Source organism: Gambusia affinis, linkage group LG20 (assembly GCF_019740435.1).
Source record: "Gambusia affinis linkage group LG20, SWU_Gaff_1.0, whole genome shotgun sequence".
In the NCBI taxonomy this organism is placed as follows: Eukaryota; Metazoa; Chordata; class Actinopteri; order Cyprinodontiformes; family Poeciliidae; genus Gambusia; species Gambusia affinis.
Genome location: NC_057887.1, coordinates 18,312,415 through 18,520,689, shown reverse-complemented (window position 1 = coordinate 18,520,689; position 208,275 = coordinate 18,312,415). Strand labels below are relative to the sequence as shown.

General features: G+C 36.1%; 10 protein-coding genes across 22 annotated transcripts; 8 read left to right on the top strand and 2 right to left on the bottom strand.

The window, feature by feature from the left end:
* Positions 1–1,940: 1,940 nt before the first annotated feature.
* On the top strand, positions 1,941–26,664 carry LOC122823267 (integrin beta-3-like). 2 transcript variants are annotated; one of them, XM_044102702.1, is made up of 15 exons: positions 1,941–2,125; positions 3,501–3,586; positions 4,942–5,146; positions 5,230–5,482; positions 8,922–9,084; positions 9,696–9,857; positions 9,952–10,047; positions 12,282–12,371; positions 12,795–12,929; positions 15,258–15,693; positions 19,759–19,981; positions 20,096–20,196; positions 20,462–20,581; positions 25,763–25,929; positions 26,384–26,664. In XM_044102702.1, the coding sequence occupies exons 1-15, from the start codon at positions 2,053–2,055 to the stop codon at positions 26,450–26,452; spliced, it is 2,379 nt and encodes a 792-aa protein (XP_043958637.1). In that variant the 5' UTR covers positions 1,941–2,052; the 3' UTR covers positions 26,453–26,664. The 2 variants fall into 2 exon arrangements, with proteins under 2 accessions (XP_043958637.1, XP_043958638.1); XM_044102703.1 differs by lacking the exons at positions 1,941–2,125; positions 3,501–3,586 and adding an exon at positions 4,670–4,743 and having other exon boundaries at positions 26,384–26,655.
* A 5,205-nt stretch (positions 26,665–31,869) lies between these two features.
* Positions 31,870–49,454, top strand: LOC122823251 (serine/threonine-protein kinase tousled-like 2). 4 transcript variants are annotated; one of them, XM_044102674.1, is made up of 21 exons: positions 31,870–32,487; positions 34,604–34,698; positions 36,443–36,514; positions 37,676–37,745; positions 38,611–38,648; positions 38,812–38,904; positions 39,984–40,085; positions 40,789–40,881; positions 41,036–41,146; positions 41,227–41,363; positions 42,325–42,474; positions 43,010–43,076; positions 43,169–43,266; positions 43,479–43,560; positions 43,747–43,838; positions 43,920–44,009; positions 44,178–44,347; positions 46,326–46,458; positions 46,557–46,668; positions 46,750–46,857; positions 48,552–49,454. In XM_044102674.1, exons 2-21 carry the CDS (start codon positions 34,606–34,608, stop codon positions 48,729–48,731), a joined length of 2,091 nt encoding a protein of 696 aa, XP_043958609.1. In that variant the 5' UTR covers positions 31,870–32,487; positions 34,604–34,605; the 3' UTR covers positions 48,732–49,454. The 4 variants fall into 4 exon arrangements, with proteins under 4 accessions (XP_043958609.1, XP_043958610.1, XP_043958611.1 ...); XM_044102675.1 differs by lacking the exon at positions 36,443–36,514 and having other exon boundaries at positions 31,873–32,487; XM_044102676.1 differs by lacking the exon at positions 38,812–38,904 and having other exon boundaries at positions 31,874–32,487.
* A 345-nt stretch (positions 49,455–49,799) lies between these two features.
* On the top strand, positions 49,800–84,270 carry LOC122822877 (breast cancer type 1 susceptibility protein homolog). 4 transcript variants are annotated; one of them, XM_044101917.1, is made up of 22 exons: positions 49,800–49,994; positions 58,822–58,947; positions 60,062–60,150; positions 60,250–60,303; positions 60,385–60,465; positions 60,547–60,635; positions 60,708–60,744; positions 60,832–60,956; positions 61,449–63,848; positions 64,487–64,560; positions 65,219–65,342; positions 65,950–65,992; positions 69,094–69,167; positions 70,076–70,272; positions 70,356–70,443; positions 71,697–71,774; positions 72,603–72,643; positions 73,104–73,187; positions 76,882–76,939; positions 78,171–78,244; positions 79,500–79,566; positions 84,043–84,270. In XM_044101917.1, exons 3-22 carry the CDS (start codon positions 60,077–60,079, stop codon positions 84,135–84,137), a joined length of 3,957 nt encoding a protein of 1,318 aa, XP_043957852.1. In that variant the 5' UTR covers positions 49,800–49,994; positions 58,822–58,947; positions 60,062–60,076; the 3' UTR covers positions 84,138–84,270. The 4 variants fall into 4 exon arrangements, with proteins under 4 accessions (XP_043957852.1, XP_043957853.1, XP_043957856.1 ...); XM_044101918.1 differs by having other exon boundaries at positions 60,032–60,150; XM_044101919.1 differs by lacking the exon at positions 49,800–49,994 and adding an exon at positions 57,199–57,580.
* On the bottom strand, positions 50,527–57,860 carry becn1 (beclin 1, autophagy related). Its single transcript, XM_044101922.1, has 12 exons — positions 57,602–57,860; positions 57,384–57,517; positions 57,229–57,296; positions 55,859–55,917; positions 55,408–55,498; positions 54,781–54,917; positions 54,500–54,694; positions 53,033–53,179; positions 52,806–52,955; positions 52,671–52,731; positions 52,442–52,584; positions 50,527–51,106 (listed from the first exon to the last, which is right to left on the bottom strand). Exons 2-12 carry the CDS (start codon positions 57,508–57,510, stop codon positions 50,938–50,940), a joined length of 1,347 nt encoding a protein of 448 aa, XP_043957857.1. The 5' UTR covers positions 57,511–57,517; positions 57,602–57,860; the 3' UTR covers positions 50,527–50,937.
* A 9,852-nt stretch (positions 84,271–94,122) lies between the features above and the next one.
* LOC122822957 (rho-related GTP-binding protein RhoN-like) lies at positions 94,123–132,940 on the bottom strand. Its single transcript, XM_044102088.1, has 5 exons — positions 132,657–132,940; positions 131,424–131,511; positions 103,724–103,833; positions 98,366–98,500; positions 94,123–95,046 (listed from the first exon to the last, which is right to left on the bottom strand). Exons 1-5 carry the CDS (start codon positions 132,759–132,761, stop codon positions 94,792–94,794), a joined length of 693 nt encoding a protein of 230 aa, XP_043958023.1. The 5' UTR covers positions 132,762–132,940; the 3' UTR covers positions 94,123–94,791.
* Positions 132,941–137,599: 4,659 nt separating this feature from the next.
* Positions 137,600–153,926, top strand: LOC122823650 (synaptic vesicle membrane protein VAT-1 homolog). The gene is made up of 6 exons (XM_044103500.1): positions 137,600–138,263; positions 147,023–147,230; positions 150,771–150,941; positions 151,030–151,119; positions 152,195–152,433; positions 153,525–153,926. Exons 1-6 carry the CDS (start codon positions 137,838–137,840, stop codon positions 153,714–153,716), a joined length of 1,326 nt encoding a protein of 441 aa, XP_043959435.1. The 5' UTR covers positions 137,600–137,837; the 3' UTR covers positions 153,717–153,926.
* A 4,491-nt stretch (positions 153,927–158,417) lies between these two features.
* Positions 158,418–171,086, top strand: LOC122823649 (probable phosphatase phospho1). 3 transcript variants are annotated; one of them, XM_044103498.1, is made up of 2 exons: positions 158,418–158,482; positions 167,405–171,086. In XM_044103498.1, exon 2 carries the CDS (start codon positions 167,421–167,423, stop codon positions 168,183–168,185), a length of 765 nt encoding a protein of 254 aa, XP_043959433.1. In that variant the 5' UTR covers positions 158,418–158,482; positions 167,405–167,420; the 3' UTR covers positions 168,186–171,086. The 3 variants fall into 3 exon arrangements, with proteins under 3 accessions (XP_043959433.1, XP_043959432.1, XP_043959434.1); XM_044103497.1 differs by lacking the exon at positions 158,418–158,482 and adding an exon at positions 162,984–163,125; XM_044103499.1 differs by lacking the exon at positions 158,418–158,482 and adding an exon at positions 164,239–164,398.
* Positions 171,087–176,016: 4,930 nt separating this feature from the next.
* On the top strand, positions 176,017–191,977 carry LOC122823295 (gap junction gamma-1 protein-like). 4 transcript variants are annotated; one of them, XM_044102761.1, is made up of 4 exons: positions 176,017–176,159; positions 179,739–179,826; positions 181,675–181,746; positions 189,545–191,977. In XM_044102761.1, the coding sequence occupies exon 4, from the start codon at positions 189,598–189,600 to the stop codon at positions 190,972–190,974; it is 1,377 nt and encodes a 458-aa protein (XP_043958696.1). In that variant the 5' UTR covers positions 176,017–176,159; positions 179,739–179,826; positions 181,675–181,746; positions 189,545–189,597; the 3' UTR covers positions 190,975–191,977. The 4 variants fall into 4 exon arrangements, with proteins under 4 accessions (XP_043958696.1, XP_043958694.1, XP_043958695.1 ...); XM_044102759.1 differs by having other exon boundaries at positions 176,019–176,159; positions 179,706–179,826; XM_044102760.1 differs by having other exon boundaries at positions 176,019–176,159; positions 179,706–180,004.
* Positions 191,978–192,623: 646 nt separating this feature from the next.
* dbf4b (DBF4 zinc finger B) lies at positions 192,624–201,145 on the top strand. The gene is made up of 12 exons (XM_044102689.1): positions 192,624–192,781; positions 194,507–194,666; positions 194,779–194,958; positions 195,824–195,874; positions 195,972–196,041; positions 196,312–196,376; positions 196,528–196,564; positions 196,637–196,682; positions 198,104–198,223; positions 198,311–198,446; positions 198,520–198,644; positions 199,951–201,145. The coding sequence occupies exons 2-12, from the start codon at positions 194,517–194,519 to the stop codon at positions 201,053–201,055; spliced, it is 2,085 nt and encodes a 694-aa protein (XP_043958624.1). The 5' UTR covers positions 192,624–192,781; positions 194,507–194,516; the 3' UTR covers positions 201,056–201,145.
* Positions 201,146–202,910: 1,765 nt separating this feature from the next.
* On the top strand, positions 202,911–207,023 carry LOC122823399. Its single transcript, XM_044102982.1, has 5 exons — positions 202,911–203,377; positions 204,812–204,940; positions 205,097–205,252; positions 205,488–205,577; positions 205,953–207,023. Exons 2-5 carry the CDS (start codon positions 204,830–204,832, stop codon positions 206,256–206,258), a joined length of 663 nt encoding a protein of 220 aa, XP_043958917.1. The 5' UTR covers positions 202,911–203,377; positions 204,812–204,829; the 3' UTR covers positions 206,259–207,023.
* The last annotated feature ends 1,252 nt before the right edge of the window (positions 207,024–208,275 follow it).

Sequence of the window (208,275 nt, the reverse complement as noted above, 5' to 3'; positions counted from 1 at the left end):
TTTCTGTTTTGTGAAGCTCTCAGGGTTTTAAAGCCTGTCCTGGTTACAGGGTTGCTGTTGGAGGTTTTACAAGTGGTTACATGGGCGTAACAATCTGGTGAAGCTGTTGTTGAAGCTTTAAAGCCGAGTTTGATGGAGCTAACGGATGACTGATTGCTCAGAAACTCACAACCAGCCCGCTTTGTATGATTTGTGACTGAGGCTGCACATAAACGCTGCACCATGCGTGTCCAATCTGCGGCTCCAGGGCCATTTGTGGTTCATGGACTGAAACAAAATTGTTTGTTGAACTTTTTAGAGTAAAATTATTACAGATATAATTTTCTTATTATGTCTTTCCAGAGAATTTTACTGAAACTTTGCTGCACCCAAATTGATCAAACTTTGCTAAATATAGTAAATGTTTTGAAAGAAAGTGACCCAAACCTTGTTCAGCCCCCCAAAGTGTGAAAACTAGATGCCTCTCTTTTAATACAGCAAACGTGCAAATTACATTTTGGATCTCCAATTAATAACACCATTTATTTAAAAAAAGAAAGAAAATTAGAAGAAAAGCTATCTATCTGTTTGTCTGTCTGTCTTTCTTCTGGTTGCTCTGTCTGAGTGTTTCTAATAATTTGAGTGTTTTATTGCTGTCTTTCATCCTCTCTTATTAAATGGAAACTGATTCTGTTGTCAGTTGTAAATGCCTAGAATACTTTACATTTCTGTCGTGGTATTTCTTCCTCCACATTTGGGTCGCTCTGCTCTGCGGCTTTGTCTCCTGTTGTTTTTGGTAAATAGTAGCTTTTCTTGCAGCCAGAAACATTCAAGTTTTTTTTTTGTTTTTGTTGAGTTTGCACATTCTCCCTGTACATTCTTGATATTCTGGCCATTGATGTGCGTTGTTGTCTTTGTTTCTTCAGTTTTCCTATCTGATCAGTTTATCAGGGTTACAATTTAACTTTTGACTTTCTCTAAAAGTATGTAATCTCTTATTGCTGCTTTCTTGTTACACTTACATGTTTCAGATCATATATACAAGCTGTAATTTTCAAATAATTATTTCATTTATTATAGAGGGGAAAAGACTGCCCATCTCTGAGAAGAACATATAAATGATTGTGTCAATCTTTGCAGGAAGGGCAACAGTTTATGGATTTGAACTCAAGATTTTAGCAGCATTTGTGTAATTTATAGTGATAGCAAACAAATTAAAATAAAATAATTTGGAAATGAATTTGCATCATCATGTTTTTAACAAAGTCCTGCAAACACAAATAAAAGCTAAGTTAGCACAATATAAATGAATGCAGTGCACAGATAGTCCATTAAGTGTTATCAAATACGTTTATTTTTAGGATGTTCCTATGAAAACATAATTAAATAAATACTATACAATTCTGCCAGTCTTAAATTTTTATCTAGACAGAAATGGAGATAATTGTTAATGAAACTGGGCCAAGATCCATCATAGTTGAATTTTATTTATTTTTATAAGATTTTGCTGAATATTCCACTAATGATATCCAGCTTTTATCTTCATTTTTACAGTGTACTTAAAGCAGCTTTTCGCTAGAGGGCGGTGTAGTGCTTCTCAATACACAACACAAAACGTTATTTAACTATTATTAGAATTTTAACAGCCTAATTTTGTAATTAACAAAGAATATATTGGGGAAAACACGTGTTTGAAACATTTACATTTACTTAAGATCGTTTTTAATTTCCTGTTTGCTGTTTTTTTCTTAAATCTACAACATTTCCTACTGACTTCACAGAACAAAACAACCATAAAAACATGAATAAAAGTGTAAACATTGTAGTTTTTTTACCCTGTTGCAATGAAACACACATCTCAGTCTCTTCAAGTTTTCCAAGTTTAAATGCTGCACTTTCCCCGCCTATTTCCCTAATGAAGTGAATGTGGGGGGAGCAGAGTTGGGCTGGCTTTCAGACATCTCACTGTATTTGGAGTTGTTAGACTTGCAGATAAGTTTTATTCCTGCTCCTCTTCAACTGGTGCTGCTCACACCGCAGCCTGCATCCTCACACTCAGCCCTGAGCGGCAGGATGGCTGCGCTCCCAACGCACTGGCTCTTATGGATGTGTGTTTTCACATTTGCAGGAAAAACGGCAGCAAGCGGTGAGTCTATGCAGCTTTTTGTTTATACACAGAGGGCTTACAATGGGGCTGTAGAACATGATTTAGTCATTTTTTCTGCTTATTTGCTTTCCAGATTGATAGAGAAGTGAGTAATTATTGTACAGGCTGCTTAAGGGAAGATTTCCAATATACTTTGGATATAAAACTGTTCCTAGTTTTGTTTTTAATATTTAAGATTACATAATAAGATGGTCCAAAATACAAGGTTAAGAGGAAGTTTTAGCATTTTAAGGAAAAAAATGACTAATTCATAAAAGTAACAACAAATAACAAAATCAGGCTTTTTGAAAAAATATTTTCAAATCAGTTCCTTTCAATAAAAAACTTATTAACAAAAACTGCAGGTGTCTGTCTATATCTGGTGAATTTTTGGTAAAAACATGTTTGTTCTTCATTCAGTGGGAAGAAAAAACAGAAATTTCACTCAAATAAGAGTAGAAATGCTTCATAATAAAATTACTCAAGTAAAAATTACATCATCAGACGGAACAAAATATAAAGTTAAGTGTAAATTTTGGTATTTTAAAGACAAAATTGTTGTATTGTTATAGTGTTTATGTGTGTTGGAGTGAGCCAACAGCTCATTTAAAGTAGGGGTGATGCGATTAATCGATTAATCATGATCAATCAGTATTAATCATGATTAATCGATTATTGAAATCATTGTCAGCTAATCTAATAATCAATTAATCATTAACAGACTCAAAAGAAGACAATTTTCTGGAAGAACAACATACCCAGAGCAGTAATTAAGCCAAAACTGTAAAAAAAAAAAATATATATATATACATTTTGTATTTTAAATATAGAAAAACATTGTCCATTGATACTTTTTTTACTAAAAATTTCTCAAGTGATGTCATTTTAGCTTCGCCTGGTTCAAATTCTGTACCAAAATATATATCAAGCACCTTTTACTGTCCCAAAAAATAGTCAATAGATCAGCAGAAACTTTTCACATGTTGATGCTGACGTATTTTTGTAGCTATAGATTCATCTTTTTCCACAAATGTTTAAGCATTCACTAAAGGAATTGTTAAATTTCTGATTTAAAGAGGAATTTTAATTGTTTATTTTCATATTTTCATGTATTTCTTATATTGTTTTAAAAGATAAGCTTGTGGTTAAACAATTTTTTCATCCGATTAATCGATTAGTCATCAGAATAATCGATTACTAAAATAATCATTAGCTGCAGTAGAGATGATTTGCTCAATCTGATACACAAACAATCTCATACCTCTCTTACAACATCTGAGTTTTATTATTGAAGCTGCCTGATTATTTTGATTATTTTTATTTCTTTTTTTCTTTTGTGGTTTGGGATAAATAACTGTTCTCCTCTTGGATTCAGGTTCAAACGTGTGCACCTCCAGAGGAGCCAGCACATGCAAGCAATGCCTGGCTGTGCACCCCAGCTGTGCTTGGTGCTTCCAGGAGGTGGGTACTTTACTTTTTCTGCTTCGCTTTATGTAAGTAATGAGTTGCCAGACTGATGCAGGCTGGCACCAACCTCCCCATCAAGCAGCTGTAAACCCGGCTGACTTTTCTTAAAATGAGATACTCAGTTGTTTGTGACGCCACAAACATCATAAAGTGTCTCATGTGTCCTTACATGAGGATAGAGTCATGTTTTCTAGTGCCAGCTCAGTTTATTACTGTAAAACCTGGTAATGGAGGGAGGAATACGCAATATATAGTCACCTAAAAAGTATTTACAGACTTATTCATGATTTTAACCTGGGTTCTCTTAGCAAGATCTGGTTGAACTTGTCCTTTTTATGTACAGCTGGTCCAGAATTACGCTAAATTGACTATTTTTTAAACTTTTCATCATGTTATGATATTCCAACATCAAAAACATTTGGCAGGCAGAGTTGAGTAGTAACTAGTTACATTTACTCAACCTTTTTGGAAAAACTGACTTTTTTCTATGCTGTACTTTTTACTTTTACTTGAGTAGTTTTATTATGAAGTATTTCTACTCTTACTTGAGTAAGATTTCTGGATTTTCTACCCACTGAATTAAAAACATACATGACTTAACCAAAATTCTCCAGACACAGACACACACCTGCAGTTTTTGTTTAAGTTTCATAAGTTTTTCATTGAAAGAAACTAATTTGGAAAAGTTTTATTTTGAATTCTTGTTATTTTTGTCCTTAAAATACCAAAATTTCCACTTAACTTTATATTTTGTTCTGTCTGATAATGTAATTTTATTAAATATTAAATGATTCGTAATTTGATCAGGTACTTGAGTAGACTTTTTTTTTTTACCAAATACTTTTTTTTTACTCCTATTTGAGTAATTTTTTGGATGGCTACATTTTATTTTTACTTGAATAAAAATATGTTGAAGTAGTGCTACTCTTACTTGAGTATAATCTTTGGGTACAAAAGACTCAATTCAATAACTTGAGTTTATTTCATCAAGAACGCAGGACAGTAAACGTCACACGCTAAAAACAAATCAAGTGGAACAAAAAAAGGGGGAGGAGCTGTCAGTTGCCGGTTGCTATGGTAACCGCCAACTGCCAAAAGCAGCAACAGAACCAATATGTCGGGAGAAATAACTTCTTGACTTTAAAATAAATGTAATTTGAAGACTAAATAAACGAACCTTGTTACATATGCAGCATTTTTACAACAACTTAAGATAACGTAGTTACTCGATTGTGTTTTAAAATGGCTCTATGTGCTTGGAAAATACATAGCACAGCTCATTTTATACTCTATTACGATTGAAGAGAACGGTTTTGACTGAATATGTTTCACTTTGTCGTTCCACTCAGGACTTTGGTCATGGAGTTGCCAGCTCGTCACGCTGCGACCTGAAGAAAAACCTGATCGCTGCGGGTTGTGAACCATCCGGTCTGGAGTCTCCGACCAGCAGACTCCAAGTGATCGAGGACCGGCCGCTGAGCAACAAGGCGGCCGGAGCGACCCAAGATGTCACCCAGATAAAGCCGCAGAAACTGCATATCACTCTCAGGCCAGGTGGGTTCATTTTAGAAACCGGAGAGTTACGGTCCCGGTTCAGGAGTTTTATTTACAGTCAGACACTATGACACATTTCCCAGATGATGCAAAGCGCTTCACAGTGAAAGTGCGGCAGGTAGAAGACTACCCGGTTGACCTTTACTACCTCATGGACCTGTCCTACTCCATGAACGATGACCTTTTCCGTCTGAGGACGCTGGGCCGCGGTCTGGCCGAAGCCATGAACCGAACCACCAGCAACTTGCGCATGGGTTTTGGGGCTTTTGTGGACAAGCCGCTGTCGCCTTACATGTACATCTCACCTGAGGCGGCCGTGAGAAACCCCTGCTACAGGTAATATTATTATTATAGTTATATGACGTGATGTGACATTTTCATATGAATTTATAAATCGGAAAATTACAACAAATTGTCTCCATGTGGACTCAGTTCATGAGATGGATAATCTGAAAAAATCAATCTCATCCACCTTCTGTTTAAACTACTAATCATATCTGAAGAAATTAACTTCTCCCAACCAAAAACAACCAATCAGAGTCAAGAGGCGGGCCTTACCGCTGTCACTCACCCTCATGTACTCGCTGTTAAATGTGCTAATGGCAGAGAAACAACTTACTGTTACAGGAAAACTGTTACCCGCCATCTTCTGTAGCTATGCTAACTAGCTCTAACAAGCAAATGGGGGATGGAAAAGAGTGTTGATGAGTGGTGCTAAGACCCGCCTCCTGGCTCTGATTGGTTGTTTCTGGTTACCACTGGGAGCACTGGAAGAGAGGAGCTTGATTTTTTTTTCACAGATTATTTGCCTCATACCAAATTGTCACCACATAGTGACAGTTTCATGTAAATATGTAAAAAAAAATATTTTTTTACTGAAATTACATACTGCAGCTTTAAGTCAGAAGGAGACTCAGTGTGTCTATATATTATTAAGCCATATTAAAAGTAACATGCCTTTCTTTCTTAATTTCTTCAGTAATTTCCATATTCATCCTACAGTCCAAAAACATGGCTAAGCTGATTTTGTCTCTAAATTGTTCTTACTTATGAGTATGAGTGTATTTAGTATTAGATCTTATGTCATATTAAACTCAAAATTTCGTAAAACAATTGAAAATATATTTATTTATTCATTTGATTAGTGCTGAAAATTATAATTGCTACATTTTATTATTATTTTATTTTATTTCGAACTTACAATAAACAAATGGAAAACGCTGGAGTTTTTAGTATTTAATTGAATTTAAATGACTAATTCTTAAAATTAAGTGACATGTTCACACGTAACTGAGTAAAAACACTTAGATATCTGTGACATACCCTCCTGTTAAAGTCTAACAACATGAAAGCTTTGTTGACTCAACAAAGAGAATAAATATTTTAACAATGTAATTTGCAGCAAATGTTTGCATTTTCTGTGCAAGACATCATGGAATTTAACCCCAGCTAAGTAAAAAACAAATGTGACGTAACTAAGGGAAAACCTTTATTCAAATAAACTTGTTTGCTGAAACATTGAAAGCATGTTTGTTGCTTATTGTTTTTGACTTGCTGTATTGAAATCCTGACTTGTATTTGTGCATGCCCATGTCAGAAACAGCGTGATCCCAGCGGTTGTTTATGTCTGCGTGTAACACCATTATGCGGATGATGTCATTTTAGTGAGGACATCTTTAATCGCTGCACTGCTTAGTAAGAGAGCAGTCAGAGTCACAGCAGTCGTTAAAGGCTCAGCGTTGCAACCACAACTGCTCGGTCAGCTGCTCTCAATCAGCCGCAGGTAGTTTTACTCGCAGAGTCAGAGCGACTGCTTGTAAGCTGCTGCACTAAAACTCCACCCAGATGCTCCTCTGGGATTGATTTGTTGGTTTAATGTCTCCTGGGTACGTTTACGCTCTGTTTACACCCAGTCTGACAAAAGCTGGCTGACAGGAATGCTTCATTGTAAGCTGAATCACATTAAGGAGTTCCTGGCATAGAAGAGTAAGATGGGTCCTGTTGGAGAAATTAATCTTTTCTCAGGAAAGATTAAAATATTTTTAGAAGACTGGAAAGCTCATCAAAAAAATTATCACACAGAAGATCGCTTTTACAGGGAACCTATTATGCAAAATTTACATTTATCACTTTTTTTTATTTCAGTTTGAGTCTCTAGTTCTTCTAAAAACAACTAGAGTGCCTAAATAAACACCAAGCCATTTTTTGGCAATGAGTTGATGTTTTTTAGTGTCTGGAAAATGAGCTATGTCAAAAACCTCTTGCGCATCAGGGTGCAAAATTGGGACATTTGCCGAGTATAAATGACGTTCACGTCGGATGAATGTGATCTGGACGATAAGATTGAGGGCACAAGATCAAATACGTATCGGATATCCAAGTGGCCTGGGTAGCATTAAAAATAAAATCCAACCTGTGTTGTTCAGACTGTCATGAAAAGATCAGATACAGGTTGCATTAAGGGAAAAAAATATTGGAATTGGATCACTTCAGGCTGCAGTGTGAAAACAGCCATAGTCAGCTGTTTTTATTGCTGTATGGGCTGTACAATGGCTGCTAGAAAAACCCATGTTGTGCATTCAATTCCATTCAAATTAATTTATTTATGTATTGTAAATTTAAAACCACAGAAGAGAAACCAAAATCCAAGACTTTCAAAGTGACCTATTTATGCTTCCTTGGACAGATTAAGAGAAGTCTGTCGGTTATACAATGTCATACATCTTTTTTATTACTTCTTTATGCATAAAATCATTATTAAATAATTAGTTTTTCGTCTGCTCAGTTCTGCCTTTTTTCAGCTCCTTTCAGGATGAGCTGTTTCAAGGGCCTCTTGTTAATTTAAGTACAAATAAGCTGCCACTGGCCACACCCCTCAACTCAACACTCACACATGAAAATGACTGCAAACAGTTGCACAATTATGCAACCGTACATATTTGAAAAGCAGAAGTAGAAAATGCAGCAAGTACTTGTCTTTTCCAGTAGCCATTGTACAGAGCATACAATGGTAAAATCAGCTGACCAAATGTGCTGGAGTTCTACTTGGGTTGCTAGGCAATAGTCTAGGCTTTGCTAGGTTTGCTAGAGTAACGGACAGAGCCTACTGACTTGAGACATTAGACTCTGGAGGTTTTGAAAACAAATTGTTTTCAAACCACCAAAAAACATATACGTATTGCAAAATACTTGGCTGTGTGTGTGTGTGTTTGTGTGTTTTTTAAGCTTGTATGCTGCTTTTAGAAGCTGTTGAGACTCAAGTAGATGGACAAAAACAGGGAAAATGTGAATTTTGCATAAGAGATCCCCTTTAAAAAGGAGATTCTGCTGCTTCACTTGCAGTTGGGGAAGAAGGAGCAATATGTGCAAACTAGAAACTTTGATGTTTTGAAATGTTCAATCCTTTGTCTTTGACCATTTGCTACACACTTTTCTCTTCTCTTTCCATCCTATTTCTTGTCAAATTACTGTTCTGCAAAGGTCACTGTTGCTGAAAATATTCTACAAGAAATGAAAACTAGCATTTCTTAATTATCAAAACCAAATGCACGAATGATTACTGGCAAAAGACAACATGGCACAAAATGGTAGCTGATTATCAGCAGGGCAGGGACAAAAGGAACTAAAGGAAACATCTGGTGACAGAGGAAGCCTATCAAGGGAACTAAAACAGGAAATAAAGTTTGCAACAAGAGAAAATAGACATCAGACATCAAAATAAAAAAAGTTTATCACGCAAAATGAATTAAACAGTGAATTTCTGTTCAATTGACAGCATTAATACCACCTGTCTGCCCCAGTTCGGCTACAAACACGTGCTGTCTTTGACGGAGGAAGTGGGCCGCTTCACGGAGGAGGTGAAGAAGCAGATGGTGTCCAGGAACCGAGATGCCCCGGAGGGAGGATTCGATGCAATCATCCAGGCTGCTGTGTGCAAGGTGGAGAGGCGCGCTGCATGAATGCAGGCATTTCTGCTGCCACGTAAACATTTACTTACACGTTAAATTGCATTCTTTTTCTCTACTGTCGCTCTGAAGGAATATGATGTTTAGAAAAAAAAATTATACTAAAAGTAGTAGTAGTAGTAGTAGTTTTAGTTTTTTCATACTTTGGTTAATCTTTAGGTCCAGAATTCACAAATCTTGAAGTTTTGTACGTATATAAACCATTATTTAAGAATGTATTCATGTTGAACAGCAACTGACTGGAGTTTTCTCCCAACTTTTGGTGTCGCCATTTTGAAGACTAGCATTAGCGCCACCATGAGGTGTATAGCCTTGAATTTGCCAACAGGTGACATAAACAGTTTGTGTAGGGGGAAAAAAGAATATATATATATATTTCACATCCGTTCAAAAGACTAATAAACAGGTTCATATCTTTAATTTCAGTATGTTAGTTTTATAAAAGCATGATATAGTTTGAGTTAGTTATAGTTTTTCCTCATTAATTACCGTTTTTATTTATTTTGGTTAACAAGAATGTTTTCTTAATTAAAGTGTTTATTTTTCTAGTTTTAGTTAAGAACCATCTCCTATGTCTGAATTAGGAGCAGATCGGCTGGCGTCCAGGTGCTTCCCACCTCCTGATTTTCACCTCCGATGCCAAAACCCATGTGGCTCTGGACGGACGACTCGCTGGAATCGTGCATCCCAACGACGGACGGTGCCACCTGAACGCCGACAATATGTACAGCATGTCCACCACTATGGTAAACATGGAGGATGATCAACAACATATGAACAGGCATGTCTTTTAAAAGTTGTTCAGTGCTGTTTGAGCTAAACATGCTGTTTGATTTGCAGGATTATCCGTCACTTGCTTTGATCACAGACAAAATGTCAGAGAACAACATCAACCTCATCTTTGCAGTCACCAACCCTGTGGTGCCCCTTTACCAGGTCAGTTCAAGCCCAATATATTCAAAATCTAAGTCTACCAACTTATTTAGTAAACATTAAAATCCTTTTGTCGACTTCACAACAGATTCTTTCAGATTCACTGTATGTATTCTAACAAAAGCAGAAATCAAATTGGTGGTTAACATCAATCCAGCAGCTTCTCCCCCAATTCATCTAATAAAATACAACAAATAACCTTAATAAAACTACTAAGCAGTAGCTCCCAATGAGCAGTTAGCAGTTGGAAAATTAAACATTAATAGTGATAACAGTCAACAGCATAGATAAAACAGAGCAAAATTACTTATAAAACCACTGTGTATGATTAAATTCGTCTAAAAATATATGTTAAATTATAGTACTTGTGAAGAAAACACAGAGCTGATCTTAACATATTGCCACAGTTACAGACGGCAACTGAAAAAAGGGGGCGGAGCTGGCATTTACAAGTTGCTATGGTTACGCAACAGAACTTAAAACTTTAGTTACAGGTTGCTACGGTAACCACCAACTGCCAAGAGCAGTGTAACAGAACTTAAAACACCACTAAATGTCAGAGGAACAACTTATTGACTAAACAAAAATAAATTCAAAGAATAAAATAAACAAATTCTGACAAACTTCTCATGTATAATGTTGTTAAAATAAAATCCTGTCGCATAAACACCAGGTTTATCTTCATCAGGTGGTTTTTTACTGGGTTTGAAAACAAATCATTGAAAAATGCTCACTGATCTGTGAAATGTGTAGACATGGTTTTTGTATCTGTTGTGGTATTAAATACCACAACAGATACAAAAAACAGCAACAACATGACAGGATGTTGTTCTGTATTATTTCAACATGATATTTCATGATCAAAAAGTATTCTGAAATATTGCTGCAGCTTCCTAAATATAGAGACTTAAATTTTTGTCTGTTCTTTGCAAAACAGCACAATCTCTGTCATTTATTTGCAATAGATTATGAGTTCTATTTAAGTCTTGACTTTGACTAGGCCATTCTAACACATGGATATGTTTGAAATTTTGGACTCCCTTAAATAGTTTGTGACAAAATGCAAGCCACACTTTTTATATTTCTATTTGTAACCAATTTGAGATTTGAACCAGGGATCTAAAAGCTTCTACTTCATAAATATGAGCTGTTATGTGTTGGTTTATCACCAAATAAATCTGAAGGAAAGGCATGGACGTTTATGGTTGTAATGTGACAATATGTGAAAAAAGTTGAAGGGAGTTTGAATAATTTTTATAAGGGGCTGTTTACTATGATTATAGCTTATATTATCATCTATTATTGAGTCACAAACTATTCAATCACAAGCGATAAGAGAGGACGAAGTCAGAAAAGTTGGCTCAATATTGTGGATAGTTGTGTTTTCGTGGCGTTTTGCATTAAACACTGAAGCAACACAGTTAGTAAAAATCTGTTTGTTTTAAAGTACCTGTGAAAATAAAGCACATCTTCAACATTTTTGTTCTCTACAACAACCGTGTGTGTCGATTTCTTCATGATTGTTTAACAGAGGTTTACATGGTATTTAAGCTGGCTCCCATTTCACCGATGTTGATTATTTCTCATCAGAAAAATCCTGAGTATATTCAAGTTTTGAGCTTTGGAAACATGGAATGCCTTCGTGGGGAAGATTATCTCAACCAACCTACACCTAAACAATCTGAAGAACACTGAAGAACTTTGTCTAAAACTCTGTATTTTTACCTCAGCTAAGTTCAGTGCATACCAGAAGTTTACATTCACTGAATTAAAAGACACACAAATTATTTTTCTTCACTGTCTGAAGTTAAATCAGACAAAACTTTTCGAGTTTTATTTATTAAGTTTAGGGGGAGTTACTTTCCACACAGGCCTTGATTTGAGCACTGTAATTCATATTAAATCAGGTTATATCAGTGACAAAAATGGAAGAAAACTGTAATGGAGGAAAAGCTCTCTATGAAACATGGAAAGTCAGATTTACACTCTTCTTATTTAGTAATAATAATAAATGCGGTTTTAAGCATTACTCTTCTGGCAACTCTTTTTCGGACATGAGAAACCACAGAGGCTAACGGGTTTTGGTATAAATGATTCACGTTGTCATGGTTATTGAAAATAAAAAAGATTAATTTGCCACTGAAAACTGCAGCTGCTATAAATAAGAAATTAGAAAACATCTGGATCACTTCTTATAATATATATTTTCATGTTTCTGCTATCTTTGTGCTTTTCAGAACTACAGTGAGCTTATTCCTGGCACCACAGTGGGAACATTGTCCAACGACTCTGGAAACGTCATCCAGCTCATCCAAAAAGCCTACGCTGTGAGTAGAAACACACACCTTTACACGCATTCACACACACGCGTCCACACACACATTTTTGACTAGACGGTGTCTGAGGGCATGACATGTGTTTGTTGACCCACACCCATGGCGTCTGAGTCATGCGTGTCTCAGTTTAAATCCCGCAGCTCCTGAAGTGTGAAACCAACCAAAAGTTGGCGTTTTCTGAGTGACTTTTTTTGGCCTGAGGTCAAGAAGCAGAAAACAGGTGGAGGAGTTGTAAATCCTGTGAATTAAACAATGACTCAAAGCTGTTTCTAAATTACCAGTGCAAGCAGAACTAACTCAAAAATAATGTCTAAACTGGAGCTGTTGCTTCAGGTCAGACATCTTGTATAAGAACAGACGTTTTGCACATGAACAAGTTTAAATAATTTTTTTCTTTTCTTTATGTTTTGTCAGAAAATTCGCTCTAAAGTGGAGCTGGAGCTTCTAGGCGTCCCAGAGGAGCTGTCCCTGTCCTTTAATGCCACCTGTCTGAACGGAGAGCTCATCCCCGGCCTCAAATCCTGCTCCGGCCTCAAGATCGGAGACACGGTCAGCCTCCCCTCAACTAGATCTATTAAATCTTTATGGTTTTAAATCTGGTCTGAGCACAAAAAACTGCTTTTAATAAAACTACCTTCTTTTTTGTCACAACAGTTCATTGCCAAATTTTATTTTTGCCAGGCAAAAATAAAAAAAGCTAACAAATAAACAGTTTTGCATTTAGGTAAAGAAATATTTTTACAAACTGTCTGTAGGATTCTAGTTTGACTGGTTTGCTTGGTTTTAGTGAAATAATAAATTATTGGATATGTATTAAATTAATTATTATATTTCACCAATTGATAAGCTGTATAAACAGTTGAGCAAGTGAAAATAAGCTGTACCCTACTATGTACTTTTAAAAGGTTAATAAAATGTGTTACATTGTCTCTGTGCAAAAAACAACAACAGAAAAACAGTAAAATTAACATGTCGTTAATAATAGAATTGATTTTAGACAAAATGTTCAGAAAATAGCCTGTAAAACTAATTCAAAAACTGAACTTGTTTTTGTATTAAATAAATTAAATCCATCAAATGAAGAAACAAATCTTGTTTTCTGGAGGTAAAAGACACATAAATTAACATTTTTCACCTTAAATATATAAAATAACACATTGGATTTCAGAATTTGTTCTAGCAAATTGTCAACTTTTTTTCTAAAAATCTTTTAGCTTTCTGGTGGAAATGTGCTATTTTTTTTCATCTGCAAAAGTCCTAATTTGCTATTGTACAATAAAGAGCAGAATGACAAAAAGTTTAAATATTTAGCCCACTAAACATTTGAAACTAAATTTAACACTTGTGTATTCTAAAACCTGTATAAAAAATGAAATAATAACTAAATGCTACTTCAAAACTCTGGTATTCTTGCTTGTGTTTGTCATATCATGAGCAGCTCATACCGACCCAAGTCTTTGAGACATTGTCCAGACTTCATGATAAAAAAAACCCCACCAAAAGTATTTTTATATTTCAGTAGTTCTCTTTGCTATTTTCATCATCAATGTGGAATTTTTTTCCTTATATTTCCATTCTCTTATAGTTGCCGTCTTGTCTATTTAAAAGTTCATTTCTCCTTTTCTTTCCTCATCTTGTCAAAAGAGCAAACACTGGAGGGAACAGATCAACAGTCTGAGTCCGCCTTTTCTGGATTATTTTCCTTTTTGGGCCAATATACAGGATTTAAATGCCTGCTTTCAACGTTTACCTTGCTACTTTTTTATTTACTTACATTTTAGTCTCTGTTGTTCTTGCCTGAGTCAAAGTGACACATTCTGCGCTCCACATATTTTCTTTTCTTCCTGCCTCTGATCATATTTCCATATTTGGATCTCTTTCCAGATGTAGTTACTGCCCACTTTTGAACATTTACCTTTAACTCTTGGAGCAACTCCTTCAACTCTGTGCTTTTCTTTGCATTCTTCGCATTCCCTTCAAAATATTTCCTTATGAAATTGATTTGATAATGGTGAAAAATGGCAGCAGTTAAAGTGTCACTGACACCATAAAACCACTTTTCTAAAAAGATGTACTGTCCAAGAGCTTTTAATAATAAATATTTCTCACAAGCTACTTCAAATTGTACACTCAGCCTCGGTTGTTTACATTTTGACTTACCCTCATTACATCACAACATGGCGCCGGTTTTTGACCCAATTACTACAGAAAACAGCGACACTCCTGCAGTTAGAAATATTTATTATTAGAAGTTTTTGTGTACACAGAATTAAAGCACAGAAGTTCATCTTTTTAAATTATGAAAGTGTTTTTGTCATGTTTGTCACACTTTAAAGCTACAGAATATGACTTTTACAAAAAAAAAACTATTTTATTACTTTTTTGTGGAAACTGTCACTATGTTGTGATAGTGCGGTATGAGACAGATAATCTGAGGCAAAATTAAGCTTGTCTGCCTTCTCCAATTGCTAGCTAGAATCAACCAATCAGAACCAGGAGGCAGGTCATAGTACTATCAATCCCTCTTAGTGTGGTGTTGCTCTGCTAGCATAGCATGTCATTAATGCTTATGCTAGTTAGCATAGCCACCAGTGACTGCAAATAAACAGTTTTCTTGCAGCGGTAAGTTGTTTCTCTGCCATTAGCACATTTGGCAGCAAGTCCTTAAGCTTGATTGACAGCACTAAGACCCGCCTCCTGGCTCTGATTGTTTGTTGTTGTTTTTTCATTTTTTCAGATGGCAATAATAGCTCAGGGAGGAGGTGGAGTCAATCTCATAACAATCTGTCACAAAATGGTCACAGTTTTAACAAATATATAAATAACATATTTTACATTCTGCAGCTTTAAGTGAACATCAATCTTCCTGTTCTCCAGGTCTCGTTCAGCGTAGAGGCCCGCGCTCGAGGCTGTCCCAGACAAAAAAAGAAGACCTTCATCATCAAACCAGTTGGCTTCAAGGACTCCCTCACCATCACTGTCACCTTTGAGTGTGACTGCAAGTGCCAGAGCAAAGCCCAGCTAAACAGCCCCAAATGTAGCAACGGGAACGGTACCTACGAGTGCGGCATCTGCCTGTGCCACCCGGGCAGGTTAGGGCCGTACTGCGAGTGCGCAGAGGGCGACTACAACCCCATGGAACAGGGCCGCTGCAGCGGGCCAGCGGGATCCGGGGGACCCGTCTGCAGCGGCCGCGGCGACTGCGTGTGCGGCCAGTGTGTGTGCCACAGCAGCGACTTCGGAAAGGTGTGGGGGAAGCTGTGTGAGTGTGATGACTTCAACTGCCTGCGATACAAAGGAGAGCTGTGCTCAGGTAAGGTGCAATGACCTGCAGAAGAATACTGGGTTTTGCCTTTGGATCTAAAGATTATATTTTAATAAATGTATGATAAGCATTTTCATTATGAAGTATCATGGTGAACTATCTTTGGACATGTTAGGATTGGTCTTTGGGATATACAAAACATGTTAATTACATAATTTTAACAAAATCATTCTTAGACACTGAGATTTTTGTTTGGTCAGCTCTGCCTATTTTTAGCTCCTTTCAGTATGAGCTGTTTTTAAGACCTATTGTCACTTTAAATAAAATAAGCTGGAGCTCGGCTTGGGTTGCTAGGTTACAGACTAAGTGCTGCTGGGTTGCTAAGTAACGGGCAGTCCCTGCTGATTTGTGATGTTACATTCCGAAAGTTTTTGAAAGGGCTCATTTTCCACATACCAACAAACATCAACTTTTTCACTTATTGATCCATTGTTTTATGCCGATGCTACTTGGACAGTTTTTGTTGTTGTTGTTTTTTTAAATATACGTTTTAGTCTCAACTGACCAAAGAAGACAGTATCAGTTAAAGTCTCTACAGAGATTAGAGGCATATTTATATCCCATTGTTTCATATTCTCAAGTTTTGGGGAAATTATTTGGATTTTAATAAACACCAACTAAACCTGCTGGAAATGATATAAGAATTTCTGCTTCAGTTCTCAATTATGTGTATATAAAAATATAAGTCAAAGTAATTGCAGGATGCATTTAAGTATAATTTAACATTAAAATGATGTTTTATTATATGTCTTATTTGTTATGTAATATATTTTTAAATGGTTAAAGTGCATAAAATGATCCATTGACCACAGTGAATTTTGTGTGTGGTTGTGGTGAAGTTTCCTGTGTTTACTGTAGTTTCAAGGCTGGCAGTCCCTTTTACCGTGCCGACGTGCCACCGCCCACCCTCCTCATCTGGGAAGGATTACACGCAATAACAACTCTCTCCTTCTGCGCATGACACAGGCTCCACACACAATAAACATGTGCCATCGTGTAGGCACCATGTGTGTTTTTCTTTGGTCAGTCGTGCAAAGCTTTTGTAGAAGTTCAAAAAGGTTCCAGCACAGAAAAATGTTCAGCTCCCCTGATGAAAGTTTTCTTCTGCCAGAGGTGACCCTTACATTTGTGAAAATTTCTATGCAGAAGTTGAGAGCAATTTAGCCTCCTCGTTGAGTGCTGCACAAAAATATTGCCGGTTAGTCAAATAGGAACTGATGATCTTACTTTGGAAGATGCTAATAATTCAAATTTTCATTGTGAGATGCAGCTGTTTAAAGATTATTACCAATCAAAATCATTTAAGATTAGGCATTGAGGTTAATTCAGCCATATAAGGAGAATTTAAACCATAAAGGGTTTGTTTTAGGTCATGCCACATCACTTTAATTGGATTGAAGTTCAGCCTTTGACTAGGCCACTAAAAAACATATTTTTTTGACCCACTCAGACATGAACTTACAGTCGTGCTTTGGTTTTTTGTCCCATTGCACAACCCAACAAGTCGCCGAGATCCTGAAACAACAAAAGTTGTTTCAAACCATAACACTACTACTACTGGTTGTTGGTATGATGTTTAATTTTGAAAAGATGATGATGTTTTATACAAGAAGCAGCACAATGTGACATTTTTGCATTGTGAGTCCATAGAATCTTGGAGGGTTTTTTTCATTTTTCCATTGTTTTGAATAATGAATAATGAATAATGAATAATATTGTTTCAACAATAATTGTTGTGGCATGTTTCATGGTCAGCCTTCTCATGATGGCAGAAATGGCTTCCCTGTGGTCGGTGACTGAGTTTTCTGGGTTTTTCCTGAATATTCTTACAAATGTTCTTTAATGTAGATGATAGTTTGGATCAGATTGTTGGAAATTGGGCAAAACTGGGTTAATATATTATCTTAAACCTCCCAATTGGACTATTAGAAGCCCTGAATTCAACCCGGTTGATAATTTGGGGATATACCAGTTTAAAGAAACTCTGCCTGTCAAAAAAAGTACCATAGTTGTATATTGATCCATATTTATGGCAAAAGCTTATTGATGGCAACAAAAAGTCAAAGATATTCAGCCAAATGTTAATGTGGGCCCTACATATATGTTTTATTTATGTAAAAGTTTGACTACCTGAATATTAGAGAAGATCTGAAAGATTCATGCTGAATTATAATCCACTATGGAAAAATGAGCCGTTTAAAGAACTTATTAAAAGTCTAATCAGTTCCAGATTCTACCTACAAATAAAGGACAAGCATGAAAGTGCATTTAACATTGTTATGACCCTGTTGAAACTTTCTGTCTCAGTGCCAAAGATTTTTATCGAAGATCAAACTCGGTCAGGATCCGTGACGTGAGTAGAAGAGACCTGTCCTCCATTACATCATCAGATCTCATATTTCACTCTGACTCTCCCCACCTTTGCTGCTCTCACCCAGAGACGTTTGTTGTATTCCCAAAAGTCTGCAGAGCAACGTGAAAATACCTTTCTGCTTACTCATGGGCTTTTGTGGTGTGATGAGGCTAAAAATAAATCCATGTTTGGTCAGAGAAGGACCATGTGTGTAAGAGGACTGGGAATGTTCAGAGACTGGGTCTCTGCAGAACATGGTGTGTCTTTGTCTTCAGATACCTCATTTAAAGTGAGGGACGTTTGGACTCTACCACAGAATGGCTAAATCAAAAACATCAGCTCTGCAGTTGAGTGGTAATAACAGCTTGTTGGGGGATATTTTTTTATCCAGTCACGCTGTCCCAAGCTGCTTCCTGTCTCATTGTTTTTCTGGACATTGTTTTCTGCGGCCGTGCACCACAATGTTTTCTGCACCATCACTCAGACTGGCACTCGCATGCACACATGGATATATATGGAGTACCAACAAGGCAATGATGTGCACAATTTTACCCACGTATGTAATGAATCATTCATCCAGAAATAAAAAGATGTCTCAGCCAGACAACAGAACAAGCTTTAACGTTAAGCAATTTTAGAAACCTCAACAAAACACTTCTTCTTTCCAGTCAGAAGCCTTTCCAGTTGGACTTTCAGAAAACCACTACAAATTACTAAAATGTCATTAATATGACCTTTGATAGTTTGGTTTTACTAGCCTTTGGTTTTTGAATATAAATATAAAGAACCCAAAAAATATCTTTATACAAAGTTATAAAACAGGAATGTCAAACTCCTTTTTATTTTGGGCCATATCCAGATTATGAATGTCCTCAAAGGGCCATTGTGGTAAAAAAGTATTAATGAAACTCATTAATAAACCTCAATGTGTGCTTCTTAAAGTTAAATAATACCGAACATCACTACATTAATATCATTTGGCAGAATACATATGAAAACTACAGAAAAAGATTATGTCCAGTGGAGAAATAAAAGAATTCTGGCTTTAGTCTTATGAAGTCAAAAGTCAGAATTCTGAGAATTTTCACTTTTTAAGAAAATGTTTTTGATGTTTTTCCCAGAATTTATATTTTGCCTAAATGCTTTAAAACTCAACAAGATTTTTTCTATTTCTTTGCAATATGTTGATGTTTTTTGACACTGTGACATCAGGTGGCAACCTCAACCAAAACCCAGCCCATCTCTTAGCAACTCAAGCAGAGTTCTAGCACCTTTAGTCAGCTGGTTTTACCACTGTGTGCGCTGTACAATGGCTGCTGGAAAAGACAAGTGTTTTGTTGTTGACTGACTATTCAGAAATCACTTGCTGCATTCTTGTTGGTTGTGCAGGAGGCTCCATTTCTGCTTTTCAAAGACGTACGGTTGTTAAGTTAGGCGTCTGTCTGCAGCTATTTTTACGTGTGAGTGTAAATGTTGAGTTTGGAAGACGTGGCCATCAGCAGCTTATTTGGATTTAAAGTGACAGAGACCATAAATGGCTCATTCTGAAAGTTGTTTAAAATAAGGAAATTGTTTTCTATATGTTATCTTTCTTCACACCCATGTCCTCATTTGTTTCTTCCCCTCTTTACGTTTGACTATAATACTGTCACATGTGCTACAGTAGATTATCAGACAGTGACGTTTTCTCCCCTTTCCAGGCCATGGAGTGTGTAACTGCGGTTTCTGCCAGTGTGCGCCAGACTGGCAGGGTGAGAACTGTAACTGCTCCCGACGCACGGACACCTGCATGTCCAACCTGGGTCTGCTCTGCAGCGGCAGGGGCCAGTGTGTCTGTGGGGTCTGCGAGTGTACCCAGCCGGGGGCCTACGGGGCCACGTGTGACAAGTGCCCCACCTGCCCAGACGCTTGTACCATGAAGAAGTGAGCATAAATATGCACATGTTTCCATGCGTTGCTGCTGAATTCCAAACATATGGATTGTTATAATAATTATTTGTGATAAAATGGCATTGATTATGTCGGTTGCCGTTACAGGGAGTGCGTGGAGTGTAAACATTTCAAAAGGGGAAAGCTGCATGACGATAACACCTGCAGTCGAATCTGCAAGGATGAGATTGAACTTGTAGATAAAATAGGTAAGCTGTGATACCCAAGAGAAAGATCTCAAATATTAGCTTTTAGGATAGCACTGTTTGGCTTATAGTACCAATGCAATGTCAAGACATCTACATTTTTTTAAATACACATTGTAATGTATTTGGTAAAAATGCAGATTGTTTGTGAAAGGTGCTTTTATTTTTGTCTTTAACAGCCTAATAGTTGTTGTGTTTCTGACAATTGTGTTTGTTTAGCTAAAAACATGGGTACAAACTGACTTCTTCCTCGACCCTTTCCACACAGTCCTCCATGACACAAACGCGGTAAACTGCTCCTATAAAGACGAAAACGACTGCGTGGAGCATTTCCAGTACTACGAGGACGCCAGCGGCAAATCCATCCTGTTTGTGGTCAAAGAGCCGGGTAAGCAGCACGCTCCCACCATGCTGCAGATGGCAGCGAGAAATTGTTTCCTAACATTTTAGATGAAGCTGGAACCAACTGTTTATATGCAAAATAAAGACACATAAAAAATTTTTGGACTGAAACATGAAATCAAACTAAGCTTTTCCTTTTTTGTATAATTTAGGATTACAGTACCTAAATTTATTTAAATTTGCTGAAAGCCCCAATAATGAGCTGATTTTCTTTTTAAGCTTTCTGCTTTGCTTTCTTTAGAGTCAGAAGTTTACATACAGTAAGATTAATATGCTTCCAAGTAATTTTGGAAAGCCAGGACAATGATGTCGTGGCACTGCAAACGTTAAAAATAGAACCAAATGCTAAATATAATAAATAAACAACAATAATAATAATAATAATAAATACAAAATAATGAAATAAATGAAAAAATGATAATAAAAGAATTAATAAAATTATAAAAATGAATAAAAACAAAAAAAAGCAGAATCTCAAACTCAAAGACAAATATTGTTAGCTTATTTACAGGAAATGTTGCTTTATACACAATTTAAGACATTTGAAGATTTACAAAGTCCCAAAACTTTAATGTTTAATTTTAAGCCTTAATTTTCTCTCTATGAATAGCTTAAAGCACAATTCTCAAGATTTGCTTTTGAACAATGAAAAATGACTTAAATGTAAAATGTAGTGTAAGAGTACAGTATTTAGCATTGTGATTTAATGTATTAGGTGTTATAACTTCAAAAAAAATTACTGGCTGCATCTTACTATAGTCGGCAAGTAAATTTTAGTTTATATAATTAAGAGAATTATTCAAATGAATCAACATGTAAGAGCTTTGCAGGACTTTTTTTATCTTATCAATTGTTAAAATCTAAATTATGAAGTCAAGATGAAGTAAATAAAAACCTAAAACAGAACCAAAAGCTCCGGTGGCCTTGTGCATAATAAAAACAGCAATTTAACATTGACACAATACAGTGAAGCAACATTTACAGCCTCCAAAAGACTATAAATATGAAATGCAGCAGCTTAAGCTATTGATTTTCTTCATCTGGTTCAGGTTATGTGCATAATAAATTGGATATAAATGTAAAAATTCAAAGCATGTTGAATAACCACCAATTATCTTCATCCAGGCTCACTGATACCTGCTTGTGTAAAACATGCTTTTAATGATCATTACCTCTCAGAGAGAAACCCTGTCCTTCGCACTATCGCTTTAATGAATGTATGTATTTAATTTAGACAGGAGTGGGTAGAGAAGCACCCCTGGAAATTGCCTTGAACACAGGTGCACCCTGCTGTGTCAAACAGGGCTGTAAACTGCAGCCCTGCTCCTCTAGGAAACTGCTGACTTTACAAATCCTCCAGAGGACAGCGGGACTAGAGAGCGAACCGAGAGAGCTGAAGAAAGGCAACATCTGAATAAAATAATGAGAGTAAATACATGATACTGGAGAGATGACCTTAAAGTACTTAGTAAGATGTGTTTGAGCTGTGGGGCTGTTAAAGGGATCAAACTCTGACGAGTCGGAAGCAGCAAAGTTAAAACAAGAGGAGGAAGGGAAGAAGTAAAGTGCTTTGAAGTTTGCTGTAAAAGTTTGTTCGTGTTGTAGGTTACTCAAAGTGCTACAAACAAGCTGTTTTTGTTTTGCCTGAAGGCACATTCTCACACACGCATGCAGTTTGATTTCCAAAGTATTTGTATAATAAGACAAATACTTCTTTAAATGAATGTCCAAAAAAGATAAATATGAACAGTTTCAAACAGAACCAGGTGGCTTTTGTTCAAAGTTGTCTTAAAGTGAGTACTTTGGAGAATTAGTGTGAGCTTATATATATAAATATGACTGAAAAAGATTCAGTTTCAGACCAAGTAGGATTAACAAAATTATTTTTACTTATCATTTATTAAATCTGTAGTCTGCAACATTTACAAAATGGATGTTTTATACGTATTTGTTAAAGATGTCTTGACAGATAATCAGCTCCTCCACCTCTTCCTAAAGCCCTCTGAAGAAATGCACCGCTCCGAGTCAAAAACAACCAACCAGAGCCAGAAAGAAGATCTTAGCGCTGTCAATCATCCTTGTGTACGTATAGCTTAGTGTGCTAATGGCGTAGAAACAACTAATGTCCCAGGAAAACTTTTTATCCATCGGTGGCCATGCTAGGAAGAAGCTGTAGCCAAGCAGAGAGCAAGGGGGAGAGTGTGAGCAGCACATGCACAAGCATGATTGACAGCACTAAGACCCTCTTCATGGTTCTGATTGGTTGTTTATGACCGAGCGGTGTATTTCTGCAGTTAGCACTGTCAGAAGGATCTTGATTTATCTAGCTCATACTATACTGTATAGTTTAAAATATGTTTTTTTTTTTTTTAAAAGTTACGTACTGCAGCTTTAAATAGCATCATATTTATTTTTATTTCTTTAGAAAATATTGAAGAAATCTACAGGTAGTAACATTTGTGTGCTTTTAAACAACTTGGGAATGATAATAAAAAGATAATAAATCATAGCTTTTGTAGGCTTAAGGGAACAAATACATAAACATTTCAAGTGATTCTGCTACTGTGGTACTTATTGGTATCCTTTTTTTGTGAAAAAAAATAAAATTAAATTAAATATTAGTTTCTAAAATGGGACTTTTTCTTCTGAATAAATTGGATATTTTATTTTTATTTTATTTTTCAAATTTTTGCTCCTGCAAGTTTTCTTCGTCATTTTATCCCAAACATAAGTTTTAATATTAAGTTAATCTCTGAATGCTATAACGATGAATATCTCAAGAAGTGATCAGACTGAACAAAAAATGGAAAGATAATTAATGTTGAACGCAGATCAGGGCTCCTGAAGCCATTATGATTGATCAATGGTGTTTTTACGTACAGAATTATTGGAGATAATTGATAGTTAGCTATCTAGCTGTCTGGAAAGGTTAAACTGCCATCTGCACACGACTCCATGTTGTTCCCAAAAAAACCTGCACCCAAAACAGTGAAGGGGAAGCTTGAAATGTCTTAATTCATAAAAAAAACTGTTTTGTGACTCGCCGCCTGAACAGGTGTGGAATATCCAGTTAAATCTTGCTGATGCTACATCCGACTAGCCTGCGGTTTGGTCGTCATAATTCATTAAATCCAACTGTTTAAAGCATCTTACCTCATTTGAGTTTAAGTCCAAATTTAAGTCCAAACATCTACCGTGATAAATAACCTGGACCTTGTTGAGTCAGTTGATGGTAGTGCACAAAACCAACAGATTTTGAGAACTTTTACACAGCTTGAACTTGTATTGTCTTTGCCTCTCTGGTTTGGCCAAACATCTCGGAACAAGGCTGCAGTTAAAAAAACATCTTCCAGGAGCCATTAAAGCCTGGAACTACACGCCAACAAAATCAGAGGGTTAATAAAAGCTTCAAGATGATTTTCTGAGGAGCTTACAAACTTCCAAGGAATTTTTTTAATGAGATGTTGGGATAAAACAAGAAACGATTCAGCAGTATTTAGTCTTTTACTTCCATTGTAAATACTGAGAGACGAATTTGGTGGATAATTTAAATAACAAGTTTCCCCTGGACGATGAATGAAAGGAAAAACACAGACAATAATGCAACAAGTCGAGTCGTCTTTCGCTGTGGTGAAGGAATGCTTCATGTTAATGAGCACCGCTGTCAGTCCGTTTTGAAACCCCTCAAATCAGATTCCTGTTGCATTTTTTTTCCAGACCATAATGAGGGAAGGGAGAGCTGTGGCCTCGGCTCTAAGATGTCAGTATTTTCCACTGCAGCCCTTCCTCTGTTCTTCTTGTTTATTTAACAGTTAATGAAACTGTTATTCATGTAAATTAGGTACCAAACCATTGATTTGTGTCTGTCAACGATTCTCAATAGGCTTAGACTTTGACGAAAATGAAAAAAGATAATAAACAGTTGTTGATTTTTAAAATTTTTTCCCATTTAATTAAAAGGCCTTCTTCATGTTTGCAGTATCCACTCCAAGGCTCATGTCATGGGACTTACTATGGGTTTCTTTCAGCTTGTGTAATGAGTGATTGGAGGAGGCGACTGACTACAGCTTCAAAATGTTACAAATTATTAACAACTAGAAGGATCGGAAGAACTGTTCTTAATGGAGGTTGGATAAGAATGAGGAAACAAATCAAAAGATACGATTTAGATAGAAAATATATTAATATTCAAAACAAATAGGAATAACCGTAATAATTAATCTAACAATTAGTAATAACAAAATAGTTTTTGAAGATTTTGGTGCTGTCCAACCTTCATAAAGCAATAACTCAAATAACTCAAATGCAGAGAAAATTGTCTTTAGAATGAAAACAAGTTGTTGCTAGGTAACCAAAGAGTGAGTGAGCGAGTTGCTAGGTAACCAAAGAATGAGATAAGAACCAACAGATACAATTAAATTAAAAATATATAAATTTCAAAAACAAATAGGAACAACAGTAATAATTAGGAGGGAAATGAAACTAAAAACAAGTTGTTGCTAGGTAACCAAACCGTTTCTCTCTTTTTACCAAAAACTGAACGATAAAAGTATTTAGTCTGGTGATTTGGTCTCTACTAACCCGTTTTTTTAAAGATAATTTTCTTTACAGAGACTTCATTATTCATTTTATTTGTTGTTTTTGTTGTTTTCTTTATTTATTTTGGATATTTAAAATGCCTTCCAGTTCCAGTGTTTAAATGTTCATTATAATTTTAAGTAGATTAATCATTGACAATGTCTTCTTGTATTATTGTGCCATTATTACTTTTATATTATTTGGTCTCAAGGCAACAGCATGATCATTTATCACAATAAGTTCTGGGACAATTTATTATCTAGAAAAATTTGTTAGAAATTGTAAATAATTTAAATATGACTAAATATAAAATAATTACAAGTATGCCAATAGAAATATCTTAATCTACAAATAAGTCTATTAATGAGTCCAGAGAAAACTGAGATCTAAAGACACTCAGAAATTATACTGAAATATGTTACTGGAAAAAGTTAAAAAGTTCAGCACGTATGACCTTTGCAACAAACTTAAACGTCGGACGCAGTGACATGTGGAGGAAACAGATTTGTAATATCACACTTCCTCTTCCTGACCTCCTTTGCTTTTCCACTCCACTCATTCTTTTATCTCTTCGTCCTTTTCCGCCCAGACTGCCCCAAGGGTCCGGACATTTTGGTGGTGCTCCTGTCGGTGGCGGGAGCCATTTTGTTCCTCGGACTGGCCGCTCTGCTGATCTGGAAGCTGCTGGTTACCATCCACGACAGGCGGGAGTTTGCCAAATTCGAGGAGGAGCGCGCTCGGGCCAAGTGGGACACGGTGGGTGGCGCGTGCAGAAAAGCAGCTTTTCTGAATTAGCACATCTGCAGAACACCGAATGGTGGCACAGTATTTATCTTTGCTAACTAAAACATCTAAAAGGCCACACACTCAGCCATTTGCTTGTTTTCTGAGGGTGTTTTTTTAATTATTTGGTGTCCTGCTGTTACTCCCAGCTGAACAAAAGGCAGTAAGAGGAAGGGCTGGGTTTAAATTAGCCAACGCTAATCATCCTATTCTGGTAATTGGCCTCTTTGTGGTCTCACAAATCTCACAAGCCTCAATTTTCAGTGAATCACTAAAGTCACAGAATAAAAGATGTGGAAGCACACATTGAGCGTTTAATAGTATTTTTCTTTTTTAGGCATTTAAACCTTTTGTTTCAACCTTTCCAAATCTTTCTTCTCCCTCTAAAACTTAAATGATAATTTCCTATTTTGTGTTTTCTTTGCAGGTGCACAATCCTCTTTACAAAGGAGCAACGTCTACCTTCACAAACATCACATACAGAGGAAAAGACTGATGCTACTGAGTGAAGAGTAGAGGATGGGAGAGTCATGTGCAGCCTTCTACTGTCACAAAACAATAAAATGTGTGTAAATATGTAGAATTTTTTCTGAGGAAGCATTTTTACCAGGGTTAGTCATTCGTATCTCACTGATGAAAATTGTTGTTTTGTATGATTTACAATTAATTTTGTTGCTTAAACCAGAATAAAGTCTTTCTTCCCCCTCATGTCTTTCCAATATAAATGTTGTGTTTAAAAGGCTTTCATTTTATATCTGAAAGTTAGAAAATATATCAAAAAAGCAACAAGAAGACAAGTTGAGGTGACTTCTAAAAATTGCCAAAGAGGGAAATGTTGCCCAAAGGCCCCTGGAGTCAGAGTGAGAACGTGACACAATGACGATCAAAGAAGAAAGTAGAGATCGCAAAGTCTCCAGCTTGAATAGAAGAACATAAAGTGCAGATTTATTGGCGATTTGTCTTCTAATGAGGAGGAAGAGAAAAATGTTTGTTTGGTCTCCAGTATAATGGAGACCAAACAAACCAGCACACTAGCCAGAGATTTAAAAGTGGTGACAAATGTCTGTTATTCAAAGTGTTTAGATACTTGATGTATTCAGACCATTTTTGCTTCAGTTCTGACAATTGAAGGGTCCAGTAACACCAATCCGTCAAAGCTCATGGAGCGAACCCCATGTCCGTGCACATATCTCTATAAGAAAGTGGCATGACCTATACAAGAACTATTTCAAATTAACACAGATGAGATAAATCGTGTCTATCAGGAAGCATGTCAGTCCAAGGGATGCACTGCCAAAAGAATCTCAGATCTTTTGCAGTTCAAAAACCAACAAATGCCTATTCAAATGCTAATTTGTTGGTTTTTAAACTAACTTTTGGCAACATTGAAGTGGCCAGGCAGACCAAAAGTGCCACAGCTGATTCCATCCTGGAAGTGCAGAGATACTTGGCAATATTACCAGGTCCCAGGAGATGAGATACTGGACAACCAGAAGATAATCCATGAAAACCTCTTGTTTTTTGTTTTTGTTTTTTTGTTTTTGGGGGAGGGGGGGGGGGCATGGCAGACTCAATTTCAAAACGAATGCTATTTATTGTTTTCATTAAAGAGAAAATTTAAATTACACACGAATAAGGTTGTTCACCCAGTAAGTCACTAAAATTCATGGTAGCGACGGATGTAAACAGTTACATGAGATTTATTTCAGCCATGGGACGTCAATTTTTCTGCTATAATCGATAGTAGCCACGCAGGCACATCCACTACAAGTAAACAAACACACCCAGTACAACACTCATTCTATTGGCTGAGAGGTTGCTAGGCGACGGTACTTTCTCATTCCAAGCGCTACCAGAGAGGTTTGCAAGCGGAGATTTGATCCGAGCAGAGAGAAGTTTTGAAGCGAGGAAAAAGGTTTGAGAAAGCACAGTGGATATTTGAAAGAGAGCAAAAGTTTTGAGTACAAGCATTACAACTTTTGAGAAGGAAGACACAAAGTCTTACTGTCAAACTGAAAATGTTAGCACAAAAGACATAAAATCCTGCTTCCAGACTGAAAATGTGTACTCTCTTATTATGGTAGAAATATTCCCCCATAGTCCGCGTCTTATTCAGGCGTTGGAGCACCAGGCCTTTTATACTTTTATACTTCAGAGCAGCTACTTATGTGAAGTTTTTTAAGGGGATGAGAAGCAAACCATCATCCTCCTACTACTCCCTGTTGTCGTCTTCTTCGTTGGTTTCACTTGTAGTGATCACGTGATTGGCGTGATGTGAAAAAAGTGTTAAGATACGGCTGAAAAACCATTACCACCTCATCCTAATGCAGACACTTGTCAAGAATTGGTGTGGTGTGAGGTGGGGTAGACACGGCAGACCCAGAAGAGATGTAGATGATGAGTTTAATCCTGACAATAATCCAGAAACACAGTCCACAGACCTGGCAGCACTGCTGAGCGTAGGTTTATGCTCATAACAGGTAGCAACAGGAAAACATCTATGGACAAACTGACATGTGCAGAACTGACGCCAAAATGAGACGAGGACCCAACAAAGACACGGAGACACAGGTGACACTAAATACACATGAGGTAATCAGGGGACGAGACACACCTGGGAACTAATCAAGGGGATAGACAGGACAACACAGAGAATCAGGCACACAGGAAACTAGAAATAAATACACAGAAAAACATGGAACCTGACAACACTTTATCGAAACGCGTGAATTTTTTCAAAATCGGCGTGTTTCCATTAGCAAATTAATTTTTGTCATTTCATTTTATAGTAATGATAACTACTGACTACATACTCCAGAACGTTATAGGCTGCAATCTTTTACTTTCTCCGGCCGTTTGTTTTTGCAAATGTTTCCACTAAGAAATCCAAAATAGTCACAGATACTGAGCAGTAACTCCACCCAAACTGCAGGACTGTTGGACTTGGTCAGTGTGACGCATTGTCTACACTTTAAAACTTATGCAGAGTCACTGTAATATCACAGTAACGGCGTTGCTACAACAAAGTAGAGTAAAAGGAGAGAGAAATGTTGAGACACAGCTGTGCAGTCAATGTTCTACCCACAAACTTGTGGTCATTTTACAGCGTGTATCCTGTGAAACCGTGTTATAATCACTTGAAGAACAGAGGAACGGGTCAACATTTACACATAATTATTGAACAAAGCCTGAACCGCGGGTCCCATAAACTACCCACACACAACTTTTTTCTTTAAAAATCTGCTCACGATCCGAGGAGGTTATGGTTGATTTTATCTGAGCTTAAATAGTTTAACCCGCAAAATATTACTTTGAATTAAGGACTGACATCCTCCTTCACCACAGACAACTTTGACAGATGTTGAGGATTTAAAATCAGTTAAAGTTAAGAAGGCATGTCTAAATACAAGCAAACAAACAAAAAAAACAATAAAAACAAGCTAACAGAAATCTTGGGATGTGGATTACTTTAAACTAGAACTGAAGTACACAGTTAATTTTAGTTGTTGTTTTTTCTGGGAAGTCAAAATGTTAAATTACAGTGGGATAAAAAAGGCCTCAGAAAACTTTCTAGAACTTCTTAAGGAAGAAACAATTTAAATATGTATGTGTAATAAACTGATTTCCAAACCTTTTTTATTGCTTTGATAGGGAATTATTTGTTTTTAAAATAAAAGTCCAAGTTTTTTTTAGTGTCACTGTGATGCATGAAAGTTTTTGTAAACTCATATTTGTTTAATCAACTTATTATTTATTGTAAGAATTTGACAAGTACTTTTTGTTTGATTTTATACTTTGACTTTTAAAGATACATCACTTTAGTTTTATCAAAATTTAGCATGAGATTAAAATTTTTGATTTTTTATGAATGTCTTCTTTAACTCAAAACATCACAATAAGCCATTTTGAATTAAATAGATGTTAAAACATGCTTCTTTTAAAAGTTTTTATTTATTTTTAACAGAAAAAGCAAGCCTATGTTGCACCGATTGTTTCAAAAATATATCTGTGTTAGTGTTAAGTACAAAACAATGATCAAAATGGGATCTGACTGATTTCTAAACTTTTAATTTAGACTCACGCAGTTTCAGTAAATTTTGTTTTCATTGTGATATTCTACTGTCAAACAGCGACCTCTAGTGGAGTCTGTTCAGCAGCACAAAACTGCAGGAGGATTCTTTTTTTCACTACAACTTAAAGTGAGACTGATGAAATTCTGCTTAGGTAAAAAGTTCTGGCAGTGACACAAATATTTCTGTACATTGTAACGCGCATTCAAAGACTTTTATTAGACAAATACATCAAATCTATAAACATCTGGGACAAATCCTGAGTGATAGTAGCCTGTTCTTGTTTTATCAGTGCTCAGAATCTAGTGCAGAACTAACTTTCTTTCTTGTAAATGTAGATGCAACAAATGCAGATTTTAGCAGTATTTTTATATTATTTTGTTTTTGATAAATCGTGCTTTAAATTTCCACAACAACATGAGTATGAGTAATGTAATGAGTAATTTTTTTCCCTCATCATTATTTTGGAAACAGTGTTTGTTTTTTCTTACACCATTTCAAAGCAAACATCAGCACCCCCTGTTTTTGTAAATGTTTTATATTTTTCTTTGTTTTAAACCTAAAAACTGAAATAAAATGGTGGTTCTTTAAAAATGACCATCTATTTCCTTTTGGCGATATTAAGATGTATTTTCACAAAATGTTATATAACAAGCTTTATTGAGCTGGACTGAGAGCAAAAACAGCTCTGCCCTAGAATATTTCAGAATATGAGATCACATTTTTATTGTGGACACTGGAAAAGTTATAGAAATTTGAAAATTAACTAGAATTGACATGTCACAAATACAGTCTTCACATTATAAGGATTTCATGCAATCAACCAAAATGAAGTAGTGTAAACCCTGGATAAATTAAACTAATGGGCCCCAAATCCGGTCGTGTTTGAGCCCCCATAAGACGTTGTACCGGCCCTGGAAAGGAAACTACAAACCTAAGGAAGAAAACGCTGAGACGAGACCAGAACTGAACTTTGTGGTCTATGTGGGTTTAAAAACTACACATAATCAAACCAAAACTGAAACATGGCAGTTGCAGCATCATGCTGAGGGGATGCTTTCCGTTAGTAAAGTAAACTGAAGATTGTGACTGTATGAAAAAATGTGGAAAAGTTCAAAATGTACAAATAATTTTGAAAGTATTGTAGATATATTGTAGATGATGATTTTTCAGACACAATAAGTCTTGGGTTGAGAGATGGACTTAAAGTTTATCACAATATTTTGTGGTATTGTCATGATAACAATAAATGATAAGAACTATTCATTACCTCCGTTTTAGCTAAGCAATCAAAGCCCTGCAAACACAAATATTGCTCTAGAAAAATGTTCCCATTAGTAAAATGCTTCCTTAAAACACCAGTTACACACAAAAAGTGTGATTTATATCACTAAACTGCACACAGTGACTGCATTTAATCATATTTTCAAATATTTATTGATATTTTCATTGAACAAGCGGAGGAGAAAATAGTAAAATTAACAATCCTAATAATAAGGACAGTTTTGAGAGCTCTTCAACATCAATAATTAGAATAAATCAGAATTATACCAGGAAATTTATCACAATAAATGATAAACGATATGATAAAATCCCATCACAGTAAGGTCTGTGCACCTAAAATCAGTTCACTGAATTCCACACAAAAAGAAAGATTACCTTAAACATCTGAACTGAAAATATGCCATTTAATGTTTGTCGTGTTAAATTAAAGAAATGCAAAATAAATGCGTTTTCTTTTTTTAAATGCCACAAGTTGGGTCAGAAATAACTTTGCGCAAAAATAATGTGACCAGAGAGAGAAAAGTGATTCGATGCATCCTAAATGATAAGGTTTGCTTGCACAGACACCCTGGAGGTCTGGGTCCTTGTAAAGGTTTCTTGTCCTCCCAGTTTCAGCCTTGATCACCGTGTGCATTGTAAATCGGGGTGGAGGTTACATCAAACCAGCACTCGGCTTGGGAAACATCAGTGTCAGTTTCCTCTGGAGCTCCTGCACGGCCTTGGTGATACTGAAGGTTGTGATCTCTTGTCATTAGGAAGAAACGATGGATTTAAACACACCGACTCTTGCCGCTTCAGACGCTCGATGATGCCAAAAGATTAGATCAACCGAGGCAGAAATGTGACAACACTTGTTTAAGGGGATTCAGAGCACTGACAGCTCCCGGCCCTCCACGGTGGGCCACCGACTCAGACGAGGAAAACCCGAGGATCACGGCCTTCCGTCCGGATGACACCGACAGGAGCGAGCCGCACCGCTTTGTGTAGCTAGCATTAGCTAAGCTAACAAGTGTCTCCTCAAATTTGACTTAATTATAAATGGATATCTCAGTTCATACAGAGTTATATCGGGTGCTTGGACTGAGGAGCTGTTGATGAGTTTGCTGTCTCTGAAATGGACGGACCACATCTTTTATAGGACCGTATCTGGCTGTGAAAACTGCTAAAGGTTTTCCAGGTGAGACCTTCGTCCTAGCTAATATTAACCTTAGCTCGCTAGATAACTTCGTTATCCTTGCTAATCACTCTCATTTTGTGCTGCTATTACTAGTTGTTTCTGGTGTTTATTCCATTATGGCAGCCTTTTTGGTGAGCTACAGTTTTGATTTTGATAAATAAACTGTAGGGTAAAATGTTAATTAGCACGGACATTGGACAGGTTAGATAATCTCCATCCGGTGGTTGGTCAGGGACGTCGACTGTTTTTAATTTGACTTCTTTTGAGAAGATTTCCGAGAAACTCGTTAAATATTTTAATCAGTATTTACGTTAAACACAGTTTAACGTCCCAAACTGTCATGAATCATATTGTTAAAGCTTCTTTCTAAAAGTAAATCCATTTATTTCAGTGCAGTTTGAATAATTACAAGTATTTTCTTCCGTTTATTCAATAAAAATATTGATTAAATGTAATATCTATTGGTATTTTTGCTAACATACATTTATTTTTGTAATGTCCTGTCTGATACTAGGTCTTTCAATGCTTTTTTTAGAACATTGTATTAATTTTGGATTTTAATATTAACAATATAAAATATAACAATATAAAATACAAACACATTTTCAAGGATGCAAATTTAAAAAGAAAAATCCTCTGTTGCTTTTTTTATCCAGGTTCATCTAAATAAATCAGAAAATGACTGAAGAGTTTTATTTTAATAATTAAAATTAAATTAAAATGTTTTCTTTAAAAAGCAATCGCTAATTGGTTTAGGTTGTATTAATAAACTCATTAATTTTATATGATTTATTTTTTCTACTGCTTACAACTACAGTAATTAAAATGTAGAATTATGGTTTTCAGAAAACTAAAATATAACATAAGACCAATAATCATTAAAACAGAAATCTCTGCCTATAGAAAACGTTCTACATGTGTTTTATAGTGTATGCACTATAGGTAGTCGGTTTGTTTGAACATGTTTTCATGAGAAAATGTGCAAAAAAGTCAATTCATTCCAATTAAGTTCAGTTCATGATATAGTTACCTTAAAAAGTTTTCTGTCAGCAGATTGCCTCGAGTCACTGACTTGCATTTTAGCAACGTTTCTTGCGTTTTTGACTTTGCAGCAATCTCTCTTACCGAGAACGCATGTAGCGACAGTGGAGAGGAAAAATTCCCCTTTAACAGGAACAAACCTCCGTTAGAACCAGAACCAGGCTCAGAATGAGCGCGACCGACTGGGGTTTGAGAAGACAGAGCAGTACAACTGTCAAGTCAAAAGTCTTAATTATTTTTGGAAAGGACTTTGCTTGACCATTACTAACATTTCTACTCTGAAAATCTTTTGTGTTGTCTTCTTATTAAGCACTTATTAAGCTTGTTGCAATAAGGAATACATTTTTAATTGCATGATAAATTAAAATAAGTTAAATAATTTTCTTTTGCATAATTAATTTTTTCTTTTCTGTCTTTCTTTCTTTCCTTTTTCTTTCTACCAAAAACAGTGACAAAAGTCTTCAGTCTGGTGCTGAACTAGCCCTTTTTTTGAAGGACAATTTTATTTACAGAAACTTTATAATCCATTTTATTTATTTCTATTGTTTGTTTAATTTGGGTATTTAAAATGTTTTTCAGTTCCACTGTTAAATGTTCATGAGAATTTAAAGTTTATTTGTCTTTAAGAATGTGTTCCTACATTATTATGTCATTACCATGATGGTACTTAAAAAAGGTCTCAAAACAACCATATTATCATGTATCACAATAACTTCTAGGCTAATTTATCATCCAGAAAAACTCATAATTGTGACAGGCCTACTTTGATTACCTAACAAACTGAATTTTGAGATTTAATTAGCTATAATCCATAATCATCCGTGCCAAAAATCTCCACAGGAGTCAGCAATCTTTCAAGATGGTTTTTTTATTATAAATTTTCCATTAAGTAATAAAACAGTCATGCTTTAACTACCTGTGATATTTGCTAATCTAATTTAGCCCCAGGTGAACCATTTGACTGTAAGGAATTTTATCTTTTGTTGCTTGAGTTGGACAGAATGTCTTTGTTGGTTCTTGTGACACCAACCAACCCGGCTGAGTTGTAATTTTCCTCACTGGTTTTGTTGTCTAGGCATGATGGAAGGACTTCAGCGCCAGAGTCTCAGCCTCGACCCACGTCGGCAGGAACTTCTTGAGGCTCGATTCACCGGAGTTGGTGTTGCCAAGGTTGGTACACTGCTGGCCCTTCAAGATTTTTGTCTCACTTAAATATTTCAGATCAATAAATTCATTTAAATATCAGATAAAGACAACCTAATCAATTTAAAATGATTTCTTTTATTAAAGGAACAAAACTTCTGGTCCTAACCAAAGATTTTGGTTGGGGTTTTACTACCCTAAAATTAGATACCCCAAAATATAGAACCTGTCTGACAATGCAAAGTTGCCCTTTTCTGCCAGTTGCAACATCCAGCTGTTTATCATGTGACTCATGTAATCTGAAAAAGTGTTTCCATTTGCAGTTTTGTGAAATACTCCAATTTTGAGACAGCTGAAATCCGCCTTGTCCTAACTTGACTTCTTTTTTCTTTTTAATTGGCGAATTTCCATTTAACAAACTTATTTTTGTAATTCCAGTTTGTGCAATTAAGTGGTCAATGGAAAAACAGCTACAGTCAGGTAACACAAATTGTTGATGAAAGTTGTTGTTGCCAAGGATGTCAAACCTTGTTAAAGGGTTTAGGGACCAATGAGTTTTTTGTACAAGACCAGATTGGCTATAATAGATTTTACCCCCTTAATAGATGAAATATTCATGTGAAAACTGAATCTTTATCCAAAAAAAACAAATCAACCCAACAAAACCAACCAACCAACCTAACAAAACCAACCAACCAATCAACCAACCCACCCCATAAAATCAAACAGCTGTAACAAAACCAAACCAAACCAACCAACCAACTAACTCAATAAAACAAAACCAACCTACTGACCCAACAAAACCAAACCAACCAGGCTTCTAGAAAAGTTGAAGAAGTGTTACTCTTCATACTTGAGTACAGTTTGCAGGCACTCTCCCCACCTCTTGTCCAAAACGGAAATTCTCTTTGCAAATAAGTCTTAACATTTGGCTTAAATTCAAAAGGAACTTGGAAATACAGCTGCTTTTTATATTTACAATGAAAAGCATTGTAAAGCAGATTTATGTAAATATTATTATATTTACATAAATCTTCATAAATTTATGAAGATAAATTTACACATCAGTTTTTCACCCAGCTGTTTGGCATAGTCTTGAAGTAGACAGTAATCCCAAAGTGTAACAGAATGATGTTTCTGTTCGACTTTAGAAAGGTTTGAAAGTCTTTTCTGTTCTGCGTTCAGGGATTCTTCTTGAGCAGAACGGTCTGTTTTACTGGGATGAAGGTAAAACAAGAAGAGCTTTGTGTTGGCTGACATGGACGCCGGCCAACAGTTCTTTGTTTCTCTAGAAACGAGTGACACTGAAATGGTACCACAGCTCAAGCCGGGTGGATGATATGATGCAAATGTCGGCTATTACGGCACGAAACTATTTCTACTTCCACTCTATTTGATTCAGCTAATCCTGAGACGTATTTGTGGAAAACCCAAGTTGAAAATGAGTGAATGAATTTAGTCGTTCTTGTGCTTTGTGACAAGGCTAATTGGTTCAAGAATTTGCGCTAGTTTCTCCATCTACACAAAAACTAAACTTTTGACTCCATGGCACTGAAATTTCACCTAACTTGGACTAAAACGTCGGAAAATGTTTTTTGTTGCTGTTTTAAGGGATGAATTGAATCTGAGTCAATTTTCCAAATAATCTTGTCAGAAAAAGGTCTCCAATCAACTCTAAGATGTATTTTAACCTCTCAGATTTCAATATTTAGATTTATTTATAGAATATGTTAAAGCAGGAGATCATGTCTTCTGTTTCTATTTGTTGCAGACTTCTGCCAACAGCGAATCATCAAACCAGTCTCAGTGCAGCGCTGGGTCTCTGAGTGACAAGGAACCAGAGGTTGTAGCGTCCCGGTTGAATAGGATGGTCTCTTAAACTGATGGTTCACAGTCCTTTATTGAATAGCCTTTTATTGTGAACACACCGTAAGAGCTACAAAATATACAAATAAAATAACATTAGTACTCAAACAGTGTTGTTCTGACCTTAACATATAAATCTTTTACCTTCTGTGCTAAAATTATGTTTTACAATAGATGTATTTATTAAAATCCAAAATCCCTGTCATGAAATAAAATGCAACGTATTTCAACTGTTGACGGTTGACCATAGAAAATCAGCACCATCTAGTGGCAAAACACAACCGTCACACCCAATAGAGAAATACTGTACACGTTCCGCAGGAAAAATAAACACATATACACGACAACACACTCACCTTGTTCCCTCATCAACCAGGCGCCAACCAACCGATTGTCACCCTGAATCACACCCCAACTATCTCCCCTTCACTCCGACTCGTTCATGTCAACTTTCTCTGCCCCAACGGCCGCGTTTTGCGTCAGTCACCTTACCGTTCCAAGCCCTTTCAAAATAAAAGCATCGACTATCATGTCAACAAATACATGACATGAGGAAACATGAAATATTAGAAAAGTCATTTACAGAGGTTGGTCGGGAAAAAATGTATTTAATGCTTTTTTATCGTATTTTTAAGTTGTAATGAGCTTTTTTTCTATAGGAACACATTTATTCCAGTTATATGTTTGCGTTAAGTCAGTGGTTCCCAAAGATTTTCTGGGGCCCCTTAAAAAGAAAAAATATCAACTGGGCACAAACATCGTACAACCAGACATAAACCTATAAAGATATTTTGTTTTCAAACTCCACTGAAGTTTATTTCACACTTCAGGTTGCAACAAAACACACTACAAACCATCTTTATAGTGAAACATTTTTCTGTAACTGTTTTTTTGTTTTTTTTTAATTCATCCATACCGCTTCCCCCATCCCCTGCAATGGCACTGCGTCCCCCCTAGAGGGCGCGCCCCACACTTTGGGAACCACTGCATTAAGTGAAGAACATGTTTAACTTTTTGTTTAAGTCAATCTCACTTTAGTTTTTTGTTTTTCAATGTGTTCGGATAGTTAGTGCAGGTTTAAATTGGCTATTTATTTCTTAAAACACTTAAAAATAGAAGCTGTTTTTGCTTCTTTCAGTCTCTGGAGAGAAAGGCCAATGGGAGAAGCAAGAAAAGAAAAGGCGACATCTTCGACAGCAGCAGCCAAGGTACGCCCAACGTACTTCCTAACAAAACATCAAAATTATTAGAGATATTTAACTGAAATGAATCAGGTGTTAGCTTAACTTTAGACTGTAAATATAAAGTCAAAAACATCTCAAACTTGAGCTCTTCACTACAGCTGTTAGATTTAATTATGTCAGCGTCAAGAAGTTGTTAAGCTTTCAAGGCCAAAGTTTCAAATTTCCACCTGAATATTTTTGCTTATTTTAATTGTACAAAGTTATTTAAATGTCCTGTGAGTAAATATTTTTGCCCATTTCTCCATAACAGCTGGAGCTTTCAGTAACCAGCGGTTATTTACTAATTACCATCTATTAAAAGTGTATTTCATCAGAGTCAACCAAAGAAAAAGATGCTCCCTGCAATGATGGGAGTGAAATTGCTGCAATAACCCGTTGTTGGCTGGAAAGCGCAACGTCTCGCCTTTCAGAAACCGTTGGAATTTTTCAGATTGCACAAAGTTTCGCAGAGTTACGGTACCACGAAGTTGGCTTGTAAAAATGTGTCGTCGGCGACACCTTTTCGGCCAATAAGGGTAAAATATTGTAGTAAATAATGTATGTATTTATTTAGACTTAAATATATCGCAGTATATGTCTAGGCTGTGTAAAATTATTCCTATTAATTTGTGTAACTTTTCTTTTACATCTGAAAACATGGTATGAGTTTATGGGGTAGGAGTTTCTTCTTCCTGCTCCTCTTCAAACATGTTAAGATTACTGTAACTACAAAAAAATGTCTCTTGAATTTCTTGTTTATGTCTGTTATTTTATTCTGCCAGCATGTTCTAAATAAAAAAAACTAGTTGAATTGTTTAATTTTCTTTGTGCATTTTCTGATTCATTGTAGGAAAGGGAAAAGGGCAAAAGCTAAATGATTATTTTGAGGTGAGTCCAGTTAAATTATGTGTAACTTACTTCAACTCTCCTTCAAGCTTTCCTGTCTAAACTTCATGCTTGTGTAGGGAAATTCTTTATTCGTCTTTTACTGAATTACTATTCTTCCCTTTCTCTTGATTTGGTTCCCTTCTCCAAATTGCCCCTCACCCAGTTTGCTGGTAGCAGCGGCTCTGGCGCCAGTCCTGCGCGAGGCGTCCATTTGCTGCTGCGCTCCTCTTCGCAGTGCTCTCTGTCTTATCCTCCGGTGAGAACTGGCGTCCATCTTAAGTCTGCTCTGCTCCTCATCAGCTCTTTTTAGCTTCGTCTTTCTCTGATTTCCTTTTTTTGTTGTTTTTTTTTGATGTCCAAAATGTTTCACCGGAAGTTGAAAGCTCTAAGGTGCAAGAATTTCTTTTTATTTTTTAGTTAAAAATGCTAAATTATTTTATTGTGGATTTCTTTCTTTTTACCTGCAAAGCAACAAATTATCATATACATATAGGAGTGAGCATTTATTGTGATAAATCTGTTATTATAGTAAGAATTTATATTTTGTCACAATAAATTTCATTTAATCTTTAAACTGCCCCTATTGTCAAGCTGGATAGTTTTACTATTTTTGCTACTCTTTGTTCAATAAAATCATCAATAAATACCAATAAATTTGAAAAATATCCAATTACAATTTGCAGTTTAGTGATAAAAATCACTCTTATTAATTGTGCATTACAAATGGGAATGTTTTTGAAATGCGTTGTTTGTGTTCGTGGGGCAATAATTATTGTCAGGCTTGTTACGATAATATTGCTGGACGATAAATTGTCCCAGAAATTATCGCGATAGTCAGTAATGTTGTTTTGAGACCATTTTTAAGTCATATGATAACAGTATAATCATGCAAAAAATAAACTTTAAATTCTAATGAGCATTTACCATCAAAAAACATTTTAAATATGCAAAATAAATAAAACAATATAAATAATAAATAAAATTGTGAAGTTTCTGTAAAACACCAGACTGAAGACTTTTGTCCAGTTTTTGTAGAAAGAGAGAAAAGAGAAAAATAAGTCATGCAAATGGATATTATTGAGTTTGTGATGACGTTTAGACACTTTTATTGTTATTACAATAACATTACAAAATATTGCGATAAAACTTTAAGCTTAATTGGACCAAACTTTGTCACCAGTGAACAAAAAAACAGTAGTAATTTTGTACAAAAACAAAAAAAATAACCAAATCCAGTAAATGTAGATTTAAAAAATGTTAATATTCCAGTGACTGTATAGAAATGATTGTTTTATTTGATTGTTTGATTGTCTTTAATTGTTTCTGTGCTTTCAGAACGGCAGCCCTTCGTCCACAGGCTCCGCCCACACCGACTCCTCTTCCTGCAGCTCCTTTAAGACGGCTCCTACAACTTTCTGTTCACACAAAGGAATCCAGGTAAATAATTTTAGTCACTCCCAAACTCAGACATTTGTTGTTTTCTTCTGTATTTTTATTTGGTGAACTTGTTGTGGCCATTTATTCTCAGAGTTTGTAAATATTTATGCAAATTAGAATATACTTAAGTTAGTTTGGAACCAGATTAATTAATTTTTGTATTTGGAATTGCTGTGATTAATTTGGGAACTTTTCTACCCTTCCATTAATTTTGAACATTTTTTTTCGGTGTGACAACTGGAGTTTTATTAAAATAATTTTTTGACCATTTTTGAAACTTTTAAGATCAGATTGAGTGAACTTAATCTGTGTTGTAAGAAATTTTTAGCTGTTATTTTGTTTATACTTTTGCAAGAGACAAACGCACTGCCTTTTTCTGGAAAAATTTTGGTTTTGGAGCAGAATTTACAACAGCATTTGTTTTTTCTTTTCTCTTTTACAAAACTGCAAACGATGCAGAAAATAAAAGTACAATTTTAGCACTATATTTTTTTCATTTTCTAATATTTTGATTGATGGAGTCAAAAAATGATGTTGCAATTTATTTTAAAATGATTATAGTGACGTTTTTAATTGTCAGAACAGAGAAACCTCATCACTGCTACTCACATTTAATGTAAACAACATCCAGTTTTGTAATTTTAGGATTTAAAGTGTGGCCTTATTATTTAGGAAGGAGATTTTTATGTGCTTACTTTTTCAGTCAGATCTGACGCTGCTGAAACTGAAAGCAATAGAAAAGGTCAAGAACTCTGACCTGGAGAGGACCGAAGGGAGGATAGACGACCTTTTGAGGGTGAGATATTTAGATACTTCCTGCTCTAAATACAACTTTACAGGTTTGAAGGATTTCTAGATTTACAAGAGTTTTGTTCCAGTTTTTTTTAGGATAAATGATGCATCTCTTCATAAAAATCTATATATTTTTTTATCTGGTCATGTATTTGCAGTCTAACTGTGACCTGAGGCGTCAGGTTGATGAGCAGCAGAAGATGCTCGAGCGCTACAAGGAGCGTCTGAACAAATGTGTGAAAATAAGCCAGCAGCTGCTAATTGAGCAGGTTAGCGTGTGCTGAATTTTTAAGTTCTACATTTAATGAAATTTTTAAGTCCTTAACCCTTTTGTTTACTGTTCTTAAAGTCAAAGAGGGAGAAAATGGCTTGCAGGGACAAGAGCATGCAGGATCGTCTGCGTTTGGGTCACTTCACCACCGTTCGCCACGGAGCGTCCTTCACGGAGCAATGGACCGACGGATACGCCTTCCAGAAACTCATCAAGTCAGTAAACATTTTACTGGATGATAACTTGCTCCTGTAATTACTGCAGTAACAATAACATTGTTGTTTTGGAGCCATTTCCAGCCATATTAATGCAAGTTTTATCTCTTAAGACAGATTAACGCTCAACGCTGGAACTGGAACATATTTTAAATATTCAAAATAAAAGCGAAAATAAAACCCACACACAACCGAAACCATAAATAAATTGGATTATGATGTCTCTCTCAATAAAATTGTGCTTCAAAAAATATTAATTACTAGAATGGAGATTATTTAACTCACTTTATCTTAGCATTCATTAGATTATTTGCAGGATTATGATAGTTTGGGGTTTTTCATTATAGTTTACTTTTATTTCGTTGTGACTTTTTGTTTGTCAGTTTTTATTGGTTAAATATTTTGTTTCTATTTAGTTTTTATTAGTTACAGTAGCAGTTTAAATGTTTTACATAGTTCAGTTCATTTTTAGGTGCAGAATTCAAAAAGGTCTGATTATCAATTATTGTACACCAAAGGTACAATTCTCAAAAAAAAAAAAAGAAAAATCAGTTATTGTTCAAAAATAATATTTGAATAATTTCCCTCGACTGTTGCTGCCGCTGTTTTGCCGTAATTTGCAGACAGCTGACAGCTTGAGTGGGAGAAAAAAATACAATTGAAAGGCTAAAAATATAAATACATAATCATGAAAACTAATATCTATAATTTCAGTATGTTTTAGTTTGTCTGCACAAACTACGCACATTATAGTTCCAGTTTGTTCTAATTTTTCCGTATTAAATTGCTGTTTTTATTTATTTCAGTTCACAGGAATGTTTTTGCATTTTCAGTTATTGTCGGTTTGTTAGTTTTAGTTAACTGTAATAATCTAGATTATTTGCTAACAGTCACGTAGCGTTTACCCTGCAGACAGAAAAGTAAAGGTGTTGACAGCATTTTGTTATTTTCTCTGTTTTAGGCAGCAGGAGCAAATCAACTCGCAGCGGGAGGACATCGAGAGGCAGAGGAAGCTGCTGGGAAAGAGGAAGCCTCCAGTGGTCCAGATGCCTCCGCCAAACATGGAGCAGAACAAGCGGAAGAGCAGAAACAACGGCCAGGAGAATGAAACGTACGCACAAAAAAACCCGACATTTTTCATTTCTTCACCTATTCTCAAATGAGTTCATGCGCCTTGCAGGGTTCACACTGGTGGTTGAAGTCCTTGAACATTACTAAACTTTTCCACATTTTATGATGGTAAAATCATAATCTACAATGTCTTTTATTTGGATTTTATGCAATGACCGACATAAAATATATCTGAAAAGTGTGGCTTGCATTTGAATGAAGCAATAACTTGTCAAATCACATTTTTGTCAAGTCTTTAGAAGTTTTTATCTACCTGTTTTGTACATCTGGAAACTCGCGAGTTCGACTCTCTTCTGCAAAATGGTTCATGTTGGATGGAAATCATCTAACTATAAACCTTTGTAGTTGTGACATGTCAAAATGCATAAATATAAGGGGTGTAAATATGTCAACATGCTGCTTGTTTATTCAGTTTGTAATAAAATACAGTATTAGTGCAACAAACTGTAACACAAAGTCTGAGGTTTTTATTTTTAATCCGTCTAATCCGAGTTTTCCGATCCCGTCTCATCCAGGTTGTCGCTGGCTGCGTATCGGGAACAAGAGGAGATCTTCAAACTTCGAATAGGCCGTTTAAAAAAGGTGCTTTTCTCTCACCTTCCTCCAGTTCGGTGTCAGAGCTGCAGGTTTCATTTGAGAAAAAGAGGAGAGACGTCTCTGTGATTGATTTGTAGGAAGAAGCAGAGATCCAGACAGAGCTGGAACAGCTGGAGAGGGTTAGAAATTTGCACATTCGGGAGCTCAAGAGAATCCACAATGAGGATAACTCGCAGTATGTATTATCCCAGTTTAATGATATTTAAATCACATTGTTTAAAAAAAAAAAAAAAATAGTTGTGTCCGAAGTCTGTCTTAAAGAGCAAATCCCTGCATTTTATTGCAAATTTAATGTAAATATTTCTAGAGAAACACCAGAAAAAAAGTGATTTTTTTATTGCAAAAAATCTTAAAACTAATATTGAAATTAATTTTTTCTCTCTACAGATTTAGAGACCATCCCACACTGAATGATCGATACCTGCTTTTACGTTTATTAGGAAGAGGAGGCTTCAGTGAAGTTTTTAAAGTAAGCAGAAACTCTTTGTGTTATTCCTCCATTTGCTCTGTGTGTCTCCATTTATATTATTGAGTAAGCTAGAGGAAAATCTTGAGGTTAGCTTAATGTTGGACTAAAATTTAATAATTTAAACAGCTGTTGAGTAATAATACGATCCTCTAATGTTGATAAATAAGTAAAGGTTTTGTTTTTCAGGCGTTTGATTTAACGGAACAGAGATATGTAGCCATCAAAATCCATCAGCTCAACAAGAACTGGAGAGAGGAGAAGAAGCAAAACTACCACAGGTGAGTTTAAATCCATAAAAACCTTTTTGACTCCAACTTCATGAAAATATTTCATTTTTAATAACCTTTATCTGTTTGCAGACACGCCTGTAGAGAATACAGGATCCACAAAGAACTCGACCATCCTAGAATAGTCAAACTCTATGACTATTTCTCAATCGACAGAGATTCGTAAGTTCCTAAAAAAAATATTCTGCTGATAAACTTATTAAATGCTTCAGTTTTAAAAGATTTGCGTAGCTACAACTGACAGTTATTAACAGTTCTTCGTCCTTCTGCTAGTTTTGTCTGGAAATGTTTAATTAGAATAAAAGTGCCTGTTGTTTTGGATGTTGCCAGGTTCTGCACGGTGCTGGAGTACTGCGGCGGCAACGATCTGGATTTCTACTTGAAGCAGAATAAGTCGATGACGGAGAAGGAGGGTCGCTCCATCATCATGCAGCTCGTCAACGCCCTCAAGTATCTCAACCAGATTCGGCCTCCCATCATCCACTACGACCTCAAGCCTGGTACCTCATGATGTTTTCATTGAGCTCTGTTTGTTTTTAACCTTTATTTAACCAGGTTTGTCGCATTGGGATTGAAAAATAGAAACATGGGCAAAAACGGCAGCAGCAATCATAAAACTACCGATATCAAAACGCAATCATAATACAGCATGGATAATATAGTGAACACACACCCATAAAAAAAGACCAAAATACAACTTGATATCAGTCGAAGCATTTCCAAAGAAGTACCTGGTTTACAAACTGATTAATAAAGGTCTTAAAAAATTTTCAAAACATTTAAAAAAAGATATTGTTGCAACTTTGATTAAGTTGACTTAATTGTCTTTAGCAATTAGATTAAACTAAAACTGATTAAGAGAAATTTTACAAGTTGCCATAACTTGCTTAATTAAGGTTTTTTTTTACATCAAGTTGACCTAACATAGTTTTAAATTTTTAGAATTTTTTAAAACTCATTTCTGAGGTTAAGCCAACTTTGTAATGTTTATTTTTTAGAGCTTTAAAATTTTCCTTCTTTTATTATAGATTATGTTAGTGAGGCTAAAATGGGAAACACAAAGTTTCACGTTTGTATTTATTTTATTCAAGTGAAAAAAAATTAATTTTACAGATTTCCACCAAAAAAAACAAAAGCAAAAAAATTATTCCTAATTTTTGAAAATTAATTCCTTTAAATATGTTTTAACTTTTCAGAAGGAAAGCAGACAAAATCAGTAAATATAAGTATTGAGTATAAATGTTGAAAAGAAAATCTTAAATTTTCTAAGAACAAAATATTTTACAAACATTTTCATGACTCTTTAAACATTAAGATATTTTGTTGCCTCAAATAATAAACAAGATCTAATTCTGGAATAAAAATTCAGCGTCAGAATGTTTCTTGAATGTGGAGAACAAATCCCAGGGAATCGACAATAATGAAGACCTAAAGATCTATACTAAAATATGAGTAACTCAAAAATAATAGTGGGTAAAATCAACGGTGACTTAGATATGCTTTTATAATAAAAGAACAACATTACTTTAGATTTCTGAGCATTTAAAACAAACACATAAATACATCAAAAGCTGCCTGTAGCTTTTAAAAAACCCTTTTTACTGTTTTGGCAGCACAAAAAAAGACACTGTCATCAGCATAAAAATGAGAATTGCCTGATTGTCACCTTCTTAAAAAATGGCTTAAGTCATTTTTTGACAAAAGTGATTTATTTATTTATTTATGCAGACAAAATCAGTAAATATAAGTATTGAGTCTAAATGTTGAAAAGAAAAGAAAATCTTAAATTTTCTAAGAACAAAACGTTTTACAAACTTTTCACGTCTCTTTAAACATTAAGATATTTTGTTGCCTCAAATAATAAACAAGATCTAATTCTGGAATAAAAATTCAGCGTCAGAATGTTTCTTGAATGTGGAGAACAAATCCCAGGGAATCGACAATAATGAAGACCTAAAGATCTATACTAAAATATGAGTAACTCAAAAATAATAGTAGGTAAAATCAACGGTGACTTAGATATGCTTTTATAATAAAAGAACAACATTACTTTAGATTTCTGAGCATTTAAAACAAACACATAAATACATCAAAAGCTGCCTGTAGCTTTTAAAAAACCCTTTTTACTGTTTTGGTAGCACAAAAAAAGACACTGTCATCAGCATAAAAATGAGAATTGCCTGATTGTCACCTTCTTAAAAAATGGCTTAAGTCATTTTTTGACAAAAGTGATTTATTTATTTATTTATTTTGTTTTTACCTAAATCATTATTTGGCAAAAATTGACTTGCACCATGGGACATTTTTTATTTTAACTGTTCATATGTATTATAAAAAGACAGTATCCGAGATCAGAGCCTTGTGGAACACCATTGGATACTTGGAGACCTTCCAGTTGCACATGGTTTTGAAACCCTTCAGCTGATTTTCATTAAATGCTCAGACTTGTTTGTAATGACTCATTTTTTGCGTTTTCAGGGAACATCTTGCTGGTAAACGGCACGGCGTGCGGGGAGATAAAGATCACCGACTTCGGCCTGTCTAAGATCGTGGACGATGACAGCTCTGCTGATGGCATGGATCTGACTTCACAAGGAGCAGGGACCTACTGGTAAACACTCAAACCAAAATTTAACAACTTAAAGAGTTAATTACCGTTTTATCGCCCACCACATTGCAGAAAGTTGAAGTTGTGACTGAACCTTGCAGGTATTTACCACCTGAGTGCTTTGTAATGGGGAAAGACCCTCCAAAAATATCCAACAAGGTCGACGTTTGGTCAGTAGGCGTCATCTTCTACCAGATCTTATACGGACAGAAGGTAACCGCTGATCAGCGTCACCTGACGGACTAGTGAGGTTTCATTTCACCTTCCAACCGGCTGCGTTTTGCCTTTTCACAGCCGTTTGGTCACAACCAGTCCCAGCAGGACATCCTCCAAGAAAACACCATCCTGAAAGCTACTGAAGTGCAATTCCCCCCAAAACCCGTCGTCACCACAGAGGCAAAGGTTTGACACGTTTGGTTTGAGTTCATGGGTCAAAGTTCAGTCCAAACCCCATCCACCCATCCATCCATCCATCCACCCATCCATCCATTCACCCATTCATCCATCCATCCACCCATCCATCCATTCACCCATTCATCCATCCACCCATCCACCCATCCACCCATCCATCCATCCATCCATCCATCCATCCATCCATCCATCCATCCACCCATCCATCCATCCATCCACCCATCCATCCATCCATCCATCCATCCACCCATCCATCCATCCATCCACCCATCCATCCATCCATCCATCCACCCATCCATCCATCCATCCATCCATCCATCCACCCATCCATCCATCCATCCACCCATCCATCCATCCATCCATCCATCCATCCATCCATCCATCCATCCATCCATCCATCCATCCATCCATCCATCCATCCATCCATCCATCCATCCATCCATCCATCCATCCATCCATCCATCCATCCATCCACCCATCCATCCATCCATCCATTCACCCATCCACCCATCCATCCATCCATCCATCCATCCATCCATCCACCCATCCATCCATCCATCCACCCATCCATCCATCCATCCATCCACCCATCCATCCATCCATCCATCCATTCACCCATTCATCCATCCACCCATCCACCCATCCATCCATCCATCCATCCATCCATCCATCCATCCACCCATCCATCCATCCATCCATCCATCCATCCATCCATCCATCCATCCATCCATCCATTCACCCATTCATCCATCCATCCATCCATCCACCCACCCATCCATCCATCCATCCATCCATCCATCCATCCATCCACCCATCCATCCATCCATTCACCCATTCATCCATCCATCCATCCACCCATCCATCCATCCACCCATCCATCCATCCATCCATCCATCCATCCATCCATCCATCCACCCATCCATCCATCCATCCATCCACCCATCCATCCATTCATCCATCCACCCACCCATCCACCCATCCATCCACCCATCCACCCATCCATCCATCCATCCATCCACCCACCCATCCATCCACCCATCCATCCATCCATCCATCCATCTATCCTTCTGTCCTTCCCTATCTTTTTCTCCCTTCCTTCCCTCCTTTCCTTCCTTCCTGTCTCTGTCTTCCTATTGTCTACCTTCTTTTATTTTTAGTTTTTCCTTCCTCTTTCTTTTTATTCTTTTTTCTACCCTTTTTCATCTTTTCTGTCTAGTTTCTTTCCCTTTGTTTTCCATCTTTCTTTCTTGTTTTGTTCTTTTTCTCTCCTTTCTTTGTTTCTCTTTTTTCTTTCTCTGTCTTTCTTTCCCATCTACTTAATTTTTCTTCATCTTTCTGTCTTTCTTTTTTCTACCACTTTTTATTGATTTGTCTTTCTTTTTCTTTATTTATTTTTCTATCTTTCTTTTTGGTTTCTTTCCTTTATTCCCTTTTCTTCCTCTTTCTTTTGTCTCTTTCAGTTTTTTTTCTCTTGTATGAATAACCTTTGTATGGCTACTTGTGAAGGAATTAGCCTCAATATTTGCATTTTTTTTAATAAAATATGTCCAGCATATTATTTCACTAAAATGTTGTTTTAGTGAAATATGACAAAATGTGTAAAAATCTCGGCGTCTCTGTGGTACTGAAGCCACCAGATGAACGTTGGTGATCCTTGTATTTCCTCTCTATTGGCTCCTTTCTAGGCTTTTATTCGCCGTTGCTTGGCGTACCACAAGGAGGACCGCGTGGACGTGCTGCAGTTGGCCAGCGACCCCTTCCTGATGCCCAGCATTCGTAAAGCGCTGGGCAGCAACACGACGTCGCTGCTGCCCAGTCCCTCCACCTCCAGCTGCTACAGCAGCAGTGCCTCCAACTCAAGTTAGCATGAAGAACGAAGCGGGAAACCCAGAGGACTACGGAGACGTTATACAGTCGTGTTTATGTGGAGCAGAGGAAAGAGGGGACCCCAAAATTATGAATGGAGCGGGACTGGAGGATGGGACCTCCAGCTGGTCCAAACGTGCAGGACCAAGGCTCCAGCTGTGGGCTCAGTAGAACCCAAAGATTTGCAGATATGCATGCACTAACATAAACCCTGTCTTACTCAAAGGGACTTTCTTCATGCTAAAATAAAGAGCATTTGGAAAATTTTGCACAATTGACTCGCTTTGGTGTATGACATGTGGGAAGTCACATGGTCATACTCAGGATAGTTTACAAAAGTTAATAATTTATAATGTTTTACCCCATACTGCTTGAAGTCTATCAAACTGTCAATCATATCTCTAATGGTCAGTTTCAAATATACCTGTAAGGATGAGAGAATTAAAGCAGTCTTGTTGACTTGAAATCGCTGAAGCTTAATTCATGACTTGAAACAGAAGAGAGCTGATTCTGGAGAGAGTGATTAGTTTTGACCTATTTTCTGTAACTGTACTTGAAGTCAGCTTTTTATTTTAATGAAGTCCATATTTTTCCATTAGATTCCCCTTCCTAATGTTGTTGCTAACCTTAAACTGGAGGGGCAGGTTGACTCTGGGTGAGTGTTGTGAGTTGCGACTCAACTGAAATAATTAATAAGATCATTAAAAAGTATTTGGTTATCATTTGGTTATGGTGCCTTATTTCACTCACGAAAAATGTTGACAGGAGTCATCTAGCTGAAAGTGTTTGTGTTCCACAAAAACATGATTTAAAAGATATTTAACACTAAACTTGATGCGATATTTTAGTCAAACATACAAAATAGGGATGCAAAACACTCTATTTACGATTGACTGTCGATTAGCGGTTTAATAGATTAACATTCCAGTTGATTAAGTAACGTTCTAAACCTTATTTTAGGGTTGTAGTTTGGTCGCCATCCAGTAGAGGGCGCCGCTGCTCATTCTTAAGCGGAGCTATTTAAAGAGAAACAAAGATGGCGGCGGAGTCATTCCAGAAGGGGAAAAATGAGCGGTCCAGAGCTCAATGAACTTTATGCGGTTCTGTTTCGATATATAAACACTCGACAAGCTCCTAAAGTTTCCCCTTAATCAAGCTGTATGACGTAGCAGCGAGAACTTATTTAAAAAAAATACTGATGTGCTACGAAAGAGACAAGATCGACAAAAAGGCGCAGGGGATGACAGAAGATTTGCAACCTGGTAAGGTTCCTGCTTTGTTATATTTTATTAATATGTCTATTTTCGGCTTATTTGGTCAGTGTTTAACACAATTTGCTTGTAATTTATATAAAAAATTAGCCCCCTAATGTTTTGGAAACACGGTCGGTCCTCTTGATACAAGTGAAGACTCAAATTTTTAAGAAAATGGGTGCTTATTAATAATTAAATTGATAAGATCAACTTTAGATTTAACTCATTAATTTATATCTGGCATCCATAGTATTTTTAGGGCAAGAAATCTGTGGCTCTTAAAATTTTAACCAACAAAATGTGATTAATTACATTTGATTTATAATTTAACAACTGTGTTTTTCACATGAAGCTGGGTTGGTCTGGATTACTTTCCTCCCTTAATAAATGAAATACTTATTTTAATTCTTTGAGATTAATATTGGTTTGATCTTAAATGTATGTTACAAAGCACAGGAGGGCAAATACGTCTTCCAAAGCACTGTAATTTGTGTTTTAGCTCTAACATAAATGTCATGAAAACATTTGAAGAAAGCAGAAATTTGATTTCCAGAGGTTACAGATTTTATTAACAAATTCTCATAGTGGAAAACTCAAACAGCAAATAAAATACTAACATATTGTGATGAAATAAAGGAACATTTAAGCGGTAATTCTTGAAAACGTCCTACTGATCTGAAAGTGGGGTGGATTGTTGTTTATTCATCAGTCTTATAAAGAAGCGAAACGTTTCTTCTGATGCAAAACTATCTTCTCAGAGAATGCCAAACATTTACTAGTGAAGGAAATATAACAAAAAAACACACAAAATGGCGTTTCTGCAGATGTGCAAAGCTTAAATTACTCCACAGTGGACCAACAAGTTTGAACCAAAAATCCATGAAATTCTCAACTAGTTAGAAATCCATCCCATTGGTAGCTTGTGATTTGTGCAGAGTCAATGTGAATTAGTTTATCTGTTGTAGAACTGTGATGTGACCCAGGCCAGGCCCCACTTCAGGTTGGTGAGCATAAACTTCAGCGCCTTGGTCCACTGCTCCTCAGAGTTAAACTGGGTTTTGATGGAGTAGGAGCCTCCGCTGCCGCCCGTGTCTTCAATCTTTCCCTTCTCCACATCCATCCTAAAAAAAACAAAAAACAAAATTAAGGCAAACATCTAGGACTCAAAACCACAAAACCATTCCTAAATCCAACATTTGTGACCAGAAATATAGAAGTTAAAACAGATACTGGGCTTCAAAAATAAATTTGCGATTAGAAATTATAAATACAAATTTTTCAAAGGCTTTATATTCTCTGTAATTTAATAGTCAGGTCTCATTGGAAACCATTGAAAAGGATAAAACACATATTTCAAACATATTCACAATTCAAATATTGTCCCAGTAATTATTGTGATAAACGATAATAATAATATTGTTGTTTTGAGACCATTTTGAAGTAACATTGATAAAGGTATACTAATATTAATAGTTTTTTCAAAGACCAGTAACTTTTAATTTAGTAAAGAACACTTCACTCTAGAACTGGAAAATATTTTAAATATACAGAATAAAAAGGCAATAACAAAAAAATTAAACAGAAACATACTTAGATAAAAATTTATTATGTTATCTCTAAACAAAATTGCCTTTCAAAAAATATTAATGTAAGTTATTGAGCTCATTTTATTTTATTATGCGATTATTAATTGTTCATTATGGAAGGCTTAATTTCAATACAAATCTAAAATATCTCCTCCTAAATACCAGGAATCCATCAGATTTGGATTCTGACTGCATATTGCATCAAAACAATAGTAAATAATTCAATTTATTCTGAAAGCTGCCTCCTTATAAATATATACACATAAAAATAAATCAGAATTTAAACTTGAAGTACTTGCAGTTTTATTACAAATACACTCCATTTTCAGAGATGGGCAGATTACCCAAAAATTGTAGTCAAGAAAAAGTAGCACTACTTCAAAGTTGTTTTATTCGCATAAAAGTGAAAAGTAGCCGTTCAAAAATAGTAAAAATCTATTTAATAAAAAGTCTACATGATTGCTGAGTAACTGGTCAAATTATCAATCACATAAAATTTTAAAATGGCATCATCAGATGGACCAAAATAAAAAGTTCAGTGGAAATATTGGTATTTTAAAGGCAAAAATGACAATAATTCATACAAGTAATAAAAATGATCAAAATCAGCCAAGATAAAATATTTCCAAATAAGTTTCTTTCAATAAAAAAACTTATGAAACTTTAACAAAAACTGCAGGTGTGAGTCTGTGTTTGTTTTTCATTCAGTGGGTAGAAAACCCATAAATTTTACTCAAGGGTAGAAATGCTTCACAGTAAAGTTAATCAATAGTGCAGTGTACTAAAAATACACCTAAAAGTTTTTTTTTTTTTTTTAAGTGACTCAATAAATGTAATTGAGTAAATGTAAGTAGTTAGTACCCGTCTGACCTGTACGGGAGGCAGAAGCCGGTGTCTCCCTTCTCCACCTCCTCTTTGAACTGCTGGACGCAGTCCAGGAAGGCCACCATGGCGTGATCAAACTTATTGTCCCAGAAGAACCTCAGGCCACCCGAGCAGTACAACGGGAGCTCCTGGACGCAAAACGACAGAAACTGATCAACAATTCAGATTAATTATTACAAATCAGCTCTAGGAAGAGGACATCTTTACGCCTCACCTTTGTCTTGTCACTCAGTGACTCCAAGTACGAATGGTTTCCATACGGGACGAGTCGATATCTGCGAGATTATTTCATCTAAATTCAGCCAAACTTTAAAGCACATTTGAATTGAAGAGATCAAACGATGTTTACCTCTGGAATCTCAGCCCCATTTTGTTGGCCAGAGCGTGCAGCAGCAGCACCGTCTGCCCCCAGGCCGCATTGATCTCGTTCCACTCCACAGGAACGCTGGGAAGCCGGCCCAGTCGGAAGTTGTTGATGGTGCCAAACTGGCCGCTGTGCCTGGGAACAATCAGGGCAGACCGGTTATTTTCAGCCGGCACAGAAATATTTCTGGGTACAAACTGATCTGTGTGTACCAGATATGAAACGTTGCGTTGAAAACGTTTGTCTTCTTGAGTCGATCCAGCTGAATCTGGCAGTAACGCATCTGGTTGTCGACGCTCTTCAGCTCGTCGTCCAGCTCCAGCTGCTGCCGTTTGAACTCACTGTACTCCTTTTGGTACCTGGTGGCATGGAGCACAGAGGGCTGTTAGACGCTGAACTTCAGTGGATTTCATTGGGAGGTTCTGCCCCCTTTCACTCGGATACCCCTAAATCTGAGCAAAAGCCGTTGAAATCTGTGGTTTAAATATTGTTTAATGTGTAGAGCTGAAAGTATTGGTTGGATTAATCCTAATTAATTGATTATTCATATTATTGTCCACCAAATTAGTAAACCAATTAATCTTTAACTAACTGATTAATTGTTAAATAACTGATAGATCATTAACTAATCAATTAATTGTTACGTATGTAGATTAAAAAAAGGCCATTTGCTGAAAGAACAGATCAGTAATTAAGTCAAAACTGCACAAAAAACTAATACATTTTAGAATTAAAAAAATTTCTTTATATGTCAACAGAGCTCTGAAAAAAGAGCCCACTGCACTGAACTCCATTGAAAACCTGGTTATTCCACCAAATATTGATTTCTGAACTCTTCCTGAGTTAAAGCATTAATATTGGTGTCTCTACATAAACATGACCTTGTTTTCTCTGCATTATTTGTTTTCTCTGCATTATTTGTTTTCTCTGCATTATTTGTTTTCTCTGCATTATTTGAGGTCTGAAAGCTCTTCGTCTTTTTTGTTATTTTGACCATTTCTCATTTTCTGCAAATGAATACTAAACTTTTGCTTGGAATTTCAGAAACATGTTGTCAGCAGTTCATAGAATAAAAGAACAATGTTCATTTTACTCTTAACAATTGTTAATTGCATCCCTAGAAACATGGAATATTTAAGTAATTAAAAGCAACAAAAAAGAGCTGAAACTGGTGCATTGTAATTTCTTATGCACTGTTTCACGGGTGTCAAACCCATTAAATAGTTAAAATACCAGTACACAGTTGTTTCAGTATTCAGTAAGTGTTTCTTAAAATTAAATAATATTGAACATCTTGTCCCACTGATCAGTCCAACCAGGATTTTGTGATTATTTTGGGTTTTTTGCAATCAAAATAATAAATTTTGGTTGCGATGATCAGTGATTATGATTTGTGGTCCTAATTTAAAAATATTTGTGAGGAATTTTTATGATATTTGTGCTAATGTATGATGTTAAACATGACTTTTTAAATTAAATCGCCATATCGATCATACGCTATAACTCGACACCAGACACTTAAACCCAAAGATTTTGAGAAAAATTGTGGGAATTTGTAGATTTGTTGAAAATCTGGTGGGAGTTACTGATGTAATTTGGATTCTGGAGGGCCACATAAAAAGCTACAGCAGGCCACATTTGGCCCTCGGGCCTTGAGTTTGACACATGTGGCTCCTTACTGGAGCTCCTCGGTGTCCAGCTGCTGAGCCTGAATCCTGCTCTGCCCCAAATCTTTGGCCACAGCAGCCCGCTGCTCCTCCACGGCCTCCAGCTCCTGCACCAGCGTCTCCTCCTCGTTTTTCAGCTGCTGCAGCTCTGCCAGCAAGGTCTCCTCTTCCTCCACCGGCAGGTTGGACAGAAGCTCCAGACACTGCCTGGAGACAGATCGGCACTTTGTTAACGGGTCAAACCTCCTTCCATACATCCTCCGAAAATGTCCTGCTGGCTTAAACCGGCTCACTTGTAGTTCTGGCACTCGTTCTCTGTGATGTTGAGCTGCGTGTCCAGGTGGTCCAGCAGGGTGTCGGTGCATTCCTCACACAGGGGGTGATCCACATCCGTTTGGCCGGACATAATGTCGAACAGGTCGCTGGTCACCTGAGCAGGTCAGGAGCAAAAAGATTCCTTGGTTTTTATTTATTTAGTTTTTTAATAGAACGAATCAATGGAAATCAAATAACCAAACAGGGAGAACAAACAAACAAAACAAACAAACAAACAAAACAAACAAACAGGTATACATTAAAAAGGGTAAATTCAAAACAAAACAGAACATAGACAACTGGTGTCACAACAAATGTAACTGATTAATATGTGAATTAGGATATGCTTTTTTCTTTTGATCTTGGCAGTTATTTTCTAATTTGAATTATTTTTCTATTCTCTAATTAATCTAGCGTCGCAGATATTTTGTAATAAAGCGGAGAAGGGTGGGAAGCAAACAAAGAATAAATAAATAAAAGTAGATGCCAGAATAAATAATAAATAAAGGATAAGAATGAAACATTATAAGTCCTATTATTCCTTGATTTTCACACAAACAGCGTCTTTCTTGCCCCAGGAGACGTAACCAAACTAAAAATATCACCTTCAATCTCCGACTGAGATTTTCCATGGTTCCACCGTCCGAAGCGTCCCCGATCAGCGTGAAACTGTTGGCGCTCTCTGTTGACATCATCCTGCAGAGGAGAAACTTCACTGATTTGTCGCCTTTCAGGACTTAAGAGAGCGAGTACAGAAAGTATTCACCCCCCCTTTAAATCTTTCACTCTTCGTTTCACTGCTGCCATTTGCTGAAATCAAAAAAGTTCACATTATTTCTCATGAATGTTCACTCAGCATCCCATGTTGACAGAAAAAAACAGAAATGTAGAAATTTTTCCAAATGTATTAAAAAAGAAAAACTGAAATATAAAATGCTGAGTGTACGTTCATGAGAATTAATGTAAACCTTTTTTGATTTTAGCGAAATTTAAAGGGGTCTGAATATTTTCCGTAGCCGCCGTACATTAAGCAGAGCTGATTGAAAATCAACTCACCGTGCAGGAGGGATGTACTTTCTCGACACGCCATCTTGTTTGTTTTCTACAAACATCTCCTAGAAGAAAACAACTCCAAATTAACCCAATTTAAAACAAAATCATGGCAGAATAGTTTAGTGATAGGTTATGTTTTTGTTGTGTTATTAATCCATCTAAACAGAGACCCAGACATGCAAATAAAAATCAGTGTTAAATTAAATTCAGCATCTAAAAAAGAAAGTTTGATTCTAATGAGATTAGATTTCTTCTGCAGAAATCTCAGCTTTTTATCCTCATGTTTTGTAGAGCTGCAACCAAATGTTATTTCAGTATTTAATTATTTTGATGACTAATCAATTAATCTGATAAAAAGGCACATTCTGCAGATTTTTCATTTAACCACTTCAGCATTTTTATGCATTAAAATATGCAAATACATAACTAATTCAATCACATTTTTAAATAAGAAAATTGACATTTTATTGGTTGTAAATGCAATAACAGCATTCTTTTAGTGAAAAATTTACTCACAACATCAACGTGTGAAAAGCTCTTTCTGTAGAATATAGTGTAGGGCTGATCTGTTGACTAATTTTTGGATTAACCAATTAATAATTGGAGACCAAAAGGACTATAATAGAAAATTATTTTCTTTTACAGAATTTTAATGAGGTGAAGCTCCATCACTTGAGGAATCATGAGTAAATGTTTAGACAGAGGTTGTATTTTTTAATCTTAAATCTAAAATGCATACACATTTTTGTACAATTTAACTTAATCACTGCTCTGACTGTGTTGATTTTTCAGCAATGGATCATTTTTTTAATATGTACACTCCAGTTAACAATTTATTAACTGCTAAATAAGTTGATAATTATTTAAATAAATTGGTTCATCATGATTCATCCAATTAATAATTTCAGCCCAGTGTGCTTTTTACCATTACCTTTCTTTTTCATATTCTGCAGAAGGACCAGATTTGAGGAATGCTTCACTAATAATTGTCCACTCAGCAGATTCTCCCACCTGAGCCGTTGTACTACACAGCTCCCTCAGAGCTAATTAATACTCTCCGTGCATGACCTGTCAGTTTTGATGGCTGTGGGCCTGCAGTTGTGCAGTACTGTTCCCATTTTCAGCTGGTGGATTAAACCAAACTCTATGAAATGTTGAACATTTGGGATTTTGATTCATAATAAAACAAGATGTAGACGACGGGTGGATCGATAAATTACAGACAAATGGGTTATATTTATTAATTATGCCGACTTCTGAAGGCAATTTGATTGCACTGGGTTTTATTTTAATATGCATTAAAAAGTTGCAGGGCATTAGAGTAAAGGGGAATAAAATCAAACGCACACTTCCTTTTCCGAGCTGTAACCCACCTCAGGTGCTGCTTCCCCTCCGCCGCTGTCCGCCTGTTTGCTGCTGGGAGTCACCGTGACCACCGGAGCTGCGGAGGAGAAATAGCTCCCACTGTGACTCCATCATAACCGATCTGAATTACCTCGGATTAACAGTAAACTGTGCAGAATAATACCGATGAGCTCCTGGATGGTGACTCGGTCCAGCACGTTGAAGGAGGTGTCCAGCTTGAGCGGCTGGCTGCACCGCTGACACACGAAGCTCACCTGCATGGTGGTGCTGGAAGACTTGGAGGCCTCCATCACTGATCTAAAAGAGAGGAGAAAATAAGATGAGGAGGGGAAGAAAGCAGGACCCGTACCGAACCTAAACGTAAACGTCAGAAAGTGCTACCTGGGTTAGCTTTCCCGTTAGCTTCGACTCAGCAGACAAGCAGGAGATATAATCACTATCAACTGTGCAAAATAACAGCTGTTATCTTAATACTAATTCATCCCGTAAAATATATATTGTAAAAGAAAACATAAAATCTCTGAATCATCAGCTCTACGTTAAGCACTTCCTTATTGTTGTTTACGGTGAATATGATCTCTTCCTCTGTTTTCACAAGTTGGTTGATCAGCGAAGTCCTGCCATCTACTGGTCACAATGTGGTATTACAGATTCCAATAATATGTGTCAAAATCTATTAAATATTTATTTTCTTTTTAATTGAAATGTCTTGCTGACAGAAGTGAGTAGCCAAAATTTGTACTCAACTTTTAAACGTACCAGGATTTAAAAAATGTTTTATTCAAGTAAAAATAAAAAGTATTTGATGAAAAGGTCACTTCATTAGTTGAGTGACTTATCACAAAATCTGACTACATATTAAAATTTATGTACTCACAGTCAAAAATATATAACTATCTGCAAATTCACCTATTTTTTAAGACAAAAACAATAAATAAATAAGAATTCATCAACAAGAAACATGTTTCCAACATACCTAACAGTGAAACCAATCGAGTAGATAATTACATGTGCTAGAATAGGGTATTGTGTTTCCTTTGACAATATCTACTTCAAAATATCTATTTATTATTCTTAACCTTTGAAATGGTTAACTCGAGTCAGCTGTTAGAAAATAACATTAAGGAATCAAACTGGTGTAAAAACAAGAAGTCTCACTTAACCAGAAATTACATGTGTGTCTATGTATCAGAATAATTTATATAATTTTTAAGATCAGTATATTTTTTTTATCTTAAAAAAGAACATACAAAAAACTGTCAAACTTTGCTCCCAGAATTTAGGCACACTTGTCAATCATTTAATTTCTGAAAGAAGAATCAGAATTAGAATTTTGAATTAATTCTTTGTGTTGAAGACAAAAGAAACTGCTTAAATTTTACAATTAGATTTGAGGGTTTTTGTCATGTTATATAATAACAAAAGAAACACAGAACCCTGTATTCATTTTGTTTATTTCATTAGTAGTTTTTTTATTTCAACAATAATTTTTCTTGACCTCTGGTATTCAATCATATTCCTGCAAATTTTAAGTCCGTAGTTTGTGTTGTTTTAAATCCCGTTGCGTTGCTTCTTCTGTTTGTGTATTGTTTTACCACCAGGGATCATCAGGGGGCGCTGTGATGCTGCAGTAAAACGCCGGCCAACCGCAGTAGAAGAAGATGAGTTGCGGGAAAACTGAAGCGGATAAGCTTTATGTTGACGTCTACAAATAGTCAGAAAACAAGGTAATTTTACCTATAAACACTATACTATATTTTACAGAATAACGTGATCTGCTTCTTTCGTTAATTTCTCTCGGCGCCGATGTGTTTGCGTTGACAATGTAGCGTTTTAATGTCGACGTGTTTGAAAAATGCTAGTTGTGTAACTAAATCCCGTTAAAACATTCACATTAGCGAGTAACTAGTTTCATGGTTAGCTTTAATATGAGTAACTGTTGCCTCACCTGTTCGCTCTTTGCTATGCTATGATGCTATAAACTTAATGTTTCTTTTTGGCAGCTGTGTTTTTCAGTCAAATTAGTTTACAAATTAGCATTTTCTTGTAAACAAAAGGCACAAAAGCTGTTTCATTATTAGCTAAGCTAACTAACAAGACCACCGGTTATAGCAGTGGAAAGATACTAACCTCCGTCTTTTCAAATAATAACACCACGCAATCACAACTACGGCATTCTTCCTTAACATCAAGACTTATGTGCAGTAGTAGTTTGTATTGCAGTGGCTCTTAACAAACCTCTGACTGAAGAAATTCTGTCTTTGTAAAGCAGTTTCATGGAGAGGATGCTCAGGGTTCTTCATAATTTTCTGGAAACAAAGTGAAATTTGTTCTTTTAGTTTTAATTGATGCTTTAAATTTTGTATCTAGTACCTCCTCTAAGTCACTGTGCTAAATCTAAGAAGCTGCAGTTAAGATTTTTAATTCATACACTAAACTAACTCATCACTTTACATATCTGCTGGGGAACAATGAACATCCACAGTGAGCAAAGTTCACAAAAGTTGCATAACTTTACTGCCCACGATGTGTTTTTCAAAGGCACAGTGTGGAACTCACCACACTGTGAAAAGAAAAGATTATGAGCTGTTATTAGTTTGGAGAATTTATCTGCATAAAACCGTTCACATAAAACCAGATTATGACTGTGCAGCAGTTTATGGAATTTGTAGAATATTTTCTTCAGTGTAACATAAAGGAAATATTAGACAATCATTTATTTAATATTTTCAAAGCTGAAAAATCTCAAGTTGTAATTGTTAAGAGTTTACCGTCTTGCTTTAGAAGGGAGCCTTGTCTTATTGGTAGCAGGATTTTTTTTTTTTTTGTGATTTGTTGCAGCCTTTTAAAATCACTATGACGACCCCAAAAGCCACCGATGTCAAAAAGGGAATCTCAGTCCTATGGGAAACTCTTCAATGTCCCATTTGGTGAGTATTTCTCAGAGCAGCAATAATTAAGTATTTGATTTAAAAAAAAAAAAAAGTTCCTTCAAATGTCATTTAGTTAGTGTCATCTTTTGCCCTCAGCCTGGATTTAATGTCTGCACCGGTTTCTACTAAATGTGATCACCAGTTTTGCAAGTAAGAAACCTTTAACATGCTTTTTTGTTTAAAAATTCATAATTTTGTTCATTTATGGTCTTAAACTTTCTTCTTTGGCAGATTTTGTATTACGAAGCTTTTGGACAACTCCAAACAGAACAGAGCCAACTGCCCAGTGTGTAAATTCAAGATAACAAAAAGGTCGATAACCTGAAAAACTCAAAAATTCACCACAGTCACTAACAGTCTGTTGTTATTATAACCTGCCATGTTATTCATTAGGAGCCTGCAGGAGAGCCCTGGGTTTCAGAGACTTGTTGCAGGACTTCAGGAGATGATACAAGCATATGAACATGACACCTGCACAAACTGTGAGATCACAATTAACTGGAAGATTTGTTTGAATGAATTTACATTACAGTGTAATTTTTCTATATTTTCAGACTTTACTGGACTGCCACAGCAAAGAAAGAACACTAAGTAGGATCAGCAGAAATTAAACAATAAGGTTTCTATTAAGATGTTCAACTAACATCTGTTTTTCTTTTTCTTTCTTTTTGGTGTCAGAAATACAGAAACAAGTAAAGGTGCATGTGATTTATCATTTGGAGACCCATCTGGAATTGAACAGAACAATAAGGGAACTGAACACCGAAATGATTCTCCACAGTCCTGCTCCTCAACTGTAGCAGGTAAAAACTTCTCATGCATTTATTCAACTTAACCGCATCAAATCTGCCACATTAGTTTCGAGATATAATATATTTTATAACGCCTATAATAAATATCAGGGTATTTTCCTCATTTGGGATCAGAAGTTTACATACCATAATAAATATATAAATAAACCTTTTTTCTCTCTGTCTGAAGTAAATCAGACTAAAGTTCTTTTGTTTTAGGTCAGAATTAGAATTATTTTTCCTATTTGCTAAATTCTAAATATGAGGTCTAAATGCTAAATATTGCATAATAATAATATATTGATTGTTATATTAAAAATGGTCTCAAAACAATAATATAACTTCTGGGGCAATTTATCTTTCAGCAAAATTTGTTATTGATATCGGCCCAACCTTTCACATCGGTTAATTCCTACTTAAAACCGTAGTTTGTCACTTGTCTAGGACTTTATTTCTGTTGTAGATTGAACACTGAATACTGAGTGTCTGCCTTGCCTTTTACAGCTCAGAATGGGTTTGCTCAGCTTATGGGACTTGAAGACTCTGCATCTATAACAGCAGAAAACGAAGGCCTGGATAGCGGCCTGGGTGACGTCCCACCAACGTCTGACAAGAAAACGTCAGAGAACTTGGAGCCAGAAACTGCAAATGTTGGAAAAAATGCAACGAATGCGTCTAAAAACAAAAGGCTGAAGCGCAAACCGGAGAAGGCCTCCAACTGTTTAGATTCAACTCAAGAGGAACCTGGTCAACAGGATGTCCGAAAGTCCTCTAGAAAGACACAGAAAAAGGATTTGGAGCATGACAAGATTATTGAGCAGAAAAAGAAGAAAAGTTTGGAGAAAGTCGCCGAGTGGCTCCTCAAGGTTCCAGCCGAAGACGAGCTAGAACTAGAGAAATCTCTCCACAGCGAAGACGATTCGGATAGCAGTTCGTCTACGTCGATCTTGGACGATGAGCCGCAAAACGTCAAATTGAATCCTAAAAGAGAACATCGCGGCAAAGCCATAGAAGAGCAAGTTTTTGGCGTCATCTACAAGCGAAGAGGAAGCAAAGTTACCGAGCCGCTAACAGCTGAAGAAATAGAAACTTGTAATAAATTTTCAAAGCTGAAGAAGAAAAACAATGTCCGGCTTTGTGAAGAGCGACAAATAGTAGAAAATAACACTGGCAGTGACTTTTTTGAGGAATTGGAACAGATGGCGGTCAAGGAAAAGCTTGAGGAAACTGTGGAGGAGTTGAGCCAGAAAGAAAGCGATAAATATGAGGGGGAACACGTGGTTCCTGTTGCTGATATCATACAACCGGAGACTACAACACCAAGGAGAAGGACTCGGAAAAGTCTGCAACAACCTGAGGGCGATTTACAAGAGCAGACTCAGTTGAAATCAAAAGATACCGACAAGAAAAGTGATTGTCGGAGAGAAAAAAATTCAAAGTTAAGCAGAAAGAAACCAACTAAGGTGGCAAAACCTCTTGTGTTAGTCGAAGTTCAGGACAGGGAAACGAGTCCTAAACCCAGTGAAAGAGTTAAAGAAGTCGAAGTTCAAATAGAGTCTTATCCCAGCAGCGAGGAACAGACAACTCCAGTCATGAAGAACGCCAGAAGAAGCAGAAGGCTTCAGCTTTTTGTTGACGAGGTTCACGGAAGTCGCAAGAAAACAACCTCTAAAGTTACTGCAACTAAAACAGACGAAGTGGCTAAAAAGCAATCTGATGAAACAATGGATGCAACTCCATCTAAAAGTGGAAACCTTATGAAGGAAACTAAAAGAAACAGATATGTTTCTGAGGAGAATATTGGAGTGATAGAAAGTTTAGAAAAGAGAGGAAGAATGTCTTTGACACAAGCTGAAGCAGAGGTACCCGAAGCGCAAACGCTAGCTAAACCTGACTGTACCGTCTCTGTGGTCCCGAACTCCACAAGTCCAACCGATCCATCAATCGTAGGTCCAACGCTTGAAAGTGAGAAGCAGGAGAATAATCACCCACCTGGCTCTCAGCAGGAAGCATTTGCTAATGTTGAAGAGTACGAGGATGGCAAGAACGACAGTGAACTGGACACAGAGCAACTTCTCCAAAGCTTCAAAGCTTCCAAACGGAAATCTTTCCTTCTTGGGGACCCCAACGCGAAGAGATGTCGCAGTTTGGATGTAGAAAACGCAGAAGGGAGCCAACGCAACTGTTCAAGCTCTGAACCATCAGAAAATATAAACCAGGTTTCAAAATCGACTTGTAGTGACGTGATTTCCCCTTCCAACTCACCCAGTAAGATTAGAAAACCAGATCAAGCTCTACTGGATGCCTCCAATCCTGATGGGAACTGTCCATCCAGGAGCAGCGTTAGCAGCGGTCTTAGTCCAAACAAAGTGGCAAAGCATGACAGAGACAGTCCTCTGTCTGTCGTCCCTCAAGTCGTGGACTCTGGCCTCCGCTTCACAGATGTTGAACAGGAAGCAGCAAGGGCTTCCCAGAGCGACTACAACCTGACGGAGATCCCAGACGGCATTTCAAAATGTCCTTCGGATAACAAAACCGAGACAATTTTTGTTGGAGAGTCTTCTTTAACCCCGGACCAAGAGGTCAAGGAAGCCAACGGCAGCGGAGAAGTCAGCACTCAATCCTCCATCCAGACAAACCAGAAGAAGAAGAGGAAGACTCGGAGGCTGGAGTCTTCATCCGAGTCCAGCAGCTCCTCTAAAGAGGAGTTACCGACTTTGGCTCAGATCTTTGGAACATCAGATCGTCCTCAAGCTGAGATTAAACATCAGGGAGAAATCTGCGAAGCTAACAGACTGAAGGCAGTCGGTGAAGAACCACTGGGTCGTCCAGCTGGAAGTCCGACCCCCGATCAGCTCGACTCCAGCCAGGCATCCGTCGACTTGTTCGGCACACCGGAGGAATGTGAGTAGCGGTCGTTAACTTTATTTATTGACAACAACAAATAAAGTCATCAACTTTATTTATTTATTGTTTTCCTTTAAATATAAGTATCAAAACTGGAGACATAAACTGGGGGAATCCCTGTTCTCATAATACTGATTTTATTCTTTAGTAATACGATTTGATTATCATATTATTTCATCTCTATTCTTGTAGTACTACAACTTTAATCTCAATTTTATGACTTGTTCTCGTAACTTTCCAATTTTGATAATAATGTCAACTGTAAGTCAACATGTTATAAATTTTTACAATACGAAATTTAACAACATGTTAAATTAAGGCTTTTCTCTCTCAAGTAACAAGTATGACACAACTGTTATACGATATGTTGAAAACATCAAATAGGATTCATAATCTGTCTTTTTAATGAGATGCTTTAATTATTTTTATGTGCACGTTATTTATAGACTCCATCTTTAGACTTTCTGCAATGAGACCCACAGGTTTTTTTAAGGAGAAATTGTTTTATTTTACTACTAAAATGTTGATAATTATTATTCCTATATTAGAGAAATCTTAGTTGGCTCAAAGGGTCATAACTTTGTAAAACATAATAAAAAATTGTCTACAAAGGCTTGACTATTTCCTGTCTTCAGGTGACGCCCCTGAAAGCTGCGTCGGCGTTTGCTTTGATTCGTCACAATTCTCAAGCGAAGTTCTTGTTACTCAGGTGAACGCAGTTTATTTTTTCTGTCTCTTTCTCATCAGTCAAAAAAAGAGAGATAAAGAAATCGATTGGCATTAACAGGTTTTGATTTTTGTTCCATTAATTCAAACAACAGGATCTATTTTTGCTTGTTCAACATTTGGTGAGATGTACCTTCGCCTCATGGCCCATAGGGGGCAGCCATTTCATTTTCTTGTCAGTTCCCGGGTGACAGACTGCATTGCTGGGTGAAAAAAATCCCCCCTCAGCAGGTTTCTAAATTACATTTCATTTACGTTGGAGGAAATGTTGCAAAGAGGATGATTTTATTATTTTTTTTTTGTTTCGTTTCATACCGCTTCCATCTTCCAGCGCTCAGACTTTCATCTTATTCGACTCAGAGATTTCTCAGAGATGAAATTAGATTTCTCGTTTTGTCTGCCCACATAATCAATAAATTTGCACCTTAAGCCCAAATAATACAAAGAATAGCAGCAGCATTCTGTCGTAGTATTAAACTCTGAAGGTAATATTTCCAGTTCTGTGAATTGCAGGCAGTTTGAATTGCCTGATTTTGCAGGAAGTGTTGCATTGCAGCTGTTTTCCACCCTCAGTCCCTGCTGAAATGTAATAAAATGCAATTTAGAGAAAAAGCTTTTCTTTTTTTCTGCTCTTCCTGTAGCAAAAGATAGAAATGCAGAAGGAGCTGGTGAGGCTGGAGAAGCTGATGGCTCTCGTGTCGGAGGTGCTTCAGGAGAAAGAAGGCAGTCCTGCTGCAGATACCAATCAGGGCTGTGAAAACAGGGGTGAGCTGGAAACGTGTGGAAATATCACAAACTTAAACTTTTGTTTTAAGTTTAAAAAACATTAGTTTTTTAATTAAGCAAAAAACAAATGTTTTGTCTCTTGTTGACATTTAGTTGAGAAAACAGTCAGGAGGATAATTTTAAGAAGTTATTAGCCGACACATACTGAATTAAAAGTTTTGCCATGACATTTAAATTCAGTCTAATATTTAAAGAAGTTTAAAAATCGTCTGCTTCATTCCCAAACTAGCTTTTAATTTTGTAATGAGCTTAAGTGTATGATAAGCCTGGCGGGCCACCAGGCTTTCCTTATTCCCCCACCAGGCTGAGCATTGGTTATTTATTGAAGTCATTTTTAAAATGTTTGCATTTTTTAAGACTTTATAATTAGTCTCCAGGTATTAATCTTCCAATATTTTGGTAACACATAATTATCAAGTGATATTTTTACATTTCCTGTCTACTTTAAAAAAAAAAAAATTAACTCAAAATCATGATGGGCCGTTGGGTGAATGGCTGCCCCGCCACCCAACCGCCGAGAACAGCAAGTTTTGTGGGGGAAGCTTTGGGACTTTATTGAATTTTATTGTGTCCAATGTTTTTCTAGGCCCAGAACTGGAGGACCAGGATCAAGTCCAGAGTTCAGACAGGTGGGAATTTTTATTGCTAGAAAATAAAGTTCACTAAACTTCCTTCTTATTGGGTTTTGCTAAAACAAAGCACCAGATTTTTTTTTGTTTATATTTGGAACTGGTGACAAATAAAAAGAAGGAAATTCTTCAAATATTAAAACCGAACATGAACTAAAGCAAATTTCAGTTATCGATTAATCTTTTGATTATTGTAACAATAAAATGGAGCTTACAGTGACTAAACTAAGTGGACCTGGAGGTCCGTTTGGGTTGCTAGGCAACGGGCTGACTGGGCTGGGCTGTGGTTGCTAGGTAACGCCACAGGCTGTCTCAATAATGTGGAACTATTGCGTAAGATTTTTTCCTTCTTTCTGCTCCCCGTTTAGCCGTGTAAGAAAATGTGTTTGTAAATTAAAGATGAGATTTATTTAATCCAGTGAATAAACTGATCGATCGATTGAAGCCAATGCCTCAGTTTAAACCGAATTACCTCGGAAAGTATAAGGATATTTCAATATTAAAGTATTTTAGGCTAGTTTCTAGTGTATTTATCTTATTACACTTGAAACGAGACAAACTAACTTTAAAAGTGTCTTTTCTGCAATGTATAGGAGCTTATTTTAAGTAAATAATTCCTTAATATTGATAATAAAGTACTAATTTTGTTGGCAGAGGAATTTACTTATAACATGGGAAAATGTCTTGTTATAAGTGAAATAATCTGCAGACTAGTCCTTTGGCTATCAATATTAAGAAATTATTTACTTAAAACAAGCCTCTATGTCTTGCTAAAAAGTTACTTTTAAGTTTTGTCTTTCAAGTTTACTAAGATATTTGCACTAGAGACTAGACCAAAACCCTTGGTAAGATTTTGGGTTGTTTGTTTTTGCAGTGTAGATATGAGTAACACCTCAAACATCCAGATTTGCTTGTAATCGTTGCATTTTTCCGTTATTACTGAGCAAATTTATTTCAAAATGTCCACAAGAAGAATAGTAATCATCATTTGTGTGAGAAACAATAACAGAGGGCCATTTTTTAGTTTGGTTGATTGACCTGCTAAACAGACTCCTGCCTTCATGGAGGCAATAATCAACTTCAAGCTGTTGTCAAATGTAAGTAAATTAGATCAGTACTGCCCCATTTCTCTTCTGGGATCGTTATGTTATTGTTAACAGATGTCAAATGTAGTTGCATTACAGTGCAGTAATAATGAGCAGAACAATAACTGAGGCATTTGGCTTGTAAATTGGTCTTGATGCCGCATCTTGATGAGGAAGTTAGTGCATTTCCTTGTTCTCAGAGGGTGATGTATCTTGAAAGGACAGACTGATTACCTCCCTAATGAACCCTGAATCTGCTTATACTCTGAGAATAAAAAAAGTCATTACTGACAGCCTCTTATGTCATCTGAGGCACTTAGACGGAAAGTTGTGTTGCCACAGTAATTTATCTCCACCGCCTGAGAGCGTTCCTCCAGCTTCTCACCTTGAAGCATCTAAATGCAGGCCAGAGGGAGTTTGGGAAAATGGGAGGGTTTGGCTTTATTATGAGGCTTTGAAAATGAAGTCATATTGGAGGAGAGTTTTGAGGAAACTGGAAGAAGTTTTATTTTTATTCAGTTGATTTAAATGCAGGGTTGCTGCCAATTCTCATTTATTTTCCACCAATTTTAATCAGAGAATAGCTAGTCATCAGCTGATTTCCAAGAGGACGCGTTATTACGTTCAGTGTCAAGTCTCTGTTAAGGTCTGATTCAAAATTGCAATCGTAATTTACTTCTGATTTTAGAGAAATTGCTAATCAAGTTAAAAATTGTAAAGCAGTAAGAGTTACAATTTTCTACTTAGTCTGGTTTCTACTGGATGTTTCTACGTGTTATTCATCGTTCAGAGTGATTTATTCTTTTTACTATATTACAACTTCACAACTTTTTATTGTAATTTTTGTTAAAATTTCAGGAATTGAGAAAATGTTTAAAGTGTAAAGAGAACAAAAAGTGAAAACGCAGCAGATAGTCGAGGTTATATATGTACTTAATATTATAAATTAATGTAATTCTGATCATATTTATCTGGCTTTTTATTTAAGAAAAAAAAGGCGATGGATGATCTTTTTGTTAATCTTTAAAGTTACAGATTAAAAATTTTGCAATTTAATATGAAAAACTGAGTAGAAAAGGCAAAAAATTAATAATAAATGACATTCCATGAAAACAAAAACACACTAAGAAAATGAGTAGAAATCATTGCAATTGCAAGAAGAATTTTAATTATTATTAAATGAGTACATTTCTATAAATGTTGAGTTTGTATTACTGTGGCACTGTGCCATATACTGGTAAAAAGAGAAGGAAAAGAGCTAACATAGCGGCTAATTCAGTAGCTTTGGCATTGTGTTTACCATCTTTACAATAATATTGTTCATATGCAATATTGAATAACAGTAAATTATACCAAAGGAACACCTGTCAATGCAGCTTACCTATTTCATTGAGTGATCGTCCCAGGAATGCTAGCCGTTAGCCTCCCCAATGCTAATGCCAGCATAGCTGCAATAGTCTTAATTTTGGCGCATAATAAATTACAGTGAAATTTTTGGCCAAACTTTATGAATCAAATTCTTTAATAAAAAAAAAGCCCTTTATTAAAATATAATCTGTAATCCATTATTGGTTTTATGCAGCTGTTTTGAGTCCAAATAATACCAAGAATCAAACTCGGATGTTGAATTTTGTAAAAAGATACGCAGCTTTACTCTGTTCATTTGTCATCATGTTATGCCGGATAAATTGCCCCATTTGATTTTATAAACTCTGCTGGAAGTTCTTTACATTATATTCTGAATTTTCAGTTCTGATTTCTCGATATTCATATTAAACCCCCACTGACAATCAGTGATCAGTCTGTGAACATAACGGTTCAACATGCAGGGGAGGAAAAATCCTTCCCTGAGTTGTTTTTTTGTTTTGTTTTTTAGCTGAGGCTCTACAAATGTATAAAGACAAGGTTTCAAAAACCGGAACTGACAGCAGAGGCTCTCATGCAGCTGATGTAAGCTGCATGTTTCTGTGGGATTGTTACTTATCCTTTTAAATAAACGAGTTCTCTCTTTTGCAGGAAGGACATTTTAGATGCAGAAACCAAAGCACCTGATGATAAAGTGGCAGAGTGTGGTGGCTTTTCAGCAAACGGTAAGGCTGTTTGTGTAACTTTGTAGAGTTTAATATATATAGAGGAGTTTTTCCAATTACCTTAGATTCACCTCTATTTGCTAGAATTTGTTTGTGTCTGCTCTTCGGCTTTTCTCTAGTTCTTTAAATGTCAGGAATGAATTGGTTCAGTTGAACTTTGTTAGAGCAAACTAAGATTAATTTATATGTTTTTAAAGATACATTTTCAAAATTATATCTAGGACAACAAATTAACAATTACTTTAGTAATCGATTAATCATATTCTGACGATTAATCGATTAATCGGATAAAAGAAAATTGGCATCTTCTGCAGAGTTTTTGTTTATCCACCCAAGACTTTTTCTACAATACTAGAAATAGAATGAAACGATGCAAAAAACTCATTTAAAAAAAATAATTAATTGACTAAAATACAGTAAAATCATTTTTTTTAGTGAACACTTAATCATTTGTAGCAAAAGAAGCAGCTGCAGCTTCTTGATTTAGCTTTAATATATTGTAGGACTATATTAATTGTCCTTGTGGTTATTATAATTATTATTTTTTTAATAACTCCATAGAAAAAGGCGCTGAATAGGAGATTTTCTTTTACAGAATTTGAACCAGGTGAAGGTAAAACTCTGCCAAAGTTGTGGGTAAAACATATTTGGATACAAATGGTTTTTTTTATGTCTTAAATGCAAAATATATCCATTGTTGTCTCCACACTCCAATTAACAATTAAATCAAATACTAGACTAGTGATTGATTAATTGTTAACTAATGATTAATCGTTACTAAACGGTTATTTCAATATTCAGTTAATCACAATTAATCATTTCAGCCTTAAGCATATCATGTTTTTTCTACCAGTTAGTGATTATCTTCCTGTTCTTTTCTCTTAATTTCTTTTTTTTTCTTTTCACAGCTGTTCAAGACTTGACTCATGCAGAATCAACTGTAAAAGACACAAAGACCCCTAATTCAATTTCTGCAACCAAAAAGGCAAAAACTTGTGATTCACCTCCAGATTGCCAAGAAGACAAAGAAAACAACAGCCCTCCGAAAGAAAAATCTAAAGCTAAACTTGTTCTGGTGTCGTCCGGATTGGGCCCGAATGAGCAGGTTGTTTACTCTTTCGGATGTTTTGTTTTATGTGGGACTTGGTACTGAACCCACAAACTGATGCAATGTCTTGTTGATTATAGATAATGGTGAAAAAGTTTGCCAAGAGAGTCGGCGGTCGCGTCGTTTCCCGGGTGACACCAGAGGTGACACATATCATAATGCGCACAGGTACGCACTTTTTATCTCTGCAATATCGGAATTGATTAATTTCTGTAGAGTTTTCAATGTTCCTTAAATACACAGTAAAGAAATCCATGTTTTTCTTTGGTACTTTTACTTTTTTATACTTCCACTCAGACATTTTAATTTTGAATAGTTAATTTCTCTCTTTGTTCTTTTATTGCCGGGTTTTTATTTTTTTGTTTTTTCAAAAAGACTCTTAAGTCTGCTGCCTTCATTTGCTTGTTGCTAATTGCCCTCTTTGATGGATTATTTTTAATTTCAAGGTTTTCCTTCTCCAAAGTACTAAGCCTTTTTTAATGGCAGCTATCACAAAACAAGGGAGTTTTAGGTTTGTTTATGATTATAGCTAAATGTTAGGAAGTAGCTGCAGGACTCCCACTGTAACAGAGGAGTTTTAAATAATTCAACATGTGTATTTTTTTATGGCGCCATCATCCACATGCTCTTAGCACTTACTTTGGAATATGAACCATCATACAAACAATCTTAGATTTATGTTTTGTCACCAGATGTTTGATTTGACAAAAGCAAAAACGTTTTGTTTGAATACATTCCTGGAAAAGTAGTTTTTTGGATGCAACAGTTCTGCTCATATGTTCCATTTTTTAGGATTAATTAACTTTTTACCACAGATAGGATTAGTTTTTTTAATATAGCACTGGATACAGTCTGGGAATAATGATTTGTTTTTGCTACATGCTCAAATTAGATTAACACATATAATATAAAATTTTTTGTCTCATCAGTCGTGGAGAACAAGTAAAACTTCTATATTAAGCATTTTTCTACAATGGCTCAGTTTGACAACACAAACAAGCTAGAATGTGCACATATAGAAGAAAATCTGTACATTTTTATGTATATTTCCATAAATTATTGTTGTTACAAGAAGAGACTAGCGTGTTATAATAACTTCTAGCTAGTTTGCTTCCTCAGAAATATTTTAAGGAAAATGAATGAAAAATGTTTTGCATTAATTAAGCTTCTGGGCGAGAGAAAGGTTGATTAGATGCTGATTGTTTTTCTCTGAATTAGAGCACCGTCACTTTAAGAAACTAAATCTGGTTGTTGTCGTTCGGAAGACGCCTACATACCGAAATTATTTGTGTAAAAGCCCAAAATGAATAATATAGATACTCCTCAGTTAAAACAGATTTAAAACAGCCAGACATTATATATGTGCTGTTTCTAACATCGTTTTAAACATAATTTATATTTTGTATTTTTCTCTCTGACAGATGATCAGCTGGTCTGCGAACGCACACTGAAATACTTCCTTGGCATTGCGGGTCGGAAATGGGTCGTCAGCTTCCAGTGTAAGTGAGATTTACTTTTATTGTCCAGCAGGAACAAATACGGGTTAAGGACAATTACTGTAATGCAGGCGCATTCAAAGTGTGGCATGGGGGCCATTTTTGGTCCTTGGAATGACTCTAGGAAGCCCTCAATCGCAGTTCAAAAAGCTTAAATCTGGTTTTCCACCCGACCGATGCATGCATAATCACAATACAATGATTGAAAAATGAGTACTGCTACCATAACTAATAAAAACTAGAGTAAAACTAAATTTGAAGCCTAAGTTTCAAATCGCTGGCTTATTTTAATTCTATGCAGTTTTTAGGGTCTTGTGAGTAAATACATGTCCATTTATTCCATAACAACAGGAACTTTCAATATCTAACAGTTATTTTCACAATTTACGGAAATTAAGAGTGTCTCATCAGATTAAATCAAAGAAAAACATCCTCCCTGCGGTGGCGCTGGTAAAATTACCGTAATAAACCAACATTGACTGGAAAGCGCAACGTCTCCCCTTTCAGAAATCGTTAGAAATTTTCAGATAGCGCAACGTGTACTACGTGTATTACGGTACTGCAGATTTGGCTGCATCGTTGCTTCTACGTTTGGTCTAGAAGGATTAACTAATAGAAATTAGCAAACACTCTAGAAATTAATTCAAGCTAACGCAGTAAGACAAAAAGTCACAATGAGTTTTTGTCTAACTGACAAAAGTCAAAAGAACTCATGAGTCTAAAGGACTCGTGGAAAACTACGACGGGCCCGATTTGGCCCTCAGACCTCCAGTTTGACACCTTGGAGAGTAACTGCATGTTTTTGTTTTTTTTTTTGCATATTTCCTGCAGGGATTTCTGAATGCTTCAAGGAAAAGAAACTGCTGGAAGAGGTAAGCTTCCCCACGCGGTTCTCAGTGACGTCCATACAGATGTCCGAGTTGAATTAGAGCGCCGTGATGAATCTCTGCGTGCGCTCTGCAGTGATAGCCCATAAATTATTTAGCGTCCATTAATTTTAGAGATCACAGCAACTTGTTCTATGTAATCTCTTTGCCAGGCTTTGTTCAGAATCACCATCAATTTTAAACTATTTTCATGCATCAAATGCTGTGTTTGGGGGAACAAACACTACGTTAAAAGACAAACTCTGCCAAAATGAAGAATGGGGCGAGAGTCTAAACAAGCATGGCTGACCACAGGGAAAGTAAAATAACAGAATAATTTATTTACTTTTTGTTTTGTGTTTGACAGAATAAATGATTTGGTTATTTATTAGACCAATTTAAAAAGATTTTAAAAATTATTTTAGACGTGGAGTTTTGTGTTCACAAGTTATTTTTTGTTCTGCAGAGTTCGTTTGAAGTGAGAGGCGATGTAGTGAACGGACCGAACCACCAGGGGCCGTTAAGAGCCCGCACCGCAGGAGGCAGTAATGTGAGCAATTTTAGTATATTTTATGTGTATTTTCTTTCTATTATTATTTTTTGCCCGACCTCTTAGAATTTGGGGCCCTAAACGTTTTAAAACACTCGACAAACTTTGCCTAAAATTGTCACCTGTGTGAAATTAAGCAATTTTAATGGAAATGAAAGTGGGTGTGGCCAAACTGCTCTACAGCGCCCCCCAAGTTGAGTTAGCATCGCCACCAATGACGGCAGGTAAACCATAACAGTTTTCCTATTACAGTTAGTTGTTTTTCCACCATTGGCACATTTAGCAGCACGCTCATGAGGATGATTGACGGCGCTAAGACCTGCCTACTGGCTCCGATTGGTTGTTTGTGGTTGGGAGTGGTTTATTTCTGCAATAGTAGCTCACAGAGGAGGTGGAGGAGTGTAATTTTTTTCACAGATTATCCGTTTCATACCAAACTATTACAACATATTTTATCAAATATATTTAAAAAAAATTTATTTTTTTTTAAAGTTGCGTTTTAATGGGGCTCTATGAAATCTGTTTTATTATTTTCCAAATTCTGTTTTATTTTCCCCCCCAAGTTACATTTATCATATCGCTTATCATTTATTGTGATAATTTTCCTATGATGAAAATTATGATTATTGTTTTCACAATAAATTCCAATTAATTATGTTTAAAAACCTCCAAAACTGTCTGTACTGTCAGGTTTGACAGTTTCACTATTTTCTTCAGCATCAATAAATACCAATGAATTTGATGCTAAACCACAGATATCTGTATTGATCGGTCCATTGTTAATCACAATGGTATGGCATAATATCGTGGTAAAACTTTAAGTCCAAATCGCTCAGTGCAATCCAGGTGAAAGACATTGAAGCTCGTGACAAAATGTTAACAGTGCCATTGTTGTGAATACTTTAGAAAGCCTCTCCATCTGCATTCTGGCTGCAGACTCCCCGTCTCACCGGTCCGGGTGACAAACGGTGAAAATAAAAAGCATAATGCGTCAGTCACCATCAAAGTGCCGCCGTTTCATTTGATCCACTTATAATAAGCCTGAAATTACAAGGTATTTGAATTAAGGGGAGCATTTCTAAGGAATACGACCAACGTGACATCCTAGCCATTTCTAATTTTCCCCCTCAGTGGCAACAGAGCCGTCCCCGCCGACTTTACACACGAGAGGAAAAAACACAATTAGCTTTTCACAACAGGGTGTTTGCAAAGCGGCTGGTGCAACAGGATGAAACAAGTGCAGCTTGTGATCGGGACATTTGATCGTTCTTTGTGGTCAAAAGACAGGAATCACCAAATCCTGAACTCTTTAGCCCCTAATGACTGTTTTTGACGCATTAGAGGCGATAACATGAAGAGTGGCTGTAGCCTGCTTGCCTCACCTTTCAATCTGAGATATGAAAGAACATCGAACCGAGGCAGAAAATAATGTCAGACATGAAATGGAGGACAATGAGAGTTAATATCTGATATCTAATATAGAGAGACGGAGCTTTCTCCTCTCTGTTTTTGCCTGACAGCGCTGCTACCATTTGCAGCATCTTAATAGGAGAGCTTTTGGAGTCCAGCAATCCAAGATAGATACAGCCAGTTAGAGATTTGAGAGGGAATTATGAGTACACCAGCTCTCTCATTAGAAAATTGACGAAAATCCTCAGACAGAAGAGCTAATAGTAGCTTGTCTCTCTCATCCACTCTGCCCTTCTATCAGTGTTTTGCCTCAAATCTGTAATACTTTCTGAGCCAAATACAATTTACAACCTGCCCGAAATGCTAAAACATGTAATTATGCATCACAGAAATGACAAGTTGCAGATTGTAGGAGCGACAAAGACAAAGGTCACGGAAACGCCGCTGAGGGGGAGGTTTTAATATTACATTTTAAAAGTCATCTTTGTAAGAAAATGCTTTAATGCAGAGGAAGGTCGACTGTTTGGTTTAATGTAGAAGGACTGCGAGTGACGAGGCTGAACAGATAATTCTGCAAAGAAAGAAGATCCTAAATGCTGAAAAAAGAACGACAATACAAGCAGCATTGGCAGCTGTCGCAGCTCAGCCACCCGTCCACTAGGTGGCGCGTATGACGAATCTCCCAAATCACCGTCAGCCCTGTAATGAGTAAAAGGTAGAGAACCAGCAGAACTTCCTGTTCAAAGGGGGCGGGGCTAAAGCGATGTGACCATTAGAATGATCGGCTGAAATATGTGGAATTTAGAGCCAAACGTGGCAACGGCGTGACCTTTGCCTTCGCCACGGCCTTCACTGAAAACTCTTTAAAGCAAGTGTTTTCTGACTCAAGATCATCTTGATCAGGTCAAGGAGGTCAGAGATACAGTTGTCCAAGAAAAAAAGGCACTTCCTTTGGGAGGGGCTTAGATGACATCAGCATATGATCGCATAGAATCGTCAGGCGTCCAACCTGCATCACTCATGCCAAGTTTGGTGCAACGTGGGCCTTGTATGTGAAAGTTTTAGCTTGGCCTTGTCCCCTAAGCACAATCAAAAACTCGCGATTTTGATAACTTTTTATCTCCCATCCCTTTACTGCATAATAACCAAAAATTTAGCCGATAAGTCGAAATCCCTAGGAGAAGTTTGTTAAAGTTGGAGGTGTGTAAACATGAAAAAATGGCCCAAATTTGCCCTTTGATCTAAAATGGCCTCTGTTCACAATTTAGGGGCATACCCCCAAGAGACTATCTACATACCAAATTTCAGATCTCTACAGTATACAGTTTGTCCTAACTAGCCTTAGCATTCATAACAGGGAACCACACACGGTGTGCTTGACAGCGCTAAGACCCGCCTCCTGGCTCTGATTGGTTGTTTCTAGCTCGCACTGGAAGAAGACAAACAAGCAAAAAAATGTTTTACTGATTAGGAATTGTCGCATACCAAACTATGAGACTATTGTGTCACAACATAGTGACAGTTTCACCAATTATGAAAACTAAAAATATGAGATTATTAAGCTACATGCTGCAGCTTTAAGGGTTATATGAAAACGTTTGTCGTCTACTAAACATTGAAGGAAACTTCTCCACTTCAACTCCTGAAGGACATGGGCTGTTGTCTAAATTAAAGATCAGTACCAGAAACAATTTTCTGTCACCAACCGCCTCCAAGTGACGATCGATACGACACACAGACAGGTGTGAGACTTTCTCCTTCTGCATTTTATCTGTCCAACGCTTCCAACGTGAATGAGGCGTTAATGTGATTTAAGCCGCTTCAAGGAAACTCGCGTTCCTTCCCATTTCCCAGCAACCCCTGTGGAGCCAGAGTGCAATAAAACACAGCGCCCCTGGTCTCAGCTTTGTGGTTTTTTTCCCTCTCTGGGCGCTTTCAGCGTGATATTACCTCTGTGAAGGCGGCACTTTGACTCATCCCTAAATTTGCAGCATTACCACGGGAGCAAAACGTGAACAAGGTGCAGAGGTTTCATTTTAAACGTTGAGCGAAGAGCTTTGGCTTTAGTTTGCAGGATAAGCTCAGAAGTGTTTTAGCTCGGCCGGTGTAACCTTTCACACCCTTTGAGGAGTTCAGAAACACTCTGTGATGTAATGGAGGTTCTCTCACTGCTGAACGATGCCTGAAGGTTCACGTCACTCACGTCCCCGAGTGAAAGAACAGCTGCAGCTTTTACAGACGTTTTTGTATTAATTTTCTGACTCCATTTTGTTTTTCTCTGCAGCTCCTCATGAGGGGATACAAGATCTGCTTCAAGGGGCCGTTTACAGACATGTCAACAGGTAAAGTCCAGAGGTTTAGGGCGGCTGACGTCCAGCCGCACTTTGGTTTAGTTTCTGATTTCATGTTTATTATTTTATGAAGGAAAATCTCTTTTTAAATAAACGTTTAAAAAGAGATTTTTAAACAAAATTTCTTGATTTGAATGAATGAATAACATTCATCCATCCATTGGCCCTTTTATTTATTCATTCATTCATTTTCATGCATCCATCCATTCATACATCCATTAGCCCTTTTTATTTATCCATTCATTCATCCATCCATCCATTGGCCCTTTTTATTAATCCATTCATCCACCCATTCATTCATTCATTTTCATGCATCCATCCATTCATACATCCATTAGCCCTTTTTATTTATCCATCCATTCCTCCATCCATCGGCCCTTTTTATTAATCCATTCATTCATTCATTCATCCATCCATCCATCCTTCTTTTCCCTGCTGATTAAAATTGTCGTCCTTCCTCCACGTAAACGTTTCAGCATGCGGATCAGAAAGGTCCAACATCTCCTTCGACATGGTGCCCCCTACAGGGCTGGAGGTGAACTGCAAACAGGGCTTCTTATGACTTCCTTTCAGCACCGTCTCTTCTCTGTCTTCATCTCAGAAATGTTTTCTACAAACCTCTCAGGGTTTTACAGAACAGCTGGATGTGGACTGGGCTTTTTTCAGCATCTTGTCAGATTTATTTAGTTAAAAATATAGAAACTCTTTGTCTCTTCTTTCCCTCTACTTCACAGGAATTAACTTTGTGTTGCTATAAACTAAATCTTCTTGATATGTCAGGGTTGAACCTCAGAGGGACTTGAGCCCCATGTCGTTTTTTATTTTTTAATAATTATTATTTCTGTTTCCTTCCTGCTGCGCTGTTAAAATGCTCCAGCAGCGTCCTCCCGCTGCGTTCTGGATCGATGAAGCTCCACTAATGGGGTGACATCTGCCAGCTTGCCTGAGTAGCTTAAAGACTTTCTTAAACACAACAAAAACACAAGGGTGGAATCTGCTTTACTCAGCCAAACTGGATTTCATGCAACATTTAATCAGCAGATCCGTGCTGCAGCTTTCTGTGATATTGACATTTTTCTAAGCCAAGTTGTACAGGTGTTGACCTAAAGTCTTACGTTTTTTTTTTGTTTTTTGTTCTCACAGGATTGAAAAGATGAAAGCAGAATTAAATGCAGAAGCACAGCTTGACTTTAGAAGAAATGTTGTTTGTGTGTTTTCTAAGATGAGATGGAGTGGATGGTGGAGCTGTGTGGCGCTACTGTAGTTAAAGACCCACTTATCCTTGACGGCGAACAGGTAAGAGTCTCCCACTTGATAGAATAGATTTTAAAATTATATCTGGTTCTTTATCTTCATCTTACCTAATTTATATCTTAAGTTGCTGCTTTCTGAGTCAGAATTTCTTTTTAAATTATGAAAATGTAAACTGATTTGCAAGTTCGCTTCAAAACATGCGTTAATTTTTCCCCTTAATTTAATACATTTGAGTTTCACTGATACATCTGAGGCGATGTGGCCTAAAAAAGACATTCTGTAATCAAAACTGGTTGAATTTAATGAATAAATTAAAAAAATCCTCCTTTTTTTTGTTTTTCTGGACAGCAACCTGCAATCACTTTTTTCTTTTGTACTGGATTATAAGATATTTTAAAATTATTTCTTACATCTGCAATTTTATATCTAGATATCTTATAATTAATTGTTACTATTATTAATGTAGCAATGTGCTTTAATTTAAATTTTACTAGTACAAATTTAATTTATTAGTTGTTTCTCTCTAAAATGGGAATTTAAAATGGCTGCATATTTTCTGTTTCTCTACAATAAATCTTTTTTAAAACAAACTTCAACTAAATTTAATATATTTCCTTCAGTCATCCGCCATCTGTTTAAAAAACGTTTTTAAAAATATATTTTTTAATATCTTAATGTTTCAGCTGACTTTGGATTTTTCATTGTATTTAACTGAAGTGAAATTTAATCTGTGATTTTTATAAACATTTTTAGAATAGAAATAAAATAGAAACACCCTCTATTGTCCTGAAAAAGTTCTATAAATATCTAAAAAATTAACGATAACGTTGCACATTGGCAAGGAGTTGGTAATTATTCTGATTCTGTATGTCTGGTTATTATTTTAAATTATTATTATTGTCTTATTATGAGCGTTAGTTTGCAAGCATTTTGTTTAAGTAATATAATTTATTTGTTGGCTCTTTAGGTGAGTATATTGAACAGGCACATGATTACTATAATGTGGTTTTAATTACAAATCTTTTGTGATCATTGAGCTAGTCAGTAATACAGTTAATTAAATTTAGATAAGAAGTCGGATTGAAAAAGTGTTGATTTCTTTCTACTCCTTTTCAAACAACAGCAGTAAATTAGTAGCTAATTATGTTGTTCTTGGTTATGATTTCTCTGTCCTGCTGATTTGTTTGTTTTAAAAGCAAGTTAGAAATAAATAAATCAACAATAATAATAATGATGTTTATTTATTGTTAAATTTCTACCTCAGAGTATTTTATTTATTTCCATTTTGTCCTGACAGAAGTCCCACCACATCGTTATTGTTCAGCCCAGATCCGACTCGCCGTCGTCGTCGTCCTGCTGTGGCGGTGAGTATTTTCTGAAGCTAAACTCGTTTTCACCTCCATGTTGACTCGGCCCGAATCGTCACACCTTCCTGCGTAACTCCGACACTTTTCCAGCATTTAACGACGCGACAGCAGCGGTTACATAACTCAAGGTTCAGCCAGAGGTTGTCCAGAAATAAATGTAAAAGACTTTATTTTAAAACGTGATGGCATGTTTCAGATCTTTTATTGCATTAGTTTGTTTGGTAAATTATATTTGTGCATGTCTTACCTGGTTAAAAGCAAATTTAGTTTTGATTATTATGATTTTCTTCTCTATGTTTTAATCATCTCAGTTTAAACCTTTATAGTTCATAATTTCAGTTTTAGCTGTAGCGGATTTTAAATTAGTAAATTCTCACCCTAACTCATTTAGTTTAATCTAAAGATATATTTATGTATATATATTTGTCTATATATTTATAAATATACAGATTTTTAAATTTGTCAATCTAAAGATCTATTGATTTCTAGATTCAAAACTGAACTTACTGTTTGTTTATGACCAGAGTTTCAAAACCCGAGACGACAGCATGTTGGAGCATCTCTGTTAGCTCTGATTTCTTCTTTTTGTTGGTAGTTTTTTTGCATTCTTAATTAATTATTAGACTTTATTTTATACTTTTGGACATTCATGATGAGTAGCCGTGGCAACAAGGTATTGTTTTTAGAACTGGAAGCAGCCGATTAGCATCTGAACTGCTCAATAATACCCAAAGAACAACCCAAACCACACCACATCCCCTACTCCAACATCTCTCGAACCGGTTTTTTAACCAGACAGCCAGAGAGACCTAAAAAGGAACGGCAAAAGCAAATGAGGCGGATAAGCAGAGCTCTGGTGTCACCCAGTACATGTTGCTGTGAAATATCGACTCTTCTGGCTGGATGTTGAGTTGTTAGCTTGTCGTGACAGTCTTCAGTCAGAGGCTGCTTCAGATTTGTTGCAAGACTGACTGCTACTGGAGATTCTTTCTGGCAACACCTTCATCATCCATAGCGATATTTGATTTTTGGATGATATGAGTAGGCTTTTCGCAATAAGCAATAAATACATTAATTGCGTTGTTTTTCTCCTTTCTTTCTCTTTTTGTAAAAAAAAACCTGGATGATTAAAATTTTCATTCTGCTGTTTTGCTCTCAACAACCCCTTTTCAGTTTTGTTCACAGTGATTTCATAATGAATATTATTTGTTGATAGTATTGTTTTGTTAATTTATTTAGGATATTTTAAATATCCATATAAACGTTCATTACAATTAAAAGTTTATTGGTCTTTGAGATCAATAATATATTTCTTGAAAATCATCTCAAAACAACATTTCTATCATTTATTGCCATAATTTCTGAGACAATTCATCGTCCAGCTGGCTCGTAATTTTGCTCTGAAATAAAGTACTTTTGAATTTAAACCATTAAGTTACAAGCCTTCTGACTCGTAATGTGTTTATGTTTTAACCTGTAAGAGAAAACGCTGCATAAACAAACCACATCCAGTCCTAATGAACAGCTGGGAACAGTCTGCACTCGATCCCGTGGCTCTCCGTAATGAACCCGTCTCAGCTCTAATGACTGCGGAGGATTTTTAGATGACACGTTTGACCTCCTGTCATAAAAACGCAGAATTAGGAAACTTTAGTTACAGAAGGCTGTCCGTTCTGCCAGCAGAGATCATGCACACTTGTAATTTCTGACAAGCAGCTGTGTTAAAGTTCTGCATCGGGGTTTGGTTTAGACTTCTGACATTTGTCAGTGAGCTAACGATCTAAAATATACTGTCTGTTTTTGGCTGCTGTCATGAGTTAAAAATGTTTTCAGCTTAGCCACACGTCCGTCTCACCCAGATCCACCGCGTTAAACAGGGATTTCCTACAAGCACGGCCAGCGGTAGAGCGTGCCGCTCCACCTTTATGCCCATTAGAGAGCGGATTTGAGCAGAAATGAGGCCCGGTACGGAAAAAAAGTGAGGAGAGCGACCCGCGAGGAAAGCGATTGTGAAGGAAGTCAGGGAGCAGAGATACGGCCAAGAGAAAAATGTCAGATTGTAGCGAGGGGAATGTCAAAACAAGTTGGCCACTTAAGAGAGAGGCTGCCACAGCTCAGAGAAAACTGGCAGCTTGAAATGGAGGAGAGAGCAGCTCCAAACCCCCTCCATTCCTCCCAGCATCCTAATTTACACTCCTACATATTTAATGCCTGCGCCCTCCTCTGTGTCCTCTGGCACTTATAGTCCAGGTAATTGAACAGCCTCTCCACTCTCCCCTTCCTGCACACTAATTGAAATCACAAACTTTTCCTCCCAGCCAGTCTGTCGCATTATTTAGATTTGGAAAATTATTGTGAAAACATCGGTTAAGACTGAATGTAAACCAAACACAATATATAAATCTTAATAGACACATGATCAATATCAATATATGTTACAAAGATTCTCTAAAATATTATAGAATTTTACTGAACTGCAAAGCATTATGGGGTATGTAGGCAGAGGCTGGAGTACTCAATACCTTGACAATTAAGTAGATCGAATGACTTTTTGATAAAAATAGATATCAGCCAATCAGCCTTCTTCCCATGTTGTGTTTTACATCTGGAAATTTCATGTCTGTCGGCTATGCTACACACAGACTCGTTGCCATAGCAATACCACGCCATACTACGCCACAAAAGTATCAGGATTCAACACCAGAAAAACACCCAAACATTTCCCACTCGAAGAACAAAACATTCAGACTGTTATAGTTTTATGTTTTCAGTCTTGATGTTTATTTTGCAATTATTAATAAGTGATCACTGTGGTAGATTAGCTACAGCTGCTATATGCTAATCTAACACTGCGGTGACTGATTAGCTAATTTAAACACCTGCTCTACTGATGATCTGTCAGAGTTGGTGTGAGGATCGCTGGTCTTTCCTTTTTCTTTTTTTTTTAACCGTACCAACTCGCACCAAATTCCACATCATATCTACATGATAAGGTTGCCAAAGTCAAGCTAGCATAGCTGAAATACTTCACTCTCCCTCGCAAATTATCAAAAAAAAAAAAGTATCTTTTTCCTGTTCTTATCTAGTTATTGTAGAAGCAAATCACGGCTTCCCTTTTTCTTCTATATATCATATAGCCATTTAAGATTTAGTGAGTTATGTTAACAACTTGACATCTATAACTAGTGGTAGTCATCGTTGATTAGCGTTTTTTTGCCCTCCACCAGGAAGGCGGTGGTGGGATCTTGTACATCAAGCTACACTAATATTTTATTTTATTTATTTATTTTATTTTATTTTTTCCCCCACCAGGGGGTCTTTTTGTGGGCTCTAGTGTCCCTTATACAACAGTAGGCTGACAGGGAAGGAGAGGGGGGAAGACATGCGGCACATGTCGTCGGGTCCGGGAATCGAACCCGCGACGGCCTCCAAGCGTGGGGCGCGCTACCCTCTACGCCACCGGAGCACGCCCCAAGCTACACTAAATTTAGTCCAACTCTTACCAGTTGGTGGCAATAATATTTTCTTTAGTTTCTTGCCAACCGCCATTAATACAAAGAAGAAGAAGAAGAAAGGAGCAAAACTAGCTTCATAGCAAGTTGGCTCCAAATTTTAACTCTCAGTTGAGGAGCTGGATTAAGTAGGAAGAAAAAAAATTTATCACTTTCATACAAAATAAAACGCATAAGGAATCCTTAATATGTCTATACATATGGTTTTTATTTTGTAGTTTTTTTTGTAGATTATTTTGATTTGGTCATTTTATAAATAGCTGACAAGTTGATAAAGTGTGAGCAGCCCTGCTTTAGCTGCTCCACCTCTCACTGCCAGGTAAGTAATGGGGGTCAGACCAACTAGCACACTCACTCTTTGGTTACCTAGCAACTCACTCATTCTTTGGTTACCTAGCAATGACCTGTGGAGTAACCTAAGCAGCAGCAGTTTAAGATTTCGCCTTTTCTTATGGAATATGTATTATTCCTAATGGCTCAATACTTATTAATCATCTTATGTTTTATACATTAGTTTGTTAAATTGGTGTTTTATTCTCAGACTCGTCTGGTGCATAATGTGGGTATATGAGAGACATTTCAAAACAAAAAAAGTTTTATATTTTAATTTATCTTGTCCCTGCTGTAAAATGTAAAATATTATCACTAAAAAATATTAATAACGGTACTGAATTGATAAATAATAGTGAATTTAAGGTGCATTTTTTAGTTGACTTGTATTTTTATTTTTTTTTATCTCCAAAGTGTGAAAACTTGCCTTAAAAATGCTTGAAAAGTTCTTGAATTTTACTGCGGGAAACATAAACAAACCCTGCCTTTAACTCCTCTGGGTTTTGGGGGTCATAGTTCAGATATTATTTGAGCTTTTCAGATGCTAATCAGCAGTTGGGAAAACAATGCCTTGATGCTACCTGAACCTACCTGCGGTTCTTTTATTCACCGACCTGCTTTGTGCTCACAGGTCTGTCCAGGAACGCCACAGTCGTGACCCGCGGTTGGTTGCTGGATTCGGTCGCTACGTACACGCTGCAGAACTTCAGCAGCTACACCGTGTGAGGACACACGGACCCAAAGTGGTTCTGTTGTGTAATTCTATTTTTAACGTCCGTTTCCGTAACTTAAGCACATCGACACTCTGTTCTGTGTAAAATATATCTAAAATATGTATATAAAGTGATATCAAAAGCAACTGATTTGAGTTTTATTTTTGGTTTATTGCTGGTTTGAAGTTTCCAGCGCATGTCGAAACATGTTTAGGTGAAATAATCCTCTTTAGTTGTAATTTAGTTTTTAAAGGAGTATAAAATAAGACCAAATAAAATCAGAGGAAGGACAAAACCCCATTTTGTTTATTTCTATAAAATTATATTCCGCAGGTTCTGTAATTTGTTAGCAGAAGGTTTTAAGTTTAAAGATATTACACTATTATACCGCTTCATGCAGAAATCTTTATAGTAAGATATTTTTGGCCTAATAATTAATTTTTAATATATACATCTACAAACGGTAGATTTGTACATCTACTGGTTAAATAAACATTTGAATGGTTAAATGTTTGTTTAACCATTTTAAATAAACAACCAAAAACAACAAACAACGGTGCTAGCTGAGGCCCTGGCACCAAACTGAAGCTTTTTGCCATCATTATTTATTAGAAAAATAGAAAAACAATCATTCAAATGGATATTATTGAGCTCATTTTAATTTATTATGTAATAAATTGACTTATTGTTGATTTTGATAAACATATCGGTAAACATGTTTTACCCAAAACTCTTCAAGTGGCATAGTTTTAGCTTCACCCAGATCAAATTCACTAAAGAGAAGTTTTACATTTTAGACAGTAAATTGCTTATTTTCTTATTTATGAATGAATTATTTCCATTCTTAAATATATTTTTAATATTCTATTAAAGGCTTAAGTGGCTAAATGAAAGATCTACAGGATTTGGATTTGATCCTGATGAAATTATTTTAACATTTTATCAGCTGCGGTTTTTGATACAACTTATCTACTGAAATGGAAACTTTTCTCCTCTTTATTAAGTTTTATGTATGTTTTGCAGCACATTTACCTTCACTACAGTCGGTATTTCTACAGTAAATTAAACGTGCAGAAGTTTTCCTTTCATTGTCAGAAATCCATCTTTTAAATTCAAGCAATTTCAAAACTACAATTGAATTTTTCTTCAACAGCCACCAGGCTAATAACAATAATTTGTCAGAAATGCAGTAAAACTCATGTGCCATCTGCGTCACTATTGTAGAAAGCAACTCTTCTTCTTTCAATGCCACTGTGGATTTGAACGAGTTCATGTTGTAGAAAATCCACATCTGCACACTCAGTGAGTCTGAAGGGCAGAGAAGTAGCAGAAAAACACTGAGCTCCTGCAGCTACACTCAACTTTTCAAGCAGAAGGAGCTTTTGCCTCAAGGACTCGAATCTACTTGAATGACTTCGCACCACACCAAGCCTCACACAGCTTCTATTTAAAGGTCAAAGTGATGTTTGTTAATACGACTGGCCTGTTTTTTTTTCCCCCAGTCAGAAATGGTAAATAACATCTGCTGAAAGTTTACACAGCCCACATTATTCTTCATACTTCAACCCAAGTTGGATTTTCTTAATCAAATCCCAGTGAAAGAGCCTGAAAGAAAAGATTTTATTCAAACCGTTCTGCCATTTGAGTCGCTGACATTTGGTTGCAGGATAAATACAAACGCTGCTTTTAGTCTCATTCATTGCTTTGACAAAAGATTCCTGAAAACCAGGTGGCTGAAAGAACCTACTCGAAACAATAATGTCAGTCTGTTCGCTCTGAGGCTTTTTAAATGCCAGATGTACGGTGCCAGACGCCAGTGTACCAGGACTCTGCCCGTTTATTTTGTTGTTTTGTTTTTGTTTTTTTTACAGTGCAGAGCTCCAACCAACCATTCGTTCAGCTCAGTAAATGTGTGCAAATCTTTATCTATATTTGCTGTGTTTCCTTTTAAATACGAAGCTAAAATCACATGATAAGTCAGTAAAAATCATGGCATGTAAACAGTCATTGAAATGCATTCATAATCCATGAATCAGAGGAGACATTGGCGTCTTGTTCAGTTGTTGGAGTGACGAGCCTCTTTGGTGCGTTCACACCAAATGTCAGAATCGCTCCTTAGCATGTGTCCTTCAACTCTTCCACCGTCCCCTTCGTATTTCGTCTAAATTAAACCGTTTATTTAACATGACTCAATGTTTATGCTAGATGGATTTGGATAGCTCAAATGCGGGGAAATATTTTCGAATGGTAAAAGTTATAATTTACTCGACATTCCAACTTCCTCGCTCATCCTCTTCCAAGCGGGGTCCTTTCTATTCCTGTCTCTGTAGTCATAATTGATTGGTCGTAGATCATAAGACGAGAGCAAACATGAACAGCTACTTTATCCTCCATATTTCTTTCTGTGATCATGTCTGAAAATGCGGCACCATGTTCTGGTTGATGCTTCGCGTCGGGCGGCGAAAGTTCAGATTTTTCAACTCCAGCGTCAGACACGTTGAAGGTGCGTCAAATGCTCCGAAAAGCTTAAAATCGTTTCCTCAGGTCATGAAGAAACCACCTGATGTGTGTTAACCAGCTTCACTATAAAAAGCTGAGACGTCCCTTTGGTTCAATAAAAAAAACAAACTGATGAGAAACACATGGTGGAGTTTAATAAAAAACTTATCAGGATTCATGCTCTGTGTCCAGATCATGATCAGAGGAAAGGAAATTGATCTCACCTTCCAGTTTGTTGATGGTCAGTGGGATGGAAAATAACATTTAGTCTCCTGTTGAACAAACTCATTGTAGAACAAGTCAACTTCTTCAACCCAACGTTTGGGTTTTATGCATCAACCTGTAGGTCGGTTCTAAGCTATTTAATTCACAACCAATTCAAAGATAATTAAATGGTCATAAGATGTTGTTACCCCTCTTAGAAAGAGATTTGTGTTCGAGCTGAACGTCTGTCAAACTATTCTCAGTTCCTGAGTTGTCAGACGATGTGGACCGGCACGTCCCATATGGACCACATCTCTGTTCCACATGGGAAATCACAGAGCAATCTGCAGGCCCATCTGGACCATTTCACTCTGCTTGTTTGTTTTTTGATGTGACACATCTGTGTGCAAACATGGACAAAGCAGATTGGTGATTTGTTTCCACCTCTCCAGGGTGTTGGTTTATTCCCCTGCTAAATGCAATGGATGATGGATCTTTGTTGGGAAAAAAAATGAGGCATGAAGCTTCATGATAAAGCTGTAAAGTTTTTTTTTTTTTTTAAAGCCACCATCTGATATGTCATGATTTTTAGAGATGCACGTTGTTCGGTTGATGCAAAACATAATCTTTTTCCCATCAGTTAGGGTGTGGAAGTTGCTACAAAGGGAAGCAGACTTACATGTAGCTATTTTCAGTGAGTCAGAAGAAATACAGAGATGTAAAACGCTTCCAGTGACATTCAGGCTGCGGGAGAGTGAGAGAGAGCAAGACTTGAAGCAGATAACAGAAATGCTGACTGTATTAGGGGTATAGTGCTCTACTTTTAATGTTTAAGCTTGCTACCTCTGCTGTAAAACAAGCTAGATATGGAAATCGTTTTGTGAATACCAAAGGAGATGGCAGTTTTTGTTTTTACACAAACAAAAACAAAACATTACCATTTACAAGTGATTAAACACACTCACAAAAAAAACTGATTCTAGCCCATTTTTAAAACTTTTTATAACCAATACACTTTTAATCACATTCCATGTCCGGTTAAAAAGATTTATTTTATTTAGTAAAGAAAATATACATAAAATATTTAATCAAATACACCTTTTTTAGTCTATTTCATTCAGCTACATTTGGTGACTTGACTTTCTTTCAATCAACAGTTATAACTTTCTTAGCAGTCAGCAATAAAATATGTAGAATACATATTTGGCCAGCATTGAAAAAGTCAGCTGGCATAACTGAGCAATTAAAACATTTGAAGAGACTTCCTTTTTACCAATTTTCTATTTTTTTTTTACTTCATATTTTTCCAGTATCAGAATGATTGGACAATCCCACAGAATTTATTAGCAGATTTTTCTATGAAGCATAACTACAAATTAGTCTTAAAAAAGAAAGAATTTGTTTCCACTGCTTTTATAGCAGATTATGTTTTTTTATTACAAAATGTATAATCTAAAATATTTGATTACATCGCAGTTTTGGCTAAAATTCTTCGGTAAAATGTTACTTGACACGCTATTGGCTGGTGTTTGCATACCAGCCAATCCTGGACCGTCATTCTTTTGCCAAGCGCTGATTGGCTGTAACCCCCAAATACCGGAGTTTAAAAAAATCATTGGTATAACTTGTAGCGTAGTGCAAAGACCGTTTCATTTGTGTGCGTATTAAGATACATTTGGGGTTTGAACTATTAAAATAAGCGATTTTAAAGGTGGAGTCTCAAGTATTCACGGATTTTAGCGAACCACAGGAAATTAACCGCATACTTACAGCAGATTTCTGCTCTCTTAAAGCAGCAGTTTTGTAGCAGCTGTTGTCATCCAAGCTAAGCTAAGCGTTAGCTTATTGGCATAAGCAGGTCAAAGGCGTACAGAAATGGAAAATGGGTACATTTCAAATTATTTTATAGTTATTCAAAATTGTAGAAAACTCTCAGGTAGACGATGTTATAAGAGGAGGAAAAACTAACCACAGAAATCCACAGCTGGGTAGTTGAGGTGAAAAAACCCCGACTCATGATACTCTAATAAGATCTCACACTAAAATGAACCATTCACACTGACATTCTTCCCCATGTAGAAAAAAAACCCAGAAGCCTAATGAGAACTTAATCTCAACTGTCGTTCCTCTGTGTCGGTCAGTGATTTGAATTTATGTGCTCCAGATATTTTCAGATGTTGGCACTCTGGAGTCATGCTGCTGTAAATAATGTGTGCACTTGTCCATGATGACCTCCACGGCTCTCACTCAATTGGTTGCTGTGATTGTTGTCACATCCTGGTGTGTTTTTAACCTTATTTTAGTACTGCATCTTTTGAAACAGATTCGGAAAATCAAGCACCCTGGGTTTTCTTGCAAACAAATCCACGACAACTTTAAGAAAAATCTCCAAATCCATTTTTTATTCAGGAATTTAAATCATATTATTGCCATAACTCTTCATGCATTCTCTGACAGTTTAGGCATGACTGCATTCCAGGTTGTATTTACACTTTAACATCCTTTCTGCCTTCTTTGTTACATAGAGAAAGTCAGACGGTACATATATTTTTAATCAGCTCAATTTTACACACAGCGTAAATGGCTACTGCATTTTTAATAGCTCACTCTTCATCTCCTGGACACGGCGACCGTTTGGCTGGTATTACTATTGCGTTGTTTCTGCGTTTCCTGGCCCCACATTGCTCTTCTCCGCCCTCCTGATGTTGAATTTGAGCAAAAACTGAATCGATGAGTGAGCATCTGGGTGCATTTTTATGGTCACCGTTGAAGCAGGAAGCACATTAAAGTTGTATAAGGGTTGAGCCTCGGTGGTCAGTGATCAGTGCTACTTTACAGCGGAGTTAAAATGAAATATCAACCCCAGTCTAGTTGGCTTTGATAAAGATAATGGTGCATATAATAATGTGAGGGAAAAGCAATATATTCAGCCTGATTCTGGTTCTGTTTAAACAAGAATAATAACAAAAATCAGTTATAGATTAATCCGAATACCTGTCCTGATCCTTGTAGGCAAACATGTGAAAGAAGATGCTCTGATCAGACAGGACCAAAATGCAGAAATCTAATATAAATAACCTAAAACATAATCATGTGCTGGAATGGCCTAGTCAAAGTCCAAGTTTAACACAAATGAGAATCTGTGGAAAAACTTTAAAAAATATTGTCTGACTGAATTTGAGCTATTTTAGCATGTATGACCCAAAACCTCAGTCTTTAGATGAACAAAATTTATAGAAATGCTCCAAAAGACTTGTAGCAAAAGGTGGCTCAATAAAATATAGAGTAAGGGGGGACTGAATACAGATTCAGCTTTTAGTTTATAGTTCATAAAATAACTCAAAAGCAAAGGACCAAGTCAAAGTCTGCACCCAAACAAACTGTTCATATTCAAAAATCTTTCAGTTTGGCTAAATTAAAACAATTCTGCAAAGAGTGGGCAGCTCATTCTATCTAAGCGCAGTAATTCAATCCGGCTGTGCTTCCATGTAGCAGAACTGGCTCATCCGCCCCTCGTTCTCGGTCTTAATCCAGGGCTAAAACACAATCCCCTTCTTGAGCAAGAAGAGAAGTCATCTAGGTGCATTTCTTCATTTTAAAAATGATTCAGCAGATTTTACTTTACATGACTTTTCAAGGGATTTGCTGTTTATAAAAACTGTCTTACTTTCCTTGGACACTAGTTGTCTTTAAATTTCAGATTTCTCAGAGTATCATTTTTCATCTCATGACTTCACTTCTTTAGTTGTAAACAACAAGCAAACATTCAGCAATATTTACTTACAAAAGTTTCCCTGGATTTGTTTTCACACATTTTGTTGTATTGCAACTATAAACTGCATTTTATCTGGATTTTCATTGATGAGGGGTTAACAGTCTTTAAATCCAAAGAGTCACTTTCATCTCAGTGCAGATAAATAAAATCAACTTAGAGCTGCAAACGTTAAATGACCCAACTTATCAGTATATACTGTATAAAATGTCATTGTTTACATATTTTTAAGTGGGACAATACATATTAATGAACATTTACATGTCAATACATAAGACTGTAGTAGAGTTGCTAATTTTCTGATTGACAAAAGTGGTGAAAAATATCAAGTGATGGTTTACTCCCACCTGCAGGTGGCAGTATTTCTTCTAAACAGCTGCTTTAGAATTACTTGATGTTATAATCCATAATGGCATGGTGAATCATAAAAAGCACAAATATTTCTAAATTAGTACCACAAACACTTTGTTTTTTATATTTTGCAATAAAAATCACTTGTGAAATTCTGGAGAGGCTGAATATTATTTAGTTGTAAGAATTGATTTATATTTTAACAATTTTGTTTGCTGGTTTTATCAGTATTTTCTGGTACCAATGGCCCTTTAAGAACATTCATGATTTTGATTCGGCCCAAAATTAAAAAGAATTTGACATCCCTGCTTTAGAGTCTGGAGGGCCACATAAAAAGCTATTGTGGGCCAGATTTGGCCCCTGGGCCATGAGTTTGACACACGTGTCTTAGAGGATGTAGAAGAAGGAGATTCGCATTCAGCTCTTTTGTTGCCTCTGACCAGTATCCATGTGTTAAAATGGCCCGGTCAAAACAAAACTCATGCGGTCTCTATCCAATGTGACTGAGCATGAGCTACTTTACAAAGAAAAATGTGCAAAAACTTCAGTCTGAAATCTGGTAGACACCCTTAAAAGATTTGCAGCCATATGCTTTTTATTGAACTTTACAAATATTACTCTTATGTGATGGTTTGAACCTCATTTAATTTTCCTAATTTAATTAGTCCCTTAAGGTTATTTCATATTTTAAAATTGTGCTTATTTGCTGAGTGAGAACCGCATTTATCTCAGGAAAAAGCTTCCAAATGTTTTTTTCATCTTCCCACTCCATTTGCGTCATGTGAATTTGCTTTTCTTTTATCCTTTATTTTCTTTTTTCTTCAGTTTTTCTCTTATGCAAAGCGAGTCCCTTGACATCACAAGGTTTTCAAGGTTTACTTTCATGCCTGAAGCTGCATTGTATTCTAATTACCAGCAGTACCCCTGCCTACACTTGAAGTTAAATAATAATAAAAAAACACACACGGCCACTATTAATTTGTATAAATGTGGCTGATTTGTAGTTATAATGCCACTAATAGGAGCCCTCATGAGTGCATAGGAAGAATAAAAGTAAAGCCTGAGGTTTCTGACACAGCTGCATCCATGTAGCAGCTCAGATAATTATTTCCTCTCTTTCTGCTCTTAGATCTCCACCCTTCTCCACCACTTCAAGCTCATTTTTCAAAAGCCACCTTATCTTTGGCTTCCTTTCACACTCAGATCCCTTTTTAGTTAATGGGAAGCACCTGAAAAATGGAGGCCATTAGCCGGATTATGCTCCGCAGCAGCGGCTGAATTTGAGTCGTTGAGGCCAGGTAAGGTTGCCAGTGGACGAAAAATGACTGTTTGCAAAATATGTGACATCTTTTAGAATCGCCTGCGTTACCTTTGGCAGCAGCAAACAACAGACTGAGTGGACTCGGTGCCTGAGGCTAGGTCATTTTTAGCATTCAAGTTTTTCCTCTAATGTAATTTGACTTTTCCCTGAAAGGGGCTGCAGCTGGTTTACTGTGTGTGGATGTTTTAAAATCAGATTTAATTCTTTCCGTGCTAGGAACGCAAGCTATCGACTAATGTTGATTTAACTAATAATTAATTAATAAGTGGCCAGATTTTTTTAGTCAACCTCTTTCCGTAACATAAACGGCTACATTTTTCATAATATCCCGGATTTTAATAAGTAAACTAATATATTTTAACCACATCCGGAGTCGATAGTATTAATGTGATGACTAAAAATGTCTTTTCGAGTGATTATATTGCAAAACAGAACCGCTCGAGTTCATTATAGTCTCACTCCGAAATCTGTTAGGACCGTCTCTCGGTTCTCTCCGCCATTTTTGTTTCTGTAACAACGGCTGCGCTTAGGGAGGATGACGAGGGCGCTGCTCGTCATCCTCCCTAAGCGCTAAGCCGAGAAACTACAAAACTAAAACAACGTCTAAACGGACGTTAAGTAAATCTATTAATTGTATCCGCGCAGATAGCCAAAAAGTCCTAACATTTATGTTGTAAATAGCATTACTTGGTAATAATATACGCTAGTCACACACGCTCCTCCGTGTTTGTGGACATCTTTTCCCACGTAGAGGAGGTTTTGTCTCGGTTTTCCCTCCGGCTTGTGGAGTGACCTCACGCTCCCTGCATGGGAACATGGCAGCGATGCTGTGAAATGTCACTTTGCTGCTGCTCACAGAGGCAGCGTGTTGCTGTGGGGTCTCATCCATTGTGGTGGGAAGCAAACTGGAACAAAAGTCACATTTAAAGGTCAGACCGCAAAGCTCATGAATACAGACCAGAGTGGCTGAATTCACTTATAATATCAGAGGATTACATTTGGATTGCTGTAGCCTATATAGATTGAAGGCGTATGAAAGCGCTATGTGATTATATTTACTGCTTTATGGCACCTGAGGAAAGAAAAACTTTTTGTGAAAGGTGCTTTTAAAAATCCTGTTTTTCTTGGCCACATTATTTTCACACAACAGGTTCATATAATTATAATTAAACAGCAAGTTATTATATATTTGCCTATAAATTTCTTTCTTGTCAGTAAGGGTGGGCAATATAGTCTTACAGGTTTGTTGCAATATTTTTTGATAACAATAAATGTGTTGATTAAAAACTTTATAACCTCTTGTTTACATATTTAACTATAATTATAGCTCCACAAACACAAATACTTCTCCTGAAATACACAATTTGTGTCACTAGATTGCACATAGTCACTGCATTTAAAATGTTTTTAAATTTATTGATGCTCTCATTGAATAAACGGTGGAGAAAGTAGTAAAAATAACAATCCCAGTAAAACGGACAGTTTTTGGAAGACAATAAATAAAAATCTTAGTGTTAAGAAATGTATCATGATAAATAAATAATACAATAAATGCCCATCACTCCCAAGATGTGGTAACACCCAATTGAGTCTAATAAACCCATTAAATACGCCACAAAGGTTCTCGATAAGCTGTATGTTAAAATGTGACGTTTTATAGTTTTTGTATTTTTACATTGTAAGAATTAATTTAATTCTATCCCACCTTTTATTTTGCTTCAACTTAGGTGAAAATAACTGCAATAATTTTGATTGACGTAATATGTGGAAAGTAAATTTAATTAAGATAATTAATTATCTGAAATTCATCTGAACATTATTGAATAAATAAGAGAAAATATTTTCAAACACTAAGCAGATCCATTTTTTTTTATTATTTCAAAGCTGCATGAAGAACATAATATGCATCCTCCTAAATCCTTTCTAGAGTTCCCCACCCATAATTAGAACAAAAGTAAGTACACATCTCAGGTTACATAATGAGCATTTTTTCCATATTAAAGCACTTGTGGTTTAAGAAAATTAGTGTTTTATTAGCCCATGAGGTTGATTTTAGGTTTGTTTTATTCCAGTTTAAAAGAAAACGTCCTTCTTTCAGTATTTACAGATTTCTCAGAGCTCTTTTGTGCTTCATTTCCTGGAACACGAAGACAAAAACTGGATTTAAAATACGAAACTATTTATTCTTCCATTCTTCCCCGCTCACTTTGCTGCGGTTTGTTTTTAAACCAAACAGTTCCTGTCCTTTTATCATTATTATTTCTTGTAAAAGCTTTAAAAAAAAATCGCTTCAGCCACATTACTGGCCTCTCCGGGATGATAGCACAGCCAAAAAGAAAAATAACAAGCAGAGCTTTGCAGAAAATTGACCACAAAAAAAAAAATCACTCAGAGCTCTATTCATTTTCTTTTTTTGCCATATTGTTCTTGTTACAGTGCAAAACATGTGACAGGAATTCACAGATAAATTATAAAAGTTTATGTGCAGTGGAGCTCGTGTCCATCAGCCGACACGGATCGCTACATGAGCACGCAGCTCTTCGCCCGGTCCTTCCTGATGGCAGGCGGATGTTCATGAATCTCAGTCCGAGGAGGCTGCTGCGAGATCCGCTTGTGGGTGCGACGCGTTGCCGCGCGTTTGACCTGCGGCCGATGAACGTTGAACACGGAGGCCAGCGTGGTGACGTGGAAGACGTCGCGGACGCTGTTCTCAGAGAACTTCGAGGTGCACTCGGTGTAGGCCACAGCGCCGATCTGCCGCGCCAGGTTGGTCCCCTGAAGACAGAACATGAGTCTGTTACAAAAATGAGTAAATAATTACTTCATCTGCTAACAAAGACAGTGCTGGGAATTACATCAAACCCTCTCGTTCATTTTAAAACTAAACTTTTCTAGACATCATTTTCCAGATTTCTCTGTCGTTTCTAAAAATTTTCTAAATGTAAAAACCCAAAGTTCACTAAAAACGTAAGGTGGTGAAGCTTTAAATATGAAAATAGGAAAAACTGGGAGGAAGGAAGGATAAAAGGACACAAGAAAGAATGTAAAAAAGGACACAGAGAAGGATAGAAAGACAAGATTGGAAGGAAGGATGGAAAGAAAAATGCAAGAAAGAATAGAATGAATTACAAAAGGTTGTGAAGGCACAAGGAAGGATGGAAAGACAAGATTGGAAGGAAGAATAGAAAGGATATAATGAAAGACAGAAAGAAAAATCCAAGGAAGGATGGAGGACATAAGAAGGATAGACAAGATTAGAATGAAAGACAGAAAGAAGGACACAAGGGAGGATAGGACACAGGAAAGGATAGAAAGGACAATGTTGAAAGGAATGACGGGACACAAGGAGGGCTTTAAGGACATGAGGTTGGAAGGTAGGACAGAAAGGCCACAAGTAAAGAAGGAGAAAGGAAGGAAACTACATAAAGAAAATAAAAGAAGAACCCAAAACTGGTAGAAAGGAGGATACAAGGAAGGAAAGGGAGACATGACGGGACTAAAGTCTGGACATGATGGACAAAGAAAAGATTCAACTAAGATAAAAATCAGGACAGGAAAAAGGGGAGGAAGGAAACCAGACTCAAAGTAGGAATGATAATAAAAAGAGAGGAAGAAGGAAAGACAGGATGGAGCAAAATACGGAAGAAATGTCAAGAAGGAAAAAAGAAAGAATACAACAAAGTGAGGAGGAAACCAGAAAGTACACAAATAAAAAAGGCGGGAAGAAGAAAAGACAAAGAAAGGAAGCAAGCAAGGAAGGATGAAAAAACATCCATATTTTCCTAACTTTTTCATAAAAGGAGGAACCCTGTAGCTCCCAAAGTGAACAAACCGGGTCTAAGATGAGTCATTGTGTCGATTTATTTCACACCAGATCATCCATTCAGTGCTGTAGTGGATGTAAGACCATTACAGTGTTTGGTCATACAGGGAGGAAAACAAATCACAATTACGGTAATAAAACCCTGATAGCTTGTTGGGGCAAAGGGAAAAAACTCCCAACAGCAATAAAATATTTAAGGACTGTCTTTACAGCCGTAAAACACAAACATAAAGGTTCTGTTTATTCCTGCTGGTGTCCAACTCCATCCTACAGTCAATTACAGGAGTTTTTATTATTAATAATACTTAAACTTTTTCACCGTTTGTCACGCTACACAGACTTCAATGTGTTTTACTGAGGTTTTACATGACAGGGCAAACCCAGAGCAAAACATGATTATGAAGTGGAAGGAAAGTGACGCATGGTTTTCCAATGAGTTTAGAAGGGAGTTAGATTTTATTTAGGGGGGTACGAGGAAAGGGGGGGTGTCTATATGTTCACTCCTTTCAGATTTGTCCTTTTAGTTTTGCTTTGGTGTGTTTCTTAAAATCCCAATAAAACAAACTGAAGTTCCTCATGGTAACGTTAAAAAATTTAATACTTTAGCAAAGTTGTGTAAATTTGGATACAGTAAGACGATATGAAGTGAGCAACTAGACATCTTTAAATTTCATAAACAATTCTTTGCTTTATTATCATGTCCACAAAAATGTCTTTTGTTAGCATTTATTGTACTTTGATGCCTTAAAAACCCTTAAATATAGTCACTAAATGGTTCACTGCGTTACAACATTTTATTGTACTTTACAGCATCAGCTTTTTTCAAAAAAGTAAGAATCGATTTAAATGTATTTTTTCATAGAAGAAGATTAGGACCACTGACAAAAAAACCCCAAAAACTTCTAATTCAAAAAAAAAAAAATTCTCAGAATTTTTTTTCTTAGAAGTCCGACTTAAATATCAGAATTCTGACCTTTTCTCAAAATTCTGACAATTTTTCAGAATTCTGACTTTAACCTCAGAATTCTGAGGATGAATTGAGATTTGTTTATTTCAGTGTCTTTAATCTGTAATTTTTCTCACATTTCAGTCTCTATATGAAGTGTCTTTTTTTGTTGTTGATTGGACAAATAAGTCGATTCTTTGTGGCTTAAAAACAGTTTAGTACACTTTGAAAATCAGGCCTGGATTTTTGGCTCATTTAATTGTACTCAAGTAAGAGTAACTATTTCAACATATTTTTACTCAAGTTCAAGTAAAAGTATCCATCCAAGAAATTACTAAAGAGTAAAAAATGGATTTAGTAAAAAGAACGGAGTAACCGATCAATTAATATAAAAAAATTACACCATCAAACAAACCAAAATATAAAGGGATTTTTGGTAATTTAAAGATCCAAATGTAAATAATTTATCTAAATAAAATGATTACAAAATAACAAAATCAGGAAAAGTATTTTCATTCTAAATCAATTTCTTTCTATATAAAATGTATAAAACTAAGAAGAAAAACCTTCTGTGTCTGGCGAAACTTTGGTTAAAACAAGCTTTGTCTTTGTTCAGTGAAGGTAGAGTAAGCAGAAATTTTACTTAACCAGGAGTAGCGAAACTGCATAATAAAATTAATCAAGTAATAGTAATAAGTAGAGTAAAAATACTCCTAAAAGCAAAGTTTTTAAGTTGTTCAAATAAATGTACCTGAATAAATGTAAATAGTTGCAACTCTGCATTTATCGAAAGCTCAGCTGAATTCATGAATACTTTGGATATTGATTTCTGCAAGCTCATCGATCCCACGGAGATGCACCAAACTCACAGCCAACAAAGATCCTTTACTTTTTGTTTAGCAATAAAAAAATTAATTTGTTGACAAAAGGTTGCCCAGAAGTGTGATTTCACATTTACATGGAAATAGGCAATTAAAATTCATGCATGCCGCTGCTCATTGCTCCGAGACACACAAACAAAACAATTGCTTTATCACACAACCGCTGTTTGTCTCCGTCTTTGTTCGGGTTCCAGCTCCTTTCTTACACTCGCCGTGTTTCCGTATTTGTGAAAGTTATGATGTGGAGCAAATATCATTCTCCAAATTCATTTTCAGAAGTTTTGTTTGCATGCACCAGGGAGGAAAGTAATCACTCCTATTAATGACTTTCCCACTGAGTTTGCAAGTAACACCAACAAATGACTGTGGATTAAATATTGTGTGTCATCCAGAAAGCTAATTAAGCTTTAGCTTCAAACAAACGAGTGAAGGTGCAGCTCTCACCTGTTCGTGAGTAACGGGAATCAGTCTGTGTTTGGAAAGCTCTCTCATGACGCTGACGTCCGTCCTCATGTCCAGCTTGCAGCCGACCAGAACCACTTTGGCATTCGGGCAGAACTCCTGCTTCTCGCCTTGCCACTGTGTGTCAAATAGATGAACATCAATCACTGCACTCGTCTCTCAAAGTTCATTCTTCTTCCACTTTGGTGGAGTCCCTAAAATAGATACATTTCTAATTTGCGTCGCCTCTTTTTAAAGAAACCACTCACAGATGTATGAAGTTTCAACAGCAAATGGTACAATAAGGACAAAATACAACTGGGTAATACATTATGGATTCCCACCACAAGATTTCACAAACGTAAAATAAAAAAACATTCATCTTCCATTTGGAGAATATCTGTTAATGATGACATCACAAGAGGTAGCAGGACAGCTAGCTTCCAGATGATCAGCTGCTTTTAGTAAACTTGTTGCAGAGCAGGTGAGCTTGACTTTTGTGAAACAGATGCATCAACAACTTGGTTTGAAATGACTTCTGCAGATCATAAATCACAATATGAGGTTGTTATAGAAAATATGTGAGATTTTTTTTCATGTCTTGTAGCTTTACACGAGGACATCCTGCTCAATGTGTGGTGGCAAAATACATGTAAGTTTTGATGCAAGTTTTATTTTTATTTTTTTAAAAAGAGGCAAGTTTGCAGTAGCTATTTACATGTAGCTAGTTCCTTACATGTCTTTCCCATTTTGAAGAGCAGCTGAGACAAATGGGCGTCTGTGTGGCATTGTATTTATATCTCGATAAAGTTAAGTTGATCTCATTGATCAACTTAACTTAAAAACAGTTTACTAAAAAAATGTTTCAGTAGTATTTATGATAAGAAATGCCACTATTCTTCTATTGGGTTTCGGCTGCTTCTAAAAGCAGGCGGATTTTTGGTGTCTGGAAAATGAGCCATTTCAAAAACCTTTGGAATGTAACAAATCCAAAGGTGTAACAACTAGCAACCCCAGCAAAACCCAGCCCATTACCTAGCAACCGAAATGGAACTCCAGAACATTTGGTCAGTTGGTTTTACCGCTGTCTGCGCCATACAATGGCTGATGGAAAAGGCAAGTGTTTTGTTGTTAACATACTATTCAGAAACTACTTGCTGCATTCTTGTTGGTCGGGCAGAAGGTTCTAGTTGCATTTTTCCAATATTTTTCAGTGAGAGATTATACTGATGTAGGCACAATTTTAAGGCCTTTTAAGCATCTTTATTAGGGCAATGATTTCGGGATGCTATGGCTGAAAAACCTATCACAATACAAGCATTTTATAAAAGTCTACATCAATAATTGTATCTCAAACACTGCCAAACTGAGTTTATTTCTAAGCAGTCATGACGTATAGTGGTGAAACCTGAAACTTCTGCTATGCAAGTTACACCACAGGTCATTGCTAGGTAACCAAAGAATGAGTGAGTTGCTAGGTAACCAAAAAGTGAGCGAGTTAGTTGATTCCACCAACCTTCCATAGCTGGAGAGGTTGAGTCTTTCCTCTACCTACATCCCCCAGAATGCTGTGCGGTTCAGTGAATATTCTATCGATGTTATCTATTGATATTGATTGCTTGTCACTCTGGATATATATTGTTATTGCTTCGTTGTTCAGCCCTAATGGACGGAAGCTGTTTTGCTTCAAAATGCTGCTCTTCGTCACCAGATTCGAAGGCAAAGAGGGACAATGCTCATCACAGACCACAGACAAGACTCGCGCTACTAAACACTTTTCCTCCATCTTTTTCCCTGAGACTCCTTTCAGTATCTTCCCACAACGAAACAGAGGCAGATCACTTGCTCCATTTGTTCTGCCTCACAAAGACATCTTGTTTTCTCCAGTTTGCCTGGCCGCTGACACTGGTATGTTCTCCAGCGTCGCTGCTGTTGCCTTTTCAACAGCCTTTCTCGCCGTGACTGTGTGCGCAACTAGTGAAACGCAGTCGTTCACATGAGTCACAAAGGGCCCATGGGAAGAGCAGTTTATTGTCTGCATTACTGTTAAGAACTGGTGCATAAAAGAGCATCAGAATGAGAGCTGCTGGAGCAGAGTCTGGTTCATGAAAGGGACAAAATGAAGCTTTGTTTTGCTTTTCGCTTTTTCCTCAACTGACAGTTCTGTTTAAAAATACAAGCGTGACCCAGGATGGTGCGAAATAAACATGCAAAAACCAGTTATGCAAAGGTGGAGCTAAAAGGAAGATACAGAAGATTGGATTTCATGTGTTCAGTCAGCTGCAGTCACAATAAGGAGTCGTAGGGATTAGGAAGAAGATTGTGCCACCGGAAAAGTAAAAAAACTCATTTTCAAACATTTGAATTGTAAAAGTTTAGTTTTATCTTTGTTCTAAAACCACAAATGTAAGCAAAACAATTGTAGTTCTTAATTTAAAAAATAATAAAATTTGAAATGCCAACATTTTTGCTAGTATGTTTTGCAACACTAAGTTAAAGACCTAGACACTTAGAATATTTTTTGTCTAACCTTTATTTTACCAGGTAAATTGGTCGAGAACAAATTCTCATTTTTAACAACGACCTGGCCTGGAAATGTCATGTAGCAGAACACAATACAGCACAAACAGCAGACAGTACAGCAATGCTCATACTAGCAGAAAAATCATAAAGTATTTGTAAATCATAAAGTTTATAAAAAGTGACTGCCTTTCATAATTCTGTAATTTATTTATAAAATTCATTTTCAGACCATTAAGAAAATAATATAAATGCCTAAAAATGGTACTAAAATTGAACGCAAATTCACTCTAAAAAAAATTTCTAGCAGGTGAATAATTTAAACTTGAACTACATCTGTCATTTTTTGTTTCTTTTCAGATTAAATTAGATTAGAAAAACTTTATTGTCTCCAAAGGGGAATTTGCTTTGCAGACAGCAGATAAATAAAAAAAAAAAATACAGAAATTACAGTATTTTTGTGATACTGGTAACTCATATTTTATTATTGATCATTTAGTTCTTTATAAACAATAAAGCGTAACAATTAAATCTTGGAGCAGAGGGTTAAAAACAAAGCAGTGAAAAACAAAAGTTGGTTGAAGAGTCAAAAAGGTTTCAGGTTGGCGGAGATATTTACGGACATGAGAGATGGAGACTGATGAATAGACTGAGAATGGAGGAAAACAAGGACAACAAAGGGAAGTGATGAGCAGTCAAAGGGTATTTTTGTAGCTGAGCAGTGCAGAAAGAAAGAATAAGAGGCCTAGAAGGAAAATTGGAAAGTGCAAACATTGATTATTGGAAAGGCTGTCAGAGATAGTTGGACACAAAGATATTTGAGGATGAAAGCTTTCAAATGGAAAGCAAGACCAAAGCGACAGAAAAAAAACATGAGATGTCCCGGCACACCTAGAATTACAAACTTAGGTCACTAAAGGATAAATTACTTCTAAATAAAAGTGACGACTCAACATGTCACTTTGGCATTCTGAGCATGCATTTCAAATACATTTATTCAACACCATTTACTGAGGTCATTTAGAAAGGTCACAGAAAGCGCTAAAGTGGACCCCCTGTAGATGTGGGAATGTGCCTACCATGAAAAATAACTGTTTTGTTTTGCTTTGACAGTTTCACTGATGAATGATGGCAGGAATGTCTCAGAACTGAAAACACGTCAATCACCGCATGCCAACTCGTTCAGTCTAAAAACAGTTGGCGGTTAAAAAACACCAACGTTTTGAATTTACCATCAGTACATCTGAATAATTTTTATGTCTTTAATTTTTACCTTAATAGCCATAAAAATGGATATATTTGTGTAAAGCTATATAAACATTATATTATTTAATATCAAAATTATTTAAAATATTGAATATGACTTGACATTTTAATAGAGAGTAGTGTGTCTCATGTAAAAGCATGAACTACCACTCAGTTGGTCACAAGGCAAGGCATTTATTAACATTTGTTTGACAGGAGTGTTTGGTTTGGAAATTTGTAGACAGTCCCTAAGTGAACCTCCGTGCGCTTGAGGAAGATTCCCTACCTCAAGCGGCTGAAGAAGAGAACAGCTGGCCGAAATTAGCGTTCATAAATCGGATCAACCTTGAGCTAAACGCCGCTTGCTCGGCGGATATCGGAATATCCAACTCGAAACTAACTGCACTGCAGTCGGTAATGCAATTAAAAACACCAAGATAAAGTTTGTTTTGGTCTGTGGCCTGTGAAGATGGCACCTAGCAACTGCACAAGATGTAAACACCCCACAACGTCTTACGCAGTGGCGTTGGTTCCAAAGCTCTGTTGGCCAATAATAGGAGCTGGACATGGAAGGCAGCTCTCCTCATTAACATAAAGATGCAAACGGAGCAGCAGAAAAAGGAGAGGAGGCAATGACAAGGAAAAGGCAAAAAGAAATATTTACTTTTCTTGACAAAAACGCATGTTTAGGGGAAATGAAAAAGAAAATATATAAATTTCTTGACGGAAACTCTTGTAAGGACTACAAAAAACAAAATTTATATTTATGCCTTTAGTTCTTATTATGTCAGTTTTGATCCTCCATAAAACAGTACCTCCAAAGATCTGAAGCAAATCAGATATGCAGACTTGCTTTGCTTTGAGAACAGAAAGCACAAAAACGTACATTATGAGTAAGTGTTTTATCTAGTGTCAGCTACAGCATTGTTTGGGCTCTTTAGTATCAATCACTCACGTTTTTTTATTTTTCCGTAGATAATATAGGCTATAAGAGAAAGAAAAAGCATCTTCGGCAGATGGACTTCTTTGGCACAATGCAAGACGTTTCCAAACAGCCTTACGAAGATACGGCTGATTTAGTAGGTTAGCTTCTGCTATAATGCCAACTCAATCTCCACTGTGCGTATTAACGCATAGTAAGGTATATTCTGTGTTAGAATTAATCAATTTGTAGTTATTTAAAGAGTTTTTAGACGGAGTCTCAAATATTCCAGGATTTCAGCTATTGGTGGGCGGTTGTGGTTCCTAACCCCTGGAAAACTGTGTAATTATTTTTGTAAAAACTGACCATGATAAGGTTTTGTTGGTGAACAAAATAAAATCTTAGTGGATTATTTACAGTTATGTTCTTAATTTGAAAATCAGACGACATGAGGTCCGTTTACTTTCATGGTCGTTTATCTCATTAAAATAATTTGTGTCTGTGAGTCGAGCAGAAAGGATTTCAGACGCAGTCAAACTGTATACAGATTGTGACCCTGGCACTAAGAAAAACTCAAATTCTCCTCAATTTTTTATTTTCCTAATAAGTTTTAGTTTTAGCAAGCTAAAAGATGACTCATTTTTTTCACGCTTCTGCGAATGTGACGCTCTGACCTTTTTCACCACGCTGTCCAGGGTTTCCGGACGGCTGATGTCAAAGCAGATGAGCACAGCGTCCGAGTCGGGATACGCCAACGGCCGAACGTTGTCATAGTAGGCCGAACCTACGGGGTCAAAAACACACAGATATTTCCTGACATGAGTTTTGGTTTGATTTGTTACTCCGGCAAAGACTCTAACAGAGGAACACATTCAGAAGTGACAGATATGATTAGTTGAATTCGGTCCCTTGTTTACGTCCGGATATTTCGCGCATGCGCACACCACCGGAGGGCTTCTACCACGCTCTCATTGCCGCGGTAGAAGAATCCCGTTAACACTAAATGAGGTATTATTAATTTAGTGCTGTGCTCCTCAGCAAAGGGAAAAATAACGCGGGAAAACCGTTGAAAAATAATTCAAAGCCATTTTCCCCCCTGCTCTCTGTGTCCGCTCCGCTACAAACACACCCGTTGTCATAGCAACTGGCAACGCCACTAAGTGCATCAGGATTTAACGCCAAAAGAAACTATTCAAACTTTTCGCTCACAAAGAACAGAACATTCTATCTTTTACAGTATTATGTTTTTAGGCTTGATGTTACTTTTGTGATTATTAATAAGTGATCGCCGTGGTAGATTAGCCACCACTGCTATTAGCTAATCTAGCACAGCTGTGGTTGATTAGCTGATATAAACACCTTCTCTACTGATGATCCCAGTTGGTGCTTTTTAACTGAACACCATATTCCGTATCATATCTACATGTTACAGTTGTCAAGGTGAAGCCATGTAGATGTGATGCTAATTTTTTCTCAATTAAAAAAATTTTCTGACCTTGTTATCTTGTAGTGTTGACTATTAGTATCAAAGCATACATCCCCTCTTCCTTTGTATGTCAGGCTTATATTTAAGATTTAGTGAGTTATATTGATAACGTAACAGCTAAAACCAATGGTAGTCATCGTCATCCATCAGCTTTTTTTGCCCAAAATCAGGAAAATGGGGGCAGGATCCTGTGACGTCACGCTGCAACGGGACTATAAGTGGATTTGATTTATTGCTTTTGAAGCAGACATGTGACAGGGACATAATGAGCAGCTTGAACAATGTGTCACCTGGTATTTCAGAGTGGCACTTTTTTTTTTGGCGCTGGCCCAAACTGAATTGGGTATTGTGACCGGGGCAGGGGACACATTCCTATCCGGAGACAACAACGTTCCCTTTGCATTTTTCCCCAATTGTCCGCACTAAGTGCCTTTGTTACCAAACACAGAGCTTTGTAAAGTTAACAAAAACATGTTCAGCAGTATATTCTATTGGAACCCAACTGGGAAAAAAAACTCCTACACAAAAATGTGAGTTTTAATGTTCTCTTAAAGCGACAGATGGATTTATGGTAACAGACGTTTCAGTATTTGGGTTTGGTTTCTTATATTGACCAATAAACTAATTGGTGCAATTTATACGTTTGTGCTTCTGGACTTTTCTACAGGGGATAATTTGAGAAAAGAAGAAAAAAATTCCTTTCAGAAACTTTAATTTTAATATTATTCAGTTGTTTGTGACTAAGTTAGACATTTGCTCTACATTTAAATCTTGTTTTTGAAACGGCTCGTTTCCCAGACACCAATAAACATTAACTTATAGCAATAAAAAAAAACATCTGGGTGTTTTTGTGGGGTTTTTTGTTACACAGTTGAGACATAAATGAAAGACGAAAAAAAACATGCAAATTAGGAATTTTGTATAATAGATCCCCGTTAAACTGAAGGATATTGTGTTATTATATTCTTTCTCATCTCTGACTGAGCAAACAGCCATTTTTCCCCTCTGTGTTTTAGTATCTGATAGATGCAGGAAGTGGGAGTGTTTGTGACAATGTCATAAAATGCAAAGGTCTCCTCAGAGTCCCTTAAACACACACACACACACACACACACACACACACACCGACAGCTGTAGCTCAGCATCAACTTTGATCAGAGGCATATAAAGTTTCACTCCTCGTCCTTTGAGCGTTTAAACTTTCTCTCTAAATATTCCTGAGTGTTTCTTGTTTTTTACAACCCTGGGCCTTTTTCATTTGCAGCAATTTGCCAGTGCCACACTTGTGGGTCAAGCAGAAAATAAAAATAGTATGCAATAAAACAAGAGATCCGACCGGTGCAATCTTCAATTTATTATGGGATACACTCATCTGGGCAGAAGCCTTGGACACAGTAAAAGAAGTCATCTGCAGAGCTGCTGAGTTAGTACTTTTCCAAGAAGTCCACATCTATGTAGGCTACGGCTGAGAAGAGTAATGTTTTCTATTCTCACCGTAACAGCTTGAGCAGAATATAGCAACACATGATCAACCCGCTTATGTCCTCACAGGTAGATTATGAGACAGACAGAGATCTGATTCATCACAGGAGAGTCAATTCAATGGTTCAGGGTGGATATTCTATAATGTGTGAGTTTACATCCTTACATGAAGAAGAGAATAAATAAAATGAGAATTGTGTCAAATGAATGAGCTACAGCATGCATTACCTTATTTCAGGAGATTTAATGTCGGTTGATTAACCAGAAATGTTCAGAACCACAGCTCTGAAAAAAATTAGGAGACCACTTAAAATTATCAGTTTCTCTGATTGTACTCTTTATAGCTTTATGTTATGTCTTTTATTCTATAATTAAAATCCCAAGCATAAATTTAGTATTACAAAATGGTCAAAATATTAAAAAAGATGCAGTGCTTTCAGAACTCAAATAAAGTTCTTATTTATGTATGAATATGAACTACTAATGTTAGTTCATCTAATGATTTAACTCAGGCAGAGTTCAGAAATTAATATTTGGTGGAATAACCAGGAGGTTTTCAATGGGGGCTCTTAGTTTTTCCCCAGAGCTGCGTAATCTCTGCTCCTCTGAGCTGCAGTTTCCCACTCAGTTCCTTCAGACTAGCCAGCACCAATTAGCAAACACCTGGTGGAGCTGTGCATCAGCCGAGCTCATTATAGGACCGACTTCTCAGTAAAATGCTGGTAAAAACATTGTCAAAGGGTTAAAAGCGGAGTGAGTTTCGGAAAGAGTAGGAGTTGTTTTAAAGAGACAGACGCCCAATTTCAAGACGCTAAATATTGAAGTCATTTCTTTTTAGTCATATTCATTATATATCACATTTTTATACCAACTGACTGTAACATAGTTACTTTATTGTGCTATAAAATAGCATTTTGTGCCAGGGAAACACATACTACAACTCCTTTAAACAAACAAAGTAGAGAAAGTCACATGTGCAAACTTGCTTTCCTTTGAGGACAGATCCTGAAAGCACAACAGTAAGGCAAAGTGTTTTGTCTCGCCTGTCAGGCATTGTCTGGCCTCTCCAGTGTCAATCGCTGACAGAAATATTCCAGCTGGTTCACACGCCACACCTCATCCCTTTTTCACCAAAAATTCAAAAAGTTGCAAACAGGAATAGGTTTTCCACAAGGTGCAGAAAGTTTGAGGATTGTCTGCAAAATTTAAGTTTTTCCAGAATTACCAGTCAGCAGGGACGGAAAGAAACACCTTACTTTTACTCTCATTGCTGTAATTAGGTAGGATTTTTGTAAAACCTCGACTTTTACTTTATTGTGAGCTTATTTTGAGTATTTTACTCAAATCTGAAATCATATCTGTTAATGAATAAAAATAAAACAAAATACAATTTTTTTTTTTTACATATTTAACATTGATAAACAGTATAAACTATAAAACAATTTAAATTGTTGATTTGATGGGAAGTTGCTGTAAATAAATTAATCAGTGAGAACAGTCATTTGTATATTTTGCAAGTGTATATTAATTTTATATGTTGTTCTTATGTTCATTTTAGGGAAATAATTTTCCCTTAAGTTAAAACATTTTGTTTTACAGTGAAACATTGATTCCAGCATCATAAAATCAACAATTAAACTGCCTGTGTTTGGCAATAAATTTAAGCTGTTTTTTACAGCGCAGCAAAACCAAACAAAAATTAATCAGAAATACATATACCTCACGAATATCCACAATGTCATGTGTTGCGTTTTATCTAAAATGAAAAACAGTTTGAGAAAAATATTTCTTCTTTTACTTTGTAAAATTCACGAGTGAAACCTTTTTCTGCTCACAAAAAAGAAACTTTCTGAAAGAAAGATTTGAATGAGGACAGAGAGATTAGTTTTCAGAGTAACTAATTTACCAGAGAGGCGGATATTTGTACTGCAACATCAAACTTCATGCATGCAGAAAAAAGCCAAGCTGTGAATCAAAAGTGCTTCTTCAATTCTGTAAAACTAATGGAATAATAAAAACTGAAATTGAGAAACATTTTTGTGAACTGAAACATATGAAAACTGTAATTAATGTGGGAAATTCTTAGGAATGCATTATCTGTTTCTAAAGTTAACTAAAACATACTGAAATTGTAGGTAAAATATAATTTGTTTATGTATTTCTGAATTTATTTATCAGCCTTTTGAGCTTAATGTGAAATAGATTTTTTTTTTGTTCACAGTGTCAGTAAATTACTTCACTTCTTTGGTTGTTCAAAAACCTTTGACTATATTTTTTATTCATAATCACAATATCAAACTTTGACCTTTGTGAATTCTGCACCTAAAAACAACCCAAAAGATGGAAAATCTAAAACTCTAAACAATATTGAACAAATAAAATATGGAAAATACACTCTAAAATTAACTGAATTACTCAAAAGTAACAGTGAAAGAAAAAACCCCCAATTATTATAACCCTGCAAAGCACAGCTAATTAGGAAAGTGAATTTAATTTTCTTGACATTAAGTCTAAAAAAAAAAGTCATATTACTGTATAAATATCTTTTAATAAATAATCCTATCCCACAAATTAGTTGCAGGAGACAAAATAAACAATGACGTTGTAAGAGTTTATAACTGACTGAATATAAGCTCTGATGATGAATGAATAAATTCATGCCCACACACAAACGGAGCCGGACTGAGTGCCTGGCGGCTCCATGATGTCTGCAAACACAAGGATCGTCGTTAATGTCTATCGATCAGGAATCCTTTCTGAAATCCTGCAGCCTCTCCAGGGACGATTCCTGCTGCTGCAGCAGAACCGGTCCATCTGTCTGCGTCCAAAACGCTCTGATCCGATTCAGAAAAACACCTGAGAGCTGGGGGCCGGGTTTGTCTCAGGGGTCAAAATGTGTCGATATACGAGCATCTACTTGTGTTTCCAGAAGTCCCAAATTGGTTTGTAAATCAGAGAAATACAAGAGGAGAAAATAAAAATGTCTGATTCCCGTGTAAAGTTGGGTTCAAAACCAGTCAGACTGAAGTATTCATAGGTCAGGAAAATACTTGAATGTTTTTCTTGTTTTCAAATTAGCTTTCCTTTTGTAATCTGAATTTTTTTGCATCAATCATTTTCTGTGTTTGGATCAAAAATTTTGTCTGTTAGCAGGAAGCAAAATGGAAAATGTCTCATTTTTTCTTGAACAACGCTTTCTGTTTTAAACAAAATTTAAAAAACAGCTTTGCTTAAGTCTGCTTTTGAGTAAAAGTTGTTTAAAAACCAATACAACTTACATTTATATAAAACTATATTTTGTCTGTAAAAATTTTGCTTAAAAGAATTAAAGTGTCAGTTTGTATCAGCTGCCTGTGCTGAAAAGCAAAAATAACGGTTAGATTTTGTGATTTTTGCAGTGACGCCAATTAAATTTTTGTCTGGTTTCTAGTACAAATATCTTAGTACATTTGAAATAAAACAAAACTTATGTACAAGTAACTTCTAAGCAAGATATAGGAGCTTATTTTAAGCCAATAATTCCTTATTATTGATTTTAAAAAGCTACTACTTCCACTTATAACACGGGAAAATGTCTTGTGGACAAATCTGACACTGAAACTTGTACTTTAAAAAAAATAAATATTCAGAAATGATTGACTTTATAAAAGCTACTATATCTTGCTGAAATGTTAATTATAAGTTTCTTTTGCCTTATTTCAAGAGAACAAATATATTTGCACTAGAAAGTGGACAAAACACTTGTTAAGGTGTTTTTTATTAGATCCTTGTTGAGGGTGAAATAATTTTGGGTTTAGTCTCATATTTTCTGCTGGTGCAACCAGATTCATCTGTGCAGAAGCTTCAGGTCTTTGCCGGTGCTTAAAAGTAAGAGATAACAAAAAACGGCGGATTTCCTGATCCAGGAAGAAGATGAGTGGATGAAACTACCTCTTATCATATCATCTCATATAATTAACTCTGAAGAGCTAAAAGCAACAGGGGTTTATTCTGTTCTGCTTCTTCTGGATGCAAATAGCTGGAAGTAAAAACCGAGAGGAAAATTGTTTAAAAGCCTGAAGTATTAGTAGTATTAGTGGTATCAGCGGATAAAATGAGAGCTACAACAGAAAACTGAGAACAGGGATGCTTTGTGTGAGAAAGTCTCAGCAACTGAGCAATGAGCAAAGAGAATGAGCTGGAAAAAACCACCTTTGTTTGTTTCTTCCTTTTTGGAGGAAGCAGGAAACAAATGAATGGTTCTGATGGGAACGTTTGAGGACAGTTTGCTGCTTTTAGACCGATCTGTAAGAGATACAGAAAGACTTTACGTCTTTTCCAGGAGGTCTTTATATATATATATATATATATATATATATATATATATATAAAAATAATAATAAGAGACTGTTTTTTTATAGCAGCTTTAAAAAACCAAAAAAGTTTTTTAAATTTAATCTGAAATTGTAAAAGAGCTTCATTTAATTTGTATTTGCAACCTTTTTTTTTTTTAATGTTGTGAGACCATTTTTTATAGCAGTTTTAATACGGCAAACATTTTTTTAAAAATTGTTAATTTCATCAAAAATAGCAAAACACTTTGATTTACTTTATATTAGCAATTTTTTTTGTAACTTATATGAATTTTGTTTTTCCATAAAATGTAATCCAAACACAAGGATCATCGATAATCTAAGAGAGATTGTACAGAATAGATTTACAAAAGTAATTTATAAAAATAAATAATTTACATAATTAAATTGTTGCCATACAATAAATATATTTTTAGGTATTTTTTTAAAACTTTGCATTTAGCATATAATATAACTAAAATTTGGATTAAAAGGGAGAATCTGAATAAATCCGGTTTTTAATCTGTGCTACTTTTGTTTCTCAAAACAGTTCTAAATCTGAAAGTTTATTATTCTTTTTGAGAAAATTTAGGTTTTCAGGTGAGAAACAGTTAAATGATGCTCCTGTAACGTTTAAGTTTAAAACATATCAGTACAGTGCCCTCAACAATTATTACCAAAACTGGTAAAAGATTCATAAAAGCCTTAAAATTAGCCATACAATCCAGTTTAACTTCCCAGTTCCTCTGAATGTTAAAAACTAAAATGTTCTGTAAATAATCTTCTGATGATCAATTCAGTTCAGTACCGGGTTATTTTTACTAAAATCAATCCAATTAAATGAGTTTCTTCAGTTCTTTAATTTTTCTTGCTATTGTAAAAATAAAACTATTAATTTGTGTTGAATTATTTCTTACCAAAGGATCCAGACACTCCCTGCTGAAGCATCTGGATGTTTTTCCTCGTAAAACAAAGTTTCAAAACAACCTTTCTTTTCATCTCATGCCCCATCAACGACCTCAGATGACATCATCATCTGGATTATCTGGAAGTGGGCGGGGCTAGAGAGTCATTTAACAAGAGTCACAACCTCTTGAGCAAAGACGGCAGAACTTCCAGGTAAACACAGCCGAGTCAGAGGCATCGTGGGAACTGTAGGATTAACGCCGTCGAGAATTACAGGTAGAGGCAGAAAATATTCTCCTCCACCCAGAGATTAGCTTAAAAATGATCCAGAACAAACCTTAAGCTTTTAATCCTTGTAGTCATAACAGGATCAACATAGTTTTGCTGTAAGATAATTTGGATATTCTAAACTCGATTAGCAGCACAATTAGAAACTTGTACAATAAATCCGTTTTAACAGTATAAACTAGTTTAGATCCGTTTCTAGAGCCATTTAATTCAAATTTATTTAACTTAGGTAACTAATTATTTATAATTTGGCTAATTAATATACAATTTGTCACTTACCCCACTGAAAATTAGTTATTTTTGGTGAAATAGACAACAATAGCTGTTTGCAATAAAACGCAGCTCCGATCTGCTTGCGTTGCTAGGTGACGGACAGAATTCTATGGGGGTTGCTAGGTAACGGGCTGGGATTTGCTGGGGTTGCTAGGTGAGGGGCAGTGACTCCTGATTTGTAACATTATTTTCCAAAGGTTTTTGAAACGAGTAATTTTCCAGATGCCAAAAAACGTTAACTTATTGCCAATAAGTGGTTGGCTATTCTTTTTTTTTTCTTTTTTATTCTTGTTTTGTTTTTATAAGAAGTAGAGACCCAAATGGAAGTACAAAAACATGAAAAAAGGAAATTTTGCATAACAGATCACTTTAAATATTAGTCATATTTAATGTTTTAAGCTGTTCTTGTTTTGCAAATAAAACTAAATTGCTGTGTGTATTGGATGATTTTTACTCAAGACTTCAGCCAAATAAGAAGTTAGATTTGATCTCCTGTAATAAATGGCAATAAATTTCAAGGGTAGTGAGTGTTTGGACCTTTGTGATTTTGTTACAGTCCTATAAATCTTGAAATCACCAGTGCTTTCTTTTTTTTTTTTACTAAATTAATAAATAAAATAAAAAAGGGCTGAAAAGACCCACAGTTAAAAACAACTTTAGTAATTAAAGATTTATTATGGGAAATATGCAAGTCTAAAATTGAAATAGTCATTTTAATAAAAGAATGAGGTCACAAAGTGAAATCTTCAACCAGTCTAACATCAGATTTTTTTTTAATTTAGCTAGAAACCATCTGGATTTGGCAGAAAATCTCTTTGTGATGCTACATTTCTTGCTCGGTAGGCGCAGAAGGAGAACGCCTACTGAGCTTCGCTTAGCCTGAAATCAGCAGGAATCCCTAAAACTAATAACCGAGGGAACAGATTGCATCTGGGCATCTCCTCTTCACATTAAACCTCCTGGCTCCTCTCTACAGCTCCAACGCTGCCTCATGTTCTCCTCATGTTCTCCTCGTACATGGAAATCAGACTGCTTATGAATGTCTGCATAGGCAGTAAAACGGGCTGCCGCATCAGAAAAACAGACGGACTTATTGTTCACAGTCTTGCATTATAAATAAGGAAATGATTGAGTCTTAAGTGGTGGGAAAAACCCTCAGGTTCTCTCTGTATTAATCAAAACAATGTGCACTGTCTCGTTCTCTATGCTAGTGATGAACCAACTGTCTGCTTGGAATCATTATATGATAAAGTTAGTAATAAACTGTTGATTCTCTCATCAGTTTCTACATTTTATACTATCAGAACTTTAAAATACCAAAGTTTAAAGGCACCTCTAGATATTTAAAGTGTAAGTAATCCCCAAATCAACTTTTATTTGGCTGGTAAGCTGTCTTAATAGATTATTTAGGGCTCTATCTTTACGTTTCTGTGCAAACTGACATTTGTTTAGTTCCACATTATTTTGTGAAAAAATGTCTAGATTTGTCAATTGTTGGTTTTTTGATAGAAAGCCACTAGACTATGGTAAAAAGTTTATAAGTAAGCCACAGTGCTTCTCTTAGCCCCTCCAATCATCCCAAAAGTTGGCCACGCCCCTCACAGTTTCTTGGCTCCGCCCACTTTCCCTGAAATTTTCCAAAATTTGTCTGGGAAGGGATCATACTTTCATATTAGGGATATTTATACTTTAAGTCATTTTAAGTTTCAAAAAGATATTATGCAGAAAAGATCACTTTCTGTACGTTTGTGGGTCTCCGCTCCATACAGTGGAGCTCTTGCCTATTTGTAGTTTAGTATTCACAATTTTTCTGCAAAATTAAGATTTTTCACGTTTTTGTGCTTCTATTTGGGTTTCTACTGTTTCTAAAAACAGCCCAAGCGCTCAAAATAACCCACTAAGTTGATTTTTGGCAGTAGATTAATGTTTTTGGTATCTGGACAATGAGGCGTTTCAAAAACCTCTGGAACGTAAAGTAAACATCAGAAGGCATTCCCCGTTACCTAGCCACCCCAGCAAAGTCCAGTACTTTTGGTTAGCTGATTTTACTGCTGTATGAATTTGAAATGCTTTATTGTTGGCTTAACATTTAAAACCACTTGCTGCTTTCTTGTTGAATGTGCAGGAGGCTCTACTTCTGCTTTTCGAAGAAGCGTGCTTGTATAATTGTGCATCTGTTTGCAGCCATTTTCACATGCGAGTGTAAACGTTGAGTTGGAGTTGTGGCCAGCAGCAGCTTATTTGGATTTAAAGTAACAAGAGGAACTGACCAGACTAAAATCCTATTATCTAAGAATGATTTTGTTCAAATCATATAATTAAAAAGTTTTTAAATGGACATTTTAAATCCTAACCTGTTCATGGAAGCATAATAGGTCGCCTTTAAGTACTGACTGCCACTGGAACATTTTACACATTTAGGTTTAGCCTATTTTGAGTTATTAAATTCTTTTAAAAAATAACAAATATAGAGAAAAAGTTAATAGCATTTTTGTTTGAAGCTATTTTAGGAGAAAATTTGAATCTCTTGTGATATGTTTGAGTTTAAAAGCAAAGAACAATGTTAGCAACAATATGTTGGTAATGATGAGGTTTGACTGTGTTCCTCTGGGGAACGGGAGTGGAGTCGCATCTGGGGCCATTGATTTTCAATGTACTCTTCTTTTTCTAATGGGCTGCATGAGCAGAAGACGATCTGACCCCGGCTCAGAGTCGCACCACGAAATCCCCCCGATCCTCATTCACTCCTCTTTCACTCCGAAACTTCGTCCGTTTCGCCACAAATAAATTCACAGCAGCAGCTTCTCGGTAAAGGTTGAGCACGACGGCTGCTTTCTGTCACGGCTGCGCTCCGTTTTCAAGGAGCCGGCGCGTAAGTGGGGTCATGAAAGCCGCTGGTGAATGAGTGATGGGTTCTGGAGGCAGTCTGTGCTGTAGACGCTGCTGACCTGCATGGATAAACACGTCCAACTGGTACTTGAAAGGGCAGGCGGTGCCAGAGATGTTTGCACAGCGTGAGCAAACATCCATGTTCGCCTAAATCCTCGATACGTTTTCAGATTCAAGGTTCCAACGTGAAACTCGACTGGCTGATTGAGCTTTTTTCTCCGCTCATTTTTCACATAAATGTACATTTTTTGTAGTTGGTTATTTATTTCAATGTAGGATTTGTGCATAAAGAACAAGATGGATTCAAATTATTCATTGCAGTTAAAGCTCATTTTGCAAACATCTGCTTGTTTGGACTCATGTTTCTGGATTTCAGTCAAATTTCCTCTCTTGATTCAGCTGTGGAGAAGCATTTAGCTCTTAAGATGCTAATTTACCAACCTGCCACTAATTGAGTCTTTAAATAAGTGGACGAGGCGTTTGAGAAACATTTTGTCCTGAAAACAGCTGCCTAACGCAAATTAAACCAAAACATTGAGCTAAAAAAACAGTTTAAATCTGAAGGAATAAACTAAGCCGAGTGAAATTTTCTCCTCTTATAAACTAAATGACGCTGATTTCAGTAATTACACAGTGCTGTGGAAAACCACTTGCCCCTCTATAGTTTATTTTTTCTGTCTCATTTAATTTTTTACAGGCTCAGGATTTTCTTCATTTCATACATGATTAAGTGCAAAAAGTGGACCCTACGAATGATTTCAAATATAGATAAAATAAATTTTTTTATCTGTTTTTTTCCAGATCTTTAATCTCAATTCCAATTTTTTGCTGTAGACCTTTTTTGTTGTTGTTTTTTTGTGTGGTCGTTGAAAAAACAAGTTAATTAAATCAGACACAAGAAGAACGTAAATGTCAGACAGCAGAAAGTAATAGTAGACGCTGCTGTTTATTAAAATGGTTTTGTCAAAAGATCATAACAAGATGAAGAAAGTTAGAGTAAAAAAATTAAAAAGCATAGATATTCACTGCTGTTACAACCATTGTTTACTGGATTTACAGACGTAGATAATAACTATGGACCAGGAGAATTGCTTTTTATTTACTTATTTCACTTATTTTTGACCAATAATGTAAAAGTTGGATGAAACGTGACATTGATTGAAAGACCAGAATTGGGTTGAATCGGGCAAAACAATTCAATTTGTGTCACGTTTACCTGCTGTGTGCTCGTTCATTTTTTAGATCTACTTTTCTTGTCATTAAGTTCAAAACTTTGTTCCTGTTTTATTGCATAATTTTCTACCAGAATCAAGATTCTTCAGAAAAACACATGCATCCTTCCTCCTTTGTTTTTTTTTTATTAAACAAAATGGTGGTTCTGTAGATATTACAACACATTTCCAATAGTAGATATTTATCAAATATTATCTGTTGTCTTTTTTTTCCAAAATATTTTCAGCTCTGAAGTTTATATTTATCTGTAAAAGCTTCAGATTCTGGTGCACTGTTGTTAAAATCTTTTGAGCAAGATTTATATGGACGCAAGATCTTTCAAACAAGAAATAAAGTTTAGGAATAAACTTTTCTAAAAGCAGAAACAAAAGACTTTCACAAAAGGAGACAATTATCTCTCTAACTGCAGATTTTGGTGCAGAAAACCAATGCAAAATGTAAAGATTTACTAATAAAGTTATTAAATTAACCAGGTAAAAGACTCATTTGAATGCTGTTATATGATTATTTATAATCAGACTCTGGAAACGTTGTCATAATTAGCACCAGGCGACGTAAAGGTCACATGTTATAATCTAATATGTGACCTTTTTCAAACCTCACATTGGAAAATTGGCTGATTATTGACTACAGCAGTGGAAATATGTCAATAGTGAGACTCAGTGTAGACTGTAAACATTCACTTTGTTATGAACAAAACATCAAATCAACACAGCAGAAGATTTCCTGTAAGTTTTTATAAAATGTAGCTGAGTCTGTAGGCAAATTCATAGAAGGAAACATATTTAGCAGAAAATTTTTTCTACACATTTTCTACAATTTAAAGAGTAAAAAACAAAATTTTCAGTGTTTCTCAAACTTTCTCAGGCTGAGAACCATTTAATACATTTATCAAACACTCACAGACCATTTCACTCGCAATAGCACAACATCTTAATACATACCATCTAGAATGAAAATATTTCTTTGTAAATGTGACTGGCCACGACAAAACCATGAACAAATCTTCTCTGGGTGTAACAACAACAACAACAATAATAATAATATTAAAACTTTACGGCTATTTGTAATTTAAGAGAAAAACAGACTTGAGTTGCATTGGCAGAAACAAACATTTTCTTCCAGCCTGAAGAAAGCCAGATGTAAACAATAATTTTATTTTCGGTGTTACAGATGCAGTTAATCAGCAGGGGGCGCAGCGCTGCTCAACGCTCTAGCTGCAGAACTTTTGTTTTTAGATCACTATTGCGATCGTAAATCTAAAAACAAAACATCTGCAACTCACCTTGAGAAAGTGAAAAATGAATTCCTCCAATCATATAAGTTACATGCGTCAAACTCAAGGTCCGGGGGCCAAATGTGGCCCGCCGTAGCTTTTTATGAGGCCCTCTAGACTCCTAATTTTATCAATAAGTCCCTCCAGTTTTTCAACAAATCTGCAAAACTCACTCAAAGTTCACACAAAATCTACAAATTCCCACAATTCTTCCGACTTTTACTGCAAATCTTTCTCAAAAACATTGAGTTTAAGTGACGGCCTCCTCAGCCTTACTTAGTGCCAAGTTATAGTCAGTGATCGATAATAAAAAGTCACCTTTTATGTCACATATTAGTGCAAATATCATAAAAATTCCTTACAAATATTTCTAAATTAGCACCACAAAGTCAGTCATTTTGATTGCAATAAAAAATAAAAATAAATCATAAAATCCTGGTTGGACTGATCAGTGTGAAAAGATGTTCAATGTTGTTTGATTTTAAGAAGCGCATGCTGAATGCTGAAACAAACAGCTGTTTATTGATATTTTAACAGTTTAATGGTTTTATCAATACATTATGGTACAACCGGCCCTTTAAGAACATTCAGATTTTTGATTTGGCCCAAAATGAAACCGAGTTCAGAATCCCTGATATAAATAATAATTGTTTTCTTTCCACTGGTTTCTTCAACTTTTGTTTTAAGTGAACCAGCCTCAAGAAATTTATCCATTATTAATTTTAAACACAATCCTTTGGTAAACTAACTGTATGTGAAAGCTGCTTTATTTTTTAAATAAATTGTATCGTAACTCATGGTTTGTTTCTTTAGTCTCAAACACCTTAGAAGGAGTTTGTACAAAGTCCATGCTGTTCTAAATCATAACATTTCAAAGTATTTAATTTCTCTACAGATCCAGAGAAACTAAAATACTGCTGGGGCAATCAATTTCAGGAAAGCAGAAACTCCTTCCTTCTTATTGCAGCTCAGAAAGTCCGAATGCAGCTTCTGAACTGCAGGAGTTCTGGGATTATCAGAGAAAATGAGGCGAAAAAAGAAAGAGAGAGAGAGAGAGAGAGAGAGAGAGAGAGAGAGAGAGAGAGAGAGAGAGAGAGAGAGAGAGAGAGAGAGAGAGAGAGAGAGAGAGAGAGAGAGAGAGAGAGAGAGAGAGAGAGAGAGAGAGAGAGAGATGGAGAGAGAGAGAGAGAGACAGACACAGAGAGAGAGAGAGAGAGAGAGAGAGAGAGAGAGAGAGAGAGAGAGAGAGAGAGAGAGAGAGAGAGAGAGAGAGAGAGAGAGAGAGAGAGAGAGAGAGAGAGAGAGAGAGAGAGAGAGAGAGAGAGAGAGAGAGAGAGAGAGAGAGAGAGAGAGAGAGACTCATGAAGACGGATACAAAGAAAGAGCAAGCTAAGCTAATCGGGTGGCAGAGTGCTGAGGGGACGCGACCCGTCACCGCGGGTCTCCTGACCTTGACTCGTTGGAAACAGAAACCGAAAGGATCTGCAGAGAGGCTGACAGCAGGAGAATATTAGAAGGAATGGATCAAATTAAACAGGAAACTGCCGAGAGAAGCAGAACCAGACGCATAAACCGCGTTATGGCTCTCAGGTCAGCTCAGATCAGATTTTAAAGTGTCGTTTCCTTTTATGTATATTTGAAGAGTAGCAGCTCTTACAGGAAAAACTGCTGCGTCATCGCAAGTCCTCCAGGTTTAACGGCGAAACTAACGGACTTCTGCTGATTTGAGTTGCTTTGAATTAATAAGACAAACCAAAACAAAAATAAAGATTCGGTAAATTTGAATCACATTCAGGTTAAGAATCACTGTGCGGCTGTAGACTGACTCTGACGTTACTAAAAACATATTCATAGCAATAAAACTGAATAAAGTGTGTGAGCTTCGCCTTCAAACGGCTGAATAACGACCATTTAAAGATTTTTACCGACGTTCACGGCGGCTTCTAACAACCCACTTTCTACTAAACTCATCACAAACATCGTAAACCTTGATGTTTTAAATTAAAAATTTTTTAAATCTGGTTATTTTTGAGGGTTTTCTGCATGATTTTGATCCAAATCACATGATAAAATATTCATAATAGTTTGAAAATACTGAGTTTCATACTGGAAAAGTGGAGCCATATTAACTATCAACAGCTGGAAGACAAATGATTGCAGAGAACAACAGTTATTTAAGAATAACGGATTTTATTCCTCAGATTAATTTTTTTCCCCTGTCAGGTTCTGCTTTTGCAGTAATAGATTTATTTATTTTAAGTATAAACGGTTCCTGATAGAAAATGTGAGTAAATTTACATTATTGAGATAAATTATTTTACTACAATCTTTGTGTTTTTTCATGTAAAGCTAATTTTTCTTGCACCAACGTTACTTCGCAGGTTAACTCCCTTTTAGATGAAACTCTGCTTGTACTGAACAATAACAGAAACACTAGAAAATTCCTGAAGAAATTTAACTGGGGCCTGCCAAAGTGTGCCCGTCGGTTTGGACCCAGCGTTCTGATGCTAAGAATTACCATCAATGCTAAAGAAAGCTGCAATGTAATCAATAGCATGTGGAGAATCACAAGAATGTTAAGTAAGCTGGACATGCAACATTCAGTATGATAAAGTAAGTGTATTAGCTAAAATGAGCAAATATGCTAATGTAAGCATAAATACTTTCAGTAGCATGTGGGGTATCATTAGAATGTTTACTGTCATTTACTTACTCCATTAAGTATACTAAACATGGCTAATAAGTCTGAAAAATAGAAAATAGCTTATTTAAGCTAAAAGGCTAATGCTAATGAACTGCCTTGCTGCGCAAGGCAGTTCCCTAACCTCGGATAAACAGATAATGCAGAATGATATCATTGCACCGCCTGCGGCGGTGCACTGTCCAGAGGGGCATTTTGAGGCTTTTATTTTGAAATTTGCAGTAAGCTTCATATTAAATGCCCACACTAATCCAATGTGTAAGAGTGCTTTGGATAAACCAGTCACATAAAGCCAAAAGAGCAATTACATGATGTAAAAATTCCCAAGGCTTTTATTTTGAAATTTTTGTTAAGCTTCATTTGAAAGGGTCAAAGTCATCCCATGTGTAACAGTCATTGGATTAAATCAGTCATATAACGCTCAAAAAAGCAATGACCTGATGTAAAAATTTTCAAGGGCTTTTATTTTGAAATTTTCAGTAAGCTTCATTTCAAAGGGCTAGACTCATCCCATGTGTAACAGTGACAGGGTTAAATGAGTTATATACAGCCCATAGCAGCAAGTTGTTCTAAAGGCCAGCTCAGTCCTCCTCTGTTTTAACTGAACTACTAGTTCGAACTACAGTGATGCGATTTGTAGTCCTCAGCAGCTCTCCTGCTCTGGGTTCCGTTGCCATGGTAAATAATCCTCTCTGCCAGCTGTGAGTGAGACATCCAGGGGAGACAATTCTGTTTGAGCCAGCCAGTTTGAAAAAAAGCATTGAAAAAACTGTTTCCTGCTCGGGAACCGTAATACATATTCGAAAACCGTTTGAAGCATATGAGAGGCCTATTTGTCGTCCCTCACATAGTCCCGCCATTCATATCTCTACCTCACTCACAGTATTAACAGCGATGAGATAAAAAAAGTGTGTGCCAAGGTCTGAAATTTTTCAGAAATACATGGAAGTGAATCAGTGAGATCTGTCTGCTACCCTGGCGCATGACTTTGCTCTGAAGCACCTGGAGAGAGAGAGAGAGAGAGAGAGAGAGAGAGAGAGAGAGAAAACTGTAAGCGCTAGATAATTTTTGAAAACATTTGACCGGAGCAGGCACGCATATCAATGTCATGACCAAGTTTGATACCAATCATGCAATATTTGTGAGCGTGAGGGCGAGTTAAAAAATGATTTGGGGTCAAAATGTCGCTCTGACTCTCACTCTAGCGGAGCGGCTTTCACACTCTGATTTTTCCAAAAATCAAAAACTTTGGGTCGCTTAGAAAGAAGTTGTGGACAAACCATAATACATATTGACGTGCTGTCTTCACTTTAAAAGAGAACACGGACGTATCTACAAAATGAAGTTTGAATGGCGTTTCTACATAAAGTTATGACGACACAGAAAATCCTCAAAAATAGGGTATTTTCAGGATTTACTGGTTGCCTCATCCCCTTGACGACGAGAGATGCACCTGGTGAGCTCGTTAGTGATTTTGGGGTCGTTTTGATTTTTGCTTTTTACGCCGCCATGGTAACTCCAAATCCCACCAAAAGTAATAGCACACCTCACATTCAGGTTTTGATACCACTTTTGTGGGTGGGCTCGCAGCGGTACGAGCCGCATTCACGGTGACGGAAGAATAAGTTAAGAATAATAAAGAGACATTCTATTGGGTGTAGAACAATAGGTGCCTGCCATGCAATGCATGGAGGCAGTGACTGACTTGCTTCGCAAGTCAGTCACTGCTCTCCTTATGCATTGCTATGGGCAGGCCCCAATTACAAATCCAGCATCATGGAATTTCATGGAGGAGCTTCCATGAAATTGGAAGAAATAAATGGTGAATGTTGCAGCTGTTTCGTCTCTTTTGACCTTTTCCAGCATCTTCAGAGCAAATTGACCTTTTGGGTCGGAGGAAAACCTCTGCGTTTTTTGGAGAGCTTAACTTTCCTCTATGGTCTCTTTGCTTGTTATTCTAACTGAAGGAATTGAGTAAAATCAGAAATGCATGGAAATTTAAATGTTAAAGGTGACCTATAGTGCTTCCCTGATCAAGAAAACATGAAGTATTTTCAGAATGAGCAGTTTTAAGGCGTCTTGCCACTTTAAATCCAAATGAACTGCTGCTGGTCCCCTAACTCAAAGTAAGTCAAGTATATTTGTGTCGCACATTTCAGCAGCAAAGCAGTTCCAGGTGCTTTACGTAATAAAACATAAAATTACAAAGTTACAAAGAAAACACCATAGGGCAGGGGTGTCAAAGTCAAATGGACGGAGGGCCAAATAAAAAATTTAGCTACAAGCCGAGGGCCGGACTTTTAAATGACGCATATAGTCTAGTGCAGTGGTCTCCAACAGTACAGCGGACCTGGGGGTGGGGTGGGGGGGGGGGGGGCGTGCGTGCGTTGTGAGGATCGAATAAGGAAGATTTTTTATTTTTTTTTCAGACGGGGTGCCGGCTTGCTGCGGTCTGCGGGCCGGTTCTAATAATAAATCAAGATCATCCCAGGGGCCGTAGAAAATCTTCTCGCGGGCCGGATGTGGCCCGCGGGCCTTGACTCTGACATATGTGCCATAGGGTAAACAAATGAACAGACATTATATTTGATGAGTGCCAACATCAAAAATGGCTGCAAACAAATGCGGAATTTTAAAAACCGTACATGTTTGAAAAGCAGAAGTGGAGCCTCCTGCACAACCAACAGGAATGCAGCAAATGCTCTCGGGCACAAAACATTTGTCTTTTCCAGCAGCCATTGTACAGCTCAAACGGCCTTCTGAAATCCCTTCTAGATTGAATGCATCTCCGGCAATCCAAACATATTTGCAGTACCATAATTCCACCACATGTGGCGCTATCTGAACAATTCCAACGGTTTCTGAAAGGGGAGACGTTGCGCTTTCCAGCCAATACCGGGTTATTACGGTAATTTCAGCCCCGCTGTAGCAGGGAGTGAAATTAATCTGAGGGACAATCTTTAAATAGATGGTAAATTGTGAAAATAACTTGCTATATATTGAAAGTTCCAGTTGTTATGGATAAATGGACAAATGTATTTACTCACAACAACAAGCTGGAAAAATGGAGTTTGTTTTTATGGCAGGAAGTTTGAACCCAGTCGTGGTCGGATATAATGGAGGACGGCGTCAGACGGAGCAGGCAGTGGGCGGTGAAAGGAGATGAAGAATGGAGGCGACAGGGGCCCAAGCGTTTGGTCACACAGGCAGCGGCTGATTAATTAGATCCTGGGTTTGCGTGTGCAGCTCAGCGGCTCGCCTATCGCCGTCTCATTTCTCTGAGACAACGCAGCCTTCCTCGTTCGCTGTTTTAATAATAATGCGGCTTCCTCTGACCTCCACAGCCTCACACTAACATCTTAATATGGTAACGAATCCTTCGCTACTTTGTCAGAACATCCAGGACTTGAATTCAGTTTTCAGATTTTACCAACTCATCTCAATAATTTGGAATATTGTTTTATTTACTTATTCAAGCGTTAATTTGAATAAGAATAAAAATTGACACCAGTTCAGTAAAGGTACCAAACAAGTTTTTCCCACTGTTGGAAGAAATAATTACTTTCTGGAAGCAGATTTTCACAGATTGTTTGGAAAATACTTTATATTTAACTGGAAACAACTTATGTTTTGGTTCATACTGCTGTAAATATTAAAACTAAATATTTGTTTGGGAAATGCGAGGAAAGCAGTTAAACTTGAAGTGTAGATGAAACCTGAGTGAAGCTGCTACTCCCCCCAGTTTTGTTTGATTCTTAAAATCAGACAAAATTGATGTCAAACATTTGTGCAGCAAAAGTTCTGTTTGTGCCTCAATAATTTTAAAGATATTAAGAAAGGTTTCCAGAGGTCATGAAAGGTCAACCAGCACCCACAACCTCCTTCAAATCAGATAAAATTGGTGTCAATCAACTGGACTATGTTTTCTGCTGGTTTGTGCAGCAATATTTTTTTTTGTGCTGCTTCAATTTTTAAGATATTAATGAAATTTTAATTTAATTTTGTAAAAGTGGGGGAGCCTGGTTGACTTTTTGACCTTTAAACTTTTATTAATATCCTCAGAACCAAAGCATCACAAACAAAACATTTTGCTGCACAAACATAGTCGAATTTGTTGACACCAATTTTGTCTTTTCCAGCAGTCATTGTACAACTCAAACAGCCTTGTAAAATCCCTTTTAGATTTAAAAATCCTCTGCCTGTTTTGAAGAAGGCAGATGTCTGGTTGACCTTTCATGACCTCTGGAAGGTGGGAGGGCCTCTTCGTCACTCGATGAAAGATGAAACCATAAAGATGAAACCATAGCAATCCAAAGTGCTGCATCTGGAAGATATGAAAAATTTCCCTTTGACAACCTTCTTTTGTTTAGGTTTTCTTTTCTCTTTCTGTGAGAACTAAAAATAGAAAAATATTCAGCAGAGATTGAAAACAGAGAAGGAATTTCAGTCTAGATCCAAACAACTCACGGCATCCAAAACATAATTTGTTCCACTTTGTTTGATGCTAATGACTCCTGACTTTAATGGGCTTTAATTTCACTTCATTTATCTGAAAGGAACAAGGCACATCAATGAACATAAATGTGCCAGAATTAAACAAAATGCTATTTTTTTACTCTGGACAATGAGTCATTTCTCTTGCTAAAACAAAAACAATATTATACAAATAAGGTTAATATGACTTAACAACACATTTAGTCAATACAAATGGAAAATGCAAAAGTTTTGTATGTTGGTCTTTATACTTTTGTTGAACTTTTTTGTTGTTGTTTCAATAATATTAAGAAAAGAACACAAACTAATCGAGATTCTCAGATTTGTAATACAGGTAGGTTATGTAAAAGCTGCAGAAAGTTGAGTGGAAGGAAAAACTGTGGCAGAAAAGAGTGCACAATGAACAGAGATAAACACAGAGGATAACTAATAAAATCCAAGCTGAAACCAAACAATAATTAGCTATTAAAAACTAGCAAGCGCACTCTTAAAACTAATTAAAACTAACTCAACGATAGAAGAATAATCTTCTGAGAAATTTTCAAAAATAAATACTTTTGAATATCTGAAGTAAATTAACTTTTCAATTGTGTTTTAATTTACAGATATGCCCCTAAATGTGTTTCAAATTTCATCTTCAAAGAACAGATCTTGTTTGAAATGCTGGATTAGTTTCTGACTTTTATCCGCAGAGAGACGGACAATGAACGGCGAACTCACGCCGCCATCCTGAAAGCTTCACTACGTCAGCCACGTTTAACGCATGCCTGCACATTCCCGTACACACGCATCAGCAAAACTGGCTCCAAATGCCTGAAACTCAGCAGCAAACTGCCTGAAAAGTGACAAAACAGGAGCAGAACAATCACGTTTCAAAGACCTGTTAGTAATACTGCATTTCTTCAGCCTTTAAAACAAGAATTTAAGAATTTACAAGGGATATTTATGCAAATCAGGTTCATTTTGGTGAATCTCGTCATCTTCAGGTGTAAACTGAGTCAAATCAAACCCAGATTTGCAGAACAAAGGTGTGCTCCAGCTGCGCCGCCAACAGGAAGGAGAAAATAAATAATGAATGATGTACTTGAAACAGCAACCCGCAGCAGCAAACAAATAGCTGTTTTTGAAGGGATGGCGCAGCCCACAGTGTAAACACAAACCCAGCGATTGGAGCCAAAGCAGCGACCGCAGACTCTCTGATAGTAACCTTGTTAAATATATAATTAGCCGCCTCTTATTTCCCACAGGTCTGGTTACCATTGGCCAGGTGAGTCGTTGGTACTGGCAGAAATACAGACTCCAGAAAGGCTTAAACCTCTTCCTTTTGTCGCAAGAAGCCACAATTTAATGTGGCTTTAGAGATTCATGGTGGTCAGTGGCCAAAATTGATGAGTTGAAAGTAATCAGGAGTCGGTTTTCAATTAAAAACACTGTTTTAATTGTTAGCTACTTTCACCGCTCAGCAATACATTAAACATGTAGTATTTCAATTAAACAAATATATGGGAGGTCTGAAAAAGGTTCTCAGATGTTTGCCTTAACAAAAAGCAAAATAGTGCAGTTTATTAAATCTATATTTGAATGTTTTTCTATTTTATTGGTCTCAAGAATAGTTATTTTTTATTTTAAAAAGTGTGCTGGAACTCAGTTCAGGTTTCTAAACTGCTAGATGACGGCGGAATTCCGCTAGGGTTGCTAAGTAACAGGCTGGGCTTGGCCGGGGTTACTAGGTGACGTTGCATTCAGGAAGGGTTTTTTTTTTTTTTTTTTTTTTTTTTTTTATTAGGTTTTAACATCAAAATACAAAATGTGCAAAAATATATGAACAACATATGTAGACTTTTTTCTATAACAGAACCGAACATAAGTCGTACAGAACACATGGATAAGCCTTCCCAAATAAAATCCAGAGGAATAAGAAAAAAAAAAACAAGAAAAAACAAAAAACAAAAAGTAGATATGTTAGAAGAAGAAATAAAAGGGAAGGATTAAAAAAAAAAAAAAAAAGGCACATCAATGGGTATTAATGACAAAATAAATAATTTGACAAATAATATGATAATGTAAATAAAAAGGTCAGGCAAAAGCAAAATTTAGTTGGGCACCATACGGGACGGCAATGTCTGAACAAAATCAAAAAACGGCTGCCAAATCTTTAAAAATTTAGTTGTGGAACCTCGTAGGGTAAATTTAATCTTATCAAGTTTACTATTCAGGAAGGGTTTTGAGTTTTAGTTTGACTTTATTGAACGTAGTGTAATAAAATAAAACTAGAAAATTCCTGAAGAAATTTAACCGGGGCCTGCCAAAGTGTGCCCGTCAGTTTGGAATTGGCATTCTGATGCTAAAAAACCAGGACCATTCAGTATGTTAAAATTAATGAATCAGCTAAAATTAACCAAAATGCTAATATTATGTTGAATGCTGTCAGTAGCATGTGGGGCATCACTAGCATGTTGTCTTACATTGTCTTACTCCATTCAGTATACTAAACATGGCTAATAAGTAAGAAAAATAGCTAATAGCTTATTTAAGGTAAAAGGCTAATGCTAATGAACTGCGTTGCTGCGCAAGGCAGTTCCCTAACCTGAGAGAAAAAGATAATGCAGGCTAATATTATTGCACCGCCAACGACAATGCACTAACCTGAGTGGGATATTGAGGTTTTTATTTTGAAAGTTTCAGTAAACCTCATATTAAATGGCCACACTAATCAAATGTGTAACAGTGGTTTGTGTATGGCAGTCACATGAAGCCAAAAACAGCAATTACTTGATGTAAAAAATATCAAGGCTTCTATTTTGAAATTTTCAGTAAGTTTCGTATTAAAGGGCCAAACTAATCCCATGTGTATCAGTGTCTGAGTTAAATCAGTTCTATAATGCCCAAAAACAAGTAGCTCTAAAGGCCAGCTCAGTCCTCCTCTGTAATGACTGAGTGTTCTGCCATAGTTAGAACTACAGTGATGCGTGTTTGTAGTCCTAAGCAGCAGCTCTCCCCTGCCCTGTGTTCCGTTGCCATGGTAATTAATCCTCTACCAGCTGACTGAGACATCCATGGGGAGACAGAATTCTATCTGTTTGAGCCAGCCAGTTTGACTAAAGAAAGCAGTCCGAACAACTCCTTCCCGTTCGGGAACTGTGATACGTATTAGAAAACCGTTTGAAGCGTATGAGAGGGCCATTTGTCGTCTCCAACAGTACTGCGATTCATATCTCTTCCTCACTCACAGTATTAACAGCGATGAGAGAAAGATGGTGTGCGTGGAGCTGTGAAATTTTTCAGAAATATATGGAAGTCAATGGGTGAGAGCGTGAGCAAATCCTGTCGCATTACTTCGCTCTGAAGCACCTTGACAGAAAACCGGAAGCCCTAGATAAGTTTCAAAAACAGTTTACCGGAGCAGGCGTTGTGTATCAATGTCATGACCGAGTTTGATACCAATAGAGCGATATTTGTGGGCGTGACAGCAATTAAAAAAATATTTTGGGGTCAAAATGGCACTCCGTCTCCCACTCTAGCGGAGCGTCAATTACTCTCTAATTTTATGAAAAATCAAAAACTTTGAAACTCAGCAGCAAACTGCCTGAAAAGTGACAAACAGGAGCAGAACAATCACGTCTTCGCTGTTAGTAATCACTGCATTTCTTCAGGAAATAAAATTTTAATGGCATTTTAAGAATTTCATGACGATATTTACCTCAAAAATAGGGCATTTTGGTGAATTTTTTCTGGCTCCATTGACTTCAGGTGTAAACTGAGTCAAAGTAATTGCAGAACTCCAATAAATTTAAAAAATAAAGCTAAGAATGATATTAAACACCTAAAAACAAGCAGGTGGGGTTTTTTTGAAGCAGTTGAAAAATGTGAATTTTGTGTAATAAATCCCCTTTAAGTGTCCAAGCTGTCAACTGTTTCTTGCCTCCCTTGATATGAGGAAGTTTCTTTTGTTTTTTGCCATACAGATTTAGACATAGACATATATTTAGATTGAGGGGAGGCTGACGGGAGCATTTAAAATACAGAAAAAGAACATTCGTTGTGATATTACCACGAGGCTGTTCATCAGGTTTGATCACATTTCCAGCAGAATGGTTCAGAGCCACATGCTGAAAGAGGAGCTTCATTCTTAACTAAGGAGGAGAAAATTACTGTTTAAGCATCCCACTGGAGTAATTGTTATTCGCAAAACAACTGGGTGAGGAAAAAGGTGTGTTTGAACGAGGCAGCAGTTTCAGAAGGTGTTTTTTATGAAACATGGTGGCCTCACCCACAGGCCACCTGCAGCTGCAGCTCTAAATCTCCAGCTTGTTTAGCTGGTCTGATGGGTGGAGGTTGCTGCACCGACGTGCATTAAAGCTCCTCTCTGCGCTGCATATGAAGTTTTGTTTGAGTGTTGCCACATAAAAGTGAAGGAAAGTGAAAGAGGTTTAAAAGTGCAAGAGAGAAAAAGACTCATTTGTATCTACAGAGTAAAAATATCCAAGTCTGAAAGTCTGACTCTTGTTGTCATTGAAAAACATTTAAAACATTATAACCCTTGGCGTTATAAACAGCAAACCATTTTATTTAGATATTATGTGATCTGCAGGCAAAAATAAATATTTTTCATCTTTCTGATGCATAAAGTTCTTTCTTTCATCAAATCAATTGTTAGTGATTTTGATTTTGAACTCTGTTAAGTGAACATAAGCTCAAAATAGATGAATAAAATAATTTTATATCATAAAAATTGGGTTATTACAGCATTTTGACAAATTGAGGCAGGAGTTTTGTTGAAGTGTGGTGGATATTCTTATTGTAAAAGTTGAATTTTAATTGATCTAAAACTCCAATATTGAAATGCAACCCTGGTTCTTTAGTTTATACAGTAATTATATTTTAAGCTTGGTAACTATTTGAACAGTTTTATGGCTCTAGAGAAATATATCAGAATCAAGACCAAAATTTCTTCTAGTTGTAAAGTGGAAGAAAAAATAAACATTATTATCAAATAAGTTTGTATATAAAACTCTTAAAAGTGAGGTTCATGTTTGTTTAACTGTATGCACTTTGATAAATACAACTAAATACTTTAAAAAGTGAACTATGCTCTCACTTGAGTCCATCTGTTTTTAATTTAATCATAGCATCTGCAACTGTTCTGTGACAGCATCAGAGATTATTAAACATTAGTATGAAAAAATAAACAAATGAAAATGTAAAAGAATTACTTTTTTAAAGAAATTAAAAATAAAAATTATAATAAAAAAATTAAGATAATAAATTAATTTTAAAAAAGTCAAAGTTACCCTGAAAAGACACATGATACAGGTTGCATCAATGACTTTGTACAGAGGTGTCCAAAGCCTGGCTCGATGGCCGTTTGTGGCCCTTGAAATGATTTTATTCGGCCCCTGAGCATAAGTCAAGAATGGTAAAAATTTGGCCAACCAAATAGAAAATAATAGATAATCCTCCCTCAAACCCTAAAATTTTTTAATTTTCTGTTTTCTTTTAATAAGGAAACAATCCAAAGTCGTTTTATGTTTTAGATCTTTAATGATTTATACTGTAATTTCTGGACTATAAAGCGACTTTTGTCTCACGCTTTCGACCCTGCGGCTTGTACAACGATGCGGCTTATTTATGATTTTTTTCTAACGGCCAGTAGGGGCGCTGGAGCAGAAAAGGTAAGCGTGAGACAGCTGGAATATATCTGTAGAGGAAGACTAATGTAACATCGTGCTTTGTGCATGAATAAAATTAGCTTGAACAGACCCTCATCCTGGAGAATGCAAGAAGAAATGCATATGATGCAGCTTTCAAGTTAAAAGCAATCGAGCTGGCCGATAAAGAAGGAAACAGACACTGAGGAAGACTTCCATGGTTTCAGTGCACAGGAGGAAGAGGATGACGGCTTTTAAACCAGCCCTCTTAGTGTTGTTTTGCTATATTGCTGCTGTTCAGAAAGAAAAGCTACATCATATTATTAAAACTTTAAAAACACTTTCTGTGTACCGTCTTTCTTTGTAAATATCTCATGTTTCAATGTAGGCACGTGCGGCTTATACACCTGTGCGGCTTATGGATGTACAAAATGTGTTTCCTTTAAAAAATGTAGGGGTTGCGGCTTATAATCAGGTGCGCTCTATAGTCCGGAAATTACGGTAGATTTTATTAAAAAAGTTTAATATTGTATGTAGTATTAAGGCCACGCTAAGAGAATAAAAAAATAAAATTACAAAAATAAAGTCATAAAATTACAAGAGTGAAGCTGTGCGATAGTAAAATCAAAATAATACAAAAATAAAGTTAATATTACGACTTTATATAATGAGTTTATTCTAGAAATATAACAACTTTATTCTCTTACAAGTTCATTCTCTTAATGTTATGATTTTATTCTTCTAATTTCATTTTTATTAAAGATTTTTCTCCCTAATACTCTGTCAAAATATTGAACAGGTAAAAATAAAACAGAAAAAGACAGAAAAATGTTTATTCAGTTTGGTCACCGATGCTTAGACCTAAAAGTAATTGAGCCTTGCATCTGCAAGTGCAGGCCGCACTTTTCAGATATTTATATGCAAAAAAAATAAAATTTGAAAACATTTTTTCCATTATTTTTCTTCCACTTCACAATTTTGTGCTACTTTGACCTGAATCACATAAAATCCCAGTAAAGCACGTTGAAATTCGTGGATGTAACCTGATGAAATGCTGGAAGTTAAATGGGTGTGAACATTTTCCAGCGGATTGAAGGCATAAAAAAACATCAGTTTATTCATGTTGAGTTAAAAACTCAACATCAACACTTCCCATGTCAGTAGAACGAACCATTAAACTGAAAGTGTTGCTCACATTCCTCTCCAAACTGTGAAACTGGCTCTGTCACATGCCGATGACAGCTTGTTACAGTTCATAATTAATGACACATAAAAATGTGACGACAGTGTAGAAATGACAAAATGCTCAGCAGAAAGCCTTGAAACGCTCAGGAAACGGAGACGGCAGCTTTTGTCGCGAATCCTACCTGAAGTGTCCCACATGTTCAGTTCAATCCTCTGCTTGTCGATTTCAAAACTGGCTGTGTAGTTCTCAAACACGGTGGGAACATAGTTCTGCAACGAGATGGCATGAGGTCAGAGAAATTTGGGCAGGATTTTCCTTCCGTACAGCAGTCAGATTCATATTTTTTTTACATAAATTGCTAAGAGAAACCAGTGCTGAATGTCAAGAGGAATTAGATGGAAAATAAAGCCTTTCACAGCTTTGACTGTTTATGTCCATTAGCTTTGATTATGTAAATAAAGATACAAGCTTATAATAAATAAATCAGTTTCTAGCTTCTAAATTGATACAAATTTATTTAGAGAATCCATTTAGTTGTGATTTTTAAAAACAACAACACACAATTGGGTAGTGATAATATTGATTTTTTTTTTTTCTTTAACTTGAGTAAGAGGGAAATCCCCGCCAATCCTGCTTTTGAGTGTGTTTGGGTTGATGACGTCACAAGAGGCACATGCCAATGAAGGTGAATAAGACATTTTGGACAAATTTTGAAATATATTTCAGCCACATTTGAATAAAGATAAGTTCAACTTTATGTATTTTAGGCAGAGGTTGACTTATTTATTAATTTATTATGTATTTTATCAATTTTACATGGATTACAGTTCACTATGCTTTATAATTTGGACGGTATTTACTTCCAAGCAACAAATTCTTATATTTGAAACTTTTTATCTATGTTAAAAGTAAAATCATTACTTGAATTGTTTGTTTAGCAATTTTATTACAATCTTAATCAACATAAAAGCCTGTAAAGTTGGGCTGAGGAAGTGCGCTCCTGTGCTTCTCGGTGCGCAAATGTGCGCAAAGTGACATTAACTGTCACCTGGAGCCTGATTCAATTATTGATTTTTCTTCCTCTTTTAGAAAGGAAAAAGTATAAAAAGTAAAATGATCACAAAAGTTTGTTTAAATATGATCTTTTGTGGATATTTGAACTAAAGACTATCTTAAAAATGTCCGTTCCAATCACATGCAGGTTTAAATAAATCTATATATCAAAAACAATTTTTATTAAGTCATAACTTTAACACTGACAGCTAATAAACAAAAGCTGATTTTTCAAGTTTAATGCCAAAACAGTAAATAAATTAAGCCGTCTCAGCGCCGTTTTATGTGGCTTTCCGCACCGCAGCTGATGAAATATCCACGGATGCGTTTTGTTTTCTTAAAATAATAAATGTGTTTTTACCTCTGAATACGAGTCTTTGGCAAAAACATGAAGGAGAGCCGTCTTCCCACACTGCGAGTCCCCGACCACCACGATCTTACAGCGAAGTAAAGCCTTGCTCTCCATCACTGGATGGTTCTGCTTGTCATTTAGATCCCTGTCTGCGGGTCGCGGAGCAGAGGTTCTGGTGGTTCCGGAGGATTCCTCCTGAGAAACTAAACGACGGGGGACAGTTCAGTCCCACACGGTCTATGTCGGTTTCGGCGGCACCATACTCCGCGCTGCGCTGCGCTGCTCTGCTCCAACAGGCGAGGAGTTCTGGGATCATACCTGGATGTAAAGGTGAGGCAAATAAAGATCTGCTTCCTTTTCAGTTCTATCACAATAAAAGCGCAAAACGTCTTCAATAGTTTGAAATTATCTTCAAAGATTAAATGTATCCATCTGCAAATTAAATGTAAGTATTTTTTAATTGAATTGAATCTAGGTTAAACACAAAAATAATTAGGTTTTGACATTTTGGCTACACTGTAAAAAAAACATTTTATGACTGAACTTGACCCAGTTTAGTTTCCTTGTTTTCACTCAGTTAAGTTCTATCAACTTAAATTAAGTTCAAAACACTTGATTGCTACAACTTCAATTAAGTTGACTTAACTGTCTTTAGCAATTAACTAAAAACTATTAGATTTTTTTTAAGTTGACCCAACTTATTTAAGTTTTTACATTATCACATCGAGTTCACGTAACATAACGTTTTACGCTTTTTTTCTTTTACTTTTTAACTAATTTCTAAGTTAAGTTAGCTTTGTAATGTTTATTTTTTACTCTATTAATCTTTATTTTATATACATATATATATATAAATTATGTTAAATGAGAAACACAAGGTTTTACAGACTTTATTTTTATTCAAATCAGGAAAATTTTCAAAATCCATACATCAAAATTTTCCAAATTTCCACCAAAAAAGCAGAAACAAAATTTATTAAAAAAGAAAAACCTTAAAGAACAGCTTACACATTTCAAGCTAAAAATTCTGGGGGGTTTTTTTGTGCTGTTTTTTTTTAAGAGTGAATATTAGTTTATTGTACATTTGAGAGATTTTTTTTCAGAAGCTCCGGTGGCTGGTCCTGTTTATACACAAATTAGTGTGAGCAGTGCAGCACAGCTAGCTGTGAGGAGAAGCTAGAAAAACATTAAGGTTAAAAAAAAACATCTGCAAAGCAGTTCAAAGTGCATGAAAACACATAAAGCATAACATTGTTATCATATTTGATTGCTTTTTTCTCTTTTTCTCCCTTTAAATATGTCTAATATTAAACTGATTGTTACATTTCTTTGCAATTAAAAAGAAATTGTAAAAAGAAAAAAAACTAGATGAGACAACAAAATGTAATTTAATTTGAAGGCTGAGTTTCAGCACTTCCTGTTCTTCCCTGACTAATTATAGTTCACTTGATGCCTTTCCATGCTTTCCATCAGTTTACACAACTATTCTGTTTGCAAGTTTAAGTGAATAAATGGGGGAAAAAACATATGGAATGAATAAAGAAGTTTAAAAAAATTTCTCGCACATTTAATTGAAAATAAGAATGGGACATTAAAGCGATACTTTTAATCTGGTGAATCTGGTTGATTAAATTGCACAAAATGCGAATTGTTGACATTTTTGTGTAATGACAGGATGTAATTTAGCTGCTCTGTGAAATACTGTGAGCTTTCCCTCACTGATAATGACAATTTGTTGTTGCTCAGGAAATCTCTTCTGTTGATTAGTTTTTAGCGCCATCTTCTGGCCAAAAAAATGGATAGGAGCAACTTCAGTTTTGAAGTGACATTTAAAGACGCACCATTTTGTTTATAGTTTTAAATATTGGTATTATGGAAAAATGCCCCTGGAGAGTCTTTTTTTTCCATTTATAGCTGGAGTTTCGTTGCTAATTGAACCATATAAGTTAATAATATGATTAAAAACCTAAATATCAGGTCAGTGTTGGGTAAAATTGACTTTTTAAAAAATGTTTTACATTATGTTATAATGTAATCATCTCATCTAAACCAAACCTGGAGTGTTGCCTTAATTCTTCATGCATGTTTGAGAAGTCTTTTCATCTCCATGGCAACTATTCAGATGTGCAAAATGGTCCTAGATCCACCTTTGAGATGCAGCTCCTCCTTGTAGCTGCAGTTTCCAAGCTTCTGCGCTTCTGCACCCCTCCCCCACTCAGCTCCTTCAGACTAGCCAGCAGCAATTAGCAAACACCTGGTGGAACTGATCTGCTGAGCTCATTGTACAAACTACTTCTTAGCTCAGCGCTGGTAAAAATGTTGTTAAAGGGTTAATAGAGGAGCCATGTAGTGATGACTTCCTGAAAGAGCAGGAGTTTCTTAAAGAGGCAGAGGGCCAAATTCAAGGCCTTAAATTACAAAGTCAAAACTTTTAAATCACATTTGATATGTGCATCATTTTTACAACTGAAGGTAACACATTACTTTATTGTGCCTGGAAAAAAAATACTACTGATTCTTTAATACAGGTGTCAAACTCAAGGTCCGGGGACCAGATGTGGCCCGCTGTAGTTTTTTATGTGGCCTTTTAGACTCCAAATTACATGAATAAGTCCCTTCAGTTTTACAACAAATCTGCAAAACTCACTCAAAGTTCACACAAAATCAACAAATACCCACATTTTTTCAGATTTTTACTGCAAATTTTTCTCAAAATTGGAGAAAACATTGGGTTTAATTGACTGCTGCTTGAGCCTTTCTTGATGTCAAGTTATAGTCCATGATCGATACGGCGATTAATAAAAAGTTACATTTAACGTCATACATTAGCACAAATCTAAAAAAAAAAAATGTACTAATATTTCTAAATTACCTCCATAAAATCTGTGATTTTAATAGCAAAAGTAAAACAAAAGACATAAAAACAATCACAAAGTCCTGGATGGACTGATCAGTGTGAGACAATGATAATTTATTTAATTTTAAGAAACAAATGGCTTTTTTTTTACATTTTAACAGTAGAATTGGTTTCTCAATACATTCTGGCACAACTAGCCCCTTAAGAAAATTTAGATTTTTGATATGGCTTTAATAGGTGTTTATGCCTCTCCACAAACCCTTTTCTGATGCTGCCCTGGGCGACTGCCCATTTGTTCCATATCTAAAACTACCGTCTGAAAAAAGCAGATGATGAAGATGTATTTTTATTTTTCAGTACCACAGTGAGTCTTTGTGCATCCAAATCAACAAAAGAGTGACTTCCTGAGAGGAAAGTTTAGTTAGTTTACAGCAACACAATTTAACAGGGGTGTGTAAACTTTAAACGGAAAAGTCAGAGCACTGGATCGGTAATACTTCTCTAACAACTCCATCTGAACTTTATTAAGGAATAAGAAATGGTGGTGTGGAAATTTCAGAGACTCAAACCCGCTAACAAAAAAGAAAAGAAAAAATCAGCTCTGTGTTTGTCACCACTTCCTGTCAGCCTAATTCAGTCAGCAGTGAGAAATGTAACAGCAGCAGCTCTGAATGCAGGATGCAAGTGTGTGTGTGTGTGTGGGTGTGGGTGCGTGTGTGTGTGTGTGAGTTTGTGTGTGTGCGCAAAACCTGTGGGTTTTTTTTATAGTTCAATCAGAGCAAGAAGTCTAAGTTCACTCTGTAACAGCTGTCACAAAGAGACAACAAAATAATGCAAAAATGCATTAATAAAAGTTTTAATTAGTGATCAACAACTAGAAAACACATTTAGTCCAATCTGTATTATTTCTCAATGAATGTAAGTAAGAAATTATATTTCTTTCTGCTGTAAACTGGAGAAACCCCAGTCTTTCCTCGACGGGATTCCAGTGTCCGGGCTTTGTCTCTCTCCGCCTCACATCCTTGAAGTTTTTTATGCCAACATAACAGATCTGCCAGTTTTCAAACCTCCATCAAGTTAGTCAGAGAGAGGAAGAACACCGGAAGTCGAGTACACCTATCACAATAAAAGATTTCTTTTTTTTTTTTCTACCGTGATAATTTATCCATATTTGAAACTTGACATTTCAAATCTGACACTAAACAAGTAATTCACGCTCAGAAAAGGAAACCTGCTTTCATATTTCATGTACTGATTTATGTATTTATGTTTTTGAATTTTGTTTAAAAATATGTATATGAAGGGCAGAGGCTTAAATATGTTTTTAAACAACTGGTCAGCTTCACTGATGTTCACTTATATGACAACATTAAAGGAAAAAAGTTAAACATATTTAACAAGTAAAATTAGAAATAAAAACAAGAAAATAATAAGCATTTGGAGAGAATTTAAATTCAATTAATTAAATAATACAAAATAAATATAAAAGATTTTTTTCCCAATGCAATTTTATTTTTAAAAAGACATAACTTAATCTAGAGGCTAATCACGTAACAATCATGTCTAAAATTAACCCATATCAATCTAAACCAGACTTCAAAGGGCTTCAAAGGCAGTAGCCCAGGTCTCCAATTTTTCAGGAGCACCCAGAAATATTTTAATTCTTTTTATTTTATTTTATTTTTTAAATGAATGAATGTTTTGCAGACACTATTGTTTGTGTAAGAGTCAATGTGAGTATTTATTTTGGTATTTTAAAAAATATAAACGGTACTCAAGAACTTGAAAAATATAAATTAAAGTAATTTATTTTGGGGACAACAAGGAGTTACTGGCCAAAGCATTTATTAATCCCACCATCATCAGTTCATACCTAACTATGTGTAAAACTACCTATAAATGTACTTTAATTTACAAAAGCAATATAATTTTTTTCTAGCAAATCCGACCCTGATTATTTATTTATTTATTTATTTATTTATTTATTTATTTATTGTTAACAACAAAATGTGTTTTTTGTTGTGTTGTTTACCTAAACGATCCAGCTGCCCTATATCAGTTTTATTGTGAAAATACCCACCGGAAATCCTGTGGCTATTGTGTCACGCCTCATTTTAACCACTTGTTGAGTGGAGCGCACACGGGGAACCAGAGAGAGGCAATCTGGTTTGCAAACAACGCGGCTGTCTTTATAAGGAGCCTCTTATTTATGAAAGCCGTTTGAATCGGAAACATCTTTCTGTAATTTTCCCGTTTCCGCTTCTTGAGCCTCCAGACTCCAGCAAACGGACACGAACTGAAAATCTTGTGAAAGCTTCCTAAAAGTGGTGAAGATGATGTCTAGTGAAGAAGAGGCTCCAACTCCGCTGCAAGAACCGGAACAGGTGAAGAAGACCGACGAACCTCCACCGGCCGCCGCCGCCGCCAAGGAAGAAGAAGAAGAGGAAAAACCAGCCAAGCTGGCGTCAGGGAGCGGCAGCCCCGCAGCAGCCGAGGAGGAGAAGCCCATCACCTACCGGGCTCTGGTACTGACGGGATACGGAGGCTGCGATAAGATCAAGCTGCAGGTGAAGAGCATGAAGAAGGCGTCGCTGAAGGCCGGGGAGGTTCTGGTTCGGGTCAAGGCGTGCGGGCTGAACTTCGCCGAGCTGCTGGGAAAGCAGGGGCTGTACGAGCTGCTGCCGTCCCCGCCCGTCACGCTGGGCATGGAGGGCTCCGGGGTCATCGAGGCGGTGGCCGAGGACGTGACAGACAGAAAAGTGAGTAACTGAACGCGTTCACGCGCCCACACGCACGGCCGGTCAGAGCTTTTATGGGGTCCAGGGCAGGATTCAGGTTGGGGGCCCAACAGCCTCTATATCAGCACTGAAATTCCTGTTATTGGTCATTTTTAATCATTTTTGTGTTTGGGTTTTAAAGCTGCAGTATGTAACTTTTATTTTAATTTTTATTTATTTATTTTTTTTACATATTTGTTAAAACCGTCACAATGTTTTGACAGATTAAGATAATCTTTTCACAGACTATCTGTGAAAAGATGCATCTCCTTCCTGAGCTACTACTGGTATCTGAAAAACAATCACCAGTCCTGTCCCAATAAGCAATAAATCAATTAATCACAGGATAAATTGAAATGAGCTTATTGATTTCCATTTGCATAATTTATATTTTTTCTCTTTTTCTTTCTACCAAAAATTGGATGACGAAAGTCTTTAGTCTGTTTAGTTAGTTTGTGAAGCTCAACTTTGTTGAAAGAGTCTAATTCTAATAATTCATTTAATTTGTTGTTTCTGTTCTTTTGCTTATTTATTTTGTATATTTAAAATGTCTTCCAGTTCTATTGTTAAATATTCATTAGAATGTAATTATTTATCATCCAGCAACATTTATTGCCACTCCCAACCAAAAAGCTAATGTAGTAGCTGCTAAATGTGCCCAGTATGGAGAAACAACTTACCATCATTGGTGGCTATGCTAACTAGCTTGATCTAAATCAATCAGTAAATCAATCAGGATTATTTGTATAATACATTTCAGCAACAAGGCAGTATAAATCATAAGAATACAAAGTTACAAAAGACACTACAACAAACCAGTAAACATTATATTTTATCGAGTGCAGTCATTTCATATCAAAATGTTGATCAATGTTTTATTCAAACAGGTGGGTTTCAAGTCTGACAAAACCTTTAAAATATGCTTTTTGGGTTTAAAAAAAAGAGTTAATAGTTTGCTTTTTGAATAATTGTGAGCCGTTCATGTAATGCGGGGCTTTTTCTTCTGAAAGCTGTGTGGGATGAAGCTCTCTTCCTGCATTATGTTCCACTCTGGTCTTATGACAGCTGCCACTGTCTGGTTTACTGCCTGGCCTTGAGGCCTTTTCTTTCCCTCACTCACAGCAGGAGCGCCTCATTTCCCACCTTCCTTCATAAGAACTTTCCACATATTCATTTAAATTACTGCCAGGGCTGACATGTAAACAAACAGATCAGTTATTAACCAGCAGATCGATTATGGCTGCTCTATGTTCCTCTAATAGAAGCTTTTGAACAGATCAGAGAGTATTAAAAGTGTTAGGAGATATTTATCATTACAAATTTTGTTGTCAGGATTGTCCATAAAATTAGCTTAACTTATTTTCGTTTTTACACATAGAAAACACAAAATGTTCACATTTGAATGAGTAAAACGTTTATTATTTTGTTTTTCTACTTTTTATAAAAAGTTTTAAGAGTAGGCACCTTTAAAATGAGACTTCTAGGAGTATCCTGCTTTCTTTCTTTCTATGTATTCTTTGAGGTCTTCTGGATGTTTTTCTTTTTGCATTTACAAGGGACAGAATTTGTTACAGCTATTAAATACACTCCTGACCTTTTCTCATGCTGCAAACACAAGCTTTGGTGAACTTTATAGGGTTTTTATGTGATAAAGCAACAAAGAGTGGCGCGCAATTGTGCAATGGAAGAAAAACAACACTTTTTCTACACATGAAAATAAAAAAAATTGTCGTGCATAATCATTAAGCTTCCCTAAGTCTGTACCTTTTGCTGCAGTTAGACTGCAACTGTGAAATAAAAATGCTATTTAAAGCCATCAAACTGTTGATGCTTAATTGTAAATGTCAGCCTTTTGCAAAAATGCAGAGTTCATGCATTTTGTAATGTGTCAATACATGAAATGCATCTCGGAGCGAGATTTCACTTCTTGTTTTGAGGCTAAATTTATATTTATTCTTGCTGAGAATCTCTGAAACATTTTTGAAGCCTGATCTGAAGATCAGCAGTGGCGATTTTAGAGATGTCCTTAAAATAGTTTCAAGAACCTAGACGTTCTGATGAAATCCAATGTAGAGATAGCATACTGCAACCTTCCACTGTCTTAACAGACAAATAAAGTACTAAAAGTTAAAAGTTCAATGTCTTGGTTTTATTAAGTCTCTTCCTTCTTTTCCAAAGTTGCAAGAATCTTTATAAACTGTTAAAGGCCTCTGTAGAAAAACTACAGTAACCCAAAGTCAGACTTTGGCAGGAACTAGTTTTAATTACTCAAATAAATTGATACGTGTGTAGTAAAAATACATTTTACAGTATTTGCACTACTTTGCACATTTTTACTTTTACTTGAATAATTTTATTATGAAGTATCTCTACTCTTAGGTGAGTAAAATTTCTGGATTTCTACCTACTAGAAAAAAACAAACGCAGAAACACACCTGCAGTTTCTGATAAAATTTAGCAAGTTTTTTATTGAAAGAAACTGATTTGCAAAAGATTATTTCTCAGCATGACTTTTAATGACATATCACATGAACAGACGCATTCACATGTGATTTTAATCGGATTTCTTAAATAACGGAAACACTGCAATTGCGAAATAAAATTTTTCAACATTAACAGAATATTGACAAAGTTTTGCTTGCATTTGTAGGGGAAACAGTTACTTAAACTATACCTGTGATCTGTATTTACGTCTTCAGTCATTAGACAGAAAAGTTGCAGCTGCATGTCTGTGCTCCACTTACTCCCTGCCTGCAGCAGGCTCTGCACAGTAATACTAGAACTGGAATTCAAATGCAGCTCGTCATTTAAATGACGAGTTGTTCTATTCATTCATTTAAACGAATAGAACAGTTTTCTTCTGGTAGGTTTAAAACGAAGGGAGAGGTGTACATTCTCAACAACGAGTCCGACTGGCAGAAACAACTCTGCTTAATCCTCCTTCAGAACACAAAGAGAACACAACATATTGTTTTCAAATCATTGTTGTGCTTTAAAAACAAAATAATATATCTTTGCTCTTTACAAAAAAGCTATATTGTTTGTCTTCTTGAAGAGTCCCACGTTTTTGTAGCGATTTGTCAGTGTAGAAATAAGTTTGAAATGTTCTGTACTGGGTTTGGTTGTGCTATCATACATGGTTGACATGTTTGTTATCTACGTTTTACCAAAGCTGCTCATTATCCCTCGCTGTCTGTAAGGAATTTTCCTCCCCCTCCTCTTTCTACCCTCTCCCTCTCATTCCTGTTGCCGTCTTTCCCCTCCGCTTTCTTAGAGCAGGATTCCTATAAACACTGCAGTGCGATTTAGGGCAGAAACCTCAACAAGGCAGTACAGGAAGCAGTCGGAAATCCCAACAGAGTTTGGGGCTAAAAATCTGAAACTTATCCACCCTGAAGATGTGAAGATTTGAAGAAAAAATGGAGTCCGCCACCGCAGATTGTTTGGCTTCGTTTTGTGTAAGAATTTGGGTGGGCCTTGCAGTGTGAGAGCAAAGAGCTGCAGACAATAACATAAAAGGATGCCAAAGAGGTTTTGGAGTGAGGCGGACCAGGTCAGTGTCTCCAGATAAGGACTGGAGGGTGTGGCTGTTTCATAAAACATTTGGAAACGGGGCAGACTGGCTGTGGCGTATTGATCCCTTTAAAACTCATTATTGATTATTATTCTGTTACAGTCAGGCTGGACAATAAATCAATAACAATACATATATCACAACAGACGTGTGATAACTGGCAGCCATCTTGGCAGGCAGTTGCTGTGGAGTTGCTATGACAACAATAAACAAGCCACAAGCTTAGAACCAGCTCTCGCCTCATTCCTAACCTGTAAACAAGTACTTTACAACTATTTGATTACTCTACGTCACAGGTGTCAAACTCCAGTCCTCAAGGGCCGGTGTCCTGCAGTTTTTTCGATGTGCCACAGGTACAAAACACTGGAATGAAACGGCTTAATTACCTCCTCCTTGTGTAGATCAGTTCTCCAGAGCCTTGCTAAAGACCTAAAAGAGGCACATCTAAAAGTTGCAGGACAGCGGCCCTCGAGGACTGGAGTTTGACTCTGTTGTTACCACATACACAAACAGCATGAAGGATCATTAAAATCATCTGCTTTTCCAAAGAAAGATTTTATCAAATAGTAAAAAAATTAATTAATCCCCGTGGGACAAGAATAAATCAAAATGTGTGCAATTTAATTTCATTCTGCTTGCACTGAATTGCTGTTGTTATATGTTTATGCCAGAGTTAAATCTGTTTATTGCTGTATAGATTTTTGCAGTTTCAAAATAACAAGAGTTCTTGTTATTGCAATGTATGATATTTTAAGTACCCTTCATGCTAATTCTGTATTCCAGGATTATATCTGGCTTGTTGGATGACCTTTCGCTGCCCTTGACACCCACACTTGATTATTTTTTAGTGGGTGAGATTTTAAAGCTAATAAAGAGAGGTGAAGACATGAGAAGACTCAGGGAAAAGTGAATAATTGGTGTTGCCATTCCAATATTTAGCAGCAATATCGCAATTACATGGTTTCCTGAGGTGGTGCAGTCTTCATTTCTTTAAGTTAGATGTTCGTCTTGTATTGAAATAGTGCTGTATTCTCAATTTATGAATGATAAAATTGTGATGAATTATTGAGGCAAATAATATTTAAAAATGTTCAAATCTCAACTTTAGTTGAAATTAATTTACTGTTTTTTTATTTTAGATTAAATTATCTGGTTCTGATCCTTTTATTTTTGACTCAAACCAAAATAACATCTTCTGGTAGATTTTTATTGGATATAAAACACATTTAAGATGGGTACAAATTGACACATTGTTGCTAAAAAAGGAAGAAAATTTATTCTCGTAACCAAAAATGTTTTTGTGTGAATTTAGTTTGCCACTACTTTGTAACAGGCGGACTCCTGCAGAACATATACAGTTTAAACTTCTGTGATTGGCAATCAAAATATAGTCACAGGATAAACGTATAAATATATAAAAACAGATTTAAGAATGACATACTCTACAGTAAGGGCAAAATTACTACATAAACTATGGTGTGGTTATTAAAGGTAGTGTCTGAATGTGAAACAAATAATTAAATAATAATTTAACATATTTTACAAAATGTGCAATAAAAGCAGACTGTTTACAAAGTGACAAACTGTGTAAATGGCAGCAGAAATGTAAACGTATAGAGTTTTTTTTTTTTTGTATCAGTGATGGTTATACGGTCGAACACATGGTCTGCAACCCTTACAATCCAAAGAGCCATTTTCTCCTTCTGTCCAGCTAAATAAAACTTGTTTGTTTAGAGCCACAAATGTGACATGACCTTTTGAAAAAAGGCAACTCTTGATTCAACATACGCAGCACGGTTTTGTTTTAACAATATTATAAATGTAAAGTTTGTCAAAATGTGTTGGTTTCTTCTTTGAATTTGTTTTTCTTTAGTCAACAAGTTGTTTCTTCGGATATTTGTTGATGTTTTAAGTTCTGTTATGCTGCGCTTGGCAGGTGGTGGTTACCATAGTGACCCCTAACTGGCAGCTCCTCCCCCTTTTTCTGTTGCCGTCGGTAACAGTGGGGCAAGCTTCTGGACTGATGTTAACCACCAACTTGATTTTCTGTTTTTCTTAGAATAAATACAATGAACCGAGTGTGTCTGTCGAGACGTCCACCTACTGGACCAGAGACGAACATCTACCACAGAAAATGTGTTAAAGTACAACTTTTTTTTTTTTTTAAATTTTGGGGTTTTCAAATTAGGAAAAGCTCATTTGCAAAAAGAGGATGAATAACAAAATTTTAATGGGATGGGGTTTTTTTGTTTGGTTGGTTTTTTTTTGTGAAAAAGGGACAGTACCCCAGGGCAGCGTTTTTCAGGGGAGCCCCAAAGACTTTTTTAAAAATAATTTTTAGATTTTTAACGATTGTGTGTTTGGCACATTGTATTTTTTTATAGAAATTAACTGCCCAAATTAAGTGAGTTGTACTTTTATTTTTTGATTTTTATGACTGTAAATAATATTCAAGTATTTGGAAATTATGAAGCTATAGTGAAGTTTTTCTGGGAATAACATGGCGTTAACTACAGGACGTATTAAACCTACCGTGCATCAGTTCGTATTCGCTGTTGTGACTACAATAATTGGATCACCTTTTAATTTTGCGTAATTTGCATTAGTATTAAGTAATTTTTCTGTAATAAATGGGGCACCAAACTGGCTCCAGCCCATGGCCTCACATCCTTACATGCAGGCCTGGCCAAATCAAATCAAATTTTATTTGTGTAGCACGGCAACAAAGCATTTCAAAGTGCTTTACATCATAAGAACACAAAATGGAAAGTCATAGAAGCACAGTCAGCAACTGAAATATTACATTTTGCCCGCCATTGCACATCAGACTGTTGATTATTGTTTCATTTGTTATGTTTCAAAAGCAACTCCAAGCAGGTGGGGTTTTAGTCTGGATTTCAATGCACTCGGTGTTTCAGCTGTTTTGCAGTTTTCTGAAAGTTGGTTCCAAATTTGTGGTGCATCGAAGCTGAATGCCGCTTCTCCATGCAGAGCAGAACCAGAAGACCTGAGATGTCTGGAAAGATGTCTCTATCACAACAGCAGATCTTTAATGTATTGTGGTGCTAAGGCGTTCAGTAATTTATAAGCTAACAACAATTTTTTAAGTCTATTCTCTGAGCTACAGGGAGCCAGTGTAAGGACTTCAGAACTGGGGTGATGTGCTCTAACTTCCTGGTTTTAGTCAGAATGCCAGCAGCAGCGTTCTGAATCAGCTGCAGCTGGAGGATTGATTTGTTGGACAGACCTGTGAAGACGCTGTTGCAGTAATCATTACAACTAAAGATAAATGCATGGATGAGTTTCTCTAGATCCTGCCAAGACATCAGTAATATTCTTCAGGGATTGGAAGGCCAACTTTGTAACCGTCTTTATGTGGCTCTGAATGTTAATGTCAGAGTTCATCACTGTTATGGTAATATTATTGATCTAACTGCAACACCACCCAGATAAAGTTGGTTTTTTTTCTCACCATACTGTCCATCTACTGTTTTGTACAAGACATCTAACCACTTCTTTCATTGAATGCATCGAGACTTGACCTCTTCCTCTGTTATTTAGAAGAAGTTTGTCCGGTTGGTTGGGGTGATTGTTAAATGTCTGGGCACGCCCAGCTGTGTAAAAAAAGACAACTCTGTCAAAACATGTTTTCACAGCCCTGACTCCAGCGTCTCCTGCAGTCATTTAAGTTCAAGCCATCTTTTCAGGAACTGATCTTTCCCCTTTCTTAAAGTGACGACCATGCAGTTTGGGGATCACCTGCCAGGCAAAAATCTGTCACAAATTTCAGTGTCTAGATGCTGGATCAGATCAAAAACAGGGGAGTCTTCTGAGGTGAAAGTTAAATTTGCGGTTACTAAAGAAGAGTTACAACATATGAAAGCTCTGTTTATGTTTGTGGAAGAGATGTCTAATGTCATGAGTTGTTCTCTGCAGGAAGTGGGTGTGTCACTCGGCTACTAAAACTGTTGGTGAGGAAGCAGAGTAGCGTTCGCAATCAGATCACACTTTTCCTGTCCTTTGCTGTTTTGGCCCCTTTTCTTGACCATAATGATGCTTTTTTTTTCCTATTTTGAAAGAATGCAGAGCATAAACATTTTCCAGAAGCAAGAAAAGTATCCAACAAATGTTTTCTCAAAGCTCTGTTTCAGTTTATGTCCAACTGTACAGAATTTGGTTAAAAGTTAAATATTTGTTACTGAACTTGAAGTTAAATTTTCCAACTGACTTTCTGATTGTCCTAAAGATTTTAGGAAAATATTGTGTTAACTGACGAGTCAAAATGTCAAAATTAATTTAATCAAGCTGAGTGATACAGCTCAAAATTCAATTCTGATTGTTTTTAACACCTGATCCAATTTCTGATTTTAATCAGATTTTTTTTCTGCTAAAAAAATAATTTACAAATGACAGAAAATATTTTTAACAATATTTTTTAAAAATTTTATTTTACATATTTTTAAAATACCTTAAAATTATTTTTAAAATATTTTAATAATATATTTTTTATAATTTTTGAAAAATATTTTAAAATGAATGTTTTATTTTCAATCATTCCTTTTTGTGAGTTGTAAAAAAAAGAGTATTAGGGCAAGATTACAAGAATTTTTATTTAATTAAAAGAAGGTAGTCATAATATTAGCATTAAAAGCACAATTTTACCTTAAGAATATCTTAAACGTATGAGAAAAAAGCTTGAATAATTGTTTTAATTTTTAGTGTTAAAATTCTCATAAAATGACAACTTAATTCTCCTAATATTTTGACTTTATTCAAATTATTTTGATTTTATTGTCATAAAGCTATATTCTTGTGTGTTTACAACTATATCCTTGTAGTATTATAACTTTATTATTGTATTTAAAAGCAAAACAGTCTTTGCTTGACCTTTAAATGTGGGCTGGGGGTCAATAGGTCATTGGCAGTGAAAGCTGATTTGTGACTTTCCGTTGCTCAGTTTTTTGAAACTGAACCAAAATCATGAACTTATTTTTATAATCATTTACATTGTTTCTAGAAGCAGTAAAAGAGCAAATGGAAGAACAAAAACATGTAAATTTGTGGATGTTGCTCAATACGCCCCTATAAAACCTTGTGAAATATAAGCCACAGATTACCAGAAGTTACCATTTTCCTTTTTCTCTTGTCTTTCGCTCCGTTTCCTCAGGTAGGAGATCGTGTCATCGCCATGAACCGCCACGGCATGTGGCAGGAACTGGCGGTCGTTCCCGCCAACCGCACCTTCCCCATTCCAGACGGGATGAGCTTTGAGGAAGCCGCAGCTCTGCCCATCAACTACATGACGGCCTACATGATGCTGTTCGAGATGGCCAACCTCAGGCCTGGGAAAAGTGTCCTCATTCACATGGCTGCCGGTAACAAACTGTGTTTTATGCATTTTAAATATTCCAGTTATTGACCTTATTTTATATTGTCTAAAGCTTTGTTTTCCTATGTGGTATGCAGAAGTGGGGGAGTATTCAAGAAGTGTATTAAAGTAAGAGTAGCACTACTTCAACATACTTTTAGTTGAGTAAAAGTAAAAGGTGGCCATCAAAAAAATTACTCAAGAGTAAAACAGCATTTGGTAAAAAGTTTACTCAAGTATTGATTAGTTTGATCAAATTATTAATCGTTTGATATTTAAAAATTACATCATCAGGTGTTAATTAATTAACATAAGTTAACAAAATCAGACAAAACATTTTTTTTTCCAAGTCAGTTTCTTTCAATATAAAACTTATGAAACTTTAACAAAAACTGCATTTTTGTGTTCACCAGAATTTTTAAACGTGTTTTTGTTATTCAGTGAAATAGAGAATCCAGAAATTTTACTCAAGTAAGAGTAGAAATACTTCATAATGAAATTACTTGAGTAAAAGTAAAAAGTACAGCTTAGTAAAAATACTCCTAAAAGTACATTTTTTCAAAAATGTTACTCAAATAAATATTATTACGTAAATGTAACTCTAATGGTATACTGTTAGCTACATGGTATGACAATTTATTGATTTTAAATTAATAATAGAAAAAAGTGGAATTAATAATACTTAATAGCAAAGCTGTATTTTTAGATATTTTGCAGACTTTAGTTAAAAAATTAAACTTTTATCTTAAATTAGCTTGTGGTTAATTTAACTAAAGCTATAATAATTTGGCTTTAGCTTAGTTTGCTCAACTAAAACGTCTGATTTTGAGACAGTTGGAGAAATAGGGAGTAGAATTAGATTTAAAAATTTAGTTTTACCTTCACAGCCATCTTTTCGTTATTGCAGAACGATGTTTTACAACTCACAATAATAATACAGTGTGATACAGCAGGTCTTAAAGTTGCATAAATAACTTCAAAACTTTTTCCATATTGTTACACCAGATGGATAAGATTACTTGAGGTTTAAAAAAAAGTCTGTAGCAACAATTTCACATTTTTTGTCAACATTGTTTTTTTTCTGTCATCTGAAGAATTAGCTTACAAATCCTGATTTTATTTTTGGTAAAATCCCAAATGCTTTGTCGCTAAGCTGGCAAAATATTTTAACTTTCACCCTAGTTGAAGTTTTTAATTATGTAAAATTAAATAACTGTGTGTGTGCGTGTGTGTGCGTGTGTGTGTGTGTGTTCATAAAAGGGCAGCCTGGATTGTTATCAGACTTGGTTCCTTTGGCAGCATGTGACATTTAAAGCAACCAGATATTAATATTCTCAGAGGTCCAAATGTGTGCAGAATATGTTGAACTGATGCTTGTGATAGATCACAATATGTTATGTAAAAATAATGATGAAATATATCTTCAGCATTTTTTATATACTATCTAAAGTATACTATATTATAGTATACTAAGTAATTTAATTGTCCTTTCATCAGATTTATATTTTTTAAAGCAAAACTCATTTTCTGGAGGATTTTATTGAAGTAGTATTCTCCATTAGATCTTAGCAGATCAAACAGCAATGACATTGTTTTATCTTAGCTTAATTTATATGTGTTTTTCCTATAATAACTTAACCTCAGTTTAATTAGCGCAACTTATCTGTTGCTTAGCTCCCTTAGCTTAGCTTTAGTTTAGCTTCTTTAACCTGTATTTAAATTAGCCTTAGCGTTTTTTGGCTAATGAGGCTTAATCTTCAGGTTACTGTTTAACTTACCCTTCTGTGCTACATCTTAGCTTGTTGCTCATCTTTGTTTTAGAGTTCCATGACTAACTTTATCTAATGAGTCAGGACAGAAGATAATACAGGATAGTTATTCACCAAATTGGTTATTTAATCCCAGTGATTTATTCTGGGAATAGTTTTGGACCTTTTCAAGAAGTGCAAACTTTTTCAAAAATACAATTCTCAGATGTAGCTTTTTGACTTATGAAGCTCGGCATTTACCATAATACCAAAGTGCCAGTAAACCCCATCAGAGACGAAGTATGGGTCAGTTTTGCTCGTCCCTCTGCCTTCATGTCACCTGACCTTCAACATCTTCGCTCTTGAAGGTCGCCTGCTGGTGCTAAGCAACTAGATGTTTGGTAACTGACCTGTACAAATTCATCTGCAAAAGGCCGGGGTGATGAAAAGGCCAAAAGGGACAACAGGTGAACCTGGACACCCAGATGACCTGTTGAAGGCCACGTTACCATGGAAACCGAATAAACTGATGCTGGAGCCGAAGAGCACACACTTCGGTTTCAGCATCAGTTTATTTGTTATCCAAGCTTTTAGCAGATGGAAAAATCCCACCTCAAACCCAAATAGACCTGGATGTCCTTTAAATTAAATTGTTATTGAGCTTTATATGCATTATTTTAATGTATAACCAGATGCTTTTTGTTCATTTGTTTACAAAGCTATTTTCCATTTTCCACAGGCGTTAGAGAATCTCTGGAGTTTTAAATTTTAGTTTTAAACTTGTAAACTGGAGATATGGCAATTTAGAAGGTGTATTATTCAGAAAACCTTTTCAAAAATAATTTATATGCAACAAATGTTCCATAACTTTCTCCAGATGAACAGAAACGGAAATAGGAACAACCTAGAGTTAGCATATGGCTTTACTTATTACAGCTAAACTGCAAAAACACAAAATCTTACCAAGTAATTTTGGTCTACTTTCTGGTGTAAATATCGTAGTTCACTTGAAATAAGACAAAACTAACTTAAAAGCAACTTTTCAGCAAGATATAGGCGCTTATTTAAGCCATTAATTCCTTAATATTGATGAAAAGGTGCTAGTTCCATTGGTAGATTACTTCATTTATAAACACGTTTTCCATATTATAAGTGAAATAATCTGAACTAATATTCTCAGACTTGAACAATCAGAGTCACATAAAGTCAGTTACAAAGTCGGCCTACCACCACCTGAAGAACATTTCAGGGATTAGGATTAATGTCTTGGCAGGATCTAGAGAACCTGATCCATGTGTTTATCTTTCGTTCTGGTCCAGTCTGCATCCCCAGAACTAGAACCAAACATGGAGAAGTAACATTCAGCATCTATCCACCATAGATCTGGATCATACTTCCAGGAACAGAACTCAGCAGAAACACAGAGCTCCTTTAAATCTAGACTAAAAACCAATTAGAGTTGCATATTTGATCTGTATTGATAATTTTAATGATGTAACATCTGTTCCTGGTCTTCATAATTTCTGACTACATGATGGGTTTCCACTGGGTTGCTGAAATGTGCTTCACAGACAAACTTAAAGTCATGCTCTTGGTTTGCATGCAGGTTTTTAAATCCAAACAGGCTGCAGTGAGTCAGGAAGAAGTTTTATAAAAGCGTCTGATCAGCAGAGTGCATATGAAACCACAACCGATGCTGTTTTGTAATCACAGTGCAGAGCGATTGAAACTGCACCTCTACTAAAACACAAACCGCCTTCCTCATGGTGCCAGTCTCATCTGTGTGTGCACATCTGTAGGTGGCGTGGGTATCGCTGCTACCCAGCTGTGTCAGACCGTGAAGGATGTGACGATTTTCGGCACCGCGTCCGCTTCCAAACACGAGACCATCAGCCAAGGTGGCGTCACTCACCCCATCGACTACCGCACCAAAGACTATGTGACTGAAATCCGTAAAATCAGCCCAAAGGGTGAGGAAACAAAACGGTTTTACTGCTCTGAAACAGAACATTACTATTTTCTGTTGACGCCTTCCTGTCTTTTCTCTTTAATCTGCAGGAGTGGATATTGTCCTGGACCCTCTTGGTGGCTCCGACACTCAGAAAGGTTTCGGTTTGCTAAAACCTCTGGGCATGCTCATCGTCTTTGGTAAGTCATCACATCTGGAGAAGGAAAAATGAATTATTTGATTGTCATGTAGCCTAATCTCTGTGAAATTAAATATTTTTAGTTTAGTTGTTTGTTTTTAACAATGTTCTGCACACAACAGCTATTATTATTTTTATTTAATTTTAATTATTTAATCTGCAGGTAAATATAATATAAGAAATGAGTGGATTATTCTTATATTTAGAGGCGCCAAAGTAACTCAAGTCCAGTTTTGTTTTATCACACTTTTATATTAAATGTTATTAATGCACACATCGCTTTTATTGAAGAACAACATATATATTTGATATTTACATTTGAAAATGTTGCATTTAATGATGTAACCAGTTGTTTTCCTTAAGAACATACTGAGGTTGTATTTTTGAACAAATATAATGACTGGAACTGATGGTTAAATGAAGAAAAATTAAAGCCATCAAGAGCTAAGCAAGAAAAATTAAAATTATGATCATTTTCACCGTTTGTTACATTGATACAATTCCTTTCTTTAATTCAAACAATCACAGAATTTTCATTAACATTTTAAGATACTCAAATAAACTTTAATCGCTGTCTCTGACATTATTCCCTTAATGACTGAAGTTTAAGTTGAGTTGCTTTTTATCCATTTTTCTGTTAATCTTTTCATTTATCGCTGTTGACATTCTCTGGTAGACCTGTGTTCGGTTACCGTAGCAACCTTAACTAGAAAGTCACCAAAATAAAAGTGTAGAACTTTAACAGTACTTACAATAATTTATTGTAACTTTAACTTTACAATAAACAGAAGTAATCACTCTGTTGGCCTTTGCACATTAATTTTACTTACACAGACGATTCTACTTTTCTGTGAATTTCATTCATGGTTCAAAATGAATCTTTTGAACGGATTTTTAAAGTGAAATAATCCTGAATGTTTGATTTCCCTCAAAGAGCCGCATAGTCCCATTAATGTAAACGAACCACCTATGTTAAAACCTCCAGGTCGCTCAGTTGTTTTCTCTGAATTTTGGATTCAGAGTGCCAACATTTAAATGGCCGTTTAGATTTTGGTTTCGTCTCCCTGTGGATCCAGGAGCAGCCAACTGTGTGACGGGCCAGAAGAAGAACCTGCTGGCCATGGCGAAGACCTGGTACAACCAGCTCACCCTCAACACGCTGAAGCTGATGCAGACCAACAAGGCCATCTCCGGCTTCCACCTGGGCTACATCCGGGATGAGGAGCTGTTCGAGGGGACTCTCGTTAAGCTGCTGGAGCTGTACCAGCAGGGGAAGATCAAGCCCCATATTGACTCCTCCTACCACTTTGAAGAGGTTAGTCTGAAGAAATATTCATGGCATGTCAACGTTTGAATTCACAGGCAACGCTAAACTTATTTTTATTCGTTGCAGTTGAATTATCACTCTTAACTGTCACTATTACGCGAAATTCACATTTTGCAAGTTTTTCTTCTTCCATTTGGGCCTCAGCTGAATCAGAATCAGATTTTCTTTCATGGGCGCTGCCCGTTACCTAGCAACGGCAGCCAAGCCCATCTTGTCACCTAGCAACCTGAGCAGAGTTCCGTAAGGTTTGGTCAACTAGTTGTGCTGTATCCGCTATTCAAAGGCAGACAGAAAAGAAAAATGTTTTTTTGTTGTTGTTGGTTGAATGACTTTGTTTAAAAATTGTAATAGTCCATAGACCTGTTCTAATCTGTTCTAGGAAGCGTAATGGGTCGCCTTTAATAATAATAATTCCAGGTTTTGACAACTATGGTTAGATTAGCAAGAACTTAAAATTGTAAGCTGAAAAAATAACCGGAGGACTTTTAAATTTGTCTGTAAACTGTGATTTAAAATATATTCATATTCCTTGTGAAGAATATATATTCATGCTGCAAAAACACAAAATCTTACCCAGTAATTTTTATCCAGTTTCTAATGCAAATATCTTGGTGAGCTTGAAACACAAAACTAACTTAGCTTTTCAGTAAAATAGGAGCTTGTTTTTAGTGAATAATCCCTAATGTAGATCATTAAAAATATAGAAAACAATTTTCCGAGGACTTCCGGTTTGAACATTTAAAGCTTACTCTTAGATCTTGGATTAAAGAAAATACAGTACTCCAGGAACAGAACCTTATATTATTTAGGGATGCTTAGCTGTAGCAGAATGTGGCACAAATAATATGTCAAGTAATTAGGATCAAATCTTCCCAAGTTCTTTTATTTTTGTTTGTTTTTTTCCTAATATCTTCTCTGGTTTTTATCTATCACCTCTAAGTGCAGCATTAAAAACACAATAATGGCATGTATTGCAAAACAGTGCTTTACTCTAAGATGTTCAAAAAGAGTGAATGTTGGATGTTTTTAAAATGTATTTTTTTAATGATAAGGGTTCATAGTCATTTCTTTTTTCCCAGGTGGCTGACGCCATGAAGCGCATGCACGACCGTCAAAATATCGGCAAAGTCATCCTCCTTCCCGAGCCCAAGAAGAGTGAAGAGAAGCCCGAATCGAAAGCAGAGGCAGCGGAAAACGTGGAAAAAGCGGAAGCTGCCGTCAGCGAGAAGAAAGAGGATGCCGCAGAGGAAGTTGAAGCAGGAAAGGATTGAGTAAGAAATCTCATTTTGGTGGCGTTTCCAGCACTTTCTCCACAAATCTGTCCAATTTTTTTTAAGGAGAAAAAAAGAAAAATGTCTTGAATTCTGTGATTTTTGTCAGTATTCAGCTGTTTGTTTTTGTTGTGCAATATGTCAATAATGTTGTCTGTTTGGGAACACTTGTTGTTTTGGAAATAAAAGTTCACTTTATTCTGATACTTATCTGAAGAATCATTTATTGTATTAACAGACGGAGTGGAGAAGCAGCTCTGAAACAAACCAACGTTGGTACCATTTGCATGAAACTGAACTTTGACGAATGACTAAGATGCTCAAGCTGAAGAGCTTCACATAAACAAACTGAAGGACTGGCTGTGCTGACGGCAGGCCACGGTCATGTTTATCCACCCAATCAACAACTAACACTGAAAACTGTTTGGAAACTCCACATCACCACCGCAAATCCAACTGAAAACCTGTAAAATCCAACAAATGTTCGGGAAACAAAGAAAGAATGCAGCACAAAGAGGAAAAATAACTATAAAATATTATAAAAAATGGGAAAGTAAGTTTCCAGAGTAACAATAGCAGTTTAAAATATGTAATAGAAATATTAAATTTAAACTCTTGGTGTCTTTAACTTCAAGTTTACTCTGGGTTCATCTATAGCTTAATTAGTAGATTAACATATTTGCATGTACGTACTTGCTGTTGTTTTATTCATTTTATATGATATATGTATCTAAAATACATATTTCATATATGTATTTTAGATACATAGTATGATATATGTATTTTAGATATATGCATCTAAAATACATATATACTAATGTGAATATTTTTTGAATAAATTTCATATCACTTATTTGTATTTGCTAATATTTTTACACTTTTGACAAAGTAGTTTGTCAACAAATAAGCAATTTTTCCTTGGGGATAAAGCAAAAGTATATTCTATTCTGTTGTTGAGTCATTCCATGTGCACTGCCCGTTACCTAGCAACGGCAGCCAAGCTCAGCCTGTCGCCTAGCAACCCGAGCAGAGTTCCAAAATAAGAACACTTAAAAATCTTTTAAGTGTTTTCTGTTACTGCGTGATTCTGTTCTGCAATAGTTGTTTTTTATTGTTATAGTTTTTACTTTTTTTCTTAAATTCAGTTTTATTTTGCAACTTGGGGAACAATATTGGATGAATTGTCTCATTTTAGGGAAATTCGTGTGCGACAGCATAGATTCATATTCACACTATTGGTTAAAAAAACATATATGAAGAATAAGAGACTGTGACGTAAGGACAAAGATACAACATAGGGAAATACTCTACTATTATCAAAAGAGAAATGCAGAACTGAGGAGGATAACATGAAAACTGTAGAAGACTTAAGTTGGGACTTGGAGAACATCAACCGACTGCAAAAAAATCCCTTCATTGAACATGTTCTCCTGTCTTCCCCATTTTTAATAGTTTCTGAGAGAACTAGACTTCCATATAGTTTTGCTTCATTGATGTTTGCACTAACAAACATGAATCTCACTAACAGATAATTAATAAATCTCATAAAAAAATAAACTCACTTAGGTCAGGGCTTTTTCTTTTTTCCTGTTTTCCACTTAGACTGCAGCTTTTGTTTTCAGAACGTGCTTCACAAGAACAGCCCAAGTGTTATTGTAGCTGACATACTTTCCTCACTTATTTGTGCCAAATTGGAGGCCTGTTTTCACCACAGCACTCCTGTGTATAACAATTAGAGGGACTTTCCTGCTCCACAATCTCTCTTGGGCTTCCTTCCCTGAACCGAAAGTTGAAACTAACTGGAAAACAAGCTGCATGAAAGTTTTTTATTTTTTATTTATTTATTTTTTTTTTTACTTTAATTCTTATGCTGCTTATATAAACAGTGTGTAGATAATCAGGGAAAGGGGGGATAATGTGATGCTTATGGTGTTTCAGTCAAGGAGTGAGTGATTACTTCCAAATATTTAACATTTGGTGCCTGTATCTCCGCCTGCATGACGTAACTCAGATGTTTTGTCCAGCTGTGGCTGTAATTCATTGCTGCCGCAGTCCAAAGAGTCTCCTTCCATCCATACCGGCCCAGCCCCTCACATTCCTCTTTCCACCCGCTCATAGCTGCTCTCTGTCTCTCTCCTCTTCATCTGATCTTCTGCTGCTGCTCTGCCAACTCACACTCACAACAAAGGTCCACAGATGCTGCTTTATGTTGTTTACATTGGTGACATTCTGTTATTTTGCCCACTGAGAATTATTACGTTTGGCCAGCAGTCGCTTCTCCCAGTAGGAACGAAAAACTGGTGTGGATTTTCAACTGGAACCGGAGCACATTCCTCTGTTTCTTCAACATTGATCTTTTTTTTTTTAAGAACAGAATAACAAATACTTTATTGATCCTCAAGAGGAAATTGTTTATTAGTTGACAAGCTACTCTATCCACGGTGTTAAATATTAGTAATACAAATCTAACTAAAAAATGGAAAAAATACATATATAATTATACTTGAGAGAGATGAATTTCAAATATGACTATAAGAAAACAAATAAAATAACAAGCATGCACATGCAGATAAGTAAATCTATAAATAACTTATACATCTGTGCAGAGAAAATTTTATTTAAATTACTCAGAATTGGGCATTACGGCAGAGAATTAAGACCAGACTAAGAAAAGATAAAATTACGAGATTAAAGTTTAAATAATATGAGCATAAAGTCTTAATATTATGACTTTTTATTCTCGTAATACGACTTTTTGCCTCATTATTTTGACTTTATTCTAATATTACTTTATATTTGTATTATGACTTTATTCTTGTAATATTATGACTTTGTTCTTCTTACTATTTTACTTTCTCATACTTAACGTTCTCCTTGTATTTGTTAGACTTTATTCTCGTAATATTATGACTCTACTATTTTATTTTCGAAACATTACCTTATTCTCATATTATTATGACAACTATTCTCATAATATTATTATTATTTCAATTTTTACCCCTAATACTTCTTTGTACTTCTTACTGTATGATTATAAACTCCTCTATTTTGTAAATTAATCAGTTGTTTTTGTTGAAAATGAACAAATATATTGAATAAATATATATTTCAGTGACTCGCAAGTAGCTTCATTTATTACACATTTGCCATAATTTTATTTATTTCTTGCGTGAGATTTGATCTTTTATTGTTGAGCACCGAACATTACAAGTTTTTTAATATTCTCTGTTTTACTACTGGCATTAAAAACTGTAATAAATTACAGTTTTTAATTGTAATTAAAAACAATTAATTGTTTTAATTAATTATTTTATAGGGTGAAAAATTGAGCGGATTCTCAATTTTTCACCCTGTAAATGACTAAACTGACTCACAAATGCATAGGGATGTTTGTATCCAGAGCATTTGTGTAATTATTTGTTTAAATAAATCATTGTTTACTTTCTTACTTCGGCAGAAGTTAGAAAGTTAGAAGCTTTCTGTTGCACGAGCTCCCCCTGGTGGTAGTTGGAGGAAATACAGGTTTGCTCAAAAGGATAAAAAATCAAAAATCCTCGACAGCATTAATCATTTTTAGGGTGGACATTTTGTTTCTACATGACAAATATTTCACCAGTTGAAGTAGTAGCAGAACCAGCAGTTAAATAATGATGCTATTTCAGTGAGAGAAATGTAAAGTAAGTTGATCATTAACAGAAAAATAACATAACCTGTCAAAATAATAGTGTGGAGTTCAAACAGGCCTTACATGCTCTTTACGGTACTTTATTCTCGTTAAAATTGGAGTAAAATGGGTTATTCCACACTTTTATTCCAAAAGTTCGAGAAAATAGACGTAATAATAATTTTAATATTGTGAAAAAGTTCATTTCAGAAAGTGAAACTCATGTATTATTCATGACACATATTTCTTGTAATTTTGGTAATTATGGGTGGCTGATAATAATTTGAACGACTCTGTGAAGCGACTAGTGCACCAAGAAGAATGAAAAAGAACATTCCTAATTTCCAACCATTTCAGCCATAAACCATTGTGTTTTTTAGAGCAAAAGCGACTGTATTTGGAAATTTAAAACAATATTGAGACCCATTAAAACATTTTAGAGACTAACACCATAAAACTAATCAGAAGAGTTGGGGTCAAGCTCATGTAAATAATTTACATTCCTTAAGAAAACAATCCACTGAAGGAAGAGACATATCACAGTCATCAGTTATAATAACCTTTAAAGGAATTTCTACACAACTTAGAGTTTATGGAGCCCAGAAATATCCCGCTGGTTTATTCAAACAATCCTATATGAGCGCTGAACTTTCGTTGAACCTTATTAATCAGGAAAACATCATTGTAGTTTAGACTTGAGCAGGTAAATCATTTACAAATAACCTATTGGTTGTAAAATAAACAGTAATATCAAGGAATAAAAGTCAGGTTTTGTGACACCAGGGAAATAATCTGGGATATACGAACAGTTCATTTTAGTAACAGGAGGTTCCGATGTTAATTATTTAATTCTTTTTTTTATGTTTTTATATTTAAACTTTTATTAACTTTTATTTTATAATTGTAACTGCACATTTAGATGTTTTTATGTTTGTCAAACTACAGATGGAAATTAACATGTTGATCTAAAATCTAGCATTTTATTCAAATATGTAACTTACGTATAAACAAAGTTAATGTTAAACATAAACACGTTCAGTTTCCATAGCAACGAAGGTTGACCGCTTCTGTCGAAACAATGTAAAGATTGTCTCTAAGTGAGGTAGGTTTTCTAAACTCATTGCCACGCAGTTTATTCACGGTATGTTTAAATATAAATCTTGAATATCTAAGAGTTTTCTGATAAATACATCCAAAGTGAAAAGTAAAAAATAATGACAATAAAAACAAGCATCCATCTTGTACCTTCATGCCACCAGCAGGTGTCCTCATGTCCAAACAAACGTGATGGCTGCTTTAAATGTTAAAATATTGTTTTCCTCTTGGATCACTGTCTTTATTTGAACTTTATTTACTAAGGACATGCGTGTTTTTGTTTTTCACGCGTGATTTGGGTGTTTTATAGGAGCAAATCCATAATTTTTTTGATTCCATTCACATCTGACTCCTGCATGTGTTCATATTTTGAGTAATCATCGCTGTTCAGCTTCCGGTCCTGACAGAAATCTCGTGTGATCGTTTGGTCACCGATGAGTAAACGAAGGTGACCGGAAGATTCCAGCTTCCGATTCGGGAAAAGGCTAAAGGGCAATTCCACCTAATTTTTTATTACCTAATTTTTAATCTACTCTAGTTTTTTTTTTTTTTTTTAATAATAATAATAAAAATACAATACCTATACACTTTGAACATGAACTAGATTAGTCTCAACTAATAGCAGAATATTTAAAACCATGTTTGTGATTTGTAAAACCTTTATCTGATTTGTGAAACTTCAATAAAGGGCGATTTCAGACTATTTTTTGCATCTGGATCAAGTGATCATCGCAGTTCAGCTTCCTGTCCAGACAGAAATCTCGTGTGATCTTTTGGTCACTGATGAGTAAACGAGTAAATTCATTATGTTAATGAATTTGACACCTCTGACAGGTTGTAACTATTGATGTCATGAGATAGAGCAGATGTTTATGACTTATTGTAATTCTTTATCACTGCCCTGTACTGTTCTTAGTGAGTCTGAAAGAAACCTTTCTCCTGCTCTTTAGTGGGATAAATAATCTACTTCCTCTCCCCCCATTCTTTGTACTTGGTCTAAAAGATGGCTGTCCTAGTGGTCTGAATGACTTGCTATCTTACCTCCAATTGTCTGTACTCAACCAGAAAGACACCTATCTCCTGCTCTTCCGTGGGATAATTAGACTTGCTACCTTACCTCCAATTGTCTGTACTCAGTCTGAAAGACACCTATCGCCTGCTCTTTAGTGGTCTACCCAATCTGCGTCCTCTCCCCCCCGGGGAGGCATCTGATCCACGCTTCAAACTCAGAACCTGTTTGCTCTAAGGCAAAAATTTGGTAAAGTTAAATTTAGTCGGCTTTAGAAAGTCAGACAGTTTATTCTCCAATGTGAGAAATCCCTTGAGGTAGTCAAGTTTCTTGTTTGTTCAGATCTTGTTAGACATTTCCATAGTATGATTATTAATTTACTATCGATTATTTTGTGTCTAGACGTAATCTGATCATGCCGTTCACAGATGAAGTTTATTATCAGGATTCTGCTATTTAAATATTTTCATAGTGTATTTCAATCATTCCATTCATACAGTTCAGAGTCCCTGAAAAGGAGAAAATACCTGTTAAAGAAGATAATATTTTTGATTGTTTTGAGTTTGGTGATATTTTACTTACGGTAATCTGACTGATATGATCTTTTTTAACGCATTCGGATGATTCGCATTGGTCATTTATAAGCTTTAGTAATGGAAGCTTATGAGCAACAAGAAGTGTATTGTATTTGTTAGTGAACATTAGTGAACAGACAGCATCATTAGGACCAAGGAGCAAAAGCTGCAAATAATTTTAAAGGTAACAAAACAATTCACCATGTTGGAGCATGGTTGTGTAGTGAGTATGTTCTTTTTTGTTTGTTTTTTTTAGGTAAAGTGTACCAATAGCAAACTTAGTCAATGTTATTATAAGTTGGGCTAGTTGTCAGAATATGTAAGTAATTCTCCATTGGAGGGGGTATTTAAGAAAAAAACATAGATTCACTGATTGAATTATTGGTTGATATGTAGCATATATTTGAATTTATGCAACAAACATCAAAACAAAACAAACTAAAAAAACTAAAACCCCTTTGGCCATTCAATTTGATAAATATTTACACAGTCCATCACTCAATAAATCTATAAAAATCCAAGTGCACACATCAAAACATCAAATCTAAATAAATAATACTAATTGTAGTAAATATTTCAATAAATACTGCCAGTACAAACTGTAAGAACTAACTCTGCTTTTATATTTTCGGGTACATCTAAAGTTATACTTACATGTTTTATTATTAAGTTTATTGTTAAATCTGAAATGACAATTTAAAAAAAATCCTTATATAAGATTAAATTAACTCTGCTACTAAAACATTGACTTTCAGACTGAGTACAAACAATCAGAGCTAAGGTAGCAACTCATTTTACATCACTAAAGAGCAGGAGAAAGGTGTCTTTCTGGTTGAGTAGAAACAATCGGAGCTATGGTCTAATTATCCCATGGAAGAGCAGGAGAAAGGTGTCTTTCTGGTTGAGTAGAAACAATCGGAGCTATGGTCTAATTATCCCATGGAAGAGCAGGAGATAGGTGTCTTTCTGGTTGAGTACAAAGACAGGAGGCAAGTCGTTCAGATGACTGGGACAGCCATCTTTTAGACCAAGTACAAAGAATGGGGGGAGAGGAAGCAGATTGTTCATCCTGCTAAAGAACAGGAGGGGGTTTCCTTCAGACTCACCAAGAACAGTACAGGGCAGTGATAAAGAATTACAATGAGTCATTAACATCTGCTCTATCTCATGACATCACGGTCAGAGGTATGAAATTCTTTAGCATATAAACCTCCCTAATCCTCCCTTCCCCTTCCCCCTATTTTCATGTTCATATTCATAACCTGTCTTAAATTGTTATTGTAAGATGTATTTAATATCTCTCTGCAAATATTTGCATAAGCAGCTTGAAAACGAATGGAAGCAGAAAAAAAAGCTAAGCTGGCAGAAAACAGAAGTTAGAAAACTAGCAGTTAAAACTCCCATGATGTATTCCTTCAAAAGTCTGGGCAAGACATAGAAATAGACAGACTTTATTGTAATTCAATTGTATATTTAAAATGCACATATTGAGCAAAACTGTGTTGCAAACCTAAAAAACTGAAAAAAGAAGAAGAAATAAATAAGCAATGGAATGGAAAAATAATGCGTGGGTCATTACCCAGATGTTATGTCTTCATAACATCTTGCTTTTGATTGAGTTAGTCATCTGACCATGGAAGATCAAATTAAGGAAGGTCCATAGTGGATGGAAACATACCAGGAGTTGTCTGGATGTGTAATAATAAACTAATTTTGAAATTGCTAGAGTTACATGTCAACTATTTAAATATTAAATGTCAATTTACAATACACTCTGTCAACTGTACAAGTGTATAAGATCATGTTTTCTGATGTTTCATTGACAATAACACAAAGGGATTCCATCTGGACAATGTCTGTGTTAATTATCTGAAGAAATGCAGTTACGTTAGTTTTGTGTGTGTGTGCTTGAAATAAAAGTTTTTAAGTTCTAGACTGGACATTTGCTGGGTAGCTATCGATATTGTAGTTTCTATATATTTACTCATAAGTAATATTTTCTTAATATCAAGCTTTAATATATTACTGTGATAATTAAGTACAAAAACATTTAAAATAAGAAAAATATTCCAACATAGACACTCTTAGTGAGAAAAAATTATTTGCCAGAAAGGAAACAAGCAGAAGTCCCTTAAATCCCCTTTATTTAAACTTATATATAGTTCAACTTTTGCAGTGCATAAACAACAAACCAACTCCTATTGTCAAAAATCAATATTTAGGAGAGTTTTAAAACAGCAAGAAAAAAAATTAATGTTTATATAAATTATATTTTAGAAACTGTAAAATAGATCACTTGAAAACCATGAAATTTATCAAGTATTTTGCGTAAGTCTATATCACTGTAATAATAATTCAAAATCAATACAGTAATACACTAGAAAAACTAATGGTATAGAAATGATTAAAATAAAATTTCTTTAAAAAACATTTAATATGCTCATTCATTCAGTGAGTAATTGTTGCTTTTCTGTTGAAGTAAAAGCAAACAGATTATTTATTTATATATTTAAATAAATATTATGATGCAGTGATTACAACTTTTACTTTCGTAAACCTTGAGAATGTCATTGTGGGTCGTTCTCCTACAACAGAAATATATATTTGTGTAATATTTGCAATAACTCCTATCTGTACACGGTGTACCCTGTGAAGGAATCTGAAATGTATAAAATTATACCGGATGAAGCAACAATGGCTATACAGTACTACAAAATAAAACAATTAATTGTTTAATAAAATACAAATACACGTCTTGTATAGTTTTATAATGCTTTCTCTTTGACGATTTTTTCCAGCTATTCAATTAATGTCAATTAATTCGTATATTTTGATTAAAAAAAGAAGCCAAGTTCTGAGCAAAACGATCACATAGTTGCTTTTATTTTGAAACTCCGTACCGGAAGTAGCATTCACGCCATCTTACTTGACACCGGCAGCTTTAAATAGGTAAATCCTCCTCTGCTGCGGGAGTCTCCTTTTTAAAAAAAAAAATCTTGCCGCGTCACCGGGATGCATTTGCGGGAGCCCGGCTGCTAAACCTGCTATTCACCACCACCTTCACCGGTACGTCCAATTTTATTTTTTTAAAAACAGTATTTTAATTGTGTATCACTGTCCACTGTAGCGGGAGTGACGTGACTCCTGGCGGAGCAGCACAGTTGACTTTCAGTCTGTTATTCAGGAATAGCGCTGTGGGTTTAAATTTAGCCGGCTTAGTTGGAGAGTTTGAATTGGTTGCGTTAATAATGCAGCTGCAGCAGTCGGCACATCTTGTTGCAGATTACCCGGCATTCTGGGTTAGTGAGCAGCTCTGATGTAATGACACCGCGCTGGCGAGTTGCATGCACCCTGTGCGTGCGTGCGTGTGCGTGTGTGTGTGACTTTGATCAGTTTGATTATTTGCTGCGGAGCTAATTTCCTTTATGTGAAGGCAATCTAATCAGTGATATAACTGATTAGACTGATATAAACTAGGCTCTCATTTTTGAATTTGTCAAAACCCTAATCTGCAAAGTGGTCTGAAGTCCACGTTTCTTATCAGTTATTGTCTCGCTTATCAGGCATTATTTGAGTTTTAGGTGCAAATTATAGAAAAGGGCTGAACTTTGACCCCCACTGTGAGAAGATGTGGAGGGTCAGTTATTCAATCAACTGATGTAACATTACTATCCTGAAGGGATTTGGCCTCCTCCATGATGAGAAACTTTTACTGCAGAAGCCAAAATGTGTTTCTGGTTGCTTTAAAAATATGAGATTAAAGTCTCCAAAGGGCCAAAATCCCCAAGATGAAAATATTCAGGGGCCTCCACTATAAAAACCTCCCAAATATTATTGTGACTTCTTTACACAACAATACGTAAAAGATGTAATATTTTACATTTCCCTTGAGGTTTAGAATTGTTTAACTTTCTGGGCTTATTACTTTCCAGTTTATAGTTTATTCCCAGGAAAGAAGATAAGACTTTTCCTCTACAAACTTTGCGGTATTTATCTAAATATAACAGATGGGTGTGCCCAAGTCTGTGTTTGAGATATTTGTAACATGACCTATAAGATAAAAATAAAATGGGGGGCGGGGGGAGCTAACTTAAAAAAATATGTTGTACTTATCCTTTTCAGTTTAAGAAGACATGAACCTGCTAAGGAAAACATCATCCTAAAAAATTTGCAGAAAGTGTCAGAGGGCATAATTTGTGCTATTCTTGAGTTGCAGTCAAGGACCACACAAAATGAATCCAATGGTCACAAAGGGACCTCGGGCCACAGTTTGGACACCTCTGATCTAACAGACCAGATAATCTAAGCTGTCAAAGCGGACAAAACAAGAGTAACGCAAGTAAAAAAATAACATTACAGTGTAGAGAAAACAGAATACAAATACAAAAATATCAATTTATGTGACGGCTTAGCGGCTAACTCTGCTTCTCATATTTTCTTTAGGACGCGTCATTAATTAACATTTAATCTACTGTCAAACTGGTTCCATTTAAATCATTTCTTGTTTCTGTACGTCTGACAGGTTGAGGCTATTAAAGTTGACTCAGCAACCCGATTTATGTTTTTATAAAAACAAATAAAATGCATATTAAGTTAAAGCTTTACATTTGTTTGTTTTGTAAACTCTGGTAGTTTCTGGTATTTTTCCTGACATTTTTGATGTGTCAAAGCAGAGGAAGTAATTGTTCAAATCCATCTCATTACAGAGGAATGCAGTCGTTATGCAGCGGTCACCTGTAATGACATGTTGAAATATCTGTGGTGGAAAGAGTCACTTTCTCTGTGCGATTGTAGAAAGACACAAGACGTTAATTTAAAACTTAAATTAAAAGTGTAATTCCTTTTTTCTTTCCTCCCTCCCTCTATCCATCCATCACTTTCTTTCTCATGTCGTTCCTTCATGCTGTGTTGTATTTTCTTCTTTCTTTCCTTTCTATGTTAATTTTACTTTTTCTTTCATTCCTTGATTCTTTTTTTTCTCACTTTTCTTTCCTTTCATTCTTTTTTCCTTTCTTTGTTTCTTTTTCTACCTTTTTCTTTTTTCTTAATTTGTTTTTGTTCTCTTTTTCTGTTTTTTTTTCATTTCCTTTTTCTTTTTATTTGTTTCTTTCTTTCTTCCTTGCGATACTGATTTTGAATTTTATCACAGTATTTTGCGATGCTTTTGTGATAACGACAAATGTGACGATAAGAACCAGTTATCACGTCTTTTTTAAGGAACTGTATCTCTGTGACGTTCCCATTTGAAAAATGAGATTCTGCAGGATCCCACTTAGTTAAAGACACAACATTTAATCATGTTTTTGAATTTTCCTATATTTATTGATGTTCTTGTGGAAGAAATAGTAAAAATACCATTTTAGTCTGTTTTTATTTGTCATTAACTGAAACTTACAGAGACAACAATAAATCTGAATTTGTATCATAAGGAATTTTTCACAATAAATGATAAGTGATACAATAAATGCCTATTTCTTGTTTGTCCTTCACTCACTTCTCTCCTACAATATTTTTCTTTCCTTTTTATTTTATCCTAATAACATTTCGTTGTCCTCTGTTCTGTGTCCTTAATATTGTTCCTTCTTTGTATTTTTCTTCCCTTGCTGACGTACGTCTATGTGTTCCTTCCTCCTTTCTTTCGTCTTTTTGTTCCTTTTCTCCTTCCTCCAATTCTTGCTGCTTAATAAGGGCATAGCACCACACACAGGAGAGATTAAATTATCTCTATGTCACAGACATTGTCCTGAAAGTTACATGGTTTTACACACCGCAACAGGATATTGTAATTCGTTTATATTTGATAAGATAAACACAATAAAAAGCAGATGTTTTGCAATATCAGATTAGAGTTCAGGCCTGCAGTCATGCTCGTGGAATAAAATACATTAGCAAGATCTCACTTACCCAAAGGTGTGAGGATCTTACAGGCAGTGACGTGCGGTGAGGTTCATAGCTGGTGAGGCACTGACGTCATCAGAATCAGATTTGCAAATAGATGCATTGACAGCAGTTTACAGGTTATGTTTCACTTCTGCATCCTTACACATACAAACTGTAGCTCACAAAACACACATTTCCTTAAAAAACAAAACAAAAAATCACTATCTCTATTATAATCTATCGCTGCACTTGACTTGCTTCCCGAATCGTTTAGCCTAGCTCGCTGTCACTTACTCGGCAGTTGAGGAGTGAACAAGACGAACGTCTGGGATCTTGAGCGCCCCCTGCCATGAGGCAAGAGAACTGCCTGCCTCACCTCGAACCTGTTCTCTGCCGTTTATAATCGCTCATTACACGAAACACGTTACACAAACACAGTTGGTGACAAAAAGCACTGTACATTATATACATAAGCTAAATTATTGGAAATAAGTTCACATATTAAATTTGTTTAAACCATTTTATTGACGCCGTACAGCAACATGCTCTCTCCGCTTAGCAGCCAGCGCAGAGCCAGGGGTTGCGCAATCCAAGGTGAGGCAGAGCTCGCTGCTGCCTCACCGGCATCGCTTCCAAGCATTTGAATGGGAAAATAAGAAAATTCAGCGATTTTGAACAAATAAAAATCGAAATTGGTGAAGCTAAATGAAAAATAAATATTTTTTAGTACAAACCACAGGATGAATATAACAATTTAAATTACTTTATGATTATAGATTTTCTTTCTTTCTATGATGGCTGGTGAGGCACTGCCTCACCTGCCTCCCCTGACCGCACGTCACTGCTTACAGGTCTTACACCTTTGTGTCCTGAAATTTCAAAAACTTACCAATTCTTGCCATGTTCGATGGGCACTGCGTCGTTACCTAGCAACCCCAGCCAAGCCCAGCCCTGTTACCTAGCAACCTCAGCAGAGAGTTCCAGAACGTCTGGTCAGTTGGTTTTACCACTTTACGCCGTCTATAATGGAAAAGACAACTGTGTTGTTGTTGACTTACCGTTCAGAAACCACTTGCTGCATTCTTGCTAGTGATGCAAGAGACTCCACTAATCCTTTTCAAAGATGGAAGGTTGTATAATTGCGCATGTGTTTGTAGCCATTTTCACTTGTGAGGGTAAACGTTTAGTCAGGGGGCGGGGATTATGTGGATTTAAAATGACAGAAGCCCTATTCTAAAAGGAGCTCCAGAATTAAGCTGACTAATTTAAGTAAGATTGATTTTGTTAAAAAAAAAATGGAATGAACATTTCTAATAAATAAATACCCAGCAGAAAACATCCCATGCAGTTTGTAGCCTAATTATTTGGTATTTTTGGTACAGTGTGATTCAAAAGGCTGGTTTGCATTCTGTGTCATTAATAAAGACATGACAAGAAACAAAAACAGACTATCTTTGTTTCCCAGGGGAGGACCACCAAAGATGTCATCTTCGTCAACAACGAACAACGCTCGCTTTCTGATGTTCTTCGACTTCGATGAGACGATCATCAGCGAGAACAGCGACGACACTGCGGTGAATCTCTTGCCAAACCAGCAGCTTCCCAGGTGGCTCCTAGACAGCTACCGGGAGGGGCACTACCATGAGTTCTCAGGAAAGATAATGGCCTACTTGGCAGATCAGGGCATTACCAAGGACGCCCTGCTGTCAGCAGTGCAGAAGATCCCGCCCAATCCGGGCATGCTGGACCTCTTCCGCTTCCAGCAGAGCCACCAGCAGGACTTTGAGCTGGTGGTGGTCTCCGATGCCAACACCAAATTCATTGAGACGTGGCTGGAGCACAACAGGCTGGGTCACCTCTTCCGGAGGGTCTTCACGAATCCCTCCCACTTTGACGACAGCGGCCGACTCGTGCTCCACCCGTTCCACTCGCACTCCTGCCCGCGTTGCCCCGACAACATGTGCAAGCAGGTGATCCTCCACGAGTACGTGGCGAGCCGGGAGAAGGAGCGAGGTGGCGTCGGCTTCCAGAGGGTGTTTTATGCCGGCGACGGGTCCAACGACGTGTGCCCCACTCGGGCCCTGGGACCCCAGGATACCGCCTTCGCCAGGAGGGACTACCCCATGCATAAGCTGATGATGGAGATGCAGCAGTCAGAATCCACCAAGATAAAAGCAAACATAGTTCCCTGGGTCACCGGGGCGGATATAGAGGACTATCTAGCAAAAATAATGAAGGAGAGATGACTTTTTCTGTTTTTTTTTTTCTTTTTAAGTGTTAGGGAAAACAGGAAAGGTGAGAAAACATTTGCAATTTGCAGCAAATTTAGAGAAAGTTTCTTCACATGATCAGTAATCAAAAAATTCACTTTTTACGTTTTGTTTTAGCTTTTTAAAATTTTAGAATAAAGGGAAACCGGATGCTCCTGATTTAAAGCTACAGTGTGTAACATTTAGGAAAGAAATTTGTTTTCTACATATTTGTTAAAATCATCATGTCGGGACAATATAATAGAAGATAGACAAGTGAAAAATGTAGCTCTTTTGCCTTCTCCCTGTACTAACTACAGAAGTAAGAAACAACCAATCAGAAATTGGAGGAGGCTCTTAGCGCTGTCAATCACTCTTGTAATAAGAAACTGCTTTCTCTTTGCTAAGCTATAGCTGGTTCATATAGCTTTCCACCAATGCTAAAGCTAGTTAGCATAGCCACCAATGACAGATAAATGGTGATTTCCACCATTAGCATGTTGAGCAGCATACATGAGGTTGATTGACAGCGATAAGACCCGCCTCCTGGCTCTGATTGGTTGTTTTTGCAGACCGCAATAGCAGCTTAGGGAGGATTATCAGCCTCATCACGATGTGGTGACAGCTTTAGTAAATATGGAAAAAACATATTCTTGTAAAAGTTACATACTGCAGCTTTAATAACCTCAAGAGTAAAAGCAGTTTTTTATGAAAATACTGACTTTCTGACAGCAGGTGAGGTTTATCCAGCTTCAACGCCTTGTTGGAGGTTTGACAATGGTTACACGCGTTGGATGTAGCGAGGGATAAAGATCGTGGCGGTTTAACGTTGCAGGGATAACGTTGCAGATACTCAGGCGCGGTACCAGAAACTTAATCTGGGGATTGATTTTTACAGCAGTAATCTACACCAGCGTGAAACACAACAGGAACGCTGAAGAAATTCACTCCATCTATTCCCCCCATGAAACAATATAAGGCAAAGTACAAAGTTTAGATATATTTCCAGGTATTATATAAAGCCTACACAATTATTGATACCCCTGTAGGGATGTGAAAAAATCCTTTTTTATTTTTAGAGTAAACAATAATGTTAAATTATTTTTTTAAACATATATTTAAATAATAATTCAAATTATTATTTTAAAAAATCCTGAAATTAAATTAATCTCTTGTAATGGAGGCATAATCTCACACTGAAACTTTAAAAAACTTCCATGTTGGGTAGGGGAAGGCCACTAATGCTTAGAAATAAAAGTTCATAAAATCTTTTTTTTTCTGCAAAAAAATTACAAATGACATAAAATATTTTCAAAAAGAGGCTTTTATTCCCATCATATGTTCTGTGAGCTGAATAATGTAGTACAAGGGCCAGGCTACAAGAAGTTTTTATTAATCACGAGAATATAGCCGCAATATAATTTGTATCTTTCAAAATGGAAAAGATGGTTGTCTCTATGGCAACCATTAATAACTTTATCACTAATCTCTGTCTCTCAACATGTCATTAGGTGATGAGCGTCTTAACTCCTTTCGCTTCTCTTATTATGCCAGCGAATCATCAGTTCATCTTATTTTGACGCTCCTATCAGAAAAAGAGTAAACTTCCTTTCTGGATATTGTTGGAAACTGGTAAAACGAGTATTAGAGTTAAACTAATCCCCTTCAATACACAAGAAAAAAACAACAATAGCAGCAAATACACATGAGCTTAAATAGAAAATTAAACACATGACCAACATTATGAATTTAAATGCAAAGCTGGGGAGGCGAAGGGACTGAAAACAAGCAGAAGGCATCAGCGCCGGATGAGGAGTCTTGGCACAACATGCAGGGAGGAGGAAGGCAAGGGAAGAACAAAATGTGCAAAACCTGCTGGTTAGAAAACTGTAGCAAAGAGTGGCTTCTTGACGTCATCAAATCTCAACCATTGGATGGGAAAAGTCAGTTTCTGCCCCACAAATTTAAAGATGAATAAATGAGTCTTTTTCTCAAGACTTTTGGGGGGAAAAAAACATTCCAGATGGAGCTGGTGTGGGAAAAAAATCTCCATAGTTTAAAGTATAAAATATATATATATACACACGTATAATCAAGGGTGTCGTCATGGAGTCACCAAGTCTCTATGGCAACCATTAAAAAATTTCACCTTCAGTCTTTTTGGATCTGATGTGAAACAAACCTGTTGAGTAAGGTGGAGAATAATCATGCTGTGGGCCTGTGTCTCACCTAAACGCCAAGGCTACCTTATTAGAGTGCATGACATTATGCATGTTTTAGAATATAATTTACATTTTTAATTAGAAATCAGATCAATGTTTCACCAGACACAAAATGAGCCCTTTAAATGGTAATTATAGAAATTCAGACCTAAATCCTAAAAAACTAACATTTAAAAACTGTGGAGTGAACTGAAATGAGTATCATTGCACTAGGGATTTTGTTGAAAAACTAAAATTTCATTAAAACGCATTCAAAGGCTTTTTACACATCTCTAACAGGGGTGCAAAAAACTTTTGATAGGAATAATGTTGGAGTGTTTTGGTTTTTTTTTTTTTTGTTTTTTTTTACAATATTTGTTTAATTTCCTCAACAAATAACCCGATCAATCTCCTTGATTAGCAAGAAATACTAGTACTACTAGTACTAGTAAATACTAATAGAATATATCTGTTTTTAATATTTTAATATGTTTGAAATCAGACTAAATGAGGCCTTTTTGACATAATTTCCCCCCTTGTTTAAAACAGTATTGCAGAATGTTGGTTCTTTCAAATCCCATCAGGTTTTAGATTGAATAAATAACAGGATGGTTGGTTGATGTTAACGTATTACTTTCCTTATCATACAGCTGTCATTTGACACCATGCAGTGGAATATTTGTGTGCTGATTCATTTTAAAAAACTTATTAAACCATGACAATATTATCACTGATCAGCCATAACATTATGATCAATAAATGGTCTTTACTGATCGAAACTGATCCCTACAGATCAACGTTGATCTAAATGAGTGGATTCAAATATCCCAGCTCAAGTGTATTGAGTGATATTTTGCTGATCGGTAGTCATAATGTTATGCCTGATTGGTTTGTAGCCTTAAAGAAAGTATTAAAAATGTCCTTTAATGTGTTCAATTTCTCAGGGAGAAGAGACAGAAAATAAGCAAAGATGATAATAATAATAATAGAGTTGGAATCAGATTTTTACATGCAGTGTATGTAAAACATGAACTTTTTTTTTTTACTGTCTGACATTAAAGCAGACTAAATGTTTTCTGTTTTCAGTCATTCGAGATTACCGAAATAATTTCTATTTGCAAAACGCCAAATTAATGAGAAAATCAATTTATTTTATTTATATTTTTCATTAAAGTCAGCTGTCTACACTCTGTAAGAAACGAAGCGTTTAAACTGCTTTTGGTTGTGACATCTTGGGGAAATTCCCCAAAAAATGAAAATCAAGAAAACAAATTTGAACTTTAAGAAGTTTGGTTCATACTTGGCTGCAATTTCCAGATGCCTGAAAGGAAAGCACTATTTTTATCTGTTTAAACAATGATATGCAAGGAAAAAAATTTTAAACTTTACAAAAACCGAAACAAAGCAATAGTTTACCGAAACAGAAACAGATTGGTGGAAATGTCAACCCATGTTTCCGATCAGGTTTTATGTCACAGAGGAGATGTGTGACCTCACATGACCTTCAGTAGATCTTGGCTGTGATTATTAACTGTGAAACGAGTTCTGCTCTGACTAAAAGGCCGCTCAGTGAAGAAGAAGCCGTTACATCAAAAGGAACATGAATAAATTACGTTTGGACAATTTTATGTTACATTTAGAGGAAAAATTAGGAAGTTTTGAGATGGTAGCATTATATTGTGGGCTGCCAAATATTAAGACATTTTTTCTATGTTTGGCTTTGAACAAGTGATAAATTTCTCATTATTCTGGCATTTAGCAAATTCAACCCATTTTTAAATAATCCTAAAGAAATAGTTTCCTTTAATGTCAGTCACAAAACAGATCGTGTTTTTATATTGTATGAAAAGTTCTGGTTTCAACTGTACATGTTTCATATATAAAAATGTTTTGGTTTTTTTTGTTGCATTCTCACAATAGTAAATCTAATTATTAAAAAGTGTTAGTGACTAATAAAATAAAGGCTAAATCATCATAGCTACAAAACAAACCTGAAATTCTTTGTGATCAAATCTTACGAATGCTCCTAAGATCCCAGTCTACCTTTGTCTGATGCTACGATTCCTAAGAATTCACCAGCTTAGAATAATTTAGCTGCTTCCTGTAGCTTTTTTGCAATAATTAAGTTGTATGTACTTGATGTGCAAAGAAATAATCAGGAGAAAATCTTGACACCCGACACTTTCAGGGTAGCATATCGAGTCCAGCGCAGCAATGTTTTAGTGACACGCTAAATAAAATATGTTGTTTTCACTCTGTTCCGATGATGTGCTACCCTTTTCATATTGTGCTGCTTGCTGTCTGCTGCACGTTTAATCTAGGGCTGTAATACAATGTGTAAATGTATCATTGTAACAGGAAGATAAAGCCATTCATTATCAGACGCTGTTTCTTCTGTGTGCTTTGTAACTGAGATGAACAAAACTGCAAAATGGTTCAAATATTTGCGAAATTCTTTAATTTCATTGTCATTTAAAGAAGAAAGAGCTGAAACAAGAACCAAATCTCTTCATTTAAGAGCCTCCATAATAATGGCACATTATAAAATCTAAAATTTTTAATTTCTTGAGCAATCTTTGCGAGTTACTAAATAGATATTGTGTTTTATTATTAGTATTTTTACCCAGTTAACCTACAGTTAAAAATTCAGGATTTGATTATTTGTTACTTTTTTTCTGCTTACTCATTTGAAATGTATACTTTCTGTTAAAACATTTTTATTTAAAGATTTCTTTGAGTATTGGGGGACACAGCAAGTATACAGGCTTCAAATTCATGTTAATTAAAGAAAGAACATTTCTGCTCACAGAAAACACCAGGGCTGGTTTGCTTCTTTTACACTATGCAACACTTGCACTTTCAAAAACCTTCACTTAATTCAAACTCATCTCTTCACCTCCATACTTGTTTTTACTTAAGTTGATTTAAGTAAAAACAAACAAAAAGCCCATTTAAATAGCTGCTTAGATAGGTAGGTTCCCCTTTGTTGTGTAATCATCTCTCAAGTTTGAAGTTTCTGAGGGCAAACAGTTAACCAAACCCAAGCATGACTTAAGTGGGTAAAAGATGCTTTTCAATTCACTTGGTGTTGAGTCAGTTGGTCATTTTAGGCTTGGTTCACACAGCAGTGACCCAATTCCGATTCTTCTTGCCTTAGTTCGTCCTGTGTCTGATCTTTTCATGACAGTCTGAACAACACAGGTCGGATTCTTTTCAAACGCGACCCAGGCCACTTGGATATCCGATTCAAATCTGAACCAGAACAGTCAGGTCGCATTCATCGATCTGAACGCCACTGATACTCTACAAACGTCCCTATTCTGCGTCCTGATACGCGCAAGCGGCAAAAAAACAACAACCCTGGCGGACTATAATGAGGATTAAGTTGTTAATATACTGCCTCCCTTTGGACAAGTACTTCAAAATCATAAGCTATGCTCCACAGTTAGCATCCATATTTACTTCTGCAAACACTGAGCACTACTTCTTCGTCTTTATGGCGGTTGGCAAAACACAGCACACTCTCGATGTGTGACGTCAGTGCGCCCTCTACTGCGCATGCGGGACACTTTCGGGTCGTTTGCAGTTCACACAGGAGAACATATACAAGTCAATAGATTTGAAAGTGTCACTTCCACCTCTTCTTGTTCTTAACGGCGATGAAGAGTTCGTTAAACTGCTGGTGTACAGTCAGCTTTAATGTCGATTTTTGAACTTGTTCTTCTTACAATTTCACTTAGTCCCACTGACATAACACCACCAACTAAAATACAAAATAAATTTAAATGAGACGGTGTCAATAACGATAATAAAGACATAAAAAATTACATAAATACATATAAACATACCTCGCTGGCTGACCCTTTCCTTCGAGGTAGAAATGAGATAATTAAATAAATTCTTAACTTAAATGACCCTTACAGCCACTTGTGAAAGTTACGCTTTCATACAGCAGCGTCTTCTTTTTTTTTGGTTCCCTAGCAACATGCTGGATTCCACTAATTTAACCTTTCAAAATAAGAGTCGTAATAACAAAAAATATAAATAATGCAAATAAAACATGTTAATCAAAATAACGGCAGTAAAAGAAAGTGTGAACGACCACGGCAAAAAAATCAGATTTGAAAAAAAAATCGGAATGAAAGCATGACACACTCTGCAGTTCTTTGTTTAGATTGCTTTATCTACTAATTCTGTTTAATTTAAACAGGCATAAATTTAAAAATGAGGCAATTTAGCAACTAAAATGCTAACCCTTTAACAGGTTATCACAGTAGTTTAAAAAGCTTTCAGAATAGTTTGGATATTTCGGTTTGTTTCAAAAGGAAACAATCCAGCGAGAGGAACTGGTTATACAAACTGAGACCGTCTTCAATTAAATTAAAGGAAGTGGCAGTCATTAGGGAAGGACGGTGAGCTTGAAGGACACGACGATGATGTAGTCTTGGCCAACTCGATGACAATTTGCCATTGCTGCAGAAGTCCTGAAGTCAGAGGCGTCATCCAAAGCAGTTTGTCAGCATGTAGATCATCCACAGTCGGCTTGAGGTCAAAGTGAAGACAGAAGATCGGAGGACAGAGTCCAGGCACAAGAGCGGGTCAAGACGAGGTAAAAGGGAGATGACCCGAATGGAAATGAAACTAATCAAAAAAAGATCAACTTTTGAGGAAAATTCATGTTAGAAATAAACAAAAGTGTTTCTTAAATGTGTAAAACCTTAAATGATTAAAAGCTTGAAATTTTAATAATATTCACATTTTCTAAGGATTTTGTTTTTGCATTTTGGACCTACTGCACTGATGATGTACAGTGTTGCAAGTGCAGAGTTGACCATATTGTCCACAAAAATAAATAAAAGTCCCTGATTTCTGAATAATCCAAAATCTAACTTACATGAATGAAACACTATTATAAGTCTAGCTTTGCCAAACCACAGCTGACCTGAACTCTTTTGAGTTTACATTTATTGACTTTGACTGAAATGCATTTTCTATTTAAAAAAAATAAATAAATAAACAACTGAGATTTGAACTGCGGGTAGATCAGGTTGATCTTTAAACTCTTGACCTAAATAACACCACCGCAAGGCTTCAAAATGAGACTCTAGTTCATTCTGGAACAATGAGGGCTTCCCAGATTTAGTTGTGCAGAAATGTTCTGCAATGCAATTCCAAATGTTGGTTTTTGGCCATCTTTTGCACAGATTACAAGCTGCTAAATGATCCTGACCTTCATTTGTACTCAAGACATTTCAGAGTCCACAGTCCCTTGACTTTATAACCACAAAATTCAAATGAACTCTTTATGATTTAATGTAATAAACCATCAAAGTAGTAAATTATAGTTCAATAAAAAACTGGCAGTCAATTTATATTTAGTCCTATTTACTATTCATGAAACCAATCCCGGAAGAAATCCTGTTAGATGTCGCAAAAAATTTAATATTATTTCATCTATTTCTAAACTGAAAGCGGTTCTTGCATTATGTTACCTAATTTCTTTTCAGGTGCTAGCCACATCTACCCTGAATATGCTTTAAACTTCCTATTAAGCTTTTCAACCCAGCAGATGGCGCCAAATCCAAAGTCCAAAATATATTCCAGTGAAGTAGATTTGAACTTCTGAATCCTTCCGCCCTCTGCAAGACAACAAATTGCTCACAGTGGAATGACCGCTGCTGATGGAGACCATGAAACATCGCTCTGCATCTCTTATAGGCGTCGACAGAAGAGGCTCAAGGCTGTGATGACATAGAAAACATGCCATGATGTGAGTTTGAGAAACTGAAAAAGTCTCAGGAGTAATCTGACGATTCAGCGTTCTTAATAATCTGTCTCTTCTGTTTAAATCTCACAACACAGATCATCACATTTGTTTGTTAATCCTCTGATCTGAGATGTCACGCTAACCCTTACATGATCGACTGTGTGAAAAAAGAAAGAATATATTTTATGTGATTTTACTTTTAATCCACACAAAACTCAGTTTAATAATTGGAAGCGATTATTTATCAAATATCCGACCAGAGTCCGGTGAGAAAACGTCGTATTTGCGTGTCTTCATGACTTTTAGGGTGTGGGGCAAACAATGCTTTCTATATATCCACATACATGCTTTGACATGATTCCTAATCGACAATATCTTGTGTTTTAATAACTATATTCTAGTACGCCATTTAAAAGTAGTTTAGCCAAACTTCCTGGCGCCATGTTTAATTTCAAACAGAAAGCCGTGGTTGTTTTGAAGCAATCTGGTTGGCTGATGGTTGTAAGTTTGCGCTACACCGCCCCCTAGGGGTTTGGCATGTTTAAAACAGCATTCAGGAGCGGATTTTTTTGAGGTTCGTATCGGTTCAGGATTGGTTTCGGATTCTGAAACCGATCCTGTGTGTATGATATATATATATATATATATATATATATATATATATATATATATATATTTTTTTTTAAACGATGTGAATGGAGACATTCGAGTTATAAAAACCCAGCTATGTGGACAAGGACTCAAAGTAAGAGGGGTGAAAATGTATGAAGGGGTCAATTTTTTGCTGACTTTCATTTGTAAAATATTTTTAAAATTTCAATTTTCGTTCTACTGCAATATAAACGTTTTATAAAAAAATATTTTTCGCATATTTGTTAAAACTGCATAGCATAAAACCTGAAATCAGTGTAAAAATAGAGTTCTTCTGGATTCTCCCAGTCTCCCAGAACTAACCAGAAACAACCAATCAGAGCCAGGAGGCGGATCTTAGTGCTGCCAGTCACCCTCTTTATGCTACGCTACAGCTAGCAGAGCCTTTTGTGAATGCTCAGGCTAGTTCGCATAGCTACTGATGACAGCGGATAAATGGTTTTCTTGTAACTGTTGTTGTTTCTCCACCTTTAGCATATTTAGCAGCTAGTACATGTTGTTGATTGACAGCACTAAGACCCTTGGCTCTGATTGGTTGTTTCTGGTCAGGAGCGGTGTGTTTCTTCAGAAGGCAATAGGTGGAGGGCAACACAACATGGCAACAGTTTTAACAAATATGTAAAAAAAAACTAATAAAAAAAAAATAAAACATACACACTGTAGCTTTAACCACTACAATGTGTTGATTTATCATTTAAAATCATGATAAAGTACTTTGCATTTATTTGTATTTTTAGCATAATAAAGATCAGTTTGCCCTTTACTGAGCCTGTCACTGTATCAAACAGTTTGTTAATGCTTAATAGGAAGAACATACTACAACCTGCTCTGACCTCCAGAGAAAAGTGATCAATATATGAAAAATTATATTGGAGTTTCTTCTCCAGCTTGTGTCGCCATCTCAATTTTCACACACAAGCTGATACAGCAAGAAACCCTTAGCTGCTGAGATGCTTTAAATTGCTATTGCTGTCTGATGATTGCTTTTATGGATATCCCCATCGACTCTTCTCCATTCAATTACTCCACCCTGAGGTGAAAGATAACTCACTTAGGGGGAGCTTCAAGCCTGTAGGAGGTCATTTTGAATTAAAGTATAATACCTCTAGTGCCGATACACAATCAGGCTGATTACAGTTGGAGTTGTTTTCCACCACTCCTCCCTGTTTGATTCCTCAGGTGATACTTTAAGAACACAATGGCAGCCAAAAGTCAAGCTTAATAACTTTGACGGTGGCAGAGACAAACAGTCGGAAAGGATGATGGAAGAGTTGCCTGTCTGGCCTGGATTTTATCTAACATCCTTGAGATTAACAGCAGAGATGGAAAGGAATTCCTTTGTTGAGGGTCACCAGCTGCAAAGAATACAATGCATGAATTTTATCAGCGTGTCCTTGAGGAAGTCAAATATGAAGGGATAAATCCTCCCGTTTTTGTGAACCTGTGAATTCAGATGTAACTGTGTGAGTGAGGAGAAGAGCTGCGGGATAAAGCTGCAGTATGAAATTTGTTTTAGTTTTCAATATTCATTAAAACTGCCATCATATACATAAAGTTATGAAAATCAATAAATAAATAAAAAATAAAAAATAAAAAAATGATCAAAAATGCTGTTTCAACAGTAAAAAAAACTGCCATCATGTTGTGACAGTAAGATATGAGACAGATAATCTGTGGGGGAAAATGAGCTCCTCCCTGTGTCACTATTGTGATCTGAAAGAATCCAACACTTCTGGTCAAAAATGGCTAATTAGAGCCAAGAGGAGAATGTCAATCATCCTCCGGTACTCTGCTCAATGTACTAAAGGTGGAGAAATAAATTCCTGTTGCAGAAAAACTTTATCTGCTCTCATTGGTGGGTATGATAACTAGTCTAGAGGGCCACATAAGAGTTAAGGCGGGCCGGATTTGACCCCTGGACGTTGAGTTTAATACATTATCTTGGAGAGACATGAACAGTTGTGTGCCTAAATATTATTTTATTAGTCAAGTTAACCATTTGAGTCCTAAGTTTCAAATCTCCACCTGGATATTTTTGCTTATTGTAATGATACACAGTTCTTTAAATGTCATGTGATTAAATATATATTTGCCCATTTATCCATAATGGATAATTTAGACTTTCAATATCTAGCAAGTTATTTTTGCAATTTACCTACTATTAAAAGAACGACCCTCAGATTAATTTCACTTCCTGCTACGATGGGAGTGAAATTACTGTAATAACCCAATATATAATGTCTCCCCTTTCAGAAACAGTTGCAATGTTTCAGATAGCGCAACGTGTGGTGGAATTACAGTAGGCTACTGCAAATTTTCAAATTTGGCTGGATTGTCACTGACACGTTCAGCCTAGAAGGGTTAAAGCCGTTTTTATTTATATTCTGTCAAAAATATATTAATGTGAAAAAGAGTTCAACATTATTTAACTTTAAGAAGTACTTACTCAATATATAATACTCAAATATTTATTCATATTTTAACACTTTAATGGGTAGTTTTATTTAAGTATATTCATGATGATGACCCCGAAATAAAAATTAGTTTGACAGTCCTGGTCTAGAGGGCCATATAAAAAATTACAGCGGGCCAAATTTGGTCCCCTTGAGTTTGACACTTGGTTTAAGAGTTTGCCTTTAGCATATGTCAGCTTAAAAAGTATTTAAAAAATCATTTTATTGGCAGAATTGGACCATATATACCAAAAACAATGAAGATTAAGAATAAACTAGACAAAAGGAAGATTATTTTGTTTATTGTATTAAACCCATTAGTTTTAATACTAATGGGTTTAATACCCATTAGTATTAAACAAATACCCATTAGTATTAAAACAAACAAACAAACAAACAAAAAAAAAACAATCCTGTGATGTCTGACTTTCTCTCGCTCTCACAGAAAGTCAAGCTCCTCCTTTCTTGATTCACTCAGGGAGTTTCAGCCAGTTTGTCTTCAGCACCATCCGCGCTGCGTTTCTGCGGCTCTCCGGGAGAAGAAAGAAGAGGAGATGTTTTTAAAAGTAAGCCAGAACTTCCTTACGTATCCTTGAGTATTTAACGAGCAGTAAAAGCAGGGATTCAACGCTGCTGCTGTTTTCGCCGGAGATTTTTTAGTTTTTTTAATCAGCGGTTGCTTTGCTGGACTTTCTGCATTCTGCCGGTTGAAAACGTTAAAACCCAACGATGCGCTCGGAAAAGGTGAGCAAGAAAAAAAGTCTGAAATACCTTTGGGGGGAAATCAAATCGCTAACGAAACCGCTGACAAATGACTCGGAGAACAAACGGTGAGTTAACAAAGAAATATAGATTTGTATTTCTAAAAATGTCACTTTGGTAGGAATCAATTTTAGAAATTCGAAGCTTAACTAATTCATAGATTTTTACCATCTGCTAGCAAACGAAATAATTGTAATTTAAAAATATTTTTTGGCAAAATAAGAATGTAGCAAGTATTAGTGGATCAAGCTTCATTAAAATGAACTCGTATTCAAACTTAAAATCATATATTTTGTTAATATTTCAGAATTTCTTGCTAGGCTAAAGTTTGTTCATGTTAGCAAGTTGCTAGCATTTAAATTACTAATTTTTTTAGCTTCTAGGCAACCTGTAGATTTGCCTGTTTAAAAATGGCTGCGACATCTTATAGGTTATAAAGTCAAATATTACGCTGTCTGGTGTTACAATAACAAATTCTACTATATTTAATTTAATCCCCTGACTAATTATTCTAAAGGATTTTTTATAGCATTTTAGTGCATTCTCAGATACTACAAAATGATCTTTGGAACAAATTTTAAACATGGAAGCTAGTTGGTTTTTGATTAGAGCCACTGGAATTTTCTCAGAATTTCCCCCCCAAAATTTCAACATAGAATTTCAAGATGTTGCCTAAAAAGTCAGAACTTTGAGAAGGTCAAAATTCTGACTTCTTAAAATTGTAAGATTGAAGACAGTTTTAAAATTAAATTCAGAATTTTGACTTTTCAAAAAAGTCTCACTTCTGAGATTAAAGTCAAAATTCTGACTTTTTCAGAATTCAATGAAAAAAGTTGCAATTCTGAGATTAAAGTATCAGGATTTATTTGATTTTTTTTTCTTTTTTTTTTTTTCTTTTTTTTTTCAGATTTCCAAAGTCAGAAATCTGAGTTTAATGTTAGAACTATACTCTCATAATTCTGAGATTAAAGTCAGAAGTTTGACTTTTTTGTATGCGCTTATATGTTATTGTAGTTGTTGCAAACTACGATAACTTTGGTTAAACCAGGCCTGAATTATTTTAGTCCTGCTTTACAACACAATTTGTCATTTAAAGTGTTTTAAAATGTGTTTTAGTATAAAATAAATCAAAGCAGGTTTGATCAGGCATTGTGTTTATTTTAATATTGACATATAAGACATAAGGGAAACAAACTTTCAAGGTTTGACCCGTCTATTTGTCATGGTTAACCTGGCCATTTCTTGTGTATTTTCACAAATGGGATAATTGTTTCTTGAATGACAATCTAAACTTTTAATTATGTGCCTGCAGTGAGAAAAAGTGCTCAGATTTTACTTTTGTAAGTATTTTATGATTTTGGATAGATTTAATCAAAATGTTAAATAAAAAAAAAAACAAAGACTCAAATCAAGTTTAGCTAGAAAAAAAAACAATGAAACTGCCACAAAACCAAAACGACTGCTTAGGTTATAACTAATAGTCAGGATGTTGGATTTTACTGAGCCTCCAATTAATGATAGCGTGTTATGGGGCACTTCTGTTCCAGATGTACCAATGTTGATGGGAAGTACAGTTATTTATTTTTTTCATTTAAGCACTTTTTTGACCTTTATCTTAAAGCTGTTTGGCTGCTTTTCTGTTCGCTCTGCAGGCAGATGGGGCTTAGATTCAAGATATCGGAGAAGACATCAAGTTGGAGAGGATCAAATAATTACACAAAAAGGTAACACCATTATTCTCTTTTATTCTGATCTTTTGGAGTGTTTCTTAAATATTTTAAGAAAGAAAATATCTATTTTTTGTTCTTTTTATATAAAAAGTGAGAGTTCGAAGTGGTGTACATTTTTTGTTGCACTCTCCATGTGTCTATGAAACTTTTTGTATAAATAACATTTCATTCCTACGGGAACCAGTTCGGTCCCAGCTGTGTGGGAGGATAATTGATGGTTTATACAGTGGGGTTGGGTGGTATTGAATTTTTTTAAACTGTTAAGCCTTCCTCAAATTACACCCTAGTAAACTGACTTCCTAGAAAGGTTTGTGATGCTTTCTCATTGCCACATAAGATGTTTTTACGGTTTCTAGTGTAATATAAGCTTTTATCCAAAAGAAAACATCTAACATTGCAATATTTAAGTTATTTGACAACAAATGGCTGAAAAACATTGTTTTATCACTTCTAAACTTTTTTTTTTTTAATTAGAAATGTGACTATGAGTGTATTGGCTCAAATTGTTTTTTGTTTTTTTTTTGGGGGGGGGGAGTTCCCTCCAGGGGATCTTTTTGTGGGCTCTAGTGTCCCTTATATGACAGTAGGCTGACAGGAAAGGGGGAGTGGGGGGAAGACATGTGGCAAATGTCGGCGGGTCCGGGAATCGAACCCGCGACGGCCGCGTCGAGGACTCAAGGCCTCCAAACGTGGGTCGTGCTATCCCCTACGCCAGTGTTTCCCCACCCTGGTCCTCAAGGCACACTGTCCTACATGTTTTAGAAGTTTCCCTGCTTTAATGTACCTGATTCAACTGATTGCAGTTCAACAAACGCCTGTTAATCAGTCATCAATTGAAATCAGCTGCACTGAAGCAAGGAAATACCTAAAACATGCAGGGCAGTGTGCCTTGAGGACCAGGGTTGGGAAACACTGCCCTACGCCACCGCAGCACGCCCCGGCTCAAATTGTGTTTATCCTTTGCAGAGGGACGCAGGTGTAGTTTTTGAATGCTGGTTTTGTAAGACTTCAGCTTTTTAAAAAGCACAGTAGAATTTTGCGTGACTTTTTTAAATACTGTGTTAGAGACAATGTTTTGATCGCCTATCAAGGGCGATAGGCTGAAAACTGAGACAATTTAGTTATCACTTTCAAGAAAAACAGACATTTTTGACTCTTGTTAAGCAAAATAAAATAATAAATGGTTTGGAAATGTATCAACAGAGTAAAAGATCTGGTATTAATCTCTCTGTTATTTATGCATTAATTATTTTCTGCCCCAAACAGTGATTGTTAGTTTATTCACCAAAGTTTCCCAATCAATGTATTGATTAGGTATGTCACAATAAGTAATAAATTAATTAAACTAAAACAAATTCAATAATTTCCGTTTTTTTCTCTTTCTACCAAAAAACTGCATGACAAAAACTCTTCAGTTTTGGTCTCAAGGGCAGTTTTGTTAACAGAGACTCCATAATTATTTTTTGTTGTTGTTTCTGTTAATTTTAATTTGGATATTTGAAATGTCTTCCAGTTCCAGTGTTAAATGTCCATTTGAATTTAAAGTTTACTGATCACTGAGAATGTGTTCCTGCTTTATTATGCTATTATCATTGTCTGAAAATAACAATAATATCGCTTATTGCAATAAATTTACCGTCCATCAAATTTAGTATGACATTTTTATGGAAACAGATCCTGACACCATTTGTTTTTAGTTATCTTTTTTTGTGTTTGTATACTTTTTACGTTTTTCCTCCCACACATGTAATTGTTGAAGTCATTCTGTCATTTTCCTGCTACAACTCTTTATTTTATTTGAAATGGGAACCGTGCAGAAGTATGTATCATGACTGGTTTTGTCCAATTGGAAGTCACTTACTACCTTTTTTTTATCAGATCACCTTATTGCAGACTCAGGAGAATCCATTTAATGGAGAATTCCCATCAGTTTACTGCGGGAAACGGCGGTGTCAGCAAGTTGCAAACTTTTTAAAGTTGCCTTTTGTGTAAATAGTCGGTGAGCGTTTCAATCTCAAATAGCCTTTGGGTGGAGCATCAGCTTTAGAGCTTTGAAAGCAACCACAAACCTTCATGTTCGCAGCTTGAAACCCACTTAGATGGGCTTGTACAAAGCTGGCTCTTTTATAGGCTCTATAGGAAACAGGAGGTTCTCGATCTCAGGATGGGAGACATCTGGAGTTGGCGTGCTGCACCACTCCCAGCTTCTCAATTTGGGACATTCTGGCCTCTTTCACAAACTCTGACCTCTTCCAGTAATTTAACTAAACAGGTTAACTTTACATGACCTTACAGAAGTATTAAATACCTCTTGCACCTTTTTAAAAAAACATTTTTTACACTACTAAGTTTGTTGTAATGTGAAACGATGTAATGTAATATATTTACTTCTGAAAAGTATTGTGTTAATTTTGGGGTGTATGTGTCTACCAATATGCACTTCTGCCAACAGGTAATAACCCAGTTCCTCTTTGCAGGAAAGCTTTAGTCACATGGTATGTGGTGTTAATTTGTGCCTCAGATCTTTAACTGAGCTGTTCCAACACATTATTAAATTCTGCTTCGGTTCTGACTGCATGTTAATGATGTTTGTCCTGCAGGAAGGTGAAACTCACACTAGTCCTTTGTGGCCTCTAGCAGGTTTTCCCCAGAATCGCCCTGAGTTTAGCTCCATAAATGCACGTTTTGTGTACTAAAAGAATATCTGAAAGCATGTTTCCTTTTTCTTTCTATTTACTGTTGTACTCTTTTCTGCAAAGAGTCGGACGAATGAAGAACGCGAGCCCAAAACGTGTGAACTCACTTTAGAGAAAACAGTTGAAGACAGTCTTTGTTTCCAGATAATGAAATATTTGTGAACAAGCAACGTTTGTTTTCTCTGCATTAGATGGCAGACTTCAAATAATCTGAGCCAAATTACAAAATGTTATCTCTCGTAAACTGAGATTCCCCAAATTGTTAAGATGTGGCAGCTAAATCTTTGAAATGAAAATTATGAAAACAGCAAAATGTTTGGAAATGCAACAAACAGAATGAGTCCTTGATTTTAGCAGCTGTTACGTTGAAGTTTTAGACAGAAAGAATCAATATTTTGCAAAGATGATTTTATTTTCTGTCCCAATACAAATTTTGGGTTTGTGATCTCAGATTTGTTCTTGTAGATGAACCATGAGACTCTACTCTCTCTTCTCAGGTTATGTTTGATTGGGTTACTAAATCTTAGTAAAGACTTTATTATATTAGCTGCTTCATTTTGGCAGTGTAGTAACTGAAATTGCTTTGAAACAAACCTCTTTCAATTAGGAATATGCTTAATTTATGATGAATCCTTTTTCTCATTCTGCCTGTGAAAAGCGCTTCACCTGTTATTGGCTTTAAAATATTTGTAGTTTTGTTTTGCTGTCAGATTAATAAAATTTCTGCATAACAGAGTCGATAGCATTGTTATCACAGAAAACTGAAGTTTAGTTCAAATTTTGAGCGAAAATTGTCAAAAACGTTGGGTTTTATTTTTAATTGACCTCTAACTTTCTCCTGTAGGTGGCAGTATTTTTGCACTTTACGACACTACCTCTGCGTTATTTGATGTCAAGTTATTAGTTCGTCTGTGATCGATTAACGTCACGTATAATCGCAAATATTGCAAAATTCCTTGAAACTTTTTCTAAATCCACATAATTAGTGAACTGAACAATGTGAAAAGACGTTTGATTTTAAGAAATACTTATAAAATGCAGGTATTCATTAATATTTTAACGGTTTGTTGGTGGGTTTTATCAATACATCCTGGTACGACGTCCCATTCATGATCTTGATTTGGCCCAAAACGATGAGTTTGAAACAGACGATCACATTGCTCACAGTTCTGCGGGGACATGTTTTATTTAGCAGAAGAAGAAGGTGAGCGTTGCGGAGGATTGGGATTCGTGTTTGGGCTGGATGGAGCCGTGCCACTGGCCCTCCACATGCTACGTTACACAACATGGCCAGATGTGCACTTTAAAACGTCACGCGGCTGTTAATGAAGCCGTGGAAAGGGATGGTGTTCTTCTTCAAAGCAGCAGCAGACGTCAGGAAGTGTGTTAACGCAGCCGCTGGTGACTGTCTATTATTAGGCGAAACCGTGGAGATGTGTGGAGTCCGGGAAGAGTCGGCAGGTTAAAGGAATTTCTTAGTAATCACATAGTAAATATTTTATTTACAGATGTGAAATGAAATGAAACTGAACAAGTTATTCATCTGAAATCCAGTTAATGACAGAAATTAGTTTAATCAGATTTCATAACCTGATAGCCTCAGAATAATGTTACATTTATTCTTTTATTATCTCTGTCATAAAGTGGTGTGGTGGTGGCGGTGAGGCAAACGCAGTAGACCCAGATGATGTGTGATGAGGAGTTTAATGAAGATAAATAACAGAAAACACAGTCCACAGACCTGGCAGCACTGCTGAGCGGGAGGCTAAAGCTCACAACAGGTAGCAACAGGATATTACGAGGACTAGACGTGCACTGACGTAAACGGACGTAACCAGACGTAGCAAGACGTAGGACCCGACGAAGACAGACACACACAGGTGACACTAAATACACAAGAGGAAATCAGGGAACGAGATACACCTGGGGACTAATCACGGGGAGACAGGACAACACAGAGACTCAGACACACAGGAAACTAGAAATAAACATACAGAAAAACACAGAACACAACAATCTCAATGAAATCTGTTCCTTTGAAGCCTTCCTTAAGAGTTAGAGTTCAGCTGGAGCAGATGGGCGTCTGCACGTTAAATAGAGGCGTTAAATGGTTACATAATGTGTGGTATATGTGTCAGGTTCATTTGAGTACAGCAGTTCTCATTTGGACAGTTTATATTTTCTAAACATTTAAAGCTGTATAATCATCTGCAGATGATTATACAGCTCTGGAAAATATTAAGACCACTTAAAATGATTATTTTTTTCTGATTTTACTCTTTGTAGGTATAAGTTTTGAGTAAAACGAACGTTGTTTTTTTTATTCAATGAGCTACTGACAACATGCCTCCAAAATTACAAGCAAATAAATACAAAGATTTTGTATTTATTTAGTCAAAAAAGATGCAGAGCTTTCAGACCCCAAATAACGCAAAGAAAACAAGTTCATATTCATTTAGAAACAACAATATTAATGTTTTAACTCAGGAAGAGTTCAGAAATCAATATTTGGTGGAATCAATTTGTCCACCCAGTTTTCTATGATTCTGTGTTTGTGGAAATTCAAACACAGAATTCGAATTTCCACAAATTCAAATTCTGTGTTTGAATTTCATTCGGTAACTATCCCTCATTCGGATAGTTACCGAATGAAGTGTTGTTTGGTAACTATCAGGTTTTCAATGGGGTTAACCAATAAACCAATAAATACGGAAAAAACACCTTGAAGATAATTTATTACTACTCTTATTACGCTGTCATAAATATGACATAACACCTGTTATGAACATGAAGGAGTCTTCATAAATGTTTATCACTGTTGTCATGAAGTGTCATTCGGTAAATAATGACACTTTTAATGCAAAGTTGTACTAATACTTGCATTAAAAATACATTAAAATCGCCAACTTTGCACTAAAAGTGTCATTATTTATGCAATGACAAAAAGACTCCATGTTCAGGTGTTATGTCATGTTTATGACAGTATTATGTCAGTCTTATGCACGCCCCTTCAAATAAAGTGTCACTTTATGTTCTTTTAGTGTCTTTGTGGCACATATAGAAGAAACAGATTTAAATTTTTTTCCTCCTGAAATAATTTTTCCAAGTCTTGTATTGTGATTTCTGGTGTTATTTTTAGTTTATCCGTGAATGTAAACGGGGTTTTCCCTGAGCTTTTTGCGTGATCCAGTTTCCCAGAGGACTGGTGTTGGTCGGAGCTGTTTGACGCTGGTCAGTGTTTCCGGAATACCACATCCGTCTCTTCCTGTGACTTTTCCTCTTGGCAGCCGTATGTTTATTTTTAGATTCTGTGTAACGGGGAGACATAATCTGAGTAAACTTCCTGTGTTCTGGCATCATCGAGGGGATACCCTGTTTCTCATACAGAAGCTCGTTGAGAACAGATTAACAATGGGTTTCTTTGGGTGGACGGGGAGAATTGTTTTCTTTTTAAATCCTGGGAAAGTTTTTTTTCTTTCTTAGATTTGCTCATCTTCATACACCAAAAAGGTAAGTGTTGATATTTCTTCATGTTTGTGCAAATAAGATCCTGTTTAAACCGTCTCCCATTTGGGATTTGTATCTCACCATTAGAAGCGGGCCACAGCTTTACCACACAACTGGTATTTATTATGTAGAAAACCGCCATTCCTGACTTCTGAAGACTAGGCTGGTTTTGGGTTGGCAGTTAGAGAGGAAGTACGCTTTAATTTGTTGGGTTTGGTTTGCAAACAGCCGCTGTCAACACCTTAATTCTTTACGTGTTTAAACCATGTTGGGCTCCAGTGCACAAATGTTAGACTTGTCTGGTGAAGATTTTATCCAGAGAGGCTACAGGAGCAATGCCTAAGAGATTAGTTGGAAAACATTAAGCATATTCATAAAATATGTTAAAAATAATATAGAGCTCTGGAAAGAACTAAGAGCCCACTGCAGTGAACCCAATGGAAAACTTTCTGGTTGTTCCTCCCATGTATAGATTTATGATCTCTTCCTGAGTTAAAACATTAGTGTTGTTGTTTCTAAATTAATATGAGCTTGTTTTTTTGTTGTTGTTTTTTTTTTTTGCATTATTTTGGGTTCTGAAAGCTCTGCATCTTTTTGTTATTTTGACCATTTCTCATTTCCTGCAAATAACTAAAATCTTTGCTTGGCATTTCAGAGACATGTTGTCAGCAGTTCATAGAATAAAAGAACAATGTTCATTTTACTCAGATATATACCTATAAAAAGTAAAATCAGAGGAACAGATCATTTTAAGTGGTCTTAATATTTTCCAGAGCTGTATCAAATGAAAGTTTTACATAAGTTTTTTGTAAAATTTTAATAAAAGCAGTCATTTTATGTTTCATTTAGTTGATTGCAAGTAATTATAAATCTACAGTCATAGTCAATAATTAGAATATTACTGAAAAGTTTATTTATTTCATTTACTCAGTTCTTTACGTGAATCACATTATAGATTAATTACTCTTAGATTAATGTTTTTAAAGTTGTTTTTTTTCACTTATAATGATTTTCACACCTCATAAAAACATGACAACCCACGCTGAGCTCCAGCACGTTTGGTCAGCTGGTTTACCCCTGAATGTTCTGTACAATGGCTGCTGGAAAACAAGTGTTTGGTTGTATAATTGTGCAGTCTGTTTGCATTCATTTTCATGGGAGAGTGTAAACGTGGCCACTAGCAGCTTATTTGAATTTAAAGGACAAGACGCCCTAAAATGTCTCATTTTGAAACGAGCTCAGAATAGCCAGAACTGAGTGAACTGAGATCTCATTATCTAACAATGATGTTTTGCAAAAATGTAAAGGTTTTTTTTATATCACATTGACTTATCCTAACCTAACAGGGTCACCTTTAAGTTATTTCACATATATCTGGTACAGTTTCATTTCTAACAATTCAGAACTTTTGATTCTGTCTTTTCCTCTCTTTGCAACTCTTGTCATGTGGGTTTGATTCATAATATCTAATCTTCATTTTTATTAATTTGTAGAAAACATGTCAACTGAGGAAGAAGTTACCTAACATTTTAGTGAGTCAAACAATGAACTTTGATTATATCTAACCTGTTTTTTCTTCCTGTCCACAGGTCACTAACAGAAGGCGTATGCTGGTGCTTGCCGTAGTTTTCCTGCCACTACCATGAGCTGGAGCTTCCTGACGCGCTTGCTGGAGGAAATTCACAATCACTCCACGTTTGTGGGCAAGATCTGGCTCACCGTCCTCCTCGTCTTCCGCATCGTCTTGACAGCCGTGGGAGGCGAGTCGATCTACTACGATGAGCAGAGCAAGTTCGTCTGCAACTCAGGCCAGCCGGGCTGCGAGAACGTCTGCTACGACGCCTTCGCTCCTCTGTCCCACGTCCGTTTCTGGGTTTTCCAAACCATCCTGGTGGCTGCACCGTCCCTCATGTATCTTGGCTATGCTGTGAACAAAATTGCTCGGGCAGAAGAGCAGGCTGACACGGGGAGAGTGAGGAGATTTCCACGAAACAAACTCAAGAAGCGCTACCTGGGAAGCAGAAAGCAGCACAGGGGCATGGAAGAGGCTGAGGATGACGACGAGGAAGACCCAATGATCTACGAAGTGACGGAGGCGGAGGATGATGGGAGTCCAGCTGCGAAGGGAGACAGTAATGAGAGACAAGTGAAGGATAAGGTTCGCCATGATGGTCGTCATCGGATTAAAGAAGATGGGCTGATGCGCATTTATGTCTTCCAGCTGTTGGCGCGTTCCATCCTGGAGGTGGGCTTCCTCTGTGGACAGTATGTGCTGTACGGATTTGCTGTTCCTTCCAGATACGTTTGCTCCGACTTGCCCTGTCCGCACAGCGTGGACTGCTTCGTGTCGCGGCCCACGGAGAAAACCATCTTCCTCCTCATCATGTACGCCGTCTCTATGCTCTGCCTGGTGCTCAATTTATGGGAGATGCTTCACCTGGGCATTGGCACCATCTGTGAAATAGCCCGTTCCCGCCAACTGCAGCTGCGTGACGACAAGCTGTACGGTCTCACAAAGAGGAATAAAGCAGTGAATGAGGCGGGGTTGAGTGACGACCACAGCAGCTCCCCTTTCACCTGGAACGAACCGTCAGCCCCTCCAGGATACAACATCGCCGTCAAACCACTCCTGATGTCTAAGGGGAACCACATCCCACCTCTTCCCATCACCGATCTCACCCACGCCAAGATCACGTGCCGACAGAACCACGTGAACATCGCCCAGGAGGAGCGGCAGCAGTACGTCAACAACGACGAGAACCTGTGCAGGGCTGGGAGGGGCGACGGTCCCAGAAGTGCCCAAAAAGACGTGGGCCAGGCACAGAAGAAACTGAATGCAAACAACCAGACCTACAGCCAGCTGCAGGGCCACAGTAACAACAACAGCAAACCCAACCATGAACGTAAACACCGGCAGGTGTCCCGGCACGCTGCTGGAAAGGCCGAGGCCAACAGGGGCAGCAGCGGCACAAGCAGCAACAGCAAATATGGAGTGATAAAGAGTTCTGAGTGGATCTGAAATAAAGAAACAGTTTAGATACAGAACTTAGGTTATAACTGATGCAGCTAGACCACAGAGATGGGCTCAAATGAACCATTCAATAAAAGTCTCACTTACATGTATGTACTTCTGAATATAATCTCCAACAGTGTCAATCCCGTTAAAACATTTGCTTATCTAAGTAACTTTTGGGTAAAACAAGGCTCTTCAGGGACAAATAAAATATTCAAGGGCTCATTTCAAATAGTATTAGTGACTCCTCTACAATATTTTTCATTATTTTATTGTTTACATTTGACACTAAGCAGTTATAGAAGAGATTAGCTAACCCCGACTACATAACTTTAAACTTCTATATGCCAAAACGTGTTGAAAACAGTAAGACGGGTACATTTCTCTGAGTTAACTCGTAAGAAATACAGAGTAGATACTTGTATCCTGGTATTTTTTCTTTCTTTTTTTTTTTAAATTTGATTTTAAAAATTTCAGTTATGTCTGGCAGTAGAGGTCTCTGTTTTAAGTGCCTTCATTGAAGAGCCAAAGAACTGCTTAACATTTTTTTTTTATATAAACTGTCCTCACTAAATTGGACATGACCAGCTCTCTATGTACAAATACTTCTAATTCCTAACTAATATTGTTGTTTCTGAGTATGCAAAACAGTTTGTTTTTCTGCTGAGCCAACTTTACGTTGATTGTTTTCGTAACCAGTATAGAGATAACATTTTACAACCTCTTTGTCTTTATTATTCTGAGACTGAGAGAATCCTCATTTATGTTTTGAGATTTTTCTATTTGATCACCAGATGTTGTTTACATTTAAGTATTTTTTTTAATACTGTGTTTTTGTGCAACTTATTCCTACATTAGTTCAACGGTTAGTGCAGCCCCCCCAATTTCATGTTTTACCTGGCCTGGTATAGAGTTGATTGATTTTCAAACTGAAAGGGTTTGGCTTTGTTCAAAGATATTTTTTTACTGTCAAATAACAGCATGTTTTCAATAAAAAGTCTCTATTTTCTTTGTTGAGTTTGTCTTTCATAAAACAGTTTTCAAATATACGGATATGACTATCATATAAAACAATTGATGATTTCTGCATTACAGTTTACTTTGATACTTACAGAAACATCGCCATCTGCTGGGAAACAGTAAACAACTGGTTTTAGTTCCTGAAGCTAATCTACATAAAATGTATCCCCTCCTCCTTCCCCTCCAAAAAAAGCATATCTAAAGGTGGAATATACCTTTATTGCTTTATTCGGTAAACTTTATTTTACTTGGGTCCTTTTATAAGCTAAATTTTGTTTTACTGGCTGGTGATAATGAGTGAACTGATAATATATAGAAAACGAGAAGCTAGTCAAAACTGAACAATTAGCTGATCAGTGGACACTAAACAAAACAATGACAAGCATTTTATTTATAGGAATAACTTGCTTATGTTGCTCTAATCTGATCACTTTATGCTTTTTAAATAATACAATTTTCTAAATTGTATAAGAGTATAAAAAACAGAATACGCTCGTCTTAAAACGTATAATTTCAGTTTTTCCAGACTTGACTGAAAACACATAAAAATATAAAATGTTAGTATGAATTCATAAAAATATATGAATTTGTATATATGTAATGCATAAATACCAACAATAAGCAGCCTGTGAATCGAGAGTATTTGCTTTCACTATATCCACAAAAATAACAACTTCCGGATGTGACGTCGTCATTGTTTTCGAAAAAGCGGCGGTTTGGGTTTTTAGCATCTCATAATGAGGTAAATGGATAACTTTTCACCGCAGAACGTTTTCTAGGACCATAACTAAACGTAAGTATACAGTCTTATTTAGTAATTCCCCGTGTGTATGTTTGAATGTGAAGTCGTGTTTCAAGTTGAGACGTTTTTCGTCTATATTGAGAGCAAAGCTAAGCTAGCTAAGGTCAGCTAAAGCTCGCGAGTCAATGCGCTGCGCTGTTGTAGTTTGTAAAATAAAATTCAGTAGAGGTTGAGATGTAATTCTCGACTGATTAGAAGAAAAACCTCCCAGTTTGACCATTGAGGAGAAAGCAGATCAACAGTCAGCAGTAATTAATAGTTATTCTAGATAGGAGGAAAGATTAGAACAAAACAATGTAAATAGTTGTAGGTGTTTCGTCCCACAAAGGCAAATTTATGTTATTATGTCCTGGATATTTATAATCTTACTCAAAACGACAGAGTAGAGCTATAAAATGTGCTGTATCCGCCCCCTTGTCATTGTAAATGTGGGTTTGTCAAATTAAATGGTTGCTTGAAAATTAGCATTACTCATTTTCAAAATTCTGTCGTTTATATAAATGTGTATTTGAAAATTGCATACTGATATCTGTCGTATTCCTTTAGATGTAAACTTTTCTTGTTAATGTTCTGTTCAGCAGGAAAACCGATAAATCAAAAGGGAAAAAAATGTTTTCCAAGTTCAGTTATTGAGTTTGGACAAGATACGAAACTGCTTAAGCTCCAGTAACTTCTACTAGATTTCGTTTTTGTGTTATCCTTGGAGTTGTGTATCATTTGTCATGGTACATTTCGTGTCGTGGTAAGAGTTTTATCTTTCTCACGATAAATTCCAATTAGTAATATTTAAACCCCCAAAACTGTCCTTATTGTCGAGTTTGATAGTTTCACCATTTTATCGATTTTTTTCAATAAAAGCATCAATAAATGCCCGTAAATTTTAAAATAGAGTTACTGACACAATGTACACTTCTTTATGTGACTCCATCTTTTTGGTTATTTTGACCATTTCTCATTTTCTGCAAATAAAAACTAAATTTTTGCTTGGAATTTCAGACATGTTGTCAGTAGTTCATATAATAAAAGAACAATGCTCATTTTACTCAAACATATAAGAAGTAAAATCAGAAAAGCTGATAATTTCAAGTGGTTTCTTAATTTTCTCCAGAGCTGTACTTACTTAAGAGATGTAATAAAAAGTTTTTATTGTCATCAGAATGGAATAGCAAAATATTGTGATATAACTTTTAAGTCCATGTTGCCCAACTCTAATTCCAAGTATGGGACTATGGATTGAAATTATCATTTTGCTAAACATTGTACGTTTATTAATGTGCACTGTCCTGTTTAAATAATCAATAAAGTATTTATGCATTTACTCTTTGCACTTCAAATTGGACCATACATAATGGACATGGGCCTATGAAAACATTAACTGAGAAGAACAGTCATTCATCCAGCGCCCCGTCGTGTTTTAGTGTTAAAAAAATGTTTAAAGTTGACAGGAAATTTGAAAATATCACTTAATAATTATGTGTTATTGAAAGATTGGAAGATTAATACCTGAACACCAACTATAAAGTCTTAAAATATGCAAACATTTAAAAAAAACTTAAGTAAATAAGCAATACTAAGTCTACAAGTAAAACCTGGTGGCCCGCCAGGCTTATAATACACAAAGAGAAAAACTGTTTGTATTTTTGTCAAGTTTTATATTACACTTTTTAGGCAATGTTTTACATTCAATCAAAATTATTGTGGTGAACTCCTTTGCAGCGCTTTGGCCATGCAGCCTCAGCAGTCGGCAAAGGAGCAAGGGCTTCTCGGCCGACTCGGTGTTGGAGACAAGAAACTGGATGGGAAGACCTTCTACCTTGACAATGTGAAGAAACGCTCAACCACCTTGCTGCTGGAGGCCATTCCTCTGTTAGGAGGGGTAAGCCAGTGTGAAAATCCTACAGGAGCAGATGGGGGAAAACTGCACCAGTTTATTTTATAACATTTCCCATCCCAGCAGAAACTGATGTTCTGTTTTTTTTCTTCTGAAGAAGGTAGAGAGCTTCTTGCATAAAGATGTCACCTTTGTTGTGACTGGAAACCCGGAGAGTCTAGAAGAGGAGAAGAAAGGTGAAGAAAAGGGGACAAATGAAGGAAGCCAGCATCTGACGAAGAAGCCGGATAATTGCCTCAGCAAAGACAAACAGCCACCAGTGAATCCTCGACTGGTGGTAAAACATTCCTCTAACCTCCAAACAAACTCTAGCATCAAATCCAGTTTGCAAATGTATTCATAACTTTTAAAAATTGTGCTAAACCAGTAATGTTTAATGTACTCTGGGTGTTATGGAATAGAACAACACAAAGTAGTACATAATTATGAAGTAGAAAGAGAGAAAAAGTTACAAATACAAATCTACACTTGTGTTATAGTCTTTACTTTTATATTACAAGCATGTTATATATTCATTTGTTTATAATCGATCCATGTGGAAGTCAAAAAATAAAAAAACACAATAAGTAAAGAAATAAAAATAATATTTACATTTTTGCTAATAGCAAGAACATAAAAAAAACTAGTTGTTGGATCTTATCTTCACTTTTTTTAATACATAAAGCATCATCAAAATCAAAGCAACAGAATCTATATAATGTCTATTTTCTAAAAGCTAAGTCTGTAGACAAATTCATAAAAGAAAAATAATCAAACATTATTTGATTTGTTTAGCAAGTGATTTTTATAATTGTTTTTTATTTAAGTAGTGAAAAACACAATTTTAACACCTCATAACGATTATTCCACACCTGAAACCCTCTGATTGTTTTTAATATTCATTCTTACCGTTAGTCTTTAATCCCTCTCTTAAATCTAAATATTTTTTTCCATTTTTAGAGCTCTGATTAAAAATGCATTCTTCACTTTTCAGATTTTCTTTTAACAAAACCATGTTTTTCTTTTTTCCCCATTTTACATTTTGTTGGTTTATCGCATAAAATCTCTACAAAACAAACTGAAGGTTGTGATTTTAGCGTTAAAATAAATAGTAAACATGTTGCGTACTTTACTTTACTTGTGAGCTGATTTTGTCTCCTCAGCCTTGTGGCAGCCGAGGGAAGGCTCTTCTTGAAAAAGCAATGTGCAACAACGTAAGTAAACAAAACTCAAATGAATTTTTAAAAGCCTTTGTTTGTGTAAAGTGTTGAATTTTGACTGCTGCTTGTTTCTGCTCGGTGTTTTCTGCAGGAACGGCAGCAGAGGAGCAGCGTGTTGTCCAATGCGCGATCATGGGGGGTCAAGATTTTGTATGTGGAGGGTATCCTTTTAGTGGAGGGAACATGCAGTACTCGGCGCTTACAGCAGGTGGCGCCACAATCTGTCGCACCACACAGCTAAAGCAGTCTGTTATGTCAGTTTTATCCTCCATGTAAACCTAAAAAATGCATAAATTGGATTTCTTGAATGTGAAATATTATTGTTTTCCAGTTGTTTTGAGGATTTTCACCTGTAAAGGAAATAGTTGATCACAAAAATGTGTCTGTGTTGCTAAAATGTGGTAGTTTGTTGTCCCTTAATTTGATGCCAGATGTCCTTTTATATCTGAAGCATTTGAGTCGAGAGAGCTTCAGCGCAAAACCCAAAAGGCCTGAAGTAAGAATCAGATTTATAAAAAATGATTGTAAATCTTTTGGACTGCATACAAGTACACTGAAAACAATCGCTCATAGCTGTTATAGCAGGAACTTGTCGAAATGTGTTTTAAAGTTTCAGTGCTGATAGATTTTTGTTCATATTCATGTAGAAGACGTCCACTAAACAAACTGTTCCTGCTGTCAAAGGTTAGTATCTGATTTCCAGTTTCATATGTCTTCTCTATCCTAGTTAATGTCATATTTTCTGATTGTTCACAGCTACAGCTTTACGACCTCCGTATCTTAAAATTGAAGACGCAAACCGGTGAGTTTCTGCTTTTGTTTAGTCCATCACAAATATATCCAAATACACTAGAATAGAATTAAAAAGTGTATTTTTCTAAAAGGAAATAAATTGGGAAGTCAAGTGAAATTATCTGGAAACAAAAGTAATACTGTGTTTTTCACTGACATGGTGCATTTCACTCTAATTATCTTTCCTAATTTAATAAAAATTACATGTACCTTTTAATAAAAGGAAAAAACCAGAATTTTATTTTACCAACACCCCATTTGTATTTTTTCATTTTGAAAAACAAAAAAGATTAAAGTGAAATTATGTTGAGACATAAGTAAACTGTAAGTAAATCTAATTAAAAATTATATTTTTCCCAAGAATAAAAATTTTTCACCAACTCCCTTTTATTATTTTCAATTAAAGACAAAAAAAGTCCTCAAAAATATTTTTTAGAAAGTCAAGTTAAATTATGTTGAAGCAAAAGCAACTAAAAAGTGTATATTCCTAAAAATAAATAAATGCATTTGGAAATACTTTACCAATTCCCCTTTTGTATCAATTTTTAAAAAATGATCCTGAAAACATTTTTGAGGAAAATGTAGTGAAATTATGTGGAAACCAAAGTAAAACTGGGTTTTTCTCTGCTCTTGCGTCCTTCAGTCAGGCTGCTCTTCACTCCAGCTGACTTTCCTAATTGAACTCATTAAAAGGTCTCATCATGTAACGTGACAAACGGACCCCCGGAGGATCCGCTCCCCGGGAGGTCGGCGCTGAGGCGCATTCGGTTTCTTTTGATGAGGCTCTGCAGGCTCTGCTGTGCATTCCTGCAGGGGATCTCCATGTCTGAACATATCCTTTCATTTGGTCTCTCGTTAAGTAATTGAAGTGCTTTGGTTAATGTCTGGAAAGAGATCCTATTAGATCTGGAAGCCCAGCTGGGGCCAGATGAGCCATCACATACAAACCACCTTTTTTTCCCTTGTTCCTCTAATGAATAGAAATATTTTACAGCTTTTTTATCAGATTATTCCATAACAAATTCCATAGGAATGCACCAATACACATTTTCCTCTATCTGAGGTTCAGTGCTGAACTGATTTAAAATATCCCTTTTTTTAAACGCAGGTATAAATGTACTGAATTACAAACGTATTTGGCCAAAACATGTAAAAGCAACACAATTTTAATTAGTTCTGTCTGTGCAATTAGGAGTATAGCATTAAAATAAATTATAAAGAAGCTAAAACTGACGAAAACAATAGGTAATCTAGAAATAAACTGCAGCAAACTTTCTTCCAAATGGTTCAGAAAGTGCAAATAGGACTTCCAAATTTTATTTTAAATAAATACAAAAGCATGGTGTCACTCAGGATGAGTAGATCAATCTTTGATAAATACAAGTCCAAGCATTTACATGTGTTTTGTGTTTTCTTTTGCAACAAAACCAGGAAGTACAAGCCTCTGCACATGCAGGCTGTGCCTTTTCCTTCTCTGTACTTCTTGGGTCGATTCAGTCCCTTCGAATCTCCTCCTCCTCCTCTATTTGGGCAAGTAAACGATAAAAAGAGGTTTGTTCATCTGACCTTCATAGACTTAAATTGCTAACCGAGCCCCGTTAGTTTTTGGTGTTTACTTTAGTTTTTATTTGTAATTAGGGAAAATAAAGTTGAAAACAACTCAAAGGAAAAATCTCCGACCCAGCTGAGCTTCTACCCGTCTCCTTGGCGGCCGCGCAGGAAAGACGCTTCCTACTGCGAATGTTGTCATGAAACGTTTGCGAATCTGGAGGAGGTGGGAGTCTTTCTTTTTTCTTTGTTTCTATTGTTATATGTTTTACAGCTTTTGTCGTATTTTGCTGTTGTAGCATTTACAGTCGGATGCGCACCGTTCGTTTGTGCTTGACCCTTTGAACTACAAATCCGTGGATCAGATTGTGGCCGAGATGCTTCCAGGATTCGACCCAAACCCACCTGAGCAGCCAGAACAAAGGTACAACCTCATAGTTTGTAGAGTTTACCAATATTTACAGCTCTGTGTAAAAATATCGACTTGATTTTAAACCTTTTTACTGTGTTTATTGGGTATTTTCATGTGATGGACCAATATATGTTGGTGCATAATGGTGGAAGGAAAATGCAGCATTTTTACCAAATAATAATATACAAAATGTTACATAGATTTGTTTTCACACAACTCTCCTCTGTTGTCCTTAAATAAAATATAATTAAATCTATTTATTTTTCTCTATATCTCTGGAAAGGAATATAAAAGAAACTTTTCTCATAGGAAGCTTGTTGCAGTAATCAATTAATCACGTCATTAATTAAATCAGTAATTTGCATTCTGATTATTAATATTCTTTTGAAAGGAAATTTTGTTTACAAAAACTTTATAATCCATTTTATTTATTTTTTTGTTTCACTTTTATTTATTGTTTTTGGTGTTTTATTTTGATGTTTAAGAGGAGAGCTTGTTTTAATTCATCATGTAATGAATTGATTAAGTGATTATTGTGACAGACTTGGCTATCAGTCCTTTTCGTTTCACTCCATAATCCTCCAGTACTTTGTGTTGCCCTGATAAATAAAACCGCAGAAATCTAGACTGACATTTGCAGTTGTAAAGGACCAAATGTTCAACAGTTATGAATAGATTTGTGCGACAAAGTATTAGGGCCAAGAATAAATTAAATTATGAGAATGAAGTTGAAGTAATATGAGAATTAATTTGTAAATTTGCTTTATTTTCATCCGACTTTATTCTCATAATATAACGACTTCATTTCAGAATGATTTTGTACTCGGAATCCAAATTTATTATTGTAATATCATGACTTTATTCTAATAATATTATGAGTTTCAGTGTTTCCCTCAGTGTATTATAAGCCTGGCGGGCCACCAGGCTTTACTTGTGACCTCACCAGGCTCAGCATTGCTTATTTATTAAGTCTGTTTAAAATGTTTGCATTTTTTAAGATTTTATAGTTGGTGTCCAGGTGTTACTCTTCCAATCTTTCAATAGTACATAATTACCAAGTGATATTTTATAATTTCCTGTCAACTTTAAACATTTTTTTACTCAAAACCACGACGGGCTGCTGGATGAATGACTGCCTTAGCGCCTAACCACCGGACTTAGCAAGTTTTCTGGGGGAAACCTTGACTTTATTCTCGTAGTTTTATTTTTTTTAGTGTGGCCCTAATACGGTTTTACTTTTGCAAGACACAGTAGACATTTTTAAACTACAGTTCTTCAGTTTTCCTCAAATATTCTCTTCTATATTTTTCTCCTTCAGTGGAGCGTTGACTCCTCTGCCTGTCGATGAACTAGAACTTTGTACTGATGCTGAAGTGGAGGACGCTGTTCAGGACCTCAACAGAGACGATTCTAACCAAGCAGATTTAAAATTTACAAGCCGAAACGTTTCTTCTGACCTGACTGACGGCCACTCCGCTCAGGTCCAGCCTGAGGCGTCCAGCCCAACCATGCCTGTCCTCACCATTGAACCTCTGGACCAACAGCTGGACACTTCCTGTCCCGACGCTCCATGTCTCCTCCCAGATCCGTACTGCCTGCCGCCGGTTCTCAGCCCACAAGTTCCCCATTCCCACAGCATGATGGATCCACACAGCCCGTACTCAGAACCCCCCGTTCTCAGTCCTCAGCAGTTTAACTCAGAGGAAACTCATGGATTACAGACTTACGGGTCAGCGCTTCCGCTGCCTTCGTTACTACATGTGTTTTCAGATGGTTTGGAGGAAGAAAAGGGTCTAAGTTTTCCCACTCGGCCTTTGAGTAGATGGAGTTCATTCCCTCGATGGTCCGCCGCGGTACCAAACCCCAGGAAGCGCTGCAGGTCGGCCAGCCCTGAACACAGGAGCAGCAAGAGGAGGAGGAAGAACGGATGCTTCCCGTTGAAACCACAAACTGACAACATGGCGAACGCTGTGGGTCGCTTATCATTCGATCCAGTACGACGACGTTTCCCTGAGACGCTCAGCTCGTTTTCCGTCTCTGCCGCTCAGAATTTCACTCCAACTCTGTTTCAAATGGATCCTGCATCTCCAGTTGTGATCTCAAATCGAGACTCGGAGTGTTCGCATCTACATTCTACCTCTGAGTGCATCGAACCGGCGCTCATCCCAGACCTGGCAACCCGCGTCATGGAGTCGTCAGACTCCGACTGGGACCGCGGCCTTCTGTCGGCGCCGGCGCCACCGGTGAGCGGCGAACTGGACAAGGAGCTGCTGCACCGGCCGTGTCCCTGGATGCACGACAGCAGCTACGAGTCGCATCTGCACACCGTCCTGCAGCCGGCGGCGCCGGCGCTGTGCTGCGAGGACACCGACCCGGCGACGTTTTCCAGAACTGTGGTGCAGATTGTTGAGGTTCAGCACTGAGTTTTTGGGTTTGAAAGTTTTGTTTTTAGTAACTGGATGGATTTGATGGAATGTCAAATGTTTTTACACTGAATAAATATTTAAGATTAAATTTTTTATGAGTTTATAAAGTTGCTGTTTTAAAGGTGTGACCTAACATTTCTTTATCAAAGCCTCTTTGGAAACACTGAATTTTATAATTTTAAACTTTTTTTCTTTCTTTCTTCTTTTTAGAGCTTGGCGATAAACCAATTTTATCAATTAATCGAATTTTTGGATTTGAAAATTTTATTTTTGAAAAATACTTAGTAATTTCATTTTTACAGTGCCATATTACGGTCATTAAGAAAGTAAAAATAATAAAATTACAAGAATAAAATTGTACAACACTGAAGTAGAAATAATACAAGAAAAGTCGTATTGCCAAAATAGTCATAAAATTTATAAATTTATTCTGGAAGAATTACAACCTTATTCTCATATTGAGTTTAATCTGGAAATATGTCTATTTTATTCTCAAATATTATGACTTTATTCTTTAAATTTTGACTTCACCGCTACAGCTACGAATTACCAATTAATTCTCGTAATATTACAATTTTATTCTTGTATTATTTTGACTTTATTCTTGTGCGACTTTACTCTCGCAATATTAACTTTATTCTCGAAATATAACTACTGTGCTATTACAACTTCATCCTTGTATTATTTAAACTTTATTATCATAATATTGCAGCTTTAGTCTCGTAATATTATAATTTTTTTCCCTCAAAATTTGGATATTCTCGTAACTTTATTTTATTTTGAATCTTAATATGGCCGTAATACCCAACACGCCTTTTTTTATTTATGTATTTTTATTTTTTTTTATTTAAAAAATTATTACTTACGATCGTAAATCATCTCTCTGACGATAAATAGTCAGATTTTATTGTTAATATGGGCCAGGCCTTTCTTCCTGGTTCTTTCTGCGGTTCGGACCCTGACGTGCGGTTCGGTTCGTTGACTGCGGTCGTTCAGTATTTCTGTCCGGGAACGCGAAGCGGTTTGGAGAAGTTAATTAGGCCGCTGTCTGAAAGTCAGGCTGGCATTACTCAATTACTGTAAGTGCTGCTCCTGGATCCGATCCCACATGAGACGTGGACGGTCCAACAGGCGAGGCGTCCGTACGGCTGACGACACAAACTGTCAGATTAATGTCACCTGAAGGTGGGCCAGAGGATGTTTCACAGTACTGTGCTGGACTTTTTTTAATCTTTTAGTTTAGTTCTCCAGGATAAATTTAATTAAAAAATTGTACAGTATCCTTTTTTTTAAAAAAAAAAATAAATGTTTTTAGCCACAAAGGCGTGAAAGGAAAGGCAGCTGCAGGTCGATGTCGATTGAACCAACTTCCTGCTGGCATAGGGTGACCAAACGTCCGTATTTCACGTCCTGTCCCAGGTGTCCCGGGTTTTTTTTAGAAAGTGAGGAAATGTCCTGTTTTTTAAATTACCTTCATTGGACCATTAAATTTTCAGGCATTAGGGCTCTGCCCACGGCGCTGCGTGTGACATAATCCCTGAGCCGCGTCAGTGCGGGCAGCCCTGCGTGGCTGTCAGTACGCCAACAACATGCCAAAGCGCAAATGTATGTTTACCTACGATTTACAAAAGAGTCCCCGCTCCAAGGTGTTCTGGTTTTCCCAAATGAAAATATGGTTACCCTATGCTGGCATCAACAATATTTGGTATTTAATTTCCATTTTCTGCGTCAAAGTCCATAACTTTCCAGATCTGAAGCGGTGGGAATGTATCGTGAAAGAATTATCTTATGAATTTTGATTTATTGATGTCTCAATAAATTTCAATCAAATGTTAAATCAAAAAACAAAGTGTTATCAAAAATTTTATTTTTACTATTTTAGCAACTACCAAATATCAGTAAATTCGAGTTAGGTACACTGAAAAAATGAGAATTGAGGGGTCTTTCATTTTGCACAAACAAAATAAGTTAATACTACACAAGACAATTATGTCTCTTGTATTTACACGATTGAATAAAGAATCATTTACTTAATTATCAACAATAATGAAACTACACATTTTCTTTACGTTGGTTTAACGTAATTATATTACATTACTAAAACCATTGTAATCATGTTTTATCATCACCGGAAATGATGCAATATATCAAAAGACACTCTCAAATATGATTGGATAATAATAAGAGCGGTCTTTTTAATGTTAACCAATCAGAAGCCAAACAAGATATTTGTAAAGATATCGCGATTGCCGCCCAGTTTCTTCCGACTCCTCAGCGACAAGAACGTTTAAGACAAATCTTTAGAGGAATATCGATTAGGTAAGTGATCTAAATATATATATATATTGTAGTTCAGAATGTTTCCACATGATTATTGTCTTGTATAATAGCTCATTGTTAAACTATCTGCATGTTCTTTGGTTTTCATTTTGCTAGCTATTCTTATTAGTATAGCTAATAGCTAGATACAGCAGTACAGAACAGTATGCTATAGTCCATCAAAGTTGTCCACAGAAGACGGTTGTTACCGATCATATTTTTAATTTGTGTGCTTGGGATAGATCAACGAGGTGGTTTCAATAGTTTCCAAGCAGTGAAATGCCACCAGGAGAAGTGTCCGTTACTTTATTTCCCTCATGGCTACTGTGACGATTTAGAACCGACTGGCTTCTCAATGTTCTGTTCGTATAGAAAATGCATGTTTTTTGTTCTTTCATATTAGCACTGTCAAGCAAATGAGCCACCACTTCTGGGATTATACCCTTGTGGAAACATGATACACTAACAGAACCGATACTCGTTATTATGGTAACAATTCTGCATGTAGCGTCGCTGACAGAACGACAAAATAAGAATATGAGGGATTTTGAGTACTTCGACGGGTTTCTGGGTTATTTTCCCTTATCTGTGGTGCACTGCGCAACATTAATGATCCCCTCCATCTTCATATTTCAATTTGCTAACGTAACGGTTCGACTGCATCAGCGCCGCTGTATGGATGCCAAGGCCATCCAGCACAGTTCGCTGGGGGCGCAATGGTCCAGCGCAGTGCTGGAGCACAGTATTCGGTATGAGTAAAAATCCGAATGTTTTCCAAATTCTCAAGACTTATGCAAAGTGTCCTTTGTAAATATCTACTGATAACTGCAATGTATGGTAACACATTTTTTTTTCTTTAAAAAAAAATGTATAGAAATATTCGAAAAATAGTGTGCTAGGAACATTTTTGACAGATTTATGAACCACCTGCATCGGAACAGTACTGTTTTGTGAATGTGACATGCTTATTAATGACAGGTAGAATGTTTGTCATGTAGATGTTGTTACTGTGAGCCCAACAGTCGTCTCTGGCTCGCTGTCTATCGCCGCTCCGTAAGTGTCAGCCCCTCCAGCGGCGTCTGAGAGCTCACCCTTTTTTCAATAGCTTAAGGGAAGACTCAATGTAAAGTGTTTACAAATTTGGGTTGTAGAACAGATGTAAATTAATTATGGCTCCCAGATAGGAATTGCTTTTTTAATTCATTTTTGTAAGCCAAGATGATTTAGTATAAAAAAACAAATTTAAGTTTCAAATGTGCCTTCCAAACTTTAGCACCCATGAATTTTATGCTGATGGCAGATATTTGTCAGGACATTGAGTTTTGGTAATCTGGTGAAGAGCTTAGATTTTTTTTTCTTTTTCTTTTTTATATATGTGAAGTTACCTGCTGGATTTTCAGTTATCTCACTCAAGGTTATCTTTGTGTGTTACAGGTTTAGGTGGTGCTGGTAATGTGGAGTTGTAAGGGGTCCAAGCTTTTGCATCACTACAAATTAAAACATCCACATTTTGGACGTCATTGCCACTTCCCATGTACATACCTGCATTGTCCATGCAGAGAGGTATGACCTGTCTCATACATGTTTTTTTGGATACTGTGTTAATCTAAGATGTCTAGGCACATTTACTTCACTGTTCACTTTGGCAACACGAGTGATTGTGGCCTTCTTCCAGATGTTTATAATTTGAAAATCATTCCTTTGTGCTCATTTTTTCAGATAAATGCTGAGTTTAAGAGAATTACGACCATACCGCTTCATTCAAAGTTCTTCTCTCAAGTGGATCTCCACTGTGACAACCTGAGGAAGCTCTTCAAAAGAAGAGGAGGACAGCTCGGACAAAAGCTTAGACAAATTGTTGCACAAATAGATGATGTAAGTGATGTAGCCATAACACAACTAATAATATAGAAAATTACATTTTTCTTGTTTTAAATGTTGTCAACTTGGACTTTTACTCTTGCTTATTTTCATTTAAAACTTTACTTTTAACTTTATTAGTTTCTATCTCTTCACCATAAAAACATTTGGGTAAAGTACATTATTAAACTTCATTGTGAAGCACAAGGCTTGAAAAAATTCTAATTTTTTCATACTGAATTTCCTTCAGTGTGAAGATGTTGATGTTGCACGGAGTGTGTCATTAAGAGTCTGCATATATATGGGAGAAGATCCAGCCAAGCTCATCCATAAATATGTGGTATGTATCTTAATGTGTATTTACACCTAGTGATAGATAAATCAATCTAAATATAGAAATAGATTTAGATCTGCATATAGTTGTATCTATATAGACTTAGATGTCTCTAGCTATCTAGAGATAGATCTATCTTTACATGAATAGACACATAGATCTGTCTATATCTACATGTAGGTATACTTAGAGATATCTGTAGAGAAAGGACTAGAGATATCTATCTATCTAAAACTATCTATTTCTCTAAAACTGTCGATCTATATAAATCTATCTATATATCTATTTATTTCTCTATGTTATGTTAACTATATCTATATATCAAGAACTAGATACAGCTAGGTCTAGAGAAAGAGATTAATTTGTCATTTCTTCACATAGGGTGTGGATGAAGCTAATATTGAAGAGGGTATTGGAGCCACCACCATCGGTGTTTTTCATCTTAAAGACTGTTCTTCAGCAGATGAAGACATCGGGGTCGTTCTTGAAGGTATCAAAGTGTTTTCCAATTTGGATAGTGTGCCAACAGCTGTTGCATTGCTTTTTGGACTGATATATGCAATGAACCTCGCCTACCCTGCTGACCTCCGCTACACTTTCGAGGTATTACAGAAAATACTAATGGAACTGGATGGAGGTAAACTGTCAAACAAGGCATTGTCCCTTAAAAACCACTTCTATGAGTGAATAGAGATTTTCTCATGTTTAATTTGGTAATGTTCTCATGTTCAGTTTTTGTATTTCTTGTTGTATTCTTTATTGGAGGACACAAATGTATTTTTTTAATGAGGAACGTTCACCTGAAAGACTGGGCTTCAGCAGCTTTTACGTTCCAGTATGTAGTGCTACTTATAACACTACTGCTACTTAGTGTTACAAATATGTTAAAGAAATTTGCTATAAAAGTTACATTACACTGATTTATTGTCATGCAAATTACATGTTCAGAATTGTTTTAGAAATTTGACATACTTTTCTAAATCATTTTGTCTTTCATATTAATATCTTATAGATAAAATTTTAAGATGTAGTGTTTCCCTTGTAAAAAAATGTTCTTGTTTTTACACATTTGTTTAGACTATCACTATGGTATTACATAGTAATCAGTAAGACATGTGACAGATAATTGGTGTAAAAAGTTTAGCTTTGTCTCATATTGACATAACATACTGATAGTTTTAACAAATATGTTAAAAAAAGTCTGTAAAGCTATGTACTGCAGCATTAATTAATGTCATTTGAATACATGTTCAAAAACAGTTTGTAGAAATTTGACATACTTTTCATAATCTTGTACATCTTTTATAGAAATATGTCTCAGGTTTTCCTTCATGTTCATAAAAATTGTATTTACTAAATTTAAAAAAATGTATGTCTCTTCAATTTAAAATATGTTAAGTACAAAATGGTGAGATTTAAATTTTCTTTCAAATAAAACTAATTTGTTCAGTAGCACTCGCTTTCTTTGTCTTTCTTGTCAAATATCAGTCTTTAATTTTTTACAGTAGAACAGCATATAGAGAACTTGAAAAAATTCAGTAGGATTTAAAGCTGTAACATGTGTTCCATTAACATGATAGAATTGTGTTCGCCCAACACAATTTCATTGAGTAATACTGGCAGTGAAAAATAAGCTGGTGTTATTCATTACAATAGTGTTGCTGGGACATAAAAAAAGTTATTGATAATACATAATATATTTACATTATGGTAAGAGATAAAATGTTTGTAGTTTCAACTTAATATTTTCAAGTAATCTCATGTAAATAAAATATGTTGATTTGACGAGCTTTAAGTATTTGAGGGAAAGAGGGAAAATATGTCGGTTCTACTTATTTGCATTGTGTGGGACCGATGTACACAATAAAATTAAGTAAAATGAACAGCTTTTTTCTTTCAGTGTACATTTACAAGAGTAATCTTTTTGGAAAAAACTTTTTGTATTACTTTTACTGCGCTGTACTTTTTAATTTTACTTGAGGAAATGCTTGAAGAAATTTCATTGTATTTTCTAGAACATTCATGTATATAAGCAGCTTAAGCAAAGTGTGAAATTTTAATGCAAAAGTCAAAAATTTACGAGTAAAACCTCAGAGATTTTGAGACTAATTTCAAAATTAAATTTTTTCCCCAGCAAATTTTCAACTGTTCAAACTCAGAAATTTTCAAGTTTTTTTCTAGAAAATTTCTCAGGATTCCTAATTTAGTTCTTTTTTAAGTTAAATTTAGATTTTCCAAACTCAGAAAATGTCTTATTTTTTGGCCTTATTATGAAGTGCAAAATGTAAACTTTTATTGCAAAAGTCAAAGTCGAAAATATACGAGTAAACACTAAAACTGTCTCAAAGAAAGTTGGGAATTTTTTTACTTTTATTTTAAAAAATTTTAAACTTATGAAACTGAGGAATTTCCTTGTTTTTCTTTGAAAATTCTGAGAATAATCTCAAAGTTTCTGAGTTGTTTTTTACTTTTCACAGAAATTTTCTTATTTTTTCTGGAATATTTTTGCGATTTTTTTCTAATTTTAAAATTAGAAAATAATTCCTGCAAATTTCAAGCGATTAAACTGAGAAATGTCTTTGCTTTTTTTTCTAAAGAAATTTTCTGATATTTAAAATGTTGATATTTTTCCAGCAAATTTTCAACAGATCAAACTCGGAAATTTCCAAGTTTTTTCTAGAAAATTTCAGAAATTAATCTCAAA

Coding starts and splice junctions, on each gene's coding strand:
- LOC122823267 (XM_044102702.1), top strand. CDS start 2,053: ATGGCTGCGCTCCCAACGCACTGGCTCTTATGGATGTGTGTTTTCACA. Junction 5,483..8,921: donor GTGAGAAACCCCTGCTACAG/GTAATATTATTA, acceptor TTCAATTGACAG/CATTAATACCACCTGTCTGC. Junction 20,582..25,762: donor GTTTGTGGTCAAAGAGCCGG/GTAAGCAGCACG, acceptor TTTTCCGCCCAG/ACTGCCCCAAGGGTCCGGAC.
- LOC122823251 (XM_044102674.1), top strand. CDS start 34,606: ATGATGGAAGGACTTCAGCGCCAGAGTCTCAGCCTCGACCCACGTCGG. Junction 46,669..46,749: donor AGATCTTATACGGACAGAAG/GTAACCGCTGAT, acceptor GCCTTTTCACAG/CCGTTTGGTCACAACCAGTC. Junction 46,858..48,551: donor TCGTCACCACAGAGGCAAAG/GTTTGACACGTT, acceptor GCTCCTTTCTAG/GCTTTTATTCGCCGTTGCTT.
- becn1 (XM_044101922.1), bottom strand. CDS start 57,510: ATGGAGGCCTCCAAGTCTTCCAGCACCACCATGCAGGTGAGCTTCGTG. Junction 57,297..57,383: donor CACCATCCAGGAGCTCATCG/GTATTATTCTGC, acceptor TCTCCTCCGCAG/CTCCGGTGGTCACGGTGACT. Junction 52,956..53,032: donor AACGCAACGTTTCATATCTG/GTACACACAGAT, acceptor GATTGTTCCCAG/GCACAGCGGCCAGTTTGGCA.
- LOC122822877 (XM_044101917.1), top strand. CDS start 60,077: ATGACGACCCCAAAAGCCACCGATGTCAAAAAGGGAATCTCAGTCCTA. Junction 65,343..65,949: donor TCAGGGCTGTGAAAACAGGG/GTGAGCTGGAAA, acceptor ATGTTTTTCTAG/GCCCAGAACTGGAGGACCAG. Junction 78,245..79,499: donor TTATCCTTGACGGCGAACAG/GTAAGAGTCTCC, acceptor TTGTCCTGACAG/AAGTCCCACCACATCGTTAT.
- LOC122822957 (XM_044102088.1), bottom strand. CDS start 132,761: ATGGAGAGCAAGGCTTTACTTCGCTGTAAGATCGTGGTGGTCGGGGAC. Junction 98,501..103,723: donor TGGACAGCGTGGTGAAAAAG/GTCAGAGCGTCA, acceptor TTTGACACACAG/TGGCAAGGCGAGAAGCAGGA. Junction 95,047..98,365: donor TTCCCGTTACTCACGAACAG/GTGAGAGCTGCA, acceptor TTCTGTCTTCAG/GGGACCAACCTGGCGCGGCA.
- LOC122823650 (XM_044103500.1), top strand. CDS start 137,838: ATGATGTCTAGTGAAGAAGAGGCTCCAACTCCGCTGCAAGAACCGGAA. Junction 150,942..151,029: donor CCGTAAAATCAGCCCAAAGG/GTGAGGAAACAA, acceptor TTTAATCTGCAG/GAGTGGATATTGTCCTGGAC. Junction 151,120..152,194: donor GGGCATGCTCATCGTCTTTG/GTAAGTCATCAC, acceptor CTGTGGATCCAG/GAGCAGCCAACTGTGTGACG.
- LOC122823649 (XM_044103498.1), top strand. CDS start 167,421: ATGTCATCTTCGTCAACAACGAACAACGCTCGCTTTCTGATGTTCTTC.
- LOC122823295 (XM_044102761.1), top strand. CDS start 189,598: ATGAGCTGGAGCTTCCTGACGCGCTTGCTGGAGGAAATTCACAATCAC.
- dbf4b (XM_044102689.1), top strand. CDS start 194,517: ATGCAGCCTCAGCAGTCGGCAAAGGAGCAAGGGCTTCTCGGCCGACTC. Junction 196,042..196,311: donor CAAGATTTTGTATGTGGAGG/GTATCCTTTTAG, acceptor ATTTGATGCCAG/ATGTCCTTTTATATCTGAAG. Junction 196,565..196,636: donor AACTGTTCCTGCTGTCAAAG/GTTAGTATCTGA, acceptor GATTGTTCACAG/CTACAGCTTTACGACCTCCG.
- LOC122823399 (XM_044102982.1), top strand. CDS start 204,830: ATGTGGAGTTGTAAGGGGTCCAAGCTTTTGCATCACTACAAATTAAAA. Junction 204,941..205,096: donor TGCATTGTCCATGCAGAGAG/GTATGACCTGTC, acceptor TCATTTTTTCAG/ATAAATGCTGAGTTTAAGAG. Junction 205,578..205,952: donor AGCTCATCCATAAATATGTG/GTATGTATCTTA, acceptor TTCTTCACATAG/GGTGTGGATGAAGCTAATAT.